Source organism: Orcinus orca, chromosome X (genome assembly GCF_937001465.1).
Source record: "Orcinus orca chromosome X, mOrcOrc1.1, whole genome shotgun sequence".
Taxonomy (NCBI): Eukaryota; Metazoa; Chordata; class Mammalia; order Artiodactyla; family Delphinidae; genus Orcinus; species Orcinus orca.
Window position 1 is genome coordinate 102200842 of NC_064580.1, and position 285139 is coordinate 102485980.

General features: G+C 39.6%; 1 protein-coding gene and 1 pseudogene across 10 annotated transcripts; both read right to left on the minus strand.

The window, feature by feature from the left end:
- Window positions 1-46362: 46362 nt before the first annotated feature.
- Window positions 46363-230948, minus strand: KLHL13 (kelch like family member 13). Of its 10 annotated transcripts, XM_049704680.1 has the most exons (10): window positions 230647-230948; window positions 159202-159275; window positions 119304-119721; window positions 117553-117618; window positions 85084-85225; window positions 68315-68447; window positions 67564-67760; window positions 58260-59055; window positions 50083-50196; window positions 46363-47956 (listed from the first exon to the last, which is right to left on the minus strand). In XM_049704680.1, exons 3-10 carry the CDS (start codon window positions 119342-119344, stop codon window positions 47469-47471), a joined length of 1977 nt encoding a protein of 658 aa, XP_049560637.1. In that variant the 5' UTR covers window positions 119345-119721; window positions 159202-159275; window positions 230647-230948; the 3' UTR covers window positions 46363-47468. The 10 variants fall into 10 exon arrangements, with proteins under 10 accessions (XP_049560637.1, XP_033271359.1, XP_049560639.1 ...); XM_033415468.2 differs by lacking the exons at window positions 117553-117618; window positions 119304-119721 and adding an exon at window positions 166425-166506; XM_049704682.1 differs by lacking the exons at window positions 117553-117618; window positions 119304-119721 and having other exon boundaries at window positions 230566-230948.
- Window positions 230949-261923: 30975 nt separating this feature from the next.
- Window positions 261924-262356, minus strand: LOC101274004 (40S ribosomal protein S20-like; annotated as a pseudogene).
- Window positions 262357-285139: the final 22783 nt, after the last annotated feature.

Genomic DNA, 285139 nt, shown 5'->3' on the forward strand with positions numbered 1-285139 from the left:
AAGTCTCCAGACCAGTCTCTAGATTCTGTAGGGTCATTGAAGTTACTCCCAATGATGGCCATTTTGAACAAATTACTCAAGTCCAAAACAACCAAAATATTGTATATACACATCTCACATTTCAATTAAATGTTCCAGCTTGGTGATAGAAAGTTCAAGTCACTGAAAACTGAGGCTCTCCAAGGCTACTGATTCCTGAGTTAGGAAGGACACTCCACCTCACAGACCAAACAATGGCCATGGCGATCTTGAAGTTCTAGAATCTTCCATCTGTGATATCATTATAGTTATTTGTTAATTATCACCCATAGACTAATAATATATTCAAGAGGGTTTGAGCATCTGTTACTCTTTGTGGTCCAGGATGCTAAGATGGGCCCATTACACAAACTAATTTATTTTCCACAGTTAACATAAATCAGTTAAAAATGACCGTACATGGTGATGAATTCTAAATAGTGGCCCATAATTAATAATGGTCATTTCAAGGACAGAACGAAGTGAGTGATCTTTCTCAAGCCTTCTAAGGACCTCTATAACACCCATCCCCCCATCCCCCTCCCAGCATCTTAGACAGCCCTCACCAGTGTAGCAACAGTGGAATAAGCATGTACTTGAGAGTCAGATGGATCCAGTTTCAAATCCCAGTTGTCACTTTTTACCCATCTTGATCTGATCAAGTCACTGAACTTTTCTGAGACTCAATTTTTCTCACCCATAAAATGAAGATAACAAAAGCCATAGTATAGGGTTTTATGAGTAACATAGATATAACGGATATAAAGCACATGGCACTATGCCATGCACATGGCATAGAGTCAGAACCAGTGGCCACTCTAGAAATTCTACAGAAGAGAGGCTCGGGGTAACATTCTAGTTGGAAGGGGCAGAGGAGGGATATTGATTTGAAGCTGAGATTACATGCTGTTTTGGCATTGGTCAATTTTTATTTAATGTAGCTTGTGGTAGTACGGAGATTAAGGCCCCCCAATAAGCCAGGCAACTCTTTGACGCTGCCACTCATAAAGACTCATAAATGTACTTCTCTTCAACGCCCACACCATCATGAAGGTCAGGTATTCAACATCTTCCAAAGCCAGGGTCCCTTTAGGAACTAACACAGTCTTCTTTAATCCTGACATTTCAACCTTCTTTGAAAACAAAACCCAGAAGGGTTTTCTTACTTGGTTTTATCCAGCTAAGGTCAACCCATTGAGGCACATTCCAAAATAAACCAGTCTCATTACAGTAAAGTAAGTAACAAAGTAAAGGTTTCACAATCACAAGGGCTACGTACAATGCTCAGGTCCATAAATTCAAGCTATTTTTCTTTTGTAAATGATAAACAGAATTAGTAGCTCCCTTCAGTCCTCTGAATAAAACATGAAGGAGCTGAATTGATCCAAACACGGAATGCTTCAAAACAGGTAATAACAACTGCAAAAGCCTTATAAACCTACCGTTTACCTGGGCCTATATCTAGGAACCTTGGTAAGAAGCATTGTGCCACCATGCCAGTCTAGATTCGGAGGTGCCACAAGATTTTGGCTTCCTTGGCAGAACAAGGAAGGAACTCCTTGATATTCAGAGAATAATTCCGTTTCATTTCAAACTTGGATCCAAGCTTTGCTAATCCTATACACTGCCCCATTCAATGAACATTTACTAAGCAGTGTAGTACAATGAACCTAGTGTCTGGAGTCAGAGTGTAATAACAGATACCACTTATTGAGCTCCTATTGTGTGACAGATACTGTGCTGGGGTGTTTATACAGGTATGTTGAAGTTTCACATCAATAATGCAAAGTGATTACTAGTAAGATTGTTTGTAAGGACTTCCCTGGCAGTTCAGTGGTAAAGACTCCATGCTTCCACTACAGGGGGCACGGGTTCAATCCCTGGCTCAGGAACTAAGATCCTGCATGCCGTGCAGCGCGGCAAAAAAATTAAAAAAAAATAAATTAAAATTGAAAAAGATTCTTTGTAGATTATAATAATGGGGCTCCCCAAATCACCCGGCTATGTTTCCTATTCTCCAAAAACCCAAATTTCTGCCTCCAAGCTACACATTCTCTATAATTCTCATGCTGATTCCTATGCTACCCATCGACACCCTCCACCCCCAGAGAGGTAATAAAAAAATAACATTTTTTAATTCCTGTCTTAATGTAGTTCCTGCATTAGAAGTTTCTAGCCACTGCACACAAAAATATGGTAGTATCTTGTCTTCATCTGAAAAGTTTTTTTCTCATTCCTTTGCTTTAACCAGGAGCACCATTCAGACATCAGGACACACTGAATTTATTCCCAAGAAACCTTGAAAGGTTCTTTCCAGATCTGAGAATCAAGGTACTTTCTTAGCCTCCAATCAAGAAGTATCATTTGTCCTTTCACGGCCTCATAAATTATGACCTAGTAAACCTGGCCCAAGCTTGTACAGACAAAATTCACCAGCTTCCCAGGACAGACAGATCAGGGGCTCCAAAGTATAAGTGATGTGGACATAGGGTGTGTATGTGGCAGGGGGGTGGGAGTGGAGAGGGGGTCTTTATATGTTTGAGGACTACAAGTATTTGAAATATGAAAAGAAACTGGAAAAAATATCTCTTTAGACAGTAATTCACCCAACTGGCTAAGAATAGTTCAGAGTGGCTGGAGAGCCTGGAAGTCAAGCCTTTAAAAGTGTTTTAGGCGTTACTGAAACCAAATACAGTATTTCTAAACTCAACAGAGGAAGTAACTATTGTTTTCAATTGTAATAAATCTGGTTCATCTCTTGGATTATTTTCATCTTCAGGGTCTGGAAGCCCAGTACCAAATGTCTTCAAACAAATCTTTTTCCTCCCAGCTGTCAGAACTCTTAGCACCTAAGGAAGCCCATGCTCAGGCCTGGGGCATTCTGGGTTCTAATCTAGGCCTCGTTGCTGACTCACCAAATGGCCATGGGAAGGAGTGTGAGGTCCTGGCTCCAGAGTCTGTCAGTATTGGCAGTGGTCAGAATACCAGTGGGATCAGTAGGTGAAGCCCGCCTGTTTCCACGCTAAGGGGGAACAGACAGAGAATAATTAGTAGAAATGAGACAATCTGAAGTCCAGAGTAGGGCCTCTCCCTGTGTACTCTGAGAGGACCCCTCTTCCTTACTCTTACCAGCAGGAAATATGGGCTTAGTTAATCAACAACATGGATCTCGGCAAGCAAGCTGGAGGGAGAGAATTTATGTTATTTTTCTTCGGTGAGAATGAACTTACCGAAGAATAAAAGGCAGATGCCTCGGGCTTCCCTGGTGGCGCAGTGGTTGAGAGTCCGCCTGCCGATGCAGGGAACACGGGGTCGTGCCCCGGTCCGGGAAGGTCCCACATGCCGCGGAGCGGCTAGGCCCGTGAGCCATGGCCGCTGAGCCTGCGCATCTGGAGCCTGTGCTCCGCAACGGGAGAGGCCACGACAGTGAGAGGCCCGCGTACCGCAAAAAAAAAAAAAAAAAAAAAAAAAGGCAGATGCCTCAGTGTTATAGGTAATACAGTGGACTATTCTGGAATTATCTATAGACTCCTATACTGATACAGAGCCCCTCCAACCTATGCTTTTCTTCAAATTCTCTGCTCTTATACTCAAAACTGTGGAATGAATGAATGAACAAATAATGAGATTGTCCTACTTACCCACCTTAGAAACTTAGAGAGCAAAAGAGTGATTGTCAAAGCTTTAGAAACTCACAAAAGCTCCTACACTGGGGGGAGCAAAACAGTTATAGATTTATAAGGTAGATACTGCAGACAAGCACTTGTCTTGGAATCAGAAGAGGTGGATGTGAGTCTCGGGTTTGCCTCCTTACTTAGTAGTTGAGCCCTTGGAATTGACCAGTTTGCTGCCATCTAGTTCATATTACTGTGGCTTATTCATACATTCAGTCAGTCATTCATTTAACTAAGAATTCTTTTTTTTTTTAACTAATAATTCTTGAATGTTAACTGTATCCCAGATTCTGTACTAGGCAATGAGGCAGAGAAAGAGGAATAAAATAAGCCCTGGGCTTCTTTCCAAATGCAGCCTCTGAAACACATGTATAAATAGAAACACCATCATGATGACATTTGAGCTTCCTTAATAACATAGCTGCCATTTATTGAGCATCGTGCCAGGAACCCTCCGTAAATTATGACATCCCGTAAAAATCGGCATTATCATATTCATTTTACATATGAGATAACTATAACTCCGTGAGGTTGAGAATCTTGCCCAAGGTCACACATCTTGTAACTGGCTGAGCTGGGATGTCAATCCAAGAGAGTCTAACTGTAAACCCGTGCTTTTTCCGCCCTATCACACTGCCCGTGTGTGATGTGGCTATTAGCCAAACGGCTGCTTATTTTCGATCAAGCATACAAGTGGTAAACAAAAGTATATTTTGCCCTATCCAGCTTCTGAGAAGGACAACAAATATTTGTGAACTCAGTCCTGGCACAATGCAAGCTGTCTGAATCATCCCCTAAAACTGAAGGTTGAAAATGAAGATGACTAAAATAGTCCTGGGCAAAAACGACACATCAGCCTAATCATGGCCTGATAAGATGACATGCAGCATTTATTACCAGTGGAGAGAGACTTGATGTGCAAGGTCTCTGGGACTCAGTGTCAGGCCAATTCTGGACTGAAGGGACAAATGGACTTCCATTCTTCCTTCAGGGATTATCACGATCATTTAGCATCACTGGTGACAGGGCAGTCCGGTCAGAATGTTGCATGAGCAGTAGTTTTCTGGATCGCTTGTGTTGATACAGGTCAGTGGACAAAGAAACCTTAAAATTCCTCCTCACATAAGTCATGGTTGCTACCATAAGGTCCAAGTTTAAGCATTAACTCTTCACTGATTCATATTCAGACAGCGGTAACATTTCTGCTACAACTGTGTAGCAATCCGAACAAGAAACTGCATAAATGATTCAAAGAGTGTGCTCATTGACTCTCAGTCACAAAAGGTCAGGGCCGAAATGAAACTTCAAGAGCATGCGACTCAACTCTCACTTTACAGATGAGAAAACTGGAGCTCAGCACAAGGAAGTGACTTCCTCATGGTCACAGTAATCACCTACTACATACTGATAAAGAAGTAAGGGGAGAAAGGATGAGGTAATGGAGGTGAAACAAATTCCTCATCCTTCTCGGTCAAAAATTAAAAAAAAAAAAAAAAAAAAAACAAGGTACAAACAAGTTATTTTGTGTTAGAGATGTAACCAGCAGACGAGCTGAAAAGAAAAGCAGCCCTGATACAGCTACTGACTAGCTGTGTGACCTTGAGTAAACTCCCTGGGCCTCAGTCTTGTCATCTATAGCAGGGGTCCCCAATCACTGGGCCACGCGGTCCGTAGCCTGTTAGGAACCAGGTGCACAGCAGGAAGTGAGCGGTGGGTGAGCGAGTGAAGCTTCATCTGCCGCTCCCCATCACTCCCATCACTCCCCGTCACTCCCATCACTCCCATCCCCGTCGCTCCCCATTGCTCCCCATCGCTCCCCATCGCTCCCATCGCTCCCATCCCTGTCACTCCCCATCACTCCCCATCACTCCCAGTCACTCCCCATCACTCCCCATTGCTCGCATTACCGCCTGAATCTTCCCCCCGCCACCCCAATCGTGGAAAAATTGTCTTCCATGAAAGCAGTCCCTGGTGCCAAAAAGGTTGGGGACCTCTGCTCTATAGAATGGGGGTAACTGTCATTGCACGGCTCATTTCCTAAAGTTCTTAGGAAGAACAAACAGGAGAGTAAATGTAGGAAATGGTAATAGTTCTCAGCCCCAAACAGGGATGGTTTCTAGCCATTTCTCCCATTCATTTATATAATAGGGCCTCCAGAACAGGCCCCACAAAACCTACACTGGCTTCCTTCCCCAGAATGTCACCCAATGCTAGGGTGTACTCCTTCTAGTCTCTGGCTAGAAAAAATGTAAATCTGTGAGGTAGAAGTGCAATTAGAAAATATCTAACTAAGGTTCTCTCTCTCCCCTCTAATCCAGATCTTCTACCTGTTACTAGGTTTTCTCTTTGGGGTTTGAGATTCCTTCTTCTAGAATGACTCATTGTAAAAGGGGGAAAAAAACCCAAACCTGATTTTCCTCCCTTTGTCACAGAGGCACCGAGTAGGGTGTCAGTCAATGTCAGTGGACACATATCCTTCACTCTAAAGGGTTTTAATTACAAGCTGGCAGAGAGTCAGTAGCTGGCGGGGCTAAGAACTGTCACCCCAGGAATCTGTTGTGGTGCTAACACTCAGGAGAAAAACATCATCTGTGCTCCTCTGTCCTATATTTTTTATTCATGAGTCTGAAAGGAAACTGTGGCTCTACCATTCTAATCTCTGGAGACATGCTTATGTACACACACAGGCAAAAACATACCACATAAGCACGCAGGCAGGCACCCTCCCTGGCTGGGTGAAAAAATAGTTTCTAGCCCTCTGAGAGGTTTTTTGCATTAACGGATTGGGTAGTCCCACTACGCAGAAAATCAGAGTGACATTCTTTAGAGAAATGCACACTTGTTCCAATTTTCTTGTCTAAATTATCCAAAACCCTTACACTCTTGATATGGTTCACTTAAAGATCATTACTCATGTTCCTGAGTGGGCTGCAGAGAGATCGTGCCTACGCAAGACATGCTTCTGGGTGTTGGAAAATGACAGGAGTGAGCTACAGTACTGAATGTTCTGAAATTAACTCAAACTTGCAAAGTTCCATCAGCACCATATAAGGGAAGATATTTATCCTGCAGCTGAAGTTGGGGAGTGGGAGGCAGGGGGAGGGGGAGGCAGAGGGATGGGGGCATTAAGTGATTTACAACTGAAAATGTTCAGATCAGCAGACAGGCTAAAGGTCCCATAGTATGTTGGTAACAATTGACAATACAGCCATTGGTAGTTGTGTTTAATATAAACCAAGAACACGGGGCTTCCCTGGTGGCGCAGTGGCTAAGAATCCGCCTGCCAATGCAGCGGACACGGGTTCAATACCTGGTCTGGGAAGATCCCCCATGCCGCGGAGCAACTAAGCCTGTGCGCCACAACTACTGAGCCCGAATGACGCAGCTACTGAGGCCCGTGCGCCTGGAGCCTGTGCTCTGCAACAAGAGAAGCCACCGCAATGAGAAGCCTGCGCACCACAACGAAGAGTAGCCCCCGCTCGCCGCAACTAGAGAAAGCCCACACGCAGCAACGAAGACCCAACACAGCCAAAACTAAATAAATAAAATAAATTTTTTAAAAATTATGTACAAAAAAAAAAACAAGAATGTCAAATTAGAAGAGTTTACTAAAAAAAAAAAAAGTCTGTGAATTTCTCCCAACTTCATTATTTTATTTGGCACATAAAGACCATTTGTCATGTGTCATTTCTAAGTAAGATCAAACAAGCATTCGTTTGAAAGAAACTGAAGAAATGATCACCTGAACATGTAGGTAGAAATGATTATCTTTAAAAAGGGAAGCAAAACCCAATTAAAAGCTTCTTGTACCTTATAATACTCCCCAAAGAAGCGACTAAGGTCTTAATTAGCTTTCCTCCTTATCTCTGGTAAAACAGGCCCGCAAAGTTTTCTGTGTCAGTTCCACAAAGGCATTCGAAAAATATGTGATCACCCACATGGAAGATGTGTAAGCTCATTTCCATCCTATTTGAGACTTATTGCCAGCAGTGTGTGGACGTTTGTACATTTTGATGAATAATTATGGAAAGTTATGAGAAATGCTGTTAGGAAAATTGGTTCCATTCGATTAAGAAGGAATATTCTTCCAATATTTCTGTAGGCAGAGGTCTAATATCATAATAAGCGTGATTCACAAAATGAATTTCAAGTCATTTTAATGGAAATTATTCTCTAAACTAGGATGATATATTCTCTCTCATCCAGAATTCGATTCTGCTCCATTGTATTCTTAAAAACACAATCAGAAGTTAATTGAAATTTATTTTTAGAATATTTGATGCGCACAAAGGATCTATTTTTGAAGAATGCCCTAAATGAAGGTATCTGCAGACATCCTGTGTCGCTTCCCACTCTCCATTAGCCAACTCCAACGTTCTCATACTTCGGTGAATGCATCCCTTACCAAACACAAATAAGTATGGTACAGCTTCTACTTAGAAGACTTTGTTGCCAATCTTTCCATATTAATGGTTATTACCTCCAGCTGAAATGCACAAATTTAAAGTCTGACTCATCTAAAATCACACAGCTCTTGTTTGAGTCTGAAGCTACCGTCATCAAAAAGGAGGTCAATTTACCTCAATGCCCTCTCGCTGCAAATGCAAAACAGGCTTCCCGGGGGTAGAATATTCGGGTCGTGGCCAGCCAAGAGATGGCTTTTTATCATGCAGAATGTTTCTCTGTTATTATTATTGCTGTCCTCTTTTTCCTAGTCCAAAAATATTGACAAGAGAAAAGGGAGAAAACAAGGGATTAGTCAAGCTCCTCTCTCACATTCTGTCTGACCTTAACCTGCCTACCTCTCAGTGGTAAAGTGCTCTTTGCTTGCCAGCAGCCTTGGAGCGGGCCCCAGGCCAGCGGTACCCAGCTGCTTCTCTGGAGCCTGGATCTGGCTGTGCAGCTGCCCCAACTCTGCCCAGAGATGATCTGAACATCAATCACTGCCTCACTTTCAGCCGGTGTGGAATGTAGCCCAGGAAGCAATGTATGAAATTTGCTTCCCACAGAATTCAGAGCTGTGCTTTCTATAGATGAACTACACGGCCGGCCTGTTTTAACCACCTCCGTCCCACTTTGTAGTCTGTCTTCATTCATTTTATACAGGTCTCCCCGCCCAGAGCTGCATCAAGACAGTCCCATAGTTTCGAATTGTACCATTTGACTAATCGTTATACACTGTTAAAGGAGCCATTTTTTAAACACAGAGGGGGGGAAAAACTCATTATTCAGCATAATAATAATTACTATTATTTGGCATGATAATAATAACAATGATAATAGCAGCTATTATTAATCAAGTGCTCGCGTGGTTCAGACAACATGCTACAGGCTTTATGGACCTTATTTCATTAAATCCCTACAAAATTCCCGTGAGGTCGATTGCCTTCATTTTACAAATAGGGAAGCTGTGACTCAGAACAATTAAACAATTATTCAAAATCATAGCAGCTGGTAAATAAGAGCGATGGGATTTAAACCCTATTCTGTCTCCTTCCCAAATGCACACTCCTGACCTCCAAGTTTATGATTCTTAACCCAGTCAGCACATTAGAATCACAATCAAATTTGTATCTCTAGAAGTGGGACCCAGGCATTAGTAATTTTTTAAAGACTCCCAGGTGTTTCCATATAGCTAAACAATTCCTGAAGTTTTACTGAAATTTTATTCTCAAAAATATTTGTGGTACACTTTGGTTACTTACAGGCTGCTGCATTCGAAAAATTCAGTTTTCCACACATGAGTCTTCTTGGATACTCACACAAAACACTTCACTTCCAGTCACCGAGTGTGTAGTTTTTCCCCACATCAAGCAATTCTCTGCGACACCAGCTGGGTGTCCTACAATTTAACTCAAATCTGATACTACCTACATGGAGATAGTGTCCGATTTCACAGGTTAAGGGCTCAGTCCCATAAGATGGCCCATCCCCCAACAGACACACACACTTCAGACGCCGGTCCCAAGTCCAGGTTATTCCCTGTGCTTCTGACGGGCTGACTATAGATCAGAAGTCCCCACGACGCCCCTCCTTGGGCTCTTGACCCATAGAACTCAAGGAAACACTTACTTACGTTTAGCAGTTTATTACAGGTTGTGATAAAGGATACAGATGAACATCCAATGGAAGAGATGCATAGGAGAAGGCATGGTGCGTCCGTGCCCTCTCCAGGCCCAAAACTCTGCCCAAATCTCCACGTGTTCACCGACCTGGAAGTTCTCCAAACCCCGTCCTTTTGGGCTTTTATAGATGCCTCATTATTTAGGCATGCTTGGCTAAATCATTGGCTATTGTCAAAATTCAACCTCCAAAGGCCTCTCCCCTTTCCAGAGGTCAGTGGGTGGGACTGAAAGTTCCAAGCCTCTAATAATGTGGTTGATTCACCTGGCAACCAGCCCCCATCCTAACTGCTTTCCAAAAGTCACCTCATTAACATAGCAAAAGACACCTTTAAGGCTTTCGACACTTAGGAAATTCCAAGGGGTTTAGGAGCTGTGAGCTTAGAACTGTGGAGGAAGACCAAACATATGTAAAAAATATCTTTTAGTCATCTAAATGACCAAATTTATATTTCTTATAAATCACAATATCTCAGTGGACCCCCTGGTCTTCGAACATAGATCACGAGCAAAATGATCATAAAAGTCAAAAGATATTCACTCAGTTATTAGTAACTATCCAGTCCATTATATTACATGAAAATGTCTCCCAGGGCGAGGCCACTCAGGTTTCCAGGCTTCCATTTGATCTTGTCAGCTAAGGGGCCAAGTTTGATCTTAGGCAAGTTATTCCCATTTCCCCTGTGTCACTATCCTTGTGATGGAGGTGGAATGGATGAGCTCTAAAGATCCCAGGATACATGGTTTAAGTTGAAATTTGGGAAGATCCATTTACTTTAAAACCTAAAGCTGGGCGTTCCCCAGTGGTCCAGTGGTAAAGAATCCGCCTTCCAATGCAGGGGACGCAGGTTTGATCCCTGGTCGGGGAACTAAGATCCCACATCCCACATGCCACAGGGCAACTAAGCCCACGAGCCTCAACTAGAGAGAAGACTGTGCGCCTTAACGAAAGATCCCACATACCTCAGGGAAGATCACGCGTGCCGCACTAAGACCAAATGCAGCCCCCAAAAATAAGGAAAATAAATAAATATCTTTTTTTAAAAAGACACATCTTTCTTATTAAAAAAAAAACCCTAAAGCTAGCCAATTTTACTGGTCATATAATTGGAGCTAACTCTTTCAACACGTTTTGATTTTCCCAGCTGGACAACTCATCCTACCCTTTGGTTTCCTGACGCTGGCCAGAATTTCTAGTGACCCTTGCCCATGTTCTCACCTAAATCCTTACTCTTCAGGCATAAGTAGCCACCACTACCCTCACTGTCATTGTTCTTTTCATTCTTTCAACAAATATTTACAGAGTAAATATTCTGGGCCTGGCTCTGTTCTAGGAGCTGTGAATATAACATTGAAAAAATAGACAAAAATCCTGCCCGCAGAGAGTTTATATTCCAGTAGAGGGAGATAGACAGCAAATGACTAAATAAATATTTTGTCTCTCTGGTGGTGACAAGTGCTAAAGAGAAAAAGAAGGCAGAATACAGAGCTAGAAAGCCAAGGGTGTCATTTTGGATAAGGTGTTCAGGGCAGGCCCCTCCGAAGAGGGTGTGGTTGAACAGAGGCTTGAGTGAAGGGAAAGGACGAGATCATCTGATGGAAGCATGTTGCAGTCAGCTGGAATAGAACAGTTTTCTAGAACCACACTGCACAACTTCAGGGAACTCCTCATGGGTGAGGGCTGGGCTAGGGCTGAAGCTGCAGCTGTGCAGTTTCGAGATGAGAATAGTTCACCTTAGCCTAACCTGGCCTTTTAGCTCCGACTTCCAAGGCCTTTGCTGTCACATACTCATTGAAATAACCTTTGAGAGAGGTCTGTTTAGCAAAAGAAGCAGGTTAACAAACACAGTAATAATTAAAGGCATGCTAGTAAGAGAACAGAGTTACAGTCAAACAGGCGATCTGACCTCAACTCTATCCCATAATAGGTGTTTGACCTTAACCAAGATACATCATGTCGCTGTACCTTAGTTTCCTTGTCTGGAAAATAAGGAGTGTAAAAAGCAAACAAACGAAAGCTTTTACAATATCTGGTGTAAAACAGTTGCTCAATAAAATAATTATTGTAATTGAAAACATGGGGGTTGTATGGGAACTAGTCCTAGAGACAGGCGACCTGAGATGAAGTTCCAGCTCCATCACTTCCTAGGCATGTGACCATGAATAAGTCGCTTAACTTCTCTGAGCCTCACATTCCTCATCTATAGACATGGGGATAATAATTCATGCCCGACCTCAAGGGTTGTTACATTTAAAAAAATTGGAAATTGTAGAACACTGTTTAAACATTTGGGGTCTTTTTTTTTTCAACTAGATGAGAGCATACAAAGGTCGAGGGTAAGATATGATCTGAGAACTTGTATTGGCTCAAAACTCAGGATCATACATTTAGTGATTCTTGGCAACACAAACAGCCATTCTAGGAAAATTTTTACAAAATCACAACGAGGGGTGATTCAGGTCCTCTTTAACACTAATCCTTAACTTTTCTGGTCACCCGAATCGAACAAAATTATTTTTTCTATGTAGAATTATTGAAGCACAGATGTCTACAACCGGAGGGATCTTAGAGTTCTTCTAGTCCAATCCTGTCTTTGTACAAGTAAGGAAATTGAGGCCCAGAAAGGTAAAGTGCCCAGGCAAAGCCACACAGGGAGTCAGGGAGAGATCCAGAAGCAGAATCAGATCCCCCGACACCCCCCCTCCGCCCCCCACCCCCAGGCTCTTCATGTTTTAGGAATCTTCTTTGTTCCATCCTGTTTCTAAGCCTCAGTCCCACCTATTTTATTGCACTTTGAAAGGGGTCTTTGCTTACAAAAGCACTCCCTGGGTATTTTTCTTAAATAAGAGATCTATGCTTCCTCATCCGATCGTAGCCACATGCACACATGAAAATCTCGTATTGCAAATCTGTCCTAATAGTTCACGTTGGTGCTTGAAACGGTACCAACAGTTGGACTGCATTCAATTATATAGTAGTTTCTCTGAGGCCATTTAAACAGACTACAATAAAATTCCTCTTACCCTTAGAAAAATCCTATTTGAATAAAAGAAAAAAGAAAGGAACAAGCAGCTTTGTCAACCAAAAACCATTAAAACCCACAAATGGGTTCAATTGCCAGAAAAATTCTAGCATGCCCAGAAACAACAAAGCACAGATCTGGCCAAAGGCGGGCCAAATGGGAGGATTCCTGTGGAGAAGAATAGGAAGTACCGTACAGACAGACAAGACTTGTCATCTCACTTGACACTTTCTTCCAAAGCCCTGGAAGCACTAAAGTGGCAGATCTGCTTTTCCCTAATGACACCACGCTGTGGGGGAATAATGAACCAAGGCTTCTCGAATGGTCTCCAAGGAGCCTGCAGCCTAACATGCTCAATGGAGAAGGTCCTATAAAGCCCATATTCCACCTCCGGGGAAGTTCCGGTGACATCATCTGAAAGGCTTGGTCAAGGTGAAGAGGTCAGTGCAGTGTGAGAATGTTCTACAGCACAACACTAATAGAAAATCTCACAGAAACAATTTATTTTCTTTCCTAGGGATTCAGGACCAGCTCTGTCGTTCAAGAGACTGACACTCTCCAACTGCCTAACTAAATTAAATTTTAGAAACGTTTCCTGCTGAGGCAGCACCTCTTTGTGTGAAACCAAAGGAAAAAAATGACCCTACAGCCCACACGGTGCTTCCTTCCGCTCCACCCCACTGGTCCATAGGCCTTGTGTGCGGTCCACTGACAGTGCTTTCCTCCCCGGGGGCAAAACAGATCACATGTCGTTTCAGATGCTGATGCTGAAGTTTATAGTATTGTTGATCACAGTGATAATAGATCATGTTTATTGAACACTTCACTCTGCAAGGGAACTCCTGCGAGCTCACTTAATGCTCACAGCATTCTCTGAGGTAGATACTAGGATAGCTCACTTTTACAAATAAAGAAACTGAGGCTCAAAGAGATGAAGCAACTTGCCTGAGGTTACAGGACTAGTGAGTGATGAGTAGGAATTATTCCTACCTAATATGTCTGCAGGACCTACATTTTTAACTATTTATTCCTGGTGTTAGAGGTCAAAAGCCTATATGACCTAAAGCAAAGTAGTAACTCAAGCTTAGGAGCAAGGACAAAAGACAAAGATTGCTAAGAAGATTCTGTACACCGTCTCCAGAAAACCTCCCCTCTGATGGTTCTTGCAAATAATGCACTTCTCTCAACAGATTATCACATCCAAATGTATAGAAATAAATGTATATAGAGAGTTGCACAACACTGTGAATGGACTGAATGCCATGAAATTGTACACACTTTTAAATGGTTAATTTTATGTGATGTGGATTTCACCTCAGTAAAAATAACACCTGTATTTGAGAAAGATTTTTTGTAGTATTTTCTCCAGCTTTATGGAGGTATAATTGACGATCAAAAGCTATATATACCGGGACTTCCCTGGTGGTGCAGTAGTTTGGACTCTGCGCTTCCACAGCAGGTGGCGAGGGTTCGATCTCTGGCCAGGAAACTAGGATCCCACATGCGGCACGGCCAAAAAAACAAAAGCTATCATACAATTGACCCTTGAACAACATGTTTGAACTCCGCATGTCCACTTATACATGGATTTCTTTAGATAAATATGTATTATAGTACGACACGATCCACGGTTGGTTGAACTCATGAATGCGGAACCACAGATAGGGAGGGCCGAGTCTAAAGTTATACTGGGATTTTGCAAAGGGCCAGTGCCCCTAACCCCCGAGTTGTTCAAGGGTCCACTGAACTTAAGGTATGTAACCTGATGACCCAATATATGTATACGTTGTGAAGTATTCACCGCAAATCACCTCACACAGTTACCATTTTACTTTTTATGGAGAGAACACCCAAGATCAAATTTTCAAATACACAATACAATATTGCCAACTATGGTCACATTGTTGCATGCTGGTTCTCTAGAACTTACTCATCTTGCATAACTGAAAGAGAAAATTCATATGTTATTCTTATTTATGGGAAACTTCTTCCCTCAAAAAACGATGAAAAATTTTCCATGCATTTTGAAAAAATAAATATATGGGGGAGGGAGGCAGGAAGAGCTTCTACTTGAAGTTAATTTCCTGATAACATATGGAGAAGCTCAGTAAAGCTATTTCCACTTTGAAGTGAAGTAAGTCAGAAAGAGAAAAACAAATACCGTATGCTAACACATATATATATGGAATCTAAAAAAAAAAAAAAAAGTGGTTCTGAAGAACCTAGGGGCAGGACAGGAATAAAGATGCAAATGTAGAGAATGGACTTGAGGACACGGGGAAGGGGAAGGGTAAGCTCAGATGAAGTGAGAGAGTGGCATGGACATATACACTACCAAATGTAAAATAGATAGCTAGTGGGAAGCAGTCGCATAGCACAGGGAGATCAGCTAGGTGCTTTGTGACCACCTAAAGGGGTGGGACAGGGAGGGTGGGAGGGAGGGAGACGCAAGAGGAAAGAGATATGGGGATATATGTATATGTATAGCTGATTCACTTTGTTATACAGCAGAAACTAACACAACATTGTAAAGCAATTATACTCCAATAAAGATGTTAAAAAAAAAAGAAAAAAAAGAACCTAGAATCTCAGAATTAGAAAAGATCAGAGAGGTCATCTAGGCAACCTCCTTCCCAAAGCAGGAATCCTTCCTACACATAATCATCCTTGATCATATTCCTTGATATATAACCATCCAGCTTCTGTTTAATATTTCCAGTGACTAGGAACCCACTATTGAAAACCTGGCTGTTCTATCTGTAAATAGATCAGATTAGTAGAAAGGTCATGCTTATGTTGAATTAAATCTGCTGCCCTGGTGCTTCAGTGCATATTTCTGCTTTAACCTTTTAAGCTGTTCTGTCCAATTCAGCAGTCAGTAATCGTATATGACTATTTGAATCAAAAGTCATTCCTATTAAATAAAATTAAAAATTAAAAAATGTAAATGTCGGTGCCTCAGATGCAGTAGCTATGTACCAGGTGCCCAATAGCCATACGTGGCTAGTGGCTGCTGTATTGAACAGTGAAGCTATATAAGACTTCCATCAGGGCTTCCCTGGTGGCGCAGTGGTTGAGAGTCCACCTGCCGATGCAGGGGACACGGGTTCGTGCCCCGGTCTGGGAAGATCCCACATGCCGCGGACCAGTTGGGCCCGTGAGCCGTGGCCACTGAGCCTGCGCATCCGGAGCCTGTGCTCCGCGACGGAAGAGGCCACAGCAGTGAGAGGCCCGCGTACAGCAAAAAAAAAAAAAAAAAAAAAAAAAAAAGACTTCCATCACATCAAAAAGTTTTATTGGCCAGCACTGCTCTATAGCAAAACAGAATATCTACTACTTTTTCCACATGAAAAGCTATCTAAATGTTCCCCCTCAGTCATTTCTTTTTTTTTAATTAATTAATTTATTTATTTTTAATTTTTTTAATTAATTTTTATTGGAGTATAGTTGTTTTACAATGTTGTGTTAGTTTCTGCTGTATAGCAAAGCAAATCTGTTACATGTATACATATATCCACTCTTTTTTAGATTCTATTCCCATATAGGTCATTACAGAGTATTGAATAGAGTTCCCTGTACTATACAGTAGGTTCTTATTAGTTATCTATTTTATATATAGTAGTGTGTATATGTCATCATTTCTTATCCAGAATAAATTGCCCTAGTTCCTTCAACTTCCGGGAATGGCGCATTGGTTTTCTGTGGCTGCCTAACAATTACCCCAAACATGGTAGCTTAAACAGCATTCATTTATTATCTCATGGTTCTGGAGGTCGGAAGTCAACAGGCTCACCTGGGTTCTGAGCTCTGGCGCTCCTCACAAGGCAAAATCCAATTGTCGACAAGACCGGGTTCCTACATGGAAGCTCTGGGAGAGAATCTTCTTCTAGGCCCATTCAGGTTGTTGGCAGAATCCAGTTCTGTGCGACTCTGGGAGTGAGTTCCCCACTTCCTTTCTGGTTGTCAGCCGGGTCTGCTCTCAGTTTCTATAGGCTCCTTGCATGTGGGCCCCTCTTTCCCCTCCACCATCAAAGCCAGCAAAGGTGCATGAAGTCCTTCTGATGCCCCAAATCCCTGTGAACTTTCTATTATGCTACCAGGCGGAGAAAACTCTGTTTTTAAAGGGCTCGTGTGATTAGAATGGTCCCACCTGGATGATTTCCTTATCATAAGGTCAACTTATTAGGAACCTGCAAAATGTCATTTGCAGATATGTCGTGATAGTCACAGTCTGGGGATTAGAGTGGGAAATCTTGGGGAGCTGTCTTAGAATTCAGCCTACCCCAATGATTTCCTGTAACTATCTAATCATGGTTATGATACCTGTACTTTCTAAAGAGCTGTAGGTATAGTGATTATAGTCAATAATACTGTATTACAGACTTCAAAGTTGTTAAGAAACTAGATCTTAGGGGGCTTCCCTGGTGGCGCAGTGGTTAAGAATCCGCCTGCCAATGCAGGGGACACGGGTTCGAGCCCTGGTCCGGGAAGATCCCACATGCTGCGGAGCAACTAAGCCCGTGCGCCACAACCACTGAGCCTGCACTCTAGAGCCCGCGAGCCACAACTACTGAGCCCACGCACCACACCTACTGAAGCCCGTGTGCCTAGAGCCCATGCTCCACAACAAGAGAGGCCACTGCAACGAGAAGCCCGCGTGCCGCAAAAAAGAGTAGCCCCTGCTCACCACAACTAGAGAAAGCCCACGCGCAGCAACAAAGACCCAATGCAGCCAAAAATAAATAAATTATAATGAATACATTTTAAAAAAAAGAAAAAGAAACTAGATCTTAATTATTCTCACTGAAAAAAGAAATGATTATGTGACATGACAGAGGTGTTAGCTAACACTATGGTGGTAATCATACTGCAATATATAAATGTATCGAATCAGTACATTGTACAACTTAAACTTATAAAATGTTCTATGTCAATTATATCCCAGTAAAAAAAATTTTAAATAAAGAGCTGTTGGGCCCAGGTCATTTCTTCCTTTGTGTTTTACAAAAAAAAAGAGGTGCTACCTCATCAGGAAACATTTCTGAAGTTCAATTCCAACCAAACTTTAAGTTGCATGTGTGCAGGTTGAGGCCTCCTGGAGATGAGTAGTCAGAGGAATGCAATCAAAACTCAAAAGTAAAGATCTTTTCCCACCAATTCACTATTCAAAGGAACTAGGAGATCACAGTTATTAATTTAATGATGTTAATATGTGCTGAACTCTTGTTCAATTGAAAAACCTGAATTAAGAGAGTTTAATGGGATTGACTTTGCATGCCTAAAACATAAAGCTTATTAAGAGGAAATACAGCAGATTTTAATAATTAAAAATTTAACACAAAATCAAGCAAAATTAGTACCCATAGTAGCTTTAGAAAAAGGTTAGCAAAACATTACATTTAATGGTAATATAAAATAATGATATTTCCCATTACTCTTACCCGATTACCCTTGCTAATTCTTTCAAAATGTCAAGTTTCACAAAAATATTTCGCTCCTTTGTGGCTTCATGGAAAAGACAGCGACTAGGCCTTGGGACACCTTAGAAGCAGTGGAGTAATAGTTTTAAAAGTTTGAATCCTCCTAAGCAAGAAAATGTTCAAATGGTGAGCCAGTGACAACATTCTCCCAGCCAGAAGTAACAACTGGGGGAAAAATACAAAATGTATCTCACTGCCACCAAGCATCCTCCCTTGGAGAATTCATGGAGCTCCTATGCACATAGGTCCATGTATGGTCCCTGGATTCATGTTTTCTAGCACATTTCCTTCCTTTGTAAAAAGCAGTAGAGTGGTCTCATCTACCTTACGCACCTCAGGGGCACAGGGTAGATAAGAAGGAACAAAACAATAATGGCTTGAATGTGCTTTTTTCCCCTCCAGGCTTATTGAGGTATAAGTGACAAATAAAAATTATATATGTTTAAAGTGTACAATTTGATGTTTTTTTAAATTAATTTTTATTGGAGTATAGTTGCTTTACAATGTTGTGTTAGTTTCTGCTGTACAGCAAAGTGAATCAGTTATACGTATACATATATCCCATCTTTTTAGATTTCCTTCCCATTTAGGTCACCACAGAGCACTGAGTAGAGTTCCCTGTGCTATACAGCAGGTTCTCATTAGTTATCTATTTTATACATAGTAGTGTATATATGTCAATTCCAATCTCCCAATTCATCCCTCTCCCCCTTCCCCCCTTGGTATCCATAAGTTTGTTCTCCACATCTGTGTCTCTATTTCTGCTTTGCAAATAAGTTCATCTGTACCATTTTTCTAGATTCCACATATAAGCAATATCATACGATATTTGTTTTTCTCTTTCTGACTTACTTCATTCTGTATGACAGTCTCTAGGTCTACCCATATCTCTGCAAATGGCACTATTTCGTTCCTTTTCATGGCTAATATTCCATTGCATATATGTACAATTTGATGTTTTGATCTATGTATACATTGTGAAATGATCACCAAAATCAAACTAATTAACACGCCCATCATCTCACATAATGGCCATTTTCTTTTCTTTTCTTTTCTTTCTTGGTGGTGAGAACACAAGATCTATGCTCTTAGAAAATTTCAAGCATACAATGCAGTATTGTTAACTGGTATCACACTGCTGTACAGTAGATCCCCAGAACTTATTCACCTTGTGTATCTGAAACTTTGACTACTATTATCAGTGCACGGAACAGAGTAGGAAGCTACTTCACTGAATTCCTCCAACTTCAGGCAAAGCCACAGGGACATATTGCTCTGCAATTTCCTCATCTTGAAACTGGAGACAATATATGGATAAACAATTTTAGAATAAACTATGAACTATAATTAACATACTTTTCTACTCTCCTGGACAACAATGTTGTTTTGAGTGAAAAAAAGTTCATAAGCACCCTATGAATGGATGACACCCAGACAAAGGAGGGGTCCTCAATTACTATTTCCAATAGAGTAAACTGACCCCAAAATCTGCTCCCAGCATCCCTTATCCCCAACATCCAACAAGATGCCATTCCTGTTTAGAGGTAATCCTTTAGGACTAGCTTTCACAAGATACCAGTATCTCCACAATGTCTGTCAAGTCCTATTACCTCCAAGGGAGCCGTCCCTTCTTTGACATCCCTGTTTCAGATTTTCCCAAGGTCCATTTTCTTCAGTATTGACAGTTGTGTTGAAGTAATGCCATAGAATCTCAAAACTTTAAAGGGTTCTTCAAAATTGAGTCCAATCCCACATTTTCTAAATGAGGAAACTGAGGTACAAAGATGTCTGGGTCATAGAATTCAGCCCCATGATGACACCCATCTATTCAGAATCATCCTTCAGCCTGGTCTAAGCTTCTCACTACCCATGTGTGTAAAAGGCTACACAAAGCTGACTGATTCATAAGGTCAAAGAAGAAACATGGAGCAGGCTAACGCCCCATAGCAAATAGTGAGTTCAGCTCCTGGATGGCCAGTTCATCCATTTCATGTTGTCTAGTAAGATTATGCCTATATATTTCAGATTACTTTTTAACTTACTTTAAAATAATTTTAGATTTACATAAACGTTGCAAAAGTAGTCCTCAGAGTTCAGATATACCCTTTACCCAGCTCCCCCTAATGTTAACACCTTGTATAATCTTAGTAAAATGATCAAAACCAAAAAAAAAATCAGATCAGTACAATGCTATTAACTAAACTACAGAACTTACGTGAATTTCACCAGGCTTCTTGCACTAGTGTCCCTTTCCTGTTCTAGGATACAATCCAGGTCCTGGATTATAATTGTTGTGTCTCTTTGGTCTCTTCCAGTCTGTGACAGTCCTTTAGTCTTTCATTGTTTTTCAACATCTTGTCACTCTGGATGAGTACCAGTTGTTCTACTGAATGTCTCTCAGTTATTTCAGATCATTTTAGAGAAGTCCAAATCTCATGGTTCCATGAAGTGAGCCCCCATTTTGCATCTCGGTCAGGCTCATATGTTTACCACCCAGTTACACTTCAGTAGTACCTGGGTTCTTTTCACTTATGACCATGCCATAGATGAATGAAGACAAATTTGTCATCACTCATTGGCCAAAATTAGACTCACTATTCTTCAGGTGTCTTTGAAGAATCGCCTTGTGATGTGTCATGAGTAATAAGAAACACTGTCAGGATATACGACATGAGCCTGATTAATTTGTTAATCATGCGTTACCTTGTTACCTTGCCTGGTTTAATTATGACAGAATACTGTGGTGAAGCTGAACAAATGGGCACAGCGGTACAGTCAAAAGCCACGAAGAGATATGTGTGTTACATGAAAAGCTCTGGAAGTACAAACCGTAAGAGGGCCAGGCAATGTTAACTCCAGCCAATTAGATCCCAAAGCACCAGAACCTTCAAGTTCTGCGGGATGTTGGACATGATGAATGGCAATAAACACTCCATACCCCACCCAGTCCTTTGGTACATCCTGTTCCCATCATAAAATACAGTGCCCATCATAAAACAGAGGATGCGTGCCTATGGAAGGCAGCTGGGAAGAGGCCTGCTTAGAAAGTGATCTTGGACAAATCTCTAGTGTCTCTGAAATATCAGCAGTTGGGGCAGAGGGGGGAGGAAAAAATGAGAGAACATAAAGGAAAAGGTGTTGGATACCACAAAGAGCTGCAGTTGCAGAGTCACATAAAGCATGATTTGGTAGCATTATCTCAGGCATCAAAATGGTGCTCCTCTGATACAGCCCCCCTCCAACACAAGCCTAAGACTTGACAATCTTGCTGACGGTGACTTGTTGCCCCTGTCCCCAGGCTACTTGCCTTTCCTTCGCTGGGTGTCCAGCCCTTGGGACCATCTTTACTGCAGCACCATTTTCCAGGTCTGTCTTCCTCTTGACACTGGAGTCTTCTTGGAAGCAATGGGCAAGGCTGCTGTTGGGACATAGGGTGATCAATAAAAGTTGGATGAATGAATTAATGAATGATGAAGCAATGGAGAACTGTATCTCATTTGATCCTCTCAATAACCCCGAAAAGCAAACAGGGCAGGTATTATTTCCATCTTAATGAGGAAAGTGAGACTTAAGAGTTTAAACCACCTGCCTGAGGTTGCAGGAGTTAAGTGATTTCCACAGTGCTAGGACCAGAGAAAATAAAGAAAAGGACCTGAATTAAATGCCAGATTTGACCTATGCCCTATGCTAAGCCCAGAGAGCAAACTCCAATGGACTTAGAGGTCTGGCAAGTCATTGAATGTGCACAGAGGATGTCAGACCATACAAGCGGTAGGGACAGTGGCAAAGTGGAGGGTGTGCCCAGCGTATGACAAACAAATCACACCTGCAGGTCACGTTCAGCCTGAGGCACCCGCAGATCGTGACCCCTGTGGGCACCTTTTCACCCAGAATCTCATTTGACCCTCATCACAACCTGTAAGGTCTGCATTATCATCCCTGTTTTACAGCTGAGGATGCTGGGATGTAGAGATGCTAAGTGCCTGGGTTATCCCCTACTGTGAATGTCGGAAGGGGCCCTTGTCACCTGGAGCTACAGAATATCTGACTTTTCTTTTATGGCTGCTGCCTATCTGAGGAAGGTCAAAGAGAGAGATTCAGCAAGACTGAGGCTGTGGATGAATGTTATATATTTGGTTTTGCCACGTTTCCAACTTAGCCCCTTTGATTTTTAGAACATTAAGCAGAAAAATATCTTAAAGACTCTCCAGTCCAGTGTTCTGCAAACCACCAGTCGTCTCTCCTTACTGAGTCAGAAAATGGGTTTCTGGGGTCACAGCAGGCAATTAAAATAATAACAGAAAATGATAGGACAGAAAATATCTGGGTCCTTCACTCATGAGTATTGGTGAGCATGTATTATTTTGTGAAACTTGTAGACACAGAAAAAAATTAATTGAAATAAATTTTTTAAAAACTCACTTTGGGAATTTACTTCTCCAATCCAAACCCTTCACTCCATGTATCAGGAAACAATGGGAAAGAGACTTGGCCAAGGTCACACAGTCAGTTAATGGCAGGGCTGGGACCATAGCCCAGGTCTCCCAATGCCTAGTTCATGGCTTTTTTCCCTCATCACTGTGCCTGCGCAAGGCATTGTTTGGGAATTCTGGCAATAGGTACCCATCGTCAGACAGCGGTGCTTGAACAAACTCACATCTTATAAACAATCACTCTGAGCATGTTTATTTGTCGTTCATGTGCGTGTCCAGCTGTTGGATGTGCTTGCGTTTAAGGAAAACTCTGTGCCTCTTATAACATTTTGGAGCTGGAATGATCACTCTCTCTTTTTTCTTTTTTTGGCCTCGCCACACGGCTTGTGGGATCCTAGATCCCCGACCAGGGATGGAACCCGGGACCCCTGCAGTGGAAACATGGAGCCCTAACCACTGGACCCCCAGGGAAGTCCCTCTGTCACTCTCTTGAGTACAGGGATGGTGGAAGGTCTGATGTGAGAGCTCAGTGTGTTGCTGTAGCCCCTGAGTGGGCTTCCTTCAGGGCCTTGTGTGGGCTCAGGGCTTTAAAGGAGTGCCCAGACCACTTGATCTGTGGAATGGGGAGAAGTCTGAGCAGGAGTCGTTGTGTGGGGTGGTCTGAGGAAAATACCAGGGGCTGGCTCAGAACATGGCTGAAGGAGAACTGAGCAGAACTCCCCTCTCTGGAAATTTCTGCAAGGACAGGGGCAGAACATTCTGGAAGATGCAAAATGGAGTAGGGAGGAGAAGACAGGGTCAGAATGTCATTGGTTAAAGGAGAACTCAACTAAGCACCCCCTCCCCTAGGTGCTTCTCTGAAGACAGAAGAATGAGGACAGAACTTTCTGGAAAAGAGCTATTCCACAGAAGGCAGAGCCTAGCAGAGGCTGTTGCTGGATGGAAGGAGACTGATTACCATATATGATCACGAGCTTCAAGGTTCTAAATGTGGGGGGGACCAACTGATTTTATATGTGGATCTTCTTTCTCTCATCTTTCAAAGCTGAGACTCTTTCAGCTCATTCTAATTTTGAAGCCACATTTTGAGACCAACTTCATTGTGTTATCTTGCTTCCCTTCTGCCTTTCCTTTCTCCCTTTCTATATTTTTAAATATGGACTCTGTATGTCCAGCCCCCAGAGAATAGTTTTCAAGGCTCAGATACTCTTTAAACCAGATAATTATGTGATTTACGGACACCAAATCAAAGAACCTAGTCTTGTGGGGAGGGTGAGGGGGAAATGGAGCCATAAAGGGGAAGAAGGAACAGGCACGAGAAAAAGGGCAAGGCTGGAGGTTGAGATTCGGCAAAGAAACTGACAAGAAGAGAGCCTAGGGGAAATCATAGGCTCTCGGTCACCATCAAAATGAACTCCAATGATATTTGGTCCTGGAAGAAGTATTGATGGGGTCTGATCAATATAAATAAATGCTGATCTCAAGGAGGAGGGGAAATTCATCCCCCAGTTATATCCAGTGATCTTTGTTTCTCAAATAGTTATTGTATTGTCTAATCTATGTAAGTAAATGCTTATCTGAAACAGAAAAACTGCTACCATCAAAATTAATTCCAGTAAAAAAAAAAAATTAATTCCAGTAAAGAGTTTGACAGTATCTCAAAAAGGTAAACATAGAGTTACCATATGACCCAGCCATTCCACCCCTAGGAATATACCCAAGAGAAATGAAAACAAAGAACCACACAAAAACTCACGCCCGAATAGCGCGTAGCCGCATTATTCACAGTAGCCAAGAGGTAGAAATAACCCAAATGTTCATCAGTTAATGAATGGTTAACAAAATCTGGTTTATGTCCACAAAATGAAATACTCTTCTGTAATGAAAAGGAATGAAATACCAATATGCGGTACAGCATGGATAAACCATGAAAACATTATCTAAGTGATAGAAGGCAGACACAAAAGGCCACGTACTGTTTGATTTAATTTACACAAAAGATCTAAAATAGGCAAATGGATAGAAACAGAAAACAGATTAGTGGTTGTCAGGGGCTGGGGGTCAGGGGGAAGGTTTAGAAGCTCCAATGGCAAGAATGAAGGTCAAGTAAGCTCAGATTTTAAAATTGAAGGTTGCGGAATATGCAACCATCGGTGAGGAAACTGAAAAGTCTTTGATTCACGCCGAGTGTGTACTTTAGCTAACTACACAGCACTCTTCTCCGTTAACTGTGGAGTCCCCTCATCCCTCCACCGTAAAAGGAAAGAAGGGAAAAAGTGGGCTACCACAGTTGAGGTTTTCCTTTCATGTATACCTTCATGTGACTGGCTTTTTATTTAGTCCTCTGAGACAATGATTATTTTTTTTCTCTTGAAGCAGAGTACTTGTCATTAGGAAGCCCAAAGCTCCACCTTCTACTTCGGCCTCCACCAGGAGACACTAGTGGGGGCAGACAGGGTTTTGTGAATTCCTTCCCTCTATATAGTAGAGTCGGTGGACACTCCACCTGGGAAGCTGGGCAAACACGGTCTGACTCCAGTGGATAGGGTACAGCGTATAGATTGTGCTGTCATTGAAAGAAACCAAACAGTGAGACTGAGTTCATTCAGATCCAGCACCAGGGCTGAGAATTCTAGCAAGACAGACAGGCCTTTAAAAGGAGAAATGGGGCTTCCCTGGTGGCGCAGTGGTTGAGAGTCCGCCTGCTGATGCAGGGGACGCGGGTTCGTGCCCCGGTCCGGGAAGATCCCACATGCCGCGGAGCGGCTGGGCCCGTGAGCCATGGCCGCTGAGCCTGCGCGTCCGGATCCTGTGCTCAACAATGGGAGAGGCCACAACAGTGAGAGGTCCGCGTACCGCAAAAAAAAAAAAACGAGAAATGTAGGTCGTTGGCCAGGTAAGAGCAGAGCCTGGTCACAGACAGCCTGTCCTCAGTGCGTCTGTGGTTTTCCTTCACCTCCAGCATCACTGTCCCCCCAGCCTCTCCGGGCATGGAGTAGGTGGGGTCTCCTAGCCTGGTGTGTGATTATTTTGTCCCATCTCGTTGCTCAGATGTGTTTTCCTCCTGAGGACCATCCCTTTCTATACCTGTTGGGGATCAGTTTCTTTCCTATTCCTCCACCAGACTCTGCCGGGTGCATGGGACAGGTAGGCCTCCTTGGTCAAAGAGGTGGGGCTGCCAGGTGCCTGAGGGACACATCCCCAGTAGTGCTGGCTGCCCTTGGCTGTGGGAATCGGTCCTATTGACAGATGCACGCCTGTACCAGACTCTGCCGTACCCTTGGGACTGTGTGGGCTAGTGGTCAGGGGCTACTCACCTTCTATGGTGCTCTCCAAATAAGACGGGGTTTTTTTAAAGATGGTATGGAAGTCCTGTCGCCTTCTGAATGATAACTCCTTCCCACCTGGGCATTCATCTCAGATCTTGTCCTAGGAAAGGTCTGATCTGCTCATCCTTAATGAATTACTACAGATTTGGGCAATGGGAGGAGAAACAGGCATGAAACACAACAGGTTCAGAGAGGCTCCAGTTCTGTCTCAGTTCACAAAGGCTTCTGAAGCCTTGGCCTCGACACTTAGCACACGTGCGGCACCTAGTCGAATGGTGCCCAGAAGTCTCCCTTGAGCCCCTGGGATTTTCTGCGGACCTTGCTTTAAAAGCTGAGGAAGTGGGAATTCCGTGGTGGTCCAGCGGTTAAGGCTGTGCGCTTCCACTGCAGGGGGCACGGGTTTGATCCCTGGTCGGGGAAGCAAGATCCCGCATGCCGCACGGCCAAAAAATAAAAATAACTTTTTAAAATAAAAGCTGGAGAAGCTATCCAGAGGGAGTTAGCTAGGCCCCAGGGCTGGGGGCAGGGGTGGGCACCGTTATGAAAAGATGGCAGCACAGGGAGACATCGGTCAGAGAGTCTCCACCCTGGGTGATCATATGACTCCAGGTGGAGCTAGAGAAAAGGAAGGTCTGAAGATAAAAATAAATCCAGTGAGTGAATTTTTAAGTGCTTTGAGGCAGGGCACACGAAGCCTCCAGTCATTTATAATCGTGATAAGCTTCGTTTCCTGGACCTTTATGGTTGTCATTTGGTCCTAAAGGCAGATGCTAGGAAGGAGAAGCACATTCACAGAAGGAGGTCGGTGCAGATCTGGGGGACCCATAGGTGGACAGAAAATTTAGGCACACATTTAAGTAGAAGGACGGGTTGGACAGGGTTTGAGGAAAGGAGTCAGTCAAGATACCGATTTCTAATAAAGGAGAAGCCAAGAGGCAGGAGGCCTCTGGGGAAGGCAGCCCCCTGTTCAGAGGGCTGAGGGTTACAACTAAGGTCAGGGGAGCAGGCCCTTATTACAAAAATTAAGGCGCCTGAACGGGCAGCCATCAGGGGAAAGATCTAAAATTGTGTAATGCAGGCCAGGTGCTAACGACAAAGAATTATTCAGCATTATAAACTCCAAATTCTTTTCTCTCACCAAAAAAAGGTAATATGGAGGCAGGGGGCAGGCTACCATACAAGCCTTTATACTCTCATGCCAAGGAATTTGCATTAACTTCGCAGAGGAATCATTTCTATCGTGTGGTCAGATCCCCGTAAGTAGGTAGCCCACGAGTGTGAAGGTTGCCCAAAGCCAGGTCAGCTGGCCCGACCTAGGGGCTAGTCGTGGCCAGTTATTTAAAGATTGTCAGGGACTTCTCTGGTGGTCCAGTGGGTAAGACTCCGCACTCCCAATGCAGGGGGTCCGGGTTCGATCCCTGGTCGGGGAACTAGGTCCTGCATGCATGCTGCAACTAAAGATCCCACGTGCTGCAACTAAGACTCGGCGCAGCCAAAAAAAAAAAAAAATTATCAAACAGCTAGATATTGCTGAGGGAGTCTGTCTGCTCGAGGGACCCACAGGGGCAACACCTTAACTGCTATTGAAATGGAAGACATTGACAAAACATCCTCCTCAAAACTGCCTACAAAAAGGGAAGATTATATTTAAAATCCCTTTGAGGGGACTTCTCTGGTGGCGCAGTGGTTAAGAATCCGCCTGCCAATGCAGGGGACACGGGTTCGAGCCCTGGTCCGGGAAGATCCCACATGCCGTGGAGCAACTAAGCCCATGTGCCACAACTACTGAGCCTGCGCTCTAGAGCCCATGAGCCACAACTACTGAGATCACGCACCTACAGCCCGTGCTGCACAACAAGAGAAGCCACCGCAATGAGAAGCCCGTGCACTGCAACGAAGAGTAGCCCCTGCTCGCCACAACTAGAGAAAGCCCACATGCAGCAACGAAGACCCAACGCAGCCAAAAATAAATAAATAATAAATAAATAAATAAAAAGCCCTTTGAGGGATGATAACATAGGAAGACCTCACATGTTAAGGGGCTCAAGGAAGCCTCTGTGATCTTCTTACTTACCTACCCTAAGAATGCACAGTCTGCCTCGAGGAGGGTGAGTGAGTCAGACTCAGAGGGTGAAAGAAAAAAAGTCTCTGACTTTCAGGACCCATGGGGGATGAACTTGGCTGATCTGATGACCTGTGCTATTGTCCAAACGGAAGAAACAAACCAATAAAATAAAAATGATAACAATGACGATAAAAATAAATAAGGAGGGTGGGAGGAAACTTGTAGCATTGACAGATATGTTTATGGCATAGGTTGCGATGATGGTTTCACTGGTACACACTTACCTCCGAATTCATCAGGTTGTATCCATTCAATATGTACAGCTCTTGTATGTCGATCAGACCTCAACAAAGTAGATTTTAAAAATAACTGTAAAAACTAGAGAATAACAGAAGATATCGCTTAAAAGTGGGCTGGCCAGTACGGCAGCCACTGGTGACACGTGGCTATAGAGCATCTGTAAGTGTAGAATGCATACCGGATCTCAAATAATGTACAACTATCTCATTAGTAACGTTAAGTGTTGATCACATGTGGAAATGATACTATTTTGAACATGTTGGTTTAAATAAGTATATTATGAAAAATAATTTCACCTTTTTGATGTGATTGCTGGGAAATTAAAAATGACACATATGGCTGGGCTGGCATTTGTGGCTCACATTGTATTTCTGTCGGGCAGCACTGCATTTGAAGGCCAGCAGAGGCTATGCCACCTCTACCACGATCTGGGCGCAGCCCAGGCTGCAGGCACGCCTCGCCTCTGCTGCTCCTCTGAGGGGCCGTGGCCCTGGCTCCTTGGGACCCCTCGCATGGCTCACTTGGACCTGCAGGGATGTTGACCAGGATGGCTTTGAATCTTGAATTCAGTTTGGAGAAAATGGTTATCGTAACAATTTAGAGACTTTAACAATCTGAACATGGCATATCTTTCCAATTATTTCAGTCTCATCTAATTTAATTTCTCTCAGCAATACAATCAGAGTGCTGTTGATTGTCTTTTGTTAAACATATTACTAGTTATTTTATGTTTCTTGGCATTGCTATAAATGGGGTTTTTTAAAATTTCATTTTCCAATTTTTTCCCGCTAGTATATAAGCATACATTAGAGTTCTCTATATTAACCTTGGATCCTATGACATTGCTAAATTCATTTATTAGTTCTAGTAGCTGTACTGAAACGGAGCAGGACCCTATGATCCTTGCCCCCTATGTCCTCCCCCTGACTTTTGTCTGTGGAAAAACTTTAGTCAAAGAATAAGTTTAATCAGAGAAGTGAGAACAGGCAGAAACAAAGGAAAACAGTCAAAGGAGACCAAATAATAATAGTTTAATCATTAAGCATAGTCAAGAACCTTTAGCTCCTCCTTGAGGGCTAGAGATAATATTCTGAGCCGCATCCTGTGAGCTGTCTTATAGATACTGAAGCCCACACCAGGTGGAAGAAGTTAACTACATGATGACCAGGCTATAGCCATAACATAAGCTGCCACAATTCCAAGAATTGGCCTCAAAGAAATGGGAACAAACCGACCCTGGAACTGAAGATTAACTGTAACTAAAACAATCAAGATGACGCTGGTCAGACCACCGATGACCAATTTCAAGATGACTGTCAGAGCTGACTGTATTGTTTCTGCCTGTAGCCCCCTCCCTCTGTCTAGAAAAGCTCTAGCCCCCTGATTGTCGGGGGGTGGGGGGGAGAGTCAGCCTTTGGACAGGCGTCCACCCTCCCCCCCACCCTGGTTGCCAGCCTCCAAAATAAAGCAAACTTTCCTTTCCACCAACTGCCCTCTTTATCGGCTTTTAGGGGGCGAGCAGCCAGACCCCACGTTCGGTTCCAGTTTTTGGCGCCCAGCGTGGGGCTAGTGGGGCTACTGCGGCTACCGCAGGTATGATGGCTTCTGCGCTCTTATGACATCTGGCTCCCCTGGGTTTTCCAGAGTAGAGTCACGGCCATGACAACGCACCAGGATGGTTGCGATGAGCCTGTCGCTCATGGTTAGCTAGTCCCGAGAAGGGGACTTGGGGGATGTTCCTGGCAGCTGCCAAAACCATTTGTTTCAAGAATCCTCCCTGTTTCTCCCTTCCTCGGCACTGGCTGCCAACTTACGCTTTTCCTTGGTGGAACGGCAAGATGCATCTGGACAAGCTGACGAGCTCCAAGACCAGGTAAGTCCACCCGTGTGCACCCGGGCCACCTTCCCATTCGTGAGCGCTAAGTGCCATTTGGGCATTCTTGCCAATTGGTTCTGACATCTGTCTACCGTTGAAGACTGTTTGTGAGCACTGAGGGTATTTTGCCAATTGGTTCTGACGTCTGTCTACCATCGAGGACCATTTGTGTTGAGGGAGTGTTTGTTTGGGACTCCTTACCGGTCATCTTCTGAAGAGGATTTGTGACAGATCTGCCTTTTGGTGCGTGAGTGCGTATTCCCTCTGCGTGATTGATATCTTTGTTGTCCTGTGTAAAATGGGAAACTCAGGTTCAATCCATTCGAAAAATTTTAGCTATAAAATTATGACTAAAGAAAAAGAAAGATGATTTTTTTTTACCAATGTATGGCAAGAGTATTCTTTAGACTCTCGAGAAAATTGGTTAAGATGAAACTCTTTTGAAATTCCCAAACTGGTTTTTTTTGCATATGCAGTTAGAGAAAGTTAGCTTGATAAAATACTGTTTGCAGAATTCTGACCCTGAGAAAACAAAAATATGCCTAGGAGAACACTTGAAGGTAACTCTTATCATGTCCTTGAAGTACAAAAACGGCCCACTTTGCCTAAGACTTCAGCCTTGGGTTAATTAGTAAAACTTCAAGCCAAAAAAAAAAAAAAAAAAAAAAACAGGGAAAAAAAGAAGCCTTTTAAAATTGAGTGTGTAAATTTGACTATTTGGATTCTTATTCATAAACTGGTAAGTTTAATTGCAATGCCTAATTCATGAAATGTAAAAAGATGAAACAATGAGATCTCTGTTTGTCTGGATATATGTGTCTTTGGTTAATTTGTAAAGAGCTCTATTACAAATTGGCTTAAAAAAAAAAGTAAGCACTTACAAATCAAAGAAATCTAAATTTACCTACTTTTTGTCTTCTCGCAAGACCAAGAGGGAAAGTAAAGATGTTTGGGTTTCTTAAACACACATCTTGTACCACATTAAAGAGAAATTGTGCTATGAAAAACTACGTTTTTAGAGGTTATGGAATATGTTCTTAAGTTTGCCAATCATAAAATACTGATATAATAAATAGTTCAATTACTTGTTTCTTGGTTTTGTTAAGGTTTTCAAGAGTTAAAAATTGTAATATGTAAATATGATAAGAGAAGCATTTCAGTGTGTAAAGTAAGTAGGATATGTGTTGTCGGCGAAGAGAAAGTATAAAGAACGGAGATATTTTTGTTGAGGAAAAATGATGACAATAATTTTGTCCCACTATGGGTTGGATGGGGAAAAAAAGGACAGATTTGTATGGATCCAGAAAGTGATAAAAGGCTTGTAAAAAAGGAACTCTGAGAAAAGAATTTTGTATGTTGTCAGGATTAAGATTAGACTGAATTTAATTAGGTAGATGAATTTTGTTGTAACAGTAAACTGATACATGACTAAATTTGGTTTTCTCTCTCTGTTAAGAGAAAAGAATTTTCTCTAAACTAATTAGGATTATTTGGTATGTTAAATTATATGGAAAACATTTGATAACTTTCAGATCATACTGTTGAACTGGGTAAGAAATTCACAAATTCAAAATTCTGATGGAAAGCTATTGTTTTGTTTCCAACCATACTTTTGACCCCGGTGTTCAGAATGGAAAAATCTGTCTAGTGAGGTTGTCACAGAGTATAACTACTCATGATGTGTATCACTGCTGGCTCTAAGTTTACTGCTTAAAGCACATGTACAATGTTTGTGTGAGAATTGGATATAAATGATAAAATGCATGGTCTATAAAGTGTTTCCCGATTAACATACCTCTGAGCCTGTCCACGATATCTGATTAGTTTTCCCCTAACGTGGACAGCTAGGCAAATACATAAACAAAAAGAGGCCTAGCACTGAGGGACACGAGTGGACCCAGAGCAGGCAACTGAGCCACTCTGGCAACGGTGGGAAAATATATTGAGTATCAATGCTTTCTATGGAAAGAGTTACAATTAAAAGGGGAAAATGATGGAGGAAATTTTCACATATGGAGGTGTGAGGAAGTCATTCTGCCTTATACATGATTTACTTGGAACTTTAGGCTAACCAAAACAGCCTGTTTATGGCCTATTAAACATACACTGTACATCTGCTTTAACCATTAAGAAAAAATACATTCAGAGAATTATACGAAGATGCATTTCGATTATTATCTTCATTGTAAAATGTCTACTAATTTTCAAATGTTTCTCCAGGTACTATGACAAAGTAATCAAGGAGAGAGGTAATGATCTCATAATACAAAATATTGATGCTAAGCATGGAGCTCGAGATTATTTCCTTTTCTGTGTCCATTCCCCAAATTAGGCAGGACTATGCCCCACTTCAGCAAGAAGTAGGCAAGAGCAGTCGTCGCCCCATTCCCTCAAACAGTTGGGGAAAATTGAAACAGAAATGGAACTAAACCCGAGCCCCTCTGCCAAGTTTCTGACTAACCCTCTACCCAAACCTTCTTCCCCTCTTGTTCTGCACCCGTCCCTCCTCAAGACTGAGGAGTACCAAAGAAAAGGGGCCTGAAACGGAGCAGGACCCTATGATTCTTCCCCTTATGTCCTCCCCCTGACTTTTGTCTGTGGAAAAACTTTAGCCAAAGAATAAGTTTAACCAGAGAAGTGAGAACAGGCAGAAACAAAGGAAAACAGTCAAAGGAGACCAAATAATAATAGTTTAATCCTTACGCGTAGTCAAGGGCCTTTAGTTCCTTCTCAAGGACTAGAGATAATATTCTGAGCCACATCCTGTGAGCTGCCTTGTAGATACTGAAACGCACACCAGGTGGAAGAAGTTAACTACACGATGACCAGGCTATAGCCGTGACATAAGCTGCCACAATTCCGAGAATTGGCCTCAATGAAATGGAAACAAACTGACCCTGGAACTGAAGATTAACTGTACCTAAAACAATCAAGATGACGCCGGTCAGACCACCAATGACCAATTTCAAGATGACTGTCAGAGCTGACTGTGTTGATTCTGCATGTAGCCCCCTCCCTCTGTCTAGAAAAGCTCTTGCCCCCTGATTGTCGGCCGGGGGGCGGTGGGGGGAGTCGGCCTTTGGACAGGCGTCCGCCCTCCCCCCCAACCCCGGTTGTCAGCCTCCAAAATAAAGCAAACTTTCCTTTCCACCAACTTGGCCTCTTTATCGGCTTTTGAGCGGCGAGCACTTCTGGTTACAGTACTGCAGAGTCCCTGAAATTTTCCACATAAACAATCAGATGATCTACAAACAGGGCCGGTTTTCCTCGTAAAGAAAAACTCAAACAACAAAAATAGTTTAAAAAGAGAAAGGAAAACGTTTGAAAATGTACTTCTCAAAGTTCTATAAAAGCACTGGAAAACCACAGGTACCTTTTACATTCTCATTACATTATCTGCTAGTATTCTTTTGGAGGAGTGAGACCGCAGGAAGCCCACCGTTCTGTTTTGTGGCGTCAGGATATTGAACAGAGTTTTCTGGCTTAAGTGGTTGAGGAAGCCAGTCAGAGCTACGGATCCCAGTGGTGGTGGTGTGAAGAAGGGGTCAGTGGAGATGGCTGGTGTCTTAGTAAAAAATACCACAGGCTGGGTAGCTTATAAACAACAGAAATTTGGGGCGGGGGTGGGGGATAAATTAGGAGTTTGGGATTAACAGATACAAACCACTATATATAAAATCAACAACAAGGTATAGCACAGGGAACTATATTCAGTATCTTGTAATAAACAATGGAAAAGAATCTGAAAAAGAGTATATATGTAGAAAGCAAAATCACTTTGCTGGACACCAGAAACTAACACAACATTGTAAAGCAACTATACTTCAATAAAATAAAATAAACCAAACAAACAACAGAAATTTATTACTCACAGTTCTGGGGGCTCGGCGGTCTAAGTCCAAGGTGCTGGTAGATTCTGGGGAGAGCCTGCTTCCTGGTTTCTAGACGGCTGTCTTTTCTCAATGTCCTCACATGGCAGAAGGGACAAGCTAGGTCTCTGAGGCCTCTTTTATAAGGGCACTAATCCCATTCGTGAGGGCTCTTATGGCCAAATCACCTCCCAAACACCCCACCTCCAAATACCATCATCACCCTGGAGATTAGGATTTCAGCATATGAATTTTATGGGGACACAAACATTCAGACCATAGCAGCTGGCTTCCAGTGAATCCAAGAGCCAGCACTGTCCCTAGAACACCCCAGTTTAGAAGGAAAGCCTTCGTGTATAACTTTAACATATTAAATGAGGTGGAAAATCTGGGCGAGAATCCCGAACGACACAGGCATCCTGAGGCCTCATCAGCCACAAAACTCACAAAACTCAACATTCCGTCATTCTTGTGCCGGGGCATGTGAGTCACAGGCCCCGGCCTCCCTGGGATCTGCTTCTCGGGCCAAGAAACAGCGGGGGTGGACTGGACATGAACTCCTATTGATGGGCATATGCTCCCTACATTCCAGAAGTACCAGGACCAAGATCCTTCTCTCTGCTTTCAGGCATCCCTGCTAAGCCTTTCTGCGAGCTCCTGGCCTCCTGCACTCAAGTCAGTCCAGCTCGAGGCTGTCCATCTCCCTCTGGCTACATCTTCCACCTCATTTCTGCCATGGCCCACACCCACTGCAGCCTTGATCTTTCTGAAACACTGAGGGTCAGACAGATCCCCCTGTTATAGGCTGGCACCTTGGCAGGCTTCAGGCAACTCACTCAACTCTTTTTCCTTTGATCAGAGACTATACACCTTTCCTCTTAGATTCACAGAAAGCAATAGTAGACACAAATGGACTTCACTGTTTTCCTGCCTCTATACAGACTGATGGGACCACATATATTCTACCTTGGACAAGCCTGAAAACAATAATAACAACAGAATATATTTCACTGTCTCTTTGCCTCTCTTTGAAAGTGGAGGATGGCTCAACAACAAGGTCTTACTGTACAGCATAGGGAACTATATCCAATATCTTGTGATAAACCATAAAGCAAAAGAATATTTTTAAAAATGTGTATATATACGTATAACTGAATCACTTTGCTGCACAGCAGAAATTAACACAACACTGTAAGTCAACTATACTTCAATTTAAAAATATTGATTAAAAAATGAAATAAAGATTAAAATTGAGGAAATCAAGCAAAAGAGACTAAGACAAACATATCACACATATAGATAATATTGGAAATGAGAACAAGTGATCTATAAAATGAAAGTGATGAGACATCTATGAACACCTTTTTGCCAATAAATTAAAAAATAGATGAAATTGAAAAAAAAAAAAGAAACTGGAGGGGATCCCAGCTTTCACTGAGTCGCCATTCCCAACAGAGCCTCCATCCTCTGTGCTATGTGAGCCATTGAGAGGTCTTCTGCCCGTGACTATAGTGTCGCCGCCGCCCTTCTTGTCCCTCCAGTGCTGGACCCCTCCAAGCCATGGCCACTCTCACAGGGGCCTCCCTAGTTCCGATCATGGTCATTATCACTCAGAGGGCAAGTGTTTGGTGAAAAATTCCTCAAGAGATGGTTTCTCCCCTTGTGCTGTTGCTACCCCCTCGAAAGAACTCTGGCTTGGGCTCTTCTCAACCCTTGCCAATGACTGTGGGTCTGTGGCCAAAACATCTGCCAACTCTCAAGAGCCCCTCCCGCTCTCAAGAATGTGGAATAAGGGTCCACTCTCCCTCACGTAACCAAGGAGCCATCTTCCAGAGACATCCGGGGGGTGAAATGGGCTCATTGTCTTACAACCGACTGTGCTCTGCTATCTGACCCTTAGTCAGTCCACCCCAACCCCCAGCTTCCCAGGCCAAGCAACTGTTGCTTTCCTACATGTATTTAGAGTCTGAGCACGTTAGGTGGGTGGCTCTCTGGGCTCCTGGACCTTTGGGAGCCTGTCTGCTTGCTACATAGAAGAAAAGAACAGATCGAAAACTTAGCGTGGAGTGAGTGAAATGCTCAGTGTGTGGGTTCACTAAAAGACACCCATTGCCCCCTCCTTTCCCCCCACCCCATAGCATGTGGGTTCTTAGTTCCCCACCAGGGATCAAACCCGCGCCCCCTGCAATGGAAGCACGAATCTTAACAACTGGACTTAACAACTGGAAGTCCCCATGCCCCCTCCTATATGATCTGTTGGAACATTTCAATTTTCCATGGTGCCTTCCTGGATTTTTGGCGACTGCGAGACAGCCCCTGGCTATCCATGCAGAAGCATGAGTGGTGTGGCTAGGACACCCCTGACGAATGGGTGCCCCAATCTTATCGGGGCCACCCTCACAGATATCCAAGAAAATGGGACATGCAGGACTCGTTCTATGAGGGTGCTGTCTGCTTCATTCCACGAATAGGAAAGTGGCAGATATGGGGGAGCCCTGCCCAATGTGTTCATGAGGCAGTTCTCCCTCCTCCCTCACCACCTTCAGACTCCTAAGCCCAACCTCTACAAAGGGGTCAGCTCTCCAGCTCATTGAAAACTCTGTCTCCTTAACCTGTGACCACACACAGTGTTTCCCTTGGATGCAAACTGGGTAGTGCCTCCCTGATGGATGAGTGGGAATTCTTTCACCTTCCGAAGATTCCCATGCTTTCCGTGTACTTATTCTTAGATCTCTCTCTCTCTTTCAGATATGCTCCTGGAAAAGAACCAGATCTGGGGCTTCCCTGGTGGCGCAGTGGTTGAGAGTCCGCCTGCCGATGCAGGGGACACGGGTTCGTGCCCCGGTCCGGGAGGATCCCACATGCCGCGGAGCGGCTGGGCCCGTGAGCCATGGCCGCTGAGCCTGCGCGTCCGGAGCCTGTGCTCCGCAACGGGAGAGGCCGCAACGGTGAGAGGCCCGCGTACCACACACACACACAAAAAACCCAGATCTGCCCACTTCCATTAAGAGGTAAGTGACTGAGGGGGATTCAAAGAGGAAATCTATCAAAGGGGAGAAAAAAGAAAGAGCAGCTACCAGATGTGACAAATGGGCAACGCCATGTCCCAGGCGCCCCTGACAAAATATTCCTCCCGTGGCCTCTCTGGATGGAGCTCCGTTCATGAGATTTCTTCTTAGATGATAGTAATGGGCGTCCTTTGAGGCACTGGCCTCACTGGCCCCAGAGTCTCCCTCAGGCTCCAGGCTCAGGACTCAAAACAATTGGGCCCCCACTATAGAATTCAAAGAATCTTTCATTCAAAAATACATACATACATACACACCTGTCGAGCCCTGTGCAACTTCCCTACCTGACCTGACCAGGCCATGACGGCCATCTCCGCCCCTTGACATCCGTACACTGAAGGGCAGTGTGTCTAATTCCTTAGACTTCCTGGGACCTTGCCTTCTCAGGCCCTCACAGCTCCTGCCCTGCAGAACAATAAGTACCATCAGCTAAGTTTCCCCACGTCATTAAAATCTGTATCTGCACACTGCTAAGTAGAAATGAACGAGCGAGTGCAACTATGAGGAACCACAGAAAGCAGTCAGAAAATACGATTCTGTCACAGAACCCTAGGAGTCTCACAGAAGCAATTCACCGGGGCCAGCTTTTGAGCACGTCCCTGTGTTCCCCTGGCCCATCCTGGAGACTGGGGTTTCCTCTGTGATAGCCAACCAAAGCTTCCTGCTGGAAACGCTGGTCCAGAGGGTCCAGACCCTGCTTTGATCATCTGTAATCAATTTCTTGCTACCAACCTTAGTGCATAACTTTGGGTTTGGAGTTTTTCCTCTTACGAAAAAGAAGCAAACCACGCCTCAGAGGTCGTGACTCGGTTTCCCCCTGTATTTTGCTCTTGACTGTCTACTTGACAAGAGAGGTTCACAGTTTACACCGAATGGACAGAGCCCACAGTCGCCTGAGGTTCTGACTCCGGCACTGGGCTTCAGGAGCTCCCCCAGGATTGAGCAGTGGGCAGGGCTTTTATAGATGGAGGGAGCGGGCTACATGCAGAAACAGCACAGTCAGCTCTGACAGTCATCTTGAAATTGGTCACGTGGTTGTCTGACCAGTGTCATCTTGATTGTTTTAAGTACAGTTAATCTTCAGTTCCAGGGTCGTAGCAGATGGGGTTCCCTCATTGATATCTACAAAAGCAATCTACTCTCGTCCCCTCTCTGACATCACGATCTCAAGCCCCATGAGATCTTTCTGACTGACAGACCCTGCATGAGATTCTGCCAGTTCCTTGGCAACGCATTGCCTCTTAAATCAGAGATGAGACTCTTTTGCTGGGGCAGCATCTGCTAGCGCTTCACCACGATGGTCTCTTTCTTCTTCTGAGTCCAACCTTAGATTTTACTTCCTAGCCTCCTTGAAAGTTGTGTGGGAAGTTGTGCACCACAGCCAGATCTGGCCCGCAAATCCTCTCACTCGCTCCTCAGCTATTCCCTCCTCTGATTGGTGCTCCCCGGAATGGAGACGATCGTGGCTGTTTGGGAAGCTGTAGATGGGAGAGCTGTCTCCTGAGTGACTGCGTGGAGGAGAGCCACCCTCAGATCCAGAACACAGCTTGCCTGGCACGTGGGTACGAAGCAAAAACGTTGACTTTATCATTTGGGGGTCTGTGTGTTACAGCAGTTTAGCCTACCTTAAGAAATACTTGTAAAAACTCACTTTTGCTCAGTTCTGTACCCATGGACGCCCCAGGCATGCTTCTCAGGCCTCTGGCCCCGCTGAGAGCTCTGAAAAAATGTCACCCTTCCGAACCCGTGATGGAAAATTCTATTGCTGGAAATATTTTCACTGATGATGATGATTAGCCCTTTCGGGCCATTAGTCTAAGGCAATGGACTAATTGAATTGAATCCAAAAAAGATTCAAGCCCTTCCCAAGTGGGAAGGGCTCATTCAGAGTCATCAGAGGGGGGCAGGGAAAGGAGACTAATTTTTTTTTTAATTTTATATTAGACTATAGCTGATTTACAATGTTGTGTTAGTTTCAGGTGTACAGCAAAGTGATTTAGTTATACATATTCATATAGCTATTCATTTTTGGATTCTTTTCCCATGTAGGGTATTACAGAGTATTGAGTAGGAAAAGGAGACTTCAGATTGCTGTGTCCTCAGTTGTGCCAGGAAGTTTTCAACTTGAAGGCTCTTTACCAGAAATGAAGGCTTTTCACTTTTTTTTTTTTTTGCGGTATGCGGGCCTCTCACTGTTGTGGCCTCTCCCGTTGCAGAGCACAGGCTCCGGACGTGCAGGCTCAGCGGCCATGGCTCACGGGCCCAGCCGCTCCGCGGCATGTGGGATCTTCCCGGACCGGGGCACGAACCTGCGTCCCCTGCATCGGCAGGCGGACTCTCAACCACTGTGCCACCAGGGAAGCCCAAGGCTTTTCACTTTACATTTCATTTTTGGTATTAAAAATTTCAGCATGAGGAAGACGGCGGCGGATGGGCCGTCCAGCAGCCTGTGTGCCTGACTCAGCTCCCTCTGCCAACTCCCTGACTCCAGATACCTGACTCTGGAAGAACGTAGCCCTGGCTGTGACCGCCCCTGCCCTCCGCACTGGATCAGTCTGACTGGTTGCCCAGCACCACACAACCTGACATTGCCACGACTTTGCAACCTCTCACTCCTGAGTCAGTTGTCCCAAACATTTTATTCTGGACTCCTAATTGGTGGAGACGTACAGCCTATGTACACACATCCAGAAGCCTCCCAAATACATCCACACGTTCCCTGTAACCTTCTCAATGCTCTAGCAGGAGAGACTGTGATCATCTCTCTTACCTGAGGGTGTCAAAGAGTTGGTAGGAAAAAGCTTCTAGTACAGGGACAGAAAGGAGGCACCCGATATAAGGTCACAGACGTCCCAGCCTTTATCAGCTCTCGTGGCCACCAGGACACCTACTCTTGCCCTTGAGTGCTCTGGCCACAAGTCACTCTAATTTGTCCCAAGGACACAGGACCTGTTCCTGGCTAGGCCATGCTAACTGCATTTGGTGCCCTGCCACCACGTTCCCAGCCTTGTTCCGAAAATCTGCTACAGCAACTTCATTGCACATTTGTTGTGTTTAACTAACAGCTTGGAGGCTGCCTTTTTAAAGACTACAAAACAAACACTTGGAGATCCTAGCTCAGATCCTGCCAGTTTTTGTCATTTTGCATTTCTCTCTCTACCGGGACCAAGAAGCCGTACAGTGAAGGTGATGGGCAATGAGAGGCAGCAGTGTGACTTCTTCCTGACTACGTCCCACGATGTCCTTCCGAAGCAGGCAGGCCTGAAGGTATGTGTAGACCACAGTGAGGTGGAAGGTAGCAGGTGGAGAGGTACTTCCTGAGCCCTGAGTAGGAATCAGTTCTCCAGACAAACTCTGTTAGCTTTCGAGAAATATTTGACCTCTTGATTGGCACACACACACATTTTCCTTTGGACCTGAGTGGGGTTACTCTGTGTATCTTGAACTTATTATTTGCCTAGACATCAATTTGGGGGACATCTTGGCTCCAAATAATTTGCCCGTTCAATGGGAATGTACCCCTTTCCAGGGATCGAGTTCCTGCCCCTCACATCAGGGCCCTGAGGCCCTTGCGTATTCATCCAAAGGTAAGCATCTAACGTAAACCCGTCCTATCGCTGTGCTTCCCAAGGAGCTTTCAACCGATGATGGGGAACGGGGAGCATTTTGTCATCGTGGGGAAAGGCAGACGTTCTCCGAGCCCCCATTCCTAGCCACTGCCGTGTCAAAGAGGCTGGGAAGCAACGAGTCCAACCCTGAGAGAAAAGCAGAGTCAGAGTACTGACACTCTTTGAGTCCTTCCTCTGGTTTTCCCTGTGTCCCAGCAGCAGCTCTGGTCTTCTTATGGTTGTGTAAGATGCCCCAATAACTGGTCTCATATATTTTTTTTCTTTTCGCCTCAGCTGGTTGGAGTTTGGTTTCTATGGCTTACAGTCAGGCCCTTTCTGCCTTCTGTACGTAATTCATTTCTTTATTTCCTTATTTTGAAAGCTGCACATTTTATTTTATTTTTGTCCACACCACGCAGCTTGCGAGGTCTTAGCTCCCCGACCAGGGATCGCACCCGTGACCCCTGCAATGGAAGCGCAGAGTCGTAACCACTGGACCGCCAGGGAAGTCCCTGCTTTCCATATTTATTAATGTCTATTACAGCTACTGTTCCTTTTGAGAAACACCTTCGTGAAGAGATTTGTGTGACGAATCAAAATCATGGCCTGCTGCCATGATTGTGTGCCACTTACGCTACATTCAGAGTGTGTGTTGCCGTCTAATGTGGTTTTGGTGCAAATTCCTACCAGCCTAGGGCAGACCTTATAGGTGGTTGTGGCTGCCTGGGTTTAATCACTGAGGGAACGGGTACATTTTCAGATAAGACATGAGAACTGAGAAATCAAACCTTAGGTGATGTATCTGCTGGGCCCTCGCTCTTTGGTGTCAGGACTTTAAACAACCCAGGAGACTTGAGTGTGTTCCTTGGTGGTGGAGGGAATGGTGGGAAGAGGGCCTTTGTTACATGGAGTATGCTCAGGACCAATGAGCAGTGCTTTCAACCATTTTTGATCAGGTCCCACATTAGAACATTTTACTTATATTGTAACCACACACACACACACACACACACATATATAAGTATTGTTTTGTGAATTTTTTTCTTTTGATTAAATGCATGTGTATATATAAACACATATACATAATCAAAGAAAACTTCACAAAACAATACTTACATTTATGATGTACGGCACACTCTAGTTTTTATTCCATTTCTGTAAAAAATGTTTCTAAAATTGATCTTACAACTCAGTAGTTCTCAGACTTTTGGGTCTCAGGACTCCCATACATTCTTAAAATTTGAGGATACCAAAGAGGTTGTGTTTATGTGAGTTATAGCTATTGATGTTTACTGTATTAGAAACGAACAATGAGAGGTTTTTTTGCTTTTGTTTTTTGGCCCCGACCAGGGATTGCACCCGGGGCCACGGCAGTGAAAGCACCGAGTCCTAACCACTGGACCATCAGAGAACTCCCTGAGGGTTTTTAAAATACAAGAATACACAAACTCATATCCTATTACCTGACAGAGTAATGGCATCACCGTGTGTCCTTCAACCTCTGGAAAATGTCACTGTACACTTGAGAATGACAGTGAAACAGGCAAATGAGAGCTTAGTGTTATGATGAGAATAGTTTTGACCTCATGAATTCCCTGAAAGAGTCTCAGGACACCAGGTTGCCTGGACCACACTTTGGGAATTTCTGTACTAATAGGTTGTGACCCAGACTTTGAAAAACATGAACCTAGAAAAAGCCTAGACTGATTTGGGACAAAGTGAACCAGTCGGTCCAATTAGCTAAATTTCCTTCTCCATGTTTCCTTCTTGTTCTTCCTGAGAGAGGAGGGTATTATGGTTAATTCCCCAACAACAATTTCATGTAAGATAGTTAATCTAAGCCAATCCATGCACCGCATTCCCCTGGCAACAGGGCCACGAGAATCATATGTCCTGGGTTGCCTCCATCAGACTAAAGAGAATTTAAATTCCATGATTGAGGGAGAGGTTTTCTCTCTCTGTGGATGTGAACAAGGGACGCTACTGGCGAAACACAGTGTTTACAAATGCTGTTGCAAACAGAGTGGGGATATGAGGAAAAAAAAAAAAAAACCAACCTGGGAGTTTGATGACACTGAGCTAAGTACATCTTGCCTGGGGCCTCCTTTATCTCCAGTGGGCTTTGCAGCTCTGTGAGAAAACACATTTCCTTATTGTTAGAGTTGGGGATTTCTGTTACTTGCAGTAAAAAAACATATTGACGCACAGAGATTTTAGGAAAGTCTTGTTAAATATCCCATCCTGTACTCTGCTGGTTACAGAGTATTTTAAAGGACACGTTGTGTGTGACCCTACTTAGCACAGAACCAGCAAGTTGGGAGTTGGGGTAATTAGATCAAGTTGATCAGGGGGCAGGAGCTAGGCTTTCATGGACTGGCTGCCCCTTCCTTATGCGTATTCTTTTATTTATAGCTTTGTGGCAAGAAAAGTTGTATCTTATTAATGCAGGCACTCGAGTCCCAGGCATTCATTTTATAAACATCTATTTTTGTGACTTGTTCAGATGTGGCTTTTTTAGACACCCCTCCTAGCCTCCAGCACACTACGTTGTAAGCATCTATCTACGCAATTAGACTGAGCTCCTTGAGGGCAGGGATTCAGTTTATTCATCTTTGTAGACCCTAGGACTCTTCATTGACTGATACAAAATACATTCACAGTAAATGTTTCTTGAAAGAATAAATGGGGGGCTTACCTCGTAGAGCAGAGGTTAAGAATCCGCCTGCCAATGCGGGGGACACGGGTTTGAGCCCTTTTCCGGGAAGATCCCACACGCCACGGAGCAACTAAGCCCGTGCGTCACAACTGCTGAGCCTGCACTCTAAAGCCCGCGAGCCACAACTACTGAGCTCCCGTGCCACAACTACTGAAGCCTGCACGCCTAGAGCCCGTGCTCCACAACAAGAGAAGCCACTGCAATGAGAAGCCCGCGCACCGCAACAAAGAGTAGTCCCTGCTCACCACAACTAGAGAAAGCCCTCACGCAGCAACGAAGACCCAAAGCAGCTAAAAATAAACGAATTGATTAATTTTTTTTAAAAAGAATAAGTGAATGATAATGAAACGCACTCTTGTAATGCAGGAGTCAGCAAACTACAGATCATGGACCAAGTCTGGTCCATGGTCTGTTTTTCTATGGCCCAGGAGCTAACAATTTTTAAATGGCTGAAAACTCAAAAGAGGAGTCATATTTTATACTATGTGAGAATTATAGGATATTCAAATTTCAGTGTCCTAAACTTTTATTAGAACACATCCTCACTCATTCATTTACACATTATCGACATCTTTGCACTACAACATCAGAGATGAGTAGTTGCCACAGAGACCAACGGCCCACAGAGATTAAAATATTTACTGATTTTTACAGAAGACGTTGGCCAACCTGTAACGTTCTGATAATTGTGTAAAACCAATCTACTCGCATTTAGCAATCGTTACTGATATGGGGGGAGATGAATGACTTCTCTTCTTTCTTGTATTTACCAATTTTTCTGTATTTTGCCTTTTTATAATTACCAAGAGTTGTAAAATACTACATGATTTGACCAATTTAAAATAAAATTCCGTTAATCCCTGTGGACTTGTTTCACATTTACTTTCCTGCCCGCATACTCCAAGAGATCTCTGATGTGGAAAGGACTAAACCTAAGGTCTAGTGCCTTGAAAATAAGACACAATGGCCAAGAATAAAATTAGAGGCAGGGCCAACTTTCCACATGAGGAAGTCTACTTACCATTCTTGGGGGGGTGGGCAATACACAAAGGCCCTTGAAATGGAAAAAAAAAAAGTCACAGTTGAACTAATGAAATACAACACCACTTACTTGCCCTATGGGGGCATTCTCTCTGGGTATAATGGGAGGGAATTATTTTAGCAACTTGCAAGGAAACAATACATACTTATATATTGTTAAGTCTCTAAAGTAATATTAGAGAGGAAACAGGTTCAGGTCATCATTTTACTTTTCAGGGCAAACCTGATTATGAGCTGAATTTTTTTTTAATTCTAGAAACAGGCAAAGTAGCTGTTTTCTTTCATCTTCCCCACTCTACCAACCTTGACCAGGAAGGGAAATGATGAACCTTTTGAGATTTAATGTATTCAGTAGCTCCTTTTTCAAGTAGATCAAGAACCTAAGAAAGGCAAATGGGAGAAATGCTTGTAGAGCCAACTAATGACTGTCCGAGATTTTTTATAAAGAAAAATTGTTATTCACTGTGAAGGAAAATGTGTAATAATTTACCAGCTGTTGGAATTGTTTAATAACAGCACTTGCATGACATGAATTGTTATTCTAAATAACATATGGCCTGGATGCAGAAAAGGTAAGCTGTCAAACGGAACCTTGTGCTTTGTTATTCCCTGTGGCAAACTGCGACCGGATCACCAGCCCTGTTTCCTCTTCTTTCTGGGCACGCGGCTATCTGCTATTTTCCAGTCCCCTTTGGGCTTCTGTGTGGACACAGGATTGACTTCCGGACAGCAGAACGTGGGTAGAAGTGATGCATGCCTCTTTCAAGCCCGACAGCCCTCATACCTGCAAAGTTCCATTTTTCTTCTGCTGACTGAATGGAGAAGATTCCGAGGACCCAAGAGGCAGAAGAAGCCACAAGATGGAAAAAACCTTTGCTGCTTGGAGGAGAGCCGCCTGACCAGGAACACCCATACTGGACTGTGGTGGGACCATTAGTCTGTCCTGTACATGTTCCCATGTTCAGGAGGGTGTTAACTCTCTGCAAATGGCTGAATCTGACCTGCCTATAAGCAGACGACTGAAATCACGTGACCAGTTTCTCTGACTTAAGAACAATCTTGCCAAAGAGGGTCTTTCAAATTCAAACCAGGCTTCTCCTAACATTCAAAAGTACCACTGATGGGAAAATTGTTTTCTTCACTATGATTAACTCAAGACAGAGGCAGTGACATGGGCACTGCCAATTCTCCACTAGATAAGAACTTTGGCAACACTCTAGTTGGTTTGGAAAAGCTCGAAATTTTTGGTTCAGATTTAATCGGGTCATTTGCAGATAAAGTAGGAAAGGTCAAACATACGGCCCTAACATAATTATCAATCTCTTACAAAAACATTTTTTCGGTCGAGAACAGATCTCTTAAGTCATCTTACACAATCCCTTCTCATTAGGCAAGATGGATCTTCTGGAAGATCCGGGAAACCGACCTCAGAAATTTCACTGCTCTTGTGGTTTAGACATATATTACCCTGTGGGGATGGAGAGGGGTCAGTTAGCATCTTCTACAAACTAATTCCTCAAAGACAACCAACAATGAGTTTTCACCAATGAAGTTTGACCTGGTCAAATTCTTTTCTTCCTTGAATGAAAGTCATTAGTATTCATTAATCCAAGCTGTTCAGTACTCTTAAGTTCTGATCATTTGGATCTTGGCATACTAAAAAAAAAAAAGAAAGGTATTTAATCAAAGGAAGCCAAAGGAAGCCAACTCAGACAAGAACAGGATACCTCACACCAAAGCGACATTAAATGTTTTTATTGAACAAAAAAAATAAAACATGGAAGTGGAATTCACTGAGCGAAAGGAGCTCTCACCAGGTGGAGCTGCTATACTTTGTGCTAAATAATCTTATGAACTGAGTATACAGAATACATATAATATGTAAGTTACCTCAACAGCAAAGGAGAAGGTGGAGATTACAGTTTTGGAAGGAAAAATTTGGCCAAATGACAAATTGAGTTGCTCAAAATTTCTAGCCCTTATTCGCCTAAATTCAGTATGATTCTACCTACATGCGTTCAGTACGTGCATACTGAATTTCCATTTTAATGGAAGCTGCTTTTTGGAAGAAATTTCAAAGTTTTCTTTTTTGCATTTGTTTGACGTGCTACTCAGTTTTTAAAATTCTTCTATTTGATATATGTGTGTGTCTATATTTATACACACTTAAAAAACCCCAAAGCCTTGCTTACAAGTTGAGGGGTCATGCTGTTTTTTTAAATTAATATTCGTGAATTATAATTATTCTTTCTCCTGTGTGTCTAAGAAACTCGATGTGTTCTCAATGTACCCCACAGACAGGTGGGCTGACAGATATGTCAAAAATACTTTATGAAAAGAGGGAGGTAGCTCATGCGAGTTGGCAACCTTTTGTCTATTGTTTCCTGTTGGAGCGGGCTACCTCCCTTTCACATCTCACAGTCAAAGATGAAAGGAAAACTTTTTACTTTGAAGCCTAGTTAGCACAGTTGTACATTTACTATAATCCACCTTCAACTTGGTTTATTGGGCTTTCTAATGTAAGATGACAAATACCTTACACCCAGTACACGGCATCAAAAAAGTACTGCAGAAACATCTTATAGACAATACTTTGCCTTGCTTTTTTTTTTTTTTTTTTTCTCCTCGTATGTTAAACATCAGCTTCTATGGGATACATTTCCAGAATGGTTTTGTTACCACCAAACAAACAGCACAAAGAACATCAATGTCGTCTTTTTTCCAATATTTGTATCAATTACTGGAGGCTAATCCTAACATACACTACTTAAGGGGGAGGGCAAAAGAAGAGAATCCATGACACGTTGCAAAGATAGGACTACAGCATCTTAGTTGTAGGGACGATCTTAAGGTGCAGAAAGAGGGGACTCTCTAGAAGGTGATGGTGTGGTTTCTTCAGGTGGAAAAACTGTGAGTGTGCAAGCTCGGATGCCACCCAGGGACTCTGGGAGATCAAAAACCTTATGCCATTCATCTTTATCTGGATCATATTTCTGCACTATCTCTACCATACAACGATTATTCCATGAATACCCACCAACCACGTAGATTTTATTTTCAAAGACAGCGACCCCAACATCACTCTGCCCTCTTAACATGGCAGCAATTGGGGTCCACTGGTCAAGGATCGGTGAGTAGTATTCACAGCTTAGGACATCATCATAATCGCTTGTTCCTCTGAAGTGATTGCCACCAATGACATACAGCCTTTCTCCCACTGTACACATGCAATGCAGACCTCTGACAGTGGTCATTGGCGCCTTCTGGATCCATTTGTCAGTATCAGGGTCAAAGCACATGAGCTCCTTTTGGAAAGTGTCATGAGTAATTCCTCCTAGAGAATGAAAATTACAGGCATGGGGTAAACAGATTATTATAAAAATGCAAAAGTAAATAGGAGACTCTCTGTCACAGGTCACAGATAATTAACGTCTAACCAGGTATTATGACATTTTAGAGCTTATCAACCTTGTTCTTATAAATGTCTCCCTGCTATACTTTCTCTGGATTAAAAATAAAGAAAATAACATTTTCATCTCCTTAAAGAACAAAAATGCAGCTTATATTATTGTAATGACTTTCTCAGACAGAGACCCATGGGATTTAAGAGGCTTTACAGAATGAAAATATATTTTGGCCACTCTTAGAGTTGGGTTTACAGGAAATCCCAACTACAAAGCATCATTCACTTCTGCTGCCCTTCAGCGAGCACCCTCTGGGTGCTGAGCACAGGGCTAGGGCACTTTAAAGCCTAGGTGCCCGTTTCCTCATTTCTCAGATAAGAATGTCCACTCTAGCTCTCTCATTAGGATTGTGACCATGAACTGAAATAAATCACAGTGCTTCGGAAAAGTCGAAAGTATTGTGCAAATGTACAAGCTTAGACGAATGTTCGGAACTGATTATTTTTGTAGAGTTTTGGGTGGGTAGGGTGAGGGTGGGTAATGTCCTCTCTTAAAAAGCTAAAGAATTAGAATGCTGAATATATATGGAATTTTGCATGTACAGCAATTCGTTGTCGCTCAATTGAGTCTATATCATCTACAAAGGATATTCTTAGAGCACATCTAAATCAGCCTGTACAATGAAAGGATCAGACTATATATTCTGCAGATTAGGGAGAAAACTAAACTAATCTTTAGCCATATCATTCAGAGCTCTACGTCTGGTGGCCAGATGGCAATCGATTTTTTTTTCTGCTTTTAGATATTTTTTCTGTACTTCACTGAATTGTCAGCAAGCAAAACAGTGCTCTTTGGTTTGAAACTCAGCTGTGGTTCCTAGCCTACTCTTGACTGGGAAGGTCATTTGTGCAACGTATCCTAGTTATGCCAAAGCCCCACTAGAACCATTCGAATGTCATTTCTTTTCCCCAGAAGACCTGGAGCTCTCCTTATAATGGCATAGCAGCTACACACGTAAAATAGGTGGATGGTGTAAATCATTGATTAGTGGATGGCTCTTTCAATATAAGACGTCCCATAGTTGCTCATATATTTAACACCAGAAACCTGCCAATCATACACTACAGGCCTTTCCCTGATCCTTCTTCGTTAGAGATTTCATAAGGCAGCGTTCAGAGACTCAGACCACAAACATCACCTTATCGCCTTTGTTCTCTAATAGCGTAACTGCTGGCCTGACACTGGCAGGCCTTCAAAAGGGGGAAAACTGTCAGAGGTAGACTGTGTCAGGGCCAAATGGTAAGAACCTGAATAACGGAATAAAATTTCAATACCTGAAGTGAACATTACATTAAAATAAGACTCCTTTGTAAATTCTACGGAAGGATGATTTGAACACCAACAGTTTGAGAACGAAAGCTGTTACTGGGACACTGAGCAAACTGCAACTGTTTCAGAATTTTTTATCAGAAAAGTATATGTGCATATGGCCAAAATACAGGTAATCAACACAGAATTATTTATGCAATGACACCACAGTAGAACCCATTATAATGCTAAGGACAAGAGAAACATATATTATGGGTTGCACTAAATGAGAGAATGAACATTATTATGCATTATGTGTATATTGGTAGCAAGTTTTATGCACAGTAGAGCTTATATGTTACATAATGATATATTTCCTCATAGAGTTTAGCTAAATTCTGAATAAAAATGAATTAAATGTTGTTATAGAGAATATGAATGGTGGTTATTAGAGTACCGAGTTATTGGAGTACAGGGTATGGGGACTGAAAGGCAAGCTGGAGAAGCTGAAAGCTTTCCAATTTCTTCTAAGTAAGGTATCTACAGTAGGATTGGTTTGCCGCTAGTCTTATAAACTTATAAAATGCCAAAGGATTCATAAGCAAATGTACACACAAAATATATTCTAAAATCAATACAAATTATATTTTGGTTATCCATTTCCAGGATTATTATTAACACCAGATGGAAAGATGGCGACATAGCCAAAAGTCTATGTATTACATTAATTGCCTTTGCAATTATTTACCTGAAATATACATTACGCCTCCATACACAGTTCCAGCATGGCCATAGTGGGGCTCACTCATTTTGGCAACGTAGGTCCATTCATTTGTTCTTGGATTGTAACATTCTACTGTAGCTGTTGTTTAAAAAATAAAAGGAAAGAATGAATGAATTTTTAAAAATGATTTATAATTTCAAATTTAGCAATTAATTATTTTTCCTTTTAGGTGGAACAATAATAATATCCAAATAACTGAAACATTTCTATTATAGCTATGAGATATTCTTTGGGGGTCACATATTAATTATTGACGCTATGTTAATAATATGAACCATTGATACATGTTACATCAGATGAGCTACGTAATATAATAAGGTAACATTTCTGTTGCTGCAGAAATCACTAGTATTGGGCTTCCCTGGTGGCGCGGTGGTTGAGAGCCCGCCTGCCGATGCAGGGGACACGGGTTCGTGCCCTGGTCCAGGAAGATCCCACATGCCGCGGAGCGGCTGGGCCCGTGAGCCATGGCCGCTGAGCCTGCGCGTCCAGAGCCTGTGCTCCGCAGCAGGAGAGGCCACAACAGTGAGAGGCCCGCATACCGCAAAAAAAAAAAAAAAAAAAAGAAATCACTAGGATTTCTTTTCTTCTAGGATCTTGTTACATCTTTATAATTTGACATTTCTCCCATTTCTTTGCTCTACACATGTGGGAAGAAAAGATGAAAAACATCACAAGGAAGAAAAACACTTTGATTCTATATGATACACCATATAGGAAACAAAGGTTAACAGATATGAAGCAAAATTTTAAGTTGAAAATGAAAGTATGCACACTGCCTGGTGTATGTTTTGATGCCTATTGCTTTATTTTATATCCAGACTACAAAATGGACACTGACGATAATTTTTCAGTATTTACACATTAAAGCCAATAGCTTGTATATAACCACCCAATACCGTTGTAGCCAGTACTGCTCTTAACTTGAAGATGATTAGCAGCATAATATGAAGTTCAGATTTTTATCAGGGGTACTTCCTCTCAGTAACAAATTTATCATCTTTAACATAAAGTATCTGAGGCCTCATCTTACTTAAATATCAATCTGTTATAACCTCAAGACTAGAACAATGACAGTCCAGACAGATAGAAAATGTGATCTTTTTTAAAAGGCAGAAAAACAATAGGGATGTTAGGAGGACTCTGGTCAAAAGTACAACATCTAGACTGATTTGAAAAGTTTATACTATTTATTGCAGACGTTGCCACTTGCTAACCCAAATGCTTGTCTCCACTAACCCTGCTTTTTTCTTACTAACAGAACCACAACACTGCTCAGGAAAGCACTGTGCCCAACTCAAAATAAAATTCAAATGAGCAGGTTCCCTTGAAGCTGGAATTGATGATATGATACAGTTGTAGGCAATGGAACGGAAGCAGGAGGATACTGAGTGGGGCTATTTGATCAAGCCACCGGAATAAAATTTGGCTACTTGCAGCCAAATGCAATCCTAATTGATGAATCATCCTTTGAACAAGTTTTCCTATTAAGAAAACAACAGTAATGTGAGAACAGGCAAAACTAGAGAGAGAGAGAGATTAATTTTCTACTCTCTTCAATAACTTCATTTCATCAAATTCACTACATGAACTCCTTATTTCTCCTCTAACAACACCTGTATTATACCACTTCTCGTATCCCTTTACTGATTTCCTTTTCTACTTTAGTTTCGAATTTTCAGTCTTATTTCAAAGGCTTTTAACTGTTCTCTTTTTTAATCTCTTGTTATTTTTGTTCATTGCTTCAGGCTTGGACCCTTACCAACTCTATATCTTCTAAACCTTCCCATCAGGTAGCAAGATCCTGCAAAATCTTGCCCCCAAATAAGGGCTATTTCCACAATTAATGACAAACTAAAATTGTTTGCTCCAATACTGTTTGTGACTATTTTCAGTCACTGGATGTCTTCTTTTTTTTTTTTAATTTATTTATTTTTGGCTGCGGTGGGTCCTCGTTGCTGCGCACGGGCTTTCTCTAGTTGCGGCGAGCGGGGGCTACTCTTCGTTGTGGTGCACGGGCTTTTCATTGCGGTGGCTTCTCTTGTTGCAGAGCACAGGCTGTAGGTGTGCGGGCTTCAGTAGTTGTGGCACACAGGCTTAGTTGCTCTGCAGCATGTGGGATCTTCCTGGACCAGGGCTCAAACCCGTGTCCCCTGCATTGGCAGGAGCATTCTTAACCACTGCGCCACCAGGGAAGTCCTGGATGTCTTCTTGAATGTTCAGTTCCATTTGCCTTCAGCATGACTTTTGCCTAATCGACAAGCAAAATCCTCCTGAATGTATATCATTAATGGTAGGGTTTTATCCGATAAAAGAATGTAGTCTAATCACACATCCTATCAGAAGGGTTTTAAAGACTTCTTTCCATCTATTTGATGTCAAAGGTAGCTTTTACTCCAGTTCTGTGCTTTTCTTAATGAAGAATTCTGCCTTGACCTTTGAAATTTCTAGACTGTTACACTCTTTCTTTGCGCCTAATTCAATCTGTTCTGATGCAGTTTGCATTAGTTTCCTCTTATTTTTTTATAGGGAGCTAGAATCTGAATAGCTATTCACTCTTTACGATTATTAAAATTTTCCTATGTAGAAAGATAATGCTGTTCTTCTATCACTGAGTTAACTGCATTTTTTTGGTAATGGGGGTTATAAGAATCCATCTATACTTTCTCATACAGGGGTCCCTGAAATGTAAGATGGTTATTAATCACCAGTAACACAACAAGTATATAATAGTTCATCATCCCTAAACTTGTCTTCTTCCAGCTAGATAACCCATCTCCTTTAGCTTTTCCCATCATTTAATCTTTATTGTCTCCATGCAGGATTGTTATTAGTAAATCAATATATTTAGTTTTAAAATAGAATATATCTAACTAACAAGTCTATATATTGATACATGCCCTTAGTTCTATTTTCCACATTTACAAGGCAATGAGATGCTAGTGCCAACCACCTTGATAGGGGGAGGGGACACGGGATGAGCATCAAGGAGTTGGAGCCACAAAGCAGTGAGTCCATCACAGTCTGTGACAGGTAGGAATGGTAATGAGGTAATTGGGAAAATCTAGAACAGGGGAGGTCAGGCAAACTACAGCCTGTAAGCCGAATCCAGTACGTCGTCTGCTTTTGTATGGCCAACAGGATAAAAATCTGAATGGCTTTTACATTTTTAACGAGTTGGAAACACATATCAAAAGAAGAATAGTTTGTGAAATATGAAAATTATATGGAATTCGAATTTCAGTGTTCATATATAAAGCTTTATGGGAACACAACTTCACTCATTTGTTTATAAATAAATTGTCTATAGTTGCTTTCATAATACAGCAGCGGAGCTGATTAGTTGTGACAGAGATCCTACAGCCTGCAAAGCCAAAAAGATTTCCTTTCTGGCAATAGGGATCAGTTTTCTGATCCCTATTCTAGAGAACCACCTTCAGTAGTCTGGTGGCCTAGTATTTAAATTAGAGACCCTCCCTAATTTAAGAATTGCACTTCGGTTGGTTATGTCACATTACTCATCAGGGACTCTTATTTTCTCAGGTGATTCCACTGGAGTTCAGAATCGCACACAAGGGATGACGTGGAACTTACTTGTTATTTGAGGTTAGGAAAGAGATTAGTCCTGAAGAAAACCATTTGGACAATAATGGCTCCCACAAAGAGGGGATGGTCTCTAGAATCCTAGAGTGCCAGTTGGTAATATGTCGCTTAATAAACTGCAAATCCATTAAGGGATATGGATGCATTTGATAAATTTCAGTAATTTTATTGTACATTTATTTGGAAAAATCTAACACGTTTTCTATAAGTTAGTTCATTATTTGAAATCCTGACTTATTTAACTGAAGTGAAAGATATCTGAGCTGTCATATTTCTCCTCAATACAGAAAACCTCAATGGAAGATCAATTTCTTATATGACAATTTTGAAAGATACCAGAAATAACTGACCCCTTTTTCACTTAAGTGACAGCTACTCTAAGCTTTCCCCAGTTTCCCACTGTACCCAGTGTCAAAGGAAAGTAGCATTTCTAAGGAATTATATTTCAGCAATAAGCCAGGCTCACACACACTCTAACAGTATCGTTTTTATGTACTATGGGCTTGGGTCCATACACTCCATGGCAAGATTTTAAAAGGCTAAATGCATTAAAATGATCTAAAATGTCTTGCAAACACTGCCACTGTTTTCTTTTCATCATTATATACAGGCAATGGTTATTGTGTGTATGAAGAATAAATGGTGTATTGGTACTAATGAACCTGTTAAACTGTGAAATGATTTTCCCATCAATCCCGTTTTCCTGACACCCATTCCTACTCCCCTTCTCTATTTACATAGACATATGACTATGTCAACATAATCAGTTAAGATGGAATGTTATTACAACAGATGTTAGTGTTGGGTGGAGGGAGGGGATGCCATTAAAAAACGCTTATGGAACATGAGAAATGTTAAAAACCCTGCCTCGCTGGAACATTCAGAAGTATAAGCAAGCATTTCTTTAGAACCAAAATCTACTATTCTGCCAAACTAATGGGTCTAAGAAAATTACAAAGGGCAACTGACACATATCCTCTTCTTATTTACACAAGGAGAAACATTATAAACAGAATTCAGAAGAACACATTCATGTTCTTCTTTGGGGAGGTAATCAGGGTGGTTACATCACGATTCGTTACCTCAACGATACAGAATGTGACGAGACGGACCCGCCTACTTCATATCCCCACATGGGTGTAAAATAGGAGGAACTCAAAGGGGTAGCGTGGGTCAGGCGGAAAACAAACAAAACAAAACGAACCTGCTTGCTACTTGGTTTTATATAATGACTCTTTGGGGCCTGAAGGTTCTCCTGGAATCAAGACTCTATATTGGAGTGTACTTAATAAGTCAATCACATGATTTTTTAAAACAAACTTCCAATATATTTTAACTTCAAATATGCAGCACAGAATGGATTTTCTGGGTATGCTGATTTCAAGGGAAGCAATTATCTTCTACAAAAGCTTAGTTGGTTATAGATTCTAGGAGAAAATTTCAAACGGAAAGAAATATCAAATAGTTGCCCTCTAGATGGAATTATAGTTGTCCTTCGGTATTGAGGGTTTGTGTCTATATTATAATCATACATTTATTTGTGAAAACACAGTTTATGAATTAAGATAAAAATGGACCTCTGTTTACCATCTAGACGGGGAGTATTTTTTTAGAATATTTAAATCATTATCCTTAGGTTTAAGCTCTGGGCGATTGTGTTTTTAAAGTCTAAATATAATCAAACAGTTATTACAAATTTAGGAACAGCTCATGAAAAGCATGATTCTCTTGTATCCTGTCACTTTCAAACTGAAACACAGAAGACTGTTTTTAATAAGACATTAAAGGGGTGATTTCTGAAGGTCATGAGCAAGGAAGCCAGCCGCTTGCCCAACGGGGTAGTCTACTTCTTGTTTCCAATTGAGCATAACGTGGGAAGAACTCAAACAGGGTAAGGATTAAGTCAGAAGAAGGAAGCCTCTAGCGCCTCAGTCTTACATAACAACTCTCCTTGGCCTGAAGATGATAAATTCTCAGAATATAAATATTAGGAACAATATATTGAAAACTTAATAGCTGCATATTAACAGAGGTGATAACATTACCAAGCAAGCAGTGACTGAAAAATGGAGCTATTTCCTTAGAGAAAAGAAGTTTCAAAATGACCACTGACTGCCAGGGCTAATGACCTATAATTTGTAAACTTGTAAAGATGAACTTACATAAGTGGTTTTTCTAAGAAAGTGTCAAGTCACTACTTGCATCTTCTGGTTCTTTCCAGACACCATAAATTTAAAATAGTATAATAACATGAAAATAATGTGTGTGGGTTGACTGAGGAAATGACAATTCTACACTAAGGGTATTAATGTGTCAAGTGCTTTTAAAAGTCTGATTATTAAAATATATTGGGAAACTTGTGTGGTTCATGATCCTGACAGCTAGTCCAACAATCTGGAAAGTCTGACATTAGAAAAAATTTCACTGTGACAACAAAGGGGAAAAAAAAATGGGTAGGAAACATCAGTAACATTAAGACCATGTCACTCATACAGATTGCCAACAAACACATGAAAAGATGCTCAACATCACTAATCATTAGAGAAATGCAAGTCAAAACCACAATGAGGTATCACCTCACACTGGTCAGAATGGCCCTCATCAAAAAATCTAGAAACAATAAATGCTGGAGAGGGTGTGGAGAAAAGGGAACCCTCTTGCACTGTTGGTGGGAATGTAAATTGATACAGCCACTAGGGAGAAAAGTATGGAGGTTCCTTAGAGAACTACAAACAGAACTACCATACGACCCAGCAATCCCACTACTGGGCATATACCCTGAGAAAACCATAATTCAAAAAGATACATGTATCACAATGTTCATTGCAGCACTGTTTACAATAGCCAGGACACAGAAGCAACCTAGGTGTCCACTGACAGATGAATGGATAAAGAAGATGTGGCACATATATGCAATGGAATATTACTCAGCCATAAAAAGGAACGAAATTGAGTTATTTGTAATGAGGTGGCTGGACCTAGAGTCTGTCATATAGAGTGAAGTAAGTCAGAAAGAGAAAAACAAAGATGGTATTCCATATATATATGGAATCTAAAAAAAAAAAAAGAATAAGTGGTCATGAAGAACCTAGGGGCAAGACGGGAATAAAGACGCAGACCTACTAGAGAATGGACTTGAGGACACGGGGAGGGGGAAGGGTAAGCTGTGACAAAGCGAGAGAGTGGCATGGACATATATACACTACCAAACGTAAGGTAGATAGCTAGTGGGAAGCAGTCGCATAGCACAGGGAGATCAGCTTGGTGCTTTGTGACGACCTAGAGGCGTGGGATAGGGAGGGTGGGAGGGAGGCTCAGGAGGGAGGGGATATGGGTATATATATGTATACGTATAGCTGATACACTTTGTTGTACAGCAGAAACTAACACAACAATGTAAAGCGATTATACTCCAATAAGGATATATATAAAAAAAAGACCATGTCACGAACAAGAAAGAGCTTGATAAGCTGAAAAGTTTAAGAGCTGAGAGCAGCTCTTTTTGTCTCCAATAAACTGCTTATTCTCAAATCCATTAGACTACCTTTTATTTTTTAGAATACTGAAGAAAAAGATTCTGATAATTACTCTGAATTTATCCAGAGCCAATGCCAATATTTTAAACTTCTCCAGCATTATGGAACCTGGAATACCGTTCAACTACAGGGACTCTATTTCGAACAGAGAATAAAGGAAGATGGGTGTTACCCATTGTTACCAAACAATGATGGTAATGACAGATATGTAACACATGACATAAAATGTGGTCTTTCTGACTTCTTGGACAGCCACCTTGTTCCAATTTTATCTAAAATATCAAAATTAGTGTTAATTTATGTAGCCAAAGTATTGGTCTATGTTAACTGTACTTGTCGCTGATCTTAGATTAGGAAGAAGGGACCATCATATAATAAAGCTTACCAGATCAGTTTACAGTGAAGAAAACCGTTTCGTATTTCACCAAGAGAGAATGATTTTTGAGACTAATAGTTACCTATCATAATACTCACAGTAAATAAACTCTGGATAATATTGAACTCTGAACACTTAGTAGATAAGAAAATCATCTTACTCTGTGGCCTGTGGTAGGTAACAGATTACGTAAAAGAAGCAACTATGAAAGTCCGTGCTCTGTAAGGAAGAATTTTAACCTGTTCAGTAAACTATTATGTGGGCTTTTAAAATGGAAAATGAGGGAACATGCCAAACTTCTGTCCAAGATACTATTAGAATTTAAATTAGCAGAACATACTTTTTAGTTGAACCTTCAAGATGAAAACCATAGATATTGCACAAGTAAAACATTCTGCAACATATTGATATATTTGTAAGATAATAATTCGTAGTATGGCCAACAATGTATGCCCAGATAAGGCGTACAGATGGTCTCTGATATTTTCTAAGAAAAACAGTTTAAAATAAAATCCTGGCTACATTTTTTGGTCTTTGATGTTACAAAACTGCTTATTTTATGATTTGACAAGAATCTGGGGGTAAAGAAATTCGTCTCTATGCTTAATAGAAGTGCACACACTTACGCAGTTCACCAGCTGCATTTCGCCCACCAACTGCATACAGGTATCCTTTGAGGGCACTTAGGTGGAAGAAGGTGCGCTTTTCATTTAAAGATGCAACTTGCATCCACTTATTGTATCGAGGATCAAATCTGAAGACTGTATCAACTGCTGTTTTTCCTTTTGTGTCATAATTACTCTGTCCACCAACGACGTACAGGAAATTTCCAATGACGGCAATGCCATGCTGGTACCTTGGGGCATCCATGGGGGCTAAGGACTTCCACTCGTGAGCCTTTTCATCATACATGCGCAATTCCTTGCTGACAACCAGCTGCTGCCTCAGCACTCCTCCTAGTGTAACCAAATGAGTGGTGTCAGACCGAATGGCAGTCCTGTCTGACTGCATCACTGGCTGCATATATGGCATCATTTGGTAATTGCTGGCTTCCAAAAGGAGATTCACACACGTGTTGTCAGTTCTCATGAAATCCACGGTTTGCACGTAATTAATGAGCTCTTGTGGTGTCATCAGTGGAAATCGTATGTTCTTCATTAATTTTGCAGCAAAGTCCATCCGAGGCTCTTCCAGGCGTAGCCAGCGACAGGTAGCCTTAAAGAGCTCAAGTTCAGTGCAGTGCTTAAGGCTATTACTGGAAAGCACAAAGGCAAGACGTTCAAAAGGGAGTTTCAAGAACTCCCCGGTGCTCAGCAATGCAGGAAAATTCTTCAAGACGAAACTGTTAACGTATTTATCCACTTCTGTCAGGTTGTAGGTGTTGGCAATCCGCCCAACTTCGACACAATTGTCTAAAGTGACCTATTAAGCCAATTACAAAAAATTAAAACCCAACTACTTTCATGGCACTCACGCCTGGATACATAAATACCTGTACTAGAATGAGAGTAAATACGCTTTGTACTGCCCATATAGATGCAAAAAAAGCTTCCTTTCTCCATATATTAACGATTTAAAGGGAATTCACAAACTACCCTTACCTAATCCAATAGAAAGGTGACTAAAAGAAAATGCTCATTCCAAGTCAGTAGATTGAAAGTTACTCTGAGAAACAATGGTATAACTTGACTATGGCCAAAATAATTACTCTTCTCTCCTCAAAATGTGTCCTCACCACCCCCAGCCAGATACTAAGAAAATTCTGGCCAGATGGAAGTTCTGGAAAAATAGAAAGTTATTCTATTATGAACCATCTCAATCCACTTTTCAGTCATGATTCTTAAAAGTAACTCAGCTAGCAGATCCACACACAGAAAAACTCTAGTACCCGATCCCTAAATGTCTCTTTCATGTCAACAGGCTTCATTCATCACTATGATTCATTTTAATTCCTTTAAAAGTTATTGCATATAGTGAAGATAATTTCATAGGGCCATTATTCCTAGGGTGAAGTTATTCTCCATATTATTTATGTTTAAACAGAAGCAAGGAAATCACCTTCTTGAGGGCTGGAATGGGTGTTTCCACATCAAATCATTCCTTTTGTTTAGTTTTTGGTATGTATGCTGATGGCTGGCACCATAGTTCTCCTTAGCCACCCTCTTACTCTCAGCATACTGTAGCTCTGCCTGGAGTCCACGTTAGCCCCCCGAGATTTCCCCAGCACAGAGTAAAATATACCAAAAACAGAAGCCATGAAAAGGAGAGAAGCTATGGAGAGGCCTATCTTCAGCAGGAAGTCTTTTCAGTGCTCTAATAAATGATGGGTCCAAAAGGAAAATAGGAAAATCATATCAGCAAATATTACGTAAAGCATAAGTCACAAAAACAAGCCTACCATACAAATGCCTGTGTGTGTGTGTGTGTGTGTATACAAACACAGAGACAGGTCAAAGGCAAAGGATTCAAATGTTTTTTTCTTAATTTTGTCAGGGTGTGTGTTCACGAATGTTACATAAACCTCATTGATGCAACTGTATTATTAACAGACCGGCAGATGCTTAAGAGAAAACTGGCTGATCCTTCTATCATCTTTCTGTTGAAAAGCTGAAATGACTCCTCTGCATAAAGTAACAGCCCAGTTATGATATAATACCACTGAAAGCTCTAAGGCCAACACACACACACACACATGCTGCTATTTTCACAGATTTATTACTCAAGAAGAATTTGAACTCTTTTAAGCATCCTATTTGCTTCACAAAAACCATCAACGATTTTAAATGGTTATTATACTTAATAGCTATGTATTTAAAACTACCTAAAATAAATTGTAACACAAAAGAACCAGGAAAAATAAATTAACAAATTATGGGCCTTTTGAAATCCACAGTTTAATACTGTTCAGTACCTTGGTTAATAATAAAAAATACGGGGCTTCCCTGGTGGTGCAGTGGTTGAGAGTCCGCCTGCCGATGCAGGGGACACGGGTTTGTGCCCCGGTCCGGGAAGATCCCACATGCCGTGGAGCGGCTGGGCCCGTGAGCCATGGCCGCTGAGCCTGCGTGTCCGGAGCCTGTGCTCCGCAATGGGAGAGGCCACAGCAGTGAGAGGCCCGCGTATCGCAAAAAAAAAAAATAATAATAATAATAAATACATTTTAATCCACTTTTAGGAGTGGCAGGTTGGTGTCTCATACAATTTTAAGTTGTGTAAATGAAGTTACAGTTAAAGCCTCATTGCCCAAATCACCCCAGGTGGAAGGGATTCCTGTTTGGGGTAGTAGGTCCACCTTATAAGGTAAGTAAGACATAGTCCTTCCCCAGAGCAAGGGTAATTTTCACTGTTTTTTTTTTCTTTTTTTGGCCGTGCCACGTAGCATGAAGGATCTTAGTTCCCCAACCAGAGATTGAACCCACGCCCCCTGCAGTGGAAGCGCGGAGTCTTAACCACTGGACTGCCAGGGAAGTCCCAATTTTCATTTTTGAAGATGTTTGCTAATATGGATAAGCAAAAGTTGATGAAAACACAAATATATTTCCGAAGTATGCAGATTCTTATCATTACTGATATGATTACAAATAAAAACAACAAAGAATGTATATTTTAAATGGGCAAAATGATAGCATTGGTTGTTAGTCACCAAATTTAAATCTAAATTTATAGCATATAATACAAACCAAGGTTAACGGAAACCAAACTGTGTAACTTAGAACTGGGATCAAGGTATTTAGTTCCTTCCTCTTTCCTTCTTCAGTTTCATTCAATAAGAAAACAGTTACTAAAACACTAGGATAAAAAAACCTACCTTGTATTTAAGGGCATTTGGAAAATCCCTTCTATATATCAGATATACAAATGCACAGGACTGGAAAATCCTTGACAGACTACTTAGTCAATATAGATAGCTGCCTACTCTTTCCTTTAAAAAAAAATCACCAGAGAATGGTATTTCATAAACTTCTGAATTGTCATCTTCTTGATACAAAGACTAAGTATTTTCTATAGCTCATGTACAATAGCTACCACACTGTAGGTATATAGCAAAGGTTAAATACTACGATTATCACCAATATATAAATTAAAGACGTGATGATAGATACAACTAAAAATAGAATATCTGCTGAATTAACGTAGCAAATTACTAGAACCTTATTAATTTTAAATGAGACTCAGATAAGAAAAATATGTAATAGGAAATTAATTTTTATGAAGTGCATATAATCAAAGCTAAAAATATTAATTGTAGGCTATAAGGATTGCAGAAGCACAGTCTAGAATAACAGTTAACAATATAAACAGATCAAAAATGATGGAATAGCGGTAAACAATTTTTGGAAAGATACAGGATTATTCAATTATAGTTCATTTTAATGCATTCTCAGTCATAATTCTTAAAAGTGCTTCAGCTTGCATAGTCCTGATCATTTAGCCTAGACAATATTAAATAATGAATATGTACATTAATATAACATACAATGCAATTCATGTACATAATAGAATACATTACATTTTAAAATATAAAACATGAATTTAAAGCTTATTAAAAAAACCAAACTCGGGCTTCCCTGGTGGCGCAGTGGTTGAGAGTCCGCCTGCCGATGCAGGGGACACGGGTTCATGCCCCGGTCCGGGAAGATCCCACATGCCGCGGAGCGGCTGTGCCCGTGAGCCATGGCCGCTGAGCCTGCGCATCCGGAGCCTGTGCTACGCAACCGGAGAGGCCACATCAGTGAGAGGCCCGCGTACCGCAAAAAAAAAAAAAAAAAAAAAAAACAACCCCAAACTCATAAGTAGAAAGAACTCTAATTTCATCTGAATATATACCCTGGCCAAAATTCCAAAGAGTCATTACAGAAGTTAAGCCAAATAATTATATTAGAGTTTTAAAGGATAGAGAAGCAAAAAAGGACAAAATTTCTCAACTGCTTATGAGAACCAATGACATTATTTTAAAAATAATCAAGTGTACATTTAAGTTTCCTTGATATAAATTACTATAAATTATTCTACTATAATCAAGCAACCTTCATGGTCATCCTAAAGGCAGTTCTAAGCATCATAATTCTCAATTGTCATTGACATCCTGGTATTCACTGCTGCAATATTAACATAATTTGATACTTTAATGACAGCTTTCAGCTGTGATTAACATAATTTGATACTTTAATGACAGCTTTCATCAGCAATCTGTGATGTTATGTTGCTGAAATTCAGTGTCTTATACAAATAAATTCCCATTTAGGAAAAAAAAAGCAAATGAGTATCTGCTTTTGTACTCTCAAAGGGAGAGCAAACACTAAGAAATTAGCTGGCAAATTTGGGGGGACTCCTCAGATATTCAGTGTACCAAATTCTCCTTAGCGCTATCTAGTTTATTAAAATGACAGCCTGACATCAAGTACAACCAATGCAGAGAGAGAAAGCACGTCCACAGAAAAAGACTGGGAAGAGATCAAACAAGCTACTTTTGGGGGTCGAGGATATAACAGGCATCTTCTCCTGGGCCTCCTTCCACAGGTGAGAACATCACAGGACACAAGGAAGGGATCTTTTGGTTAGAAGAACAAAGGGATGATAAGAAAACTAAAGCCTTTCTCTCCCAGTCTTGTCTCTCTTCGGATGATAAGTGCCATTCGAGGTGAATACTGATGGTGTGTCCAGCTTGGGGAAGCCAATTTTCTTATTCCTTTTCACTTTGAATGCACTTCCTCTGCTGGTTGCAGTATTAGTGATCACAATGGTCTTTGGGGGCATAAATTGGTTTAGGCCCAGGCTGAGATTCTTCTTTCCCTTCAGAGTCCCAGATGGCAGATGGGCAAGAATGGGCTGGATAAAGTTATATGCAGGGATGATATTTAGAATATTTGAGTACCAACTAATCAGAATAGATGCTCGATCATAAACAACCGGTATCTGGGTACTACTTACTGAATATCAGCCTTAGCAATAAGGAAAACAAGACTGGTTTGGTGGGGAGGGAAACAGTTTTGATTCGTTGTAAAATTATCTATACAATTTTTTCTTTAATTTGCATTGAACCTCCCCAAAAGCATTACCTGGAAAGACGTGTTAATTAATCTTAATGGATAAATCCAATTTAGATTAAAGAAGGAATGTGAAATATATGTACTATACAGGAAACCCTTACGTCAAAAGGAACATTCCCAAAGCTTCCTGCTGCTATCATCACATTATAGCAAAAGAAGCCGTCTTTTCTAATAACTTCTTCTGATTCCCTTCATTGTTGCCTTTTCTCCCACAAATGCACCTCCCTTGTTTTCCAAGGTCTCCCACTCTTTACCCCAGTCACCTCAATAAATGTCTCTGCACTTCACTGTGATCCCCCCAACCTGATCAGTGACAATAAATGTACAGGTGGAACCAATGATAGACCTGTATCAAGAAAAAAAAATAAGCACTTTAAAAAAAATGAGTGTAAAGAAAGACTACACCAAGTCTAAAGCACAGGGGCAGCTTCATTCTCTGATTAAATATGCTTTTATGTAAAAAAGAAAAGGGTTTCTTGCTTACCTTCATTCTGCTCTGTTTATTCTGTATAACTAAATTTAAATTGTAATATTTCCACCTCAGTTACAAATGTTCTATTTCAGCAACCTTACATTAAATTGGGCTCTACGAGCTAGCCTGTAATCCTTCATAACAGTAATAATGTGGGGAAAACGCTAGATGTTACAAATTCCAAACGGCAAACAAATGGTAAACAAAAAATTTGACCACAACCTGTTTGTAAATCAGGGAGTGGCTGCATGGGATTTAGCATGCTGTAGTTATGCAGTGTCATAAGACAAAAACTAATGTAACTTTTGTAGGTATGTAACTAAACAAAGGTAAATTTCCATTATCTCCATGATATATGACAGTAAATGTTTTTAGTTTTATAGAAAATTTTACCTAGTCTGCTTTATATCCTTCACTGTCATCCTTCTGTTTTCTTTTCATGCTCCTCTTTTCTATAACTACCAAGAAAATCACTCAGCAAGAACAAAAGTACCAGATACTATAAACTCTAATACTAATTACAACCCTAAGATAAAAGTATTACTGCAAAGGAAGGCAAAGGTCGGAGGGGAGGGGTTCTTGTTCTATTGAGCCTGATGCTCCCTTATAGAAAACTGGCGTCTCTATCGCACCAAAGGCAAGTGGGGCTTTATTATTGGTTGTTGTGGGTTTTTTTTTTAAGCAATATAGAGTTGTTCATTTTATTTTTTTAATTTTATTTATTTTTAAATTTTATTTTTAATTTATTTTTATTTTTGGCTGTGTTGGGTCTTTGTTGCTGTGCGCAGGCTTTCTCTGGTTGCGGCGAGCGGGGACTACTCTTCGTTGCCATGCGCGGGCTTCTCATTGCAGTGGCTTCTCTTGTTGCAGAGCACGGGCTCTAGGCGCGTGGGCTTCAGTAGTTGTGGCATGCGGGCTCAGTAGCTGTGGCACGTGAGCTCTACAGCGCAGGCTCAGTAGTTGTGGCACACCAGCTTAATTGCTCTGCAGCATGTAGGATCTTCCTGGGCCAGGGCTCGAACCCGTGTCCCCTGCATTGGCAGGTGTATTCTTTTTTTTTTTTTTTTTTGTGGTACACGGGCCTCTCACTGTTGTGGCTTCTCCTGTTGCGGAGCACAGGCTCCGGACGCGCAGGCTCAGCGGCCATGGCTCACGGGCCCAGCCGCTCCGCGGCACGTGGGATCTTCCCGGACCGGGGCACGAACCCATGTCCCCTGCATCAGCAGGCGGACTCTCAACCACTGCGCCACCAGGGAAGCCCGGCAGGTGTATTCTTAACCACTGCGCCACCAGGGAAGCCCTTAATTTTTATTTTAAAAAAAGTTTTATTGTTTAGTTGATTTACAATGTTGTGTTAGTTTCAGGTATACAGCAAAGTGAATCAGTTATACATATACCCACTCTTTTTTAGATTCTTCTCCCATGTAGGTCATTACAGAGTACTGAGTAGAGTTCCCTGTGCTATACAGTAGGTCCTTATTAGTGATCTATTTTATGTATAGTAGTGTGTATCTGTCAATTAGTATCATACTGAAAGTTATCATTCAAAATTAACATATAAATGCTTAGTGGATGATTTGCTGACTCACATTTTATGTACCACTGCTCCTCTTCATCCACACAAATGGTTAAGTACAGATACAAAAGAACTGTGTTTGAGGCTAATTTTTCTTTCTAGACGCTCAAACCCAAGTAGTGTTTTGGTTATATGAACTATAATCCTACTATATCATTAAAAACATAAACCTATTTCCTCAAAACATTTGGGTTAAGCACACAATCATGAGGCTGCTATATTTTAAAATTATCTAAAATAACTTAGCTTGTGGGAGAAATAAAAACAAATCTACCTTTGAAAAATATTTATATTATCTTGAAACTTTCAGTTCTTATACAGAGGAAAGGCACCCAGGGCTACTGTTTTTCCTGATTCATTTGACTGCTGAGAAGGAAAGGGGTAATAGAGTAAGCCTGAATATTTAACTAAGATATGGGATTCATGAAAGAAGGATAAAGGAAAAGTTGGATTTTATATAATCCTTAAACTAATAATCCACCAACTTTTCTCAAAAATTAGCATGGATTCTGAGAGGGAAGATTTCCAACATAAAATCACATAGACATATCCTAAGCAAACAGGATGAAAGACAAGTAAATAGTATGGTACTAAGAAAAGAGCTGTTTCCTCAAAGCTCATAGGCAAGATAGTTCTAAAACGAAGAGTGTTGGCATAAACTATAGCACAAGTAAGCTTTGTCAGGGACATGTCTCTTCTCCTTTAGAAACGGGCTTTAGGATATCTGCAGAGACACTAGGAATGAAAAACGTAACCTTTAAGACAATACTGAGTGTTTATAAAAATGAAGAAATTTTTAAAAGGGCAAAAACATAGTTATAATAAATGCTTCAAGGAGGTTAAGGAACCAACATTCTAATTACAGCAAATTTGTCAATATTGCAAAATTACTATGATATCATCTTGAGATAAACTTGCTTTAAATAGAGTTATCTAGAACAAAATTATTTTTTAATACTGTTATTTTGACGTGTATATTTTTATAACTTCACAAATCATGCTTCACCCAGTTTGGTTCTTTTCTTTCAAACTAAGGAACTGATCACAACGAATATCTTAAGTGATAAGTACAATAGGTCAACAGTGTCTATGGTTAGTGATTAGTTCCAAGGAAATTATGGCACTGTACCTAGTTTGGCTCAGGACAACCACGTATTGCTGAGATCAGTGCAAAGCAATGTTAAGAATTGATAAGTGTAAGCATCAAGTGTTATTAATTTAAGGGTCTCAACTAAAATGAGGCACCGTCCTCAGGAAGCGGGTGACTGTAAGTAGTTCACTGATTGGTGGTTGTATGTACCCTCTTTTATCTATTAAAAAAGGCTGAAAATGACTCAGTAGGTGATGTGTCTCTATAGAATCAAGAGTCATATCCTTACAGATTTACACATCGATGTTACTTCTTCTCAGGATCCAACTCCCATATTTAAAGGAAGAAAAAATGACTGAGTCTATCTTAAAAGACTTCTAGAACCTCAGATTACTTTCCCACAGAATTCCATTTAAGGAACCTGTTTGTATAAAATCATTAAGGTGAATAAAACCAAATTATAATACGTAACGTTAACAAACAGGTTAAGGAATATATCGTTATCAAACACTATTACTGTCTAATGTCATTTGATTACACAGAAGGCTTTTCTTAAATGATTCTATTTTGTAAAAATGCACCTGTAATATTTTCCCATCGACCTGCTTCTAGACCATATACGACATGACACCTCTCTCTAATGGCCAGAGTTTCACGTCTATACAACAGATTCATGAGTCTACTCTAAACAGGCTATGACGGAGTCCACCGCAGGAAAAGATTTGATTTGAAAATGTCTTACCCCAGATATGAGAAATACTTTGCAGAAGTCCAAAACCGGCAGAATCTGTAGAAAACTGGCAGCTTCCAGTGTGTCTTGAAGGTTGTCCATATTAAGAGAAAGCTTTGCAGTGTAAATGAAATCAATAATTTTCCTTAAACCGACTTTGCTCACGCCATGAAGCTTAATGCACATTAAATCTTGTTCTTTCATTCCACCTTAAATAAAAAGACATTCCATTAAATGACCGTGGATAATTTAATTAAGGTCAAACTCACTTCTGCTGCTAACTAGATATGATAAAATCAGGGAAATTTTATTCTGTGCAGCATTTGTATCAGAGTCAGGTTTCTGCATATTTAACAGTTAAAAGAGAGTACTTAAAAAGGAATATCTCTATCCTAATGGAGGTGGTATACGATGCAAGTGCTTCCAAAATGTTCCCCTGTCACTTCAGATCTTTTGATGGATTAGAGATTGTATTAGTGGGGATTGTATTAATCTCTGATGGCCCATTCAGATATGTGTCTGGGAGAGCAAAGCGATGAGATAAAGGTGGACAGAAGAATAAGAAAGGTACATCCGTTTTCCAGGTTAAAAAAGGGCCACCCACAACTGTACATACTGGGTGTCTATTCCTTTTGAAACTCCTCTTTCTTCTTGTAAAGACACTGACCAAAAGAACTGAATCTTCCTTTACCAATACAAGGATTTAAACACATATTTTTCATACTGTTTTAACGTGGAAGCAGAGTTTAGAAAGGCAAGCTACCTGTGAACATAGCCTTGAAGTAATCACTAGCAGAGGCCATCATGACTCTGTGCACAGGGAAGGCGTCATCTGTGTCCCCTGGCATCAGGGTCACGTCACAGAGCAACCCTTCAAGTCGGAGCTGGTCAAACCCCTACAACAAGAACATGAGATGAGCCGCTCGGCAAGGTAAAATGGGAATACAGATCTCTGTGTGCTAGAATTCTCTTGACGTATTAATGTGTGAGGAATATATTTGGAACATAAAGCCAGTAGAATAATGACTCAGAAGAAGAAAAAACTGAACAGCCTACTTGATATGTGGCAATATATATTTAACTCACTGTAGAAAAAAGATAAAATTAAGATTAATTTGGATTAAGAACAAATAAGGAAAGAGTATATACATTCACTTATTTATATAACCATTGGCTCTCACAGTATTTTGAAAAAAGAATTACCATGTACACTTCCTTTCCCCATGTGCAGAATTAGTTCCAGTTTGTGAAGAAGGAAAGAGTTCTGGAGATGGATGGTGGTAATGGATGTACATTATGAATGTATTTAATACTGCTGAACAGTACACTTAAAAATGGTTAAGATGGTACATTTTATGGTATGCATATTTTATCACAATAAAAAAATGGAGAATTAAAAAAAAGATTTTTGCAAGATGGAGTCTGTAGTTTCAAAAATGGAAATGTACTGTTATAAAAAATCATGAAGATACTCATACAAATTACTTTTATTTATTTATTTTAATATATACAGCAGGTTCTTACTAGTTAGATTTATTTATTTGTTAGTTTGTTTATTTATTTATTTATGGCTGCATTAAGTCTTCGTTGCTGCGCACGGGCTTTCTCTAGCTGCGGCGAGCGGGGGCTACTCCTCCATGTGGTGCGCGGGCTTCTCATTGCGGTGGCTTCTCTCTGTTGCAGAGCACCGGCTCTAGGCGCACGGCCTTCAGTAGTTGTGGCATGCGGGCTCAGTGGTTGTGGCTCGTGGACTCAGTCTCAGTAGTTGTGGCACACGGGCTTAGTTGCTCCGCGGCACGTGGGATCTTCCCGGACCAGGGCTCAATCCCGTGTCCTCTGCATTAGCAGGAGGATTCTTAACCACTGCACCACCAGGGAAGTCCTACAAATTACTTTCTAATAATATAATGTAATATAATAATGTAATACAACAAGAACTAATAGCAAGGATTATTCTATCCCCTTCTTATTTTAATGACCCCAAATAAAACTTTTATTTAAAGTCGTGTTTCATGGATTTAAGAAGCAAAAGGCACGACATACTGAAGAATGCAGTTTCAGAAATAGTGATCCTGCACATATGTATAATATAAATCTTAGTCTAAACATCTTCTCGTCATAATTTTTAAATTGCTTTTTAAAGAAAATGCTTGAATCTACAGAACTAGAACTTCAAAGAGATAATGTGATCCAGCCACTTTCTCTCTGGAGAGAGATATAAATATTTTTACTCCAAAAATATTTATACATTATACATATACTTTAGAACAGGATTATGTATCATACTTTCCTCTCTCCAACAGTGATTGACATATGTTTTTGTTCACAAATATCAACTCTTTCACAAATGCCCCTTTTCCTTTGTAAACACAAACATTTCCCCACCCCCGCGCCCCCTCAATATTTTCCTTTCTCCATTGCTAAATCATCTCCTGTTCTTGTTATTTAGAGAAGTAGAGGTAAAAAGAGATGTCCATTTTAGGGAACTATTTTCATGGAGAAGGTAGGCAGTGGCTTTTTGAAAATTCACGTATGGAGTCTAAATTGCAGTAAGTTTAAGGGGATTGCCTTTCAAACGTAGGTGAGCATACGAGAATTGGGAAGTCCTGAATGCGACCACTGGGGCTGGGGATGGGCTGGCCAAGCCACTGAGGAGGAGGGAACCATCAGGTAGAAGAGCTGAGGGACTAGGATGTTTGAATTCCCCAGTGCTTGGAACACAGTTGGCACTTAACAAATGTTCAGTTAATGCTTGACCAAACAAACCAGACTTTACCCAGAAGCCACCACTTGGTATTAAAAACAACAACAACAGGCTTCCTTGGTGGCGCAGTGGTTGAGAGTCCGCCTGCCGATGCAGGGGACATGGGTTCATGCCCCGGTCCGGGAAGATCCCACATGCCGCGGAGCAGCTGGGCCCGTGAGCCATGGCCGCTGAGCCTGCGCGTCCGGAGCCTGTGCTCCGCAACGGGAGAGGCCCCAACAGTGAGAGGCCCACGTACCGAAAACAACAACAACAACAACAACAACAACATGTACAACTTGAATTTTGTAACAAGCTAACTAGAAACCAGGAACTTTACTTGTGAACCTACTCTCAATAATAAAATAAATTGTGCCTATAGTGCTTATTTGTGGTAAACTGTACAGGCCAAGATGAGAGAAGAGGAATTGAACCAGGGTTTGGGGGGAAAAGGTTGGCTCCCAAAGGCTTGGCTTTTTTCTCCTTCAGATAAATTTCAGGTTTAAAAATTTTAGATATATGTTTGTTGTAAAAATACAGAAGGATAAAAATAGAAAAGTAAAGTCCACCTCTTCTACTTACTAAGAGTAACTACTGTTAGCAGTTTAGTATATATACTTCCAGGCCACTTTCTACACATATGCATATAGGAGTTTTTAAAGTAGGATACTACACTTACTGTTACGTATCTTTTTTTGGGGGGTGGGGGGCCCTCCGGGCTGCACAGCATGCAGGATCCTAGTTCCCCAACCAGGGATAGAACCTGCGCCCCTGCAGTGGAAGCGCGGAGTCTCAACCACTGGACCGCAAGGGAAGTCCCCTGTTACGCATTTTTTAAATTCACCTGGGCTTCCCTGGTGGCGCGGTGGTTGAGAGTCTGCCTGCCGATGCAGGGGACGTGGGTTCGTGCACTGGTCCGGGAAGATCCCACATGCCGCGGAGCGGCTGGGCCCGTGAGCCATGGCCGCTGAGTCTGCGCATCCGGAGCCTGTGCTCCGCAACGGCAGTGGCCACAACAGTGAGAGGCCCGCGTACCACAAAAACACACACACACACACAAATTCACCTGAGTGTGTAACACGGACAGCCCTCTGTCTCAGTACACACAAATCTACTTCATTCTTTTTAGTGGATGCACAGAATTTCATGGGGTATGGGGTCTACCATAATTATTCATCCATTCCTCACTTTTGGTCTCTCAACTTTTGCTATTACAAGCAATGCTGCAATGACCTTCCTTGTACATATACTTACTTGTGTGAGTAGATCTGTGGGAGGTATTCCTAGAAGTGGAATTGTTGGTTTCAACAACATACACTTTTAAAGTTTTAATAGCTACTGGCAAGTTAAAGCATATAGTTTATCTTGGGAAATTTATCATACCTTGGGTACTGGCAAAAAAGAGAGATGTCAAGATACCCATCAGATGAAACTAGGTACAGTATGCCATCTTACTTTATTTTTATTCAGCAAATAACTTTTGAATCTTCCTCTCTCAGGTATATGTGGATAACATCTTTGAAAGGCAATCATGGCTTCTTCAGTCAAAAGCAATGATTTTATCTAATCAGTTATTTTCTTCCACTAAAAAAAAAAACCCAAAACCTTCTCGGCTCATTTGCTGGCCCTCCTGCCTTTAAAATATTCCTACAAATATTTTATACTGAGAACTGAGTAATGTCAGTAGGCTTCTTTCCTACTATTTATTGTTCCTTCTTTTCCCCTTTGAAAAAAGGCACGGCTAATGTTTCCTGTATCATTACCTGTGTCATTTCTCATTTGGTCCATATTCCATTAAAACTGCTTGTTGAGGTTTCTACTCAATCTTTAAAATCTCGACAGTTCAGCTAAGACACTAGGAGCGTTTACCCTCTTCACAGATTTGATCATTTTGCTTCCATTTGCACTATCAAAAAAAAAATCCTCTAACCATTCTCAGTATAACCTGGCATCCCCACAGAAAGGAAGCTGAGGCTCCTAGACCACTTTTATCACATTCTGAGTATTTTCTATCCTAAGCTTAATTTATCTACCTTGGGCAAATTGTCCGCTTTTGAGAGGTTTTGCATTTGTTTTCACTGCATGTGAAGTAGTTTCCCTTTCTATACATTTCATAACCTTTATTTTCAAATGCACAAATAATCCCACTATCCAATTCCATATTTGCTAATTTTATTCCTGATTATTGCTGTCCTTATCCAAATAAGATCTGTCAATTCAGACTGTTTTCATACAGACCTAAATATCTTGTTTGCATGTTGTTATCTGTACTATCCCAGCTGTGTCGAAAGAGAAAAAAAACGAAAGTTCCTCTACAACATACTTTGTCGTACAGAAGTACAGTCATTTTTCTAAACAACTTTTATACTCTAATCTTGTGAAGAATGTACACATGAAAAGAAGTGGGGCAGGGGGGACTTCCCTGGTGGTTAAGACTCTGCACCTCCAAGGCAAGGGGCGCGGGTTTGATTCCTGGTCGGGGAACTAAGATCCCACGTGCTGCGCAGCACGTCCAAGAAAATATAAAAATAATACAAAATTTAAAAATAAAAATAAGAAAAGGGGGGGTCATTCTCTTCCACAATTCTCATCTGCCCTCTGTACGTCTACCTTTTGCTTTCACTGTTATAATCTTTCCCCCTATTTAACTCTAGGAATATTCTTGAAGATACCTTGCACACTTAAAATGTGTCCTTTTATTATAAAATCATTTTCTTCCACCAAATTTGTACTGATTCCTCTTGCCAGAATTCTATAAACATTTTTGTCTATTTCTGCATGCTAATCCACGATATACAGATACAGCTGTGTTTTATGCAAAATTGCTCAAAGTTTCCCATTAGTCTTTTTGGAGTGTCTTTAAACTGTTTTTACTGCTTTAAACTCAACTTCTTTCTAACTCAATCCTTATCTTAGTTCTCTATTTTTCTATTTTTTTCTGAGCCTTGGGTTCTATTTATGAGGGGATTATTGTCTGTTCTCAATTTCTTTACTCTATTATTTCCCTTTCCCTCTTCTATTAACATCCCCATATCTTCTTTTTTATTTCTTCTTCACATCCTTTTAGGGAAAAAATAAGCATTAAGAAAAAGGTTCTTAAAGAAAAGGTTCTTCTCTTCTCTGTAGTAAATTTACCTCATATATCGAAACTTCAAATACTATTAAATAGAGGGAGGTACATATGTCATACTCTGAAGGACTGAAACATTTTAAATGAGTTTGATAAATTTTTAAATGGTCACGATAAAAGAGAGGAGGGTATGTACTGACATTACACACTATAATATAGAAACCTGATGAGCTACAAATAATGTATACCAAAAGTTGGTTGGATGTCAATAGCTTTCAAAATAAATAGAATGCTACTGTGGAAAAAAAGGTAGATTGACACTCTCACGTATTAAAAAGTAATCTGATAAGCACATCGTTCCACTAAATTCTGCATTGGCAGTAACTTACTAGCAGATTCTACCTAGTTTTGATCAGCGTAATTTCAAAAAGGAAGTGGAGTAAAAAGGAAATGCATCCTAAGAAGAGCAATAAAAATTATTAACTTTAAAATTGTTTTATGAACAAAGATTAAGGAACTAAAAGAAGAGAAGGTAGAGGAATAGGTTTACTCTAATCTTTAAGTAAATGTAATGTATTTGATCAAAGCAATATCACAGTCATGTTTTTATGAGACACTGTTCATTTCATTCAGAGGACAGAAAAGGAACAGATATTAATTAAAACTCTATTCTCATTATATAACACTGCTTGGAGTTTAAAAACTGCTAATGGCTTTCCATCACTGCATTATATCATTATATAAGGCTTTAAAGACTTCTCTAATCTGGCCCCAACTCAACTGTTCAACCTTATTTTTCATCATTTCCCTAAGTATGCTGACCCATCTTATCAGGTTGTTCTCCAGACTACCTCATCGGTAAAAACCCAGGCTTACTCCTTTTCCAGTACCTTTATTTATGCCAATTTATTGTGCTAAATTGTGCTATTTTATTCTATTTTTCACATAGAATATCCTCCCTCCTTCAAAGCCGAGTTCAAATTTGACCTCCTATGTAAAGCTTTCTCTAACCAAATCTCTAAAAGACTTAGGCATCTGGAGTCTGTAATTAAATTTAGCATTTAATTACAGCTGACCCTTGAACAACATGGGTTTGAACTGCACAGATCCACTTACATGTGAATTTCTTTCAATAGTAAATATTGATACTACAGTACTACACGATCTGCGATTGGCTGAATCTGGAGATGCGGAACTGTGGATATGTAGGGCCGACTGCATGGAGGGCTGGCACTCCTGACCCCTGCATTGTTCAAGGGTCAGTGTATAGCCCATAGATTTCTGTTTCCAGCAAAGATGAAGTAACAGGGAGTGGATTTACCTTACTTCTTGAAACAACTCAAAATCAGGCAAAATATATAAAAAATAATAGTTTCAGGCTGGATGAAGGAGAAGATCTGTGAAAGAGGGGAAACAAGTTAGCGGAGCCCCATGATTGTTTATGGCCTGGAGTTCCCAGAGGTACAGGGAGTGGGAACCCAGGCGAAGCCCAGCATTTTCCCAGGGTTGAGTGTCTTAGGGCAGCTAGGTTTGTAGGGCAGAATACAAGAGGGGAGCTCTGCACAGAGAGAGGGCTATGGAGATCTACAAACAATCCCCCCTCAAGTATACAGATGAGTACTGATGAGTGCATTTGTCTGGGGGAAAGAACCACCTAAAAGGAGCACAGGGAACACTCTTCAAGGTTCGCCAAATGCTGGAAACAGATCCTATTCAAACCACAAGACTGGTAACGTCATAATACTAGGGCTTTGGGTAAAGAACTCAGAAGGATTTGTCTCAGTACTGGGAAAAAGTTTGCTCTAGAATAAGTGTGAGGTTCCACCTCACAAAGCTTAAAAGTACATAGAAAATACGTTAATGAAAACAGAAGAACTGGGGAAGAAATCAGAAAGGAAAAGTGCCACCAAACTCATGCTGAGTCCCCACCCTACTCCCTACTTTTCCCCCCAGTGTATCCGAGCCTGGACTTAAGGCATCATATAACCTGGAGGCAGTCATCTGGGAGCAGACTGAGAAAGCTCTACTTCTGGCTGGAAGAGCAAGGAAAGGGATTCTGAAAGCTCACAGGGAGTGGAGAAAGATCCATTTCACTTTTTTCCCCTCTGTTTTCCTCTGAGCCCCAATCCCCAGGCAATTCCAAGGCACTGGTGGTGGCAACAGTGACCGTGGTAACAGTGGTGACAGCAAATTCCTAAAATTCTGAGAGGAACCTTTTTTGATCAGATGAAGTCCCAGCTTTCAGCCCAGAGGACCATAAGGAGAGCCCTACAGAACTGGGAGTACTGGGGAGATGGTGGAGATGGAGGATCAGGAAAAAGAGACCCCTCAAAATTCCACACCGTGGAATACTGCTTAACAATAAAAAGGAATAGACTACTGATACACAAAACAAAGTAAATGGATCTTGAAGATATTACACAAAGTAAAAGACGCCAGTCTCAAGAGCTCACAGACTGTATGATGTCATCTACATAATATTCTCAAAAGACAAAAACACAGTGACAGAAAACAGATCAGTAGTATCCAGGGCTTAGAGGTAGGGATGAGTGTGACTACCAAGTGTAACAAGAGAGTATGTTAGGGGCTTCCCTGGTGGTGCAGTGGTTGAGAATCCGCCTGCCAATGCAGGGGACACGGGTTCGAACCCTGGTCCGGGAGGTTCCCACATGCCACGGAGCAACTAAGCCCGTGTGCCACAACTACTGAGCCTGTGCTCTAGAGTCCGTGAGCCACAACTACTGAGCCCATGAGCCACAACTACTGAGCCCGCGTGCCACAACTACTGAAGCCCACGCGCCTAGAGCATGTGCTGCACAAAGAGAGAAGCCACCGCAATGAGAAGCTGACGCACCACAATGAAGAGTAGCCCCCGTTCGCCACAACTAGAGAAAGCCCCCGCGCACAGCAACAAAGACCCAACACAGCCAAAAATAATAAATAAATAATACAATAAATAAATTTATAAAAAACAAAAGAGAGAGTACGTTAGGATAATAGAACAGTCCTGCATCTTAATTGTGGTGATGATTACATGAAACAATATATCTGTGAAAACTCACATATGTATAGATCAATTTAAAAAAATCAGTTTTACTGTATGTTAGTTAAAAATAAAAGTAAAATGATGGCAAAAGATATGCCAAGCTAACACGAATTAAAAGAAACCTGGCATGACTATAATATCAGACAAAATAGATTTCAGAGCAAAGACTATTATCGGTCTGATGAAAGATCTCAGCTTCCTCAAGAAACTAGAAAGAGCAGAGCAAATTAATTCCAAATTAAACAGGAGAATGGAAATAATAAAGATCAAAGTGGAGATGAATGAAATATAAAACAGGAAAATAGAGAAATGTTTAAAAAGCAACCAAAAAGCTGGCTCTTTGAGAAGATTCATACATCTGATAAAACTCCAGCCAGGCTGATTAGGGGGAAAAAAAATGGAGAAAATACAAATTATCAATAACAGCATTGAGAGAGGTGATATCAGTAGAGACTCTACAAATATTAAAAGGATAACAAGAAAATATGAACAACTGTATGCCTATAAATTTGACAACTCAGTTGAAATGGACAAATTCTTTGAAAGACACAAGTTGCTAATAATTACTCTAGAAGAAATAGATAAACTGAGTAGCCATATATATACTATAAAACTGAATTTTCCCTGGTTAATTCTACCTTACATTTAAGGAAGAAATAGCACCAATTCTACAAAAACAGATCCAGAAACTTAAGAGGCGGAAACATGTCCCAATTCATTCTACAAGGCCATTATTATCCTACAGAAACCAGACAAAGATAATCAAAGAAAACTAAGACCAAAGACCCTCATGACCATAGATGCAAAAATTCCTACTATATCAAATCAAAGTTAATAATATATAAAAAGGATAATACATCATGAGCAAGTGGTGTTTATTCCTATAATGCATAGTTGCTTTAGCATTCAAAAATCAATTAATATAATTCACATTAATAGACTAAAAAAGAAAAATGATAAGATCATCTCAATAGGTGCAAAAACGTGTTTGACAAAATCCAACAACAATTTCGATTTGGAAAAAAACCCACAAAACTCTCAGCAAACTAGGAACAGAAAGACACTTCCTCAAATCTATACCTAACCTAACATCACACTTAATGCTGAAAGAATGAATGCATTCCCCCTAGTATTAGGACAAAGCAAGAATGTACACTCTGGGGCTTCCCTGGTGGTGCAGTGGTTGAGAGTCCGCCTGCTGATGCAGGGGACATGGGTTCGTGCCCCGGTCTGGGAAGATCCCACGTGCCGCGGAGCGGCTGGGCCCGTGAGCCACGGCCGCTGAGCCTGCACATCCAGAGCCTGTGCTCCACAACTGGAGAGGCCACAACAGTGAGAGGCCCGCGTACCGCAAAAAAAAAAAAAAAAAAAAAGAATGTACACTCTGATCACTTCTATTCAACATTTTTCTGGAGTTTCTACCCAGTGCAATAAGGCAAGAAAAAGAAATAAGAGGCATCAGACTGGAAAGGAAGAAATAAAATTATCTTTATTTATAGGTAAAATGGTTGTCTATGTAGAAAATCCTAGAGAATCTATAAAAAAGCTTCTAGAACTAATAAGTCAGTCTTTCAAGGTTGCAAGATATAAGATGAATAATCAGTAACAAACAGTATTTTATATACTAGCAAGAGACAATCAGAAATTGAAAGTATGTATTTGAGCATATTTAACTCTTGGTTGGTATCTACTGGTCCTCTCTATCACTTAAAACATGCTAAATATCAAAACAACAAAAAAACTCATTTGAAAGAGCAGGGTAATGATACAGTAAAGTGGCCTAAAAGGAAAGGTGGTAGACTCTCTTCCAACTTATATACTAAAGGTACACACTCAATTGGAAGTATTAGAATAACCTATTGTACCCTAACCTGAGTACCTGAAGAACTATCCCTAAGAAAAATTATATATTCATTTCCCTATATTCTAGGTGACATTGAGGAAACTGAAATAAAGAAATAAAAAGTATCATTTTAATAAAAACTTCAACAATCTGGATTATTCAAGTTCCTCTTTTATAAAATATAACTTATTCTAAAATCATTATGCCTTTCTTATGCTAATAATATATTTTAAAAGTTGCTTACCTTATGATCATAAAACTTTTAAACAGGGTACAGTTCATCAACATGACACGATCAGCAACCCAAACATTTACCTTAGGATAAGTATTTCATGAAGTTAGCCCACTGGAAAGCAATGCAAGTTAATTTGTATAGGCTCTTGAGAAAAGCCATTTCTTTAGCAGTCTATTACATAGATAATAACTTGAGACAATACAACCAAATCTGTCATTGACTTTACAACTAAAGTTGAACAGAGAAAATAAATAGGTAAAATGGAGGGCAGTATGGAAGAGCAATCTGATAGGCACCAATCTTAACATGAGAAAATATCCATTAGGCATCTAGACATCTGGAGCCAGGAGGCGTTTTCAAGCTTGATAGGCTGAAACATGGTACTCTACTTATGGCCTCCTTGTCCTAACAGGGATGTTTCCAAATGGCAGTTAACATTTTTTTCTCTTTGGTTCCCCCATTCACCCCCATTTTGACAGGGGAAGGGAGGAAGGGCAGGCAGGCATGAAGACACTCTGTGTAATTCTGTTATTTCTATTAAGAATAAAATCTTTACTGTATCATTCGTGCCAAATTATCTTTTAGCCTTTAATATATCTTTTTATATTTATATTCAGTGAAAACTTAATATTTAAAGACATTAAAAAGAGAATAGATTTTAGAGCAAGATTAGAAGAAATACAAATTTACATTTAGAAAACCTGTGTTCAAGTCCTGGTTTTTGTCCCTTAGTGGGCAAGTGAATTTGGGCAAGCCTTCTAACTTTCCTGAGCTTCAGTTTCCCAATCTATAAAATGGGGATAATAATTGTTGCCTTTTGTACATCACAAAATTGTTTCACATATTAATGAGGCAAGCATATGTGAAAGTGACTTATAAGCGCTATCCAAATTCATTTATTCCATAAACAATATCAATAAGAGCAGTAAAAAGCATTGGGTACTTCCTCTGTGCCAGGTACTGGGCTAGGCTCTTTATATGTATTATCCCTTTCAATGATAATAATAATATTAATAATAAATAACAATAATTATAATCTATTGACATTTATTAATCATTCACCATGTACCCCAGCACTAGATCACACGCAGACAGAAACAACAAATTAGACTCTAGATCTTGTGGATCTCACTGATAGGTAATATTGATGGGCTAAGAGGGGGGTAAAGCAGAAGCTGCCAACTCTGCCTAGGTTACACAAATTCCAGCTTTAAAAGGCATTGAAATTAGCTGTCAGAAGAACAGATCCATGGGAGAAACTGTTTTCAGACGTCTCACTTTGCAGAATTACCCACTGCATAACTGTAGTGGGAAGAATGTTGAGTTTAGGCCGAAACTGGAATTCCAGTTTTACCGTTTACCATTTAAGATGGATCGTTATGAATAAATAGGGGTTTACCAGACCAAGAAATTTAAGTAAGGGCATTCCAGGGAGAAGGGATGAGTGCAAAGATACTTAAGTATAAAAGAATAACATATGTTTAGAGAATAATGAAAAATCAGAAGTCTTCCAGAAATTTGCCTTGACTATCTGTCCCATTAACTCTACTAAGGTAAAGCAGTAGCAAAGATCATATGGTCGAATGGATAAAGGACTGAAGATTGGCAGAGTAGTTATGGAAGACCAATAAGGGACCACAGAACTGAAGGTGCTGGGAGAAAATACTTGCAAATCATGTATCTGCTAGGGGATTTGTGTCTAGAATATATAAAGAACTCTTACCACTGAATAATACAAAGATAAATAACTCAACTAAAAAAATGGAGAACTGACCTGAAGAGACAGTTCTCCAAAGATGATATACAAGTGGCCATAAGCAAAAATGAAAAGATGCTCAATATCATTAGCACTCAGGGAAATACAAATCAAAACCGTAAGATACCACTTCACACCTTCTAGTATGGCAATAATCAAAAAGATAGATAACACATGTTGGCAAGAATACAGAAAAATTGGAATCCTTATACTTTACTGATGGGAATGTAAAACACAGTCACTTGGGAAAACACCCTGGCAGTTGTTCAAAAGATTAAACACAATGATATATCACCCGACAATTCCACTCCTAGGTATACACAAAAGATAGATGAAAACATGTCCATACAGACACTCACACATGAATGTTCACAGCATGATTATTCACAATAGCCAAAAAGTAGAAACAACCCAAATGTCAATGAATGGATGAATGGATTTTTATAAAAGTGGTATACCCATACAACGGAATATTATTTAGTCATAAAAAGGAAACAAGTACTGATGCATACTATAGTGTGGAGGAACCTTGAAAACACCATGCTAAATAAAAGAAACCAGTCACAAAAGACCATACATTGTATAATTCCATTTACATGAAATATATAGAATAGGTAAAACTATAGAGATAAATAGTAGACTAATGATCGTCTAGGGTTAGGAAAGGGGTTGGGGTAGATGGGGAATGACTACTAATGGATACATACAAGATGATAATATAGATGAAAATTAAAGTTGTTACTTTAAAAAAATGAAGATGCTTAGAAGGGTATGATTTGATGAATCACCATAGTATGGGGTTTAAAAGATGTTAACAACCTGGGATAACAGGGTGAAGCCAAAGGATGGACGTTTTCCATGAGAAGTAACCACAGTTGTAGCAGTAGTAAAGGAGTGAGGGAAGTGAAATAATTCTTGACTTCACCAATTACTACTTAAGCAAACCCTGGTTAATCTTCCTTACTTGAGTAAAAGTATTTTGCACTGCTAACTCCATCATGAATTCTCCCGGAATTGGTTCAGAATTCTAGGAATTCGAGCCTATCAGGTATCAAAATTATTTCCAGGCACTTTCTTTGACAGTCTAGTTTCCAGAAGCCTATTCAGTGGAGACAGTCTGCTGGAGCAGATCAAGCCAACCAGATGGACACCTTCTTTGGCACACCCATCACTTCTGATCAACATTTCCTCTGACACCTTCCCTGTTTGGCGCAAATGGAAGGAAAATAAGTGGATATTTATTATGCACCTTACTTTCCCATAAATTGTCACATTTAATCCTCACATCCACTACGCACATTACCGATAACGAAACTGGCCCGTAGGGGATAGAGACTTTCCCAAAGTCACATAACTAGCTAGTAACTAGGATTCCACTTTTAGCCTAAACTCATGTCCTTCCCACTGTAGTTGTGCACTAGGGTATCCTTCAGAGTGAGACTTCTTTAAATAGTTTTTCCCCATGGATCTGTTCCCCTGACAGCTACTTTCAATGCTTTTTGAAGCTGGAGCTTGTGTGATTGCTAATTTTAAAACAATGATAACATTTACACATTAAACACTTCTCTAGCTTGTTCCCTTGACAACCATACACCTAAGATTAGATACCAAAAAACCCCAGTCTCTGTTAGTGCTTGGACTTAAAAAAATCTCAGTTAGTGAGAACATAATTTTTAATAGACTTTTTTTTTTTTTTTTTTTTTTTGCGGTACACGGGCCTTTCACTGTTATGGCCTCTTCCGTTGCAGAGCACAGGCTCCGGACGCGCAGGCTCAGCGGCCATGGCTCACGGGCCCAGCCGCTCCGTGGCATGTGGGATCTTCCCGGACCGGGGCACGAACCCGTGTCCCCTGCATCGGCAGGCAGACTCTCAACCACTGCGCCACCAGGGAAGCCCTTAATAGACTTTTAAAGAGAGCATACAATGTTTTTCAATAGCAATATGGAGTGGTACCTCTACACCACCACAGAAAATATTATAACATAAAAAATCAGTTGAAGAAAGAATGAACTCTCGGGTTACTTTCACATCTCCATTCCTACCGCCAGCCTAGACCAACAAAAGCCAAGCTAAAACGTGACAGAGCTAAGGGTTCTAAGACCCAGCTACAACTGTTTGGTCACCATTATATTTTTTAAGTTAGACACAAAAATATTTCCATAGTAAAAAAAATTAAACAGTGCAGGATTACCCAGAGCAAAGTGTAAGACATCATTCACCAGCCTCCCTAATGTTTCCAGACCTTTTGCTATGCATTTACATGCATGTATATGTATACATATTGTATATTATTTCTACAAATAGACGGGATTATACAATATATATTGCCCTGTTAATTTTTTTTAAGCAGCTTTATTAAGATATAACTAACATACCATACAATATACCCATTTATTTTTTTTAACTTATTATTTTATATTGGGGTATAGTTGATTCACAGTGTTGTGTAAGTTTCAGGTGTACAACAAAGTGATTCAGTTATACATATACATGTATCTATTCTTTTTTAAATTCTGTTCCCAATTAGGCTGTTACAGAATATTGAGTAGAGTTCCCTGTGCTATACATTGGGTCCTTGTTGGTTATCCACTTTAAATATAGCAGTGAGTACATGTCAATCCACCCATTTAAACTGTACAATTCAGTATATGTACAACCATCTCCACAATCAATTTTAGGATATTTTCATCACCTCAAAAAGAAACCCTGCATCCTTTAGCTATCATCCTTATATCCTCTGATTTTCTCCAATTCTGAGCAATCACTAGTCTATGTTCTGTCTCTGTACATTTCCCTATTCCGCAAATTTCGTATGAATGGAATCATAGAAAATATGCTCTTCGTGACTAGTTTCTTTCACTTAGCGTAATGTTTTCCAGGTTAATCCACGTTGTAGCTTGTATCAGAAATTCATTCCCTTATATAGCTGAATAATATTCCATTGTGTAGCTATGCCACAGCTGTCCTATTAGTTTTTCATTTAATATTTCCTTTCCATTCAGTACACACAGATCTAGCTCACTCTTTTTAGTGACTGCACAGTATTACACAGTTTTGATGCAACATAATTTAAGTAACCATTCCCCTACTGATGGATATTTAAGCTACTTCCAGTGTGTCCCCATTATAACAATAACTTGTAATGTCCATATGATACATAGAGAGAAAGGGAGAGGCCATCTCTCTTGGTGTAAAAAGGACCCTGCCTCTAGAACAGTGTTTCCAAAAAGTATGCTCCCTGGACCTACAGCATCACCTGGAAACTTGTTAGAAATGCACATTTCTGGGCCCGACCCTCAGAGTTTTTGAATCAGAAACTCTGAGATGGGGCCCACTGCTCACTGTTTAACAAGCCCTTCTCCTTGTGATTCTGATATGCAATAAAATTTGAGGACCACTGTTCTAAATCTCTTTGCACTGCAGTGGCTTTCATTAGTTGGTTTAAGGTAAACTTTAAAAATTAGCAGGACCACAAAAATTGGCTTTAACGCATGACTATGGTCATGGATAGGGCAGAAGTATAGCGGAGGGGTAAGTGAGTTTCTATGTTTCTTTAGAGAAAGTACTTTAATATAACAAAAAACCTCTTCCTTTCATGCTTTTCCTAACTGTTTGACCCCTTATTCTCTTCCTCCCATAATCTTGTAAAACCAACAATTAAACCATTTACATAAACTAAGATACCAGGAGATGGGAAGCTTTTCCTTCCTGACCCTCTCATTTCTGTTGATGATATGATGAACCAGATCCCATTAGAATTGAAACATTGGAAAAATGAGATTTCAATGAATCACAGATGGGAACTGGAAGAAAATTTAGAAATCTCCCACTCGAGAGTCATTGTCTGGAGATAAGGAAAATGAATCCCAGAGAAATTACATGACACAGCGAGGCCACACAGCAAAGTGCAAGCTTCCGTCTCCCGTTACACTATATACTATACTATATACTATATACTGCTGGACTATCATGGTTCTTGACCAAGGATATACATTCATACCAAATTCATCTGGGGAAATTTCTTTAAAAAATAGATTTAGAAGGATTTATTTTCCTTAACTTACTAAGCTGAGAAGACTGATATAATTTGACTATATCTAAAAGGAATTTATGGACATCAAGCATTACACTATTGCTCTGTAACTCGGCAACATCCACCGAGGTCAGGGAGTGTCCACAATAGTCAGAAGTACTTGGACTGCTTATCCCTACGTTACACAGCCCCACATTGCAGGGCTTTGGTGTTCTTTTGGCTTTCTATTGTTTTTCTGTCCTCTCCTTTGATGTCAGTTATTACTTCTGCATGTATCAGTGTGTTTGCGTCCAGCGGCCCTCACCCCTACTCCCATACCTACAATTGCCAATGTGAGTTGAGACACCAAATAAATACGATCTTGAGAACTACGATAAAGGTGATGGGAAAATAGGTTGTGAGGGAGGAACTAGAAACTTTAATATGGGGACTTTGTGATATTTACCTTGGCTGAGACATAATGAAAAGTCAACGTTGCCAGACACAACATTCTGTAAGAATGTGGCATGACAGCAAGACCTCCCTTACACAAATGAAACAAAGAATGAACTCAGAATTTTTTTTAACATCAGGAAGGTATGCAGTTTTCCCCCCCTCAAGGTTTCTCCTCTATTTGTTTGCTCTTTGTTTTTTTTATTCATAAACTTTATTTTAAAGAGCAGTTTTAGGTTCACAGCAAAACTGGGCAGAGTTCCCACAAACCCCCTGTCCACACACAGGCACAACCTCTCCCACTAGTGACATCCCACACCACAAAAACCCTGGGTGGTTTTTAAAGCTATGAATAATGCAACAGTGAGATTACCTGTAACACCACAGAACTGTGGGTATTGCTGGTAAAGATGCGTGTGGTTCCCGCCTTGGAAGACTGCAAATGGGAGGAGAGGCCCATTTCGCTGCTTCCAAGGGACAATTTCATGTGTTGGTCTTCCTCTTCCACTAGAGATCTGAAAAGGTTTTTAAATCAGAAAGAAAAACCAATGAAAACTTGTCATATAATTCACAACAACTGGATGATTTAGAGAAACAGACACTCTCTGATTATGTGCCAATCATCTGACTACGGAATATACTGAATGTTGTTTCACTGTATTTTAGGCTCATACCATTCTACATCATAGAAGAAATAGATATATATTTGTAAAAAGCTTTCCGAGGTCAGAATAGATAAATGGGAACTGAGAAATCAACTAAAAGCTGGCTCAAAACTATAATTACAAAGGGTTTGTTTCTCTAGTGCCAGAGTAATTGTTTTGGTATTGGGTGGTTTAGGTAGCAATACCATCAAATTGTGTTGTTCACAGTTAAAATTACTTTGGAATCCCTACTTTTAGAAAGGTAAACGTAACATTTATCATTTATTGAACAGTCACTATATATCAGGTACTTGCCAAGAAATTTACACACATGATCTCATATAATCCTCAAAACAATCCATTGCAACAGGTATTACTAGTATCTCCTTTTTATTAAGGGTAGGGAAAATGAGCTACAGAAGGGTTACAAATTACTTACCTAAGGTCACAAAGTTATTAAAGGGACTGGAACAGGATTTGAACCTAAGTTTAGTCTGTTTCCAAACTCCAAAGACCCCATAAGTAAAAGTCAAAGATTAACTGTGGCATCCTAATACATTACTTCCTCTCGTGTTACTATAGTTCTAATCAACCCCAACTGAACAAAAAAATTTACACATGAAATATTCCTTTTTCTAGCAGTATCTCTCACTAAATAATCACTTGGGATTATTTAGCGAAACAGCTACAGTGTAGTGGCCTTTTCATCTTTCCAAACAAACAAATAATAAAAATAATAAACGTAAGCTATGCCCGTGTATATATCACATTAGCAATTTTTCAGGGACCATCAAAAGCATTAGAGAACCTGTAGTCAACCTGTAGTTAGTTTCACAGAGAAAATGGCGAAATAATAGTTAAAGGCCTCAGGTTACACTAAAAATTGACCATTGTGGTACAACCTTCCATTATTCCTTAGACTAGGCAGACTTGTGTTTCCTTAAGTATACACTGCTAAAACTGCTTCTGAATCACCTGAGAGCAGGGAGCCCCATGCCTCTGAACGGGTTTGTGCATTCATGATGGGCAGACTGCTAAAATGGACATTAAGAAGGGAGGAAGGAAGAATGGATTTCCAAGTGCTAGAACTATGCCTTTTTCCTATTTATTTCTAACTTCCCGAAGGTTGAATTATTGGTTTCTCTAACTCGTCTCTATCCAATACCATAAAAGATTTCACCTTTTCCCTACCATACCTATAATCTAAGTGGATCAGTTTTAATAGGAAAAAAAGTTTTACAACAATACCATACTTTTAACAAAGATCCTCCTTTTTGAATTTTGACACCAACCAAATGGCTTTAAATCCTGCAATAATTAGCAAAAATCCTGGCCTTAAGGGTGACATCAATTCTTCTTAACGATATTAGAGCCATAGTATAACCAAAAAATGAATTAATAATATATAACCATGTTTTATTCAACTGTCATGGATATTTAATAAAGAAGATAATAATTTAAATAAGATTTTAACAAGCATAAAAGAAAATGAATATAGTTTTCCACTAGCTTCAGAAATAGCTTTTTAAAAGAAATTATATACATGATATATAGCATACATACATTTGCAGATACTTTTAACCAGCTTTCGCAGACAGACATTTAATTACAGAATCAAATGGAAAAGTGGGAAATAGATTGATGGTGACTGGTATCCCTAACCAGAAATTTTCCATTCATCCAGAATTATTTTAATGGGACATTCAAGCAGAATGTTTCATTAGTTTCTGTATTCCCTGCACAGAACCTGGCACATGAGAGGTTTAATATATGTCATCTGAATGAATACAGAATCTCATTTCTGTGGATCATTCCAGAGACATTTCTTTATCATGCGGTACCTTAAATGACCGTCAATTATTATTTCACAGAACCACGGATGTAAACGGGACAGGAGTAAAGCTGAAACCGCACTGCCCCTATGACATATCCTGGAAATTGTATTTTTTTTTTAATAAACTACAGATCACAACTTGTTTCCATGTCATTTGTCTCTTGCTCTTAAAATCGAAAGACAGAATATAAAAACGCAGCCTATTCTTGGCAAGATAATATGTCTGGCTTTCTAACTAATTACTTCAAAAGCTAAAGAAGTCTTCACTAAAATCATCTTTTTCATGACTTCTTATCAACATCTTTTGACTTTTAAACATTCAGAACATTCCCTATTATTTCTGCATCAGTAACAGCACATGTCATGTCAACCTCCCCAGCAGATTCAATATTCCCTTCTATCTCCTACTCACTAAGTCTATTGACTGGATGTGAAGAGCATTGTTCTTCAACAGTGCAAGGAGGTGAAACCTCTCTGCAAACTCCAAGCCACAATGACATCAAACTATCCTTAAAGGAATGATTATCTGAGTAATTCCAAGAACAAATAACATTTTTAATCTTATCCTTTCTAAGTCATATGGTTGAAAGCAATAAAAGGAGCAGTGGCTCTCAGTGCGGGGAGGGGCATCAATGTCTGGAAACACTTTACGTGGTCGCAGGGTAGTGAGGCGTTGCTACTCTCATCTGGTGGGACGCTGTTAAACATCCTACAAGGCACAGGAAAGGTCTCCACGGCAAAGCAGTGCTCAGGCAAAACTTTCAAGAATGCCAAGGTTGAGAAACCCCGGTACAGAGGGATTAACCTCCTCAGGACAGATTTTCTAAAGAAATTTCATGTTCTAAATAACTTCCCAGTCTGAGAGTTAACTCCATGAGGTAACGCTGGCAGTCAGAAACACAGTAGGATTATTAATTACCACTAACTCCTCCAAGACTGCCTAATAATAGAATACCTCTGCTCTCCTCCAGTCCATCAATCTGAAAAATCAACTGTTTACAGGAGATAAGTACATAATAGCTTTGAAGTTTATAAGATAATTATGTGGAAAGGCTTTTGTCCTATGTAGACTCATGGAAGAATAATTCCTAAGTCGGCTTTAAACAATTGTTATTTGGAGAGGAAAAAAAAAAAAGCAAAAAAAAAAAAAAACAATTGTTATTTGGATTCACTTTTACATGCCAATTTAGAATCAAGCAAACCCTGTCCAAATAGTCCTATTTCATCAAAACTGTAAAATTATTCATGGGAGAGAGATTGTGTTCATCAATTTTCTTTTGAAAAATTGAATCTTTTTCTTCCAGCGTCTACATATTGCTACCACACCATTCCCGCCCGCCCCACTACCGCAGGACACATCTTATTTTGTAAACAGTGACCGACCACAGAGCATGAAAGCAATCTTTCACAAAGTGTACAGGAGTCACTCAAGTGCACTTGCTCAAAGAGAACAATTACTTTTTCGAAGAGCATTAGGTAGAGATGGAAGCACTGCCTGATGGTCTTACTGAAAGCTCTGCAAAGGTGGTCAAACCAAACATACAGAGACTGTGGCATTTCTTTGTACTAGTAATTGAAGACAAAGGAAATAGTCTAAGCAATTGTCACGCGTTAACAGGGTGATACTAACATTGTAATGTTGCCTCAAAGCCTTCCATATTTAAAAAATTACCCCAAGGGAAACAGGTGTAAATGACATAGGGACACAATTCATAAATATAAAAGTACAAATGATTAACAGATAGAAAAATGTTCAACTCCATTCATACTCCAGAATATGCAAATTAATGCAAATCTGTAAACTTATAAAAGAGTAGAGTAGAAGATATACTCTCAAAATTGCTAGTGCAAACAAATATTAAGCCCCTGCCATCGGCATGGCATTGTTCACTCATGGATTTTTTAATGAAAAATTTAAAATCATCAAATGTACACATTCTTTTCCTTTTTACACTGAACATCATGACAATAAAAGACTGTGTATTACTGGTGGGTGGGCTGAAGCAAGAGTGGTCTGTCGATCTGGTTCGAATATGTTTTCTACAATGAATAGTTCTGTAGAGGTAATAGTTTGGTCGATGTTCTATGAAGAACCGTGTACTTAGAATTCACTATAGCAATCGGGTTTGTTGGTATGCCATATGGGGAAGGGAAGAGTATCTCATAATTGCATCATTTGGCTCCAAAGCCTCAAATAGTCTTAGGACACTCATCAGTCTCAATAAAACATGCTGATAGGATACATGCACTTGCAGAGGAAACATACTGCCCAAGACTATCAGAATACATGTCAAGTTGTTCCCTTTACTTTACTTGGTTTCATTTCTGTGGGAAAAAAATAAGTGAATCAGAGAAAAACCAGAAAGGTAAAAGTATATCAATGCCTTTAACTTTTCTCTCTTCAGCTCCTGATCAGTTTGACAGCACTTCTTGCTTGTGACTACCACATTACAAAGTGGTTAAACCTAACAGTGTATGTAATTCTAATAACATAATGCCACCGTAACAAAAGAACAGGGGTTTCTGAGTTAGTGTCAAAAGTATTATTCAAATACTGCAATTTCCCAGAGTAATAATATTATTCTAACTGAAAGTCAGCGCCAGTGGGTTGGTGTGCAAGCAGTGCAACAACAACAAAACAAAACAAAAATAAAAGTCATGAATGGTATAACAACACAACAAGTCAGCTTGGTTAATCAAGGCACTGACTCACGCTTCACCACCCGTCCCCCAGAAAAAGAAAATACATATTTCTCACACTCACAATTTAAAAAGAAAATCAAGAAAAAGGCTTTCTTCAAAGAAGAACTCCCCCGCCATTTGTTTTTCTGCTCTGAAACAGAGAAGTGTCTGCTAGCTGTAGCATTTGCTAAATGAAACATTTCTTGCTATAAAGTTGCATTGGCAGGTGGGGGAAAAATTCAGCCACCTGTTCTCACATTCATTTGAATTTGAGTGCTAAATCCGTCAAGGTATTTCCTTCCCCCATGAGAAATAAATTAAAAGCTTAAGATGATATTAGTCATTTCCCATTGATTTTTCTATAGATTCAAAGTATGCATTCTCCATTGAATTCTAAAGATATTAATAATCTTCCTACCACACAAAATTTAGAATCAGCTCTCTTTCACGCCTCCCATCAAAAACTGAATGATACACACACACACACACACACACACACACACACACATTCTCTCAATTTCCATTAAGAAAAAAAAGGAAGTGTTTTTAAAATTAAGAAGGAAAATTTCCAATTCATGAAGTAAGTTAATATATATAAAATAAGCCTGGTATTTTCTTTAAAAGAAAAACACCTTAAAACCTAAAATATTTGAAGATATGTCCCAGGAATTCCCTGGCATCTAGTAGTTAGGACTCTGCGCTTCCACTGCAGGGGACCTGGGTTCAATCCCTGGTCGGGGAACTAAGATCCCACGAGCCACACGGCAGGGCCAAAAATAAATAAATAAATAAACTGCTTTAAAAAATAAATAAAAGATTTAAAAAAATAAAAAAATAAAGATACGTCCCAACTAAAATGACATTTACGGTATCACTGTACAAGGAAATCATAAATATCATAGCAACTTCTCTCTTTGTTTTCTTAACATCTTTATTGGAGTATAACTGCTTTACAATGTTGTGTTAGTTTCTGCTGTATAACAAAGTGAATCAGCTATACAGATACATACATCCCCATATCCCCTCCCTCTTACATCTCCCTCCTACCCTCCCTATCCCACCCCTCTAGGTGGTCACAAAGCACGGAGCTGATGTCCCCGATCTCCCCGTGGGAGCAACTTCTCTTAAGAAGGCGTAAATTAATCACTATTTAAGAAACTATGGAGAACGTGTCTCCTCAACAAGGTGTTTGCCTGAAAGAAGTCAAGAAAAGATAAAGCTTTGGTTAGTTATTTGTATTTTTTAATGACATAAGTATAAGTACATTATTGTCAACTGGCAATAAATCTGCTAATGGAAATCTTTAGCATAGATGATATAAAATAGCTGCTAACCTTTCTGAGGCTTTCTTTTCTGCTGCAGCTATATACCAGAGCCCACAAAAGAGAAAAAACTTTCAAGGTGATAGGGCCAGACTGTAAAATGATTTTCCAAAGTAAAGAAGCTTCTTTATATGCAAATGTCTGTCACATGTAAAATAAAATCACATTAATAAATAGCTGATGTCAGTTTTAACATAGGAATAAGATAATCTACCCAGCACCTGCTGTGTACTAGGCAGTGTGCCAGACACGTTCTCTATGCTACTTAATCCTCATAACAATCCCATTTTAAAGACAGGAAACTGAAGCTCAGAGAGTTTAAGGCCTCACCATGAATCTGGTAACTATGACTTGAACCTGAGTCTGATTCCAGAAACCAAATTGTTCCCATCACACCAAGCCTAAAAAATGAAAAATAGCAGAGTAGAGGCCATAAAGCAATCAACGTTTCAGCGTTTAATTTATAAACATGAGGAAGATCTCAGAGAGACACATTCTGTTATAGGGAAGCAATTTGTTGGTTGAACTACTTCAGTCTAAAATTACCCACTTTTACCACTACTTCCATAACAACAATACCAATGCTAAAAATCTCTCATGCCATTCTCCCAACACATCTGGGGTCAGGAGGGAGCATATCCTAGGATATAACTCAGATCAGATTTAGGGAGAACTTGACATTACGGATACCAACATTTAAAAGAACAGATTCTGAATTCCAAAGCCACCCATCGCCATCACAGAAATAGCACTATGACACAGATGAGGGAATTGGGCTAAACAAATGGAATGACAAATGATAGTCTACTCTAACAGGATGAAAGTTAATTATCCAAACCATAAAGCATTTGCATTGAATACCTCAATCCTGTCCCTGAAACACTTTCAGATTAATGTTTGCTCCTTCTGTCTACCATATTTCAAAACTTTAGTCTTCCTTCACCTTTTAAAATTCATATACCAATTAAACTACATCAAGTCTCATGCATCTAGACTAGAAAATTCTACTGTTTGGAAGCTTGGTTTATATACTATTTCTCATTCTTTACATTTCTCATAATATTTGGATGAAAGATATAGATAGATAGATGATAGATACCTGAAGCAGAAATACAAGAGTATAATCTATAAAAATATTGAATCACTATGTTGTATGTACACCTGAAACTAATACAACATTGTAAATCAACTATACTTCAATTAAAAAAAAATGAATTCTAAATGTTGATTCCATACCTACTATATAAAAAAAGCTAAGTCGAAGTTGAAGCTCCCTTGCCTTAAGAAGCCATATAAGGTGAGCAAGTACACAAGTGGTAGTGGTGGGAGAGAGAGAGCAATATGGATGTGTAGGTTGGGGGAAACAGCACGGACTCCCATCACCATCAATAGTCCCATTCCCAGTGCACAGAGGAAATAGTTATAATCCTCTGAAAGGATGCTCCCTGCCCCCCTACAGCCAGCACCAGCCTGGCCAGTGAGAAGTCTGAGCTATACCTGAGGTCAGGAGCATGCCTTCTCCTTCTTCTATCCCCAAATGAAGAAACTGAACCGGAGCTCCAACACGCATGCCACTTTTCTATAAAGGAGCTTTTTGCTCCCAGAGGATTTATATTAACCGAAGTATCACTTTATTCCTATTATCTGTAGCTCACTGACTTTGAAATTTGACTATGGTGCTATAGTGCGTATCAATGCAAAAGTGTATTATTAAAGAACTGAGCTTTCACATGCCTAAAATTTCAGATTATTAAATATTCAAACATCCAAGTTATCCAATTTTAGAGTTTATTATAAAGGCAGATTCCACAAACTCAAAACCAGTTAGAAATCACTGAGACAAATCTCTTTGGGAACAGGAGGAATCATTAATCAAGTGATAAAAATCCAATCCTTTTCTGTCTTTTCTGAATTTCCTAGTTATATTCAGCTTCGCAAAGTCAGTAATTCATGACCAGGTCTTAAGGGTATGTTTATTTTTCTTTTAAAAGGAAACATGATAAGAAAAAAAAAAAAAACAATAAAGAGTAAGACTTTCCAACTTAAAAGTAATAGCCAACTGTACTCCATGTTTTAAGAATTATAATTGGCAGCTCTACGAGTCCCACTGATTCTGTCTTCAAAGCCTGTAATAAATGTAACAAATCTCAACCTTGATTTTGCAATGACCTAGCAGCATCTCTAATTATTTCAATGAATGTATCAAATCATTCATTTAAATATAATGTTTAATATGATTTAATCACACCAATGTTTTAATATGACAGCCAATAGTTTTAAGACAGGGGAAGGTAATACAAAAAGAGAAATCAGAAGACAGACTCTAAACCCAAAGAGTCTGAGAATAACACTAAGGATAGCTCTCTCAAGTTTGTTTCAGACGTGGAGCTTGGCGAAGCAAAAAGTCTAATTTTAGTACAATTTTTCATATTAACATTATTTTCCACTTTGTACATATTTGCCTCACCATTAAGGTTTTTTTTTTAAATAAAACTTAGCTCTAAGACTTTAACTTATCCCTCTTGCGCTTCCCTGGTGGCGCAGTGGTTGAGAGTCCGCCTGCCGATGCAGGGGACACGGGTTCGTGCCCCGGTCCGGGAATATCCCACATGCCGCGGAGCGGCTGGGCCCGTGAGCCATGGCCGCTGAGCCTGCGTGTCCAGAGCCTGTGCTCCGCAACGGGAGAGGCCACAACAGTGAGAGGCCCGCGTACCGCAAAAAAAAAAAAAAAAAAAAAAAAAACAAGAAAAAAAACACTTTTATAAGATTTTGTCCATCGTACAGCAACGCTAAGGAAGGAGTCCTTTGCATAAAGTATTTATGTACCATGACTATGTTTACCCCAAATAGTAAGTATTCTTGATAAAATTGGTAATGACTTCCTGAAAGGGAGACTGGTTATTTTTTTTTTTTGAGGGAGTAGATGCAAATTATAATTCATTGAGGAGTTTGCCACTTTGAGGGAAAGGTGTTTCTTTTTAGGAACATTATGGTCTCTGGCTTAAAGAAAGTTTGTGTTCTTGGGTGGAACGCAAAAAGGGTAGAGGCAGACCGTATAATTTAAACAACATGACAGTAGGCATCCAGCACTCACATTTCCCAGTCATCTAAGTGGGAATTTTGAATAGAAGCTAATTGGAGCATTTTCAGACTGTGTATGTGTTTTGCAGAAGCGATCTATGAATTGTGAAGTAGTAATGAAGTACTGCCTCCGTCTGTTTGAGACAAATAGGACAGAAGGATATTAAGCAAGAGAGAAGCATTCCCTTCCTTCCTTCCATACCGTCCTTTAAACCAGTGTTTCATACCCCAATTTATAATTTCTGACTCTCGGAGTGCAGGTGAGAAGGACGCAGAGAAGACTCACCAAGATGAGTGTCAGGGTGTCAAAAGTTTGGCCAGCTAGTTGGAAAATGCTGGCCTAAATGCTATTCCCCTCAACTCATCCCATCTACAACAAGCTATTTCTTGAAGCAATAAGTCATTTTAAATGTCCCAAATCCAATCTTTTTCTAGATCATGCTTTAAGGAGAAAACTGGCTTATTTAAAGGTACTCTCAAGGGAAATGAATTTGACTACATAGTTCTTAATGATTATTCCTGGAAGCTTGGTCAGTCAGAAGGAAGTTCAGGAATCTCAAATGTATCTAGATGTCATGCATTCAAGAGAGACATAGATAGGATATTCTGGATTCTAAAATAAAGTTGTTATCATCAAAATATTTCAGTCATCTTAGACCCCTAGTTCTCCCCCCTCTCCTATGCCCAGGCAACTGACAAAGTACTACTAAGTATCTCTCTAGTATGCGTCTTTCACCATCTCTCCACTCTCACTGCCCCTACCACACTTTGGGTATCTATTACCTCTTCCTTGGATTTGGTTAGTAACATAACTTACATATTTGTTACAGTATAGCATCTTCACATACTGTGATTGTATTTATAGTTTTGGCGGGGGCGGGGCGGGGGGAGACGGGGTGGGGTGGGGTGGGGTGGAGGACCGGGGGGACCTTCAGGATAGCGGAGGAGGGCTCCCCTGGTGGCGCAGTGGTTGAGAGTCCGCCTGCCGATGCAGGGGACACGGGTTCGTGCCCCGGTCTGGGAAGATCCCACATGCCGTGGAGCGGCTGGGCCCGTGAGCCATGGCCGCTGAGCCTGCACGTCTGGAGCCTGTGCTCTGCAGCGGGAGAGGCCACAACAGTGAGAGGCCCGCGTACTGCAAAAAGAAAAAAAAAAAAAAAGCGGAGGAGGGAGACGTGGAGATCACCTTCCTCCCCACAAACACATCAAAATACATCTACGTGTGGAACAACTCCTACAGAACACCTACTGAACGCTGGCAGAAGACCACAGACCTCCCAAAAGGCAAGAAACCCCCCCACGTACCTGGGTAGGGCAAAAGAAAAAAGAATAAACAGAGACAAAAGGATAGGGACGGGACCTGCACCTCTGGGAGGGAGCTGTGAAGGAGGAAAGGTTTCCACACACTAGAAGCCCCTTCACTAGTGGAGACAGTTTTCCAAGAGCAGTATTCAATCACTCCTCTCTGCTTGCTGAACAAAAGCCATAGCCTACGCTCTTGCATTCAAGGCTCCTTGGACTAGCCCTCCTTAACTAGTTGCACATTTTGGCAAATAATTCAAAGTAAATATATATTTAATGATTTGAGAATAAATAAAAATCCAAATTTATTCACAAACTATCAATTGTTTTGCTTTAGAATATGTTGTTTTCATACATTAGTAACTGCTATGCCTTTTTGTCCTACTGTTAACCAAGCAATGTGTAAAAGCATTTATTTAAAATATTTCTGATAGGAGGAAAACTTAGTTAATTTAAATTGAATATCTGCTGGGAGTTCCCTGGTGGTCCAGTGGTTAGGACTCAACGCTTTCACTGCCGTGGCCCCGGGTTTAGCCTTTTTAAGTATAAAACAATTCAGAACATAAGTAAATGTGGATCATTTATTTGAGTACTAATTTAAAATTTATTTTTCCTAAACCCTACTCAGATTTCCTTTTATCCTAGTCAGCCATTCTTGTTTTCAAACTATACACAGAAAACACATTATCAATTAAGTACAAACATACTAGTTTTAAAACAGAAATTTGTCTAAAATAGTTTTCCCCTCATGGTAAAGGACATGTGAAAATAAGTCAAATAACTCTTAACTTTAAGAGTAGTTGCTCTCTTGGAAGAGATTATAATCTTACTTTCTTTATCAAATCACAATTTGATGAACGATGACTAAAGTTTTCTGGTCACTGGTAAATGGCTTCTATTAAAATTACTTTCAGTCTGTGTCAGCATCATGGTACTTATCGGAAAGCAAGGAACAGAATCAGGATTTTGGATTAGTTCTTTTCGTAGGAAAGATAGCTGTAACTTACTCCCTAACAAGATTGTAATTTATTAGATTCCTCTATATATGAAATGAAGAAATGCAACACACTTTGAGTGAAATAATTTGCACAAGGCTACAGACCTAAAAACTACTCTCTCTAGATTCATTCACTGGGGATTTCCCCAGCGGTCCAGTGGTTAAGACTCCATACTTCCAAAGCAGGGGGCCTGCGTTCGATCCCCGGTCGGGGAACTAAGATCCCACATGCTGCACGGTGTAGCCATAAATAAATAAATAAATTTTTAAAAATTCATTCAGCAACTCAACATCTGAACACCTGCTATGTGCCAGCCACTGCACTAGGAGATATGTAAAAAGAGCAGGCGGGATACTTGCTTGCAAAGAGATCACAGTGAAAGAAATAATTACTTTCCAAAGGACTAAGTGATATAAAAATAATAGTAAATTCTCAACATCATCTACTAACAAATACCATGTTGCATAATTCATATAAACCACAGTAACTAAACTAATTGCAAACTTTGCTCCCTGGTACAGAAGTGTATCAGTTCATATTTAGCATATAAGCGCCTAAATAAATAAATAAATAACATCGACTTTCCTTACTGCTATTTTATTTTAAAGGATTATTCATCCCAGATCAGGCTATCTGCAAGGCTGCATCAGCAATCAAATAATATCCACTATTCAAAACTATAATCTGCGGGCTTCCCTGGTGGCGCAGTGGTTAAGAATCCGCCTGCCAATGCAAGGGACACAGGCTCAAGCCCTGGTCTGGGAAGATCCCATATGCCGCGGAGCAACTAAGCCCGTGAGTCACAACTACTGAGCCTGTGCTCTAGAGCCCGTGAGCCACAATTACCGAAGCCCATGAGCCTAGAGCCCGTGCTCCCCAACAAGAGAAGCCACTGCAATGAGAAGCCCGCACGCAGCCACGAAGACCCAACACAGTCAAAAAAAAAAAAAAAAAAATATATATATATATATAAAATCTGCAATTATAATTATATGAAAGAAAGCCAAACATATGATGGTGTATCACATCATTTGAAAGAAAAGTCTCTAATTGCATCTATCTATATACTTCAGCAATATGCTTATGAAAAATATGCTAATGAGCCAGGTCACTGGTCTACTTTAGACGAAAATTTTGGTTCCAGTTTCATGAACTTTTGTTTAGCTGTGAATCATTCAGAAATGATTACATATGCACATCCTTTGAGGGAAAGTGCTCATAATGAATGAAAATCACTTCAGTTTAGTGATGCTAAGGGATTATCTATTGGATAATCTACTTACAACCTAAAACATCCATATACTTTTCAAAACTCTATTTCAAAGTATTTTGTAGATCGAACTGTGAGTTAATTAGGAACACAGTTCAGTGTAGGACAAGAGAAAAATCTCTGGCGTGATCACATGTATAAAGAGAAATCTAGTTGAAGTTTTTGTTGTAAACTGGTTTTTAACATTAATTTGTAATACAATTGATGAAATGGGATAAAATAATAAAAAGGAAATATAAATTAAGACTGAGTTAACTCATCAAATGTGAATGTACACAGATGGAGGAAAAGTGACCAGACTTAAATATCACATTCTCTTTCAAGGTACAGTGGTATGACAAAGAATGATTTCTAAGGTTCCTCCCAGCTCTTAGAGTCCAAGAATCCTGAATAAGATACTTATGCTCTTTTTAAGATATGTTCTGATCTCACTGATCAGTGAAAAGCACTATATTTTTGAAACCAGAAAAACAAAGAGTGAAAATAGAAGATGTTACAGGGCAAGCTGTAAATGAGCAAAGGTCTTTTAAAATTTGTAGAAATAACTTCAGTGAGAGACTTTCAAGTGTGGGGGGGAGAAAAGGAGGGGGAGAGAGGAGAGGGAGAGAGGAAGGACAGAGCGATGGCAAAGGCACTAGTTTAACCCAGTTGTCCACGAACACTCAAATGAGCTTGCCTCTCTAATGTATCATTCTCACAATGTTTCATTCTCAAAATCTCACTGTTTTAAAATACAGTATTCAAGGCTTTTAAATCAAAAACTCAATCGAGCCCCTGCACCTTCCAATCTAATCACGTTAAGTCCTTAAAGGTGGAAGAGAAAGGCAGAAGAGTGGGTCAGAGAGAGAGAGATGTGAAAAAGACTCCTGCCATTGCTGGCGCTGAAGATGGAGAAAGGGAGCCAGAAGCCAAGGAATGCTGGTGGCCTCTAGAAGCTGAGATCAACTGTTGCCTTACAGCCAGCAAGAAGATAAGGACCTCGGTGGTTCTACAACTGCAAAGAACTGAATTCTGTCAATGATCCAAACGAGAAGGAAATGCAGTCTCCCCTAGAGCCCCAGAAGCAAACACAGCTCCACCAACACCGTGATTTTAGCCCAGTGAGACCCATACCAGACTTCTGACCTAAAAAACTATAACATAACAAATTTGTGACGTTTTAAGCCATTAGTTTGCAGCAATTTGTTATGGCAGCAATAGAAAACTCATACGTGGAGGTTTTTCTCAGTGCCTGCACACAATCAAGCAATGGGACAATCATGTCCACAAGAAAGTACTAAACATGCTGACTGGTTAGTACCCTAGGACTGTGATAAACAGAGCACATCTGCTCCAGTCAATGGCAGCTAATTACTGGGGGGAGAAAAGGTGGTTGGCCAACGAAGGTAGAATAGTGTTTCGAAAGAAATAGGAAACAATGAGGTTAATCCCAGTATCATATCAGTAAGTAAAGATAATTGCCCCAGTATTTTCCTGCAACTTCACCACTTGACAGTACCACAAAGTAAAGCTAACTTCTCCCTGTACCACCACCCAATTCAAAAAAGTTTATCTCATCTGTTATACTCCTTTGTTCTTCGAATTCTAGTGAGATATTTCCTAATTAGTAGATGGCATGAAAGTAGCAAGAGTCTATAAAAAGAAAAAGGCATTAGAGGAGTCAAGATCATTGAAATCAAGCAGAACTGCGTTTGAATTTTCACTTCACCTCTTACTTGAAGTGTAACGTTGAGCAAGTTAACTAACTTCTCGGAACCACTGTGCCCTTAGAGTAAAACAGGGAAAAGACTTACCCTTATAGAGTGTTTGGGAGGCAGCTTCCAAAGTGCTTGGCACTTTTTTTTTCCAGTGAGGGAAGGATTTATTACTACTTGCAACAAGTAAGGAGAACACCGGGAATATTTCCCAAAGCAGTGTCTCCCCATACAGCAAAACTGGGGAAGTTTTCACACTGTGCTTTGCACTTTTATAGTAGCACTCAATAAATTGTATTCCATTTAACTATGTTAAACCAGGACATTTTTGAAAATTGCAAATAAATATGTTTCACATGAAATTTACAATATCTGTTGTATAGGCTAGATTCAAGAATTCTGAAAGTTGTTTTTAATTACATTTTTCTTATGGAAACATGTTATTTCATTTCTCCACTGAACCATATCATAAGAAGAATTGTCCAACGAGTTGGGCATGCTCCTGTCTTACCATACCATAAATGTCGCAAAATTGGGTTAAAAACAACATATACCCTCATCCTAGTAAGTCATGCCAGTGAAAATATTTTACTATAATTGGAAACATAATATAATTTTATTTTTCTCTAAGGTTACATCATATAGTCTGGGATCAAACTGTTGATGCTTGTAAGGTAAAAATATATACACCTGTGTGCTATAAAGTACCTAAGCCCCGTCCAACTTAAAGAATGGCACTCCATTTCTCTTGTTTGAAAAAGTGACTATCAAGTTTAAATGTAAATTGCATCATTTTCCATCTTATGGAATATGTACTTTCTCTTTTTTTCTTTGTTTAAATATTGGAGTATAACTGACATACATTGTATTAGTTTCAGGTGTACAACATAATGATTTGATATTTGTATATATTGCGAAATGATCATCACAATAGGAATATGCACTTTAAAATCTGGTATCTATATCCAGTTCATATCTCCTCAGTGAGCCCAGATACATTTCTCCTCTGTAGTAGTTTTATTGCCATTAAATCCATTATCAATAATGCAAGCACAGTAAACAAGAATGTTATTTAAACTGGTTGTCTTGGTTTAGCATTTTCACAGGAGCAAAATAAATCAAGCAATTTAATTGTTTATAAATAAAGATAGGATAGAAGATAAAGTCTAGTCATTTTGAATAGCTGCAAGGACTATATCCATAATACCCAGCAGAGTTATGCCTGGCGCATAACAGGCAGTAACTTCTGAATATTATAAACTCAATATACAAGGTGACTGAAAAAGAACTGAGCTCTTTCAAAAGTGGATTGCTCAGTAACTTCTTTATGTACTGATGCCCTAAGAATCTCACGTTTATACCACCTCTTTCTTGGCCTTGAGGAGATAAAGCAATACACTGTGGCTGCTATTTCAATTTAAAATATCGGCATGCACAGCGCTTATAATTCTTGACTCTACAAGTAATACAGTCATTAATACAGATACTTGCCTATCTCTTCCTTCTTTCTTTTCCCTCCCCCTAACTTGGCCCTATTTAGGTCTCATCTAAATATTCTAAATTTCAAGCAGAATGTCTGGAATCCTCAGAGTTCTTAGTAACTCCAGACTTCGCACGATGGTGAAAGATTTGCATTTCCGTCTCTCTTCCCTCTGGGGAAATGTTTTGAGGGGTACTTGGAAGTAACACTCATTTAGGCATAAAAAAACAAAGAATCTAGATAAATTTTCGACAAGTAAAATTCTTGGAAATTGCTGAAAGCATCCGAAATACTAGCTTTCTGTCTTGTAAGTTTCTTGTGTGCAATATTCCTCAGATACATTCAATGGTTTTAAGAGATCTTTTTAAAGACACATACAATAGGCTTTAAAACAAAATTTTAATTTCATTTGCACATGCCAGAATTCCTCAGACTCGAAGATTTGAAGTAGCCAAGAGAATAAACGCTGACTAGGAGGAACAAGAAATCTAGTAGTAAACCTCCGAAAAGAAGTTTGTAAACTCTGAGTCACTGTGGTTCAGGATGAATGCTATGATTAAAAAATAATATAATTGCAGGCTCTTTAAGATAAGCAAAACGCCTGTATGAAAGGAGAGAGGTCTCTTCTAGTCGGACCATGTGGGGAGCATCTCATTCAGATGTAGTATCTTGTATAAAGTTTAACACAAAAAAACTATCTGGGTGAGGCACAACCAGCAGAGTGAAGAGTGTGGAAAACATGTCACATGAGTAATGGTTAAAGAAAGAAGATTTCCAGGCTTGTACGTTATGGAGGAAATAATATTTTTCTCCATAGCTCCAGAAGGCCACACTAGGAATAGGAGATGAAAGATAAGAGGAATTGATTTTGCTCAATGCATGGAAGAGCTGTCCACGAATGAAAGGTGCTGGCTTGGGGAGGTAGTGAGCTCTTTGTCACTGACAGTGATCAAGGAGAACGTGCATCGGCATCTTTCAGAGTTGTCACAGGAAGGATTCCTGCTTTAAAGGGGATTTGGATTCTCTAAATGACATCTAAGGTCACTTTTATCTGTATGATTTTCCATTAATAAGTGTTAAGCTAGCCCTTCTGCAAGTTCAGACAATGGAAATTCACAAGAAACATGCTGCAGGAGTTACAGATGAGCGCTAAATTGCTCTGTGTTATTTATGTTATTTCTCCACATAATTTTGTTAGATTGAGCATATGTAGTAAAAAAACAAATTAAGCAGACACAAACAAAAGTTTATGTATACACTAATTGTGAAAATATCTAACTAATTATATTCTTTTCTAATTTGAGAATATCAATTTGGGAAGTATTTTGCTAGATGAAAAGGATACCTAAGGTTTTGTTTTATTTTATTTTCAAGGTTGTATTTTATTCACTAAATTAGAAAAAAGACAATCTTAGGGGACAGAAAACATGTCAAATTTAGAAAGTGCATGTTTTAATTTTCACTGTCCTTTGAATCACCCACAAACAAGGAATATTTATATAGTATGACTAAATCTAGACAAATTATTGACAAATAAAGCACCAGTTTTTCTAGGGAAATCTAGATACTGAATCTCAATGATAAAATGATAGAAAATGATTTCTATAAAAGTCAGTGCTATTGGCACTTACTCTAAAATATATTTTACATAGTAAACAAAATAGTTGTAAACAGGATGCTAACTGAATACAAGTGTATCGGCTAAGAGAGGACAAGTCTAATTCACTAACACTCATTCTATACCCATTGTCTGGCTTGCTATGATTCACTGTTACATTGTGCTGGTTAATTCTTACCTATTGTCTTCCTCCTTGTGGCCACACCATTATTAGCGAGACTTAACTGCTTGTGAAGGAAGATAAAAGATAGCTAATGCTAATTCTGTTCTATTTCAGTGTGTCCTTGGAATCTAACAATACATTAACCCTATAACATCAGCCTGAAGGAATCATTTGCTGCCTGAAAACAATGAATACCAAAACACCAGAAAACCGCTTAGAAGTGACTGCCCTTTCAGCTTTATTAATTTAGGCAAATTGACAGGTTAATTTACATGGTTCACACCTGTCAGGAGCAGAGTCTACTAATTTAGCTTACGCTGACCAGGAGATACTCCTTCAGGCTAAGGTTGAACTTCAACCTTCTGCTGAACAGAGTGTAACACAAACACATCAGTCAGATTTTGATCAAGACAGTCCCTTCAGAATTCCACATGGATGGCACACCACCCTTGCAAGTGTTCAAAACTGAAGCTGAAGGGAGACTCTACCTAATAGAGACTAAATAATATTTGGTAATCAAGCTATGTGGAGGCCAAAGGATTATTTTCCCAAATCTTTTGTCTTTATGATACTCCACCCTTCCCAAATCATATTTTAACACAATTTGAAAAGCACTTTATGCTATATAAGAAACTATTTTCCTTAATATTATCATAAACATTGTCTTTATCATCAATAAGTCTTGAAAATATGGAAAGGTTTTAACTCACGTTCAGGTTCTAAACAAGCAGAAAGCAAGCCAACTTGGACTTTAAATCCACAAGGAAAAAAAAGCTTTTCTGTTCAATGTTTGCAATAAGTAAAACATTCTCTATTCTAGCTTTCACTAGTGGATAGCAGCACTGCCCTATATCACCAGCATCAATGGAAGAGTTCTAGCCAGCAGCACCTACATTGAGTTTAGAAAGAAACCATAAGGAACCTTTATATTTCTCCATATTTGCTCCATTACTACAATACATTTTTACTACAAGCAAAAATATTTTATATTGAAATTTCAGTCTTTGAAAAAGCACCCAAGTCATCAATGAAAATCATGTAATATGTATTCGACAAATCACAGTAAATAACGATAAAACATTACAAACCAATACGAGCAAATATACCAAAAGATGCTTATATTAACTGGGAAGAATTCTATATTCAAGATAGTATTTTTAATGTTTATACGTAATTTTACAGGTAAATCCTAAAATATCACAATCTATCAGAGAGTCAGAGTTTAACTGCTCCATTTCAATGCAAAGACTTTAGACCCAAAAGACACAAGTAGCCATCTAATCTATGTTTGCCAACCCAACCGACCATGAGAGCAAACATGATGTTACTTGACCCAGGATTCTAACTTGCTCTTTACAATTTTTGAGTGAAAAATATGCTCAACTTAAATATCATCTGTGTGTAGAAGTGCTATGGAATATAAGGAAGCACTGATGAGAACAACATGTTAAACGTGGTATTTTTATTTCTGGCCCAGCAAGGCAATGAACTCTAAATCAGTCAAAAACGAAACAATTTATTTAAAACTTGATTTAAACTCCCCAGGCTAGTCTTCTTCTCCTATATTTAACATATATTCTCTGTGTATATTTACATAATATTTTAAACCTCATATTAATTTATTTATTAAAAAAATAAGTTAAGGCCAATTTAACAATACAGACCGTCACAATGTCAAAATAGTCCAGACTAACACCAGCTCCTCAAATATACTTTTCCGTTCTACATATGTGTACTACCAACACTCAATGCCAACGTGCAAGATCTATGACATTTTCTGGCTTCTCTCATCTAAATCAATTCACTCATATCACCAGGTCAAAGAGGTGAGGACTTAAAAGAAAGAAAGTGGTTCATTAAAGATGTTGTATTAAGCTGTATCTGAGCTTGTGGCTAGTGTGGATTTAAAAAATGTAAGTATTTTTTAATCATCTCTAAAAAGTAGCAAATCAGCTGCAACAGGGGCTACAAATTGGATCTTTTGGACAGTAAAATGCAGTAGGAATACTAGAATCATTAGTAACCATTATTAATTGTAACCTATTGATTTTAGTTTGGGGTGTGTATGTTTTGTTTTGATGATGAAGTTGCTTTTGGTAAATCTTTGGTCATTTCTCACCAGCTAAGATATATAAAGTCAACAGGCACATCTCATTTTCTCGAATTATTTGAAGGAGCTCCATTAACTTGTCACCTCCATTAATTTGCACTTTTGACAAATGCAGCTTTTGAGAAACAAACAGAGCTGATCTTTTTCTTTTTTCTTTTACAAATATAACTTAAAATTTTAACTTTATAGGAAACAGAGTTTAACACCCAGATAAAATAACCTGAAGCATCTCTAAGAAGGAATAGAAAAAATAATCTGAAAATGAAATGATGACAGGATTCAACTCTGAAATGTCCTCATTTTTCCTCGCTTTCCCGGGAATTGCTTCTTTTGGACTGAGAGCACAAGCACACTTCCTCAGCAGCTGAAAGCCTTTCAAAGAACCAGAGAGATACCACTGTGCATCTGAACCTCATATAAAACAAAAACTAAGTAATAAAATGGCAACTCACCAGATTTCTAAACACACAATGGACCTAAAGCGGGAAGAATTTTCCACATCTGTCCTACTGAAAAATATTTTAAAGGGAACACTTACAGTTAAGACAGACTTTCACTCAAAAGCTTTTCTCGTACAATTATTTAATAAAAAAAAAAGTCCAGCTTTCCCTCACTCCTTCCTCTACTAAAAAAAGATCACAGACAATACTTTAAAAGAATATTTTATTATATCTCCAAGATTTTGTTTTTAAAGCAACACTTTGCAAATTTAAAAAATAAGATTTTCAAAAATTCTAGAAAGACATCCCAATATATTTCAGTACATATCTACTTAAAATAAATTTCTAAAATAGATATTTGTATAATACACTTTTCAACTCCATGTATATAAATAACTACTCATAGAACTATAATTTGCACAATTCAAACTTATACTTCAGAACTCGAATTATAAAACTGAGAAAGATATAATATCAAACTTATTAATGTTCATACAGAACTCAAGTATCAAGTCCTCAATAAAAGACTCATTTTCTGATCAATGTGTTAACTCTGAATGTTTCAAATTCATCAAAAAATTATAGAAAGCATTTCCATATTTAACACATCAACATCAATCATAAGCAGTTTTTGTGCCATTACACAAAAGAAGTCATCTTAAGTATTTCAGATACACAAAAATTCAAAACATCCAACCAATGTAAAAGTTTATCCTTATGCAATTCCTTAGATATACCTTTAGACTTTCATCTTAGTAATTACATTACCATTAGGCACTTTAAATGAAAAGAAACATAAACTCCTAGAAAACCAAAACAATGGTAAAATGTGGGCATGCCAATATATTTACATGTAAGCAAGCTTGAGGTTTTTAATCTTGTGGGGTTTTGGATGCTGTTTGGGATTTTCTACCCCCTTTTGTCACAAGGTTGATTCATGAATGAAATCCCACTTTAATATCCTATTTTCTCTCACTTACATGTATGCTGGAGAAAGTGGAGTTGACCTGGATGTTTTAAGCACAGGAACTGGGAATTTCCAGATAGCAGGAGAGCTCGTTTTCCATTTCAATGGCATGTTGTCACCACGGTACTACAATAACAGTAAACAGCGTTTCCATAACAGACTACCAACTATGACTTCCATTCCACACTGTACTGACACAGCAGTGGCTGCCGCGGAGAACAAGCAAACGATTCTGCCAGTGCCCTTAAACCGATGCTTCCAATCTGTAAAATAGGGCTGCAAGGTACCTCCTTTAAATCCTCCTGTCCCCTAAAGCAAATGATGATTCTATCGTTCGAACTCAACAATAGTGCCACCTCGTTAGGAAAGCGTTGACTGCAGTATAATTTTTTTGAAAAGACTGCACTGTGCATACCACACAATGCAGCTTTATTTGATAAAAGCGGCTAGGGTTTGGGGTGGTTTTTTTTTTTTTTTTTTAGTATTATTTTAAGCTTGCATTACCATTGTTCTACCTTAACAGGGATACTGCAGCACTGCACTATATTCTGCACCTATTAACCTGATTTCTGACCAATAGTAGCAGGAAAAAAAAAAAATAGACGGGTTTCATATGAAAATGAAACAACATACCTACTCAGAATACACTTGTCATCCTCTGAACATTCTTCTTTTGAGCTGCAACAATACAAATGGGATATAAACCTCAGCATAGCCTTAGGCCACAGCTAATAGAGATCAGTGACTAAATTCGGCAGCCTGCTTTCCTCCTGTGCAAGCTCTGGCCACACAATACAAGAATGCCATTATGGGAAGAGCCCGTTTAAAAAAAATGCCAGTCTCTCTGTTTTCCAGTTAGAAGAAGGCAAAATGTAAGAACAAATATAAACTGCTGCAGAACTCTGCACGCTCTTCTAGTAGCTTCTGATTCAAGTTGCTCTCTTTTCCCTATTCTTATTTCCAAGCCAGGATGAGCAAAAATCTCATACATTTACAACATGCTGTGTGCTAACACGAATATCACTCTGTCTTCTGCAGCAGAGAAGTACAGAATAGCGTGCTCTTAATAGCAGTCCTCGGAGGGACGCTATCAACAATCTAATTCAGTGCTGCCCTCCCCTTCTTCTCTCCCCCTTTCCCTCCCCTTCACCCTCCTTCACGCCTCCCCCGCCCCCAAACAGCTCACAAATTGCCTAGAGGAGAGACACCAAGCAGGTGTCCAGCAGGGACCATTCCAGAGCTCAGCGGCGGGTCCGGTAACCTCTAGGGGTTAGTAACTGACAAGGAGGATCAAAAATTCAAGCTGCCGTCAAAGGGAGGTTGACGTATTTCATGAAAGTAACGGCAAATAGAGGCTTCATCTGTATTGTTTTAAAATACTGCCAGAAAATAGCGTTGTAAATGCCCAGAACGCGACTGGGTGTTTCAAGTTTCTGTTTAAAGCACCAAACTCACACACTTTCTACACAATTCAAAGAAGTGAAAATAGGATAAACCGGTATTATGCTGAACTCTTTATTTTCAGGCTGAAGAATTTTATTTCTGATGTAGGCAAGTCGCCATCACTAAATATCTACCCTCAATGCGTCCTTCCACCTTCTACCTAAAAACCGAATTACCCATCTTCATCAAATGCAAGCTTAATAAAGGAGGACCGCCATTGACATGAAAGCCGCTACCTTTTTAAAAACTCATCGCAGTGATGAAAAGCTCATATTTACTTTCAAGTGTATATTCAAACAATAAGCTTGTGCTTCCAACTTAAGTAGCTGGCTTTCATATGCTCTTTCCAAACAATTCCCAGTTTTTGAAAGATTGAGATTTAGTCCCTAAGAGGCTTTCTCATTTGTATTCAAAAAGCACAGGTAATTATTTCTGTAAGAAAGACACTGCTTTCAAAAATTGCAAAATACGTAATTTCATATACCAGAATACAGCGTGAAATCACCTAAGGTAATCACAAGTACCTTCAAGAACACATCAACATTCAACAATGTATTTTCCTATGAAATCCAACATATATATATACGTAGTATATACATTCACGCATACATACCTAAGGAGAGAAAGCTTATTTTGAAACATTGACCAGTAATGCATAAGCTTTATTAAATACTAAATAGGTCTCAGCCATCACTACCTCACAAATAATTTTTATTCAATCGATCAGACACAAAAACACTGCACAAAAACTCAGTCAAGCAACTTAAAGGGTTAAATGATATTTCCAACTCTTTTCAGTACCCCCCCGCCAAAAACTGTCTCACAGAAGTCTTCAAAGGAATCAGAGAAAGGAATATTTATCAATATCTTAGTGGCCAAAATACATTTTAAAAGTTTTTTAAAAGTGCCACTAATACAAATAAACTGTAGTCAATATTTTACATTAGAAGGATTTGTATAATAATCTTAATAGTTAAGGAGCAAAAAGGTCCTAGGTACAATTGGCAGTGGTAACTTGTTGGAAACCCCAAGAAGGAAAACACACACAATACACACACGTGCGCACGCGTGCGCGCACGCACCCACACACACACACACACACACTCATCAAGCAAGTTTGGAATGTCTCATTCCAAAGCCCTGAAGCATTCTCAAACATTTGAAAATATAAAACAGCTACAAATTAGCTATATGGAGCCATTTTAGAGAGAAACTTCAATCACTTTCCAGCTTATGAAAATATTACAAAGTAGTAATTGCAAATGTAACTTCTCCTTCTGAGAACAAAGACCCCCAAACCTATGTAAAACCAAGGTAGTTAAGTGTTTTGAGTCTTTATCTGTGAAGACTACTCAATATTTATGAGGGGGAAATAGGGTGAATGTAGAGTTTTCCAAATTTCCAAGAGGGTAACCTCCCAAAACAGGCGAAGATCACTTTATTGCAAAGGTTCTCAAGTTATTATTCTACTACGAACAATCAACTGATTCAAAAAACCAACATATTCTTGGTCTAATCTCGTTCGGCTCCAAAGAAATCAACCAATACCACCAAATCATCTCTTAGACTTAATGTTCAGAACCTGTTTTTGTAGCACTCCAACAGTTGTAATATTTGTTCAAAGTGAAAAGAAAGACTGCTTTCTTCCACCCATCCTAAACACTCTTAAAGACCCCCAAACCCGAAAAGCATTATATCTGATGATGAGCATTTATTTATATTCATTTCTTTTGATTTAATAAATTGCTAGAAGTCATTTGTAATTCTCTCTCATGAGCAAACAACCAATACGCCAAAGGCTTTAAAAATAATTCCCTTAACTAGAAATATAGTCCATGAAATACACTTTACACTATTAAATTGCTTAACAACACCATTCCTCATACGTCGTTTAGAAATAAACTTCAGCCAGGTAAAATCGCCCCAATTACAAATTAGCAGAGTCCAAATTAATCAGATTTTACTACCCTGATGGCGACTCTAGTAGCAACTACGGAGTGTAATTACCATTACATTCCAGAACTAAAAATGTTTTCACCTACAGAGTGAAAGGAAGAAAATGATTAAATATATATTTTAAATATAATTTTATGCAAGCTCAGTGGTCCCACTACTTTAGTATTTAGACTGGGGGGAACCTCCCTGGTGGCGCAGTGGTTAAGAATCCGCCTGCCAATGCAGGGGACACGGGTTCGAGCCCTGGTCCGGGAAGATCCCACATGTCGCAGAGCAACTAAGTCCATGCGCCACAACTACTGAGCCTGTGCTCTAGAGCCCACGAGCCACAACTACTGAGCCCGCGTGCTGCAACTACTGAAGCCTGCACGCCTAGAGCCCATGCTCCGCAACAAGAGAAGCCGCCACAATGAGAAGCCTGCACACTGCAACCAAGAGTAGTAGCCCCTGCTCGCCGCAACTAGAGAAAGCCCACGTGCCGCAATGAAGACCCAACACAGCCAAAAATAAACAAGTTAATTAATTAATTAATTTAAAAAAATATTTAGACTGGGAAATGTCAAAAGCCCTCGTTCACATCACAGGAAACACTGATTTCATTTACAGAACACTTGGTTTCTATTATGGACAACTGCCTAAAATGGGATAGAAAGACAACATGCACAAAAGCTCTTCAAAACATTGTATGAACATCAATCACTCAAAAATACCTGTGAATGCGTATTTCAGAGATGTAATAAAGAACAATGTTGGGACTTGGCCAAGGCCATGAAAGAAGTCATTCTTGGCCAAATCTTACAACACAGAATTCCCTGGTTCCCAAAGTAGAAAAAGAAGGTTTGTAGAACTTTTACAAATCATCTTGCTCAGTACCCTCATTGTATAGATGAAAAAACTGAAGCCCAGAGAAGTTACCTTGTCACACTACTAGCTAGTAGCAGAACTGCAACTAGAAACCAAATTCCATCTCCTAGTCTAGGACTCCTGCTCTAGAATCCCTACTGTCCTTTCTTCTCAATGAGACAGTTCCAGAAGATGTTTGTTTCCATATGAAGTGAACCACATTCTACAAATGTCTCAATGTATTCAAAAGAACTACGAAGAGTTATTTATTCCTCCAATTGTATGTACACTCAAAGACAGACATGGGAAAGGAACACCAAAAATACAAACGTGTGCAGAAAGACCATTTCCAAAATCTTAATTCCAGAAGGTGTTTAAGAATGATCAGGGAGAAAACGGTGAGTAAAAGTCAAGCCCGCCATAGTATGAGAGAAAAGTGAAATATATAGCCAAGAGCCTCATTTTTTTCTCAATGTAAATGTTTCTAAGTAACTTTATATGAAAGTTTAATTTGCTTACAGACTGCTACAGTTTGTCTCCAGTACCACCATCTCGTGAAATGAATTGACTAATATGTCACATATCTGACCTTTCTCCATATTTTCCCAATATTCCCTAAGAACTAACCTACCTTTTTCTTGCAAGTTTTGCTTAATCCCGTGGTAAGTACAACTGAAGAATAATAGCATTAAGCATCGTTTGTATGAGCAGGCGCTGTGTAATCTTCTGGAGTCCTGACAATGTCCCTTCAGACTAATCTGGGAGATCCATGTTATTCCTGTTGCTCAGACAAGACTGTAGATCATGCCAAATCGTGTGCTCTGTTTATATTCTACCAATCAGTAAAAGTACTTGGATGGCAACCAAGTAGGACAGTTAAACCCTTTAAAGCATACAAAAAGTTAACTTCTAGACAATAGAGCACAATTCTTAATACATTCAGGGCTCCTCATTACAGGAAATAGAACTGTTCACGCGAATGGCTATATATACTTAGGTGTGTGTGTCTCCTTTTCATTTGTTTTAGGAAATTGAATATCAAATACATTAAAAATTTCTTACTAGATACTCTGATATGTAGCCTTGTTAAGATCAAAATGGAAAATCCTAGACATTTCTCAAAGACAGCTGCTTTGGAAAGTCATTATTTCATCTTTTATAAGCACCTTCTCACAAATCAATTTCCTTAACGGAACTGTGTGGACTCTTACGGTCCCACAAAGAATTTACATAGATTACTGTAACCATGACTATGCCTTGGATTACTGTAGGACCTATCTCCTTCACAATACAAACAAGTAGAAAAACACACTTGTGCAGGCACATACGCACATGTGTGTGTGTATGCACAGAGAATTCCTCAGGCCATGATGGCATAAGTAATGTGAAGGGAAATACTCTTCTGATCTTTAACATTTCCAAAGGAAAATATGGGTACTAAGCGTTTGTTTGTTTCTTTGTTTGCTTTGGGGGAGTCAGGTATAGAACAGCAATAAGAGGAGCTAGTAAGCTGATAAGGTAAGGGGAACAAAGGAGAAAAAAAGTAAGGGTGAGGAAGGTAATGGACTGGCTGGAGGGAGAATGGAAAGCCAGAATGGTAGTGGTTCCTGATGTTTATGTAGCACCTTTTATAACTGGGGGTCAGATGAATGAGTTTATGAGGCTAAGATGGGAGTTGGTGTAGAAAGGACTGAGCAGGCAACAAGAGAGATCCAGCTGTTGGGGACCCAATGATCCACAGATTCTGACTACCCTTAATCTCACTACGCTGAAAAAAGGATTTGCACTGAATGGGAAATTCAGAAGTCCTTGCCCTTCCTTCTTCTTTTTGTTTTCTGCAGTATCTATATTCTTTATGGCTTTTTTTTGGGGGGGGGGGCTACCCTTGAGTTCTTCGTTCACATGATTCCCAAATCCATATGCCCAAGTAAGTCTTCATACATCTTTGACATGCATAACCTAAATTAATTCTTAAGTATTCCCGTGTATTAAAAAATGCCTTAGGGCTTCCCTGGTGGCGCAGTGGTTGAGAGTCCGCCTGCCGATGCAGGGGACAGGGGTTCGTGCCCCGGTCTGGGAGGATCCCACGTGCTGTGGAGCGGCCGGGCCCGTGGGCCATGGCCGCTGAGCCTGCGCGTCCGGGGCCTGTGCTCCGCAGCGGGAGAGGCCAGAACAGTGAGAGGCCCGTGTACCGCCAAAAAAAAAAAAAAAAAAAAAATGCCTTAAACCCCAAATCAAATTGTTTGAGTGTATTGGGAGGGGTAATGGTGGAAATCAATGATTTTTACATACATACTATCTATATACATGATTTTGCATTACCATTTTTAAATTGTTGAAAAAAGCCATTTACAGAGACAGTTTATGATCATCAAATAGGGATAATGTATCCAGGGCTCCAATAAGAGGCCTGCTGTTAGGACACCCCCGTGCTCCAGCTTTGCTTCTTTGTCTGCCTGAGATGCCTTCCCCAAACTCATGCTCCTCCTTCAAGAAGGAATCCCTGAATCTTTATCTTCCTAATTGATCACTATTCCTGGCACATGGGAAAGCACTCAGTAAGTATTTGTTGAGTAGATTGGAAGCGAGATTTTTATAAGCAGAGTAGTGGTTAAACAAGAACTGTGTACTGAAGCCAGGATATATCCTGAAAAGTTTTAAAAATGCTGTTATTGATTCTGCTATGACTAAAAGCAGAGTTCAAAGTAAAAGGAATATCCATTTGTTAATTTGATAATTTTAGGCTATAAAGTCCTTAAAATGAAAAAAAATTAAACATACACATTGTCTTGTTAAAAATAAGCATATGTTGAAGAAAATCACCCAGAACACATACTTTCTTAAGTAAAATAAAGGCGTCACTGACAGTGATGATGGATTGCTCTAAGGAAAAATCTCTGCTCTCACCTCAAATAATAATAATTTAACTGTTTAGTTGTCTCTCAACAACTTCCTAAGTATCTCCTTAAATTACATTTGGTAAATAAAATAGCCAAACTATCGTTAGAGTTTCTGATGTGTTTGTTTGATAAGTCTGCAAACTTATCAAAATAAAAATCTATTTAAAATGTGCAGTGTTACTCAAAAGAAAAGTTAAGAATATGGCTCTACTGACTAAAAATTATATGCATATAAAGCTTTTCAAATAGTTTCACTACTTTGTAGCATCAACTATAGAAGCAACACTACAAACTGTGCATGAAGACAAAGTAATAAGCAATATTACAATCTTAATTTTTGTAAATTATGAACTATGTTGATAAGAGTAAATAATTTCTAATAATGTTTATCTATAATGGTTGAAAAACTTTTTAAAATAATAAGCACATCACATACCTAAGTCTCAAAAGCATGCCAGTTAAAGAAAGTCAACATTTCCTATGTTATACATTCTTTCAGTAATACCTACATTTTTTACAAAAATCTGAGTTGCTGAAAGACCTTTAGAATAAGACATTTTCCTCAATATCCCAATTAAAATTAATGAAATAATGCTACTATCTTGAAAAAATCGTATTTATATCCTTTTATCTAAAGAGTTATTATAACATTCGCATGCGCACCATAAATGTTACAGGCAAAACTGAGATCTAGGCGATTACCTAAGTCGTTCCACCTCTTCTCCCTGAGTATTTGTAAATCTTGGTTACAAATACTTAGGGTAATCACAATAATATTTTGCTAACCAGAAGCAAACACTTTCGTGAAAAGCTAATCCTAATGACTCACTGAGATTATACCACACTACTTAAATTTTCCATGAAAAAGGCCCTTTATATGCAATTGCTTTAATCTTGTTTTAAATATCTTAAAGTCCAAAAAAGGCTCAACTTCAAACTTGAACCTTGTGACCCACTGCCATAACATGGGGACCAATAGTTTCCTTAAAGGTATAATTTAGAGTTACAATATCTGCCTACTATGGTGGTATTAAAGAGACTTAGCAAACAGTTCAATACCTCTATTTTCATGAGTATTTTGAGAACCTTCTCATTCTCTAATTTAGAGTTCTTCTCATGGGTAATTTTAAATTCTAAAGTTTTTTTTTTTTTTGGCTGCATCGCGTGGCTTGCAGGATCTCAGTTTCCAGACCAGGGTTGAACCTGGGCCACGGCAGTGAAAGCCCAGAATCCTAACAACTAGGCTACCAGGGAACTCCCTAAAGACTTTTTTCTTAAAAGAAAGGCAGGGAGGGAGGTATAGAAACATTTATACTGCAAGATGCCAAATATATGGTAGCAAGTCTAAATTACAGAAGCTAGTGTGCAATTAAAAATGGCTATGCCTCAAAAACATATTTAGCAATTATGAAAATCCTATGATGGAAGACATCATTAACTCATGTTATATAAAATGTTCGTGTGTTACAAACTAACAACAGCATTGTTTTAGATTTATGTCTAACTTCATTACTTGGATGCAATGGTTGTCCAGTGGGGGAAATCCCTTCTTTTCCTTTATCTCATGTTGTACTACTAAGTAAAGTAAATGTGATTCTGACATGAGGGAATGAAAAACAGAATTCGTCTTCTAGGCTGACCCTAGGTTTTAGCTAGATGCAATTTAAATTTGGGGTTCCTGACTGCCTTCCTAAGTCTGTCTACTTCAACCAGTAGTTCAGAACCACTTCACGTCTTCAAAATCAAATATATGTTTTCAATAATCAGTTATTTCTCATGGAATTCTGAAGGTATACAACACTTGAGTAAAATACATCTTTAGCTAGCATACATTTATTCATTCATTCCTTATTCAGCTTGACCTAAGTCAGAGACACTGTTGAGCATTTTTATGTCTTCCACTACAGGGTCTGGCCACTTGGTTTGATGCTGTCCAGCCAGTAAACAAAAACATTTGTGTTTAGGGATTTCCAGAATCAACAGTTTTTGAGATTCAGATCTGTAAAGCACAGACCAACATAACTTGTATTCCAAAAAGGGTGAAGAAGCAGCAAGATGGAGCTTAAACTGATACTCTAAACAGGGAACAAGCATTAGCCAATTGATTAATTAGGACCACGTTTTCGCATTTGTCAACTAAAATGCATTTGTTTATACTGAGGCCTCTGTAGTATATTAGCCGTTCCTGACAGTGTAAGATAGGCTCCTTGAACTTCACAAACACCAAAATCAATCCACTCACTATGCCAAGACCAAAACCTGTAGAGAAGACGTGCGAGCTGAATTCGCTCAATCATCAGTGAGTACCGAGAAGTGATGACTTTGCTAGATGTTACAAGTATACAACAGAACACATGTTCCCCAGCCACAAATCCCTTAAAATCTAATCGGGCCGACTGCGTATTCACATATGAAACATGAGTAAGCATAAATATATTGCTGCCGTTAAGCCTTAACCATCCAGAATCCTAGATAGCCTAGTGTTTTTAAAAATTAAAAATTAAATTGAAAACAACTGGGATAGGTTCACTCTTAAAAATATTAAAAGTCACTTGTTTTTCACCTTTTGGGGGCAATGTTTCTGCTCTTTATCTTCCTCGAGTCGAAAACGAACACAAACCTATTGAAAATACCTCGTAATCACCATAATGCACAACATCTATTGTGATATGCCTCCAACGGAGATATAGCAAGGTGTGCAAGCAACAGCTGTCATTCCTCACCCCTGCCTGACTCCCGCCCCCACAGGCCTCGACATGGAACTTGGATGCTACCAAGAGAAAAGGGGCTCTTCTTTACCTTCCGATGTATACCAAGAGAAAAGTCCTATACCTTTTTTTTTTAAAACGTCTTTATTGGAGTATAGTTGCTTTACAATGTTGTGTCAGCTTCTGCTGTATAACAAAGTGAATCAGCTATACATATACATACATCCGTCATATCCCCTCCCTCTTGCATCTCCCTGTATCTATTTTACATTTGGTAGTGTACATGTGTCCACGCCACTCTCTCACTTCGTCCCAGCTTACCCTTCCCCCTCCCCGTGTTCTCAAGTCCATTCTCTATGTCTGTGTCTTTATTCCTGTCCTGCCCCTAGGTTCTTCAGAACCTTTTTTTTTTAATTCTAGATTCCATATATATGCATTAATATACGATATTTTTCTCTTTCGGACTTACTTCACTCTGAATGACAGACTGTAGGTCCATCCAAAACGTCCTACACCTTGAAGCTCTCCAACTTTAGCATGCTTAAGAATCATCTGGGCTGAATACTGAACATGTACAAGTCTGGAAGTGAGAAGCGGTACTCTGTATGTTAAACAAGGAATCCAGCTGATTTGCATGCCTGGTCTACTCAACTTGGAGAAACCCTGCTTTAAAAGTCAAGGTGGCCCACCCCCACTCAGGATGACCCCGGTCAGAATGAGGTTCTGTTTTCTGTCTCAGTGCCTGGCCTTCCTCAGCGTATCAGCATTGGCTGCTCACCAATCGTTGTCTGTCCCCACTGTCCATGGCTATTATCTTGCCCTCCCACTCTCCAGACCCTTCCAGGTCTGGGAGAGTCTGAAAGCAAGGTCTCCAGCTGGCGGACAGATTTGGAGGCGGACAAACAGACACATGCAAAGTGGGAAACTGTGAAGTACAGCAATTAGGCAACAGAGGTAGTCTGAGTTACACTGATTGTGCAATACAGGGTAGAAGTTAAAGACTTGTTTTAAACTTTTTCAATGAGGAAGGGTGCCGAAGAGGACAGAGCTGGGCACGTGTGATCTGCTTGTAGCTCTGCCACAAACTTGTAACCTCTCGTGTTATCCTCCGTAAAACAGGGAAGATGCCAGACTCACAGCAGTGTGATGAGAACCAACTGAACTTGTGTTTGTGAAAGCACATTGGAAAATATAAAGCACAATACAATGATGTGTGGTATTTCTTTGATGAAATAATTTCTTTTTTTGTCTTAATAAACACAGTACCCTAGACGTTATTGAAAGTTTCTTTGATGACTGAATGGCTTCTAGTACCTCAGGGTCTTTTTTATGAAAATAAATTCTCATTGACAAAAAGGTAGAAGAAAATGCAGACCCTTAGACATACCCTGAAGTTGATTTTTTGAATATATCCTTGAAATCGGCTTGTTTTAAAGATAATTGCCTCCGTCTCCTGAAAGTGGAGTGCAAAAAAAAAAAAAAAATCTGGTTAATTGTGGCTTTACTGTATGCAGTTCAAAATTTTCAAAGCATACTCTGCAAATATTTTAGCTATAAATTAATAAACCATATTTATAAATCCTGAACAGTTAAGACTACACAGAACAATTTAAAAATATGTGAATTAACTTTAAAAAAAACCCTTAACTAGCAAACCATAAGATTCTATTTGTTTTTATCTACACTCTCTTAATGTTTCAGAAAGTCTGGAATAAAGATTGACATTGAATACAACATTTACTGGCAGCTGATCTAAAAGACTAAACTAGACAAATCTGGACACAAGGAAACACTTTTCCAGTAAATATATACTCAGCCTTGGAATGCTTTGTCATTTTCTAGCTTTTTAAGCCTAAAGTTCAATTCTTTGCTGATATACTGTTTTGCCATAAAAACCAGAAAGCAAATGGCACAAGCTTTCAGAGAACAGATGGCTAATGTTCTTCTAGGTTCATTTACTACATTTTCTTATTTTCATACTGCTTGTAATTAATAAAAACATATAAATAGATGTATTGTTTCCTAACGAGAAGATTTTGTTTTTGTGAAGTTCTGTCATATACCTAACTCCTTTGGGCTAATACAAAAGGCAACGATGAACAGACATACTTCTGGTACTGCCTCAGGAATGCAGTTTTAAAAATAGAGACTACTACAGAAGCACTGCAGTATATGCTGTCAACACGCTTAAAACATTAAAGTATGCTGGCAGGTGTTTGAGGAGCTCTGACACAAAATTCAATTTATTTACATTTATTTCATTTATGTTGCTATTAGCTTAGAGAAAGTAAACATTACTAATCATTACCTTTGTCTAACTTTTTCTTCAAAATAAACAGATTTGGTATTTTTCTGGGTCATCTCATAAGCACTATTGCATTATTAAAGTCACAACTAAATCAGTCATAGTCTAATAGTATCTTTAAAAAGACCTTGGCAGAAACCTTATCCAGAATGTTATTCTACATCTAATGACTTGCTATGCAAAAGGTAGGTAGCAAGTATTTTTGTTTTAAATGATAAATTCAAAACAGCTTCTCCTTAATAGCAATACTATTTCAAAGTCTACTTTTACTATGCACACAAAAATTATTTTTGAATCATAAAAAGCTACAATGGGTTAAATTCATATTTGTCATATCTTAGTAATAAACCTCACCAAGCAAATAACAATTATATATATTTTTGGCTTAAAAATACATTAAAGTATCTTTAAATACAGATTATTTTATATTCCTATTAATATTATTCCTTTCTTTTGTGTATTTAAGAAGAATCTGGTGTGCCACCTTCTGGCAACTGAGTGAAATTATGTATCTTCACACAAGTCACTATTCTTTATTTTAACTTTTAAAAAAATATATATTTCTTAACCTGTATTACATTTAAGCTATATAAATAAATCTATACCATAGTCTGAAATAAAGTAAAATTTCCCTAGTGATTTTTTTTTTTTAAAATCAAGCTTTACACATGCTTCCTATGATTTTTCCATGGTTACCGATATGTCTCCTGAATTCTACAATACATATAAAATTGACTTTTGAACACCGTTTCACAGCCACATATGAAAACAACAGGCTTGCCATTTTAATGAATAAGTAACAGCAGTAAATAAAGAAAAAGAAGTTCTCTTACCAATAAGCCCATTTTTCTCTTAAGGTTTGAACTCTCATCATTTGTCATGTTCTTGTGGATCCCTCTCTCATCAAATTCTCTGGAGTTTTAAAGTTGAGAGCTGTGATGCACAGCTAGGCTCCTCTACATAGTAGCGCACCCCAGTGCATCTGCCTGGTATAACACTTCACAGTTGTAGCTCCCAAAAGCAGAAACAAGCTTTATGTATTCAAAACCTATGCACCGCACACCTTCCCTCGGTAGGAAATTGTAGTCAGCGTGGTTGAACTATTTACATTTCTTATCTTAACTCCCGATCCGATATGAAGATCAGAACCACATGAATCTCGAGCTTAGTTACAGTAAACTGAACAAGAACAGTGCGTTCATCTTCAGAGCAGAGGTGGGGTGAGACAAATACTAACACCAGGAGATCTGACTGAGAAAAAAAAAAACCAAACATGTTGATCTTATTTTTCAAGGGTCACTGTCCTGATATTTGTCATATTACCTTAAATCTTTATTATCTTTAACTCTTCCCTCTCCCAGTCCCTAGTAGCCAACCAATAACTCCTATCCTTTATTCTTTATCAATTTTCCAGGAATCTAACCCCTACTGTTTCTTTGTTTTTTAACAAATGAACTATTTCCCAAAAAATGCATATAACTGGCCTCTCTGCATCTCCCATCTTTAATCTAGCAATCACATTGCTTCTAGATGACTCTCTTAAAATACAACTATACATGGCGTAAATTAAATGTGCCGAAAATATTTTATTCAACAAATATCTGTCAAGAACTTGCTACACGTTAGGTAGGTACTCTGTTAGGTGATATGGATGACATGGTGAATAAGACACAATCCCGTGCTTTCAGGAAGCTTCTAGTTGAGTGAGGGAAGCAAACATGTACTCTGACAGCACAAAATATGGTGTAGAAGTTTTAGCAGCATAAGCCCAGGATTCTACAGCAGCAGAGGAACAATGAAATTAGTGCTGCAACTGAGGCTGAAGAATGAGGCATTCACCAGGTGGACTCCAGAAAAAAGTCTGTGCAGAGACACACACAGGTTTGAGGATTACAACATGTTGGAGAATCAGGAAAGTCTTCAGTACAAAGGGAAGGAGCTTCAGGTGCATGGTGTTGAGGGGAGTGGGTTTTAAGATACACAGAACCACATCACAGAAGACCTTACGTGCCAGCAAAGAGGTTTGGATTTTATCCTATGAGCTATGAGAAGCCATTTCTTGAAAGAGTGGATCACTCAAGGAATTAAACAACTACGCCCAACACGCAAAACTCAAGACAAGCCTGCCAACCTACTCTTCTAATTCACAGCCTAGTATCTCCTAACACCAACTTCCCATTCTATACCTCACAAGCCCGCTTTGTTCTTCCTCTCCTTTGCTCCAGAGGTCCTCCTGCAAGAAATCCCTTCCCCGGTCCACTTTTCTAAACTCCATTCATCCCTCTAGACCCAACTCAAATTGCATTCTTTTCTGTGATGTCTTCCATGGTAATCTGAGTCTGCAGTTTATAAACGTTCCTCCATCACAAGGACCATACTATGCATTCTTCCTAAAGCACATAATGCACACAATGTTCAAGGAACTTTTCTGACACTTTATAAAGTGAAGCAAGATGGCAAGGAAAAGACACTGAGGCAAAAGCCAGAGCATGAGGGTAAGTGGCCTAAGAAAGTAAACCTCCCCAGACTTCACGGTACACACTGATCTCACTAACTTTCTTCATCACTCTCAAGCCTAAAAAGCAAAGAATATGGATGTAAGAGAACTAGATCTGGATTGGGCAGCAACTCTGCATTACTATGCAACATTGTTGGCTGTATATATCACAGCTCTGGTTCAAAACCCCCAGAGAATTGATAAGAAATGGATACCAACAGAACAGCTAAATGATGGAGCTGTGATCTTTGGAAGAAAAGAGTTGGGGGTGGGGGAGCTGTTATTGTTGCTTTACTACTTGCAGTAAAACAAGAGAATTCACCTGAAGGTCCATACCATAAACAAAAAGGATTCATGAAGACCACAGAAATAGATGGGAGAGTGAGGACAGGGGATGGATCCAGAAGGTTTAGAATCTCATGAAGAATTAAGGGAGAAAATCCAAGTGTAAGAAGGGGGTTGTTAAAAAAGGGATAATAGTGTTAGCTGGGAGATTAATCTAGGATAAGAAGCTTTACCAGAGAAACGTGTGCTGGGGTGTAAATATTTAGCGTTCTCTTGCTGTGGAACCACACCCCATTATGCTCAGTGTCAAACAGACAAGCTCTCGTTGAAGTTGGCATTTAGCATTCAGCTTTGTCTCATCCTTTTTATGTATACATAATTTCTTACATTTATGCAATGATGCAAAAACCATGGTGCTTTCTTTCATTTGCCAATAAAAAATGTTTTCATCTTCTTCAAGCACTTTATGTTAAAGTGGGTTAAGAGGATTCTGCCAATAATTTCAAAAAGTAGTTAATACTTTAAAATATTCTCTCAACGACTTAAAAATGCCCTAGATAAAATCTATCTACACCTTCTTGTTTATTGAGTGCAAAAACTGACCACTTTTCCTTTCCACTAACTTGTAAGGAAAAAATTCAAATACAGAACAAAATGGAAGAATGTGATTTTGGATGTGTGCCACACTTTTCTCAAGAAATCTTCAAAAAAGGGCAGTATTTAGGGGACATAAAAATGATTTAATCCACTGGGTCTTTGGAAGAATGTTTTAAAACTATGTATCAAGGGTACCATAGATTTTATTTATTTTTATTTATTTATTTTTGGCTGCATTGGGTCTTCGTTGTTGCGTGCGGGCTTTCTCTAGTTGCGGCGAGCAGGGGCTACTCTTCATTGCGGTGCACGGGCTTCTTGTTGCGGTGGCTTCTCTTGTTGTGGAGCACGGGCTCTACGTGCGCGGGCTCCAGTAGTTGCAGCACATGGGCTCAGTAGTTGCAGCGTGCAGGCTCTAAGGTGTGTGGGCTTCAGTAGTTGTGGCACGCGGGCTCAGTAGTTGGGGCTCAGGGGCTCTAGAGCGCAGGCTCAGTAGTTGTGGCACACAGGCTTAGGTGCTCCGCGGCATGTGGGATCTTCCCGGACCAGGGATCGAACCCGTGTCCCCTGCACTGGCAGGCAGATTCTTAACCACTGTGCCACCAGGGAAGTCCGGTACCATAGATTTTAAAACAAAGAGAGAATAAGCCAGACCATTTCAACATTTAGTTTTGTGGAAAACAAAACAATTGCTAGAGTATTTCCCTCAGACCTGGCAGAAAAAAAAAGCAATAATCATTTTATATTAGCTTTGAACTAGAACAGGTGTTTTATTCAAATTCACATGAACTAGTTCATCTAGAAGTTGTAAAAGGCGAAAAGAGGGTAGTAACTACCTCCTGGTAGTCCACAGTAATTGGACATTATTTTTGATGATAGGGTCTATATTAATCAAGTATAAATAATTCACTTACATTCTATTTAAAATAGCATCATCATCGTGTCATCTCATGTATAGCAGTACTCTTCTCATTTCTTCTTTCATCCTCCTTCTTACAGCACGATGAGTTGGATGGTTTATAGAGTTTTCTGTTGTGTGGAAATATTCTTAGATGGTATATTTTCAGAAACATTGATCTAAAGAAGGGATGGCCAGGGGTATTTATATTGGGAGCAATTGCTCATATGTCTATAGCCCAGAAGTGTATATTTCAGGTGAATTATCAGATTCCAGTAGTATGGCCACTCTATCTCATGGGAAAGGTGGGGTCAAAAGGAAGAAAATGAATGGAAGCCTCCTTTTCTGTTACTAATAACTCTGCCTGTACTGTCATTGGCTTGGGAAAAACGGCAAAGGGAGTAGAAGGCCACTGTTTCAGAACTTCCCATTCCTAGTTGAATGAGTCATAACCGTCTTATATATTCCTAAAATGTAACAAAACTCAGGTCATACCACTATATGGTAACACAAATGATGGAGGCTAAGTCATGAGTAATTCAAACTACCTAAGAGATGTCAATTATTCAAGGTTGACGATAAAATATAACAACTCATAGCTTACCAACCTAAGTCTTAAATTCATTACTATTTAATAGCTATAGTGAGAATTGGAAAGAAGCTAAGTTACACATGGTAGACGATTGGGAAGGAAGAAATGTTATCATGTTAAGTTTGGAAACATAGACACAAGCTAAATGACATTCCACAGTCAGAAGGGCAGACATACGGAGTTAATAAAGAAGTAAGAATATTTCCACTTGTCAATAACTTTTCAACCTAATTTTCCTATCTAGATACTCCACAAAGTATTTTACTTCTTTTAAGTGTTAAGTGATAGCCTCACCCAACAGAATTCCAAGCTTAAAAGTTTATTATACTTGTTAATTTTTAAATTTTTTTTTTTTTTTTTTGCGGCACCGCGTGGCATGCAGGACGCGGGATCTTAGTTCCCTGACTAGGGATGGAACCCATGGCCCCTGCTGTGAAAGCGCGGAGTCCTAACCACTGGACCGCCAGGGAAGTCCCAATACCTCTTAATTTTTAAGAGTCTCGTTTTCATTTTCACCCCGACCCTGAGGTAGGCAGTGCAGATGTTAACATCCCCATTTTCCTAGTGAAGAGACACTTATTAAATGACTTGGCTCAAGTGACATAGCTGCTAAGAGAACTGGGAAACAAGAATTTAGGTCCCCTGACATCTAATTCAGTGTTCATTAGTCACCTCTGTATTGTACTAATATTTATTTTAGGGGGAAAAGAGACAAACATGACTCCTAAACATCACCAAAAAGGGGTAAAAGGGGTCTTCTCACACTGATCATGAGGAAGTAAATGGCCACAGGAGGGAAAGAATAGGCCATGAAGATATAGGATGCTATATGACTAAAGGTGCAGAACGATCCACGTACACCTATGGCAGAAATACCCTCCCAAAGCCAATTCGCAGAGCTCTCTTATGCCCCTCAATGAGCAATTTCTTGCAATAGACCTCAAATGCGCCATACTCTCTCACACCCCAGTGGCCTTACATATGATATTCTCTCCACTTGGAATTCCCTGCCCTCCTTGTCTACCAAAGCCAATTTCTACTCATACTTAAGTGTCCAACCATACCTCCTTCCATGAAACCTTCCCTCACATCCCTTAGCAGATTCTGGTGGTAGGTTTTGTAAACTCCCATAGCACTTCGAATATTACAGCTCCTGTCACCTTGGATTATAACTGTTTCTATAAACAATACACTAGACTATAAACTCCTGAGAGTGGTGGTTGGGTCTTTCTTATGTTTTTATTACACTTTACTCAGGGCCTGTCACATATAGTAACCCAATTATAGGAGGCAATTTTAGTGAAATCAAGTCAGCAGAGGTAAGTTCTTCTCTCCTCTACAACTAAGCATTGTTTTCAGATGATAATTAAGCAAGAAATCATTAAAGAGTCTTATCCTTCTAAAGGTGTTCAGAACGAGCCTTCCCAAAATGTACCACTTTTGTATGAGGATTATTTTGAGCTAAAGGCAATCAAGATTCTGCAGGCTCAAGAGAAACGTTTGCCCCTCCCTTAACTACCTAGAAGAATTTAAATTGGGGGTCTTTTCCAGAATAAGTTATTACTTAGAGATACATTTTATCTGAGTGGCCCAGTGTATGTCAGGGCAAACACCTAATTACCCAACATCTGCTCTTCTTATAGTTCTGTGAATTACCCTCCCATCCTTGGAAGCCCCAGGGCCCTATCCCATTCCCTAGCTCAGGATGGCATATATATGTCATTTTACCTTTCTATCTTTGAACCTCTCATGTATGTGGGGTTCTCATACATACAAAATTAAATTTGACTTTCTCCTATTAATCTGTCACATGTCAGTTTAATTCTTTTTTATTTTTAATTTATTTTTATTATTTTTTTAATTTTTGGCTGCGTTGGGTCTTCCTTGCTGCGTGTGGGCTTTCTCTAGTCCCGGTGAGCGGGGCGTACTCTTCGTTGCGGTACACGGGCTTCTCATTGCGGTGGCTTCTCTTGTTGCGGAGCACGGGCTCTGGGCGCTCGGGCTTCAGTACTTGTGGCACACAGGCTCAGTAGTTGTGGCTTGCAGGCTCAATAGTTGTGGCACGCGGGCTTAGTTGCTCCGCGGCATGTGGGATCTTCTCAGACCAGGGCTTGAACCCGTGTCTCCTGCATTGGCAGGCGGATTCCCAACCACTCTACCACCAAGGAAGTCCTTCATTGTTGCTCTTTAACTGATACTAAGGTACTCTCTCTCTTCGGACTCAACAGAATATTGGTTTGATGGCATCCAAGGAATGTTGCCTTCCATCAAGCCATCAGCCGATGCGGGCACCCTGTCAGTGTACCCGGAGGGGAATTCAGGATGGATTAAGATACATATCTAAGGAATAATTTCAATGAGCCCAGACTCTTACATCTTCCCATACACAGAAAAGCACTAAAATCATTAACTTGAGATTTTTGTCTTTTGTGATTAGCAGTAATCTTCTGATGTCCAGCTACATGCTTTTTCTTTTTAAGCAAAAACTCCTGTATATCGTGGCTCCTCCCTTACCTCTTTGGAACAGTTCCTCAGAGCTCTCTGAGAGGCTGTCTCCCAGGCTACAGTCCTTAGTGAGGTCCCTGAATAAAACATAACTCATAACTTTTAGGTTGTGTATTTTTCTTCACTTGACAGATGGATGGAGACTTGAATGGCTCAATAACTGAACTGAGCAAAGGAAACAGCTACAATAAAGAAGGGAAATGTCAATTATCTTTTGCCTAAATCAAGACAGTATTTTTTTGAATTTGATTTTATTTGTTTTTTATACAGCAGGTTCTTATTAGTTATCCATTTTATACATATTAATGTATATGTTTCAATCCCAATCTCCCAATTCATCACACCACCCACTCCCGGCACTTTCTGCCGTTGGTGTCCATATGTTTGTTCTCTACATCTGTATCTCTATTTCTGCCCTGCAAACCGGTTCATCTGTACCGTTTTTCTAGGCTCCACATATATGCATTAATATACGATATTTGTGGGCTTCCCTGGTGGCGCAGTGGTTGAGAGTCCACCTGCCGATGCAGGAGACGCGGGTTCGTGCCCGGGTCCAGGAAGATCCCACATGCCGCAGAGCAGCTGGGCCCGTGAGCCATGGCGGCTGAGCCTGCCCGTCCAGAGCCTGTGCTCCACACGGGAGAGACCACAATAGTGAGAGGCCCGCGTACCGCAAAAAAAAAAAAAAAAAAAAAAAAAAAAAATATATATATATATATATATATATATATATATACACATACGATATTTGTTTTTCTCTTTCTGACTTACTTCACTCTGTATGACAGTCTCTAGATCCAACCACGTCTCTACAAATGACCCAATTTTGTTCCTTTTTATGGGTGAGCAATATTCCATTGTATATAGGTACCACATCTTCTTTATCCATTTGTCTGTCAATGGGCATTTAGGTTGCTTCCATGACCTGGTTATAGTAAACAGTGCTGCAATGAACATTGGGGTGCATGGGTCTTTTTGAATTATGGTTTTCTCTGGGTATATGCCCAGTAGTGGGATTGCTGGTTCATATGGTAGTTCTATTTTTAGTTTTTTAAGGAACCTCCATACTGTTCTCCACAGTGGCTGTATCAATTTACATTCCCACCAACAGTGCAAGAGGGTTCCCTTTTCTCCACACCCTCTCCAGCATTTGTTGTTTGTAGATTTTCTGATGATGCCCATTCTAACTGCTGTGAGGTGATACCTCATTGTAGTTTTGATTTGCGTTTCTCTAATAATAGTGATGTTGAGCAGCTTGTCATGTGGCTCTTGGCCATCTGTATGTCTTCTTTGGAGAAATGTCTATTTAGGTCTTCTGCCCATTTTTTGATTGGGTTGTTTGTTTTTTTAATATTGAGCTGCATGACCTGTTTATATATTTTGGAGATTAATCCTTTGTCTATTGATTCATTTGCAAATATTTTCTCCCATCTGAGGGTTGTCTTTTCGTCTTCTTTGTAGTTTCCTTTGCTTTAAAAAAGCTTTTAAGTTTCATTAGGTCCCATTTGTTTATTTTTGTTTTTATTTCCATTTCTCTAGGAGGTGAGTCAAAAAAGATCTTGCTGTGATTTATGTCAAAGAGTGTTCTTCCTATGTTATCCTCTAAGAGTTTTATAGTGTCCAGTCTTACATTTAGGTCTCTAACCGATTTTGAGTTTATTTTTGTGTATGGTGTTAGGGAGTGTTCTAATTTCATTCTTTTACATGTAGCTGTCCAGTTTTCCCAGCACCACTTATTGAAGAGACTGTTTTTCTCCATTGTATATCCTTGCCTCCTTTGTCATAAATTAGTTGACCATAGTTGTGTGGGTTTATCTCTGGGCCTTCTATCCTGTTCCATTAATCTATGTCTCTGTTTTTGTGCCAGTACCATATTGTCTTCATTACTGTAGCTTTGTAGTAGAGTCTGAAGTCAGGGAGTCTGATTCCTCCAGCTCCATTTTTTTCCCTCAAGACTGCTTTGGCTATTCGGGGTCTTTTGTATCTCCATACAAATTTTAAGATTTTTTTTGTCCTAGTTCTGTAAAAAATGCCATTGGTAATTTGATAGGGATTGCATTGAATCTGTAGCTTGCTTTGGGGAGTATAGTCATTTTCATAATATTGATTCTTCCAATCCAAGAACATGGTATATCTCTCCATCTGTTTGTATCATCTTTAATTTCTTTCATCAGTGTCTTACAGTTTTCTGCATATGCATCTTTTGTCTCCCTACGTAGGTTTACTCCTAGGTATTTTATTCTTTTTGTTGCAGTGGTAAATGGGAGTATTTCCTTAATTTCTCTTTCAGATTTTTCATCATTAGTGTATATGAATGCAACAGATTTCTGTGCGTTAATTTTGTATCCTGCTACTTTACCAAATTCATTGATTAGCTCTAGTAGTTTTCTGCTGGCATCTTTAGGATTCTCTACATATAGTATCATGTCATCTGCAAACAGTGACAGTTTTACTTCTTCTTTTCCAATTTGTATTGCTTTTATTTCTTTTTCTTCACTGATTGCTGTGGCTAGGACTTCCAAAACTATGTTGAATAACAGTGGTGAGAGTGGACATCCTTGTCTTGTTCCTCATCTTTAAGGAAATGCTTTAAGTTTTTCACCATTGAGAATGATGTTTGCTGTGGGTTTCTCATATATGGCCTTTATTATGTTGAGGTAGGTTCCCTCTATGGAGAGTTTTTATCAAAATGGGTGTTGAATTTTGTCAAAAGCTTTTTCTGCATCTAATGAGATGATCATATGGTTTTTATTCTTCAATTTATTAATATGGTATATCACATTGATTGACTTGCATATATTGAAGAATCCTTGCATCCCTGGGATAAATCCTACTTGATCATGGTGTATGATCCTTTTAATGTGTTGTTGGATTCTGTGTTGAGGATTTTTGCATCTATATTCATCAGTCATACTGCTCTATAATTTTCTTTTTTCGTAGTATCTTTGTCTGGTTTTGGTATCAGGGTGATGGTGGCCTCATAGAATGAGGTTGGGAGTGTTCCTTCCTCTGCAATTGTTTGGAAGAGTTTGAGAAGGATGGGTGTTAGCTCTTCTCTAAATGTTTGATAGAATTCACCTGTGAAGCCATCTGGTCCTGGACTTTTGTTTGTCGGAAGATTTTTAATCACATTTTCAATTTCAATACTTGTGATTGGTCTGTTCATATTTTCTATTTCTTCCTGGTTCAGTCTTGGAATGTTATACCTTCCAAGAATTTGTCCATTTCTAAGAATTTGTCCATTTCTTCCAGGTTGTTCATTTTACTGGCATAGAGTTGCTTGTAGTAGTCTCTTAGGATGCTTTGTATATCTGACGTGTCTTTTGTAACTTCTTTTTCATTTCCAATTTTCTTGATTTGAGTCCTCTCCCTCTTTTCCTTGATGAGTCTGGCTAATGGTTTATCAATTTTGTTTATCTTCTCAAAGAACCAGATTTTAGTTTTATTGATCTTTGCTATTGTTTTCTTTGTTTCTATTTCATTTATTTCTGCTCTGATCTTTATGATTTCTTTCCTTCTACTAACTTTGCATTTTGTTTGTTTTTCTTTCTCTAGTTCCTTTAGGTGTAACGCTAGATTGTTTATTTGAGATTTTTCTTGTTTCTTGAGGTAGGCTTGTATAGCTATAATCTTCCCTCTTAGAACTGCTTTTGCTGCATCCCATAGGTTTTGGATCATCGTGTTTTCGTTGTCGTTTGTTTCTAGGTATTTTTTGATTTCCTCTTTGATTTCTTCAGTGATCTCTTGGTTATTTAGTAACGTATTGTTTAGCCTACATGTGTTTGTGGTTTTTATGTTTTTTTCCCCTGTAATTTATTTCTAATCTCATAGCGCTGTGGTCAGAAAAGATGCTTGATATGATTTCAATTTTCTTAAATTTACTGAGGCTTGATTTGTGACCCAAGATGTGATCTTTCCTGGAGAATGTTCCATGTGCCCTTGAGAAGAAAGTGTAATCTGCTGTTTTTGGATGGAATGTCCTATAAATATCAATTAAATCTATCTGGTCTATTGTGTCATTTAAGGCTTGTGTTTCCTTATTAATTTTCTGCTTGCATGATCTGTCCATTGGTGTAAGTGAGGTGTTAAAATCCCCCGCTATTATTGTGTTACTGTTGATTTCCTCTTTTACAGCTGTTAGCAGTTGCCTTATGAATTGAGGTGCTCCTATGTTGGGTGCATATATATTTATAATTGTTATATCTTCTTCTTGGATTGATCCCTTGATCATTACGTAGTGTCCTTCTTTGTCTCTTGTGACATTATTTTAAAGTCTATTTTATATGAGTATTGCTACTCCATCTTTTTTTTGATTTCCATTTGCATGGAATATCTTTTTCCATCCCCTCACTTTCAGTCTGTATGTGTCCCTAGGTCTGAAGTGAGTCTCTTGTAGACAGCATATATATGGGTCTTGTTTTTGTATCCATTCGGCGAGCTTGTGTCTTTTCGTTGGAGCATTTAATCCATTCACATTTAAGGTGATTATCGATATGTATGTTCCTATGACCATTTTCTTAATTGTTATGGGTTTGTTTTTGTAGGTCCTTTTCTTCTCTTGTGTTTCCCACTTAGAGAAGTTCCTTTAGCATTTGCTGTAGAGCTGGTTTGGTGGTGCTGAATTCTCTTAGCTTTTGCTTGTCTGTAAAGCTTTTGATTTCTCCATTGAATCTGAATGAGATCCTTGCGGGTAGTGTAATCTTGGTTGTAGTTTCTTCCGTTTCATCACTTTAAGTATATCATGCCACTCCTTTCTGGCTTGTAGAGTTTCTGCTGAGAAATCAGCTGTTAACCTTATGAGAGTTCCCTTGTATGTTATGTGTCGTTTTTCCCTTGCTGCTTTCAATAATTTTTCTTTGTCTTTAATTTTTGCCAGTTTGCTTACTATGTGTCTTGGGTGTTTCTCCTTGGGTTTATCCTGTATGGGACTCTCTGCATTTCCTGGACTTGGGTGGCTATTTCCTTTCCCATGTTAGGGAAGTTTTTGACTATAATCTCTTCAAATATTTTCTCAGGTCCTTTTTCTCTGTCTTCTCCTTCTGGGACCCCTATAATTCGAATGTTGTTGTGTTTAATGTTGTCCCAGAGGTCTCTTAGGCTGTCTTCATCTCTTTTCATTCTTTTTTCTTTATTCTGTTCCACAGCAGTGAATTCCACCATTGTGTCTTCCAGGTCACTTATACGTTCTTCTGCCTCAGTTATTCTGCTACTGATTCTCTCCAGTGTATTTTTCATTTCAGTTATTGTATTGTTCATCTCTGTTTGTTCTTTAATTCTTCTAGGTCTTTGTTAAACATTTCTTGAATCTTCTTGATCTTTGCCTCCATTCTTTTTCCGAGGTCCTGGGTCATCTTCACTATCATTATTCTGAATTCTTTTTTCTGGAAGGTTGCCTATCTCCACTTCATTTAGTTGTTTTTCTGGGGTTTTATCTTGTTCCTTCACCTGGTACAAAGTCCTCTGCCTTCTCATTTTGTCTCTCTTTCTGTGAATGTGGTTTTCCTTCCACAGGCTTCAGAATTGTAGTTCTTGATTCTGCTGTCTGCCCTCTCAGTATTGGTAAAGCTAGAAACTGAAGAAATGCATTTCACTGGTTTATCACCACCTAGACCGGTGAACACTGAAAAATGAAAGTGTCTCCTGAAACCAGTCATTTCTACAGACTGCTAATTGCAAAGGATAAAAGCATATTCTTTGGACTGTTACACCCTATTAAATTATCATAACCAGTGATGATGAAAGAGTGAATCACAAAATCCAATTTTGACAATAACTGCTTCACTAGATTGAACAAAAAAATAAAATATAAAACAGTGAATTCAACCAAGCAAGCCATCGCACATCACCAATACGCAGTAACTCAAAGGGTACGCTGAGCAGTCACTAGTAAAATACACAAATGAGGCACAGGAGGGCCCAATGCTAGCAAGCCCTTGTAACTTTCAAAATAGAGAAAAATATATGTATTTGATTAATGACCTATGAAACTTCCGTTCCAATATGGAAATTATAATTTAGCCTTAAGGAAATGTCTCAAATCCCTCTCTTACCCCATTTCCTGGCCTCCCCCCTTATGCAACTGGCTGGGTAGAAATGGCAAGGATATTAACGTAATGAACAATATAAGGAATAAAAGACAAAGCAGTTCCCCATAGGGAAGAGCCTATTCACAACACAGTCTAACACATGCATAGGGTTAGGGAGAGGGGTGGTGGTTTCTGCAGCTGTAAGGGCTCACTGATGCAGATCATTAACCACTATCTTCTGTGTATTCTCTGGTATGGTTAGAAAGGCTGGAGGTTTTTACTTAAACAAAATAATATGGTCTTATAAAAGGGAGCTGTGTTTTGCTACCACTAGATTTGAATTTTGCCATTGGGACACAGAAATATAGTGTATAAGTCCCTATGGGCTAGTTGGAAATACAAGAGTCATAAAAGCCTCTAGGATCTTGAATCCTAAAGGAAAGATTGGCTCAGAAGACACAGAGAAGAATCAGCCATCCAGGGAAACAGACACTAACAGTTAAAGGAATCAGTCCCAGAACAATGAAAAGTCGGTAGCAAAAGATAGGATTCTGTATTAACTAATCATGCGATAGCCAAGAGTAAACCTAACTCACCATCTTTTTTAATCTGAAATTTAGAATTAATTATGGCTTCCTTATTGCTTTCATCATCTCAGCGTTCCATGACTCCTTATTTGTGTGGATGTAGACTCCACTTTCAAGGTCCCCTCAACCCCAGCCCCACCTTGTTTATTCAACCCTATTTCTCATTATAAGCCATCCCAGAGTTGCACATATCTGGAAAGCACAGACCCTTTTACCCAGAATTGCCATGGGAGTTACAGCTTTTTTAAAAGAAATTACAATTTATAGTTTCTATGGATTCAAGAGAATCCAGACGGAAGTGTTACACAGAAACAATTTTGGGGAGAGAGGTTAAGGGGAAAGGGAAATTAGCAGAGGTTTCCCTTGTCCCCAAATATCTTTTCCTACAGTACCAACTCTCCGTCCGATAAACTTTCTCTCCAACCCTTGTGTCTTCCTCGCCTCTCCTCTCCTCTCCTCTCTCTCTCTCTCATTGTTTGCTCTGTACTACTGCCAGAAATTCCAGCAATTACAGGTTCATTTTATCATTTTAGCTAAATAGAAGTTTGCTGAAATTGTACCAAGTACAGTTGCCGGGATGAGGTCGCTATCAGTTTTTCACACCTTGGTGTGAATGAGTTCAGTCAAGTTTCTTCAAACCGCAGACAGCTGCTGCCCTCAGGGAATGGGGAAGGGTGGTAGTGAGAGGGAGCCTTCTGGAACCCTGGCAACCTAGGGTGGGGTGTTATTTGAAGGAAGTCGGCAGGGGGCCTTGCTGGATAGAGAAACTTGACTAGAGATGAAGAAAGAGAAGCTGAGACAGAGAAGGGTGCAGAAAGGGTCATAGGAGAACAACCAAGCTCAACTTCCAGTACCACTGTGTCTTCCAGCCCAGAATCCATCATGCCTTTCCAGACGCCCTGCTCCCAGGCCCTGGAAACCAAGCTAGTACTGCCCATGGGATAGATCAGCTCCTTACGTAGGTTAAATACAATACGTGGGGCAGGGCCAGAAACCTCACCGTCATATATATGATGTATCATGTCCAAACAAGTAATCTGTAAGTAAACCTTTAGAATTCATGGCATTGATAGGTTGGGAACTCCTTGTACTTTTCAGCATATAACTCCTCCCCCCCAGTACACACACCCTCAGCAGGTGGTCTCTTCTATTTTGGAGATGCTGGTTTTTTCCTGTCACTATCCATTCAATTCATAAAACATTTCCTTTGCCTAGATTGTGGCTGCTCCTCTGTTCTTAAGTTCCAAATCAAGCTGTGCCTTTTTAAAAAAAAAAAAAACTGTTAGTCTTTTATTTATTTATTTGTTTATTTATTTTCATGTGCACTGCATGCGGGATCTTAGTTCCCCAACCAGGGATCGAACCTGTGCCCCCTACAGTGGAAGTGAGGAGCCCTAACCACTGGACCGCCAGGGAAGTCACAAGCTCTACCTTTCTGAAGCCTAATTGGATTCTCCAACCAAATGCCCCCTTTTCTAAACTCTTGCAGGACTCACCTCAGCCTCCGAAATAAAGACTGAAAGCTAACTTTCTACAGGCAGAAAACGTTCATTCATCCCCCCAAACAATTAATAAGCACCTACTTTTGTTGTGTTTAGGCTGGAAGTTCAAACCTGAGTAAGCCCAGCTCCCCACAACCCTAAAGGTGGCCACAGCCCAGGGAGTATCAAATACAGTCACAATACGATGTGAGATGCATGACAGTGAAGGTGACAAGAATGCACATGGAGCGCCCTAACTGGGCAGGGAATGGGGCAAGTTCCACAGAGGTGACACCTGAGCTGAGTTTTTAAGAATAAGCAGGGGTGGGTCAGGCAGTCAAGTGACACAGAGGGAATGGTGAGGAGAGAGGGAGGCAAACTAGTTAAGGGATAATTGCAATTATGACAACATAAAGTCTTAAACTAAAGTAGTAGGGAGGGACATTCAAAAAAATTTTTAGGAGCTAGAATAGATAGGACTCACTGACCAGAGATGATGATAAAGGCTAATATTTGTTGATCAACTGCCATGCGCTAAGTAGTGTTATAAATGCTTTACTCAGTAAACCATTTAACTTAACTTTACTATGACCTTATAATGTAGGTCCTATTAATATCCCCATTTTACAGAAGAGAAAAGTAAGGAATAGAAAAGTCAAGTGCCATGAGGTATACAATGAGTAAACACTGGGACTGGAATTCAACTCCAGGCAGCCCAGCTCCAAAGACCACCACTAAGCCCTCTACACACTGTCTTTAAAATGTGGGGTCATTGGGGAGAAGGGGAGCCCAGGACTGAGAGAGAAAACGGTCAGGAAGGGGCTTGAATATATTGTCTGTTGCCTCTATTAATTATTTCTGCTCCTTGTTCCTAAAGTCAAAAGGCAATTTCTCTGTTCATTTTCTCCCTATATGTTCTAGTGTTTTCTTCAATATACTGGTAACCCAACAGGTACCTAGTCTTGACCTCAGCCTGTTCTCAGTTTTTGCACTTGGCACATTCAGCCTCTTCCTAAAATGATTTACCTTCATGGCTTATCTCCCCTATTAGGCTGACAGCATCCAAGGCCCAAAACACATCTTATTCACCTTTGATGAACGGCACCCAGTACCTAATATGTACTCAAAAACTAATTGGCTTGAACACAGAATAGCAATGATTCTTAAAGTTTCCTATTCCTCAGTCATCTGTAAATTGCCTTCATTTGTCATCTCACTCCTACATTTATTATTTGATTTTTCTTTAAATCAACCCTTTAAAAGTTTGCATTTATCTTAAAAGGAAAACGTTATACTTATTACCGCAAATGGAAAACTGCTATAACGTACTGCAATGAAAAGGCAACTATGAAAACAGACACAACTCCTAAAACAAGAAATGTTTACTTGTACACAGACTAACACCACCCTATTCCTCATGTATTACCTCACACGCACTGTGGGGTAGGGTGGGGTTTTTTTCTATTCAAGTGAAATTCACATACCATAAAATTAACAATTTTATACTGAACAATTCAGTGGCAATTAGCGCATTCCGAACGGTGGGCAACCACAACTTCTGTCTCATCCCCAGATATTTTCATCACCCCAAAATAAAAACCCATATCCATTAAGCAGCTGCTTGGTGTCCTCCCCACTGCCCACAGCCACTGGCAGCCACCAATGTGCATTCTGTCTCAATGCATTTATCTATTTTGATATTTCACATAAATGGAATCATACATTATGTGATCCTTTGTGCCAAAATTCTTTCACGAAGCATAATGTTTTGGAGGTTCATCCGTAATGTATACAGTATCAATACTTCATTTCTATTTATGGCTAAATATTGCATTGTACGCATATACCACAGTTTGTGTATCCATTCATCCATCGATGGACATTTGAGCTGTTTCCATATTTTGGCTCTTGTGAATAGCTGTGAACATGCATGTACATATATTTGTCTGACTACTTGTTTTCCTTTCTCTTGGGTATATACCTGGGAGTGGAATTTCTGGGTCATATGGTAATTCTATGTTTAACTTTTTGAGGAACCTCTGGCGTAGGTTTTGCACAGCACACTCTTTTTGTGTTTCAAAATAACATGTGGGATTAAAAGATTTCACACCAGAATGTGTGTCTCCAAACGTATGACAGGTAAGGAACGAGGTGCCTTCTTATCGTGCTTATGAAAATACAAATTTCAAATAATTTTCATCATATTTGTGTGCTAGTTGTTTTCTTTGCAGTTGGTCCTTTTACATCAATAGCAGATGGTTCAGGCAATTACTAAATTAGGTCTTCATATCTGAAGATACACGACTGATTTCATCAAAATCATGCCCAGGTGTGAGCATTTCCTTCACAGTCTAGCACAGTCTAGCACCTTTACATTTTAGAAATTCCATTTCATCTCCTGATCCATGTTAGTTCAGAACAAAATAGAAAAAAAAAAAAAAAAACCAACAGAATATAGAGCACAGGCTTGATTCCAATTCACAATTACATATCCTACAAATACTCTGTAGATTTAAAAATTACCATTCTCTGGATGTAGAGTTTTGCTCTCTCCTTGAAAAGACTGCAGCCATGCATTGTCGAGTATGCCTGAGCACTGCACCACTAACGCAGTTGGTCAGGATGAGATGTTGTTACCTGCCCTAGTCTTCACTTCAGCAATAATATTCATGAAATCGCAAGTGTAATACACCAGGCTTTTTTTATTTTCCCTGATAAACGTTAAAACAAACAACAAACCTATTCAAATTGAAAGTGTAAGTCTGTGTACTGCCTGGAGTCTTTACGCTGCCAGTAGCACGCACACCATACTTCAGAAAACACTGCTCTGACAGGAGCTATTTTTTAAAACTGCACATGCTATACTCACATATTTTGTTTGCCAAACAAACAGGAAGTTACCATCTTGTCTGCAAACTGACAAAGAACAAATGTACAACTCAACACAAAGAAATTCAAAACTAAAGGAGTTTTTAATAAATCTGAAGACTTAGACCTGTTGACTTCCTAAGAGAAAGGTGAAGTATCTTTGGGCAGGCATCTCCTAGAATCCAAGCTGTGAGGACAAGTGCTTCCGGAAGGACTCACAGTCACTTGCACTTTGCAACATCTTCCACTGGGAGATGCACTCACCCTGTGATTTGACAGAATACTTTGTATTCAAAGAGCACCCACCCCTAATTTAAATAGAATGCTACATTTCTTCCTGCAGTCAACCCTGTCATCCCCTAGAATATACTACACCCGCTGACACACTATCTACTGGCCAATGAGAGAGAATAATTTTTAAACAAATCATTTCCTTTTTTCAATATAGAGATTATCACAGAGAATCTTTATTCTTATGCTAAGGTGAAAGCATTTAACCAATTTTTTCAAATGCAGGTGTCCGTGGATATATACAAAAACAGAATATACCTTAAAAGCTGCATAAAAAGTAGAATTTTCCATCTTGAAGACTTTTACTGCCACTGACTACTCACATATAACTGGAGGGGGGGTTCCATTAAAAACAAAACGAACAAAAATCTGTCTTCCAGCCAAATATTTTGAAAATAAGACACAATAAAATAATTTAACAATATAGGAATAAATGTAAAGATTACACATGATCATGTACGTAAAGTGCCTAGCACAAGGCTCATTTGTGTCACAGCAATTTAACAAATGGCAGTTTAGGTCCTTCAAGATCAGGTGGCTCTCTTTGCTCCTTGGAACTAAACCGCAAATCCTCAGGCCACAATTAAATTGTAACTGTCAGGGTGCCCATAATCCTGGTGTTCCCCTATTTTAGCACGCAGCACATTCTACCTCATCTAATAATTACATGGATTTATATCTATTTTATCAGGTTGTAAGTACCCCTGAAGGCTCCTTAAAGCTCTTAAAAGAAAATGCAACTAAAAATTAAAAACATGGAAGAGAAAACCGTTTAATAAATGCCAATAATATCACCTTACTTTTATATGATGCCCTACTAATTACAAAGCACTTTCATGTCCTTGATTTCATTAATTTATGATCTTTTATTATCTTTGCCTCACCAAGAAGGAAATTGAGACCCAGGGAGGTCAAGTGATAGCTTGTTAAAGGCAAAGGTGGGATTAGAAATGGAGTTTATAAAGGCGAATAGGAAGAGAAAGGGACAAGAGTAACTAACAGCAAAGGTGGGGGACGTGCAAAGAGAGGAGAGACAGATACACAGAGGCTCGGCGGGAAGAACATGTCCCCAAAGGATATGTGAAATGTGTGGTCTTAATTTTTTCAACTACAGACACAATAGTATCATCTCTTAAAAATCACTTTGCAAGTGATACATGGTAGCTCATAGGGACCTTTAACTGGTTGCATCTGTCTAGGCCTAATCAGGAGAGAAACCAAACACTAATTTGAACTGGGAGTTTCACAAAAAGAATTATTAGCTTTGACAGGGGATTTGAATAACAGGGAACTAGAGTGATGAGCAACTGGCTAACGCTAAGCAAAGAGAATTCTAAAAAATACAGGAATGTCAGATGTCAGGAACAACTACTACCCCTAGGGCTGAAATAAAGCACCCACGTAAGAGATCCCTCCCCCAAGGCTAAAGGCCCAAGGGAGTGCCCCCAACCCAGGGCCAAGATCCAGACCTCATTTGGAGAGGGGATAGCTCACAGAAGGGCAGAGAAGTTGCTGTGGTCCTCATCTTTGGAATTTCTGGAAAGCTGAGCCGGCTTTGAAATTTTCCAGAAATTTCAAAGATGAGCCTATCATTTGGAACATACCTCTGGGAAGTGCCTTACCAGAAGCACTCTTCCACAACACTGTCTAAGGCGGCGCCAGGAAAAGCTACTGACAATTGGGTGAAGAAACCGAGCACTAGAGAAGATGCCTGAGTTGCCTGAACAGTCTGCTGAGCAAGCCCACAGGAAGCTTGAAGCAAATCCCTCTCCTCGTGGTATGCCTTTCCAGAACCTTCTACCAACAAAACTTCAATGCCAAGTGGCAAAGGAAACAAATATTTCAAAGCCTCAGATCCATGTCCACAGAGCAGGCAAAAAGGGTGAATTTGAACCTGAGGGTCAACAAATCAATAACTAGCACATTGGTTAACTGAGAAATACTGTTTGTAAGTAAGAGACAAATTTACAGCACAGCTGGGCACAATAATTGTTTTCCCAAGTCCACATTCTGGACAAATTTGCTAGAATAAGGATTATGTAGTTGTGTTGCTTTGATTCTATTACTTCATACTATATATAAGACATGTGGATGTATACCAACTCATATCCACTTATGAGGTTATAATTAGGTAAATGTGCCTTCACAAAATTTTGAAGGCAAAGAGTATTAGATTTTACCTATGTAATCTATCCTGCCAGGGTACTGCAGAAAAGAACCTTAAAAGACCATGTAGTGGTATGAAAGGCAATATACTGCAGCTATGGAATTATTCCTAAAATAACAATTTTACATGTTAAAGTGGTCTTTATTGTCAAAGCGCTTTCATAGCTGCTAACTCATTTTAGACTTGTAAGTTCACATAGCTAATTGCCGTTGCCCTTCCTCAACAGAGACCTAGCTACAGGGTCTAAAGTTCACTTAGCTATTTGGCCAAACAAATGCATCGAAGAGGTTCTTTCAGGCTAGAACCAATCCCTATCAGAGAATCCCAACCTATCACTGGGAATTATGGGTGCTGTTCTGCTGCAACCTTCTCTCTTCTTCTAATCTCCTAAAAATGCTACAAAATAAACTTATTTTCAATTTACTTTGATTGAATGTATATTTGAGGAATCTTGCAACCTGCAGAGATTCCATTATCGTTGGCTAGAGATGAGTATAAAAGTAAAGCTATATTCACTTCAATAGTGTTCAAGGGAGCGTTTTCTCATGCTTTTTGGGTTTTGTGGACCAGTAAAATATCAAAAGCAGCCTGGGGTCCTACAAAGGGTAGCCAACTTTATTTTGCAAAGTAGGAATATTTTCAAAGGCAACTATTAATCCATGACCTCTTATCCGCAGTTTCAAAATCCAAACAATTGGAAATCAAATGTTTCTTTTTTTTCTGCCTGTAACTCAACTCATTTGGCAGCAAAATCTGAACTGACCTGAACTCATCTGGCAGTAAAACCTGACCTGAACAAACGTGAGGCTATACACACGCTTTTTCTATCTCAGTGTAAATATGCTAATATGTGTAAATACATTTCACTGCAGAAATATTACTCTGATTACAGGGTGTCAGTTCAGCTCCTACTGGGGCTATTATGTAATATAGGAGACATGCACTCTATTACCTGTCTAAAAAACAAAAAGAACCTAAATTCTGAAACACATCTTGCCTTAAGGCTTTCAGATAATAGGGGTACACGACCTCTCATCGCTATCACTTCATTAAAGAAAGGGCAAATGGGCATTTTAACAACCAAAAAGTAACAGACAATCTCAGAATAGAGGATGGTTCTTAATGATCAATAAATTCAACTTTCTGGGAGAAAAACATCACAAAATGGTTGTTTTTCTTATTTCACTTCAGACCTGTGACAATACCCACAACAAACCAGCTTCCATGTGCTAACTAGCATCTGGGACCCGCCACCGGCGAAGACATTCTACCCAGGTGGCTCCATGCTCAAAAGATGGTCTTTGGAATCTTTTTGTAGTCTGGGGCAGGACTGTCATTCTGGGACAGGACCAAGTTAAGCCATTCCGTGACTGCTATAGGCCATAGATAAATGATACTTATGCAGCGAAAGAACCAGTGGTCATGTAGAATCCATCCAACAGAATTTTTAAACGTTTTTTTCATAGGGGCAGGACAGGAATAAAGACGCAGACGTAGAGAATGGACTTGAGGACACGGGGAGGGGGAAGCGTAAGCTGGGACGAAGTGAGAGAGTGGCATTGACACATATACACTACCAAACGTAAAACAGATAGCTAGTGGGAAGCAGCCGCATAGCACAGGGACATCAGCTCAGTGCTTTGTGACCACCTAGAGGGGTGGGATAGGGAGGGAGGGAGGGAGACGCAAGAGGGAGGGGATATAGGGATATATGTATATGTATAGCTGATTCACTTTGTTATACAGCTGAAACTAACACACCATTGTAAAGCAATTATACTCCAATAAAGATGTTAAAAAAGAAAAAAAAATGTTTTTTTCCCCCTAAACTGCCTCTAGTGAACAGATCAGAAGGTGTCTGCATCTCTGGTCCAAATCTAACTGAAAAGGTTCTTTGATTTTTAAATAACTAAGGTAACTGAGTGAACATGTATATACAAAAATAAATCTAGAAAAATCTAAATATATATCCTGATTGTGAGAACACTATACAAGCTGGGAGGAAAACCCACTAGTAAATCATCTTGTTGCATAAGAATCTTATGGCTTTTGTAGATCGCTTCTTTCTGAGCACCACCTATTCCCTGAACAGTATGATGTACTAAAAATACTAGACTACTCAAACATGTCAAGCTTAATCCCAGTAGATGCTACTGAATCAAGTGTCCTACAGTTTAAGAGAGATCGTTTAATCTCTCCTACAAGGGCCACCATCTGCATCTACAGACAGGACAATAAGTTGTTCAGTTCGACAACATTTAATGAATCTCTACTTTGCATAAGTCACTGGGTTAGATGCAGGAAATGGAAGGCTAGATAGGAAAACGCCATTTTCATCATGGACTTCATAGTCTAGTCGGGAGAGACTATTTAAAAAGTAATTATTACACAATGTGCTAAGTGATCTGATAGATGTGCAGTCAAACACAGTAGGATGGAATATCATATAATTCAGCTGGAGGCGGGGAGCAGAGTTAAGAGATCCAGCAAAAACAAAGGCACAGAGGGTCTGAATAAACTTAGAGAGGCCTTAATCACAGAAAAGACTACTGCATTTCCTCTTGCGTATTGTATCGCCTCTTTACATTCATCCTCGTATGTATTTCAAAATACACATAACTCTATACTGTAAATTAGGGGAAAGGAAATCAAAGATAAAGATGGGAATAAATCTTTGATGAGCATAAAACTGATGGTCATGAGATATCAAGTACTCTTTTTGCCCCCCATCGTTTGGTGCCTATGCCTGGTTGGTGCTCTGAGCACATGCTTAATTACCTATTGGGTAATCCAACACCATCACAGCAATACAAAAGAATGTGGCATATTTAACAAAGGAAAAATAATGCAGTACAGCAACAGCACAGGTTATAAAAATGGGAAGTGGCAAAAATGGGGTTAGAAAGATAGTTTGGGTGCCCAATATGAAGGGCTTTCTATGCCATGCTAAGGAAATGAGACTTTCTGAACTCACGTCTTTAACCTTAAATAACCAGGAAGAGGTTACTACATAATAGGTTTTAAAATTATCTCCATTCAAAAATGGCTATTATGAGAAAGAAGTCGTGATTCTATTAGTTATCTGAAAAATCATCTAATTCCCAGCTTCCTCATTTTCTGACATCATATTTCTATAATATCATTAAGTAATAATCAAATCAGAAATAATCATTAATTAGTAAGCTAATTAATATTAATCTGAAGAACTCAAGTTGACAAGCAAAAATACCATAAAATATAATGAAGAAAATGTGGATGCTGACTGCATGAAAACACTATTTATTTATAAGAATAACAAAAACAAAAAGTATGTGAGATAATTAAACATCCAACAGAAGGGTAGTAATCATTAAAAATTTTGTTTGTGGGCTTCCCTGGTGGCGCAGTGGTTGGGAGTCCGCCTGCCGATGCAGGGGACACGGGTTCGTGCCCCGGTCCGGGAAGATCCCACGTGCCGCAGAGCAGCTGGGCCCGTGAGCCATGGCCGCTGAGCCTGCGCGTCCGGAGCCTGTGCTCCGCAACGGGAGAGGCCACAACAGTGAGAGGCCCGCGTACCGCAAAAAAAAAAAAAAAAAAAAAAAAAAAAGATTTGTTTGTGAGGAAAAAAGTGACAACAACTGAACCGTCAAAATAAAGAGAAAGTTCATGCCCTTCCCCTTCCTGAACAGTTTCATCAGAAAGCCCTAAGTGGCATCAAGCAAAGTAGGCATCCTATGGTGAGGGCAGGGGAGGGAGGGCATGGTGAAGGCCCTTTATGTGGCTGCAGAGGATGAGGAAGCAACATCAAGGATGGCCTGGCATGGCGAGTTGAACCCCAAACAAACTGATGGTGGTATTCATGCTGGGGGACAGCGGCCACAGCCAGACTGGGACCGTTGGAGGCCAACATCCGGGGACGGAGAGGGCAGAGTGCGTCAACAGGATACGGGCTGCATGTGGCCCTGGCCAAATAATGGGAAAGACACATTTCTTTTCTTTTCTTTTCTTTTCTTTTCATTTTTTTTGCCAAGCCGTGTAGCTTGTGGGATCTTAGTTCCCCAACTAGGGATTGAACCCGGGCCCTCGGCAGTGAAAGCACCGAGCCTAATCACTGGACCACCAGGGAATTCCCCAGGAGACACGTTTCTTAATATTAGAGATTGAGGGGTGAAAACATGGAAAGGCAGAAAGCTAGGATGTGCTCTATGGTGTTGTATTAGAATTTGAGGGTAAATCAACTACACTCCAATAAAAATTTTTTTAAAAAAAGGAATTTTAGGTATTGAGGGGAATTCATAGTTTTCAACATATTGAAATATAGATGTAAATGTGTATGTGTGTATGTGTGAAGAGGGTGTGGAGAAAAGGGAACCCTTGTACACTGTTGGTGGGAATGTAAATTGGTGCAGCCACTATGGAGAGCAGTATGGAGGTTCCTTAAAAAACTAAAAATAGAACTACGATACAACCCAGCAATCCCACTCCAGGGCATATAACCAGAAAGGATGAGAATTCTAATTTGAAAAGATACATGCACCCCAATGTTCATAGCAGCACTATCTATAATAGCCAAGACATGGAAAAAAAGTGTCCATCAACAGGAGATTGGATTAAGAAGACATGGCATATTTATACAATGGAATATTACTCAGCCATGAAAAAGAATGAAATATTACCATTTGCAGCAATGTGAATTGACCTAGAGATTATCATACTAAGTGAAGTCAGACAAAGACAAATATTATATAACATATATGTGGAATCTAAAAAATAATACAGAATCAGACTCACAGACATAGAAAACAAACTTATGCTTACCAAAGGGGAAAGGAAGGGGGGAGGGATAAATCAGGAGTATGGAATTAACAGATACAAACTAGTATACATAAAATAGATAAGCAACAAGGATTTACTGTATAGCACAGGAACTATAGTCAATGTCTTATAATAACCTATAATGGAAAATAATCTGAAAAAAATATATATCTATAACTGAATAACTTTGCTGTATACCTGAAACTAACACAATACTGTAAATCAACTATACTTTAAGTAAAAAAAAAAGTTTGATGAGGAACAAGATATTTATAGAGTCTCAAGGTACTCCCACTACCTGCCCAGAAACACCATTAATTAGAAGGGAGAGAAAAAGTAATTTTACAATGGAGAAGCCTGACAGACAGCAGCTTAATCAAGTTAACATCACCAATACAGGACAAATTAAAATTACATGTCACCTGATAGGCTGCAATGAGAATACAGTATCATTTCTGTGCAATTCCTGCTAAAGAAGGAAAACCTGAATAGAATCATGACAAACCATTAGGACTAAGCCAAACTGAAGGACATTTTGCAAAATAATTGGCCTTTAGTCCTCAAAAGTGCCAAGGTCATGAAGGTCAAGGAAAGACTGAGGACATGTTCCATACGAAGAAAACTGAAGCGATATTACAATTAAATGCCATGCATGATTCTGAACTGGAACTTTTTGCTATCAAGAACATTTTGGGAATAATTGGAAATATCTGAATGGGCCTTGATTAGAATGTGGCAATGGATTAATGTTAATTTCCTGATTTTGATGGTTGAATTGAGGTTATATAGGAGAATGTTCTCATTTTTAGAAGTTATACACTAGAGAATTTGGGGCTAATGGGCATTGTGTCAGCAAGTGACTCTAAAATGGTTCAAGAAAAAGAAGAGCTCTGTGTACTGATATTATAGTTTTTCTGTAAATTTGAGATTGTTTCAAAATAAAAAGTATTACAAATTGGAAAACGCTAATATAAATTTTGGTACATGCATACACTAAAATAATATTTATAATGAGGTTAATGATAACAACTTTAAGAGGAAATATTTTAGTGCTTATTATGTTCCAGACAGCATTTTATAAGCATATCACGTTCAGTGATGATGAAAAGGAATGAGGACACAGAACGATACTCTTGATATATTATGTGAAAAATACAAATTAATATCTATAATATGAGCCTATTTTTATAAAAATAATACATATACACACATTTTATATAAATATAGACCAATATATTAACCGAGTAGTTAAATAACTGAATGATATAAATTTTCTTTTCATAAAAGTACTTTCTAAGTTCTAAAAATAATGAGATATATTAATTTTGCAATACTATTTATTTTAATTATACCATTTAGAACAATATATAGTAGTAATATGGGGAAATGTTAAAACTGCATTATTAGAGAAAAACATGATATAAAGATATGTATAAGGTATGAGTCTAATTTTACTTTATTTAAAAAAAGGGAGGCAAAAATGGCTGAGTGAAATATATTTAAATGTTAAAAGAGTAGTTAAATCTGAATAATGACACTAGAAATTATTTTTTATTTATACATTTCTGTATTTTCTAAATTTTCGACTATACGTAGATTAATTTTATTTTAAAAATGTTATTTTCTTCATTAGGTGATTATTAAGTAGATTATTAACAATATGGAAAGTGTTAATGGCATCACTTTGTAAAATACAAAATTGCACATACATGATGACCATGTAAAATGTATGCATGGAAAAACAGTTGAAAGGATGTACGACAACACAATAACTGGTTTACCTTAGATAAGGTGAAATATGTGTGATTTATTTTGTTTTCTGCATTTTCCAAAACTTCTGTAATTTTCATATATGTATACATATTATTTCATCTGTAATGTGTAAAAATTCTCTTGATAAGGGAAGGAAGGGAATTCCCTGGCGGTCCAGTGGTTAGGACGTGGTGCTTTCACTGCTGAGGGCCCAGGTTCAATCCCTTGTCAGGGAGCTAAATCCTGCAAGCTGCGTGGCATGGCCAAATAAATAAATAAATAAAATATATTTTTTTAAAGAAAAGGGAAGGAAAGCACATGAGGGGCACTGGAATAAGAATTTGTGATAAATGGTTTAGAAAATAATTCTTAAAACTGAAAAAGAGCCATTATCTTAACACTCTCAGAAGGCAAACACACAGCATGGTAGTGTAGACGTGGATACTGAGTGTGGTGATCAAGGCGATGGCCTAATCCCCAGTACACTGCCTAATCCCCAAGACCTGTGAATATGTTACTTGACATGGCAAAAAAGACTTTGCAGATGTGATTAAACCGAGGGCTATGAAATGGGGGGATTATACTGGATTATTCAAGTAGGTTCAATATAATCATAAGCATTCTTAAAATTGGAAGAAGGAAGCAGGAGAGGTCCAAGTGATGAGATGTGAAATGAACTCAACCCACTGTTGCTGGGTTTGAAGATGGAGGAAGAGAGCAAAGGAGTGCAGGCGGCCTCTGAAAGCTGAGAAAGGTAAGGAAGCAGATTCTCCCTTAAAGACTCCAAAAGGAACGCAGTCCTGCCTATACCTTGAATTTAGCCCCATGACCTCCAGAACTGCAAGATAATAAATCTGTGTTGTTTTAAGCACTGAGATTCTGGTTATTTGTTACAGCAGCAAGAGGAAACTAATACATGGGGCTATAGACAGCTGGAAAGAAATGGATGATTTTAGCAATCTGTTTTAGGGGGAACAAAATGACTGAGGCAGGAGAATGAGTTGAAATTGAATTAACAACGTTGTTAACAGCAAGAGCTGTGTCTGGACGCAGACGTGTCATTAAATATATGTTTATGGCCAAATACTATGCTAGAATAGTGCTCATAGTAACGTTTAGGACACCGACTGGGTTACGTTTCGATCTATTTTTATCTACCTCCCTACTTGCCACTGATTATTAGATTAAGACTTATTCCCTTATTGTAATTAATGTAAGCATTAATTCCCTTATCAATACTTATCCATCCCACAGAAAAGAAACTACTTGAACTATTCAGCCAAAAGTGTTTTACACATGTAAATAGTGATAGACTATATACCAATTTAACTGTAAATACAAAATTTATGCACCATACAATACCGAAAATCTGACAGAAAACGTTTAATTATAGAAACTACTTTTTTTGCTTTAAATGTGCAAAATGTAGGTTTCTGAGGTAAAAATGACACTTTATGTCAGAAAACCTGGGTACTCGTGTCTTGGGTCTTTCCCTTGCTATGCGAACTTGGAAAAGTTCTCTCACCTTTGCATATCAGATTCCCTTTCGTTTTATATTTAAGAGGGTTGTACAACATCTCTACAATCTTTTTCTATCTCTAAAGAAATGCAGTCTCTTTTTTGTGGAGCCACAACTATTCTTAGAAAAACAAATAGCCTTAACTCTGTTTTCAACTCCTTTCAAAAATCAACTTGACCTGCTGGAGGGTCTACCTTCCAGGGAGAACAAAGTAATTCAAGCATATCATCTCATTAATTTTCAAGACAGGAGAAAGAAAATATTTCTGTTTGGAAAAAAAGGAGAAAGAAAAAGAAAGAAATTGATAGCATATTAAATAAATTGCCACTGTTATGTTGGCAGAGCCAGGACCAGAAAACAGAGTTTTTCAAACTCAGGACTGCACTCTGCCTTTTCAACAGAAGGGTCTATCAGGTAATGAACTACCCTTAAAGGGAATGGGTAGGAGTATGGGATCAAAAGCTAGTATTTATGTACTTTCCCCTTCATGCCACACGGTCAACGGATAAATGTAACGTGAAGGGGCAGACTGTAGGGTCTGGAGATCAAATAGCTATTCTCTCCCTAGAGGCCTTATTGGTTTTAGCACTGCCTCAGGGAACCTAGAGAGAAAAGTATGTTCTAGCCAGCTCTGGACAATGGCTGATCTCAGACAAGCTCGGGCGAAGTTACATAATACTATTTTCAATAATGTGCCAGGAAAAATAAAGGACACTGTCTATATCTAGGCACAGCTCCTGTCAAAAACAAGTTTAATTCAAATTCACTCTGCTGCCTCTGTTATTTTGTTTCCCGAAAAGGAGATTGCTAAAATCACCAGAGGATTTCTTTCTAGCTATCTGGAGCTTGTATCTATGTCAGCTATGCCATGCTATGCTGGTAAAGGAAAACGTCTCCACCTTTGGAAGAATTTATTGCATTATCTACCCGGTAAGGGTAGGAAGTAAGGGAGGAGGACACGTTCCCTTTCCCTCAATGGCAGATTAAGGCCTTGAGCTCTCAGAGGAGACCCATAATAGGGCTGCCTGAGGGTCACAAAGCTTGAGATTGCCATAGCTAAAACCCAAAGCCAGGCACAGAAACTACAATCCAAAGGAAGAGTAGAGCTTCCTTCCAGGAAAAAGCAAAGGTATTACTCTTTTTCTATTCATTTTAATCTAAAATGAAGCAATGGCAGAAAGAAAAGTATTAGGAGACAGGAAGTCAAAATATCACACAACACTGATAACCAAAAGGAAAACTTTGTTGTCTGACTGTATATTTTTAAAAAGCATCCACATCGCTAAGGCTGTGAATTATTTCATGGGGCCACGTTCCTGGTCCCATGTAACCCATGACCCCACTGTGGTTCAGGAGCCTTTGGAAATTTTACATCATCTTTCAACACTTTCCATGCAACTGCATTTGTTGGGAAGATGAAAAGGGGGAAAAACTGAAGGATTGGAAAAGGAGAGAAGAGAAAATTTTTTAAAGAAAAACTTACTTTTATCAGTTTCCAGGTTCCCAATTCATTTATAGCACTTAACCTATTAATGGTATGCACTTCCAAAATACAGCAGAAATGCCTTGGCCTTAGGGTCAACATCATGGGTAGTAGGTAAAAAGTCCTAAGGGAGTTCACAACCCAGGGAAGGAGACAGACAGGCATGTGGTTAAATGCACAGACTGAGCTGAACTCCCTGGGTGTGAGCCCTGCATCCATGCTTATTAGCTCTGTGACCCTGGACAACTTACTTAAACTTTTCTGTGCCTCGATATACTCACTTGTAGAATGAGAATAATGATAGTACCTTCTTCATGGGGTTATTATGAGAATAAGATAAATTTGGAATAAGGAATATAGAATTATATATATGTGTGTGTGTGTGTGTGTGTGTATATGAGTTCGAACCTGGCAAGTAAATGCTATATGTGTCAGCTATTATAATGACTATTCAAATACAACTAGCACTACTATTGGGACTTTGATCACCACTACCACCACCATTGAAATAAGAGTTGATACTATGGGAGCCATAAGAAAAGAATACCTAATTCTGTTTGGAAGAGGAATGGGGTACATGTCAGTGAAAGTATCACAGAGGAGTTAATAATACCTTTGCTGGGTCTTGAAGGATAAACAGGAGTTGGTTAGGCCAACAACCAGGGAGAAGGCATACCAGCAAGAGGGATGGAAACAGGAGGAAACATATCACCTCCCAATTTTGAGGGAGGGCAACACGTGCTCTAGGCAGGAGATGAGGCTAGGCAGGCAGAGAGGAGCCAGTGAAGAAATCTAAACAAGGAAGTGATATGAACATACATCTTTACATTCCAGAAAGATCATTATGGCTGTAACGGGAGGGATGGACTGGAGAGGGAGAAGGAGGTGGGAGGTAAAAGAGATTTAAGACTGGAGGCCAAAAATCAGTTTAGAAGGATATTATAAAGATCTAGGTGACAAACTATGTGGGTCTGAAGTAAGAAGGAGGTAATAAGAATAAAGCAGCAGAGGGAGTGGATTGGAGAAATAATTAGGAAAGAGAAATGGGACTTGGTGACTGACTGAATATGGGGAATGAGAAAGAAAGAAGAGTCCTGGATGATGGCCAACTTTCTGAGTGAATGGCAGTGTCACTAAACAAGGCCAAGACCACAGATGAGGAGGCAGGTTTTGGGGACAGAGATGAGACAGGTTTGGACCCATCGTGTTTACAATACCAGGCAACGGTATTATTGAAATAAGAGTTGGTTTATTCAATGTTGAATAAACACTTGTATTTATGAGTTTTAAAATATTAACAGTGCTTTCAGTGCAGTAGAATTATACTTTTCCATATTTTTCCAAATACTTCACAGTGAGCATAAATTACACAATTGGGTAAGGAAAACTTTAAGATGAATACATGAGTGTCTAAATTTAAATAACAAATAGCTAATAGCCTCCGATCCCGCCAGCCCCAACTTACTGCCAAATATCTAACAGACACAAAAAGTGAGAAAATACAGCACAGGTATGGGAACAGACCTGGCAAAGGTGCTGTTCCCTTCCACTGTCCACCCTTGATACCTCTCTTGTGTTCATATCAAGTCAGAACTTACAAATATTGCTATATACTGGGAAGCCTGTGTGCCAGACTCTGGGTACATGGTATATTCATTTCTGATTACTGCTGTGACAAATAACTACAATCTTAACAGCTTTAAACAACACAAATTGACTATCTTAATGTTTTGGAGGTCAGAAGTCTAGAATCAAGGTATTGGCAGGGCTTGAGGGGAGAATTTGTTTCTTTGTCTTTTCCAGCTTCTAGAGGCCACCTGCATTCTACGGCTCATGACACCTTCCTCCATCTTCAAACAGCATGGCTCCAAACTCTCCTTCCATCATCACATCTCCCTTTTCTGACTCTGAATCCACCTGCATCCCTTTTATGAGGACCCTTGTGATTACACTGGGCTCTCCTGGATAATCCAGGCTAATTTCCCCACCTCAAGGTCCTTAACTTAATCACATCTGCAAAGTCTGTTTTTGCCACATACAGTATCAGTCACAGGTTCTGCAGACTAATATGTAGACATCTTTGGAGGGCCACTGTTAAGTCTACCACAGGTAGTATTTTCCACATTTCTTCACTATAAAGGTACTATTTTTCCTTTCCATACTCTTTCCTTTGGAAAGCAAATCATTAAGTCCACACTCAAGGGGGGAGATAGATGAAGTTCCATCTGTTGAATGGGGGAAATATATACATACAAACACACACATTCGTACATATATAAAATTCGGAATTGTTCTGCAAGGAAGAATTGTCTCTTCTCCCTCATCTATTTATTTCAATCATTTATTTCTATCAGTATTGGCTCATGGGTAAAACTCTGAGGAAGGGGTTGGATTAGTACCCAAGAGCACATACAGGGGCAATGGTCAATTCATTCAGTAGGCAAATGCCTACTGAGCAACTAATATGTACAAGACATGGTGGTAGGTGCTAAAATTTAAGTATACACTGCTATATTTAAAATAGATAACCAACAAAGACCTACTACATAGCACAGGAAACAGTGCTCAATATTCTGTAATAATCTAAATGGGAAAAGAATTTGAAAAAGAAAAGATACATGTATATGTATAACTGAATCACTTTGCTGTACACCTGAAACTAACACAACATTGTTAACCAGCTCCACTCCAATATAAAATAAAAATTAAAAAAATAAAATAAAATAAACAAGGTCAGGAATCTTGGCTGGGGAAAAAGATAATCAAGATGGACAAGATCCCTGACCTCCTAGAGCTTCTATTTTAGCAAAAAGGGATAGATAATAAACAAAGAAGGGAAATATCTAATAGTGGTAGTGACGAGTCATGCAGAGAATGAAACTGGGGGGTGTGTGTGTGACACTAAACAAGTGACCACTTTAGAGTGGGTAGTCAAAGAAAACCTTTAAGTGGACATTTAAGTGGAGATCTGAAAAGAAGAACCAGTCACACAAAGACCATGGGGAAGAACGTTTCAGACAAAGGGAACAGCCAGTACAAAGGCCATTCAAGGAATCTTTCTTCCTTTGAGAATAAACAGAAAAACAACTAGCATGGGAGCAATGAAAATGTATTGAAAAACAAGGACAAGGAGATTTGTCATTATAAAGACTCAGAGAAAGAGCAGAACTCTGCAAATGCTTTCATATAGGAGTCAGAAAACAATGTTGAAAGCCTTTGGCACATTCAGGAGAATGAGAAAACATGGCCTCAGTAAAGCGGGAAGAGGAAGCCAAATAAGATAACATGATCAGATGAGGAAAGCAATAAATTGTATTTGCCAACTACCAGGAAACTAAACCAGAGTCACAACCAAAATGTATATCAGAGGGAGTAAAGAGAGAGTCTGATACAGTATAAAATAAATTCATTAAGTAAAAGGAAAAAAGGTAACAAATATTAAAGTGAGGAGAGAAAATATGATAGATATGGAAGACACTAAAACAAATAACACCCCAAAAGTGGATCCAACCTAAATATTTAAGAAATCATTTATACCGTGAAAGAGTTTATACTTTGCAGCTATTATATCTACTAGAAGTTTTTATTAACATGTGAAAATGTTCATGATACAACTAAGAAGAACAGCAGGACACAGACATGACATACAGTGTAATAAAACAGTAAGTGCTTCCATTTATTGAGAATTTATCATGTACCAGGAATGTGACTACTTTACAAAATTTTATTTTATTCTCAGAACAATCCCAAACAATGATACTCTTTTATTTTATAGATGAGGAAACAGACTCAGAGAGGTTAAGAAACTTTCCAAAGTTCACACAGCTAGCAAGAAGCAAAGCTTGATCTGAACCTGTATTTGGAAGACTTCAAAGCCTCTGCTCTTAAGTACAACACTAGAATCATATCATGTTCAATAATTACAACTACAGTTACATTTCAAAATGCACCAAAAGACTAGAGTGAAAATGCAATAAGGGGTTACCAGAGTTACTTTCGGTGATTATTTTCCCTGCATATCTGTATATAATTTGTTATTTTTAACTGTTCTATAATAAATATGTATTACTCGTAAAGTCAAAACAAATGAACAAACTGGTAGAGAGAGGAATACAGCACTTTTTAGTTGGGGACTCATGAAAAAGATTTAAATGTTAAATACATAGAAATGTTAAGGTCTTCACATATAGTTTGGGATTCAACTAATGGCAGTAGATGAGATGTCCCAGAAAGAATGTGTAGAACATGTACAGAATTATGAACAGGAACATTTAAGACACAGAAAGGGGAATCAGGGTAGTAATTCCTCTCCCCAGAAGCAGGAACACTTTCTATGGCCTGGAAAATTCTCTAGAAAGATCAAACAGGCAACATTACTAACAAGTTTACGTCCTTTGTATAAAGACATGCAACTGTTCGGTAAGAGGAACAAATATGCTGATAAACGTGCACCTACAGCAATGTATTATGACAATTATAGTGGGTAACCAAGACTTACAGAATTTCTGGGCCAAAATAAAAGTCCACTGTATAAAATTTAACTGGCCTCAGAAATTCGTGCATTACCCTCATATTATAATGCTTATAGGCATATTCTAGCCTAAGATTTAACCTTATTATAATCACTGACTCAATTTAGCAAAGGTAAAACTAGATCTTCATAAATTTTTAATCTTGAAAGAGCATAAATAACCATACCTTCATGGAAGTTTATAAAGTCAAATTGTGAAAACAGTAATAAAAAGGACATCTTCAATGACTGACCATCCTCAAGGTTAATCAAAGATGTGTTTATTTATCACCTACTGTGTGCTTAGGTTTAAAGATATAATTCCAGACTTTTAAAACTAAGAGGAAGGTCGGGATCTTCCAATCCTTAAATGTTACAGGTGAGGTCAGCGCTTGACAAACAGTAAAGGCTCAATATTTTAAAATATCAAATGACCTGAAAAGCCCTGTGTTCCCTTGGCATCATATACTATTAAGAAATGATTATATAGTAAGCCAGTAAAAAAAGTCAGAGCTTATTCCTAGAATCTGTAGTAAATTTCATTAGTCTATTTTACAACTTAAAGATTGTCGCTTAATATTCAATTGCTTAACTATTAGTAAGAGTTGACTGTGGGAAACAAAACGACCCTAAACAATTTAACCAAATGAAATCATCGGCAACAAATAATTATTGATAAATGTTATAACTTCTATAAATATTTAATGAATGCCTATTATGTACAAAATCCTGCATTATATGCAATGTGATATAAATATACATTAGATACAGGTAGTCACGCTCTGAAAGAGCTCTCTTAATGATGCTGTAAGGAAAGATGCTCAAATTAACTTCAACGCAGAGCCAAATGTGATAAAATTCACTACAGGGAAGAAAACCAGTTCAGAGGCAAAAGAGACCCTCCTGATCATCTGCTTGGATTGATCAGGGAAGGCTGATACATAGGGCACTGAATTTGATCTGGGTCTTGGAGAACAGGTAGGATTTCAATAGTCAGGGACAGGAAAGGGCAATCTGGACCACATTATCAGATAATCCATTTTAAAAGATCATGTTGACTAGAGTGTGAAGAATCGAGTTGAACGCCAAGTATTGTTAAAGTTACCCCTAAGTATTTCACAACTCCCTCCCCTCCCCTCTTCCTCATTTCCACTGCCATCACCTCTGTTCAGACTCTCCTCGTTTCTTATTTTGACTACTACAATAGCCACCAAACTGGCAGGGAACCATGTATTATCATTCACTGCCATATCCCTAACACCGTGCACAGTAAGTGGTGCATAATATTTGTTAAAGGGATGAAAATCCAATTATACAGTGTTTGGCACTCTTTTTCCTTACTGCAAACATCAGACAATATTATATACTGTGTTTTATTTATCAAAGAGTACTTTTAGAAAACTGGAACACTGTTAGAGCTTTACATGTCACTGCAGAAATCCTTATTACAGCTAGGAACCCCATCAGTACACACCACCACCATAACACCAACTGGGTGACTCTTAACCAAATGTCTCCCTGACATTACTGTAATGTGTACATGAGGACGATACTCACACTTGCTGTTTGCAACAAAGCAAGACACATATGGCTGACCTCTCCCTGTACTAAATGAATCACTGGAATAAAAGTCCTAATAGGGTAGAACATATGCTGAATGGTAGATTGCAAGACTAAAAACATCTAAGACTAATAACAGGTTGATGCTATTCTGCACTGCTACCCTCCACCCTTAATTCTTTATCTTCCTACCTTGTTTACTAATTTTCGACGTTAACTTTCTGCAATAGAACAAAGATTCATCACTTTTAATATTCATCATCATATTTTAGCACCTGAAAATGTTTAGCACTTAGCAATTACACAATAAATGTTTGTTGAATTATAAATAGAAAAATTAGATTTTTTTGACCAGCAATTACTACATGTCAGACATTGTATTAAGCAATGGGGATACATTTCTTTCATACATTCATTATCTTATTGAATAATCACCTTGACAAAATTTTAAATTTCCCATTAAATTCGTGTTAAATCTATATAACAATTTGGGAAGAGCTCTTTCCAAAATTTAGCCTTTTTTTTTTTTGCGGTACGCAGGCCTCTCACTGTTGTGGCCTCTCCCGTTGCGGAGCACAGGCTCCGGACGCGCAGGCTCAGCGGCCATGGCTCACGGGCCCAGCTGCTCCGCGGCATGTGGGATCTTCCCGCACCGGGACACAAACCCGCGTCCCTTACATCAGCAGGCGGACTCTCAACCACTGTGCCACCAGGGAAGCCCCAAAATTTAGCCTTTTAATCGAGGACCATCGCATGTCTCTCCATTTTTTTTTTTTTGTCTCTCCATTTTAAAAAAATATCTTCTTTCCTATCTCTCAGTTGAATTTTTAAATTTTCTTTATATAGGTCCTAGAAATTTTTGTTGGGGTTATTACTAAATATTTACATTTTATGGCTTTTGTAAATGGAATATTTTCCATTATATATTTTAAATGACTATTTGTAATATAGATTAAAGGTACTGGTTTTTATTTTTATCTTATATCCAACTATATTTAGAACTTATATTAAAACTGTCAATTAAGAACTTGTTTTTAATGTCTTAGCTTTTGCAGGCACATGCGTCTATCTTCTAAAACTTGATCATTTTTTTGTCTCCTCCTTCCTGTTAAGTATGCCTCTTTATTGACATTGGCCATAGTTTATAGATACATATTTTAATGTGGTGATTAGAGGGCATCTTTGTTTTGTTGCTGCTTAAGGAAAAACTCTTACATTTATCATTAAGTGCGATGCTTGTTTCTTGGTTTCAGAGAGATAATTATTTTTCTTGTTAAGAGTGCAACTTTCTATCACTAATTCTTTATTCTTATGGGCAATGAATTTTTTTCAAACACCTTCAGCATTTACTGTACCTTTTATTTCTTATGAGATCTATTGACAGGATGCGTCATATGAGTAGCTTTCATGGTATTAAGGAATCCACACTCTGGGGTAAAACTTTCCTAGTCACAAAGGGTTAATACTTTTCATACATTCCTAAATGTGTTTGGTTTGTATTTTATTTAGAATATGAAACTGACCCATAATTTGTGTATACAAACAGTTCATAAGTTCATTTATTTAAGTTTCTGGTCAAGAATGCACTTATAATGTGAGGGCTAAAACCATAAAACATCAGGAAGAAAGCCTGAAATTTGGGAGGGTAAAGATTTCTTAGAAAGATGCAAAAATTACTGAGCATAAAAGAAAAAAAATGATAAATTGAACTTCATCAAAATGAAACAAAAATAAAACTGCTCACCAAAAGACACAAACAAGAAAATGGGATGGCCAGCTACAGATTGGAAGAAAATATTCATAAGACATACATCTAAATATCAAGAAAAAATTTAAAAACTCTTAAAACTCAAAGAGAAAAAAACCCCAATTTTTTAAATGGGCAAAAGATTTGAACAGATACTTCTAAAACACAAATAGTTAATAAACACGTGAGGAAAATGCAAAGTGAAAACCATAGTGGGAAACACCTACATACCCAAGAGAATAGCTAAAATTAAATACCAAGAGCTTGTGAGGATTCTCACTTATTACTGGTCAGAAAAGAAAATGGTAAAAAGTGCTTGGCAGTTTCTACGAATGTTAAATAAATTAAATAAATATATGTATACATCTCCTATGACCCACCAATTCTACTTCTAGGTATATATCCAAAGGAAATGAGTGTATATGGCCACAAAAAGATTTGTTAAAAAATGTCAACAACAGCTTAATTCATAAGAGCCAAATAATGGGTATAACTTAAGTGACTCTCAACAAGAAATGGATAAACAAACTGTGGCATAGTTAAACAATGGAACACTACAGAGCAATAAAAAAAGAAGAAACTACAGATACCTGCAAGGATGGTGGATTTCAAAAACATTATTTTGAACAACAGAAGCCACACACAAAAGAACACACAGTGTTTGACTCCATTTACATGAAGTTCAAGAACAAGCAACACTAACCTAAAATATGTAAGTCAGTAGGAAGGGAGGGGACATGAACTGGAAAGGGGAACGAGGGAATTCTCTGGAGGGATGGCATTGTTTTCTATCTTGACCTGGGTTGTGGTTACCTGGATGTCTGCATGTATAAAAATCAAGATGTATATTTAAATGTTTGTGTATTTTACTATATGCAATTATATCTCAATAATAATAATGGAAACAAATTCAATTATGCTATAACCACCACAGTTATCAACTTGAGCTTAGGAAATCCTGCCATCCTACTAGTTCCTCTTCCAAATGTGTGATATAGAATCCCTGCTTCAGCAGTGCTTGAACTCTACAGACTCAGTTTACCATTAGGTATTCGGCACAACGTCCCCCGTCCAACTGGCCCAGCAATCTACTCTTCTATCTTTTCACCCAACATGGCAACACGTGATTCCTGCTGTGATTTCCTGGCTCTCGGTATCTCTGAACAAGTCTACCTTACAGCCCCTTGCCCACATTCCAACAAGCATGTACCTTTCATTCAATATTTCCTTGATGGGAATATTATGTACAATTCCTACCATGGTATCTTTCAAATAACAATAACGTTATATGTGTCCCCTTTATACTTCAGCCTTTCCCCACTTTCCATATTCTTTGAAGACACACCTATTTTTAAAGTACTTTAGAATTTAGTAACACAAATATTGTATTTTCAAAATAGTTAAAATCCCACATTTATATTTCAACACAAGCACTGATATACCGTGAATTACTTGCCAAGCTCTCTCTCTCCACACAAACACACACACCCAATAGACCCGTTTTTAACCCTCAAAACAACCTTGAGATATAGGTATTATTATTATCCCCAATTCACAGACGAGAAAGTTAAGGCCCAGAGCAATTAAAAAACTTAACCGGGCTTCCCTGGTGGCACAGTGGTTGAGAGTCCGCCTGCCGATGCAGGGGACACGGGTTCGTGCCCCGGTCCAGGAAGATCCCACATGCCGCGGAGTGGCTGGGCCCGTGCGCCGCAACTACCGAGCCTGCGCTCTAGAGCCCACGTGCCACAGCTACTGAAGCCCGTGCGCCTGGAGCCCATGCTCTGCAACAAGAAAAGCCAGCGCACTGCAACAAAGAGTAGCCCCCGCTAGCCACAATTAGAGAGGGCCCACTTGTAGCAACAAAGACCCAACACAGCCAAAAATAATAAATAAATAAATAAATTTATAAAAAAAAAACAAAAAAAACTTAACCAAGACTACACTAGTAACTGTCAGAACCATGATACAGACAACTCCAGCATATTATTTCAAATATTTCACCCAAACCATACAATTAAACTATTGGGAATAAGGGATACTCTTTCACTGCTGCAAAGTAAAGTCTATGTTTCTTTAAACCACGAATTTAAAATCCTAAATTGACAGAGGAAGCTCTCAACTTCTCAGAACTCCCTAAAAAAGTTTTAACTGGAATTTTAAATAACAGAAAGGTACACACAATCACAGGGCAATGCTATTTAAAAAAATACTTCGTTGAGACATCTATTCGTAAGCAACAGATACCAGTATTTATTCATTGGTATGCTTTAAAACTAAAAATTCAAATCAATAGCTCCACTGACTGAATTCCAGGTGTTCACAATGTACACCGATTTTGATTTCTGATTATATTTTCTATGTTTTTCATTAGCTCAGAACACACAGTTATTAACATGTTCTTCATTCCATTTCTTTGTCACCCAGGCATTCTTTTATTCACTCATATAGCAAATACTTTTATTTTATGCCAGGTATTCAACAAATATTTATTGAGCACCAACTATGTTAGGTAAATAAATAAGCAGAAGAGACATTATATAACTTATAAGGTAAATTGCTTCCATAAATATACCGGTTACGGAGTATTGCAGCAACTGATTCCCCTCTATGCAGATGATCCATCACCTCTAAAAGCTGGAGAATGACCTGTTCAGGAGGAAAAGAAGTCAATATTTACTATGAAAATCAACACTAGAATTTTCACATTATGCTACCTTTGTAATATTTTACATATTTTGTGATAGGCAAAATGTATGTCCATGTACCTAATATCTATATTACAGCTTATGAAAAGCAAGAAACTGAATCTGCAATAGTCCAAATACCTATGAAATTCAACACTGAAATCATTAAAGAGTACTGACTAATTTCATGTGAAATCATTAGCCAACAATGATCTATGGAAAAACCACCGTGTATAAAGGAAGATGGATTAAATGAGAGTCAGAAGACCTGGGGTGTATGTGTGAAGTTGGGTGAGACAGAGAAGTTAAGGAGCGAAGAGTTACCAGCGGGACTTGAGGCCTGTGGGGCCCATATGCAGGGCCCATGATTTTCAAAGTGGTTGGTCAAAATTAAGGATAGAAAGATTGTTTAAAGATTTTTAAACCTTAAAGATATAAAATAGGTAATAGAGGTAGGAACATTGTTTTTACGGGAAAGGAGCAGGCAAGGTGGTAGTAAACTATAGTATATATTTGTTTTTAGTAATGTGGATGCTTTGCATTGGCAATAGAGAGTATATTTAATGTATTCTATTAATTTCAAATATATTGGGCAGCAAAAATGTATAATTTACATAAATGTTTCTTGTTAATAAAATCAATTTATTGCATTGGGAAGATAAAAACGTATAGTATCCAGTTTAGTTTGTTCATATAATTGTTTGTTATAAAACTACTTGAAAACCTAAAATAATTAAGCTAGAGGAAAAAAGATTTTCTTCATTGTTCCCTGCCTTCACCTGCCCCTTAATTTAGGGGCAAAAGGAAAAGAAGTAGAAAGGGAAAAAGTACAGTTGACCATGAACAAAACAGGTTTGAACTGTGCAGGTCCACTTACATATTTTTCTCAATAAATATAGTACCTGCATTTCCATTTTACAAATCTTTAAATTAACTAAGTGTGGGGAAAAGCTTGTGTTCAATTAGAGATCATAATATGTGGAATCAAAAGAACTAGGGTTTCAGTCCTGATTCTATCCAAACTGTTTCAACTTCCTGCCCTTGGGTGCACGATTTATCAATTCTTTTTTTTTTTAACAGCAGAGATAGCAGTACGAGGATTTTCAGCTGTTTAGGGGTTGGCGCCCCTAACTCCTGTGCTGTTTCAGGGTCAACTGTACTCTGTTTCTTGGGTCTTCAAAACTCTAAAAAAGAAACAAATCAAATGACAACATAGCATTCATAATTATTTGCACAATCGCATTTCTCTGCTTATATTCTCTGTTATTACAAGTAAAGAAACTGAGTAGTCTAAACAAAATAAATTTTTTAAGCATCTCAAAATCAACTGACTTTTGACTTACCTTTTCTAAAAGTGTTTAACCAGTGAGAGAATTCTGAGAGGTTGAGAAATTTTAATTTTGTTTAGGCTACATGATTTTTTAGAAGACGTGCCAAGAGAAAACCAGCTATATCTAGATTACTATCAGGAATCTGGGAATGTGAAAATAATTAATTCATGAAACTTTTTACCAACTACATCTAGGGTAGAACATACAGGTCCCAAAATTAGGTATGCAAACTTTCACTTAATCCCATCGTTTTAAGCAATCCACTTGCTGCACCTGGATCTCTGAGTCTGGGGCTCTCCTGTCAAATTCTCCACATAATAAACCTCTGATCTCCAGAGGAGCAGAGAGGGGGTGATGGTACAGGAGACTTCAGCGACTTATTTTAGACTTTCAAAGAACAGCCCATGCTTTCAATCACATGACTCATTCCTGCCTTCTACAGACCAGGTGCCTCCAAGTCTTGAAATATTAGGAATTCTATGGGAAGAATGAGTTGCTTTCTCTCGAAAGTTCACATAGGGGAAGATATTGGAGTTGTAACTTCCTTTGCTCTAAGTAAAAAAATAGTTCCAACCTTACATCTGTCAGTGTTTCCATTCCTGTTCTCTTTGTCCTTTTGAATTTTTCCATTTCTTTATTCTCATTTTAATGGAGTTAGGAAGAGAGAGGAAGTAAGTGCATGTGATCAACTTATGCAGGATATAAATGAAACCAACCATTTTTAACCATGGAGTTTGTATGATCAAACATATGTATTAGAAAATTAACACTGCCTGCAATGTGGTGGTGGATCAGAGAGAGAGACCAGAAGTATGGAGACTGATAAGAACTACTTCCAAAATCAAGGCATGAGATGAGAGCACAGACAAGGACTATGAGGGCAGGCAGGAAGATCTAGGACTTATGACAGATCACTGGCAGATTTTAAAGGGATAAGGGGACATAGCAAAGACAAAATCTATTTAAGTAACAAGGGGAAATGGTGATGATATCAAGTGAGGTAGGGTATAGAAAGGAGGAAAAACACTAAAAACAACAATGGTTTGTATAGACATATAGAAGTAACCCAGGGCCCAACATATAGTATCTAACAGAAAATTGGAAATATAGGTCTAGATTTAGGTTGGAAGTAGAAAGGAAAACACAGGAATATTTAGCCAGTTAAGCGATGAGACTGGAAAATATTACTCATGCCAGGAGAAAGTGCAAACTCAATGAACACTTTTGTGCAATAAACAGAGGAAGACAAGCTAGCAAAGAAAAGAGACAATAGGTAGGAGGGAAACTAAGAGAATTGTGAAAAGAAGGATAGTTCAGAAGAACAGTGGTTAGAGGGTATTCAACTGTTTCATGTTCTGCCCAAAGTAAGATACAGCTAAATGATTTGACAGCTGTAAAGTCCACGATGACCTTTTTTCAAGAGTAGTTCGATGAGTGGGGAGAATCCCACTGCAGTGTTTGAAAAATAAAACAGAAATAAATAAATTATTTTAATAACTCGTGAGGAATTTAAATACATCAGGGAATTACTCTACAGTGAAGGTAGTCTCCAAACGAGTAAGAGAAATAGAGATGATTAAACGATTGGGGGACGATCAGGTAGTCACTTAGAAAAATAAATAGGTTGTACGCTACTTCACTTCATACACTAAATAAATTCCAGAAGGACCAAAGATTTAAAGGTAAAAAAGGAAGCTTTGAAGCAGTACTAAAGAAAACCCTAGTGAAATTATTTATAATGATTCAGTGGAGAAGGTACGCAGCAGCCAGAACCCAGGAACCATAAAGGAAAAAACTGTTAAATCTGATTGTAGCAAAAAATTAGAACTCTGTACTTCAAAAATACCACAAAGTCAAATGGCATTTGATAAAGCAGGAAAAATAATTCACAATAAGTGGTACTGGGAAAACTGGACAGCTACATGTAAAAGAATGAAATTAGAGCACTCCCTAACACCATACACAAAAATAAACTCAAAATGGGGCTTCCCTGGTGGCGCAGTGGTTGAGAGTCCGCCTGCCGACGCAGGGGACACGGGTTCGTGCCCCGGTCCGGGAAGATCCCACATGCCGCGGAGCGGCTAGGCCCGTGAGCCATGGCCGCCGAGCCTGCGCGTACGGAGCCTGTGCTCAGCAATGGGAGAGGCCACAGCAGTGAGAGGCCCACGTACCGCAAATAAATAAATAAATAAATAAACTCAAAATGGATTAGAGACCTAAATGTAAGACAGGACACTATAAAACTCTTAGAGGAAAACGTAGGAAGAACACTCTTTGGCATAAATCACAGCAAGATCTTTTTTGACCCACCTCCTAGAGTAATGGAAATAAAAACAAAAATAAACAGATGGGACCTAATGAAACTTAAAAGCTTTTGCACAGAAAAGGAAACTACAAAGAAGACAAAAAGACAACCCTCAGAATGGGAGAAAATATTTGCAAACGAATCAACGGACAAAGGATTAAGCTCCAAAATATATAAACAGGTCATGCAGCTCAATATTAAAAAAACAAACAACCCAATCCAAAAATGGGCAGAAGACCTAAATAGACATTTCTCCAAAGAAGACATACAGATGGCCAAGAAGCACATGAAAAGCTGCTCAACATCACTAATTATTAGAGAAATGTAGATCAAAACTACAATGAGGTATCACCTCACACCTGTTAGAATGGGCATCATCAGAAAATCTACAAACAACAAATGCTGGAGAGGGTGTGGAGAAAAGGGAACCCTCTTGCACTGTTGGTGGGAATGTAAATTGATACAGCCACTATGGAGAACAGTATGGAGGTTCCTTAAAAAACTAAAAATAGAATTACCATATGACCCAGTAGTCGCACTCCTGGGCATATACCCAGAGAAAACCATAATTCAAAAAGATACATGCACCCCAATGTTCACTGCAGCACTATTTACAATAGCCAGGTCATGGAAGCAACCTAAATGCCCGTCAACAGACAAATGGATAAAGAAGATGTGGTACATATATACAATGGAATATTACTCAGCCATAAAAAGAAATGTAATTGGGTCATTTGTAGAGACGTGGATGGATCTAGAGACTGTCATACAGAGTGAAGTAAGTCAGAAAGAGAAAAACAAATATCGTATATTAACACATGTATGTGGAACCAAGAAAAATGGTACAGATGAACTGGTTTGCAGGGCAGAAATAGAGACACAGATGTAGAGAACAAACGTATGGACACCAAGGGGAGAAAGCAGTGGGGGTGGTGGTGGTGGTGGGATGAATTGGGAGATTGGGATTGACATGTATACACTGATGTCTGTCAAATGGATAACTAATAAGAACCTGCTGTATAAAAAAATAAATAAAATTCAAAAAAAATTCACAATACACATGACAGACAACAGAGTTAATGATATTAATTTATACACACAAACACGAACACTTAATCAATAAAACCAATAAAACACTATAGTAAAAGTGAGCAAATAATATAAACAGAAAGTGTACAGTAAATAAAAATAATTAAGAAACAAATAATTGTAATTTAAAATGAGGCACTGTTGCCACCTATGAACTTTATAGACACATGCACACACAAATGAAGCTTGTTTATATTTTTTATTAGTGAGAGGGAATATGGGTTTTGAGGGGGGCAGGGAGAGATGTTCCATTTTCAGTCTATACTTTTCCGTTCAATTTATTTCAAATTAAAAACTAATGAGAATGTGGCAAAAAGAGTAAGAAGGAGTAGACATGAGGTAGGAGGAAAACCAGGGAGATGCAGTAATCTAAAAGGTAAACTAAAGTGTTACATGAAGAAAGGGATAACCAAGTGTGTCAGATGCTGTTGAAAGGTTAAGTGAAGAATGGAGAAATAACAACTGGGTGTGGTAACCCAGAGGTCACTGGTCACCTTGATAAGAACTGTTTACATGGAATGGTGGTGAAAAGTTTCATTATTGTGGGTTCAAGAGAGAACAAAGAGAGGAAACAGGCACACACAACACTCACTTAGGAAGAGATATAAATAGGTGGTAGAGCGTTTCCCTGGTGGCACAGTGGTTGAGAGTCCGCCTGCCGATGCAGGGGACACGGGTTCGTGCCCTGGTCCGGGAAGATCCCACATGCCACGGAGCAGCTGGGCCCATGAGCCATGGCCACTGAGCCTGTGCGTCCGGAGCCTGTGCTCCGCAACAGGAGAGGCCACAACAGTGAGAGGCCCATGTACCGAAAAAAAAAAAAAAAAAAAAAAAATAGGTGGTAGATGGAGAGGGATATAGGATAGAAGTAGATAATGTTTTGTTTTACTTTGTTTTCATAACGGAAGATACTAGAGCAGGTAAATATGAAAAGCATTATGCTAAAAAAACTCCTAGAGGAAAACAGAGGCAGGACATTCTTTGACATAAATCATAGCAAGATCTTTTTGGATCTGTCTCCTAGACTAATGCAAATAAAATCAAAAATAAACAAATGGGACCTAATTAAACTCAAAAGCTTTTGCACAGCAAAGGAAACCTCAAACAAAACAAAAAGAAAACCTATAGAATGTGAGAAAATATTTGCAAACGATGCAAACAACGAGGGATTAATCTCCAAAATATACAAACATCTCATACAGTTCACTATCAAAAAACCACAAACAACTCAATCAAAAATTGGGAAGAAGATCTAAATAGACATTTCTCCAAAGAAGATATACAGATGGCCAAAAGGCACATGAAAAGATGCTCAACATCACTAATTATTAGAGAAATGCAAATCAAAACTACAGTGAGGTATCACCTCACACCAGTCAGAATGGCCATCATCAAAAGTCTACAAATAATAAATGCTGGAGACGGTGTGGAGAAAAGGGAACCCTCCTGCACTGTTGGTGGGAACATTAAGTTGGTGCAGCCACTATGGAGAGCAGTATGGAGGTTCCTTAGAAAACTAAAAATAGAGCTAACATATGACCCTGCAATCCCACTCCTGGGCATATATCTAGAGAAAACCATAATACAAAAAGATACATGCACCCCAATGTTCAAAGCAGCACTATTTACAATAGCCAAGACATATGTGGAAGCAACCTAAATGTCCATCAACAGATGAACAAATAAAGACGTGATGTCTGTGTGTGTGTCTGTGTACGTGTGTGTATACACACACACACACACACACCCATACACAATGGAATACTACTCAGCCATAAAAAATGAAATAATGTCATTTGCAGCAATATGGATGGACCTAGAGATTATCATACTAAGTGAAGTAAGCCAGACAAAGACAAATATCATGATATCACTTATGTGTGGAATCTAAAAAAAAAAATGATACAAATGAACTTATATACAAAACAAAAATAGACCCACAGACATAGAAAACAAACTTATGGTTACCAAAGGGGAAAGGGAAGGGAGGGATAAATTAGGAGTTTGGGGTTAACAGATACACACTACCATATGTAAAATAGATAACCAACAAGGTCCTACCGTATCGCACCGGAAACTATAGTCAATATTTTGTAATAAGCTATAAGGGGAAAGAATCTGAAAAAGAATATATATATATGTGTGTGTGCGTGTGTGTATATGTATAACTGAATCACTTTGCTGTACACTTGAAACTAACATAACAATGTGAGTCAACTATACTTCAGTAAAAAAAAATGTAAACTAAAAGTAGTACAATACTATGGAATAAATTTCAAAAGCACATAGGATAATACCAGATTGACATACAGACACATACGTACATATGTAGGAAAAGCATAAAAATATTCATAGGAACGATGAGAAAATTTGGCATAGTCGTTACCTCCAGAGAGGAAGGGAGAGGAATGCAACTGGGGAGAGATACGCCAAGGAGCTGCGCCTGTATCTAGCATTTTGCTAAGGATCTGAAACAAAAATGGCAAAATGTTAAGGTATTACATAGCTAAATGGGGGTTATATGAGTGTTTGTTATATTGGTCTCTGTACTTTTCCCTATGCTTGAAATATTTTAATAAAAAAGAAGTAAAAATGTACAATATATTATCTCTGCCCTAAAGTAAGGACTGTGTAGATAAAGCAGATAAGACAAATGCCAGCATTTAAGAAAAAAAAAAGAAAGGACAAATATATACCCAGACACACCATGTAATTAAAAAGACACAGTTCTCCATGGCCATAAATACTCTGATGAATAAAAGGGAAACTAGTCGTTACTCAGAGCACACACCTGACAAAGACCTAATTTTCGCTTTGCCTTTAAAATATTCTACTTAGATCACAAGAAATAAAACTGACAAGACTGTTTTTGATGGCTGAGATATCTTGCCTAAGTTCAACCAATTTTACTCTTAAGAATTTTTAAGTAATTCACAAACCTAGTAATTCTCAATCACCTGTCATATAGTTAGATAATATTTCAAATAGAGATTCTAGTTTATGACTTAGCATTTAATTAAAACCCACAGTCTCACTTTCCTACCCTATCTAAGAACCAACAGCCTTAAAAATAATGAGATTCGAGATATGCCTAACCAATTTCACACCATGTAAGGAAAGCCCTGCTTATGAACTAAGTCGAAGTTATATAAAAGAAATTTTAAGTGTTTCTATAATCATTTGTCTTCAACTAAAATTCTGATAAATACAGAAAATAAAAGCTGACAGAAAATATCAGTGAAAAGTGCTAAACACTACAAAATCGAAAAACTGCAAAATGTAGAAAAATTGTACATAATTGCCTTTCGCTAAATCAAGTTATATGTAGCTGCATCACGAAAAAATCAAAATCATTTTGAAATTGCAAAATGTGGAATTTAAGAAACAGGCATAGTTTGCTATATAAAAGTTAATTTTTTAAATGTCATAGACTATCGAATCATTCAGTTTTCACACATGACAGACACCATGCTCCCCTCCCACCTGTGGTACTGAGAGGTCCTACCCTAAAACAATCGAGCGTCAGATTTGAGCTGGGTGGTGATTTTCCCTAGAGAAAATCTAAAACCAGCTAGGACTATGTAGAATGTTCCCACATATGCACCCCTAACAAAATGTGCAATGCTATGAAGGATGACAGTTGCACTGTACAAACGGTTGCAGTGACAGCTGATTTCAGAACACACCTTTTATGTAAGAGATCAGCCTGCCTGGCTTCCTCTGACCAAATAGACTGGATCCCTATGTTGCATAAGTTTCTTCCTGCCCCAGGCCGTATGCCAAGGTGACTGACCCACTCTTCTCCATAATTTCACTTTTCTTTCTACAGTCATGGGGGCAACCTGCCCCATGTGGTCACTACCATCTTGCTCTTTATCGATACAGGTATACACCATACACCCACACCATGCAGTTCCACTGCTTTTTGCAATACTACTACTCCTTCCTTCTGTGATATGATCCACTGGAAGTCCCTTTTCATGTTGACACTCATAACAGGCTTTAGGAATGCCTTTGGGATATACTGTTGGTTAATGCTGTCATTCGTCTTTTTACCAACGTTGAAGTTATTACCCTTGTATTAATGCAATTCTATCTGATTTTCTAATAGTTACTGTCCTCATATAATAAGGGCCAAACTTCATCTAACTAACATTTATTAAGTGTCAATAGACAAACTTAGCCGGCTTCATTTCTTGCAACTTCATGTTTACAACTCTTATCTATAGGAGTGACATTATAGTATGTCTCCCTCTGCCACCCACCAAAATTCTTAACCTAAATTATATATTTAATCTCTCTCACTTAATCAACCTCTGTCTGAGGTTAAGTCCACCCCACCCCCCGCCATTTACCTGGTTAAGGAAGAATTAATTTCTCGTCATTCCCCTTCCCAGTCTTACTCTGGAAAGTTAGCATTTGTCTTCCTCTGTCTAATTTACTTCATTTAGTATGATAATCTAGGTCCATCCATGTGGCTGCAAATGGCATTATTTCATTCTTTTTTATGGCTGAGTAATATTCCATTGTATATACATCTTTATCCATTCATCTGTTGATGGACACTCAGGTTGCTTCCATATCTTGGCTATTGTGAATAGTGCTGCTATGAACATTGGGGTGCATGTATCTTTTCAAATTAGTATTTTCATTTTCTTCGGATAAATGCCTAGGAATGGACTGGATCATATGGTAGTTCTACTTTCAATTTTTTGAAGAACCTCCATAGTGTTTTCCACTGTGGCTGCACCAATTTAATTCCCACCAAAGTACACAAGGGTTCCCTTTTCTCCACATCCTTGCCAACACTTATTATTTCTTGTTGTTTTGATGATGGCCATCCTAACAGGTGTAATGTGCTATCTCACTGTGGTTTTGATTTGCATTTCCCTGATGATTAGTGATGTTGAGCATCGTTTCATGTGCCTGTTGGCAGTCTGTATGTCTTCTCTGGAAAAATGCCTATTCAAATCCCCAGCCCATTTTTTAATCAAGTTATTTATTTTTTTAAATTGAGCTGTATAAGTTCTTTATATATTTTGGATATTAAACCATAAAACTCCTAGAAAAAAGCAAAGGCAGTAGACTCTTTGACCTTGGTCTTAGAGATATGTTTTTGGATCTGTCTCCATGGATAGGGGAAACAAAAGCAAAAATAAACAAATGGGACCCAATCAAACTTAAAAGCTTTTTCACAGCAAAGGAAACTATCAAGAAAACAGAAAGGTAACCTACTGAATGGGAGAGAATATCTTTTTAATATGACATAAATAAAATCTTTCCAAGGGCCAACACAAAACACAGAAGCCATAAAGAAAATAAAAGTGGTCTGTAAGTTTGTTAGTTAAAAAAAAGGTTACAATTTTATGTGGTGCAACACACCATAACAAACTTAAAAGACAAGGGGCGGGCTTCCCTGGTGGCGCAGTGGTTGAGAGTCCGTCTGCCGATGCAGGGGACACGGGTTCGTGCCCTGGTCCGGGAACATCCCACATGCCGCTGAGCGGCTGGGCCCGTGAGCCATGGCCGCTGAACCTGCGCATCGGAGCCTGTGCTCCGCAACGGGAGAGGCCACAACAGTGAGAGGCCCGCGTACCGCAAAAAAAAAAAAAAAAAAGACAAGGGGAAGTGGAGAGACATACAACAGGCAAAAGTTTAAGGCTCATCGTACGTAAAGTATTCCCCCCAAAATCATTAATAAAGATGAGCAACACAGTGGGCAAGTATTTGAACAGGGTTTTCATAGAAGAAGAGTAAAAACAAAGAGAAGAAGCATAAGAAAAGATGTTCAACCTCAATTTGTGTGTGTGCTTGAGTGTGGCAGAAACCTAGAGAAAATCTACAGCATGTTAAAGACACATTACTGTTTGTCTCCACATTTAAAAAAAAATTGTATTGATGTGTAGTTGATATTATATAAGTTCAGGTATACAACAAAGTGATTCACAATTTTTAAAGGCTATACTCCATTTATAGTTATTGTAAAATATTGGCTATATTCCCTGTGTTGTGCAATATATCCTTGAATCATCTTTATTTTATACATAGTAGTTTGAATCTCTTAATCCTCTACTCCTATCTTTCCCCTACCCCCTTCCCTCTCCCCACTGATAACCACTAGTTTGTTCTTTATATCTGTGAGTATGTTTCTTTTTTGTTATATTCACTAGCTTGTTTTATTTTTTAGATTCTACATATAAGTGAGATCATACAGTAATTGTCTTTCTGTCTGACTTATTTCACTAAGCATAATACCCTCCAAGTCCATCCATGTTGTTGCAAATGGCAAAATTTTCATTCTTTTTTTATGGCTAAGTAGTATCCCATTATGTGTGTGTGCACGTGTGCATGCATGTGTGTGTGTATCACATCTTCTTTATCCATTCATCTGTTGGTGGACACTTAGGTTGCTTCCATATCTTGGCTATTATAAATAATGCTGTTATGAACACTGGGGTGCATGTATCTTTTCAAATTAGTGTTTTCTTTTTTTTTCAGCTATATACCCAGGAGTGGAACTGCTGGATCATATGGTAGTTCTAGTTTCAAACTATAATTTGAAAAGATACATGCACCCTAATGTTCATTACAGCACTATTTACAACAGCCAAGACATGGAAGCAACCTAAATGTCCATCAATAAATGAATGGATAAAGAAGATGTGGTACATATACCCAATGGAATATTACTCAGCCATTAAAAGGGAATGAAGTAATGCCATTTGCAGCAACATGGATGGACCTAGAGATTATCATATTAAGTGAACTAAGTCAGACAGAGAAAGACAAACATCATATGATATCGTTATATGTGGAATCTAAAAAAAATGATACAAGTGAACTTATTTACAAAACAGAAATAGACTCACAGACACAGAAAACAAACTTATGGTTACCAAAGGGGAAAAGTGGGAGGAGGGATAGATTAGGAGTTTGGGGTTAAAATATATACATTACTGTATATAAAATAGATAACCAACAAGGACCTACTGTATAGCACAGGGAACTCTACTCAGTATCTTGTAATAACCCATAACAGAAAATAATATAAAAAAGCATACATATATACATATATCTATATAACTGAATCATTTTGCTATACACCTGAAACTAAGACAATATTGTAAATCAACTATATTTCAATGAAAATTTAAAAAACCCTAGGTACAATAAAATATTATACTTTAAAAAAAGAAAATGACAAAGTAATGTACAGCAAGTTGACTGTAGTTATTAATACTGTATTGCATTTGGAATTTGTTAAGAGAGTAAATCTTAAAAGTTCCCATCACAAGAAAAAAAGTTGTATCTATGTACAGTGACAGATGTTAACTAGACTTACTGAGGTGATCATTTTACAATATATACAAATATTGATTCATTATGTTGCATAACTGAAATTAACACAATGTTATACGTCAATTATACCTCAATTAAAAAAAGAGAGGGCTTCCCTGGTGGCGCAGTGGTTGAGAGTCTGCTTGCCGATGCAGGGGACACGTGTTCTTGCCCCAGTCCGGGAAGATCCCACATGCCGCGGAGTGGCTGGGCCCGTGAGCCATGGCCGCTGAGCCTGCGCGTCCGGAGCCTGTGCTCCGCAACGGGAGAGGCCACAACAGTGAGAGGCCCGCGTACCGCAAAAAAAAAAAAAAAAAAAAAGAGAGAGAGGGAGAAAGACAATGAAGGTGAAGAAAAAGGCTTACAAAAAAACCTTTTTAATGAAATCTATACAGAAAATCAGGGAAGAGAAACAAAAACTTATTGTGCATTTTACTGGGGAAGACAATTAAGTGGGTTCATCTATTAAAGCTTCCAGTTTGGGGTTAGTTTAAGCAAGCAGGTGAAGGTTGTTTATTTCCCATCCCCATGCTAGCAGGCCAAAATTCAATTTGTCCTCCATGTTCCAAAGGGTAACATTCTTAAGTGCTTTTATATTACAGTAATCACTTTACCAGAAAGCTGTTTATCCGAGCAAAATGAGATTCATAAGCTATCTTAAAACAAAAACGCTTTTATCTCCAATATAATGGAATAACCAAGCTCCAAGAGACTCTCAAAAAATCTAGATGCAATGCAGTGTTTTATTACATTATATTTTTCTAGTATTATAAAAATAAAGAATGAATCATTTTATTGTCTCTGCACCAGAGGCCTTTAAGCTGAAGGAGTCTAGTTTTCAAATCAATCTATAGCTGAAATCTGAAGTCCACGCTCTAAACACTAAGCAAAATCTAAATAATAGCAAAAGAAATGAAAGTATTTCTTTCCCAGTGATAAAATCAGTATAACATTTCTTTAAAAAGTATCAGTCATTCCCCCAAATAACTTAGGGCAATATGAATAGAAGGTGCTTATCTTTTGGACAAAATTTTTATGTGGAAAATTTGAAAAATTCAAACAGATTTTGAAAAGTCTACTCATTTATATATATTATATAATTTATATTATAATTTATATAATACATATTATACATATATATTTGTTATTTTGACCAAGAAGAATATATTGAATTCTACCCACATGATCAGCTAATTATATTAAGAACTCTCTTTAATTAAGATCCACTGTAATTTATATACCACAATCAATCTTAGCAAAAAATGTGAGTATTTAATTGTAATCTGTCTCTTAAAGGTTTATCATATTCTTCAATGTTAAATTAAAAAGACAAAGAATTTCCTTTTAAAAAGATACAATACTGTTTTAACACCCCATTCAGTCATAATCAACATGAGTCAATTAAATGAAAAACAATCAAAACCTGGTCTGTCTGACCACAGTGAGTACAGTCCATTTACTAGAGTTTTCTCTCTTTTTAGTGAGTGACTTTCAAATATGGTAAAAACCTTTAAATGACAATTCACTAATCAGAACTCCATAGAAAGCCAACATTCCAGACAAAAACTTTTCCAAAATAAATCTCCACTTTACTAATTAGGTCACTCAACTTTTACTGTGCAAGGAATTCAAGGGAGTACACAGAACATGCAGGTCTGGATAAAGATAACAGTTTTTCTGGGTCCCTACCAGGTAAATTTAGCAAACTTAACAAAATGAAAGAAGGAAGGAAGGGAAGTTCAGGTAGCTCTATACTTTATACAATCTTTCATATCCATAGTATGAGTCATATTATGAGATATATACAGGCCTGAAGTTTGTTGATTAATCAAAAAAGTTGAAATAAGAATCATTTGTGACTTGCCTTATCATTTGATCTAGAGACAAGGCTTTTTCTTTGTATATCGGCCTGCTAATTGGATCTTATTCCATAAGTTAACCTCACCCAAAACAATGAATGCATGAACTGTGATTTATAGATTTGTTTTCTTCAAAACAGAAAGAGAAGATAAAGCCACTTGCACAGCAGTATGAATTCAGAATCCTTAGGAGTTGTTACAATTTCCTCCAAATCTTTTAAAACTGCAGGTCCGGGACTGAGGTGAACTGAGTGACATCTCAGGCTGAAAATTTTGAGGGTTTTCCCAAACTCAGTAATCAAGATAAGTGCTAATTTAATGCAATACTTAATGGTGAAAGATTGGATGCTTGCCCTGTACAATCAAGAACAACACAAGGGTAACTGCTCTCACTATTTCTATTCAACAATGGGCTCAAAGTAGTAGCCAGGGCAATTGGTCAAGAAAAAAAATAAAAGGCATCCAGGTTGGAAAGGAGGCAATGAAACTTTCTCTTTTAGCAGATGACATGAACTTACGTATAGAAAATCCTAAGGAATTGGGTAAAAGACTATTAGAATTAATAAATGAGTTCAGCAAGGTTACAGGATACAATTTCAATATATAGAATTCAATTGTACTTCTATACACTTGCAATAAACAATATAAAATGGAATTAAGAGAACAATTTCATTAATAATAGCATGCAAAAGGAAAGAACACTTCGGAATAAATTTAAGAAGCACAAAACTTATATCCTGAAAACTACAAAACACTGCTGGAAAAAAAAGTTCAATAAGATCTAAATAAATGGGAAAACATCCCACGTTCATGGATTGAATTAATAATGTTAAGATGGCAATTCTCCCCAAACTGATCTGAAGCTTTAACATAGACCCTATCAGAATCTCAACTGACTTCTTTGTAGAAACTTTCTAGCTGATTCTAAAATTCCTATATAATTGCAAGGGGCCTAGCACAGTCAGAACAATATTGAAAAACAAGAACAAAGTGGGAAGACTCAAATTTCCTAATTTCAAAACTTACTACAAAGCAATGGTAATCAAAACTGTGTGGTGCTGGCACAAGAACAGACATAGAGATCAATAGAATGGAATTGATAATCCAGAAATAAAGCCATGTATCTGTGGCTTTATTTGTTGAAAATCAACTGATTTTCAACAAGGGTGCCAAGATCATTCAGTAGGGAAAAGACAGTCCCTTCAACAAATGGCACTAAGCACAACTGGATAGCCACATGCAAAAGAATGAAGTTGGACCCTTACTTCATACAATATACAAAAATAACTAAAATGAATCAAAAACCTAAATGTTACAGCTGAATGATAAAATTCTTAGAAGAAAACACAGAGGTAAATCCTTATGCCCTCAGGTTTGGCAAACAGTTCTTAAATATGACACCATAAGCACAAACAACAAAAGAAAATATAGATAATTTGAACTTCATCAAATTAAAAACTTTTGTGTACCAAAGTATATTATCAAGAAAAGTGAAAAGACAACCTACAGAATGGGGGAAAATATCTGCAAATATATGTCTGACAAGGGATTAATATACAGAACTCCAACTCAACAACAACAAAAAACTCAATTAAGAAATGAACAAAGATCACAAAGAGACATTTCTGTAAAGAAGATATGCAAATGACCAAAAAACACATGAAAAGATGCTCAACATCACTAATCCTTAGCAAAAAACAGATCAAATTCACATTGAGATACTACTTCTCACCTATGAGGATGGGTATTAGGAAAAACAAAACAAAACCAGGTAATAATGAATGTTGACTAGGGAATGGAGAAACTGGAACTCTTGTGCACTGTTGGTGGGAATTTTTGCAAAATGGTGCAATTTCTGTGGAATACAGTTTGGCAGTTCCTAAATAAGTTGAACATAGAATTACCATATGACTTGCACATCCACTTCTAGGAATATACTCAAAAGATTTGAAAACAGCTTATCAAACAAAAACTTTTACATGCGTGTTCATAGCAGCACTGTTCAAAATAGCCCAAAATAGGAAACAACACCAATGACCATCAATTCATGAGTGAATAAAATGTGTTATAGCCATATCATGGAATACCATTCAGCCACAAAAAGGAATGAAGTGTTGATTCATGCTACAACATGGATGACCACTGAGAACATTACACTAACTTAAAGAAGCCAGTCAAAAAAGGTAACATTTTGTATGATTCCATTCACATGCAATGTGCAGAATAAGGCAAACCATAGAGACAGGAAGTAGATTAGTAGTTGCTTAGGGCTGAAGGAGATAGAGGGTGGGAGGGGAGTTATCTAAAGAGCAGGGGTTTATTTTTCTGGTGATAAAAATATACCAAAATTGACTGTGGTAATATTTGCACATATCTGTGAATTTACTAAAAATTATGGAATTGCACATTATAGCTGATTTACAATGTTGTATTAGTTTCAGGTATACAGCAAAGTGATTCACTTATATATATATATATATATATATATATATATATATATATACACACACACATATATACTCTTTTTCAGATTACTTTTCATTATAGTTAATTATAAGATACTGAATATAGTTCCCTGTGCTATACAGTAGGCCCTTGTTGGTTATCTATTTTATGTATAGTAGTTTGTATCTGCTAATCCCAAACTCCTAATTCATCCCTCCCCCACCTCTCCCCTTTGGTAACCATAAGTTTGTTTTCTTATGTCTGTGAGTCTGTTTCTGTTTTGTAAATAAGTGCATTTGTATCATTTTTTCAGATTCCACATATAAGTGATATCATATGATACTTGTCTTTGTGTGACTTACTTCACTTAATATGATAATCTGTAGGTCCATCCATGTTGCTGTAAATGGCATTATTTCATCATTTTTTATGGCTGAGTAATACTCCATTATATATATGTACCACATCTTCTTTATCCATTCATCTGTCAATGAACATTTAGGTTGTTTCCATGCCTTGGCTATTATAAATAGGAATTGCACCTTTTTTTTTTTTTTTTTTTTTTTTTGCGGTACGCGGGCCTCTCACTGTTGTGGCCTCTCCCGTTGCAGAGCACAGGCTCCGGATGCGCAGGCTCAGCGACCATGGCTCACGGGCCCACCCGCTCCGCGGCACGTGGGATCCTCCCGGACCAGGGCACGAACCCGCGTCCCCTGCATCGGCAGGCGGACTCTCAACCACTGCGCCACCAGGGAAGCCCTAGGAATTGCATATTTTAAATGAATGAATCCTATGGTATGTGAATTAAAACTCAATAAACCTGTTTTTTAAAAAATCTAAGTTAACACAGAAAACCCATGATGAACAAAATCAGTACTTTAAATAAAGATAGCATCAGTATTACTGATTTTTTAAAAAAATTTCCTCAGGCTTCTGTATGGCTCAGCAGGGCACTGCAGCTATCTCACCCATAACCCAATGACAGCTTTTTAAATTTTAAGCATTTAAGTGGAGCCCTGAAATTTCAAGAGTCACCCCAATACATTCAACTCTCTTTTCTTAGAAACAGCTCTCTTTTCACACTCACATTTGAATGGTGACTGTAATACTTTAAATAATGTAATCGCAGTAACCAGCACAAATGGCATAAAGAGGTTTGTTTCATACCGAACCACTGACATGATGACATAAGCAGTGCAAGCAAAACTGGAAGGACAACTAGTGAAGAGACCCCTAGTCAAGAGAATTCAATGCATGGTGGCATCAATTAATATCACTTAAAGGCCCCTGACTTGTTAAATGAGGCTCCTAACATACTTGGTTTGGAAGAGGGTTGCCAGGTAAAATAGAGGATATCCAGCTGAACTCAAATTTTAGACAAACAGTGGGTACGTTTGTAGTACAAAAATGTCAACAATATTGCACAGAACTTCCTTATACTAAAAATATTAGTTGTTGTTTACCTGAAATTCAAATTATCTGAGCATCCTGTATTTTTATTTGCTAAATCTGACAGCCCTAATTTGAGGAAATAATTGCTAGTAGGGCAAACCATGGGAATTGAAGATGGCCAGTGAGGGTTGCTGTGGATTTTGAGTCTGCCCTATGAACTATAGCTTCGTGGATTTTTTAATAAGAGTGAAGAAAGAAAGATCATTGGAAAAAAACAAGACTTCACTCTGTGAAATATTTTTATTACTTACCATTTCCAACCACTATTCCATCTACCCCAGTAGACTAGAAAACATAACTTTTACAATTGTCTACATATTTACTTACAGAAACACATATAAATTTTTTTCTAATATTTCTAATTAAAATATTTCTCCCTTCTTTCCTGAATTTCATATTACTAACAATAAAAGACAGGTGTAAGGCTTTGGTTTCAGTTAGTATTTAAAAGAGAAAGAACAAAGTTCAATTGCAAGTGTCCAGAACACCAAGGCTAGGCGTATATTTAGAACTTCCATCTCCCTTCAAAGTTCAGGACTCATGCCTGAAAACCTCGTTTCCTCTAGACTTCATACAGAAAGATGGCCAGCAGTCCAGCTGAGAGACCTATAGCCACCCCCAGTACAGAGGCCCAACCTCCCATCACTCACCTGGGCAAGAGCTCAGAGGCACTTGTATTTAATCCTTTATCTGCTTTATCAAGGACAAAAAACAGTTTGCTTAAAAGAGCTTTAACCAAAGTGCTTAGAAATTATGAGAGAAAAAAAAAGATGGGAAAAGGAAAAAGGGATACAGCAAGGGGTCATGAAAATACGTTGTTTTTAATAAGTTCATGTCAGTCTTACACTGCTGCTACGTTAAGCCTATGTGATCTTCACAATATCTCATTGAAGCAGAGAGGTGCAAGTTATAGCCAATTACAAGTGAGGGAATTGAATAAAAACCTTGAGCAAACCATCTGCTATTACAATAACCTATATCACCACGAAAAGGCCAATTAACTAACGACCTGGTACTTCACATTTTCATTACCACACTGCGCTGGATGTCTTTAAGTTTCATTAAGGTAGAAATCGTCTTAAAGATCCAACTTAAGATCTTCTTATTATATATACAAGGCTATTCACTGCAGCACTATTTGCAAAAGCAGAAATAGTCCAAATATCCATCAGTAAGGGACTGACTGAATAAACTACTGTACATATACACAATGGAGTACTAAGCAGCTATAGAACAGAATGAGGAATATCTCCATATACTACTGCAAGGTTATCTCCAGAATATATTCCTAAGCAAAGCAAAACAAAACAAAAATCAACAAACAAACAAAAAAGCCCTCAGTGTGTACAGTGTGCTACTGTTTATCCAAGAAAGGATGAGGGATGGTTACCTATATGAGAAGGAGAGAAAGGGAATAGTTGGACTTCTTTGAATATGTCTTCTTCTGTAGACTTGACTTTTGAACTGTGTAAACATCATACCTAATTCAAAATTATATTTAAAAACCAATATTAAAAATCAAAAGTAAAATTAAGTAAATGGCCCAAACTGTGTATCCTGTTGGTTGTATGACTGTAGAAATTATAATTCAAGTGACTTTATTTTATTTATTTATTTATTTATTTTAACATCTTTATTGGAGTATAATTGCTTTACAATGGTGTGTTAGTTTCTGCTTTATAACAAGTCAAGTGACTTTAAAACACAACTTAAGTGCAGATTTCTAGTGGGATATACTTTAAGGACAAAAAAGGCCTGCCCAAAAGTGCAACTGTGCACACTTGCAAACACACATATTGTAAATTGCTTCCAATAATCACATTGTTGACGGTTGTGCTGTATTGTTATTCTGAGGCCGTTGTGTATATACGGTGGGATAAACAAAATGACAATTATGTAGGTATCACTGAATATTTGTATTTGTCGAAAGGGGATACATATCTTTATCAATAAGAACTCATGATATAGTTTATCTTAAAGGAAAATTATAGTTGTGTATCCAGGAAAGGCTTTAAAACAATGACCCATCTAGTAGCAATAATACTCCTAATAATTATACTGTGATATCTAAATAACATTCCCCTCCAAAAGAAGAAACAAGGGCTCCATTTTTTAAATGGCTGATGGTGGGGTCTACAGCAGAAATGTACAAGAGGACCCTGGAATATCTTATACTGAAAAGTAAGGAAGCCATCAAAAACTCCTAGGGCATGTCAAAAGGACTCTGAAGCCAATATAAATAAGCTTCCATTGCCCAAATATGGGATCATTTGAGGATCAATAAGGGTAATAACTACAGGGATTGAAGCACATCATATATGTTTAAATTCAAGGTTCATAATCATGCTAAAAATGATTAGTGATCATCTTTGGAAGGTGCTAAAGAACAGCCCATTAATTTGAAAACTGGAAAATAAATAAAGGGAAAGTATCAGTCACTCATCCTCCCTTTTCCATGTGATTTCTACATCAGGATAAATGTACCAGAAAAGCGGTAAGTGCAAAAAACTTGGGAAACAGTGAGGACAGTGTCAAAATCAGGAGAGAGGAATTGTGGGGCACCAACCACAGTGTGGAAAACCAGTGGGTAACTGGAGAGGGTGACGGCAAGAACAGGTTGCAAACTGTCGTGATGGTCTAAAAAGAGTGACAGGGAGGCCTGGGGACAAAACAGTGGTAATGAAGAGTGGACAGATTTAATTAACTAATTGGATGGATGAGAGGAGTGAAAATTATCAGTAAAGTTTTTATATGTTGGGTGATTGATGGATGGTAGTACCATTAACCAAATTGATGATTCTAAGGAAAAGCAATACTCTTATTGAATTCCAACAAAGTTCAAAATTATCCTTAGAAAAAAATGCACACTGGCCAATTAGGGAATAAGGGAAAAAGAGGAAAAGTGCTGGTATTCTTCCTAGACTCTTTACTTTTCCCATAAGATCCATTTTTACTTCCGATGTATACTTTTTTACATGTTGACTTTTACTATGTTCATTTCTGGCTCTCTTTCATTGGAAGACACTTCCAGTAAGTGATCTATACTCAATGCTTCCAGGACGAGTCCAAAGTCCTCGCTCAACAGATTTCTAGCTGTGTGACTTTGGGCCATTTACCTTTCAAAGCCTCAACAATCTTATCTGTAAAAACAGATAATAATATTTATCCTACTTTTTTCCATGCTGTCCATTCATTCACCTAATAAACTACAAGGACAGCAGTGAAAGCAGTGGCAGCAGCAAAAATATAATTTAATGCTGCTATGAGTACTGTAAAGCAGGAGGATAAAGTGAGATGATGCAAAAAGTGGCATGTACGTTTTTAATTATGATATTATTTCCTCAACTTATAATTACTTATCAAGAGTTGCTAGATGCACAACATGGTGGAGGATTAACCGTACATTATTGGGCATTTGATAAAAACCAACTACTTGCCAAGTACTCTCCTAAGTAACTAGTGTGCACATTTCCAGCAATTCTCAATACCCGTGAAGGCAGACATAATTATCTGAAATTCACCAATGAGGATCCTGAGACCCAGAGATTAAATAACGTGTCCAGTGTCAAAACAGCCAGGAATCTAACCCAGGAATCTCTCCTGGATCAAGTGCAAGGTGCCTAAAATGAATGCTGGTCACAAAACTACCACTGAAAATATTTGGGGACTTTTCCCCACTTTTTAACAGGATAAATTAGAGCACCATTTCTTTCAGTAAAGCAGAAAGAATTTTACTTTCCAATAATATCCCATCACAAAATGTCACTGAAACAATCTATAGCAAAATTACCTGAATATAAAGCCAAGCAATCCTTATTAACACATAAAATGAAAGTGTACAATATCTTACAATATAATGCCTAGAATGAACCAATTTGGGGGGAACTTCATCTATGCAAAGTGTAGCAAAGAAATAAGTAACTAAAAGGCCCCAGAGACAAAACAGATGTCACAAAGTTCAAGCACAAATGCACATTCATGTTAGTAACTAACATGTCCCTTAGTCCTTCGAGTACAATTCCTAAGAAGCTTGGCAAACTGGTTTTAAGCCTGCAACAAATCATTAGGGAGGCAAGAAGGGAGCCACAGGAAGGCATAGTGACAACTGCAACGTATGACATCTGACAGCAATAGAAAGGAGAAAATCATAAAAACCAGTTCAAGGAGGGTAAGGAGAGCACCACACTCTGGGATCATATATGATAGAAGCAAACAGTTTTACAAGTCTCAACAGATCCTAAGGGCATCTCTAAGAGACTCAGTAATAGCTGTAAAGATGGCTGCGAGTCAGCAAGAACTATATTTAACTGAAGTATTTAAAATGAAAAATACATTGGTGTTAAGGGGGTAAATTGTTATTTAAAAAGTCTAGAATGGTTCATTTCCCAAGGAATCAAGAAATCTGAGGTTTTAACTGTCATGAGCAGCACCTTCACTTTTTATCACCTTATTTTCAATCAACATATAGCAAATTCCCTAAAGCTATATCAACCATTTTAACCCTGCTATTCAGATAAATCTTACAATGTATAAAGAATTAGGGGGTAAAGACAACATGCATATTAAGAGATTTGGGAGCTTATAGCAAGAAAAGTTCACTCCTCATCACTATACAAATACATTTATTAATGAAAATGCACATGAGAGATATTATTGTTTACTGTCTGCACCTCCATTACTAGTAGAAATAATACAGAAAAAAGTGTGTACATGAGAGTGAAACTTCCTTTCCAAGCCTCAGGACACATACACACCCCAATCTGCCTCCATATTAGGTGTGCTTCAGGCCCTTGATCCTCCCAATGAAATGCTCTACACTACCTCCGGGCAACGCTCCCATACAGTACCCCACATACAACCCTTCCATTCTCATGGTTAAGAACATGGACTCTGCAAATAGCCAGCCTGTGTTCAGATTCTAGCTCTGACCACTGAATTGTGTGACCCTGGGCACTTAATTCTCATCTGTAAAATGGACAGTAAAAGTACCTAGCACTTAACATCACTGAAAAAAGGTTAGTGATATGTAATTCAGAGCACACCGACAAAGAACCAGGCACTGTGTAGGGCATTAGGGATACTGAGATGAATAAGGAACAGTCACCACCTTCAAAGAACTCAATCTCATGGGGAAAACAGACCATTAAAATAGATGTGCTATGAATAAAGGTATGTACACTATGGGGCAACAGAACACAGAAAAGGAAGACTTAACCCTATGGATTCCCAGAGGACAGGTCTCCTGTGTCTTAAAAGAAGTTAGACAAGCAAAACAAAGGCTACAGGGCTTCCCTGGTGGCGCAGTGGTTGGGAGTCCGCCTGCCGATGCAGGGGACACGGGTTCGTGCCCCGGTCCGGGAAGATCCCACATGCCGCAGAGCGGCTGGGCCCGTGAGCCATGGCCGCTGAGCCTGCGCGTCGGGAGCCTGTGCTCCGCAACGGGAGAGGCCACAACAGTGAGAGGCCCGCGTACCAAAAAAAAAAAAAAATTTCAGATTATTGTCACACTATATATTTTTGAAATTTTTCATAACACTAAAAAAGTTCTGCTGTGAAAGATGATATTGAAGGTAGTTGGGGGCTGCCTGTTGTCTTTCAGTCTTCTCTGTGTAGAGACATCTGTTGCACAACTTCTGCATAGCTTCTTGTTTTATTGTTTCTCTTTTTAACCCATCCTCTATTCCTCATCACCTAGAGAAGGATATGGTCTTTGAGGTCTTTTGAAGTACTGGGAACCCAAAATATGCCTCAACAGGTGAGAGCATATTTCAAAATACAAGATATGCTTTCTGTGATACCTCGTCAGTACCCTGTCCCATATCACAACATAAGGAATTATTTTGTCACTAGACCTACAAATATGGCCCAGGTCATTTGTGAGAATATCATACTTCCTCATTTTCTCCATGTTGACAGTCTATAATTTGTCCTGGCATGCTTTCCTCTACTTCAAGTATTTCCTTCTTTCTCTTATCATACACAAACAAGTCTTGTCGGTTATCACTTATTCTAACATTTTTATTACAGTCCACGTGCATCACTGATTTTTCATTTCCCTGAACTTCTTATACAGAATTATTATCTTACTTCTAACAAACACAAACTTACTCTGTAGAAGCAGGTACAAGCATCAGTTACTTCATTCCATCCCCTAGTACAAGTGCCCTCACAATTACACCCCCAAACACAGACTGTGTTATGTGTTATACTCATTTATCCTTCATATTATTATCCTGGTGTTATATGTTTTATAATAGGTATAGGCAGGTTATATTACCTATGAACTTTATTTCTTACACTACAAAAAATTTATTTAAAAGGGGGAGTTCGGGGAAGATAGGGTTGAGGGCCACATAGAGTGACTTACAGAGACCTGAATCAGGAGAACTCGGAAACAGGACCTGAATCTAGTCAAGATGAAAAGGAAAATGTTCTACGTTACTGGTGCTTTCATAGCTCCGCAAACAGAACTAAGAAACAGTAGCCCAGAAATTGGAAGCAACAAAGTTGAAGAAAGAGTAAAGGGGTTAAACCCAACAGTTAAGTGTGAATATGCAAAACTGACTCTTGGTAATGGTGCTTAGACCAATTCTAGCAGCAGCCCTATCATCAGGGTTGATTAAGGAAGCTAAGATAGAAGATGTGAAGAAAAAGTAGAACTTCAATCCTGAAAGAGTAGCAAGAAGCTGAACTTCTCTAAATAGCTCAATTCTTTAAATAAAGTCTATGGCCCACGTAACATGCTCACCACTAGAGTAAAAGCTTAGTTGTACTACAACTGGCCTGTTGTGTGGTATTATCGGCTGGACTTCAGAGGTATAAGAAAATGGGCTCAAGGAGTCAGAAAAAAGAACAGGTCACGAGGCCACCATACCAAGGGTTTAGCTTCAGGAGAAGAAAATTCTGTCACTAATAAACTCGCATCCCTGCTTCTAGGCATGACAATGAGAAAAAACATTAGTGGCAACTGAAAAGAACAATGGGGGACAATTGGTTCAACCAATTAACTCTAAGTGGGCTTCATTTTCCCTAAACCTGGGCCAACATCTGAGTCAGTAACTCACGGTTACTTTTAATTAGGTACGTCTAGAAGAGAAATGCTGAAACCAGTTTGGTCAAGACTCTGATGGTTAAAGCATGTCATGGTTTATTAGTTTGTCACTTAACTAGAAAAGATAGCTTCTAAAGGAACAAACAAGAATTAAAGCAATAATTTGAATTCCTCCTTTCATGTCCTGAAATATAGCAGCAATATAAATCCTGGAACATCAAACTCATCTGCACCTCCCGTCCCTCTATTTTAAAAAGGTCATTGTGAATTCCTAATAAATATAGTTTTAAGCTAGATTTAATTCATATCAACTTAATCTTAAGTGATAAACCAGGGAGACCACATGTGATCGGATTACCTACAAGAGAGCACATTCTTATCTTTTGCTAGAACTTTAATGAATATTCTTCACATCCAAACACAAAAACTAGTTATTTTAGGAATTATACCCTAGCCGTGGCTTTAAAGTTTTTCAGACTAGTCTGAAATTACAGACTCATAAATTAGAAGGTAAACTATCATTAACCCTTTGGTAAAAATCATGAATGTTTGCCTCTATCCAGTAGACATCATCAAGAACAAACAATTTAAATTTGTTTCACCTAACTAAAATGTAAAGAATTTAAGTCATAAATATTTGTCTTCAACAAAATTTCTAAAATATATATTTCTTCTGATTTTTCACATTAAAAGGCGAAAGCTTAAAATACTGTCTTGTAGTGCTTAGCCAGTCTTTGCCTTCCTCTTCCTGTTTATTCAGACTAACAAAGAAGGGTCAGCTTTCCCTTTTTCACCCCCAATTCCCAATTTAGCTTGCATTAATCTTTAGAATATAAGGTTAAAAAACATTTGTTTTTTGCAAACTGAAGAAGCTACAGCTATTTTTAAACATTGATTTATCAGTTGAATGACCTCTGAAAAATCCAGATGCTCAAGAGACTAACGTTACATAACTGATAGGACTCTCTCTTCACTCCAGATATTGGAGAAATGGCTGCCACACATTTGATGTTGAAACTGAGATTTAAGTACATAGACAAGAAAAGGAGCTGGGTGGCTCCTATATAGTCCTACCTATAGCCTCCCCCGGAAATGTTGTGTACATAAATTTTTCATGCTCCCGAAGGGTAGGGTGGGGAGAGAAGAGACTTGCAAGTCCTGCAGACCTGAGCTTAAATCTTAGCCCAGCCACATATTGGCAAGCTATTTCCCCCGGGTTTTAATTTCTTCATTGGCCATGGGATAAGGATACCTACTTCTCAAAGGGCAGTTATAAGGACTGAATGGAATAACATAAGTGCCTAACTAAGCAGAGTTGTAATAAATGTTACTTTCCTATCTTCCCTTCCCTATTTGATGATAATTGTGAATTTTAATATATTTAAATGAAAACTCGACAAATAAAGTGCTTTCATTCAAACCATGAGGAGAAATTTACTGCAATTTAAATCTGTATTACATGTTTAATACTTTAAATATCTATTTGCTTTAACCTCCAACTCCCCCATTTGTTAGATCCAGATATTCTGTATGTAAATGACTGCCACTTTTTAAAATACGGAGCACTCTGTGGTCAATACATTTAACTAAATTTCTATGTGTTATGTAATTATATAAAAAATGAAGGAAATAAAAAGAAAAGTCATTCTTGGATGATAGTGTGACTTTTTCTGGTTTTGCAATCCCTAATTTTAGTTTTGTTTTTTTAATATCCTACAAACTTTTTATGAACTTCTATATTCTGAAAACTAAATTATTTTAAATACATTTGAAAAGATAAACGTATGTCAACCAGCACTTAGTGAACTTTTAAGAGACCCAACACCCTTCTCAGTCTGTGAGAACTGTGTATCTTTGATGCACAACAATAGACATGGGTTCTATTTTCTGGTCCCACCCTCTTTGGGCAAAGCTGAATGCAGCAGGGGTGGAACGTGTCCTAAGCTAAACTAATTATCCTGTTTAATCTTAGTCTGGCCAAAATTAAACTCAAGGTCTTGGGGCAGCCATGTGCAAAGAGAATCAGAGAAAGCCAATCTTCAGAGAGAGAGAGAGAGAGAGAGAGAGAGAGGAATGAATGACTCTCATAGAAAGAAGCAAAAATGAAGCCAATGTAGCCCAAAACACACATGCTACCAGAGCATGAGAATAGCAGCCAAGGTTACTGAGCCCTTGCCCCTTTCCCTCATACTCATCCCTCGCCAGTGCTGTGTTTCCGTTACAAGTAAAAGAAACCTGGAGATGGGGGAAATGGGGGGATGTTGGTCAAAGGGTACAAAATGCCAGTTATAAGAAAAATAAGGTTTGGGAATCTAATGTACAGCATTGTGATTAATAATACTTACTTGAAATTAATAATACTTACTGTATACTTGAAAGTTGCTAAGACAGTAGATCTTAAATGTTCTCACGACAAAAAGAACTGGTAATTATGTAACATGATGGAAGTATTAACTAACTGTGGTGGTAATCATTTTGCAATATGTAAGGGTATCAAATCAACACCATAGACTTACACAATATTATGTGTCAATCATACCCTAATAAAGCTAGAAAAAATGCTCTACTTACTGTTATTTTCTGACAACATGGCTGGCAGTATTACGTAAAAAATGTCCAAGTTATACCAAAAATTAAATTGTGATTAGAGAAAAAAATGAGGAGGATTACTACTTAACAGAAAGAAAAGGGCAACAAGTTATGTTTTTAAGTGGAGATAGTGATGGCTGTGAGTTCCAACTAAGGTAGTTAAGTCAGTGTTTTTCAACTGACCTGGACCCATTAGTGGGACATGAAATCTGTTTAATGGGTCAGGACAAGCATTTGTTTTTAATGAAACAGAACTGCTGGGGAAAAAGTAGTAAGGATAAATACTGGTATTTAGGATAAGTATGTTTTCGTGAAACTTGTTTTAGGTACACTCACTTTTGAGTAACTAAGTCACAAAGTCTCCTATATTTCTTCTGGCTGGGCAAGGTCAAAAGAGCTTAAAAGTCACTGACAAAGCCATGTTTCCAAAATACCAACCAGAGACAATAGCTCCTACAATTGTACTCCTATAGCATATTTATTCTCTGAGTTAAAACAAATGAAATTATTCCTAGGAAATAAAACTTTAAGTCAACTCAAAGTGGATCACAGAACTAAATATAAAAGGCAAATCTATAAAACTTCTGGAAGAAAGGATAGGAGGAAATCTTCAGGATCTTGGGTTAGGCAAAGATTTTATACCTATGCCATGAAAAGCATAGTCCAAGAAAGAAAAAAATTGATAAATTGGTCTTTATTAAAATTACAATCGGGCTTCCCTGGTGGCGCAGTGGGTGACAGTCCGCCTGCCGATGCAGGGGACGCGGGTTCGTGCCCCGGTCCGGGAAGATCCCACATGCCGCAGAGCGGCTGGGCCCGTGAGCCATGGCCGCTGAGCCTGCGCGTCCGGAGCCTGTGCTCCGCAACAGGAGAGGCCACAACAGTGAGAGGCCCACATACCACCAAAAAAAAGATTTTCTAGGGCTTCCCTGGTGGCGCAGTGGTTGAGAGTCCACCTGCCGATGCAGGGGACATGGGTTCGTGCCCCGGTCTGGGAAGATCCCACATGCCGCGGAGCGCCTGGGCCTGTGAGCCATGGCCGCTGAGCCTGCGCGTCCGGGGCTTGTGCTCCGCAGCGGGAGAGGCCACAAGAGTGAGAGGCCCGCGTACCGCAAAAAAAAAAAAAAAAAAAATTACGATCTCTTGTTCTGAGAAAGCTACCATCAAGAGAATGAAAACAAGAAGAAACTAAGAAAAAAACTGAAGAATCTAAGAAAAAAATATTTGCAGACCACATATCTGATAAAGCATTTGCATCCAGAATCTATAAAGAATAATTACAATTCAACAATAAAGACAATCCAATCTTCAATGAGCAAAAGATCTGAACAGATACTTAACCAAAAGATATAAGACAAACCAAGAAGCACATGAAAAGATGCTCAAAATCATGAGTCATTAGGTACATGCAAATGAATGCAATAAAATAATTCTTTACCCATTCTCCCACTGGCGCATACTTCGGAAGTTTCCAATAGTTCCTCATTACAAGTAATATTATAGGGACCTCCCTGGTGGTCCAGCGGTTGAGAATCCACCTTCCAGTGCAGGGTACATGGGTTAGATCCCTGGTCGGGGAACTAAGATCCCACATGCCTTGAGGCAACTAAGGCTGCGCGCCACAACTCTTGAGCCCGTGCGCTCGGGAGCCTGCATGCCACAACTAGAGAGAAGCCCGCAAGCCACAACTAAGCAGCCAAATAAATAAATAAATAAAATATTTTTTTAGAACACAAGTAATGTTATATAAACATTCTGAGTCATATGTGGAAAGGAAATGTTGCCTGCCATTCCAACAAACAAAGAACATTGCCTACCATCAAGCCATCAGCCACTGTAGCCAGTCACCCGAAGGTGTGCCCTGAGAGGAATCCAGGAAGAAAGAAAAAAAAAAAACCCAGAAAACATTCTGTGCTCTGGATATTAGCCCTACATAGTTAGGATGCATACCTATGGAATAATTTCAATGAGCCCAGATTCTTGCATCATCCCATAGAAAAGCAGTAGAATCATTAACTTGAGATGTCTGTTCTTTGTGATTAGCAGTAATCTTTTACCAAGATTGACTACATGTATTCCCCAACCCCTAAAATTCATATATACCCTGGCTACTCCCCTACCTCTTCAGAGCAGTTCCTCAGAGCTATCTGAGAGGCTGTCCCAGACCACAGTCCTCAGTAAGGTCCCCAAAGAAAATTTAACTTTAGGTTGTGCATTTTTCTTCAGTTGAGACATACACCTGTGCACACATGTGAAAGACTTTCTATTAGATCCACTCTTCAAAGCAGAATCACTGGAATGAAGGGTATTTGTATTGTTTTTATAGATAATAGAAACTGTTCCAGAGGCCATACTAACTGACATTCCCAGGAAGAGTGAGTTTAATTACCTGCCCACCCCCTGGACTTATCTGATGTAATTTTTTTAAAAAGTCTCATTGAATTTCCTGATAGTTCACTAGTGAGGCTGAGTCTTATACTTACTAGTTATTCACATGTCTTTTTCTGTGAATTTACCATTTCAATCACTTGCCCTGTTTGTGTTTTGCTTTCTTTTCTTAAAAATTTATTTTATTGAAGTATAGTTGATTCAGGCTTTTCTTTTTAAATTTATGAATTATTTTTCTACTTTAGATATGCATCCTTAGTCACTTTTATATGTAACTACTGTTTTCTCCTACTTTGTTACTGGTACTTTTAAAAAATGATCAATTATTGGGGTATGATTTACATATTAAAAATTCATTCATTAAAAAAATATAATGAGATAACATTAAAAAAAAAACTAACACCAAGGTGCTAGCAGGGAATAATTTACATACAATAAAACTCATTCACTTAAAAAAATAAACACAATGAGATACCAACACATACCTACTAGAATGGCTAAAATTAAAAAAAAAAAAAAGGATGTTGGCAAAGACGCTGAGCAACTGAAATTCTCATAAATTGCGGGTAGAAATAGAAAATGGTACCCACCCTGGAAAACAGCTTCGCACTTTCTTATAAAAAGTTAAACATACATTTACCATATGATCCATCAATCCTACCCCAAGATATTTACCCTAAGAAATGAAAACTTATCTTCAAGCGAAAATCTGTAAACAAATATTTCTGGCAGCTTTATTTATTCACCCCAAACCGAAAACAGCCCAAGTATTCTTCAACAAACAAATGGCGGTACTTTCACACCAAAAAAATATTACTCAGCAATAAAAAGGAAAAAATTATTGATACATGCAACAATTTGGATGAATCTCAAAGGTATTATGCTATCTAAGTAAAAGAGCCAGACTCATAAGACTAAATAGTGTCTGATTACATTTCTATGACATTCTGGAAAAGGCGAACAAAACCTCTTATAAAAGCTATTATAGGGCTTCCCTGGTGGCGCAGTGGTTGAGAGTCCGCCTGCCGATGCAGGGGATACGGGTTCATGCCCCGGTCCGGGAAGATCCCACATGCCGCGGAGCGGCTGGACCCGTGAGCCATGGCCGCTGAGCCTGCGCGTCCGGAGCCTGTGCTCTGCAACTGGAGAGGCCACAACAGTGAGAGGCCCGCGTACCGCAAAAAAAAAAAAAAAAAAAGCTATTATACCAATATTCCATTGCAGAAAGTTAGAGCAAGGCCCTCACTCAAAAACTTAAATATGACACTAACAGCATTCACTGTTTCTGGAAAAAACAACAACCACCTTATGATAATGCCTGCATCTATCCATTCAGTACTTTAGAGTTTATAAAGCACATTCACAAATGTCATCTCACTTGAGTTATTACAAAATACCTCACAAGCAAAGAAAAAATACCCTCACAGCATTCCAGCAGCCATGTTCACAGGAAGCTGCAAACCCTAATGACCACTATGAGATAAGCCCTGAGCACAATTAAGAAGTAGAGATTGTCAAACCCCAAGCTACATTTTCTTTCCTTCCCCTGAGTGACACTTAACCCAAAGGTAAAATTAAGTCAGTCCCAGATAGTACAACAGACCAGATTCAACGATAAGGCTGTGGTGTCCCCAAGCAGAAGCACCTCTGGAGGAAGAAAACGGAGAGGTGTATACAAGCATTTGCACACATTCGCATTCATTCCAACCCACAGCTGCTGAGAGGAAACAGCAGGCTGTCTCTTTTCTAAGGTCCATTTGATTCTGAAGATGTCTCCGTAGAGAATGCTCCTCACAGAATAACAGTAACCTTTTTCTACTATTCCCAATGCGGCCCCTTCTTCCTTAGTACTGGGCCTTTGTTCCTTGCATCCCCTCTTTCTGGGATATGCTTTGATTAATAAAACCCCACTTGGTCCACCACAAGGCAGAAGTTTAAGCCCCATCCATCCTTAAGGACCAGCCCAAAATTTCCCCAATTGCCCAAGCATAAGTCATCACTCCCTGCTGATTCCCACTGCATGCTGCTTCGCTTTCTCTTACAGAATTGCTCTCAATCTGCCTTATCTCATAGATGTCTTAAACACCTCAAGAGCAAAGGCCTAGCCTTGTTCATCTGGGAGCCGTCACAATAGCTAGCAGTTTACCTTGCTCTTCAGTTGGCCCTTGGTATCCTCTGATGTGAACCCCACGGAAACAGAGGAGAGACTGTATTCACTGCACTAGGCCATTTTGTATAAGGGGCTCGAGCATCCAAGGATTTGGGTATCTGTGGGGGGTCCTGGAACCAATCCCTTGCAGATCTGAGGGACGACCGTACACACAGTAAGCTCTCAGCACTTTCGCGGAACTGCATCTGTGTACGAGTGTGTCACATGATTCCAAAAAGCGCCAGATAAAAAGGAAACACAGAGGTAGATCTGAAAAGCAAAATACTCAAAATAATAAAGCACAAATATTTTTTCCTGTATTAGTCGGGGGTCTCCAGAGAAAAGAAGCAATAAGATATATATATCTATAGGTATATTGATACATATACCTTTATAAGATATAGTATATATAAAATACATAGTATAATATAGAGAGAAGTAAAATAGTATGTTATATATCTATACATTATAAAGATATGTTATATATTATAAAATATACATTTATAGATTTCATATTATATATAAATATATAACATATCTATACTTTTTAAATATATTTTATTATTATTATTTTGTGTGTGTGTGTGTGTGGTACGCGGGCCTCTCACTGTTGTGGTCTCTACCATTGAGGAGCACAGGCTCCGGACACGCAGGCTCAGCGGCCGTGGCTCACGGGCCCAGCCGCTCCGCGGCATGTGGGATCTTCCCGGACCAGGGCACGAACCCGTGTCCCCTGCATCGGCAGGCGGACTCTCAACCACTGCACCACTGGGAAGCCCCTATTTTATTATTTTTTAATACACACACACACACACACACACACACACTTTAAGGAACTGGCTCACAATTGTGAAGGCTGGCAGGCTGGAGACCCAGAGAAGAGATGATATTGAAGCTTGGGCTGGAAGGTAGTCTCGGGGAGAGGGTGGGGGGGAGCAGAATTCTCCTTTCTTAGGGGTAGAACAATCTTTTTTTTTCTTTTTTAACTTTTTATTTTATATTGGCGTATAGCCGATTAACAATGTTGTGATAGTTTCAGGTGCACAGCAAAGGAACTCAGCCATACAGATACATGTATCCATTCTCCCCCCCAAACTCCCCTCCCATCCAGGCTGGCACATGACATTGAGCAGAGTTCCCTGTGCTATACAGTAGGTCCTTGTTGGTTATCAGGGGTAGATCAATCTTTTTCTATTTAGACCTTCAAATGATTGGATAAGAGCCACCCACATGTAATCTGCTTTACTCAGAGTCTACTGACTTGCATGTTAATCTCGTCTAAATAATACCTCCAAAGAAACACCTAGAATATAATGTTTGACCAAACGGCCAAACTGACACATAAAATTAACTATAGCATCTCCTTTTCTCTACACACTACTCCACACCTCTCTCCTGCCGGCCCTTCTCCCCAGTGCTACCACTATAGTATGAGCCACATCCTTTAAAGAGAAAGTTTTCTCTAAGGCAAGCTATACAAGCTCAGGCTAAGTTCTAACTAAATGATAACATTCCAGAAGCCCAAGTGACACCATATAAACCAAACAAATTATCCAATGATGAAAATGTTCAAAAGCTCTTTTACAGGTTGCTGATAAACCCAAATTGTATATAACAATTTAGATCGCAATATATGTTAATTTTGCTACACTGCAGCACATTAAAAAAAAAAAAAAACACAGAAGAGTTCGTTTCAAAATAACCTTACTCCTAGAACACACCACAACATTCTCTTCCTATGCTGCTCTTTCTAAATAAGGTACAAGTGACCTCAACTGAAACTGAGATTTCCACATATCAAGAAGAAACAGAAGAGAGAAAAACTGTTTCGAAATGAACTGTATTAATAATCTTAAATGCTAAAATATTCTAATGCTCCAATAAAACAGAAAATTAGAAACTGTCAACTATTTCAACTAAGAATTTTTATGCCTTTTTCCACAAATGTCTTATGACACAGAGGCAGCGCCTAGCAGACTCTTACTCTCTCCACCAAATTCTGAACTTTTAGCAAAGCACGTCCAGTCTTCAGTTAGTATTTCTCCTAATAGTAAGGAAGATCACATTCAAATTTATTAATTCAACATATATTCATTGAGTGCTTACTACATGTGAGGTACTGTGGACAATGCAAAGATGTCTCCAGTGGAGAAGACTGGCAAAAACATCATTTCAAAATAGTGCAGTGCATGAAACTGCTCTCATCAACCAACGTCACTAAGAAGTTCTAGCAGGTACATTCAAGTCAGTGAGCATGTTCACTCCTTTTTGACCCGGCATCTCTGCAGCATGACGCTGAAGACCACTCTAAACAACTCTTTCTTCCTAAGTCCACTCACTCTTCATCTTCTGGTTTTCCTCACACCACTATTTTAGATCTCCACTTCCTCTGCCCAGTTCTATCTACAATGTTGGTGGTTCCATTAATCTGGTCTCATATTTCTGCCCTTTTCCCTTTATATACCCTCCTTAGGCAATCAATCTCATGCATCCCCTTGGCTTCAAGAAGCACCTGTTTGCTGACGACTTCTAAAATAAGTTTTTTAAAACATTGGTTTTATTTTTAAATTATTTTGTATTGTGGTATAAAACACATAATGTAAAATTATTGTATTTTTTTAATCCAAGACCTCTTCTGAGAGCCGGAGCCACATATCCAACTGTCTACTAGGTAACTTGGATGGCACAAAAGTGCCTTGATTTTAACATGTTTAGAATTTAACTCCTCATCCTATCGACATGATTTGACCCACGCCCCTCGCTTTGTATTCTCTGGCACTAGGGATGGCATATCTTCTGCCAAGCAAGTACAAGCCAGAAATCTGGGCTGCAGCCTTTATTCCTTCCCACTTTCTCACTCCTTCATGCATTCAAGTTGTGAAGCCTTCAGCTGGCTTTTAAATCCATCCCTCCTCCTCCGTCTTTATTCTATTAGACCTTAGATTTGACACTTATCTATAGCTTAGATTACAGTATCGGCTTTCTAACTAATCTAATCTCTGGGCTTTCCTTCCTTCAATTCTTTCCACAAATGGTAGCCTCAGTAATATTGCTAAAAGGCCATTCTGAAGGCACTTTTCTGCTAAACAATACTTCAGTGGCTCTCCACTGTCTTCAAGTATAAAATCTAAACTCTTTGGAGTTATATATAAGCCTTTCAGTGAGGACCTGGTCACTTGCGAATTCTCATCACTCTTCACCCCCAGCACACAAACTGAGTTCCTTGCCCTAGTTCATGTTTTATCTCCATTATATGGCTCCCTCAGCCCAGAATGACCCCTCCTTCCCCCACTTTGCCTAGTTAACTCCTACACATTGTCTAATAAAGTCTAAAATCAGTCTTTATCGCCTCTGAGAAGCTTTAAGGACAAAAACACATCAACTAGAGTGTACTGCGCTTGGGAGAAAAGCAAGGATCTGAGACACTGGAACAATAAACTACATACACCATCTAAACAGTTCACCAATCCAACGGAAGGGACCAGTAGTTCTCAAAGCATTATCTTCTCCCATACTGTTCGTATGTGTAGTGCATTGCATCAATAACTCTCAATACATGGAGAGGCTCTCTAGAAGGGAAGGGGAAGCTTAGATAGAGAAAATTAGAAGTATACGTGGTAGGGCAAGGGAGCAGAAAGGAAAGAAAGAGAACCAGCCACACAAACCCAAGTATATCTTCCCAAACTTTTATGCTGAGAGTTGGCGGAGGCAAGGGGGTGAATAAAAATGAATTTACTAGAATCCAGTCTTCATACATATATAATAATTATGGGCACAAAGCTTTTACATGGAGTTTACAAATTGATGATAAGTTCTTTAAAAATCACCAGTGGAAAATGTTTACCATGGTTGTAAATTCAATGGCCTGCTTGAAGTACACTTACCATAATGGTAAGGCCATCAGCCCCAATGAGTTCATATACCAAGCACTAGCATAAACCAAAGGAGTAGAACATCCATGGAGAATATCCTGGCAGTCTGCATGATGAGTGAAGAAAAAGCAATTTATTAAGAACAATACAGTGGAACTGTTACAGCAGAACGATGCCAGCAAATTTATTTCACTAGGTGAAATACGTATGAACACCTGATGCCAGGTCAGACTCATAAATATGCATTTGAAGAGGTTCTGGATTCTTTGAGAACCAGTTTTTTCTCAACCTACAAGGGTGGCTAAACTGAAAAGAGCTGACAGATTTATGGTTGAGATTTCACTCCACAAACAAACCTTTAGGTAGAACCAACATTTCAGCTAAGGTCATAGTGTCCTTTTGCATCAAAGACAGTCCAAAGAAGAAACTGCTTGTAGCAGTTTATATAGGTAGAACATTCCAGTAATTCAGCAGATTGCCAGGTCTGTGACTTTAATGAGAACCTCAAGTGGAAAAAATCAGGAAATATAGGGCCGGGGGGCCAGAGAGGTGGCTTTGTTTCTAATCTCCACTCTGCTAAAAGGTATAATGCTGAAAAAGTTACTTCACCTATCAGGAACTCCATTTCCCTATCTATAAAGTGTACTGAGGGTGGGAAGGGACAACTTAAAACATCTTGTAAGTTCCCTTGTGACTTTGAAACTATATGATTTGATCTACAGTGACCTCCCTGACAGATACACAGTGGGGTGGCACAGAAACAGGCAAATATGAAAATTATCAACAAGAATGAGGAACAGGCAGTGATGGCTGGCAGAAGGGAGTAAAAATTATACAGGGAAGGTGGACACACTGTCTGAGCAGCCAACTTAATATTGATAGTTAGGAAGCCATGACCATTGTTTTCCAAACACCCCTTCCCCCAACTTTCAGAATTACTTCCTCCATTCTTTTAAGACTTTCTTATGGTTAGAGGCATTTGGGGAATTGCAAATACTGTGGTTGCTACCCCCAACAGATGGGGTTGAACTTCCAGTCAATCTAATGTCATTTTCACAGCCAGGTGTGTGAAGGGAGGATGCTATTGCGGGAGAAAAGAGAAAGAAGAAGCAGAGTAAATAGAGGTTTCTTCTCCTTCTGACCACATCATGATAAAAGTTTCAATTCACCAGGAAAGTAAAACAATCCTAAACTCTTATGCACTTAATACATAGCCTGAAGATATATAAAGCAAAACTAACTGAATAGCAGTAGGAAACTGAAAAATTCACCTATTACAATGGAATATTTTAAACCATCTCTCTCAGTAACTGACAGAACAAGCAGACAAAAATAACCTAGTAAGGTTATACATAATTTGAATAAAATTATCAAGTTTAATTTATTGGGCATACATAGAACATTATTTCAGCAAATTGCGAAAACACCTTTTCACAACCACAGACACAACATTTTCAAAACTAGACCACGAACTGGGCTATAAAGTAGGTCTCAGCAAATATTCAAAGGACTGAAATCACAGTATATTCTCTAATCAATATGCTATTATGCTAAAAATCAGTAATAAGTGATAACCAAGAATATCTATTTGAATATTAAGAAAAACTTCTAAACAACATATACGGTCAAAGGAAAACAAAACAACAGAAGATCAAGAAAATTGAAAGCTGATTTGTTGGGTTGTGGGGTTTTTTAGCCAAATAATAGTGACAAAATTCTGGCAAAAAGAGTGAGATAACATGAACATGTTCGGAATAAAAGCAAACATTACAAATGTTGCAGAGATTAAAAACATAACGAGAAAGGTTATGAAGAAACAGATACTGATGAAATCATAAATGGATGAAATCTCTCTGGGGTCAATGAAGCAATATATAAATCAAAATGAAAAATTACACATACTTTTTTTTTAACATCTTTATTGGAGTATAATTGCTTTACAATGGTGTTAGTTTCTGCTTTATAACAAAGTGAATCAGCTATACATATACATATATCCCCATATCTCCTCCCTCTTGAGTCTCCCTCCCACCCTCCCTATCCACCCCTCTAGGTGGTCACAAAGCACCGAGCTGATCTCCCTGTGCTATGCGGCTGCTTCCCGCTAGCTATCTATTTTACATTTGGTAGTGTATATATGTCCATGCCACTCTCTCAATTTTTTCCCAGCTTACCCTTCCCCTTCCCCGTGTCCTCAAGTCCATTCTTTACATCTGTGTCTTTATTCCTGTCCTGCCTCTAGGTTCTAAAGAAACATTTTTTTTTTTACTCCATACACGTGTTAGCATACAGTATTTACTCTTCTCTTTCTGACTTGCTTCACTCTGTATGACAGTCTCTACGTCCATCCACCTCACTACAAATAACTCAATTTCGTTTCTTTATATGGCTGAGTACTATTCCATTGCATATATGTACCGCATCTTTATCCATTCATCTGTCGTTGGACACTTAGGTTGCTTCCATGTCCTGGCTATTGTAAACAGAGCTGCAATGAATATTGTGGTCCATGACTCTTTTTGAATTATGGTGTTCTCAAGGTATATGCCCAGTAGTGGGGTTGCTGGATCATATGGTAGTTCTACTTTTAGTTTTTTAAGGAACATCCATACTGTTCTCCATAGTGGCTGTATCAATTTACATTCCCACCAACAGTGCAAGAGGGTTCCCTTTTCTCCACACCCTCTCCAGTATTTATTGTTTGTAGATTTTTTGATGATGGCCATTCTGCCTGATGTGAGGTGATACCTCATTGCAGCTTTGAGTTGCATTTCTCTAATGATTAGTGATGTTGAGCATTCTTTCATGTGTTTGTTGGCAATCTGTGTATCTTCTTTGGAGAAATGTCTATTTAGGTCTTCTGCCCATTTTTGGATTGGGTTGTTTGTTTTTTTGATATTGAGCTAAATGAGCTGCTTGTAAATTTTGGAGATTAATCCTTTGTCAGTTGCTTCATGTGCAAATATTTTCACCCATTCTGTGGGTTGTCTTTTCGTCTTGTTTATGGTTTCCTTTGCTGTGCAAAAGCTTCTAAGTTTCATTAGGTCCCATTTGTTTATTTTTGTTTTTATTTCCATTTCTCTAGGAGGTGGGTCAAAAAGAATCTTGCTATGATTTATGTCATATAGTGTTCTGCCTGTTTTCCTCTAAGAGTTTTATAGTGTCTGGCCTTACATTTAGATCTTTAATCCATTTTCAGTTCATTTTTGTGTATGGTGTTAGGGAGTGTTCTAACTTCATTCTTTTACATGTAGCTCTCCAGTTTTCCCAGCACCACTTATTGAAGAGGCTGTCTCTTCTCCATTGTACATTCTTGCCTCCTTTGTCAAAAATAAGGTGACCATATGTGCGTGGGTTTATCTCTGGGCTTTCTACCCTGTTCCATTGATCTATACTTTGGTTTTTGTGCCAGAACCATACTGTCTTGATGACTGTAGCTTTGTAGTATAGTCTGAAGTCTGGGAGCCTGATTCCTCCAGCTCCATTTTTCTTTCTCAAGATTGCTTTGGCTATTCAGGGTCTTTTGTGTTTCCACACAAATGGTGAAATTTTTTGTTCTAATTCTGTGAAAAATGCCATTGGTAGTTTGATAGGGATTGCACTGAATCTGTAGATTGCTTTGGGTAGTAGAGTCATTTTCACAATGTTGACTCTTCCAATCCAAGAACATGGTATATCTCGCCATCTATTTGTAACATCTTTAATTTCTTTCATCAGTATCTTATAGTTTTCAGCATACAGGTCTTTTGACTCCTTAGGTAGGTTTATTCCTAGATATTTTATTCTTTGTGTTGCAGTGGTAAATGGGAGTATTTCCTTAATTTCTCTTTCACATTTTTAAGCATTAGTGTATAGGAATGCAAGAGACTTCTGTGCATTAATTTTGTATTCTGAAACTTTACCACATTCATTGATTAGCTCTAGTAGTTTTCTGGTAGCATCTTTAGGATTCTCTATGTATAGTATCACGTCATCTGCAAACAGTGACAGCTTTACTTCTTTTCCAATTTGGATTCCTTTTATTTCTTTCTCTTCTCTGATTGCTGTGGCTAAAACTTCCAAAACTATGTTGAATAATAGTGTTGAGAGTGGACAACCTTGCCTTTTTCCTGATCTTAGAGAAAATGGTTTCAGTTTTTCACCACTGAGAACGATGTTGGCTGTGGGTTTGTCATATATGGCCTTTATTATGTTGAGGAAAGTTCCCACTATTTCTACTCTCTGGAGTGTTTTTATCATAAATGGGTGTTCAATTTTGTTGAAAGCTTTTACTGCATCTATTGAGATGATCATATGGTTTTCTCCCTCAATTTGTTAATATGGTTTATCACATTGACTGATTTGCATATATTGAAGAATCCTTGCATTCCTGGGATGATCCTTTAAATGTGTTGTTGGATTCTGTGTGCTAGTATTTTGCTGAGGATTTTTGCATCTATGTTCATCAGTAATATTGGCCTGTAGTTTTCTTTCTTTGTGACATCTTTGTCTGGTTTTCGTATCAGGATGACGGTGGCCTCTTAGAATGAGTTTGGGAGTGTTCTTCCCTCTGCTATATTTTAGAAGAGTTTGAGAAGGATGGGTGTTAGCTCTTCTCTAAATGTTTGATAGAATTCACCTGTGAAGCCATCTGGTCCTGGGCTTTTGGTTGTTGGAAGATTTTTAATGACAGTCTCAATTTCAGTGCTGGTGATTGGTCTGTTCATATTTTCTATTTCTTCCTGGTTCAGTCTTGCAAGTTTGTGCTTTTCTAAGAATTTGTCCATTTCTTCCAGGTTGTCCATTTTATTGGCATATAGTTGCTTGTAGAAATCTCTCATGATCCTTTGTATTTCTGCAGTGTCAGTTGTTACTTCTTCTTTTTCATTTCTAATTCTATTGATTTGAGTCTTCTCCCTTTTTTTCTTGATGAGCCTGGCTAATTGTTTATCAATTTTGTTTATCTTCTCAAAGAACCAGGTTTTAGTTTTATTGATCTTTGCTACTGTTTCCTTCATTTCTTTTTCATTTATTTCTGATCTGACCTTTATGATTTCTTTCCTTCTGTTAACTTTAGGGTTTTTTTGTTCTTCTTTCTCTAATTGCTTTAGGTGTAAGGTTAAGTTGTTTATTTGAGATGTTTCTTCTTTCTTGAAGCAGGATTGTATTGCTATAAACTTCCCTCTTAGAACTGCTTTTGTTGTATCCCATAGGTTTTGGGTCATCGTGTTTTCATTGTCATTTGTTTCTAGGTAATTTTTGATTTCCTCTTTGATTTCTTCAGTGACCTCTTGGTTATTAAGTAGTGTAATGTTTAGCCTCCATGTGTTTGTACTTTTTACAGATTCTTTCCTGTAATGGATATCTAGTCTCATAGCATTGTGGTCAGAAAAGATACTTGATACAATTTCAATTTTCTTAAATTTACCAAGGCTTGATTTGTGACCCAAGATATGATCTATCCTGGAGAATGTTCCATGAGCACTTGAGAAGAAAGTGTATTCTGTTGTTTTTGGATGGAATGTCCTACAGATATCAATTAAGTCTATCCTGTTTAATGTATAATTTAAAGCTTGTGTTTCCTTATTTATTTTCATTTTGGATGATCCGTCCATTGGTGAAAGTGGGGTGTTAAAGTCCCCCACTATGATTGTGTTACTGTTAATTTCCCCTTTTACGGCTATTAGCATTTGCCTTTTGTATTGAGGTTGCTCCTATGTTGGGTGCATAAATATTTACAATTGTTATATCTTCTTCTTGGATTGACCCCTTGATCATTATGTACTGTCTTTCTTTGTCCCTTGTAATAATCTTTATTTTAAAGTCATTTTGTCTGATATGAGAATTGTTACTCCAGCTTTTTTTTGATTTCCATTTGCATGGAATATCTTTTTCCATCCCCTCACTTTCAGTCTGTATGTGTCTCTAGGTCTGAAGTGGGTCTCTTGTGGACAGCATATATACGGGTCTTGTTTTTATATCCACTCAGCCAGTCTATGTCTTTTGGTGGGAGCATTTAATCCATTTACGTTTAAGGTAATTATCAATATGTATGTTCCTAGTACCATTTTCTTAATTGTTTTGGGTTTGCTATTGTAGGTCTTTTCCTTCTCTTGTGTTTCCTGCCTAGAGAAGTTCCTTTAGCATTTGTTGTAAAGCTGGTTTGGTGGTGCTGAATTCTCTTAGCTTTTTTTGTCTGTAAAGGTTTTAATTTCTCCGTCGAATCTGAATGAGATCCTTGCTGGGTAATCTTGGTTGTAGGTTTTTCCCTTTCATCACTTTAAATATGTCTTGCCACTCCCTTCTGGCTTGCAGAGTTTCTCCTGAAAGATCAGCTGTTAACCTTATGGGGATTCCTTTCTTTGTTATTTGTTGTTTTTCCCTTGCTGCTTTTAATATTTTTTCTTTGTATTTAATTTTTGATACTTTGATTAATATGTGTCTTGGCATGTTTCTCCTTGGTTTTATCGTGTATTGGACTCTTTGTGCTTCCTGGGTTTGATTGACTATTTCCTTTCCCATATTAGGGAAGTTTTCAACTATAATCTCTTCAAATATTTTCTCAGTCCCTTTCTTTTTCTCTTCTTCTTCTGGGACCCCTATAATTTGAATGTTGGTGCATTTAATGTTGTCCCAGAGGTCTCTGAGACTGTCCTCAATTCTTTTCATTCTTTTTCCTTTATTCTGCTCTGTGGTAGTTATTTGCACTATTTTATCTTCCAGGTCACTTATCTGTTCTTCTGCCTCAGTTATTCTGCTATTGATTTCATCTAGAGAATTTTTAATTTCATTTATTGTGTTGTTCTTCATTGTTTGCTTGCTCTTTAGTTCTTCTAGATCCTTGTTAAACGTTTCTTGTATTTTCTCCATTCTATTTCCAAGATTTTGGATCATCTTTACTATCATTACTCTGAATTCTTTTTCAGGTAGACTGCCTATTTCCTCTTCATGTGTTTGGTCTGGTGGGTTTTTACCTTGCTCCTTCATCTGCTGTGTGTTTCTCTGTCTTCTCATTTTGTTTAACTTACTGTGTTTGGGGTCTCCTTTTTGCAGGCTGCAGGTTTGTAGTTCCCGTTGTTTTTGGTGTCTGCCCCCAGTGGGTAAGGTTGGTTCAGTGGGGTGTATAGGCTTCCTGGTGGAGGGGACTAGTGCCTGTGTTCTGGTGGGTGAGGCTGGATCTTGTCTTTCTGGTAGGCAGGACCACATCAGTGGTGTGTTTTGGGGTGTCTGTGACCTTATTATGATTTTAGGCTGCCTCTCTGCTAATGGGTGTGGTTGTGTTCCTGTCTTGCTAGTTGTTTGGCATAGGGTGTCCAGCACTGTAGCTTGCTGGTCATTGAGTGGAGCTGAGTCTTAGCCTTGAGATGGAGATCTCTGGGAGAGCTTTCGTCATTTGATATTACATGGAGCTGGGAGGTCTCTGGCAGAACAATGTCCTGAACTCAGCTCTCCCACCTTAGAGACACAGCCCTGACACCCAGCCAGAGCACCAAGACCCTATCAGCTACACGCCTGAGAGATGTGGCTAGATAAAACTGTACTTCCAATTTTCTCCAAACAGTTTTGACCTATGCTTCCATCTCATGAATTCCAAGACAGTATTAAACTGATGCATATTTTCATAAATCCGGACCCTGGGGAACTCATCCTGCCATCAGATGCCCTTGCCATCTCCCCCACTAGACTCTCCAAGGGCAGCCTCCAGGTGTGATGAAAAACACAGTGGCCCCAGGATCAGGGAATCCAAGTTCAAGCCCCAGTTCATTCTAAGTAATTTGTTACCTTTCTTGGGTCTCTCAACATCTCTAGGCTTCAGTTTCTTCTCCAAACTGAAAGGGTTGATATATATGGTCACATTCAACTCTGAATACTTTAGTATCTGAAGTTAAATTTTATCTCTGTTGCCATCAATGGACCTTTCTACACCTTTATCAGTGGACCTCAACTGAGCAGGAAGGGAAGCTTTGCCCCTGCTATTATTTTCAAGCCATGCTCTCTAGCTCCCTTAAGAGGAATACAACAGAAAAGATAAAGTAAAATCACAGTAAGACACTAAAGTACTGACGAAATTTACTGTTAAGGCAGAAAGCCTTTGAATCAATCAAATCTATATTTATTGTTTTAAGGCACGTAAAACAATAATATGTGCCGATATTATACGTCTCCAAAGGATTTTAACAAGAGCTATGTGCTTGCTACTTAACTGATGCTGTAATAACATGCAAGTTTAATTACTACTTAAGCATTATAATCACATTACTTAATTCAGTATAACACTGAGTCCTGCATCCTGACTCCAAGATTTTATTCTCTGTGAAATCTATGTCATCTATACATCCCTCCACTTTTACTGCCCTTCTCTCAAACTGTTTTTTTTTTTTTGAAGGTAAGTAAATTCTTAAAGGTATAACAGATTTTTGTCTGTGTGGTAAATGTTTCTTAGACTTAGCACTTTGCCTTACAAACTAAAGAGATTTTGCCTATATAAAGATACCTTTATGCAATATTACTACCAAAGTAGCAAAGGTGGCATAGTAAGCCCTCCAAATTCTCTGTTATGCTAAGTCCCCAATTTCAAGTTTTGAGATGTAATTAAACCTTAATAACTAACAAGAATTCAGAAAGGCCAAAAATAAGTCAAACTTCTGCTGCTGGAACGATAAAGTACATGTGCTTTTCCCTATTACTCCTACAAAGCACAGCTAAAAACCATTATATATAAAACATTATATATATGGACATTATATATAAAACAAATACAAGAAAACTCTAAAAGGTGGAGAGAAGAGGCAAACTGGCTAGGGATCTCAAGACTAAAGCAACAACACAGTAGTGAGTTCCCTGAGTTTTCTTTTGACCTCATATATTCCAGACATGAAGCTGAAGAAACTGGCAACCTCAAAATGAGAATGAGCTCAGAGAATAAAGAAGCCCTAAGAAAGGCCTGCTCTCTCTAGCCAAGGGACCAGGAAAGGGGCAGCTCAGCAGTACAGAACACTTATAGCCAATAACTGCTCTACTTCAGCCAAACACCACAGAAAACAATGTGACTATACCCACATCACCAAAGGCTTAAGGGAGCCTAAACTTGCACCCTCACCCAGTTGCAAGGAGGCACACCTCTCCCTCCCGGCTGGCGTGGTGTCAGAGGAGGACTTTCACCACTGCCCAGTGGTAATATGGCCATCCCCCTTCATGGTGTCAATGGAAGCCATGTAGGGAGCAATACCAAGGCATTCCTACCCCTCTCAGTCAGGGAGGTATCACTGGAGGTCTAGTGGGGAACCAGTATTCCCACCCTCACCCATCAGTAATGAGGAACCACCCCCTCAAGTGTCAACAGAGATCAACTGGGGAACCTGGTCAACTACACCCACCTGGCAGTAATGAGGCAGCATCCTCTCAACCCCTGACAGAGTGGAGTCAGAAGAAGCCAGCTAAAATAAAAAGTTTCAATAAGATCCAAAATCTCATGACATAATGCCCAAAATGTCCAGGTCTCCATCAAAAAAGAATCACTTGTCATACCAACAATCAGAAAGGCTCAAGGTGAGTGACAAAGAAATCAATAGAAGTCAACATCAAGATGACAGAGATGTTAAAATTATCTGACAAAGATTTTTTTGAATTTATTTTTTGAATTAATTAATTTACTTATTTTTGGTGGGCGGGCTTTCTCTAATTGCGGCAAGCGGGGGTTACTCTTCGTTGCGGTGCACGGGCTTCTCATTGTGGTGGCTTCTCTAGTTTGCCCAGCACAGGCTCTAGGTGCGCGGGCTTCAGTAGTTGTGGCTCACGGGCTCTAGAGGGCAGGCTCAGTAGTTATGGCGCATGGCCTTAGTTGCTCCGTGGCATGTGGGATCTTCCCGGACCAGGGCTCAAACCCGTGTCCCCTGCATTGGCAGTTGGATTCTTAACCACTGTGCCACCAGGGAAGCGCTGACAAAGATTTTAAAGCAGGCATCATAAAAATGCTGAAAGGAGCAATTATGAACATGCTTGAAACAAATGAAAAACTAGACAGCCTCAGCAAAGAAATAAAAAGACTCAGTAAAGAAACAGAAGATATAAAGAACCAAATGGAACTTTTTTTTTTTGGCAGTACGCGGGCCTCTCACTGTTGTGGCCTCTCCCGCTGCGGAGCACAGGCTCCGGACGCGCAGGCTCAGCGACCATGGCTCATGGGCCCAGCCGCTCCACGGCATGTGGGATCCTCCCAGACCGGGGCACGAACCCGTGTCCCCTGCATCGGCAGGTGGACTTTCAACCACTGCGCCACCAGGGAAGCCCCAAATGGAACTTTTGAAACTGAAAAATACAATAACCAAAATAAAATACTCACTCCACAGATAGGCTCATCAGCAGAATAGAAGGGATAGAGGAAACAATCAGTGACCTCAAAGATAGAAAAATGTCCAACCTGAACAACAGGGAGAGAAAAACAAGCAAAAAATGAACAGAGCAATCAGGGACTTGAGGGACTATAACAGGAGATCTCACATTCATGTCCTCAGGGTCCCAGGAGGAGAGAAAAAGGGGGTGTGACTAAAAACATACTCAAAGAAATAATGGTCAAGAACTTCCCAAATTTGGCAAAAGAAATATAGCTATGGGGCTTCCCTGGTGGCGCAGTGGTTGAGAGTCCACCCGCCAATGCAGGGGACACGGGTTCGTGCCACGGTCCGGGAAGATCCCACATGCCGTGGAGCAGCTGGGCCCGTGAGCCATGGCCGCTGAGCCTGCGCGTCCGGAGCCTGTGCTCCGCAGCGGGAGAGGCCACAACAGTGAGAGGCCCGCGTACAGCAAAAAAAAAAAAAAAAAGAAATAAAGCTACGGCTGCAAGAGGCTGTGTGAACCCCAAACAGGATAAATCTGAAGAAATCTAATCTAACATATGTCATAGTCAACCTTTTGACAAAGGAAGAAATTAGAGACAGAGAAATGACCCCTTACCTATAGGGGAAAACAATTCACAGGACAGCAGATTTTTCATCAGAAGCCATTTAGGCCATGAGACAGGGGCACACAAGATTTTCCAAGTGCTGAAAGAAAGAACTGTCAACCCAGAATCCTATGTCCAGTGAAAATATCCTTCAGGAATGAAGGGGAAATTAAGACATTCTCAGATGAGGAAAACTAAGAATTGGTTGCCAGCAGACCTACTCTAAAAGAATGGCAAAAGGAAGACCTCTAAACTGAAAGGAAATGATTAAAGAAGGAATCTTGTAACGTGAGAAAGAAGAAAAGAACATGGTAAGAAAAGTATGGATAAATACAATAGATTTTCTTTCCTTCCTTCTCTTGAGCTGTCTAATTTATGTTTGTGGTGATGGAATAGTTCTATATCTTGATGTAGAGGTGGTTACATGAATCTATAATGTGATAAATGGTGTAGACCTATATGCATACATTGTACCAATGTCACTTGCTGGGTTTTGATAATGTACTACAGTTACATTGGGGAAAACTGAGTGAAGGGTACATGATACCTCTCTGTACTATATCTTTGCAAGTTCCTTCAGATCTGTAATTATTTCAAAGTTTTTTAAAAGTCTCATCAAAACCAAGCTATTTCCTAATACTGAGGTAATTTAAAACAAAGCCTATCAATGAGAGTCAAAGGCAAAGTCATTCATAGTCTGATGGGTTTTTTTTGTCATTTTCTTTCATTATTTTTCCAAATAATTGACAACAATAACAAGTAATTTACCTGCTAAAAACGCCACCTATTACTTGATAACTATTAAACTGCTGATGTTGTCATTTACCTTATTCTTTTGATATTTCTTCTTCTGGAGAGGTTTGCTTTAAATAAAATAGCTGGAAAAATAAATTGAAACTAACAGCCAAAGTTCTTTTGAAAATCAAATGACACTATATAAAATAACAACACTCAGCGTTCATTGAATCTTGCGATATTCTAAGTACCGTGCTAAACACTCACATATGTCATTTTATTTAATTCCTATAAAATCCCTTGCTTTTTCCATTTGAGATGAGGCAACCATGACTCAATGAAATTAAGTAACTTGCTTAATTACACACAGATAGCAAGTGGCAGAGTCTGATTTTAAGCCAGGCTTAGAGCCTTAACACTGTTAACCACTACTATACTATTAAGTCCACAATGTTCAAGTACTATGTTATGTAATAGAAGGGATGTGTGCCGATGTCTAGTGAATGATTCCTATTAAATCACACATTGCTAATGATTTTAAGTATTTCAATTAGGATTTCAATCAGAAACTCAAAGAAATAAATGTTTTTCAATAGATTATAGCTAGGAAATCATAAGAACTGATTTTATGTCTTAAAGGCAATGTTCAATAGCATGACTTCCCTACAAGATTATGACAATAAGTCTTACAATGGTGTAAGATGCTGAAAACTAGTTGTTATAGATTTTCATGTTATACAGGCATAAGAAGTTTCTGATAGGCTAAAGATTACCAGTTTTTCTAAGAGAGTAAGGGGAAAACATCCACAGAAAAATTACACTTTTTTATTTGTTAAAATGCTCTTAATTTTCAAAAGCCAACATAAAGTTAACTTTAAATTATGTTGAAGTACAAAAATATTACAGAAAAGGCATTGACACCTTTAATTGTACACCATCTAAAACAAATATTTTGGGGTAGGCTTCCTTAAATGTTCCACAAATATACCAGGCTCCAATCAACACAACTTAAGTGAAACTTCATTTAACTGGAAATTTCCCTGCAACTCTTAAGAGAAAGATAAATGATCATAATGCAAACTATTCTTATAATGGTCCTTTAAAAACAAGTATTCAATATATGTTTCTGAAGCTGTACACTTGGAGACTTTAAAAACCGTAAATTAAAGCCATTCACAGATCCCTTCCATATCCTTCCATATTCTTTATTGCCCTTAAAGAAATATATTCATCCCTGATGATACAAATGCTTCTCATTTTTAGATAAAGTTTAATTTAGTGTAGATCTCTGCTTACTGTTCTCTCTTTGCCCATGTTTTATACCAAAATACAACATTCTATTTTAGCTTCATAAAAAGCCATTTTTGAAGAAAATGGCTCCCAAATGCATTGAGAGGGTTCATGCCACCTCATGATTTTTGCCTGAATGGCAAAATAGCAAGGCCTGATGCAGCAGCTGCTACCATGTTCTCAGTTACTTCAGGAATTTTTACAGTTTATTGGCGTAACGTGAGAGTTTATACAATTATCTACAGTATGTCATGACTAATACATACACATTACTAATATTACAAGCTTGCTGCTTGGGCTTACTTTTTCCATTAAGAAAAACACTGACATTGTTATGTTAATTATCATGGAAATCTATGGTGTATCATGTTTTCACCTTTGAGCAAAAACATTAGAATCCATTAAGTTCATATTTTTTAATTGGCATACTAGACAACGTGCCAGTTTCATGACCCACTTTGGCCTTTAACCCAGTCCACCTATCAGTGAAATAAAACATGGAAAAGTCATTTTCATGATATCACTCACCTACTGAAAACCTGCCAGTGGTTTCCCTCCACAGCCTAGTATTTAAGTCTCTCCATTTTCTGGCTCCGTTTTTCTGCCTTCTCTCTTACGACTAAATATCAATCAGCTGAACAGATCCCAACAGCCATCTGTACATCCTTATCTTTGAACGCTTACTTATACATTCCCTTCACCTGGAATGCCCTCTCATAGCAAAACTTTACCAGCCGTCAAGGCTCACCTCAAAGCTTAAGTCCTTGATTGAACCTACCTTGATTAGTCCCACTGTGTCTATTCCTTTGGCACTTTTTTTCTCAATTCCCTTTTACATGTCTATACATATCATCTATCCAAAGACATTGCAAGTTCCTTGAATACAGAGGCTCTTGATCAAGTAATTTAACTTCTCCCTCTCCATTAGATTATATATCTTTTTAAAATTAGAAGGGCTGGATTAAATGATCCCTAGGGGTCCTTCTGGGTCTAAAATTTTACACATCTATTTCTTGCTCGTCCTATAACGTGTATATCGTAGTCATCTGATAAATATTTTGAGCTGTCTATCGGACTTTATCAATGCCTATTATATGGCTATTGGAAAATATTCTAAGTATTGCAATTTCCAGATGGCAATTAGGAAGAGCTTCCAGCTGAATCAAGCAGCCATAATTAGTAAGCTAAATATTCATTCAGTCATTTTCTCATTCAACCAACATTAATTAAACATCAGGGACAGGTATCATGCTCTGACATGGAGATGACAGACCTGGCCCCTGCCCTCAAGGAACTTGCAATCCAGTGGGAGACACAGAGAAGTCAAAGCACTATATTTACAATAAAGATTGCTAAAGAGAGGCACAAACAATACTATAGAAATACATGGAAGAAACAGCTAGCAGTGGCTATGAGGTAGAGGAAGCTCAAGGAAATGTTCCCAGGACAGGCGACAACTAAAGTGAACCCTGATGGAACCAAACAGTCAGCATTTCAGGGAGAGTACCAAGCACAAAAGTGTGGCGATAAAAGAACATGGCAAGCTGGAGGAAGCGCAATTTCGAATGTAACTTTAGGTTAGGAAGGGTGAAAGAGAAGCTAGAGGGACAGGCAGGAGTCAGAATTAAGATGGGCTTGTATGTAATGCTGACAAATTTGGATGTTTGTCCTTACGCAAATGGGTAGTCGATGTTATGGAAATAATATCTCCAGATAAGTCATGAAATTGACCAAAGATTCAAGTTTGATGTTAGAAACAGTGTACAGCAGAGACTGTTAGCTGTCCCCCAATATCTGTGCTTCCCTTCTTATACAGTAATAATAATTTTAGCTGGGCACATGGCCACATAGCTAAGGACCACATTTTCCAGCCTCCCTTGTAGCTAGGTGACACCATATGACTAAGGGTTGGCCAATGGGACCTGTGCAGAAGTGATGTAGAAAACTGCCAAGATATACCCTTACATAGAAGGAGTGTCTTTTCTCCCACCCCTTTTCCCAGCCCTTCTGCTGAAATGAGAATGTAATACTGAGTTAGAGCAGCCATCTAGGATCACAAGATGGAAGCTGCTTGTTAAGATGGCAGAGCAACAAGACAGAAGGAGCCTGGGTACCTGATAATTGAGCAGCTGCCATCTGACCCTGAACTGCCTACTTGGACTGTTATGTGAGAAAGAAATATCTTGTTTAATGCACTGGATTTGGGGGGTCTCTGTTACAGCAGCTTAACTTGTATCCACATGAATATACAGTGGAATTTAAAATTGGATCTAATAATACGTGTGTGTGTGTGTGTGTGTGTGTGTATAACTGAATCACCTTGCTGTATACCAGAAACTAATACAACATTGTAAATCAACTAGACTTCAATAAAAAATAAATTTAAAAAAATAAAATAAAATAAAATTGGATCTAATAGATTCAAGAACTGTACACACTTACCAATAACACCAAACTGAATTTAAAAGGGAGTTCTATAATTCACATCTTCCAAGTTTAAGTGAGAGTGTAGAGGTTATCAGAATGTAGTTGTACTAACACAACTTAAAGTAGTACATATAGGGGAATCGGGAAGATGGCGGAAGAGTAAGATGCGGAGATCACCTTCCTCCCCACAGATACACCAGAAATACATCTACACGTGGAACAACTCCTACAGAACACCTACTGAACGCTGGCAGAAGACCTCAGACCTCCCAAAAGGAGAGGGGATTAACAGCGCTGCTTAAAGGAGCTCCAGAGATGGGCACGAGCCACGGTTAACAGCACGGACCCCAGAGACGGGCAGGAGACGCTAAGGCCGCTGCTGCCACCACCAAGAAGCCTGTGTGTGAGCACAGGTCACTATCCACACCTCCCTCCTGGGAGCCTGTGCAGCCCGCCACTGCCGGGGTCCCGGGATCCAGGGACAACTCCCACAGGAGAACGCACGGCATGCCTCAGGCTGGTGCAATGTCAAGCCGGCCTCTGCCGCCGCAGGCTCACCCCGCACTCCGTGCCCCTCCCTCCCCCCGGCCTGAGTGAGCCAGAGCCCCCACATCAGTGGCTCCTTTAACCCCATCCTGTCTGAGTGAAGAACAGACGCCCTCAGGTGACCTGCACGCAGAGGTGGGGCCAAATCCAAAGCTGAGCCCCGGGAGCTGTGAGAACAAAGAAGAGAAAGGGAAATCTCTCCCAGCAGCCTCAAAAGCAGCGGATTAAAGCTCCACAATCAACTTGATGTATCCTCCATCTGTGGAATACATGAATAGACAACGAATCATCCCAAATTGCGGAGGTAGACTTTGAGAGCAAGATTTATGATTTTTTCCCCTTTTCCTCTTTTTGTGAGTGTGTATGTGTGTGCTTCTGTGTGAGATTTTGTCTGTATAGCTTTGCTTCCACCATTTGTCCTAGAGTTCTATCCGTCCGTTTTTTTTCCCTTTTTAAAAAAATTTTTTTCTTAATAATCATTCCTTCTTCCTTCCTTCCTTCCTTCCTTTCTTCCTTTCTTCATTTCTTTCTTTCTTTCTTTCTTTCCACTTTTTCTCCCTTTTATTCTGAGCCATGTGGATGAAAGGCTCTTGGTGCTGCAGCCAGGAGTCAGTGCTGTGCCTCTGAGGTGGGAGAGCCAACTTCAGGACACTGATCCACAAGAGACCTCCCAGCTCCACATAATATCAAATGGCGAAAATCTCCCAGAGATCTCCATCTCAACACAAGCACCCAGCTTCACTCAACGACCAGCAAGCTACAGTGCTGGACATCCTATGCCAAACAACTAGCAAGACAGGAACACAACCCCACCCATTAGCAGAGAGGCTGCCTAAAATCATAATAAGTCCACAGACACCCCAAAACACACCACCAGATGTGGACCTGCCCACCAGAAAGACAATATCCAGCCTCATCCACCAGAACACAGGCACTAGTCCCCCCCCACCAGGAAGCCTACACAACCAACTGAAACAACTTTAGCCACTGGGGACACACACCAAAAACAACATGAACTACGAACCCGCAGTCTGCAAAAAGGAGACCCCAAACACAGTAAGATAAGCAAAATGAGAAGACAGAAAAACACACAGTAGATGAAGGAGCAAGATAAAAACCCACCAGACCTAACGAATGAAAAGGAAATAGGCAGTCTACCTGAAAAAGAATTCAGAATAATGATAGTAAAGATGATCCAAAGTCTTGGAAATAGAATAGAGAAAATGCAAGAAACATTTAACAAGGACCTAGAAGAACTAAAGATGAAACAAGCAATGATGAACAACACAATAAATGAAATTAAAAATGCTCTAGATGGGATCAATAGCAGAATAACTGAGGCAGAAGAACTCATAAGTGACCTGGAAGATAAAATAGTGGAAATAACTACCACAGAGCAGAATAAAGAAAAAAGAATGAGAAGAACTGAGGACAGTCACAGAGACCTCTGGGACAACATTAAATGCACCAACATTCGAATTATAGGGGTTCCAGAAGAAGAAGAGAAAAAGAAAGAGACTGAGAAAATATTTGAAGAGATTATAGTTGAAAACTTCCCTAATATGGGAAAGGAAATAGTTAATCAAGTCCAGGAAGCACAGAGAGTCCCATACAGGATAAATCCAAGGAGAAACACGCCAAGACACATATTAACCAAACTGTCAAAAATTAAATACAAAGAAAACATATTAAAAGCAGCAAGGGAAAAAAAACAAATAACACACAAGGGAATCCCCATAAGGTTAACAACTGATCTTTCAGCAGAAACTCTGCAAGCCAGAAGGTACTGGCAGGACATATTTAAAGTGATGAAGGAGAAAAACCTACAAGCAAGATTACTCTACCGAGCAAGGATCTCATTCAGATTTGATGGAGAAATTAAAACCTTTACAGACAAGCAAAAGCTGAGAGAGTTCAGCACCACCAAACCAGCTTTACAACAAATGCTAAAGGAACTTCTCTAGGAAGAAACACAAGAGAAGGAAAAGGCCTACAATAACAAACCAAAAACAATTAAGAAAATGGGAATAGGAACATACATATCGATAATTACCTTAAATGTAAATGGATTAAATGCTCCCACCAAAAGACACAGACTGGCTGAATGGATACAAAAGCAAGACCCATATATATGCTGTCTACAACAGACCCACTTCAGACGTAGAGACACATACAGACTGAAAGTGAGGGGATGGAAAAAGATATTCCATGCAAATGGAAACCAAAAGAAAGCTGGAGTAGCAATTCTCGTATCAGACAAAATAGACTTTAAAATAAAGACTATTAGAAGAGACAAAGAAGGACACTACATAATGATCAAGGGATCGATACAAGAAGAAGATACAGCAATTGTAAATATTTACGCACCCAACATAGGAGCACCTCAATACATAAGGCAAATACTAAGAGACATAAAAGGGGAAATCGACAGTAACACATTCATAGTCGGGGACTTTAACACCCCACTTTCACCAATGGAAAGATCATCCAAAATGAAAATAAATAAGGAAACACAAGCTTTAAATGACATTAAACAACATGGACTTAATTGATAATTATAGGACATTCCATCCAAAAACAACAGAATACACTTTCTTCTCAAGTGCTCATGGAACATTCTCCAGGATAGATCATATCTTGAGTCACAAATCAAGCCTTGGTAAATTTAAGAAAATTGAAGCTGCATCAAGTATCTTTTCTGACCACAACACTATGAGATTAGATATCAATTACAGGAAAAGATCTGTAAAAAATGCAAACACATGGAGGCTAAACAATACACTACTTAATAACGAAGTGATCACTGAAGAAATCAAAGTGGAAATTTAAAAAAATACCTGGAAACAAATAACAATGGAGACACAACGACCCAAAACCTATAGGATGCAGCAAAAGCAGCTCTAAGAGGGAAGTTTATAGCAATACAATCCTACCTTAAGAAACAGGAAACATCTTGAATAAACAACCTAACCTTGCACCTAAAGCAATTAGAGAAAGAAGAACAAAAAAACCGCAAAGTTAGCAGAAGGAAAGAAATCATAAAGATCAGATCAGAAATAAATGAAAAAGAAATGAAGGAAACAATAGCAAAGATCAATAAAACTAAAAGCTGGTTCTTTGAGAAGATAAACAAAATTGATAAAACATTAGCCAGACTCATCAAGAAAAAAAGGGAGAAGACTCAAATCAATGAATAAGAAATGAAAAAGGAGAAGTAACAACTGACACTGCAGAAATACAAAAGATCATGAGAGATTATTACAAGCAACTCTATGCCAATAAAATGGACAATCTGGAAGAAATGGACAAACTCTTAGAAAAGCACAACCTGCCAAGACTGAATCAGAAAGAAATAGAAAATACGAACAGACAAATCACAGGCACTGAAATTGAAACTGTGATTAAAAATCTTCCAACAAACAAAAGCCCAGGACCAGATGGCTTCACAGGCGAATTCTATCAAACATTTAGAGAAGAGCTAACACCTATCCTTCTCAAACTCTTCCAAAATATAGCAGAGGGACGAACGCTCCCAAACTCATTCTATGAGGCCACCATCACCCTGATACGAAAACCAGACAAAGATGTCACAAAGAAAGAAAACTACAGGCCAATATCACTGATGAACATAGATGCAAAAATCCTCAACAAAATACTAGCAAACAGAATCCAGCAGCACTTTAAAAGGATCATACACCATGATCGAGTGGGGTTTATTCCAGGAATGCAAGGATTCTTCAATATACGCAAATCAGTCAATGTGACACACCATATTAACAAATTGAAGGAGAAAAACCATATGATCATCTCAATAGATGCAGAGAAAGCTTTCGACAAAATTCAACACCCATTTATGGTAAAAACCCTGCAAAAAGTAGGCATAGAGGGAACTTTCCTCAACATAATAAAGGCCATATATGACAAACCCACAGCCAACACTGTCCTCAATGGTGAAAAACTGAAAGCATTTCCACTAAGAACAGGAACAAGACAAAGTTGCCCACTCTCACCACTCTTATTCAACACAGTTTTGGAAGTTTTAGCCACAGCAATCAGAGAAGAAAAGGAAATAAAAGGAATCCAAATCGGAAAAGAAGAAGTAAAGCTGTCACTGTTTGCAGATGACATGATACTATACATAGAGAATCCTAAAGATGCTACCAGAAAACTACTAGAGCTAATCAATGAATTTGGTAAAGTAGCAGGATACAAAATTAATGCACAGAAATCTCTGGCATTCCTATACACTAATGATAAAAAATCTGAAAGTGAAATCAAGAAAACACTCCCATTTACCATTGCAACAAAACGAATAAAATATCTAGGAATAAACCTACCTAAGGAAACAAAAGACCTGTATGCAGAAAATTATAAGACACTGATGAAAGAAATTAAAGATGATACAAATAGATGGAGAGATATACCATGTTCTTGGATTGGAAGAATCAACATTGTGAAAATGAGTCTACTACCCAAAGCAATCTACAGATTCAATGCAATTCCTATCAAACTACCACTGGCATTTCTCGCAGAACTAGAACAAAAAATGTCACAATTTGTATGGAAACACAAAAGACCCCGAATAGCCAAAGCAATCTTGAGAACGAAAAACGGAGCTGGAGGAATCAGGCTCCCTGACTTCAGACTATACTACAAAGCTACAGTAATCAAGACAGTATGGTACTGGCACAAAAACAGAAAGATAGATCAATGGAAAAGGATAGAAAGCCCAGAGATAAACCCATGCACATATGGTCACCTTATCTTTGATAAAGAAGGCAGGAATGTACAGTGGAGAAAGGACAGCCTCTTCAATAAGTGGTGCTGGGAAAACTGGACAGCTACATGTAAAAGTATGAGATTAGATCACTCCCTAACACCATACACAAAAGTAAGCTCAAAATGGATTAAAGACCTAAATGTAAGGCCAGAAACTATCAAACTCTTAGAGGAAAACATAGGCAGAACACTCTATGACATAAATCACAGCAAGATCCTTTTTGACCCACCTCCCAGAGAAATGGAAATAAAAACAAAAATAAACAAATGGGACCTAATGAAACTTCAAAGCTTTTGCACAGCAAAGGAAACCATAAACAAGACGAAAAGACAACCCTCACAATGGGAGAAAATATTTGCAAATGAAGCAATGGACAAAGGATTAATCTCCAAAATTTACAAGCAGCTCATGCAGCTCAATAACAAAAAAACAAACAACCCAATCCAAAGATGGCCAGAATACCTAAATAGACATTTCTCCGAAGAAGATACACAGATTGCCAAAAAACACATGAATGAATGCTCAACATCATTAATCATTAGAGAAATGCAAATCAAAACTACAATGAGATATCATCTCACACCAGTCAGAATGGCCATCATCAGAAAATCTAGAAACAACAAATGCTGGAGAGGGTGTGGAGAAAAGGGAACACTCTTGCACTGCTGGTGGGAATGTGAATTGGTACAGCCACTATGTAGAACAGTATGGAGCCTCATTAAAAAACTAAAAATAGAACTACCATACGACCCAGCAATCCCTCTACTGGGCATATAACCTGAGAAAACCATGATTCAAAAAGAGTCATGTACCAAAATATTCATTGCAGCTCTATTTACAATAGCCAGGAGATGGAAACAACCTAAGTGTCCATCATCGGATGAATGGATAAAGAAGATGTGGCACATATATACAATGGAATATTACTCAGCCATAAAAAGAAAGGAAATTGAGCTATTTGTAATGAGGTGGATGGACCTAGAGTCTGTCATACTCTGTCTGAAGTAAGTCAGAAAGAGAAAGACAAATACCGTATGCTAACACATATATATGGAATTTAAGAAAAAAAAATGTCATGAAGAGCCTAGGGGTAAGACAGGAATAAAGACACAGACCTAGTAGAGAATGGACTTGAGGATATGGGGAGGGAGAAGGGTAAGCTGTGACAAAGTGAGAGAGTGGCATGGACATATATACACTACCAAACGTAAGGTAGATAGCTAGTAGATAGCTAGTTGTGATGGTCACAACTGTGATTTTATAATCTCCACTTAAGTCACTGGAAAGGGATATAGGTAACAACACAGATGGTACTTTGGGCACACAAGGAAAGAATGAGGGTTTTATAACTAAGGGCAGCACTTCAGCTTGATGGAGCCAGAGACTAATTTTCCTCTTCCTCATTGTAGTTATGATGGACTGTGACCAAAGAGCACCAAGAGAGACACACTAGGCTTTACCAGGCATTTCCACAGCTCTTTAGAACAAAAAGAGTGAACCGGATACTGTGACTGCCTCTCAGAATGAAGACAGGACTTGGCCTTGTTCACCACTGCATCCCCAAGACCTGGGTCAGAAGGTACTTCACTAATTTTTCTTGAATGAATTGATGTGAAACGCCTCATTTCCTCTCATCAGAGACACGGTGCTGCCCTATATAGTAAGGCTAATTAGAGCCATTGAGTCTCCTCTATCGGCAAATATAGCAGATTCATCTTTAAAAATGGTAGATGGACCTAACCCACACACAGAGTCACTTAGAGCCATTCTAAACCATTTAAGGGTCTAAACCATTTTTGGCACTAAGTTAAGCAGAAAATCAAACTATTGTCAAGTAATAGTTTATGCATATACTGTAATGGGTTCATTTCTGAAAATCAATGAATGGTATCTCAAGTCATAGAAAACTCAAGTTGCACATTACTCTAGATCCTGTTTTCTAAATGGTGTGATACTTTCTCATTCGGAATGGCCCTCTTAAAGCAAGCCAACTTGGCTTGCCTTCAGTAAGCAGGTTTCTAACCCCCTTCCACGTAGCCCAGTATCATAATAGCTTAATAACAAAATTAGCAATGGAAAAAGACACCAGATTTCCTAAATCGAAATTCCTAAATCAAGCATCGTTTTTTAATTCCACAGCACCTGGCTCCTTGATCCCTATTAATCTCCATGATAAAGATATGCTTCCACCTAATTATCATAAAGGTGCACTTAGGTGTTCTTCTAGTGACAGCAGCGTCATCTTGTTTGGTTCTATCCGACCCATCAGCTGTGACATCACCACACCACTGCCACACATAAAGAGCAGAGAATCCATGTACAGAAGGAAATTTTTAAAAATACTTAAGATTCACAGTAAGTCATTTTAAGTGAATCAAGTCACTTTAGCTTCGACTGAAACTACTTGGGGACCTGAATAGAAATTCAACTCAAGTATATAATAAGCATAGAAAACTACGGAGGAAGTTTTAAGCACCATTTCAAAACTGTTCTGAAAGAAAAAGAAGTAACAAGAGACGGATCCAAGATTAATTCATTTTAAAAGATACCTATGTTCTTCAAGACATCTAATTATGTCCATGGATTATTTTTAATAATAAAAAGTAAACAGCTATTCTTTAGCCTGAAAGGTAACACTGACTCTAACTTATTACTATAATGAAGAACTGGGAACAGCCTTCTCCCTCCCATGCCACGCACACAGATATTTGGTTTAATAACTCCCACTAGACAGAAATGTAGTCCTTGACTATAACAACTGACTATATTTTGGTGAAGTCTGAGTGGCTGAAAAATCCTTTCAGATTTTTTTCAAAATATTCCAACTATTTCACAATATCTGTATATAATATCATGCAATACATTTTTTAAAATAAATTTATTTATTTATTTTTATTTTTGGCTGTGTTGGGTCTTTATTGCTGTGCGAGGGCTTTCTCTAGCCGCAGAGAGCGAGGGCTACTCTTCGTTGCAGTGCGCGGGCTTCTCATTGCGGTGGCTTCTCTTGTTGCGGAGCACGGGCTCTAGGCGCGCGGGCTTCCGTAGTAATTGTGGCACGTGGGCTCAGTAGCTGTGACTCGCGGGCTCTAGAATGCAGGCTCAGTAGTTGTGGCGCACGGGCTTAGTTGCTCCGCGGCATGTGGGATCTTCCCAGAGCAAGGATTGAACCCGTGTCCCCTGCATTGGCAAGCGGATTCTTAACCACTGTGCCACCAGGGAAGCCCATGCAATACATTTTATAAGACCCTTTCTGTAACACGTCACCCCAGTACTAAATCCCAGCAAACTATATCCCTGTTGCTTTTATCTCAACCACCTATCCACTAGTACTCTCTGTCAGGCGTAACCTTCAGAAATATTTTTTTTAAAAAACGCCAGTGTATACACATAAAATTTCTCAGGCATCCCTGGCTCTGGTCCATTATAGAAGCACGCACAGACAAGGTGGTAGCCATTCACACAAGCGGGTGTAGCAGTTTTTGTTTGTAAGTACAAGTCTGGCTTAGTTATGTAGTACTAATATCAATACACTTGTGATAAATACATAATGAGCAGATATATATAAACAATTTGGACTGAGAATTCAAAATCAGATAAATACATAATCCTTTGAAAGACCAGTCACTAATCAAAATGAAATTAAAAGAAGGCGTTCTATAGCAATTTGGAGCTAGATAGCACAAAACAGCCTCAAATGTGCATTACACTGAGCAGAGCTCTATGGACATTTTGATGGGGAAGCAGTAGTACCAACAGCCACACTACTTCCAGCCCCTTCATGGCCACATTTGTTTCGAAACATATTTCTCTTTTGGGGTGATGAAAGTGTTCTAAAATTGACTGTGGTGATGGTTGTGCAACTCCGTGAATATACTAAAAACCACTGAATGGTACACTTTTAATGGGCGAACCATATGGTAGCTGAATTATAGCTCAATAAAGTTGCTCCCTATTTTTAAAAACATGTTTGTGGAGCAAAATATTGCACACAAAAGCAGCTCTGATTGGCTGCCAATATAAAGGATTCTGAATTTGATTTACCCTCAAATTGTTTTCCCAGTTCAAAATAAACATGTACACACATGCATGCACATCTGCACACACACAGGCAACATACAGGCACAAAGCTTTGGGCGTTAAAATGTCAGAATGCTTTCCTTGTTTTTCAATAAGACCCTTGCTCTTCGAAAGTGCCTTATTAAAAATACCTTGCCAAAAAAAAAAAAATACCTTGCCAACTTTAACACCCTGCTCTGATGGTTCCCCTACATTTCTCCAGAATGTTTTCTAACATGCCTTAGTTAGCTATCATGCTCCTATATAATGTCCCCTGTGAGAGACAGAATAAAAGGAAGGGTTGTGGTTCAAAAGCACAGACTCTGCAACTAGACTGCATGGATGCTAGATCTTTTACTTATTAGGTATGTAACCTTGGGGTTGTTATCTAACTTCTCTATGCCTCAGTTTTCTCATCTGTAAAATGGGGATAACAATGGCCCCTCCCTCACAGCACTGTTATGTGGTTTAAATGTGTTAATGCATATACAGCACTTACAATGGTACCATACTCGTGGTGGGTACTGTAATAACTAATTACTGATTGGCATTAGTATTAGTATTGGCTGATATCAAGTTGCTTCATGTTCTCTGTTGCCTTTGCTAGACTGTAGGATTACTTCAGGGCAGTGAATACCTTTTCTCCCTCCTAACCAAATGCTTTACATACAATTACTCCACAAATGCTTCCTCAGAACGTTTAAACACCACAGCTATATGATGCCAAAAGCACTTAGAAAATTCCGTAATAAATCCAAAACTCATTTTGATAAATGTCAAATTGTGCAAGTACGTATGCAGACCTAGAATAATGGTTGGCATCTCCACTGCTGAAGTTCTGGTTCATCCCATCAACTGAAAGACTAGAGATACGAAAAGGATCCTTAGTCTTCTATATCATTAGTGGAAAAGCACTAGGTTAGAACCAAGGGCCCTACATTCTGCTCCTAGATCCACCTCAGACAATGCGACCTTCTGCAAGCCACTTAACCTCACTGTGCATCTGCCACTGGGAGGATAATTAACCATTCTTCAAAAGCAAGATGCTCTAAATAAAGGGCATTATCTTTCATATTGAGCTCATTTCTTGAGGGTAGAGTAAGTCTAATCTTTGAAAAAAGACTTTTAAACATTTTCTTTTCCTGTTCGAATATGATGCTGCTGCTGATGATTATAAACGCAGGTAAAGCTGCTAATAAATAATATATCTCATTAGTGTGGTGAGCTAGGCTTTTCAGTACTTGAACATACATTATCATAATAATCATCACAAAACCCTGTGAATAGACAGCAATGAGTTGCCTGGTTCTTTCCCTTCTGTGCACCTATGGCATTCCAAATCCAAGTCCACTACCCACGGGGTATCTGTCTCATCACGTGTCTGACACGGCAACCAAAGGAGAACACTGGAAGGTGGAAAAGCAGGCATGCTACCTTCGTATACTTCCGACTCAAAAGGTTAGAGCAGCTCTGCAACTACAGCAGCTCTCAGTAATCTATTTAGACTTAGACATTCATTTATCAAAACTGCTCTTGAATTTTTATCATCTCTAAGCGGCTTGACTACTACGAGTCTTCCAATATTTTCCACTTTGAGGGCTTGAAATCTGTAATAGAGATAAATCAGGAAAATGTATTACCTCTTGAAGTATCAGAACACCAGAAGTTTTCATGTTTAAAAGACAACACTGTTTGCTGTGCACATTTTCCTACATCTCCCTTTCCCTTCAAAATGGAGATTAAAATTTAAGTCCTATTAAGCTAAACAGTATTGTATTTAAGTATATGCTGGGTCAATCATATTTAAAAATTGACATTTTCCTCACATTCAATGTAATTCTATCTTTGAATAAGTAACAAGCCAAGCATTTACCACAAACTTTCTTGTCTGCCAGAAAACTAGTGCTACTTCTAAATGGTCTACTCACCATTTAAAAGGTACATGTTCAGAAAGTAGCATCCCAGCTGGGATTAAGGCAGTATAAAGGAAAGATGCAATTTCCCCTAAGATTTCTGGTTCATATATAAATGGCAAAGCTCCTAAAGTTTTAACCAGTTAGGCCATCAATCTACTAAGAGAGTCAATAATAACTATACCTACTACGTGGCTTGAACTGTGCTTAGCACTTTATATGCATTATTTCATTTAATCCTTAACACCAACAGACGAGGCTGTTTACAGAGGGGGCAACAAGGCTCAGAGAGGTGAAGGGAGTTGCCCAAAATTACACTGCCAACAAGAGGCAGAGTTGGGATTTGAACCCCAGCCTGAGATTCCAGGGCCGAAGATCTTAGCCACTGAACTCTATACAGCGTTCGCACTGAGAAACATACAAGAGTGGAACAGAAAACTTTGTTGAAATGAAGCATTCTTTAGAAATAAGTGGGACCACGAAGCAAAACTCTACAGCCCTCTTATCCCTTTTTACTGAATAGACTATAAAAGCACGTCACACATAGCTTATAAAAACCATTCCTTAATCACCCCTCTATACCCATTTCCCTATGATCTTTGGGCAGTAAAATGTTACAACAAGGTCAGGCCCTGGGAACTGTGTCTGGAGTGGGACAGCAATAAAAAAAGTGGGACAGCAATAATAAAAACCAGTTGAAAGAGTTCGTGTTTGACTTACTCCATTTACTTTCACCCCCTTTCTTCACTTGCCTTTCTCTTCATCTTTCTCATTTGGAGGAAAGCAGTTCACTGCTTTGCAACAGGCATACCTCTGGCGTGCTGCTTGCCCATTTTCAAAACCACCTCAAACTCTAGAAAGCTTTTATCAACCTCCGAGCACATGAGGCTTGGTAACTTTCCTCTACTATTAAATATTTCAGTAGCCGGCAACTGACGAAGCAGTTTGTATAGTGAATGCATTATAAACGAAAGGAGATTCAAAGTTAGCAAAAGTTAACTTCAGTCAGTGACACAAGCAAGTGTGCATAGAATGTGGCAAAGCTTTGACCCCATCAATTGTGCTGCTTTAAGTTCATGGCCATTATGTTCTAACAACCTCTCTTCTGAAGACAGCAGTCCCTTGGCAGGCCCTTCCCTGTCAGTCTTAGCTACCACCCCGCAACATGAAGACCACAGCTAGCACACAACACATTTTAAGATTCAGATCACTATCAAACAACCAGAGCGCTCTCTTGAACTAAAAGAAATTATGCAACATAGGGGGAAAAGATGGATGTCTATTGCCTTTGCTGCAGGCCATTAGGGGTTTTAAGGCTATGAAAATATATGAGTATTTGACTAAAGGAACAGACTCAAACAACACAGTGTGGCCTCAGTGTTTTTCAAAGCGTCACCCCAGGGTTACCACAGCTGCCCTTGCAGGCAGACTTTCTCTGAAGTACTGGGTTTTACCTCAAATTTTCATTATGAATACTGCGTTGTAAAGCACAACTTATTTGAATTTAAATATTGTTAATTATTTAAAATTAGCTACCACCGAATGTCCTTCTCAATGTTTGGGTAAAATAAATGCTTCAAGAAAACACAAGCTGCTTTAGTTTGTAACTCTTAGTACACATTATCATGTCACCATCATGCTAATCCAGTATACCCAGTGTGCTCCAGTTTGAGAGAAAGAGCGCTGGACAGAGATTCTATTTGTTTGAACTAGTGCAATGCCAGGAATATAATAGGTACTTCATAAGTATTTGTGGAATGAATTGGCAGAATGGCTTCAAGGACTAGTTTTCAACTCCAAGAACATTCCAGAAAAACCTTTTGAGACACATAATTACAAAAGAAAACCACAAAAGAACAAGGACAAAGAAAATATACCAATTATGATTTACAAATATTGATAAGGGGGAACAATAAAAACCATACTTTGCTTAGTTTAGTTGGAAGGAAAAGGCTGCCAGGATGTCATACAGAGATAATGTTGCAGGGGGTAGGGGTGGTTAGGGTGATTAAAAACCAATTCCAGTTAGCGAACACTAAGACGAGTTTTCAACTGACTCTTGTGCTTTCCTCTGTACGTTTTTAATATTAATGATTTCAAACTTACAGAGGAAAATAAGGAATTGTAATGGATACCCGTGTTCCTGTGTACCCAATGCATGATGCTGAAACTGCTGAAGTCCAGGAACCATGCCTCATTTGTTTTATACCTTTCTCTGGCTTTTACTACAGATTTCTATATACATGAGGAGTTCAAGAAATGTTTAACAACTGCCAAGAATAAGTGTCTAATCATATTAAATTCTTAACTGCATCCTCTCCGCGAGCCCCTCCCCAAAAAAGACTTGCCCTAAAAAAAGCATGCTTTAAGTAACAGAAGAAAAACAAAAAATAAATACTTTTACTGGTCCTAGATGAAAGAGGATTGAAAGACTGGGGTCTCAGCTCATTTCAATCATGTGACCCGGCCGTATCTGTTTTCCTATGATAAAATGAGGCTCATATGGCTGGCCCTCTATCCAGAGTTGTTGCATGAATAAATCAGCATGTATTTACATGGTAACCATTACAAGCGAGGTATTGGGAAGGATAATATAGCATATTTACCTCCCTAATCACTACCAACAGCAACGACTTACTATGTGCAAGGCCCTGATTTAAGCACTTTTATGTAAGGTATACAATCCCTTATCTGAAAACCTTGGTGCCAGACGTGTTTCCAAATCCAAAAACGTCCAGACTTTTAGGTAGGCGGTAACCTGCATGTACTATACATTATGTAATACCCCAGTATGGTCAGAAGGCACTGCCCCATAAACACATTACTAATTTTACAACAAAACCAAATAAATATTAACATTAAGTAGAATAAAGGCTATAAAATACATTTGCATCCGTTCAAGTCAAATTTTGTCAGCATCTGAGTTTCAGCACCTAACTTACCAAATAAAAGTTTTATCACACCTTTTTATTTATTGTTTTATTTATTTTTGTGGTACGCGGGCCTCTCACTGTTGTGGTCTCTCCCGTTGCAGAGCACAGGCTCCGGACACGCAGGCTCAGCGGCCATGGCTCACGGGCCCAGCCGCTCAGCGGCACGTGGGATCTTCCCAGACCGGGGCACGAACCTGCGTCCCCTGCATCGGCAGGCGGACTCTCAACCACTGCGCCACCAGGGAAGCCCCTATCACACCTTTTTAAATTAAAAATTGCAAACAACACATTTTAGATGTACCTAACTCATTCAGTCCTTCTAAGTACTCTAAGATCGAAGTTCTCTTATTCCTATTTTACAGATGAAAACTATGAGGTACAGAGAGATTAACTAACTCACCCAGTGCACCCCAGCTAGTAAGTCTCCTGGCCTGAACTGCAACCCAGGCAGCCTAGCTCCACTATTGTGCTCTTAACAACTATGCTCTATGACTTCTCTCAGAAACTGCTTGATGACACCAGACAAGCATGTGAAAAGTAAAACAGTACTAAACAATTTAAGTACCCAAAACAATAGGGGAAACAGCACAAGGCAGCATTTATTCGTTATTCAGCAACTATTTATAGAGGACATACCATGTGCCAGGTGTTCAGGAGACAACGACGAGCGAACCAGACAAGGTCCAGGTTGCCTTCATGCAGCCAGAGACCGGTGGGGAAATGGCCCGGCATCAAATAAACATAATTATGACATGCATGGCAAGTTTGTGTGACTGCTGTTCACATCCAGAGGAGGAGATCGGGTCAGTGCGGGGCGGTGTAACAGGACATAAGATTGCAACTGTTCCTTGACTAGTACTGGGATTTGCAAGGACAAAAAGAAAAAGGGAGGGCTTTTGAAACAGATGATGGCATGGCATCCATTCAAAACACCGTTACTGTGCGCCTACTCTATGCCAAGAATAATGCTAAGCACAAAAGTTCCAAACTAGGTAAAAATCCATTTAAACCAACAGAGGATTTGTGTAAGAGAATAATAAGGACAAGTGGGATAGTAGGCCTGGGTCACATCAGGGAGAACCCTTGAGTGTTGAGGAGCTGGGATTAGACCCTGCAGGAGTCCCTGAAAGTTATTTTGCAGGTTTCTGCCTCACAATATTAGGATTTATCCCTATGGAATGTCAATGACTATCTGCATTCCTATTTGGGGCCAATTAGACCTCAAAGCTGGATTGCTTTCAAGCAAGGGCTCAGGGCAACAAGATAAATGCCAAGTCTGAATTCATTTAATCCTCAAGGAATAGAGAAAACTCTAATCTCTCAAAAACTAAAGGTATGGCAATTTGAAAATGCTGGAGAAGGCAATGACCAGCTCCTCTTTTTTTTTTTCCAATTTTTCAATTTATTTATTTATTTTTGGCTGTGTTGGGTCTTCATCGCTGCGCGCGGTCTTTCTCTAGTTGCGGCGAGCCAGGGCTACTCTTGATTGTGGTGCGCGGGCTTCTCATTGCGGTGGCTTCTCTTGTTGCGGGGCACGGGCTCTAGGCGCACAGGCTTCGGTAGTTGTGGCACACAGGCTTCAGTAGTTGTGGCTTGCGGGCTCTAGAGTGCAGGCTCAGTAGTTGTGGTGCGCGGGCTTAGTTGCTCTGCGGCATGTGGGATCTTCCCGGACCAGGGCTCGAACCCATGTCCCTGGCATTGGCAGGAGGATTCTTAACCACTGCGCTACCAGGGAAGTCCCCCAACTCCTCTTAAAATCCCAAAGGCCGTTTCTAAAACCTAAGTTATTCCTTCATACGCAAATGAGATTTCCAACCTTCCAAAGTACATTTCTATGAGAAAATAAAACATCATTCTTTGAAAAACAAATTCTTAAGTTGAACGATGATCTGATCTTTAATGAGGCTGGTGACAACTTACCTCAGGGCACAGGTGACAATGTGACAGTGGAAACTCAACTGCTTTTTTTTTTTTTTTTTTTTTTGCTGTACGCGGGCCTCTCACTATTGTGGCCTCTCCCGTTGCGGAGAACAGGCTCCGGACGCGCAGGCTCAGCGGCCATGGCTCACGGGCGCAGCCGCTCCGCGGCATGTGGGATCCTCCCAAACCGGGGCAAGAACCTGTGTCCCCTGCATCGGCAGGCGGACTCTCAACCACTGCGCCACCAGGGAAGCCCTCAACTGCTTTTTAACATACCTCAGAGTTCCACTCCCCTATCCCCTTATCTAAGCAGAGTGGAAGAAGTGAATTACATATTTATTCAGCATACATATCAAAGATTTTCATTCTCAGGTCTTAATGTAAACAACTGAGTAGCGAGGTATTCTATTTGTCCTCTGCAAAACAAATTCTCTTTACGCCCACTAATATTTTTTTCAGTCATTGACCTTCCACAGAGAAGTAGGTAACAAAGACTCTTCAATGGCTTCCCGCTGTTCTGAGAACCAAACTCAAATTATTTCTCAGAAGCTCCAGGCCTGCATCACCTATTATCTGCCTCTTTCCGGGCTCCTTAACTCCTTTAACCACTCCCCCACATTGCTCACTAGGCTCCATCCACGCTGGCTTGTTTTCTGTTCCTCAAACATCTCAAGTTTGTTTTTCTGCCTCAAGGCCTTGACTCTTCTCTCCGCTCTTGACAAGGTAAACTGGCAAGGTAAGCTCAATCGCTCTTCTTTCACGTCTCTGTTCAAAGGTCACCTTTGCTGGGAGGCCTTTCCAGAGCACCCTTGCTAAATAGGCCGGTCCCAGTTCTCCATCTCACAGTATTTCCATCATTGTTGTCACTACCATCTATAAGGATCTTCTTCATTTATTTCCTTGTTTATTGTCTATATCCTTTGGTGGAATATAACCTCTGTGAGACTCTAGAAGAACAAGGATCATGTCTCTTAAGGTTCATCATTGTGCGTAACACAGGGCCTGGCAGACAGAAGGTGCTCAACAGATTTCGTAAGATAAATTACTAAAGGAATGAAGAATATATTTAAAGGCTGATTGCTATGAATGTCAGTAACTTGAGAAAGCCTTGTTTTTCTAATTTTGAGATGTTTCTCTACAGCTGTTCATTTTTCAAAATTCTTTCTACATTTTCTGAAATCTGGTGACACCTGACAAGTTGTTGTGCTAGTTCACGGCAATAAAAATATATCACTCAACCAATGGATTTAAGAAAAAATACTTTGAGGAGGTTGTAGTAGTTTATTAAACATCAATAAAATCAAACAATCTGAAAATTGGTTAGTCTCACTCCACTAATGTAAGTCAAATTACATGAAGAAAAGTAATTTAAAATGTAAAGAAATGCAAAAGAAGAGAATTCGACAGCAAACGGCAATTATGTTTACTAACATCAGAAATATCCAGTTTGATAACTTCTAGGTGTACTAGGTGGATTATCAAGTACATTTTGAGTAACATTCTAAGATTCAGAGCAAAATGCTTAAGACAAACTCATATCCACCTTTATCTTATTTTCTGGCAAACATAAGTAGTTCATACTAGGGCAATGTTACCTTAGACTTGGTATCAGTAACAATTACCAAGGAAAAAAATGGCATAGTAACATAAACTCTTTTCTTTGAAACAGTTGGCAAGTTTGTATATCTTTCCAGAAAGGGTTGGCAAGAAAATTACAGATTTAGAAGGGTGGGCCTATTGGTATAAATCCCCTTTCCCTACTATATCCCATTTTTTAAAAGGACTAAAGTGAAGTCAGAAATTTACCAAATGAATGAGGGAAACTACAGATCACCTGTAAGCCATATAACTAAACTGACGATCAACAGACTTTAATATTCTTGTGAAAACCACTTTCCTCAGAACATCACCTTAAACTCGATACTGCCATACCACTCTTTCTTAAAGTGTGCTTATAAAAATTGCAGATTAAAAGCCTTGGGAATTTAAGGCTCTTATTTATCTATTTTAAAAACACATCATTTGATGTTGCCGCAGAAGCTACATGCTTTGTCTCACTGCCAAAAAAGTGCTCCCAGGACAGTGAAATTTACCCATCATCTTTATTCACAACTGGTTTCTTCTGAGATGACTGCCAATTAATACCCAGTATGTCAATGGCAACACCTGGTCACACATCAAGCAAACAATTCTATCACTGTTAAGTATAAGGATATTAATAAAAACTTGCAGATAAGGGAGCTAGTATTTTTAAACGTAAAATGATGTCATAACTGGTTAATGGATTATTTCATTTTTCTCAGTTTTCAAACTTGAACACTGGATATAGCCCATTTCCAAGAACACAGCCGCCGAGGTCAGCATGTGCTAGTTTACTGTATCTGCCTCCACTTTCAGCTTCTTCATTCAATTTTCTTCACGCACTAATTAGCGCATGGAATTGAGTAAACGAACCTCAGTATGGGAGCTAACAGGGCAACTGCATGGGGAGAAGGCGATATTGCTAGTGCCGTGTGAAATCAGCTTCAGCGCACTAATCCCCAATCCACAGAAAAGTCGTCTCTTTGACATGGTTTTTAAATTCTGCTTCTTGAGGGTATATACAAATATGAGATCTGAAGCAAGAAATTGTGGCTTCTTTAAAAGAAAAAACAAAAACAAAGGCAGGGGCCCTCCCAACAGAGACAGTTTTAAACTCCAGATTCAGTGTAACCACCTCTACATCAAGATATAGAACTATTCCATCACCACAAACATAAATTAGACAACTCAAGAGAAGGGAACAACTCAAGAGAAGGAAGGAAAGAAAATCTACTGTATTTATCCATACTTTTCTTACCATGTTCTTGTTGTTCCCATTCAGTGTGCTTAGTAACCAGCCTATGCTAACTTGAGTGACTTTATCCCAAACCACTAGTCCTCTGACTACATTAAAACGATGAACACCCCAGTCTGCAGGAGAAGCCAGGCATCAAAGTCAGTCTCTCTCTCTCTCTCTCTCTCTCTCTCTCTCTCCCTCTCTCTCTCTCTCTCTCTCTCTCCCCCTCCCTCCCTCCCTCCCTCCCTCCCTCTCTCTCTCTCTCTCTCTCTCTCCCTCCTTCTCTCCCTCTCTCCCTCCCTCCCTCCCTCCCTCCCTCCCTCCCTCTCTCTCTCTCTCTTTCCCCGGCCTGCTTGGCAGCGTGGGAAGAATCAGATTCAGGACCATGTGCTAGGATTAAACACAAACATACATACATACATTCTAAGCGGTTGTGGTTCTTGAACTAAGTTACTGAAAACTAGAAAGAAACTTTCAAGTTCCTCAGCTGGTATTTGCTAGAGGATCATTCCCATCACTTGCAGTACACCGTAATAGACTGTAAGCTTCCAAGAAAATCATTAGACAACTGTGATTAATCCAAAGAAGCCAAGACTTTTAGAGATGAAGACGTTCAAAGCAGAGTTAACAGCTTCGAGGAAGAGAAGAGTGTGCTCCTGACTCCGGAGCCAGCAGCGGAGCCTACCAAGTTAGAAGATTATAGAGGAGGGACGGATGGGAGGCACAAAGCAGAAACTGTTAGAAGGCAAGAGACAGTGGGGCCCGAGGCGAGCAGAGGGACCCCAGACCGTCAAGGGCAGCGACAGCCCGGAGAAGAAGATCTTAGAGGGATAACAAAGAAGCAAAGGAAAGCTAGGTACAGTGGTCCTCAAAGAACCCAGGCGACTGGCGGAGCCAGCGAGTCCGGGAGGTAGGGATGAAAAGGTGCAGGGATGAGGGCGCACAGCGGCAAGCGAGAGAAAACGGGTTGGGGGGTGAGGGGACGTGCAAAGAGCGAAGGTAGTTCCCTGTCCCTCTGCCCCTGGTGCAGATCGCAACTCCTTACCGCGCGCCGCCTGGCCCCGCCGGGTCCCAGGGGCTCGGAGGCGGCTGATGGAGCCGCTGCGACTTCAGGACCCTGCCTCACCTTGTTTGCCGCGTCCCAGCGTCCCGCTGCCCGTTCGCCGGCTGCTGCGCTCCGAGGGCCAAAGAGCTAGTCGCGCGGCGCAGCCGGGGCTCTGTCCGGCTGTGAGGCACCGGCCCCCAATCCTCCGCACCCCCTGCTCGCCCCGGTCACTTCGCCTCGCTCTCCCGCAGGCGGAGAGCACGGACCCTAACCCGAACGCCGCTCCACTTATTTCAAAAGCCCCCGTCCCACGCTTCCCCGGAATACGAGCGGAGCTGCTGCGGCCGCAGCGGCAGCGCCTCCGCCTGACCTCACCGGGGGGTGGGGGGGGGCGGGAGCCCAGTTGAGGAGGGGAGGGGGAGGGAGCGCGCGGGCGGGGGAAACATGGCGGCGGGGGTGGCCCCGGCGGCGCCTGCGCGGGAGGCGGGGGAGCTGGGGCTAGGACCGTGTGTAGGGTCCGAGCACAACTCCGCTGCAGCCGATGCGTGACGAGGAGGGGCCCGGAGGCGGGGTGACCGCCCAGTGGCCCTCACGCCTCCGAAACCGGGACGCTCGGCTTTGAGCACACTTGGCTTCTAGTGCCCAGGGTGCAGAAGAGGTGAAAACTGTCAAGTATCCAGGGGCACAGTGCGCCCGCCAAGAGGAGGCCCCCCGGTGCTCCTGCCTGCAGTTGTCGCGGCCCCTCTTAGTCACAGGGGGCCCGGGCACAAGGTGTGTCCTCAAGCCGCTTCCCCTCGGTGGGGCGCGCACCTCGAAATCAGCCTGACCCAGGCTGTCACACAACTGTTCATCACTCTTCGGATGCGACGAGCACTTCATATCTGCCCTCCCTACGGGAGGTACAGACGATTAAGAAAGAGGAAGAATAACAAATACGGCACTTCAGCATTTTACCGAGCGTCTGCTTAGAACCCAGCGCTGAATTATTCACTCACTTAATTCTCACAGCTACTCCACAAGGTCCACAGTAGAATTATCTCCATTTCACAAGTGACAAAACTGAGGCGAAAAGGTCAAACTAGTTGCCCAAGGTTACACAACTGGTAAGGAGCAGAGCAGGACCCAGTTTCCCAAGCAGTGTGATTCCAGCGCCCAAGCTCTTAACCGCTGTGCAACGCTGCTTCCAAACTGGTGGAACTGCTACTCTGAGTCAGAATCTTGACTCTCTCCTCCCGGTTCTGTCAGCCAAGCCCCCAGCAAAAACCCCAGTCAAGCCTGTTTTTCCCCTTTGCAGGTCTTCTATTCATTCTTTGCCTTCTTGACGGTTACAGCCTGGGGCCACCATTTTACACCTCTTCCTTTGCCTTTTCTGCTTATAATTCCAGACTTCTCCTAGGAAAAATAATGGGAGCGTGCTGTTAGCAACCAGTTTACTCACTGTTTTTTGTTTTTTGTTTTTTTTAAGGAAGTGATGGGGTGAGCGTGGGGACTGTAGTTCTTTATATTTCCTAATATTTCTCCCTTTGCCTACCAGTAAACTGATCAGGCATCTGAGATCTCAACATTGTTGACTTGGTATTTCAAATTCCATACACTGAAATTCTAGTAGTGCATTTTAAGTAACTTTGAAATTAATCAGTTACTCAAAAACTTGCAAGAACTAAAGCTATCACCACACTGTTGGGCTTTACCAAACTGGTAAAAAGGTAAGAAAGAACTCCAAGTGCACGTGTAATTTACATTATTATCTTTTACCTGTCAGTGGATTCAACACGATTCATCTTTGTTAACAGGCGTGCATTCATTGGCTTCTCCACTATGCTTATTCAATAATTGTCATCATATACCTGTGTTACACACAAAATGCCTATTAGCTGGAAAGCACCTGTTACAGGAGTTTACAGTCTCATTGAGATGTGTTTAAAGCAATTGATTTCAGCGTGTATGAAAAATCTAGCACGTTAAGTTAAAAATAAATAAGTAAATACAACTGAGTTGATATACACCCAAGTCATTGCTTCATCCCTGCCATAAAAAGGTTCAAGTGGGGTAGTTTTACAGTAAGTTCTCAAACAGAAATAACAGGAAAATGGGATGATCAGGTGTGGCCCTAGCAGCCCCAATTCACACTGTTCACCCTTCTGATACACAGCAAGGATGGGGGCGGTTATAGAATCTGCATCTGAACAACGGGATAGGAATAAGATATATTACAAATAGACTTATTCGGTAGGAATTAGTTGCTATTTGGGTTAGGATGCTTTGAAAAGTTAATCTAGTGGACAGAGCTCTGACTTGGAGTCAGTAGACACTTATGAGCTATGTCACGTTACGTTAACCCCATCACCTCTCTTGAGTGTGTTCTTCCTGAATTTAGAGTGGGGTAATCATGATATTGGCCTGATCTGCGTCACAGCATTGTTCTAGGTTTCAAAACAAAAAAACGTCATGTGAAACTACCTTGTAAACCTGTAAAATATATATATAAATGTAATGCAATGTTTTCATTAATATCAGACTGATTGGCCATTAGAAGCTAGGGATTTAATCGTGAAGGATGTTACAAGTTAACCTGTAGCCCAAAATGTGAAGAATTAGAAAAAGCATTTGGAATACAATAGTACAATAAAAATCTAAAGAATGGGGAGATGTAACAGAGGTTCAAGGAATAAGAAAACAAGTCAAAACAAAATATTAGTGGTGAAGAGAATACAGAAAATGATGCTGGCTATCATGGGCTGAATTGTACCCCCCCCCTCAAAATTCATATGTTGAAATCTTAACCCCTAGTATCTCAGAATGTAATGTTATTTGGAGATACATTATTTAAACAGGTAATTAAATTGAGGTCTTTGAGTGGCCCTTAATCACACATGACTGTTGTCCTCATAAGAAGAGGAGATTCGGACACACATGGGCATACACACTACCATGTAAGGACATAGTGGGAAGGCAGCCATCTGCAAGCCAAGGAAAGAGGCCTCAGAGGAAACCAAACCTGTTGACACCTCGATCTCGGACACATAGCCTCTGTGAGAAAATAAATTTCTGTGTACTGTTTATTGTTGTTTAAGCCATCCAGTCCATGGTACTTTGTTGTGCCTGCTCTAACAAACTAATATAACGGTAAAAATTTAAATGCCAGATGGATATCCTCCGTATTAGTTACTGTTAATTGCTGCCTAACAAATTGCCACAAACCTGGTACTGGCCTAAAACTACACACATGTATTACCTCAGTTTCTGGGGGTCAGGAGTCCAGGCATAGCTGAGCTGGGTGCGATGCTCAGAGTCTCACAAAGCTACAATCAAGGTGTCGGCTGGGCTACGTTCACATGTGGAGCTCAGAGTCTTCTTTCAAGCTCATTCAGGTGATTGTGGATTCAATTCCTCAGGGTTGTAGGACTGACACCCTGGGCATCTACAGGCTCTAGAGACTGCCCCTCTCCACAGTCAGCTTACAACAGGGCTGTTCGTTTCATCATGGTCAGCAGGAGAACTCTCTCCTCCAGAAGGGACTTTAATTACATCTTCAGAATCTCTTCACTGTTGTCATGTAAAGGAACCTAATCATCAGACTGGTCACCAAGCATATCCACAGGTCTCGACTACACTTAAAGGAGAAAAGAATGTACAGGGTATGTACACTGGAGGGCAAGAATCTTGGAGGTCATCTTAGAATTCTGTCCACCATGTCCCCCAACAGTTTGACAAGACCAATTTAATTATATGTTTATAGAAATTCAACAAGACAGAGATCGTGCAGGCAGATGTGGACATGCGTGTACACATGTACACACACCAAAGAGCACCCAGACCACAGCTGAGGCCTAGTCCCTCAGGAAGCATTTGCCAGCCTGCTGTGTGCCTAATGGATATGAAACCAAAGGGCTTCGATTGCATTAACTCTGATTAAAGAACAAATTGAAAAGTATTAGGACACCTTTTTTGACCTCTCTGCTCAATTTGCATTTCTTTGAAACACTCAGCTGGTCCATTATTGAATGGAACCGGTATTTATAGAGAGCCCACAGAGGGTCTGCTTAGCCCCTTACTCACTCCATAGAGTGAAATAAGGAACAGAATAAGGAGAAAGGTTTCTATTCCCCTGTGGCTCACAAAATAGTCTAGACAAGTCACCAAAATATATATATATGGTGGTGTGGGGTGTGTGTTTAAATACAGAAATAAACACACACTTTCTAAGTGAAGAGAAACCAACATGTACTATCCTCTTAGTCAGATAAGTGAACTCTTAAATGGGCTTCAAGGAGAGGTCAAGATTGAGCTTGAAGCCAGGAAAGGATCTAAAGGATCTGTACAGATTTTCTTAACATCAAGGATGAAACTAGCCATAAACTACACTAAGCAGATTTTGTGTGCAGGACTCTGGGAAGATTCTAACCCTGCCCTCTTCTGTCAAAATTTCAGAGCTGACTTCTCAACACAGCTCCTATGCACTTCATTCTTACAGGAGCTCAAATCTGGAGGGTTAGAAATCAAAAATGTCCTGCGTACTCTGGTATCAAAGCGTTCTAAAAATAGAACTATAGGATGAGTGCAAAGGATACCATTGAGGGGTTTTAAGCGTAAGAGTGATAAGAGGCAATGTATGTTTGAGAGTCACCATGACTTCTCTGAGTTGGACAGGGGCAAAGGCAAAAGCAGGGAGACTGGTAAGAAGGCTGCAGTAGGCAGACAAGTGATGATGCAGCCTAGAATAGGGTGGTGGCAGTAGAGACAGAAAAAGAGACAGATGGAACAGAGATATATTCAAGAGGATGACCCAGCAACTAGGAAGACCCATTCAACTAGATGAAAGATGATGTCATTTATTATCCTGGGAAAGACGGAAGCATCTAGGTTTTGGAGGAGGGTTTTTTTCTGGGGCGGGGGGTGGATTGCATTGCATAAAGGGTTCCATTTGAGACATGTTACCTTTGTCAGTGAGATATTCAAGAGGAGAGATCAAGCAGGCAGGAGTGCATGCATCAAGGGCTCAGAATAGATTCTCTGTGATGGAGAGGCCCCATTGGCAGGCTTCTATAGGAAATGGTACACAACTGTTGTCTGTCTCCCCACCAACTTGCTGAAACATGACTTACATAACAACCTGGATATCTCTCAAAATAATTATTCTAAGTGAAAGATGCCACACAAAAAGGGGTGCATACCTTATGATTCCATTTATATAAAATTCTAGAAAATGAAAATGAATCTATAGCAATAGAAAGCAGATCATATTTATTGAATGTTTCCCATATGCAAGGCCATGCTACACTCTATAAGAGACACAAAGAAATATAAGATCTGGTCTCAAAATGTATAAAATCATTTTGAGGAGATATGTCAAAGCTCAGGTCACCACTATACCAAGCATGTGTGATAAGTGTCATATGTGTGATACAAGCAATGGGAATTCATATAATCACTCTTTGTCATATCAGTAAATTGGAAATAAAGTCCCCACATCAGAAATTTGGTTAAATATATTATATGAGTATATAATTGAATACTCCACACTCTTTCAAAAACAATACATGATTTCATGTGTTGAAATGGAAAGATGTTTCTGATAGGCTACAAAACGGTATTATGATTCTCCTCCCACAATAAACACATATATATGCATACAGAGAAATAATTAGGAAACTATACAATAAGATAGTAACAGTGATTATCCTTTCATGTATAAGATTATGGGGGTTATTATATTCTTTTCCTTGTATGTACTTTCTGATTTTTCTGTACTGAGACTGGAAGAATGAAATAATGTAATTTTTTCTAATAAAGAGGAAAGGCTTTAGAGAAATTCTGATGCAGTCATGTTTTAGCCAAGTCATTTTCAAAATTTTTTTATTGAGGTTTAATTGACACATAACATTATATTAGTTTCAAGTATACAACATAAAATGAGTTGATATTTGCATACATTGGGAAATGGTCACCACAATAAGTCTAGTTAACATCAGTCACCATACATAGTTACAAAACTTATTTTTCTTTGTTTTTCTTGTGATGAGGACTTTTAAGATCTACTCTCTTAGCAATTTTCAAATATGCAGTACAATATTATTAACTATAGTCACCATGCTGTGCATTACATCCCCACGACTTATTTAGTTTATAACTCAAAGTTTGTACCTTTTGACCCCCTTCACCCACTTTGCCCCCCCAACCCCCTCCAGGCATGTCATTTCTAGATGGGACTATATCCACTAGAGATACAGAACTAGAGCAGGTAGTTAGAATACATTTCTAGAGAGATGGTAGTTAAAACAATGGAAATAATTAAGAAAACTCAGGGGCGCTTAGACTCACAGAAGACTTAGTTACCAGAGGAGACACCAAAAGAATGGGGAGAAAAAGAGATCGCCTCCAAGTGAGAAACAAGAAAACATCAGAACCAATGGAGAGGTAGCTGTGCTAAACATGAGACAGTGAGGGGCACTTATTCTCACAGAGAGCATGGTAACACTCTCCAAGTAGAAGTTTGCAGAGCAAGTGTAGAATTTTAAAACTTACGATGCCTTTTAAAAAATTTACCGCAATATTACCATATAAAAATAGTGTCATCTTTCTCAAATGCAAATCTAAATATGTCACTTAGTTTCAAACTGCTTCTTCTTTGCACATTAGAACTCACAGAAATCAGAAGACTGGGGCTGGAAACGAACGCAAAGACCATTTTGTCTTGGCACTTGATTTCACTGATGAGAAAACTGAGGCCCAGAGAATTAAACTGATTTGCCCAGGGTCACATAACCAGTGACTTAAATATAGTTAAAATTTTTCAGCTGTTTGTGCTAAAGGGGAATGCAGGAGGCTTGGTAAATGAATCCTTAGATATTCCACTAATCTCACTTTGTCAACAGTTTCAAGGTCCTCCTTTCACAACCTTTTCCTTTCCTGTAACTCTGGCTGGCCTACTCTATCCCCCGTCTTTCCACCTTCCCCTTTCCTTTCTCCTAAACCTGTCTCTTTTGCACTAACTGCTTTATTTTGCCGGGACTTTGCCCATATGATCATCATAATAAGAATGCCCCCTTCTTGCCATCCTAGCAAATAGCTTCTGCTTTTACCAAACTCAGCTCAAGTGTCACTTTCCCCAAGAAGCATTTTCTGTCCACCCAGGCGGTAATGCACACACCTCAGTGCAGTGGTGAAGAGCAAAGTTTGTCTGGGTTTGAATTCAAGTTCTGCCACTCACTGTGACCTTGGGTAAATTACTGAATCTCTTTTTGCCCACTTGTAGTATTTTGTAACATGAAGATCCTAATAATTCCTTATCTATTGGATTTTCCTGAAGGCTTAATAAGTTACTATACATGAAAGCACTTAGAACCATGCTTGGTACACAGGAAACTCCACAGAACTCTTAGGTACTATCATTATCTTGAACCCACTCCTCTCACCAGAGCACCTGAAATACTCTCTGGTATTTTGTACATGCCTGCCTCTCTCTACTAGACTATAAGCAGTTAAGGGACACATAACATAATTAGATGTGAAATATGATGTCAAAACTACTTTTGAAAGGACTTCCATGTCACTTCCTCCAGGCTGGCAGGTGAGCTCCCCTAAATACTGTGTAACTTGGGCAAGTCTTTTACATTCACTGACTCTTCTCCAATCTATAAATGGGATAGTAACACTCACTATTCAACATGTCCCAAATTGTGATGAATAGTGAGTTAATGTTACTAAGGTACTTCAAGATAAAAAGGACTACAGAACTGCACGGTGTTTTTAACAGGGTTTGCCTTCTTTATTCTTAGAGACAGCAAATGTGACTACAGGAACTTTGTTTACAGGGAGGCCAGCTTCTGTTTTTTCAGGTTGACTTTCTTCTGATGTAACATTATATGTCCTTCTGGAGGGCTTGCCTAGAGATTTCAACGGCAATGTAAGTAGCAGGAACTCCTTGGGAACAATGGTCCCTGTTTTGTAAACATGATATTGTTAGGGGTCTCTGCCTCTTATCATTAGGTAGGACCTGAACAACATCTGATCAAGTTTCTTTCTCCAATCCTTCATCCCAACGAAGTCTCCATCGCATCCGCAGTTGGTGATCTGTTTCAGTAACTGATTCTATCCAAAAGCCAAACCTTCCCTAATCAGCAGTGATGACTTCTCGTGCCCACTAACAGCCACAGCACGACTTCAGACCAGCCTCAGCCTCTGCTAACACCCACAAAATAAAGAACTCTAGAGCAGCACCCACCAACAGAAATATGATGTGAGCCACAAACGTTACCCACATATGCAATTTTAAATTATCAAATAGCCACATTTTTAAAAGTAAAAAAAAAGTGAAATTAATTTCATAATATATTTTATCTAATTCAATAAAGCCAAAATATTTTCAACATGTAATCATTACAAAAAAGAATCAATGAGATATTTTATATTACTCTTTTTTTGTACTAAGTCTTTGAAATCCAGTGTGTATTTTACACTTCAACACATCTCAATTTGGACTGGCCACACTCCAACTGCTCAGTAGCCACATGTGGCTAGTGGCTACTGTACTGGACATGGTAGGTCTAGAGATCTGGTTTATTGACCTGAAATAACCTAAAATTATAGACCTATACGTACCAGAGAATGGTCTCCAGCAGCACTCACCTCACACAATACCCTGAGTGCAAGAAATGACATGGAAAGTGTAATTTTTTATTGTCTACACATGAAAGGTTTTGCTAAGTACCACTAATAAACTACAAAGGCATCATATAGTAATATAGTAATATGATACAATAGCAAATACGATAGTACAGAAAAATATGAAAATTCTAAAGGATTTAACTGCACATAAAAGACCAGCTATGGGCTTCCCTGGTGGCGCAGTGGTTGAGAGTCCGCCTGCCGATGCAGGGGACACGGGTTCGTGCCCCGGTCCGGGAAGATCCCACATGCCGCGGAGCGGCTGGGCCCGTGAGCCATGGCCACTGAGCCTGCGCGTCCGGAGCCTGTGCTCCGCAACGGGAGAGGCCATAGCAGTGAGAGGCCTGCGTACCGCAAAAAAACAAACAAAAAAAAAAAAACCAGCTATTACATTTCTGACCAATCAGATGAGAAATAGGCAGCAGGAATTACCCATTGCATTGAGTGTATCAAGTTTAGAACTGGAGACATTTTAAAAATAACAGCAGTGCTTTGTCTGAATTTGTGATGATTTGGAATCACATGAATATTTTTTTAACATGAATATTTTTAAGAAGAACAATGGTATTACTTTTAAGAATATAGAGAAATGCAAATTAGATTGTCAAAGAGTTGGTAGAAACCCTTGATAGACCCCTCTATTGATCAGGAAGACAGTCAGCCAACAGTCGGCCAATAATTCCTACAAGCTATTTCCTTTTCTCCCAGACAGCTTCTACTACTCTTCAGGTCTCTGTTTAACGTTTTTCTTCAGAAGACCTTTTCCCATATCCTAGACTAGAATGGGTGTTTCCGTAAAATTCCCAAAGCATCCCGTACTCAAATAATATCACCCCATTAATGTAAACCATTATTTGCTTTTCATGCTAGAATGTAAGCCCCGTGGAGGGATGAACTAGGTGTGTCTTGCTTGTTAGTGAACTCCAGTGTCTCAAATGAAGCCTGGCACACTGGGAGCACACAAATATTATTGATTTAAGTTATTAACTCAAGTCACTAGTAATTATGTTTTGTTATGGACTAACTATATTAGCATGTGAATTGTACCTAAAAGAGTGCATCAACAGTGTTGATTCTTTAAAGTACTTTACACTCTTCTAATACAATCTTACTTATAATACTAATGTTCTTGGCAATGTTCTTATTTTTCCATAGAAAGGGCAAAATCTCAGTTTTGGTCTAAATATTCTCAGATCCTCAATCAGTGGAGTGCACATTAATGAGGCTATCCTGTATATGATTAGATTATCCTTGGAACGTCATACCAGCCACTTCATCTCGGGGATTAAAGTTTCAGAATGTGACTTATCTACGTGACATAACTGATTTTAAGGAGGCGTCTCTTTTTAGTTCAGGCCCTAAGTACTTTACCGAAATACAGAGTTTGGATATAAACCCCAAATTGTTTAATACATTCACGATATAGGAAGTTGCATTTCAATTGAATTTTAATTTTCCTGGCATTCTTGGAAAAAATAATTTTTTTAACATCTATTTCCCTCCAGCATGAAATATGTACAGCCAGGAGCTACTCCATTAAGCAGCCGCACCCGTCTTGCCCAACTCTAACACGATGCTAATAATTAGCAGTGCCGCCTCAGGAACGTTACAAAGGTTCTGAACTCTTCCAAGTCTCCCATCTCACTCCTCACCCCAACCTACCCAAGGACACTTTTGCTTGCCATTCTTTGGTTTGACATACACTACTGTTTTGCTTATTACTCTTAAAGACTAGAGTTAATATTTGTTGAGTGCTATGGTGGACCAGGTACTGTGGTAAGCCCTTTAGAAACATTATCTCATTGAATCCTCACAGCAATCCTATGAGGTAACTGCCATCAGTGTTCTCATTTCACAGAGGTGCTATCTGAAGCACACAAGGTTAAACAACGTCCATAAGGATTCACAGGTATTAAGAGGCAGAGCTGGACTTTGATCCTGAGCAGGCTGGCTCCAGAATCTAGGCTACATTATTTGATGAAAATGTTGGTATTCTGGTGCCACCCAAGGGAGCGCTCCCCTCTTCCTTGCTCTGGCCTTCTCATTGGAAAATACTAAAAACTATATTACTTCTACTCAAGATACTTGGGTATATATCAAATCATCATGTTATACACCTTAAACTTACATAATGTTATATGTCAATTAGATATCAATAGAGCTAAAAAAAAATTTTAAAGATACTTTGGGTATAGATATAGTGAAAAGAATGTCTATTAGGTTTTTTCAATTTAAGTTGTACTTTCATTCCTCTTCCTAAATTCTACCTACCTTTTTTATGTATTTGAAAATCACTACAACAGACTTTTTTCCAACATGAAACAGTTTATAGAATATTTATTACCACGATCCTTGTTACAGACAGCTTTTTTTCCTCTGCTCAAGCTTCATCTAAAAATTGAGCTATATGAATGGGAGGTATACAATTTTTGAGTTGGAAAAGATCTTAGAAAGGATCCAACCTCCTCACCTTAAAGGCAAAGATCCCTCGGTCAAGACTGAGTCTGCCAGGCCTTCAGTTCACTAATTCATTAATTCTGCAAATATTTATTGAGTACCTACTATGTGTTCTACATGGTACAGAAGAGACAATTATCCCTTTAAGAGCTTATATGCTAGTAGGGGGAATAAGATAATAAGCAAGCGAACAATTGAATAAGTAAGATAATTCCAGGTAACAAGAAGTGTTTTGAAGAAAATAAAATGAAGAAATGGGATAGTGAGTGATCTGAGATGGGAGGAGCTATTTCTGAGGGATGGTCAGGAAATACTGCTCTTAAGAAGTAAAATTTGCACTGAGCCTTGAATGAAGAGAAGAAGCCACCCAAGCAAAGATCTGAAGGAAAGTCATTCCAAAGAGGAAATGGCAAGTGAAAAGTCCAGAAGTGGGGATGAATTTGATGGATTAAATGAATAGAAAAATAGCCATTATAGCTGAAAGACAGTAAACTAGGGGCTGAGTGGTAAAGTATGATATCATGAAAACGTGGATAAAAGCAAAATCGCTGAGGGCCTGTGGTCTGTGTCAAGGAATTTTAATATTATTCTAAATGTAATAAGAAGCCATGGGAAATGTTGGAACAAGGCAGTGATATGACGTCTTAGTTTTTTACATTATAATATTAACTGGTGCTAAAGCCTTAAAATCAGAGTCCAATAGCTATAACTCATCATCAGCTCTCAGTTGTATACAGAATTGCCTGACCATGAGTTGAGTTTAATATCAATGCTTTGAGAAAATAATGGAAATTTTTAGAAATGATAGCAACTACAGTTATAGTAATGGCCCCCATTGAATTACACCTCCCTGGACCCATTGCCTTCCTATACTTCTTTAACACATTGACTCTGAGCTTGGCCTCCCACATTGACTCTGTGACTTGCTTTGACCAATGGGACATAAGCAAGACGTCACAAGCAGAGGCTTGAACTTAGGCATTGGAACTTGCTCTCCCTTATTGCTGGTGGAACCCAGCAACCATGTGAAGAAGTTCAGGGTAGCCTGCTGGAATGTGAGTGACACTTGGCCCAGATTCTTCCATCACCCCTGCTGACAGCCAGCCAACTGCCACCAGACGAATGAATGAACCCAACCACAAACATAGACCCTGCTGGCACCCAGCCCAGCTACAGCCAGCCCAAACTGTCACATCACAGGCTAGTGAGCAAGTCAAACATTTTAAGCCACTAAATTTGGGGGTAATTTATTGTGCAGAAATGAGTAACTGAGGCAGCTATATAAATAGAATCTATTTTAATAAGCTTAAAGGCAACCAAAATTTGTGCATTACCATATCCAAACTACTTTTAAGTTACACTTTGTAAAATGATTCAATCAGTTTCAAGGTGCTTAAGGCAGTTTAAAATGATAAATTCACAAAATATCAATGATACAATATTTTAAAAACCATTCCAGATTTATTAATATTATAGTTACTCCTGTGCAGATATTCAAATACAGTTACTATACATAAACATCATTCCAAAGGGATACATCTTTATTAGTTTAGTGGCTATTTCTAGGGAAGGGACTTGTAAATCCACCTCATTCATGCAATTAGCTTTTTTCTTTAATTTAATTTTTGAATAACAAATAATTTTTATTTGGTTCAAAACCAAAAGAATCATAAAATGATATCCAGTTAAAACTTCTTCCCATTTCTGTCCTATCCACCTAGTACCCCCTTCCCACATAACCATTATTATTCATTTCTTATATATCCTTCCAGAGTTCGTGATTTTTTTATTCAAGAACTAAAACAGCAAAACCATATTTGTATGTGTTTTAAAGTAATAAATGGCAAAAAAAAAAGGGGAGGATATAATGGTATTTGTTAAAAGAGAACTCTTTCTGCACAGGATGGTTGCCATTCTCTTTGCCATCAATTTTTGCTTGGGTTTTATCAACTAAGTTAATTGAAGAAGTATTTGTTGAGTCTCCTCTCAAGCACAATTCTAGGTGCTGGCACTATATGTAGCCCAGGTAAGAACATCATCAATATACTATGGTGAAACCAAAAGTAGGTTTTAATGGATGACTCTAATTTCTCAGTAAAACAATAATTTTTATAAATGTAGTAGTCTCTAACCAAGAAATCCAAATTTTTCTACTGAACATGTTAAAGGAAATTGAATATTTAGAAAGCAACTGATCAAAACATAAACAGCTGGAAAGAGCAAACATGAAGTCAAAGAAAAGAAAAATACAAGAAACTCGAGAAAACAGCTTTAGGAATGTCCATAGTTACTAGTTTTCAACCACCAGGAACATGTCCAACCAAAACTAAGATTTAAATGCCTTCAGGGAAAAAGGAGTTTCAACACTTAGCAGCTTCATTACTAAGAAAGTATCTGACCTAAATTCACAGGAGAACCACTCATATTTTAAGTTACCTCATAGTAATCTATTTCTCAAGCTTATAAATATATTGGTGATGTGATGGACTCGAAAGCATTTCAGAACAAAGACCACACACGGAACTTTAATATTAACTTGTACTGAGATAACAAACTAACTAACTAAAAACTAAATAACGTATGTCCCATGAGAAGTCACAACCCAAAGCTACAACACAGCATTATGCTGCATAAAAAGTCAGAAGGCAGGCTTGCTCAACCATGAGATCACCACTTGCATTTTTATGTATCCCCCTCCCAGTATTTGAAAGAACTTTCACAACTGAAATCAGTTCAAACAAATATGTCCACAACGTCCTTTAATAGCCTTCAGGGTTTAACATTTTATTCTCAAGTGAATACTTTTCCACACATCATTATGATTACAGTCAGTTTTGATGTTGAAAGCAAACAGGTCTTGAAAGCAGATGTTTTCAAAATGTAGTTAATATATAAAGTTTCTCAGCTCTGCAACTTTTTTTCTATTATCCTTATAATAGAACTAGGTGGGGGACTTCCCTGGTGGCTCAGTGGTTAAGAATCCGCCTGCCAATGCAGGGGACACAGGTTCAAGCCCTGGTCCAGGAAGATCCCACATGCCGCGGAGCAACTAAGCCCATGCGCCACAACTACTGAGTCTGCGCTCTAGAGCCTGTGAGCCACAACTACTGACCCCACATGCCACAACTACTGAAGCCCACGCGCCACAATCAAGAGTAGGCCCCGCTCGCCGCAACTAGAGAAAGCCTGTGCACAGCAACAAAGACCCAATGCAGCCAAAAATAAATAAATAAATTTTAAAAAAAGAACTAGGTGGGAGGAAAGGGTAGAGATGCTATTAATGGATTAGTCTGAAAGAAAACATGACATAAGCAAATGATGTCCTTCAATGGAGTGAAACTCATGCAACTTCGTATTGGACAACTGTGCTAGGGTTCTCCAGAGAGACAGAACCAATAAGATATAAATATACATATATATATATATATACACACACACATACAACATATAAGTTTATATATACATATTATATACAAGATTACATACTATATATATAAATTAGATATATTATATATGTAAGAGAGAGAGAGGTTGATTGATTGATTTAAGGAATTGATTCACACAGTTGTGGAGGCGCACAGGCTAGAGACCCAAGGAAGAGTTGATATTGAAGTTCAAGTCCATCTCCTGGCAGAATTCCTCCTTCCTGGAAGGAGGTCAAAATTTGTCCTATTAAGGCCTTCAAATGACTGGATGAGGCCCACCCACATTGCTGAGAGTAACATGCTTTACTCAAAGTCCACTCATTTAAATATTAATCTCATCTCCAAAATGTCTCGTGAGCAATATCTAGAATAATACTTGACCAAATATCTGGGTATCTAGGCCTAGCCAAGACGATACATAAAATTGACTATCACAACAATGAATCCTCAACAAATATTTCTTAAGCAGTACAGATGTTCCTGGAAAACGGTACATAAAATGAATTTTTATAGATAGAAGCCCCATGAGACTTCTCAAACACGCTACTTTTAATCTGCAGCTCGGCCCTGCTAGTCCCTGAGGCATTCCAAAAGGGCAATAACCCAATAAACAGTCACACTCAGCCAGCAAAGGCTCGAGACCTAGAGGACTGGTAGTTGAGAGAAGTCTTGCTCTTCTTAAACTGGCAGACCAGAAGTGAAGCCTGCACATGCTCACATTAGTTCTCCTTCTAATCCCCAGTGGGTTTGCTCAGTCGAGAAAAGTGGCCTCCTGCCTTGGATTCTTTTTTTTTTTAATGTTAAGTCAAGGTTTTCGGTTTTTATTTTTATTTATTTATTTGGCTGCACCGGGTCTTAGCTGCGGCATGCGGGATCTTTCATTGCGGCATGCGGGATCTTTAGTTGTGTCTTGTGAACTCCTAGTTGTGGCATGTGGGATCTCATTCCCTGGCCAGGGATGGAACCCGGGCCCCCTGCAATGGGAGTGCAGAATCTTAGCCACTGGACCACCAGGGAAGTCCCCTGCCTTGGATTCTTGCTTTGCACTCCAGTTCCTCAATTTGAGGCTCAATGCCCGCCCTGACCTCAACTTACTTGACCAGAGACCAAATGTTCTCAGTACCCCATGAACTGGGGCTGCTTCAACAAACCAAGAGCAACTATCTGCCTGATTCCAAACGGCAGCACATGGATGTTCTTCAGCGCTCGGGTTTGCTGTGTCCCTTTGAACACTTAATTCAGGTTCTGAACCCAATTCCAATGTGTGTTTCTGTGTTTGTGTGGCAGTGGTGGTGGTGGTGGTGGGGTTATCCCTCAAAGCAGCAAGCAATTCTCCAGACACCAGCTGGCTGTCCTACAATTCAACTCAATTCTGACACTATCCACCCAGAGATAGCATCAGATTCTGTAAGTTAAGGGCTCAGTCCCACAAAACTGCCCCCTCCCCCAACTTCAGGTTATCACCTGTGCTTCTGACTAACCAGCTGTAGAGTGTAGGTTCCAACAACCTTCTCCTTGGGATCAGTTAATTTAATAGAGCGGCTCACAGAACTTGGGAGAAACACGTTACTAGATTTTACTAGATTACCAGTTTATGATAAAAGAATATAACTCAGGAACGGCCAGATGGAAGAGATGCACAGGGAAAGGTATGGGGAAAGGGCAAGGAGCTTCCATGCCCTCTCCAGGCTGCCACTCTCCCCAAATCTCCCATGTTTACCAACCCAGAAGCTTTCTGAACTCTGGCCTTCGAAGTTTTTCTGGATGCTTCATTACATGTGCATGAATGATTAAATCATTGGCCAATGACCACTGATTCAACCTCCAGGCCCTCTCCCCACAGCTGGACATCAAGGGGTGGGGCTGAAAGTTCCAACCCTTTAATCACATGGTTGGCTCTCCTGGCAACCTACTCCCAGCCTCAGACACGGTCCAAAAGTCACTTCATTGACATAACAAAAGACACCTTTATTGCTCTCCTCCCAGAAAATTCCAAGGGCTTTAGCAGCTCTGTTCCAGAAATTGGAATGAAGACCAAATATATATTTCTTGTTAGAAATCACAATATCACAACACTATTTGGAATGGTTTCTCCCCCAGAACTCATTCCGTTTCAATTTCCATATCCTTGGGAGCCATTATACAGACTGTTAAATTCTCCTGTCCTTCCTCAGGTTCCACCGCTTCCCCACTAGCCTGTGCCTGCGTGCACAGTTTATGGCAGTAGAAGAAAAGGAAAAAAAGTAAAAGTGAATCCTATCCATTCTGCAAGATCAAATTCCTGAATATCATATTTTCATAGAACTGAGTATATCAGATTTGAGTGTGGATTCAGCTACAGCTTGTAGAACATAAGTATGAAAAGTGTGCACTATAAACAAGAATGCAATCATAAGGCTTCCCTGGTGGTGCAGTGGTTGAGAGTCTGCCTGCTAATGCAGGGGACACGGGTTCGAGCCCTGGTCTGGGAAGATCCCACATGCCGTGGAGCAACTAGGCCCGTGAGCCACAACTACTGAGCTTGCGCGTCTGGAGCCTGTGCTCGGCAACTAGAGAGGCCGCGATAGTGAGAGGCCCGCGCACCGCGATGAAGAGTGGCCCTCGCTTGCCATAACTAGAGAAAGCCCTCGCACAGAAACGAAGACCCAACACAGCAAAATTAATTAATTAATTAATTAATAAACTCCTACCCCCAACATCTTCTAAAAAAAAAAAAAATACAATCATAATATTTCTGCTAAGTCTCAGTTATTTTGACCCTACTGCAAAGGGACTTTCTCTGCATAAGAATCACATATTCTAAAATTATGATCTTAATAGCAAAATGAGCTAAAAAAATATTTTTAAGTTTTAAGAAAAATTGATCACGAAATTATTTTTTAAATATCTGTATCTGTAAAGCATATTAAACCAGGTTGTCTAAGTGCGCCTCGCCTGTAAATCAAACACCTCTGAAACATACCTTCTTTTCCCCACTGATGTATATTTTTAAAAATACTAGAAGACAGTTTTAACATTAACTTGTATTTATGTTACTAGATACCTACCAGTCATTCCTTGCTTTGTGTGTCAGTGTGTATGTGTGTGTGTGTGTGTGTTCCCTCAGGGCAGCAAGACATGTCACATAATTTTTATTAGTTAGCACTCCCCCACCCTGGGCTACCATGATTGACTTATCTAGACAGAATTCAGATTTGAGCAGGCATTAGGAACCCACTGGGCAGGAAAATGGGATCAAGAAGGACATACTCTCACCAGAGGCAATAGGAAACTCCAGGCCTAAAATGGTGAGCTGAGCCAGAAAGGATGTCAGTCAGCCATAGACCAGATGCCAAAGGAAAACTTAGGGAAAAGATCAAATCCTGAAGGGGTCAGAGATGGGAATGATCAAAATCAGAGTACAGAGCCAAAGGAGAGAAACAGGGAGACAAGATCAAATCAGGAATAATTAGGGGCAAGGGAAGCCACATCAGTTGACTAGAATTGCCCTCTAGCCATTGGGGCCGGCTTCAGAGAGGCCCACAAAGGTGTGCTGAAAGGAAGGGCAGGTAAGTCAGCCCAATGTAAAGAGTCAGGAATGAGGTGGATTAATGTTTCCTATGGTACCTTTCACAAAGTAAATTCTCAGTTAATATTAACTGAGCTAGTCAAGCAATAATTAGGTACACACAATCCTGGTGGTCAGAAAGTTAATGTGGCATATTAGCGTGCACAGGAATAAAATAGACCAAAGTTTAAAGCACACCATTGGTAAGCCATGGGACTCTGTTTTACGACAGTAAAACCAGAACTGCTTCAGAGTCTGACAGGCTAAGACCAGATTTGAAGAGGTACGTGGAAGAAGGAAGGAAAGAGAAGCTCGTGCTTATTGAATACCAATGCCCTTGCGTACTTTGCTTACTTCAATTGTCCAAGGGCTATGAGGTATTCACGATTTTACAGATGAGGAATCTGGAGGAAGGTTAAGTACCTTTCCTAAGGTCATGCAGTCAGAATTCAAATGCAGATCTGATTCCAGTATCCATGCTCTTTTTGAATATTCCACCCTCTACCTAATGAACCAGGTTGGGAAGGAGCACAGACCAGTCAATGGAAAATCTGAGAGAGCAGCACCCCGTCAAGAGAAGAACAAGAAGGATCTCTGGAGGAGAGGGACTGTCACTTCTTGAAAAGATACTGCAATTTAACTCTACTCCTTGTGACTCTGTGACTTGCGATAACCAAGCCATGGTCCAGGTAGCAATCACTACTATTCACTGAAAACTTACTCTGTACTCACACCCTATGCTAGATACATATATTAAGCATTACCATTTCCAAAGCATTTTCATAGTCCTTGTTTCATCTGGCCAAGACAAGGACTCAGATACATGGAAGAAAGCCAGATTTCAGAAATGGGAAACGAGTTAGGGCAACAATGATAACCTCATGCTGAAAACTAGATGGCTAGGCTGGAACTGCCTGGCTTCCTCCTGCCTAAAATCAGAATGGGTCCAGGGACTCAGGCGGGATTGAATCTGCAGGTGGGAGGCCAAGTAACCCCTGACTTGGAGGAAGAAAAGCAACAAGGCTATGAAATACGCAGCACCTGATGGCGATTTCATTCCAAACTGTCAGGCAGCTCTATCCGAAGAAAACTAAAACACTAATTAGAAAAGATACATGCACCCCTATGTTCATAGCAGCATTATTTACAATTGCCAAGATATGGAGGCAACCTAAGTGCCCATCAATAGATGGATGGATAAAGAATACGTGGTATATATGCAATGGAATATTACTCAGTCATATGAAACAATGAAATCTTACCATTTGCGACAACGTGGATGGACCTAGCGGGTAATATGCTAAGTGAAATAAGTCAGACAGAGAAAGACAAGTACCGTACGATTTTGCTTATATGTGGAATCCAAAAAGCAAAACAAGTGAACAAATATAACAAGACAGAAACAATTATAGATACAGAGAACAAACAGGTGACTGCCAGAGGGGAGGGTGTGGGAGGAGGAAAGAAATAAGTGAGCGAGATTAAGAGGTACTGTTGGACAGCCTCAAGGTATCGAATCTCAGCTCTGCCACATTCCAGCTGTGCCATCTTGGGCAAGTATCTTCACTTCTCTGAGCTTCAGTTTTTTTCACAGGTTAAGTGGGGATAATAACAGTAGCTACCACATTCACATGGGGTTGTTGTGAAGATTCAATGACAGCATGTAGAAAAACCCTTTACAACAAGTGCTTAACACACAAGAAGCGCAACGTAAATGACAGCTTTTAAATTTTTATCTGTATTCACATTCACCCAGCTACCGATTCATTCTCCGCACTGTAGCCAAAGTGGCATTTTCCGAAATAAATATGGTCACATCCTCCCTACCACCACCGTACACAAGGACCCACAGAACTTTCTAATGGATTGCTATTGCCCTTAGGATAACGTCAAAACTCCCTAACATAGACTAGAAAAAGTAGTGCATGAAATTTCTGCAGCATGAAGCCAGAACTGTTTCCCACTATACTCTCTAGAAACTTCCTGCTACCTCACTGGCCTTCTCTTAGTCCCTTTCACTCAACCTGCTCCCTCCCACCCCAGGGCCATGTTCTACCTGCCTGGATGCTCCCAATCCTTTTTTTTTTTTTAAGATGTTGGGGGTAGGAGTTTATTAATTAATTAATTTATTTTTGGCTGTGTTGGGTCTTCGTTTCTGTGTGAGGGCTTTCTCTAGCTGTGGCAAGTGGGGGCCACTCTTCATCGCAGTACACGGGCCCCTCACTGTTGTGGCCTCTCCCGTTGCGGAGCACAGGCTCCGGACACGCAGGCTCAGCGGCCATGGTTCACGGGCCTAGTTGCTCCGCGGCATGTGGGATCTTCCCGGACCAGGGCTCGAACCCGTGTCCCCTGCATTGGCAGGCGGATTCTCTACCACTGTGCCACCAGGGAAGCCCCCCAATCCTTTTTCCTAACTGCTCCCCATCCTTCAGTTCTCAGCTCAAACCTTACTTCCCCAAAGAACATTTTCCTGACTGGTCAAAGATTTATGAAGGCTCTCAAATTGTCACATACCTCTCCTGTATTGCATATATCACAGTGGCTGTTTTTATTTCTTTGTGTGATGATAGGCTTAGTGTCTGCGTCCCCTACCTGACGATGAGCTCTGTAACATTAAGGAACTTGTTTTTGATCACTGCTACCTGAGCAGCAGGTAGTATGTATCTGGCACATAATAAGTACTCAACAAATTGCTAGACTCAATGAATGAAAGAATGACTAAACCTAACTTGCTGTGTAGAAGGATCAAATGTAAGGAAAAAGAAATTGAAAGCTGAAACCATAAGACTGAAGATCACATTGTAAAATGGTCTGGGCCTTGAAACAGTTATGAGGCTGTGGAAGCAAAAGCTCTTAGACCAAAATCATGTTTAAAGGAAAATAAGACAGAAAAAGATGGAGGTTAGGCTAATGGAAAAAGCAGGAAGGAAGGGGGAGGACGTTGAATCCACTGAATCAAGACAAGACAATTAAACAGGATTTTTTAAAGTTGGGGGGCTATGTGTGTACACATGCACACTTTATAGTCTTCTCACTTTCCAGGTTTTAAAAAAAACACTCCCGGGCTTCCCTGGTGGCGCAGTGGTTGAGAGTCCGCCTGCCGATGCAGGGGACACGGGTTCGTGCCCCGGTCCGGGAAGATCCCACATGCCGCGGAGCGGCTGGGCCCGTGAGCCATGGCCTCTGAGCCTGCGTGCCTGCGTGTCCGGAGCCTGTGCTCCGCAATGGAAGAGGCCATAACAGTGAGAGGCCCGCGTACTGCAAAGAAAAAAATAAAAAAAAAAAACCACTCCCAAGCTATTTTTGATAGGAAAAGAAAAATCTGGAAGAAAATGGAGAGTTCCTGAGTTTGGGATTGACATGTACACACTGCTACATTTAAAATGGATAAGCAACAAGGACCTACTGTACAGCATAGGGAACTATATCCAATATCTTGTAATGACCTATAATGAAAAGAACCTGAAAAAGAATATATATATATATATATATATATATATAAAAACTGAATCACTTTGCTGTACACCTGAAACTACCACAATATTGTTAATCAACTATGCTCCAAAATAAAATAAAAAGTTTTAAAAAAAGGAGAGTTCCTGGAGCAGGAGACATAGCAATACCCACCTGGCTTTTTGTACTGCCAGTCTCATTTCCAGGGACTTGATGCCTCTTCCTACTTTTTCCCTTTCTTTTTTTTTTTTTTTTTTGTGGTACGTGGGCCTCTCACTGTCGTGGCCTCTCCCGTTGCGGAGCACAGGCTCCAGACGCGCAGGCTCAGCGGCCATGGCTCACGGGCCCAGCCGCTCCGCGGCATGTGGGATCTTCCCGCACCAAGGCACAAACCCGTGTCCCCTGCATCGGCAGGCGGACTCTCAACCACTGCGCCACCAGGAAAGCCCCCCTTTCTTTGTTTTTTTGTTTTGTTTTTAAAACCTTTCTTTGTGGCTTCCCTGGTGGCGCAGTGGTTGAGAATCTGCCTGCCGATGCAGGGGACACGGGTTCGAGCCCTGGTCTGGGGAGATCCCACATGCCTTCGAGCAACTAGGCCCGTGAGCCACAACTACTGAGTCTGCGTGTCTGGAGCCCGTGCTCCGCGACGGGAGAGGCCGCGACAGTGAGAGGCCCCCGGTCTCCGCAACGGGAGAAAGCCCTCGCACAGAAACGAAGACCCAACACAGCCAAAAATAAATAAATAAATTTAAAACCTTTCTTTGTTTTTCAATAAAACTGCTAGAATGACGCAACTCTGTACTGGAAGATTTGCCTTCAAAATTCTGCAGATCCAAGTCAAAGCACTCTCCTCCCCATCCCCAGTGTTCTTGATCCGCCTCATCTACGCTATTTAGATTTGGTCCCTAAGTGTCCTGAAAGCAGCTGCCATTTGGCCCTTGCCCAGCAATTCTGTTAGCTTCTCACTAACCACATCACCACCTTTGGTGGGAAGGTCCAGGGCTGCTTCATGGTCCAGCCCAGGGATCTTCAAACCATAGGATGAGACCCAGTAGTGAATTTAGTGGGTCAAGATGAGACTACTTTGTAATGGAATGAAACAGAATGGAAAAATAAATATCAGAGTGCATTGCACATAGTAAGGTGTGTCTTGTAAAGCTTTCTAAATTCAATCATGTCTGTATGTATTTGGTTATGATGTAAAATATATATCTTGCCTTGGGTCATGGTTAAAAATGTTTGACAGCTACTGTGATTTAGTGCTGCCTCAGTGTGCTAGGCCGTATAGTGTTCAGTGTATGAATCAGACAAGCAATTTTCCTCCAAGGAGTTTAGTCCAGTAGTTTAGCCTTTGTGTAAATAACACTGATATAAGATAGACAGCAATAAGTATCATAAGACAGCCATAAATAAAGTTTACAGATAATGATAATAACTCAGCCTCTATAATAATAAAATGCTATTTGTAATGTTTATTGAGCACACTTGTGCCAGGCAATGTGCTAAGTACTTTACAGGCATTAGCTCATTCAGTCCTCTTAACAACACTATGAAATAGGCCCCATTCTCATCCTCATGTTATAGAAGTAAAAAATGGAGCCTCAGAGACACAAGCAACTTGTCCTGGTTCCCACAGTTGGTTACATGGCAGAACCAGGACTGAACAGCAGTGTCATTTGAGTTCAACACCCATGTTCTTATGCCACTGCATGCAACCATCTTGTTAATCTGACAATTGCCCTTCCCCCATTGTTCTAATAATACCTATTAATAATATTTCTACTTGTACTACCTCTAATTGTACCAATAAAATATTCACGGTAGACCCTTCCTATTATCAGATGGTTACATCTAAGTTTTCAGGCCATAGCAAATTCTCAAAACAAAGTCCACTCGCTACTCATTAGTTGCAAAATCATTGATCTCTCACTAAAAGAGAATTTCTCTTATCATAAGCCCCCAATTCCAAAACAAAAACAAAGAAGGAGGGAGGGGATCGTTATGTGGTATGTCCTTGGTTACCTAACAGAGTTGACTCTTTAGGTCTTTGGGTCCATAAGCATGAGTAGGTGGACATTAATACTTTTCCTTAAGGCAATCAACTAATTCCTGCATAAGTATTCTTTTACCTCCAGGGAGTTCACTGTAAATGTAAACGGTGTTTAAGCTACTAAATGTTAACATGCTTAGTTCATTAAATCTTCTTAGGAATAATTTGTACCAAGGGAGGGTCTGTTAACATCCATATGCCTACCTCAATGTCTGCCAGGTGTGTATATGGTACCCAAAGAAACACTGGTCAAGCCTTTGCCACGGCACAGCCTGAGTGTGAATGCTACTACGTGGGGCACCTGCTGCCAGGTCTGGACAGCCAGTCATAAGAGCACTTGAGTGCTGAATTTGAGAGGTCATAGTGGATGAGGCCTCTTGAAAAAAACTGGCTGAGAAAACTGCAAAGAAGAAAAGGGAAAAGGAGGCATGGACTAGCACTTGAATTATCCTTATATGATACTCTTTTTTTCAAAATGCCTCCAGATCACTGTAATTTTTAATTATTAAATATCAGATACCTTTAAATAAATCTTTAATTACATGCAAATTAGAAAGCATACTCACAACACCTGTGAACCCACTGTCCAGCAAAGAGATGCTGGAAGTCTGGTTTTGGACTCTGCATTTGGGGCAAATCTGTTATTTGGTTTTGGTTTTGACTTAGATCCTTGGAAGGCTGAATAGACAATGCCCACAACATCATTTCGGTTTTTCTGTACTTGTGCATGACCAAGGCACAGCATTTGGAACTATTATGAGTGTCAAAATATTGTTTCAAATATAGGTAGGCATTCTAGATGATACATGAACTAAGAATTCCCTATTATGGCAAGAATAAAATGCTGCACTATAAATAAGAGTTATATAAATGAGCTGTTAAGTTTATATACAAGTACAATGATTATGACAATCAAATAGTTAAGCAGGGAAATAGATTAAGAATATGAATATTAAAGAAGAGTATATTCACTAAATAAGTCTATGAAGAAAATTATATACTTTTTGAGCTAATGAATGTTATAAAAATTAAATAATTCAAGTCAAGTAGGATAGATTAGATTATATAATTCTAATTTTTTTTTTTTTTTTCGGTATGCGGGCCTCTCACTGTTGTGGCCTCTCCCGTCGCGGAGCACAGACTCCGGACGCGCAGGCTCAGCGGCCATGGCTCACGGGCCCAGCCGCTCCGCGGCATGTGGGATCTTCCCGGACCGGGGCACGAACCCGTGTCCCCTGCATCGGCAGGCGGACTCTCAACCACTGCGCCACCAGGGAAGCCCCTCTAATATTTTTGAACTATTTAGTATACTTGTATTTCTAACATGAAACAAAATAATCTTCAAGGACTGAATGTAATTTTCAGGTATCTAATTCCATTTAGACCAGGGGTCCCCAACCCCCAGGCTGCATACTGGTACTGGTCCGCGGCCTGTTAGGAGCCAGGCTGCACAGCAGGAGGTGAACAGCGGGTGAGCAAGTGAAGCTTCATCTGCCGCTCCCCATCGCTCACATTACCACCTGAACCATTCCCCGGCCCCCCCGCCCTGCCCCTCCTGCCCCGTGGAAAAATTGTCTTCAATGAAACCATTACCTGGTGCCAAAAAGGTTGGGGACTGCAGATTTAGACCATAAGCTTTTCAAGAAAAAGTTCTTTTTGAGAATCTTTTACATTTTGTGAGTTTTAATTAAGAATGGAATATCAGGGAGTTCCCTGGTGGCCTAGTGGTTAGGACTCCATGCTTTCAGTGCAGAGGCCCGGGTTTGATCCCTGCTTGGGGAACCATCCCGCATGCCATGCAATGCGGCCAAAATACAAAAATAAATAAATAAATAGAAATTAAGAAAAAAAACAGTTTAAATAAAAAGCTTAAAAAAAAAAGAATGGAATATCAACTTTATCACCTGAAAATTTCACAAGAAGAAACTCCCAAATCACCTATGACAAAGCATCTTCGATTCTCTAGGTAAAAGAGAATATAAAGAGTAAAGAAGAAAATACTAAATATAATTGAGGCACCCTAAAAATACCTTGTCTTTGCACAGACCACAGTGGGCAGTGAATATCTATTTAGTTTCACAAATGTGCAGTTCAGTGTCCACAGAAGCAGTCTAGCAGTTGACAGGCTTTAAAAAAAAGCTTGTTCCTGTTCTGAATGTAAAAAAAAATTTAATTCTAAAATGTTAACTCATGGAAGTGTAGCAAGCACTGACTTTAAAAATAAAGTTTCAGGTTTGTTCTTATATCTCACAAGTTCATTCTAAAACGGTGATATTTGGTTTGGGCTGAATATTGATGTTACACGAGGCTTTTCAGTATTTTGTATTTGTCAATCTCATTGCTATTCATTGCTTTACCACATATTACTTAGCCTTGCTTATAAACGAACTTTCCGTGGGTGATATTAACTAGTCCTCTTGCTTTTTCCACTCATTATCTTTATGAGATTTGTTTTCTTTGCTATATCATACTCCAATCTGTGTGAATGCCTGAATTTATTGATCCATCCTGTCAATGGATATTGAGGTTGTGTCTCATTTTGTTTCTTTCCTATTATTGGCAAAGCTTCTCTGAATATTCCTGTGCATGCCTCTTTATGTACATGTGCAAGAGTTCTAGAGTATATTACTAGGAGTTGAACCTCTGGGTCATAGGGGATATGCATCTTTTCTTTTTTTCTTTTTTTTTTTGGCTGCACGCAGCTTGCAGGATCCCTGACCAGGGATCGAACCCGAGCCCCCCTCAGTGGAAGCGTGGAGTCCTAACCACCACTGGACCGCCAGGGAATTCCCAGGGGATGTGTATCTTTAGTACATAATGCCAATGTTTTTTTCCAAAGTGGTAGCACTTGATTATACTCCAATCACAGCATCCATATCTATTCTTCCTCTGTAACTTTATAGCAATCTTGTGATACTACTAAAGGCTTACAGAGAGAAGCAGCAAGGAATTGTGGAAAGAGAATTATTATGGGTCCCAGAAGATCCTCTGCTAATTTCCTTTTAGAAGAGCTGCTGAACGTTTCTGGGTGTCACTTTATTCATGTCTCAAATGAAGTATTTGGACAAGGAGACCTTTGTGAAATTTCTTTCAGCTCTAAAATTCTTTTATCTCCACTTTACAGTTGGGAATACTGAGACAGAATGATAATTTGCTTTGCCTAAAGTCGCATAGCGTATCAGTGGGGCTCAAGTTCCTCATGTGTAAAAAGAGGCTAGACTATACAGTCTTACATGTCACTGCCTATTTTATGGTCTGGACTGAGAGTCTATGGTTGCAGGGCCAACATTAACCACCATGCATTAATTGATCCATTACTATAAACATGAATTAAATACATACTGTGTGCAAGGCAGGCATCATAGATACCAAGGAGCTAAGGGGACACGCCCTCTGTTTTTGAGGAGCTCAAAAGATAACAGAAGAGATAGATGGGTAAACCAGGACCTATCATGCTATAGTGAGATAAGTGCTGTGATCGAGATGTGTACCCATCACAGCGGGACGGGTGGAAGGGGGAACCAGGGAACACTTATTGAAGTAAATGAAAGCTCCATGAGAGCCTGGACTAGCACTTTTGCCTGCCTTGTATCTAGTACATACTATTGATACTTTCCCAGTATCTAGCATAGTACCTGGCACAGAATATTCCCTCAATAAATATTTGTGAAATGAATGAATAATAACAAGACCTTATCGTCCTGAAACATTTTTACAAAATGCTGCTGTATACATTATCCTAATTGAGCTTATCAGGTCCTTTTGGTACAATCAAAACAGATGGGGTTGGGGCTTCCCTGGTGGCACAGTGGTTGAGAGTCCGCCTGCCGATGTAGGGGACACGGGTTCGTGCCCCGGTCCGGGAGGATCCCACATGCCGCGGAGCGGCTGGGCCCGTGAGCCATGGCCGCTGAGCCTGCGCATCCGGAGCCTGTGCTCCGCAACGGGAGAGGCCACAACAGTGAGAGGCCCGCATACAGCTAAATAAATAAATAAATAAAATAAAATAAAATAAAAACAAAAAAAAAACAGATGGGGTTGAGAAACAGTCCCTCAAATGGCAAGTATTAGAAGAGATTAAGGAAAACCTGATAAAGTCATTGTTATTTTAGCTATATGAAATCTGATCTTCTTAGCAGGTGTTTCTTACACACGACAGAAGGTTAAATCTGAAATGGATTTAAAAAATCCCTCTCCAATACAGCGTCCTTCATCACACCTTACTTGCCAAAACAACTGTCTCCCATTAAATGCATGAGGCACTCTCTTCCACATTACTGTCCTGCCTGTTTTGCCTGTATATGCTCAAGAAATCAGAAAACAGATGTAGGACTAATTGCTGTGAAAAATCAATGCCTGTCATTTTCTATTTTTATCATGACAATGAATGCTGGATTGTTGCATCTGAACACAAGAATGGGAATTATTCATGTAGAAGAAATCAAACATGAAACAAAGAGCAGCTCTGTAGGAAGAACGGCATTGAACATTTCTGAACTAGAACCACTGCCTGAGATAGCCCCTCAATTTTCCATTCCTACCTTTTTTTCTGCAAAGTTGAACTGCTCCCTGGGAGCTTTTTTTTTTTTTTAATTGTTTTTGATCTTAGTATTTACCCAAACAGGGTCTCTGGGAAAGTGTGGAAGCAGTGAGTGTCTGCCGCTTTCCCAATCTAAATAGTTCTCTTCGGTTATCTTGTCTCTTAGCACCTTGTGTTCCTCCCTCCCAGCCTTTACTAACAGCTCCAGGTCACCCAGGGGTGAGGATCTAAAATCAGCATATGAAGTGAAAAGAGCAGAGTGAAAATTACCATTATCAATCATTTAAATCTCCCAGAAAGTACAATATTGGTGGTTTGCCTACACTACCTTGTATATGTATAAATAAATGCATTATGTGCATAGGAATATCCTGTATGTAATACATTATGTAGGCAAAATATATCTCTCAGCATTTTAATTACATAAAAAGGAGAGCATTCAGAATGGAACTCACAGAAGCGCACCAATGCCACGGCTCTGTTTCTTGGCATAATTCTTTAATGCTTACCATTCCCACTAGTTTTTTTGTTATTGTTGTTGTTTGTTTTTTTGCGGTACGCGGGCCTCTCACTGCTGTGGCCTCTCGCGTTGCGGAGCACAGGCTCCGGACGCGCAGGCTCAGCGGCCATGGCTCACGGGCCCAGCCGCTCCGTGGCATGTGGAATCTTCCCGGACCGGGGCACGAACCCATGACCCCTGCATCGGCAGGCGGACTCTCAACCACTGCACCACCAGGGAAGCCCCCCCACTAGTTTTTAATCTCCATAAAGGCAGGGAACCTGCCCAATTTTGATGGCTTCTCTATCCTCTCTCTGTATTTACGCCTAACTCAGTTCTGCTTAATAAATAGATGTCAACTGACTAACTTAAAGGTGAGATGGGAGGACAGAGGCAGGATGAGGACAGAGGCAGGATGAGATTTGGTCCAGAACCAGCCTGCTCTGCCACCATGATGACCTCAACAATGACAATGTGTCCTATCAGCTGTCAGCAGATCAGCAACTCTCCTGCAGAGCGCTGGGCCACTCTGCTCCCTTCCTATCTGTCTGGGATGGATGACATTTGAACTCCTAAAAGCCAAATGATGATCAATTTATCCCACAGATTCACTTCATGAATTTCAATGTTTACTGTTTTTAAAGTAATTACACTTATATGTGCATTTCATTAAAAACAGGTACCACAAAAGAGGATGGGATAATGAGTGAATTTTGTTTTCTTTTTCACACTTTCCTGTACTTTTTAAAGTGTTCTACAGTGATTATATCTTGTTTTTAAAATCAGAAAAAAATGTTTGAAATATTAAGTATCACATAATCTAATTCCCATTTTAAGCTACTTTAACCTCTTTAGGATTACAAAGACTCAGTATTACACAGTTTAGGATTGTGATAAAAGTGGAGAGACACTATTTGAAAAAGTGACTGTGATCATTCCAAATATTTAAAGTGTGAAAGAGTATTATTTGATTGCGTCAAACTTGGTGCCACGCTTAATCAGAGCCAATCTCTTTCAACTGGACAAAACACATTCTCATTGCTTTAATAAGAAGGTCACCTCTTGACTTAAGTTTGTCCTGAGTTCCATTCACCACTCTGAGGTAGGTACCATCTCCAGGATGCCATAAATGAGGGGTTTAGTAAGGATCAGGGGAAAAAAAGAGGGAGATGAGCCACACTGCTTAGTTTCCACACATTCAAAGTGTGACTATCACCTTCCCATCACTCACCCCTTAACTTCTAGTACTTTGACATTCTGACATAGATAATTTCCTTGCAGATTTAGCTATCACTTGTATAATCCACACTCTCCAACTGTTCTATATGCAAATATGTACAAGGAGAAATAAGAAAAAGCTGATCCACAAAGGTAAAAGGCTGTAGAATGATGGCAGTTTCCTCATCTCCCCTCAGGTCAAGCACTGCTTGATACACATACATCCTTTTACAGATAAGGTTAATTGCCCCTATATGCCGGATATCCCACTGAATTAGAGGACTACTGTACTTACAAAATATAGGAATGGAATTAGATCAAATATGATGTCATGGGAAGCACAGTGGGCTGACCTGAGTTCTGAGCTCCACTACCAAGTATAACTTTGGGTTAATTGTTCAATTAGAAAGTTGAGCTGGAACTCCATAGGCCATGTAAGTTCTAAAGTTCCATTATTTATCAGACTGCAACTTGTAAGCATATCACAGTAACAACTCTGTTTAGTAAATAATTAGTTTTCTTTAGCAGCACTGGGATTTTTGCACGATGCCCATAATTCACATCATTCTGGCATTAGATAAATATTCCTACTACTGAAACATAAGCCTCTTGTAGTCAGTGGCAGATTTGGGATGTAGCTGTATTATCTTCAGCTGTGATCCTCTTAGGGCTACCTAGCTCTACAAGGTCAATGCTCTGACATAGGTCTTGCAAGGTCTACCCAGGTTCTGCCGTAAGCACTCTATAATTTAAGCTGGAAAACCACTACCCGATGTAATAACTCACTATCTAGCACAGACTGAGAGAAACTGCTACTTCATTTAGAATGAAACAAAAAAATTTAAATTGCTATCATATGCCTTTTAACTTGAAAGTATTGGCCAAAATGGTAACACGCAATCTAATTAAACTACTATTTACAGTTTGCAGTAGGAATTTTGGGACTTCATGGATTCCAGGTGGATCAATCCCAAATCTCTAGCTCTGTGTCCAGCCCAGAACCATCTCCTGAGCTTTAGACCAATATAATCCAGCTGCTGATTGGATGTCTCTCCCACTTTTCTGCCCACAGACACTTAAAATCAATGCATCCCAAACTGAACCCATCATCTCCTGCTCTTGCATCCCAAATCTGCTGCTCTTTCTTTGTGTAAGATCTAAAGAACAGGACTGCCATTGTCTTGGGGGCTTATGTTTTAAACCTCAGCATGTCAGCTTTGACTGCCCTCTCTCGTGCCTAATCAGTTGTCAAGTCTTGTCAAGTCAATCCCACATTCAGCGTCTCTCCCATCCATCTTCTCCTCCCCTTGTCTACTGCCCTGCCCCCTAGTTTAGACCCTATTCACTCCCAGCTATACTTCGGAAGTGATCTTCTAACTGGTCTCCATGATTTCAGTCTGTACCCTTTCCCCTTCAATCCATCGCTCACACTGCTACCAGAAAAATTGCAAAGACTTAAGATTTATACTCTTCTACCCCCAAATTTTCAGAGGCTCCCTTATGCCTGTTGAATATTGGTTTTCAGACTTAAAAAAAAATCGCAACTGATTATCAATTTATTAAAAAGGTTGATTTAAGCATCTGCAATGGCAACTTCAACCTTGACTCCTGGCTCAATACTGATGGAAGTAACATGTTTCACAACCTCAGAAGGGCTGTGCAAGGTAATGAAGTCGCTTGTGGATCCTCATCTGAAACCAATCCCAAGTCTCAGACCCTCTCACCACAAAGAGTTTTCCTTGTAGTTATTCTTAGAGTCTTGGTGGGCATCCGAACTACTCCTTTCACTTTGAGATTCTTATACTTTGTGCCTCTGATCAAGTCAACACATACCTTCTCCAAAGATTTTGTGTTGCGGCTGGTTAAGGTAATTCTAATTCGGTGAGTTGCCACTTCTGGCGCCAGGGGAGTCTTTCAGGGGTCTTGAAAAGCCATGGCTGCGGCGTGGCTTCCTGACCAGGTGGACCAGCGCTCTGCAGCAGCAGTGACCGCATCTTCCTCGAAGAACCAGGCTTTTTAAAATTTTCCAAATCAGATGAATGCTTTCGTAGACAAAAATCTGACACAGACCCCAATGTATAAAACAGATAAAAATTATATTTTATTAATATGAATTTATTTTCTAAGTTAAAAATCATTACATTTATGGATCATAAAGTCAATCAGTGAGGGAAAATGAGGCTCTTCTGATAAACACAAAAATCTAAAATCAAGGGTAAGGGAACCAGATTCTTTTTTTAAAACATTTTTATTGGAGTATAGTTGATTTACAATGTTGTGTTATTTTCAGGTGTACAGCAAAGTGAATCTGTTATACATATACATATATCCACTCCTTTTTAGATTCTTTTCCCATATAGGCCATTACAGAGTATTGAGTAGAGTTCCCTGTGCTATACAGTAGGTCCTTATTAGTTATCTGTTTTATATGTAGTAGTGTGTATATGTCAATCCCAGTCTTCCAATTTATCCCTCCTCTCCCTTACCCCCTGGTAACCATGGGAACTACATTCTTATACTAGCATTCAATTTATTTATTTATTTTTATTTTGGTTGTACAGTATTGAGAAAATTCTTACACAGTTAAGTAGCGGCAAATGCTAACGGTTTTAACAGTTCATCTTGCAGGAGATCTTATTTGCACAAGAATGCAAAAGTAGCTTTACTATAAGGTCTGCAACAAAACAAGTCAAGTGGTAGCATAAATTATTTTAATGTTTCTCATATGTTAATATTTGTGTATTACATATTAAAACATGTAATGTATTATAGTTTCAAAATATATATTTCAACAAATATTTTTAATGTAGAAAATTAAATCAAATATCTATGGAATGCCTAAAACATGTGTATAGAATCTTTGAGTTCGTGAAACAAGTTGAAACTCTAGTCACAAAGAAGTGGGACTTCCCTGGTGGTGCAGTGGTTAAGACTCCGCACTCCCAGTGCAGGGGGGCCCGGGTTTGATCCCTGGTCAGGGAACTAGATCCCACATGCATGCTGCAACTAAGAGTTCCCATGCCACAACTAAGGAGCCTGCATGCTGCAACTAAGGGGACCTTGAGCTGCAACTAAGGAGCCCAAGAGCTGCAACTAAGGAGCCTGCCTGCCACAGCTAAGACCCGGCACAAGCAAATAAATAAATTAATGAAATAAATTTTTAAAAAAAGAAAGTGCTTGGTGATCTAGCCTCAATCTATTCTTCTGAACTTCTTGCCCTCTACTGCCTTTCACACAATCTTAAAAAGAATGAAAACCTATGTTATGTTTTCGAGATTATTAGTATTAGAATACATGTGGAAGAAAACATACTAAATACAGAAAGAATGAAATGGATAAAAATTACCCCAAATCCCTCCATCCAGTGCTGACTACCACAATGTTTTATTATAATTTCTTTCAATCTTTTACCTTTCATAGTAAGATGGATAGTTATAGAGAACTGTGCCAAGCACTTAAATAGATTATCTCATTTCATATTCACAAACACCCTATTAGGCATTCATGTCATTCACTACATGGAACACTGAGGAAACAGAGGATCATATAGGTTGAGTAACTTGCCCAAGGTCACACAGTAAAGTGCAGAGCTGGCCTTCAATTCACTATCTGCCTGACTCTAGAGACTATGGACTTAACCACAACATTGTAGTATTGCTTCCCTTTCCACGCCCGCTTTCTCTTTCTTTAGCTCTGCCACTTTAATTTAATGTTCTTTGAAGACATCTTCCTCTGCTTGTGCCATTTCCTTTGCTAAGATTTCCCTTTTTCCCTTTTCTGCTTAGCCAAATCCTAGTGACCATTCAAATGCCACCTAGTCTTCAAATCTTCTCTAAACCACCTTAAGCTCTCCTCGTAGAACTCCCGATGCTCTTTCCTGTACTCCATCTACTTCTCCTCCTGTCTCAACCTCCTTGCCTTCCCCTGCCTCCCACACTGTAACACAGACAGCAGGGCTTTACTGTGTTTGTCGGTGCTGAGTGACTCGTGGCCCCGCTCCAGTTCCCACGCTTTGGACCTGGGGCTGAGCAGTTACTCCAGGATGCAGCTACACTGGGCTGGAGGCTTGGCCCTCTGTTACAAAGTGAAACGGAAGCTCCTGTGCACACAAGTCAAAAAAATCATTCCTTCTGTGATGTAGGCAGAGCCAATCTGCCACCCCTCCTCCCAGGGTTGCATGTTGCATTTTTCACTTCTTCTTTTTTTTTTATTTTTATTTTTATTTTTGGCTGTGTTGGGTCTTTGTTGCTGCACGTGGGTTTTCTCTAGTTGCGGTGAGCGGGGGCTACTCTTCGTTGCGGTGCACAGGCTTCTCATTGCAGTGGCTTCTCTGTTGCGGCACGCGGGCTTCAGTAGTTGTGGCACACGGGCTCGGTAGTTGTGGCTCACGGGCTTAGCTGCTCCGCGGCATGTGGGATCCTCCCGGACCAGGGCTCGAACCCCTGTCCCCTGCACTGGCAGGCAGATTCTTAACCATTGCGCCGCCAGGGAAGGCCCATTTTTCACTTCTTTTCCCCTCAAGCCTACCCTTGACATACTTTGAAGAGGATTTCCTCTTGATAAAGTCATTCACAATGTGAGATAATGCCAGCTTTGTGATCTGCCCCCAGTTCTACAAAGGCAGCCCTGGTAGCTAAACAAGTTTTCTTTGCTTTATTCCAAACTTTTTGTGGCCTCGTAAGGAGGCCACTGCAACTGAAAAGCAATGCTCTGGATCGGAGATTATGAAACCTAGTTCCATGGAACTGTGTTTCTGAGCTCCCAAGTCATCCCTAGGGGTCCTTGAAAGAAAGTGTGGACATGTTTTTCTAACCCACTTGGTTAAGGGTGAGAGCAAGAGATTATCTGTACACATGCCAACTGGAACGTGGCCTCAAGTGACTGGGACTGGAAACCATGAACCTTCTGGATGTATGCCATTTGTAGAAAGACAATTTGCCAATGTATTTCTGATACACCACATCCTTACTACAGGGATGTGGGAAAATGAATCTGCAGCCTGAACTTTGTCCTAAATTCATGACCCATATGTCCAACTGCCTAGAGACATCTTTACCTAGGTGTATGACAAACGCATCAAATTGCACACGTTGAAATGAGCCCCTGATACTCCCTCTAACCTGGGGAACCCCAATCTTCCAGTTGTTCAGATAATTCTTAGCTCTTTTCTTTTTTCTCACACTCCACATCTGGTCCAGAGTAAATCCTGCTGGCCCTAAGGCCAGAGGTTGACCACTGTTCACCATCCCATTGCCACCATTCTGTCCCAGATCACCGCCTTTTCTCTTCTGCATTATCATAATGGCCTGCTGACAGGTTTCCCTACTCTCCCCTAGCCCATAATTCAGTCTAGTCTCCACCCAGCAGTCAGGGTGACATTGTTGGAGCTTAACAGAATCGACTCAAAACCCTCCAGGGACTTTTTATTTCGCTCACAGTGAAAGTCTCGCTGTTCCTTGAACAGCCAAGCCCACTCCCACCTCAGGGCTCTGCACTTGCTCCTTCCTCCACCTGGAAGGCTTTTCCACCAGATCTCCACAGGGTTACCTTCTCCATCTCCTTCGAGTCTTTACTTAAAATTCATTTTCTCATCTTTTTCTCATCACCTTCCCCAGCCACACTTTATAAAATTGCAAAACAAATATCCTGATATCTCCAATCTCCCTTCCCTGTTTTACTGCTCTTCTTAGGACTATCATTAGCTAAGAAACTATGCATTTTACAGTATTTATCATGATAGTTGGTTGACTACTTCACTAGAATGTTAGTTCCATGCAGGCAGAAAATATTATCTGTTTTATTCAGTGCTGTGTCAGTAGTGCCAGAACAGTGCTTGCACATAGTAGTCACTCAACAGATGCTTGCTAAGTGAATGGATGTTTAATGAATGAAAGATACCACATCTGGATGAAGAATGGATTCACCCTAGTTTAATGATTTTCAAGCTATGAACAGAGCCCCCAGTGACCCCTTACAAGGAGAAGGGAAGGGACCCAAGGGGGTAAAACTCTAGACCCGCCAGTCCCTTCCTTATAACCAGAGCAGACCCAAGTCTTACATATTGGCTTTCCATGACAACCTTGTTTTTGAAAAAAACACTACTTGGATGGGTTTTTAAGAACTGTTTGAGAATGACTGCCTCAAATTTAAAGAAATCTGATAACCTCTTCAGGCTAAGAATGATGAGCTGCTTCAGGGGATGGATATATCAGGTACTTCTCTAGTTCCATCATCCTCTAACTGGGCTCTGACGATGTAGCCCAGGTGTCCCAAAGAATGCCACAGGAGCTAAACATGGCACATTTTCCTGAGAAGAAACTTTACCCCAAATTTGGGAGCAAATACTAGTATGCTACTGAAACAATGGATGGAGCAGAATAAAAACTTTTCACGAATTTAAAAAATAAAACACAAGCTTAAACAGAAATTGCGTATCTGCACGAAGCCACTTCAAACTACTCATTGGCTTGCCAGAGGGTCCACGTATAGTTTTCTCCACCATTAAGAAAAGCAGAATTGTTTGAGAAGCACTATATCCAGGTGATCTGGATGGGAGGAAGAAGCAGCCGAGAAATAAAGAGATGCCGTCAAGATGGCCTAAAAGTACAAGACAAGCTTACCTAGGTAGGCTCCTTACAGTAATGCTTTAATTTAACATTGGCCTGGAACTTTGTGCTGATCAGGTAAGATGTTCTAAGCCCTCTCTGTACACTGTACAGATGCCATTAGAAAATATGTCATAGTCAGAGCCTTTATTTTTCTTGCTGCACTAGGAAACAGCATCAGATTTCCTATAGGTCAGGGTCTATGGATAGGATAGCTTCCCCTGGGAGGCCTGGGCCAATGGATAGAACAGCAAAACCTAGAATTGTGCTGAAGTATTTATTTCATTCTGTACGTATGTATTAAGCACCTACTCCATACTCAGTACTGAGATTAAAAAGAAAAAAGTACGACATTGTTTTTTAAACACGAGAATTTTTTTTAACAGTTACCATGATTATAGTTATCTAACCAGCTAAAACTGTTTTAACAGTAATTAGGGACGGTGATAGTTGCAAAACCTATGTACATCTTAGGTGCTCCCACTTATTAGTAAGTCTGAGAGCCCCCACTGGATATAAGCCTGTAGCTAGGAAGCATAATTTTCACTAGCAACATTTTCCACAGTATCTATATTCATGCTGGATTTATAATATTTATTGGTGCTTAGGAAGGAAAGTATCAGAGTCGTGAATGAGGAGATGGTTGATCTCTACAATTGATCTATATGGCTACTACATATTAGGAAATAATAAAGGAGAGCTCTAGATTGAAAAAAAAATAACAGGAGCTCCGAGTTCTTCTACTAGCTCTGCCATTAAATCACTGTGCCACTTCACCTCTCTGGGCCTCGGTTTCCTCATCTAGAAAATGAGGGCTTTGGTGGATGAGATCCCCTCCGATGTTCCTTTTACCTCTGACATTCTATGAGTCTATAAAACCCACATTCACAGCCAAACCACTCAGTGCAGGTATATATTCTAAAATAGTCAACAAACACCAGCAACATGTAAGGACTAGAAGTGAGTGAATGAGTAGTCAGGGAGAGCCCCATTAAACAAATGGACCTTGCTCATCGGTCTCATTTTCAACAGACAGGAGCAAGAATTCAAAGTCCAAGTAACAGCTCTGTCTCACCCTTTCCCACACCCCATTCCAATGCAAGATTACCCTTCAGCACTTCAGAAGTCAAATAAGGGACTGTCAACAAATCCAAATCTAACCTAATGAGCCCCACAAGGCTGGTTGGTGGATGAGGGGAAAGCACTGAACAGAATGTGAACAATTATATTTAATGATTTAGATATGATTGGATATAAGGCTACCTTGGCTAGTATTGGTCTAAACAAAAAGTGAGGAAGACCATGGGGCCTAGGCAGGAGGGCAAGAAAACATTCATGACAAAGGAAGTGGATGGCTGCCCAGTCTTTGGTTGCTGTCTGGCCACACATACACTTGACCTCCTTTCAGTTTGAATTTTTTAAAGACTGTACTACCAAATAATACAGGGCCAGAGCTGGAGGGCTCCCAGAGAGGGTCTAGGCCAGGGCTCCAACCGGTAGCAGGTGGGTCTAATTCAGCACATGTCTTGTTGAGACCAACACAGATCTAAAATAATTTAGATGTTTGAGGACCTTTGAGATGAGCACAGACTCTCCTGTTCCTCTACATCGCCACCACTCCTGGACTTACACCAAGCAGCCTGGCCCCAAAACACTTCTGAGTTTGACCTAAGACTCAGAGACCAGACCTTTCCATGACACCATGGCTGCCGTTCAGTCTCCCTCCCTTTTATAGCCACCCTCCCAAGTCTCAGCCTCAGCTTGGCTTCCAGCAGCTTTCCAAAACTAAACAATCAGTCCCAACCTTTCCTGAGAAGAGACTTAATGAGAAGGCACTTAATTTGGACCTGACAGTGGTCCCCCTGCACTTCCACTCCAGCCAATACAGGAAGCACTTTGAAGTGAGCCTGCACACTAAGCACTGGAAACAGGGGACTGCTGCAGGCCAGGGTGGCATCAGGTAGGTTCTTCAGTGCTCTAGGAAGAGTCAGAGCATCAGAGCCTCTGTACATTTGCAATTCACTAGAAGGCAGGTCCATGCAAGGGGTTTTACTAACTGAGGTATTAAAAAACAAAACCACAAAAGACCCTGTGACAGGAAGCTACCACCTGGAAAGAAGGCAAGATAGTAGGTCCCTAGGAGGCACTTATTTGCATTTTTTCAGGATGCCTGCCATGTTTCCCCAATTGTCCTGGAAATGCCCATATTCAAGCACTATGTCACACTGTCAGATCATTTGTACTAATTTGTTTTTCTTTAATTAATTAATTAATTAATTAATTATTTTTGGCTGCCTTGGTTCTTCGTTGCTGCGTGCAGGCTTTCTCTAGTTGCAGAGAGCGGGGGCTACTCTTTGTTGCGGTGCACAGGCTTCTCATTGCGGTGGCTTCTCTTGTTGTGGAGCACGGGCTCTAGGCGCGTGGGCTTCAGTAGTTGTGGCACACAGGCTCAGTAGTTGTGGCTCACAGGCTCTAGAGCGCAGGCTCAGTAGTTGTGGCGCACAGGCTTAGTTGCTCCGCGGCATGTGGGATCTTCCCAGAGCAGGGCTCGAACCCGTGTCCCCTGCATTGGCAGACGGATTCTTAACCACTGTGCAACCAGGGAAGCCCCTAAGTTTATTTATTTTTTATTTATTTATTTTTGGCTGCATTGGGTCTTCGTTGCTGTGCGTGAGCTTTCTCTAGTTGTGGCGAGTGGGGGCTACTCTTTGTTGTGGTGTGCAGGCTTCTCATTGCGGCATCTTCTCTTGTTGTGGAGCACAGGCTCTAGGTGCACAGGCTTTAGTAGTTGTGGCACACGGGCTCAGTAGTTGCGGCTCACGGGCTCTGGAGCGCAGGCTCAGTAGTGTGGCTCACAGGTTTAGATGCTCTGCGGCATGTGGGATCTTCCTGGACCAGGGATTGAACCCATATCCCCTGCATTGGCAGGCAGATTCCCAACCACTACGCCACCAGGGAAGTCCCCATTTGTACTAATTTGTTGTTCAAAAACTGTAATTACCACCCTTAGACATATATCTACACAGAAGAAAGAGACAGCCCAGGCAATATTTATTTGGCAAGGAAACAGACAAAAGTACCTTTTTTTTTTCTTTTCTCCTCTCTAGTTTCCTTTTCTTCAAATTCATTCTTTATGTCTAACAAAGGGCTGGCTTATGTTCTCACCCTCATTTCAAACTAAGACATTAGAATCTATGCCTGGCAGTGATGGAGGCTGGAGTAGAGAAGATAAAGTTGATAAATTATTATTTAAATCAAAAGATGAAAACTGGAGGCCTACAGACATGTTCTGTGTGGCCCACACAGTGACTTGCATAATTTTTAAAAAGCTACTAACATTTGAAAAGTGGGAGATTTTATCTAAAAATCCGTATTTCTATTGTTCCTATTGTAGAAAAGATCAATGAAACTAAGAGCTGGTTCTTTGAAAAGATAAACAAAATTGATAAACCTTTAGCTAGACTTGTAAAAAAAAAAAAGACATGGCCCAAATCAAAAATCAGAAATGAAAAAGGATAAGTTACAACCAACACTGCAGAAATACAAAGGACCCCTCCTGGTTCCCCTTCCAATAAAAGAATGGGAAGATGAGTTAAGTACTCACTCTGAATCATGATTGTGATTGTCTACACCAGTCTGAGTTAGTGTTACAGAGAATAGCCCTTAACATTTCCCAACCAAGAGCCTAAAGGGCTACACCACCATGTCTGCCATTATTATTATCATCTTCATTATCTTCATCAGGTGACAAATCCCTTCATTATAGCAGTGGATCATAAGAGACTACTATGAACAACCATATGCCAATACAATGGACAACCTAGAAGAAATGGACAAACTCCTAGAAATGTATGATCTCCCAAGACTGAACCAGGAAGAAATAGAAAATATGAACAGACCAATTACCAGTAATGAAATTGAATCAGTAATTTAAAAAAACTCCCAACAAACAAAAGTTTAGGACCCGATGGCTTCACAGGTGAATTCTACCAAATATTTAGAGAAGAGTTAACACCTATGCTTCTCAAACAATTTCAAAAAATTTCAGAGGAAGGAACACTTCCAAACTCATTCAATAAGGCTGCCATCACCCTGATGTCAAAATGAGACAAAGATATCACAAAAAAAAAAAAATTACAGGCCACTATCACTGATGAACAAAGACGCAAAAATCCTCAACAAAATATTAGCAAACCAAGTCCAACAAAACACTGAAAGGATCATACACCATGATCAAGTGTGATTTATCCCAGGGATGCAAGGATTTTTCAATATCCACAAATCAATCAATGCGATACATCACATCAACAAATTGAAGAATACAAATCATATGCTCATTTCAGTAGATGCAGAAAAAGCTGTAGACAAAATCCAACATCGATTTATAATAAAAACTCTCCAGAAAGTGGGTACAGAGGAGACATACCCCAATATAATAAATGCCATATAATAAATATGACAAGCCTACAGCTAACATCATACTCAACTGTGAAAAGCTGAAAGTGTTTCTTCTAAGATTAGGAGTAAGACAAGGATGCTCACTCTTACCACTTTTATTCAACATACCACTGAACGTCCTAGCCACAGCAATCAGACAAGAAAAAGAAATAAAAAGAATCCAAATTGGAAAGGAAGGAGTACAACTATCAGTGTCTGCAGATGACATGATACTCTACGTAGAAAATCCAAAAAACTGCTAGAGCACATCAATGAATTCAGTAAAACTGCAGGATACAAAATTAATACACAAAAATCTTTGACATAAATCATAGCAATATTTTTTGGATCTGTCTCCTAAGGCAAAGGAAATAAAAGCAAAAATAAACAAATGGAGCCTAATTAAACTTAAAAGCTTTTGCACAACAAAGGAAACCATTGACAAAATGAAAAGACAACCTACTGAATGGGAGAAAATATTTGCAAATGATATGACTGATTAGGGGTTAATATCCAAAATATATAAACAGCTCATACAACTCAACATCAAAAAAGCAAACAACCCAATTAAAAAAATAGGCAGAAGACCTGAATAGACATTTTTCCAAAGAAGACATACAGATGGCTAACAGGCACGTGAAAAGATGCTCAACATCACTAATCACTCGAGAAATGCAAATTAAAACCACAATGAGGCATCACTTCACACCTGTCAGAATGGCTATCACCAAAAAGAACACAAATAACAAATGTTGGTGAGGACAGGAAGAAACGGGAAATCTTGTACACTCTTGGTAGGAATGTAAGTTGGTGCAGCCACTGTGTAAAACAGTATGGAGGTTTCTCAAAAACTGAAAATAGAACTACCATATGGCCCAGCAATTCTACTCCTGGGTATAAATCCCCCAAGAAAGAAAACACTAATTCGAAAAGATACATACACCTCAGTGTTCATAGCAGCATTATTGACAACAGGCAAGATACAGAGGCAACCTAAGTGTCCATCAACAGATGAATGGATAAAGAAGATGTAATACATATATCATAAATATATATATAATATATAAAATATTGACTATATTCCCTGTGCTGCACAATATATCCTTGTAACTTATTTATTTTATACATAGTAGTTTGTACCTCTTAATCCCCGACCCCTATCTTTCCCCTCCCTCCTTCCCTCTCCCCACTGGTAACCACTAGGTTGTTTTCTACATTTGTGAGGCTGTTTCTTTTTTTGCTATATTCACTAGCTTGTTTTATTTTTTATATTCCACATATAAGTGATATTATACAGTATTTGTCTTTCTCTGTCTGCCTTATTTCACTAAACATAATACCCTCCAAGTCCATCCATGTTATTGCAAATGACAAATTTTCATTCTTTTTTATAGCTGAGTAGTATTCCAGTGTGTGTGTATGTATGTGTGTGTGTGTGTGTGTGTGTGTGTGTGTGTATACACACCACATCTTCTTTATCCATTTGCCACCAAAAAACTACTAGAGCGCATCAATGAATCCCGGATCTTCTTATAATGAACATTGTAATTACACTGGGCTCACCTAGATAATCCTGGATGATTGCTGTATATCAAGATCCTTAACTTAGGGAATTCCCTGGCGGTCCAGTGGTTAGGACCCCACGCTTTCACTGCTGAGGGCGTGGGTTCAATCCCTGGTTGGGGAATTAAGATCCTGCCAAAAAAAAAAAAGAAAGAAAGAAAAAGAAAAAAAAATTTTTTAAAAGAAGAGATCCTTAACATAGTCACACCTGCAAAGTCCCCTTTGCCATATAAGGTAACATTCCCAGCTTGTAGCATGGACATATTGGGGAGGGGAGCATTATTCAGCCTAAAACAATAGAAAGGAGATTGGGGCCCAGAAAGGGGTAGTGACCTGTCCCAGGTCACATACCTATTTAGCAGCAGGGCAGAGCCTAGCCCCTATATCTCTTGACTTTCCAACCACTACTCACTACACAATCTTTTCAGGATTAAGCTCTGTGTCTTCCAAGGTAACAATTAACTAATCTGATAAACCGTCTTAAAATGGTTAGAGCATGGTAATCAGGAACCTCCATTCTTATCCAAACAATATCTGGATATTTTGGCATGGCCTTCCAGAGTTACTTTAATAGTGGAAACTTAAGAGCAGATCCAGAAGAGAGGGTCAATAGGAGCGACATAGAGAAGAGGTGGGCCCGAATGGAGTTCTCAAGATGATCCAGAGTGGCCAAGGCTGAGCTGATCAACACGATTGTATACTCTTGTGGAGAATTCTGAAGATTGCTTTATACAAGTAGGATATAGAGTGCAGTACAATCAATATGTGATCAAATTAATAGTTAGCATCCAATTAGCAACCATTACAGATCTAAGGAAATAGATATGTTTCAGCAGGAAACATACATAAAATAAAACATAGCGGTATTGACATATTCATGGACAGTGAATCAAATTAAATTCTTATCAAGACAGAGGCAATTTTCCCTTAATGACATTTAATAAGAGATTTTTTAAAAGGTCTTTTGAAATACAGTAGCATGGTGAGTACCGTATTCATAAATAATTTCCATTATACTTAAGCAGAAACCATAAATCTCATATTCATGACAAATTTAATTCTATGCTTCCTAACCTGGCTGTGAATGAGTGTGGTTGTGACTTTACCAAGAACATAGTAGGGATACAGAAAACTCTTATTTTCCATTTATTCTGATTGCCACATAGAAAGCATAAATTCTATTTACAGTAAAGGGCCATAACAAAGAAGCTCTCTACCTTTTGGTTACAGTTAAATTCACACTAAGTATAAAATTATTGATTGCTGCCCAGATATAAGCTACAAAGCTCTAAAGATCAATGAATTTAAATGGCGCCAACTGTAGTGAACATCAAATCAGCCAAAAAATTTAGTACACTGCCTCCCTAAAGGGGAATTATCATCAGACTCAACACTTTATCTCTGTGGGCAGACGTGTCCGTACAGAAACGATGCATTCCACTCTACAGACAAGCTGTAGAAATCCAGTTTATATATTCTATTACTAACAAAGAATTCACAATGAAAACAAAAGATAATCTTTTGAAGAAAATGACGGGGCCTCCAAACAAAACAAAACCAGATTTGGTACCTTCGTACATATATCTGATTCCCAAACATCAGATTCTTATTGTTTCTCCTCCAAGTTAACCAGCTACCACTTAACCCAGTAATTGGAGACACTTAATCCCTCCTTTGAGGGTTCCAGGCCCCATCCTTTTTTCAAACCCAAGATATACTCTCATGAATCAACTCAAACCCTAGCATGGCTCCAGGAGCTGACAGCACTTCTTTAAAAAGCCCCCTTTCTCCTGCTGTGTGGGAAAAGTCTACACTCTCTCTAAGCCTCAATTTCCTACTCTGAAAAATGGGGATCAGAAAACAATAATATCTCATTGGTTTATTGTGAGAATGCAAGATGGAACTTTTACAGAGAACTTGGTTCAGTGCCTGCCACACAGAGGGTGATTATAAAAAGGTGACATTAGATAAACAACAAGGACCTACTGTATAGCACAGGGAACGAAAAGTATCTGAAAAAGAATGTGTGTGTGTGTGTGTATATATACATATAACTGAATCACTTTGCTGTACACCTGAAACTAACACAACATTGTAAATCAACTATAATTCAGTAAAAAGAAAATTTTTAAGGTAACAGTAATAACAACAGTAATAATCATGATGAGTTTTCTCCATTACTTTCTCCTATTGGGCAGATGAAATCCTCGCACTTGCTGTGTTTCCATCAACTTAGATACAATCACCCCTCTCTCTAATTCCAGGTTTCTCTGTAGAGTCTTTTACTTGGCCAGCACTATCCCTCATATCTGGCCAGAACATAACTTCTGGCTGACTGCCAATCAATCTTTACAGGATCAAATTAATGCATGCAAAGCCCACATTTACACTGACACCAAAATCATGGAATTTTAGAGCTGGAAGGGACCTTAGGGTTTCCCAACTCAGATTGTCCTGTGGTCCAGGATAGTGTTGAAATTCTTTGCCCAGGGAGCAGGTGGGGGAAGGGCAAAGCAGAAGTCAGGAGTCAGTTTAAAGTTCTGCTTTACTTGAATGTTTGGATTGGATGTTTGGAAAGAACAATCAAGCCCAATTTTTTCCTATTACAGAGGAGGAATCTAAGAGCCAGAGAGGTTTTGTGATTTGCTCCAAATCATACAAAAAGTTAGTGGCAGAGCTTGAATTGGCTCCCAATCCTGTGCTCCAGTGCTCTTCCCCATACACCTTGCTGCCCCCGGGGTCCTATCCTTATACTTGAATAGACTCTGTTGAGCTCAAGACTGTTAAAAAAGCTTACTATGGCTGGCCTTACAATTTGAGTTGGCTCTTTTAAGCAGCCATGCTCTCCTTAAAAGGATAAATTTCCGGGCTTCCCTGGTGGCGCAGTGGTTGAGAGTCCGCCCGCCGATGCAGGGGACACGGGTTCGTGCCCCGGTCCGGGAAGATCCCACATGCCGCGGAGCGGCTGGGCCCGTGAGCCACGGCCGCTGAGCCTGCGCATCCGGAGCCTGTGCTTCGCAACGGGAGAGGCCACAACAGTGAGAGGCCCGTGTACCGCAAAAAAAAAAAAAAAGGATAAACTTTCAACTGCTTGACTCATTTACACCAGGACCATATCCTATTCAGCTCTGAACTATGCTGGCCACTGGTTCTGCTATTTCTCCCATTCTGTACCCTCCAAGTCCTTTACATCTACACAATATTATTTTGTTCTTGATAACCCATGTTTTCTCTCAGATGTACCTAGCACAGTGTCTGGCCCTCAGTAAGTATTCAGTGAATTACCGCAGACTAAGGGACCAAATGAATAGCTACAAGTTTGTCTCTCCGTAGTGGAAATGAAGCCTCATGCCTCCCTGGATAACAACCAGTCTAGACTGACCCGGTCATCAGGATCTTCCTACCACTTAGGCAACTGTGAGGACTGGGGAGATGAGACTCAGGGAGCTTAGAGCAGGCAAGGATGATTCCACAAGCTGAAGACCGGTGGCGGGTGATAGAGCTCCCAAGGCACTTGTTTTGATCTTAAGGGGTTGACACATTTTGACTTGGTGATCTCCGGACTAAAGTCTTTTTACATTCTACCTTTTCTTCACTGGCATTGTTAGAGTGCCTGGCAAATAGCAGGCATGCATTCCACAAAGTTGTGATGAACTCAACTTCCCCTTGCTTCTTCAAACTCCTCCCTCAAACCTCATTCCCTGTCAACATGTGACTGGGGTCATATGGATTAGAGTTACCCCTAAATTTTAGAAAAAAAAATTTTTTTAAGGTAGTTATGTATTCAGTATTTTATTTATTTTGTTTTGGCTGTGTTGGGTCTTCATTTCTGTGCGTGGGCTTTCTCTAGTTGCGGCAAGCGGGGGCCACTCTTCATCACCGTGCGCGGGCCTCTCACTATCGCGGCCTCTCTTGTTGCAGAGCACAGGCTCCAGACGTGCAGGCTCAGCAGTTGTGGCTCACGGGCCCAGTTCCTCCGCAGCATGTGGGATCCTCCCAGACCAGGGCCTGAACCCGTGTCCCCTGCATTGGCAGGCAGACTCTCAACCACTGCGCCACCAGGGAAGCCCACCCCTAAACTTTAAAAAAAATAATAAAAATGTTCCTCAGCATTACTACCTTTTTTGTTATGCTGGATTTTTTTTTCAGGGCTGAGCTTTCATTTTTGTTTTGTTGACTTGGGAATTTTATTTTCTCCATTGCCTAATACCTAAGGCCTTGTCTGTCCTAAGCAGTGTACATGCAGGGAGTCATCTGAGTTTCAGCAATCCTTCCCTCCAACCTCTGCCTTGACTTCCACTATGTGGTTTATAAGCAGGATGCTAGTTAAGCGCAGGGCTTTGACAGCAGCTAAGATGTGGTTTCAACTCCTAGGTCTATCCCTTACTTCCCAGCTCTGTGCCTTTAAGCAAGTTACTTCACCTCTTTGTGCCTAAGATTCCTAATCTGTAACATAAGAATAAAAATACCTACCAGTGGTATAATAAAAAATATATTTGGACTTTGTCCCTGATTCCTGTCACAAAGCTCCTAAAACCCTTGGAATTTTGTGAGGGACAGGAGTATCTTTGTTGTTCCTAATGAGCCCTTTTCAACACCTGAGTTTATGCAAATGACTGACTCCAGGTGAGGGCCCCTGAATAGCTTCAGGATGGAGGCTGGTCACCAGAAAGACCAAAGTGATTGGAGGGTTGGAACTTCCAGCCCTACTGCCTGGCCTCCAGAGATGGGAGGAGGGACTGAAGATTGAGTTCTATAAAAACTCTTGGAATAACCAACAAGGACCTACTGTATAGCACAGGGAACTATACTCAATGTCATGTAATAACCTGTAATGGAAGAGAATGTAAAAAAGAAAAAGAAAAAAATATATATATATATATGAAACTGAATGACCTTGCTGTACACCTGAAACTAACACAACATTGTAAATCAACTATATTTCAGTAAAATTTTTAAAAGATAAAATGTTGATAGAAAAAAAAAAACTTCTTGGAAAAGGAAACTCAGAGAGCTTCCACACTGGTGAACACATTGATGTGCTTGGAAAGTGGCACACCCAGAGAGGACATACATGCTCTGTGCTCCCCCATCCAGCCCTTGCCCTGTGCATCTCTTCCATTTGGCCCTTCCTGAGTTCCATCGACTATAATAAACCATAATCATAAGTAAGGTGCTTATGTAAAGTAAGGGGCTTAAGGTAAGTAAAGAGTTCTGTGAGTCATTTTAGTGAACTATCAAACCTGAAGGGGGAAGTTGTGGGAACACCTGAACTGGGTAGTCAACCAGGCAAAAGTGCCGATCACCTATGGACCCCATTTGCAGATGGCTCCTGAAGTGAAGGCAGTCCTGTGGGACTGAGCCCTTAACCAGTGAAGTCTGGGCTGATTCTGGGTAGTGAGTGTCAGAATTGAATCCAATTGTTGGACACCCAGTTGCCGTCAGAGGATTAGAAGAGTGGTTGGTGTTGGAAAAGATACCACATATTTGATGTCAAAAGAAAAAACCACGTAGAGTCGTTGTGAGGATTAAATAAAATGGTCTGTGACATACAGTGAGTGATTAATAAAAAGCAGCTCTTACTATTACTTGCATGTCTGTGCTTCTTCAATAGGTCCTAAATACCCCTCGATGTCTTCTGCTGGGCCTGGAATCCCACCTGGAACACAACCAGCTTGGCTAGGTCCCTCAGTCCCCATCTAACTCTAGCAACTCCTTTTCCTCTTGGAGTAGACCTGTCCCTCTCTCCCTAGTTACTAGCTGAAGTCCTGCTGAAACTGGACAGACATCCCTACCCACTCATCTATAGCCATGTGCCTACCTCTTAGTTCTATCTGTGCTACTAGGCCCAAACCATCAGATGAGACCCTCTGGACATAAATAACTGCCCGATTCAAGGTGAAATTTGCCCCATCTTCTTGGACGCTGGGACTTAGATAGCTGGCCGCCCTCCTTGGATGAGAGTCGTAACCCTGCTTCAGCTCAGCCTTGGCCTCCTCCCCATTCCTGCTGAGTCTCGGCATGCCTCACAGCTGAGTACATATGGGCTTGACTTAAAAGGCAGAACAAGACAGTAAGGTAAGGATGGTCTCATGACTTTCAGAGCTACTTACACTCCAAAGGGTCTTAAAATTGACTTCAAAAAGAATCTAAGATCATGTACTAATCTTCCTGGGATGTTCAAGAAGATCAGCTTTTGTCTAAAAAATCTCAGATCTTTTCCATATGATTCACATATTACCAGAATTTTCTGACTTCTTTTTGAAAGTCTAGATATTCCAGCTAAAAATTTAAAATACCACACTTTCTGCTAACACCCCCAGGGAAGAAGTGCATAGAAAGGACCATTGAGACCATTATGACTCCCCTGCAACAAGAATCTGCTTGTCTGAGACCCCACCACAGGAGGCAGGATGAATGGTACTTCTCTGTTGATTTTTTTAAAGAATCCTAATCCAATTACCTTCAGCTCTCAAAGTCAAAATAAGACTTTCCTGGACAAAGACAGAAGTGAATTCATTTGGACAAGTGAAGTCTGTTCAATTCAAAACCAAACCCCAAACCGTCATGCATATGTATCTTTCTTTATATAACAGACTTGTTTCTAAATGTGCTGCACGTGAAAAGCCTTTTTAAAAATAAATTGACCCATATTTTAAGCACACCAGAGGACCTTGCTATTTAAAGGAATTTCTGTGAGTCATTTTGTAGAGCAAATAACCACCCATTAATTTATTTGTGAAATCTGATGTCCACACACCGCTTTCACTTTAAGAGAAAAACTGGTAACATATTTTCTACTGATTCCCAGAAGCACAAGATCATGACCAATAGATTATGCTAGAATTTTGCCATATCCACATTGTAGCTATAATCAGCTGAACGATCTGTCTCAGTTCCTGGTCACTGATTCATAGTGCCTGAGAGTCTGAAAGGGCCTTGGAGATCAGAATCCCACTCTACGACATATCAAAACAAGCTTCCATCCCATGGTCAAGATCATGAAGAATGACCGAGCTGGCCACAAAGATATTTTTATGTCTAATTATGAGCACAGAGATTACAGATCATATACCAGATAAAGGTATATATTCTAATCCAGGAGATAAAATGCCAGGCACCTGTGCCAAAGGTGGCATCCAAGATGGCTTCGGGACACTCAGGTGCCAGTGTAATCAACAACGTGTGAGCAGGCAAACACACCAGAGTCCCCAGGAGACTGCAGCCAAGGTGTCTAGAGGAGGTGTCCTAGAGCCAGTAGGGAGAGAGCTGCAAGCTAATTTAGGGTTGCTGAGCTGGAGGGCATTTAGAAGGGGTAAGATGGGGGGAGAGTTTTTGCCCCGCTTTCCCAGGCAGCCAGTACCCTGCCACATTCACAGCCCTAAGCTTTTCTGTTTCTCACAACTTCTTTGTACTTTTTGACACTTCAGAAGCCACAGGTATCCAAAAGTCCCTTATTTCCCTACAACTCTCTCCCCGCCTGCTCCCAGCCTACCCAATAAACAAACACTGCAATTTCCTCATCTTCATTAACATATACTACGAAGCTCGAATTATGGGAATGATTTTGCCCACTGTAAGCAGGATTTATGTATACGCTCCCTCCTTCCATCATGGATGTAGGATAACTTTCACTTTAAAAACACGATACAACAAAAGGAAAATTATAAACACAAACTAACATTTGTGATGAAACACAATTTTATAATGGCAATTTTAAGGGGTGAGGAGACCAAAGCAATATGGTTCCTTATATAGCTTATCTACAGTTACAGTTATAACTATATATATCCTTATATAGTTATTCAGTTATGTAGCGTATCTGGTGATCTGGGTACAGGGATGTAGCTGAGAGGATCCTGGGGAATAAATGGTTAACTTATAGCTGGGACTCTCCCTCTCAAATATCAACTGTCTCCTGTGGCTTTTGCCTGGAGAACAGGGGCACTCTTTGGATTGGGCCTGTAACTGGGGAGGGGAGATTTCCCCTTAGGCGGTATATAATGAAGTACCAAACTGAGTGGCAGTCAGTGCTAGCAGGTGATCAGAGGCAGAGCCGTCAGAGGGAGCTGGGTTTCCTGGTGCAGCCACAGAAGAGGCTGGGATTCTGCAAGTCTCAGTTGCCCTCTGACAATGAAGGGAGAGTTTCTCTTACTTATTTTCCACCACTCTTAGTGATCACGCTTACCCTCCCAGAGCCTTTGCAAAAGGAAGGCCTGCTTCCCATCCAGTCACCCAGGAAATGAATGAACATCCGCTGTCATGAAAATTTCAGAAAATTCAATATAAATCTTTACACATGAAGATTGCAAACATTTGGCCCTTTTGGGTCCAGAGGAGCATTGCTCTATCATGTCTTCAGTGATTAGAATTACACGTTGTTCACTGGGAGGGAATCAACTGCTCCTAAAAGGAGCTACTGTTGTCTGTGGCCCAGGTAAACTGCACCTGTAACTTGCTCAGGTGCACTGAGTCTTGGCAGAACTGATATTCAAGAGTCCTGAAGTGCATATGGAGTCATAGGCTGGTTTCCCTGCATAATCCATGTATCCGTCTAAAGGTACCATTTCTCACCCTACCCGTGATCCTACCTGAGACCACTAGCACATGTATCCAACACAGTTCTCACCAAAAAGACATATCATAGTACTGCCAATAATAAAAAAAAATAAGTAACACTCCTGTAGCACTTCCTGTATGCCAAGAACTGTCTAAGCTCTTTACACACATTAAACCATTTAATCCTTACATGAGGTAAATACTGCTATTATTGCCCATTTCATAGATGAGGAAGCTGAGGCACAGAGAAATAAACAAATTGCTCTGGGTTTCACAATTAGTACCTGGCAAAGCTGCAATTCCAACCCAAGCTATCTGGCTCCAGAGTCTCTGCTTCTAATATCTATGCTATACTCTCCAATCTGTACAGCAAGAGGCAAAGGACTAACCTGTATCACTCACGCTGCCCCAGGTAGCGTGGAATATACAGCCCAGATAGCAGGGCTACTCTCAGGAGAAGACAGACCAGGACACCAACTACATGGTGTGATTTGAAAAGAACTGGGCAGAATCTCCTGCCCCAAAGTATCTCCCAACTCTTGCAAAAATATCACAAATTTCCACCATTAGAAAGTCACTTCACTACTTCTTAAAGGCTTTTCCATTTTTAAGAAACCCCTATGAAAAGGTAAATATCACTGGGCAAGGTATCCCTTAAATCATTATCAGGCATCTACAGTACGATTTTTTAAAAGTTCATTGAACTTACACTCATAAGTGTTGGGTTCTAGTTCTGACTGCCAATTTCTACCTGTGTGACCTTGGGTACGGCACATAAATTCTCTGGGTCTTGGTTTCTTTATCTGTTAAATGGCAATGCTATCATCTGATACAACTCCCTCATAGGATTGTTGCAGGAATTTAATGGATGCAAAAGAGTTTAATGAATGCAAAAGGACAACACAACTGTAAGGTATTAATGTGATCAGCTAAACTTCTGGAAGGATTAGATAAATTAGTTGACAACCAGAGAAACGTATGCAGCCAGTTTAAGATGGACGGACAGAAAAGGCATGGTGCAAAAAGAATTCCGGCCCAGGCAATTCAAAACTATCCACCTGGGCAGAAATGACTGCCACCTGACTGGGTCTCTTTCAGGCATGCTCATACCTTCCCATGAATCTCCACTGCCTTGGCCTTGGCTCTTCTTGTCTTTGACTCCTGTAACTGGACACTCTTTGGCTCGGTATTTCAGGCCCCGGGGCCCACAGGCTTGGCTGTAGCTCTGGCCCTAGCGCTATTTCTTGACTTTCTCTGCGCATGTGTTGCTCCTGACAGCAGATGTACTCCACTCCATCCCCACCTGTGACCTAGCATGCCTTCCCGCTGACTGACTTCTTCAACTCAAGGAGACCGCAGTTACACCAGGACCCTCGAAGCTTGCTTCTCTGCCTCAACCGATAAGAATCTATTAAGTGCCTACTATCTTAAAGGCACAGTGCCCTTTCTACCAGGCAAGTGGATCCTACAGCTACAACAGCAGGGAGCTGGAAGTGATAGGCAGGGCAAAGGGGCACCAAGATGGAGGACAGGAACATGGAAAAGTATGACAGCAAGTAAAAAAAGTAAAGGATAGCCTTTGTCTGCTTTACTCTTTTGCAGAAAACACTATAACTGTTGTAGAGGTAACTATTAATTAAGCACCTACTCTGTGCTACACACTTGGAATATACAGATGAAAGGCATGTTTCCTGACCTCAAAAGGCTTACAATACAATGGGGGAGGTGGGCAAGCAAAGAGACAAGAGTCTCTGCAGGGGCCCAAGCACCTCTAAGGAAATACTGTTTTGAAAGAAATCTCTCTTTGGTCACCGGTTTGTCCTACAAAGGCCTTAAGTAAAACATGATTATAATATATCAGTTTAAATTTATGTGTCAATGCTTTGTTTGAAATATAAATTGTGATGGGCTACTTTTTTTCTGCTATATACATTTTCCCCTCATTTTTAAAAACTTTTTTTATCGGGATATAGCACACATCCAGTAAAGTGCACAAATCTTAAGTGAATGGCTCAGTAGCCTTTTACTTATATGTATACCAAAGTAGCTACCACCCAGATCAAGTTATAAAATATAATATCACACCAGAAGCTTCCCTTGTGCCACAAGATCAGTCACAACTCTATCACAATGAGGTAAACCATTATTTGGATTTTCATGTAGTAGGCTTTCTTTAAGCACTGCTGAGTTATATTTGTTTGGAGAGCTCTGCCTTCTAAATCCTGGATCTCCCTTGGTATACTTCGACAGCCCAGTCACTAAATATTGGGTTGGCCCAAAAATTTGTTCGGGTTTTTCATACGCTGTTACGGGAAAACCCGAACGAACTTTTTGGTCAGCCCAATATTGTGTCACCCTCGATGTGCTTAGGCTACCCAGACCCTAATTCTCTGGTTATGCCTCCTCCCCCATAACCATTAGGACAATATCCAGTATTCACCAAAAGGAGGAACATCCCAAGCAACAGAACATAAATAGGGCCTGTACCATTATTGGAACCCACTGACAAAGAGTTATTACTTTGCTAGATGGTCACAAAAGGACGCATCTTCGTTTAGAGTCCATGGGCTATTATTAGGACTACTCCACTTAATCTGTTACTCTGCTAACAGCATGCCTTACTTGGAGCAGAAATAAAATGTCACCCTTACTCCCCCTCTTGGTTAGGGAATGTACCCGTGTTTTCCCTGCTGGAACTCAGGAAAATGGAAGGTATCATCAAAGCCTGCTTGTCCTCTATCCATAGGCTGGGAATCTGTGTCTTACTCTAAAGGTACACTCACCTAACAGGAAAGACTTCTCCTTGCTTCATCTCTAAAACTAGGAAGTGAGTACTTAATCAAACCCAATACAACAGAGGCAATCATTGCTATAATGAAGGCCCATATATGGCACAATGGGAAACTAAAGGAAGGAGAATCGGAGTTATGGAAGACTTCCGAGAGGAAGCTAGGCTTCAGTTGACTTAAAAAAGGGAACAGCCACGGCAAAGCCTTGGATATATCAAAGGACATGGTATTATCAGGCCATTCATGTAGCTCAGTGTTGCTGATTAAAAGGATGGACAGGCAGAGAGATGAACCTAGAGAAGATGGTGAAGATCATGAAGGGACTTATATGCTCTAAAAGAAGTTTAGATTTATACTATAAGTAATGAAGAGTCAGTAACTATTTTTGAACTGGAGAGTGACCCAATCAGATTTATATTTTTAAAAAGCTATTCTGCCAGCAGTATGGAAAACTTAATAGGATAGGGGTGAGACTGAGGACTACTGAAATGATCCAAGTGGGACATGGTGAGGTACCTGTAGGATATCCAGGCAGAGAGATTACAGAGGCAGTTGAAAATATAGAACTAGAACTTAAAAGAGCGATCTTGGCTGAAGGTAGGGTTGGGAGGGAGGGGTCATCTGTATATAAATGGTAGTGGTTTAGACTGCCTAGGAAGAGAATACAGGACAGAGTACCAGGTCAAGTACAAAGTTGCCTTGGGAAACAGCAACAATGAAAATTCCAGCCAAAGAAGAGGAGCCAGAGAATGAGGTAAGAGGTAA

What these genes read in the sequence shown, in the direction of transcription:
- KLHL13 (XM_049704680.1), bottom strand. Translation starts at nt 119,344, where the DNA reads ATGATGAGAGTTCAAACCTTAAGAGAAAAATGGGCTTATTG. An exon ending in AAGTATTTCTCATATCTGGG is followed by an intron (nt 59,056 to 67,563) that starts GTAAGACATTTT and finishes TTGGCTTAATAG; the next exon opens with GTCACTTTAGACAATTGTGT. An exon ending in AGGCGTAATGTATATTTCAG is followed by an intron (nt 47,957 to 50,082) that starts GTAAATAATTGC and finishes TTCATTCTCTAG; the next exon opens with GAGGAATTACTCATGACACT.